The sequence below is a fragment of the Anabrus simplex genome, chromosome 7, assembly GCF_040414725.1.
Source record: "Anabrus simplex isolate iqAnaSimp1 chromosome 7, ASM4041472v1, whole genome shotgun sequence".
Classification (NCBI taxonomy): domain Eukaryota; kingdom Metazoa; phylum Arthropoda; class Insecta; order Orthoptera; family Tettigoniidae; genus Anabrus; species Anabrus simplex.
The window spans coordinates 325,214,537-325,502,894 of record NC_090271.1 but is presented as its reverse complement, the minus strand read 5'-3'; the positions used below and the strand labels follow the sequence as shown (position 1 = coordinate 325,502,894).

The 288,358-nt window shown below is 39.3% G+C and overlaps 1 protein-coding gene across 1 annotated transcript; it reads right to left on the bottom strand.

The window, feature by feature from the left end:
- Nucleotides 1–66,341: 66,341 nt before the first annotated feature.
- LOC136877619 (WD repeat-containing protein 43) lies at nt 66,342–227,649 on the bottom strand. Its single transcript, XM_067151797.2, has 10 exons — nt 227,470–227,649; nt 212,924–213,162; nt 199,181–199,417; nt 166,306–166,470; nt 146,410–146,578; nt 130,688–130,774; nt 120,149–120,346; nt 112,084–112,238; nt 100,028–100,275; nt 66,342–67,193 (listed from the first exon to the last, which is right to left on the bottom strand). Exons 1-10 carry the CDS (start codon nt 227,647–227,649, stop codon nt 67,033–67,035), a joined length of 1,839 nt encoding a protein of 612 aa, XP_067007898.2. The 3' UTR covers nt 66,342–67,032.
- Nucleotides 227,650–288,358: the final 60,709 nt, after the last annotated feature.

Genomic DNA, 288,358 nt, shown 5'->3' with positions numbered 1-288,358 from the left:
TTGAAAGAACCCCTCATTAACCTTTCTAATATGGAGTTTGTATATATATAGAATCATTTTTTGTGCCTGTTAAGAACTTGTACATAGTCGATTGCCAACTGTAGCACCATACGCTAATTAATAATAATAATAATAATTGTACCGGGCGGTACACCTCTACTCTGTTTATTTAAAAGTTGCGCCAGTTGAAACTCCTCTTCTGGAGGAAGTCTGAACTTTATCTACACTATTAATCTACTAATTTCTCAGAAGATGTCACTACCTGGAAATTTTTGAGTTTGTGAACTGTGTCATTTTTATGTGTTTTTGTTTCGCTTGAAGTAAGAAGTGTGAACTTTCTCTTCTAGAGGACACTACTGAAGATCAACAATAGTGCAACCTAGTGCGGAGTCAAAGAACTATTTTGTTGGAGAAAATTTAATTTCAGGAGTTTGTTCTTTGTTAAATTTCTTTCTGTCATTGTTTAAGTTGGCAATGTTTACCCCTTTCTTCCCCTTGCTTTGAATGTATCCAATCACGAATTTCTTCAATGAATTTCTGGCCAATCAGGGGTATCTTCCCCCATCTTGTATCTGTTGCGGGGTCCTACCCAATAAAATCTTTGTGGGAGGGTGTTTTCTTTCCCCTAACGCCTAGAATTTTCTGCGAGAGTATTTAAACTGCTGATTTTAGGGTCTCCGGGCCACTTCTGTTCCATCTTTCAGTGTATTAAGTACATAGCAGGAGGCGGGAAGCGCCTCTTTCCTCGGCAGCGATCTACTACCAGGTAATGGCCTATTAATATCTTCTTTTCTTGCTAGGTCGGCAGTTTAACTCTCGCGGCGGGTTCGAAGCGTTTTCCATCATGTAACCTTTTCCTAAAATGTAACTACTCTTTTCTTCTATTCTCTTGTAAAGCTACATTATGGGATAGAGAGTGCTAACCCTCTCGAGTTCCCACTCACATCGTCTTGAGGTGAACTTATTTTCTCAACCAATTCTCCCGTAATGTAATGTAAATTGCCTTTAAGTCACCTCTGTAGTATGGGATTAGCCCTTGTATTAACGGCCTAGTGCCAAGTAGGTCTTAAGCAAAGTGTATTAGGAGTGCAAGTTCGCCTCCTCTCAAGTTGTATTTTAGAGGTCATGTATTAATCTTTTCTCACCTAATAGACCTCAGTAGGTTGGGTATTTTACCCCTGTGTATATGTCCTTTGAGGACAACTTGAAAGTTGAGTTTGGTGTGGCCTGGGAGAGGCTTAACTTTAAGAGCGAGTGGCTCTTTTCTAAAACTGAGAGTTGTATGCCTCGAGGAGGCTTTGCTGTGTAATTTGGAGCAAGGGCTCCAGGGTTTGAGTGGGGTCTTCTGCCCCTTTTGTTGAAATTGGTATATCGTAAAGTTGAGCTAGTTGCTCAAGAATTGTGTTTTCAGGGCTCGAAGCCCAAATTCTTTAATCCCTGTAATTGTACATTTCAAGCTGTATTTCGGCTACTAAGTACCTGTTCTATTTGTTGTTACCTAATTTTGAAAAGAAAATATAACCTTGTTAAATTGTAAAATTTAATTTCTCTTTAGTAGCTTGAGACCTATTCACCACCCAGCACCTTCTTTCATGCTTAACTACCACAAAAACTCGGTAACAAGTGGTAGCAGAGCGTGGTTGAATGGGTCTCAATTTAGCCCCTTTTGACGGCTAAACATTGCTTTGATTCGAACTCTAACAATTTTCTCAGTTGCTGGAATTTTTTGAGTTTTTCAAAATTGTTCTGTCATCATGCCCGGCCCTCGCGATGTTCTCCTCCTTAACTACTTGCGCAAAGAGGAGTTGATATATGAGTTAACTATCAGAAACGTTCAATCTGGAGGCACGGTTGCAATAGACACTAACAAGCTTAGAGAGTCCCTTGATTTGCCCATTTCCATCCCCAATTTGGGAGAGAAAGAAATTGATGATTCTCTTTCCACGATCGTCGAAAATATTACTGGGCTAGCATCTGTAGTTAGTTTTTTTGATGAAAACGATCCGTCTCCTAATCAAATTAAGCGTGTGCAAGGCAGGCTGTATCACTTTGCAAATAGAGTTAATGATCTGTTGTCTCTAAAGGTGAATGACGTTCAGAGGAAGGACGCTAATACACTCCTCGAAACTATTTCTGAATTGTCTAATAAGGTCACTCAATTGCTAACCGGCGAAGTTCCTCCCAAAACTGATCAACCCGCCACAGTGAATGTAGGTAGTGATGAAGTGCCTCCTCAGGGAGAAGTCAATAGGATAACCGTTGCTGCTCAAACTATCTCTGCCCCATCGAACAACGAATCTGAACGCCGTGCGTCATTGGGTAACATCCGCTCTGAATTAACTTCTTTGCCATTGAAACCTTTAACGACTATGTCACCTGGGTTCAGTAGCTTGCCTCATCCATTGGCAATGTTGCTTAGAGGTATCTCTAAGTTTTCCGTCAACACCACCAGTGATGTAATTTCATTTTTAAGATTTCTAGTGGAATTTCAGGATCATGCTCTTGTTTTTTCTCTTTCGCCATGTCAAATTTTGCAAATTATCTATCCGTATGCTATTGGTATTCTCTCTGATAAAATCGTAAGAGCCATTGCCGAGCAATCATCTATTGAGGATTTCCATGCCCATTTGCTAGCTAACTTCATCCCGGCTAGGGCCAGGTCCTCCCTGATTCAGAAGTACTATTACCGTGTACAGCGCTTGGATGAAAACTTGGCTGATTTCATACAAGATATCAAATTCTACACTAGGGTGTTTGCTCTTCACTTCCCTGAGGATCAAATTGTACAAGCTATTGTGGAAGGCATTTCACCATCTTATAGGTCATATTTGTGTTTCGCGGCGTGCCCGCAAACTTTCTCGGAACTTGAAGCATTGGCCGTTTCAGCGGAAGGAGTTAGATACGCCGATTCTTTGCGTGTCGCGAAAGAACCCCCGCCTTCCTTTAGTAACACTCGGCCTCCACCTCGCCGACCAGTCAATCCTCGTAAATGTTATGCTTGCGGGTCGCCTGACCATCTGCGCGACAAATGTCCACTGATCAAGTCAAGTGGGACAAGGAATGGAGCCGGGTCATCACAAGGCTGTTTTAAGTGCGGGGCCTTCTCACATATCGCCAAGAATTGCCCAAACTCAAATAGCACCCCCTCCTGCTCAACTTCTGGTGCAAATTCCACCTATGCCAATAATAAAAAGTGACTAGCGGCTTCGGCTGAGTCGACTAATTCTGCTTTCCAAGGCTCAGCCCCGGGCAAAAAGGTCGAGAATTCAGGGAATGAGCAATCTTCAAATTCTTTTTTTGAATGCCCCAGAGAGTGTCTTAGGATTGCGGCGGATACCCCCGCACCTGTTCCTTTTCTTAAGATTGAGTTAAATAACGAGCCTATAACAGCTCTATTAGATTCAGGCAGTGTTTGTTCCATTATTTCGGCTGTATGGTACTCGAAATTGAAATCTGTTTGTAAACTACCTGTCTATGACTCTTCTCGTATTCAATATGTTTCGGCTAATTCATCTCCATTAGAAATTCTTGGTTCCGTACTGGTCAAAATTCGTATTTTTAAATTTACCTGGAAAATTAAACTGTTCGTGGCTAAACACTTGTCTTGCCCCATCATACTGGGAGCGGACTTCATTTCTCACACTGGTCTTGTGCTCGATCTCCAGTCTAGGTCGTGCACATTCAAATTTGTTTCTAGTTGTAAAATACCACTATTAAAGTGTAATTCTGTGTCGTGTTCTTCTATTTCGCCTACCCAGGATGAGATGTTGTTAGACCTTAGACATCTACCTGAGGAGCAGGCTGATAGTATTCGCAAACTGTGTCAGTCGTTTCCCGAGGTGTTCTCTGATTCTCTTGGTGTTACTGACCTTATTGAATACAAAATTGAGGTCACGGATTCAATTCCTGTCCGTTTTCCACCGTATAGGCTATCTCCTCCTAAAATGAAGGCTCTGAAAGAAATCATCGATCAGATGTTGAAGGATGGTATTATTAGGCCCTCTAAGTCAGCGTATTCTTCGCCTATTTTTCTAGTCCCGAAACCCCAAGGAGGCTTCAGGCCTGTCATTGATTACAGGGCTCTCAATCGGAAGGTGGTGTTGCAATCTGTGCCCCTTCCCGACCTTCATTCTTGCTTTTCATGGTTTCGTAAGGCCAAGTTCTTCACCATCTTGGACTTGAATCAGGCCTATAATCAAATTCCCCTTGCCGAAGAGTCTAAACATCTTACAGCGTTTGCCACGGACTGGAACTTATACGAATACAACCGCGTGCCTTTCGGGCTCCCCACGGGGGCAGCTGTGCTCACTAGGCTACTAGATAGGGTCTTTTCCGACATCAAATTTGAGTACTTATATCACTACTTGGATGATGTCGTCGTATTTTCAGAGACTTTTGAAGAGCATCTAGATCATCTGCGAGAAGTTCTCGATCGCCTTCGTAAGGCGGGGTTAACTGTTAAGTTGTCCAAGGTTGCCTTCGCTAAGCCCTCTATGTCTTTCCTTGGGCATATTGTGTCACCTGATGGTGTAGCTGTCGATCATTCTAGAACACAGGCCATCCGTGATTTTAAACCTCCCAAGGACATTAAAGGTATCGCCAGATTCATTGGTATGGTGAATTTCTTCAGAAAGTTCATTCCTAACTTTGCTAATAGAGCGGCGCCCTTAAACCTTCTTCGTAGGAAAGGCATCAAATTCGAGTGGGGACCTTCTCAACAAGCCGCTTTCGAAGATCTTAAATTAGCTCTCTGTAATGCCCCTGTACTTGCTATGCCTGATTTCTCGAAGAAATTCATCGTCCAAACGGACGCGTCGTCGTCAGCTGTAGCTGCAGTCCTTCTTCAAGAGACTGAACTAGGGAGGCGTCCCATCGCCTATGCATCTAGGACTCTATCGGTTCAAGAAGCCAAGTATTCCATCTATGAGCTCGAAGGGTTGGCAGTCTTATTCGCCTTAGAAAAGTTCCGTCTCTATCTGGAACATGTCAAATTCGACCTGGAGACAGATAATCAAGCCTTAAGCTGGGTCTTAGGTAGGCCGCGTCGTACTGGTCGTATAGCCCGTTGGGCCATCCGTATTTCTGCCTTCCAATTCGATGTCAGGCATATCAGAGGTACTGAAAATGTGGTTGCTGATGGACTCAGCCGTATGTTTTCAAACGACGTTGAGAACCATGAACCGGTCGACCGTTCATCACCTTCCGAGTCCATACTATCTGGTGTTAATGCCATCTTAACAGATGCTCCCATGCTCTTTAGGGATATCGAGAAATACCAACGTGAAGATCCGACGCTGGCTCCGATAATGGAAACCCTTTCTTCTGGGGAGCATGTCGTCCCTTATGTTCTGAGGAATGGTGTTTTATGTTGCCCTTCGAGGCATGACAAGATGATGAAAGTTGTCGTTCCAGCTGTTCTCGTGCCTATGATCTTCAAATACTATCATGAGACCCCATTGGGGGGGCATCTTGGAATCTTTAAAACCCGTGAAAAGATTCGTGAAAGGTTCATCTGGAAAGGTATGGACGGTGAAATTCGTGAACTGGTAAAAGCCTGTAAATCTTGTTTGCTTAGTAAACCAACCATGTCCACTAAGGTAGGCCTTTTGTCTTCTCATCAAGCATCGCGCCCCATGGAACGCCTGTATATTGATTATGTAGGACCCTTCCCCCAGTCGAAGGGAAATGCCAACAAATTTATCCTTGTATGTGTAGATGGTTTTACTAGATTTTCCTGGTTATTTCCGACTAAGCTGGCTACCGCTCAGTCCACCATTACCTGCTTAAATTCTATTTTTGCTTCTTTTGGTCCGTGTCAATATATTGTATCTGATAATGCTAAGGCTTTTACATCTAATTTATTTCGTAAATTCTGTTTTGACTTATCAATATCTCATGTAACTACTTCTGCTTATTACCCGCAACCATCTCTGGCTGAACGAGTTAACCGTAATCTCAGGTCCGCTCTCATTGCTTATCATCATGAAGATCCTTCCAGGTGGGACACGTCCCTGCATTGGTTAGCTTTTGCTTTGAATTCGGCGGTTCATGAATCTCACAAGTTTACTCCAGCTTCTTTGATGTTCAAGTTTGTTCCCAACTCGCCGCTCTCTAACCTCTGGTCTCTGAGTGACATTCTGCCCGAGACAATAGATCCGGACAACATCAAAGATCTTTGGAAGAAGGCTAAAGCCAATCTTAAAGTGTCTCATGAAAAGGTTAGGGAAAGGTATGATCGTGGACGGAGACCCACCCCTTTGAAGGTAGGTGACCAGGTTATGGTCAAAAATTTTGTTCCCGCGGGCAAGCTTGCCCCCAGATTCCATGGGCCTTGTATCATTCTCGATTTTCTTACGCCGGTTACGTTATTGTTAAGTAATCCAGCCACCGAGAGGATATTTAGAGTTCACCTGTCCCAGGTGAAACCGGTGTAATTTCTGTGTTAACTTGCTTCATATTATTTTGAAAGGATATGAAGGTTATATTTTTTTTTTTTTTTTTGAGTTTTACTTTTAAGGCATTCTGCACTACCTATAATATTTTGTTTCAGATGTAAGCTTTTTGTAAAACCTGTCCCGACCCGTTAAACTGCCATTCTGTCCTTGCCACGGCCATTACCACGCTCCCGTCTCCTGCTCCACCTTACACTGTGGCTTCATAATGTTTAATGCAATGGGTATCTACACGCCGCTGGCCCCTCAACCTCTCCATAAAGCCTGTACCCTCAAAGAAAATGATTGTCCAACACAATTCTGCCGTCTAGCTTTAATGTTTCAGCGCCCCCGCAGCCGCGCAGCGCCGTGCAGCGACTGGGGAGGGGGATGGGCCCCCTCCTCTCCAGCGAGGACGACATGTGCACGGCGAGCCGGAGCTCTCCTCCCGGCCAAGGCTGATGTGCGGCGCACGACCTGCTACATGCCCGCAGCCTGTATCTGTTCACCGCGGGCGCGGCGTACTTCAACACCTCTGCTCCCCTCATAGTGCGGGCGAGCGGTATCTCAGGGTACTTGAGGGGTCCGAGCGGCCTCCGTTGGACGCAAGCTGCAACGGCCGGTCCGGCCATTCGACTCAATCTACATCAACTACATGGACAGTCACCATAAGCAATAATTACATTTGGGAATTTAACAACAATATTTGGTGGACATCGCAAAACTTTTCTTCACTTTTAAGCATTAAAAGTTTATCTTCAGAAATTCAAATTCTACAAACTTAAAGACTTTCACCTGCAACAACAATATTTTGAAACTGAATTAAGAAATCTTGAAAATGCTTCTGCTATCTATCTTCGTATCAACATCATTACTTGGACTTTGTTTCAAACTGATTTCATGTGTCACCCCTGGAGGAACTTTTGGGGGGGGAGGTCTGTACCGGGCGGTACACCTCTACTCTGTTTATTTAAAAGTTGCGCCAGTTGAAACTCCTCTTCTGGAGGAAGTCTGAACTTTATCTACACTATTAATCTACTAATTTCTCAGAAGATGTCACTACCTGGAAATTTTTGAGTTTGTGAACTGTGTCATTTTTATGTGTTTTTGTTTCGCTTGAAGTAAGAAGTGTGAACTTTCTCTTCTAGAGGACACTACTGAAGATCAACAATAGTGCAACCTAGTGCGGAGTCAAAGAACTATTTTGTTGGAGAAAATTTAATTTCAGGAGTTTGTTCTTTGTTAAATTTCTTTCTGTCATTGTTTAAGTTGGCAATGTTTACCCCTTTCTTCCCCTTGCTTTGAATGTATCCAATCACGAATTTCTTCAATGAATTTCTGGCCAATCAGGGGTATCTTCCCCCATCTTGTATCTGTTGCGGGGTCCTACCCAATAAAATCTTTGTGGGAGGGTGTTTTCTTTCCCCTAACGCCTAGAATTTTCTGCGAGAGTATTTAAACTGCTGATTTTAGGGTCTCCGGGCCACTTCTGTTCCATCTTTCAGTGTATTAAGTACATAGCAGGAGGCGGGAAGCGCCTCTTTCCTCGGCAGCGATCTACTACCAGGTAATGGCCTATTAATATCTTCTTTTCTTGCTAGGTCGGCAGTTTAACTCTCGCGGCGGGTTCGAAGCGTTTTCCATCATGTAACCTTTTCCTAAAATGTAACTACTCTTTTCTTCTATTCTCTTGTAAAGCTACATTATGGGATAGAGAGTGCTAACCCTCTCGAGTTCCCACTCACATCGTCTTGAGGTGAACTTATTTTCTCAACCAATTCTCCCGTAATGTAATGTAAATTGCCTTTAAGTCACCTCTGTAGTATGGGATTAGCCCTTGTATTAACGGCCTAGTGCCAAGTAGGTCTTAAGCAAAGTGTATTAGGAGTGCAAGTTCGCCTCCTCTCAAGTTGTATTTTAGAGGTCATGTATTAATCTTTTCTCACCTAATAGACCTCAGTAGGTTGGGTATTTTACCCCTGTGTATATGTCCTTTGAGGACAACTTGAAAGTTGAGTTTGGTGTGGCCTGGGAGAGGCTTAACTTTAAGAGCGAGTGGCTCTTTTCTAAAACTGAGAGTTGTATGCCTCGAGGAGGCTTTGCTGTGTAATTTGGAGCAAGGGCTCCAGGGTTTGAGTGGGGTCTTCTGCCCCTTTTGTTGAAATTGGTATATCGTAAAGTTGAGCTAGTTGCTCAAGAATTGTGTTTTCAGGGCTCGAAGCCCAAATTCTTTAATCCCTGTAATTGTACATTTCAAGCTGTATTTCGGCTACTAAGTACCTGTTCTATTTGTTGTTACCTAATTTTGAAAAGAAAATATAACCTTGTTAAATTGTAAAATTTAATTTCTCTTTAGTAGCTTGAGACCTATTCACCACCCAGCACCTTCTTTCATGCTTAACTACCACAAAAACTCGGTAACAATAATAATAATAATAATAATAATAATAATAATAATAATAATCTATATATATAAAAGGAAGTGTTTGTTTGTCGGTGCGCGATGCCCAGCAAAATCTACAGCACGTAGAGATCTGAAATTTTGAACATAGGTAGATGGAAAGGGGTCCAAATGCACCTCGAAGCCGGAATTTTCATTTTCGCTTTCGTTGGTGAGTTATGAACGAAAAACCATCGGAAAACGTGGATATGACAATCCAACGTGCTGTCACCAAGATTAAATGCATGGAGTCGCTGTCGCTAGGCAACGTACATAAGATAGGTAGAGAACACAATATTCAAGGAGCCATTTTACGTCCAGGACGTAGGAAGCTGTTTTTTGGCCTCATATGTTGTGAGGGCATATGACGGTGTTGATGATGATTCGTCCGTCGGATCGGGTCGTTAAGTCTTGAGCTATTCGAGAGGAGTGGCATATGTGCCGGCGCCGGGTTTCATCCTCTTCATTCTTGCTATCATATATCATGTCATTCATTTCTTTCAACAAGCAACTATTACAAGAATTACCCGATGTTCTACACAGTTACAAGTCTATCGACTACACGGCAGAGCTTCGAAAGACTTGGAGTCACCTGGAGTACCCTCGAACATCTTAGAGCGGACGATTGTGGCACCAATTATCCTTCTTAAGAATAAGAATCCTGCCCTCTGTAATGAAAACGACTCTGAAACTGATGACTAATATTATTGAAGCCATTCTCATGTCTGGGCATGCCGCGAGCGAAGTAATATTCATTCCTCGGATTCGAATAATTTCTTCGGATATACAGTTTAAGTTTAGATCTCTGCAGTGTTCAAAATAAAATTTCTCTATGTAATAATAAAGCAAGAATAATCTTCTTCTTCTTCTTACTATATAAAAAATGGATGTATGCATGTGTGTGTGTGTGTGTGTGTGTGTGTGTAAATGACACATCTCCTCCTAAACCACTGAAGCCATTTCATCCAAACTTGGTACACTTATGACTTACTATCTGGAGACGAGCACTGTGAGGGTAAGCCATCCGTAGCTCCCTTAGGCGTGGGGGTCAGGGGGGCAAGGTATAAAAATAATAGAAAAAGTGGCAAATCCACAGTTTTCGGGGTCGCTGAGATGAACAGTGACACTCCCCATTTTTTCAAATGTCAAAGTTTAGTTCCCTTTCGCATGGGGGGCGAGGGGGGAGTGATATATAAAATTAAACGAAAATAATGTCGAATACATAGTTTTCGGGGGTCGCCGAAGTGAATTGTATACTCTGGATTTTTAGTATCAGGAGACAAACAACGTGGGGGTAAGAGCCCAGGAACCCTTAGGGGCGGGGGAGCGAGGGGGTCAGATAAACAAATTAACGAAAATACTGTCGAATCCATACTTTTTGGGGCCGCTCAGATGAATAGTGACACTCCAGATTTTTTTTTAAGTTCAAGTTCAACCCCCTTTGGGGTGGGGGCGAGGGGGAGTGATATATAAAATTAAAAGAAAATAGTGTCGAATACATTGTTTTCGGAGTCGCCGAGGTGAATTGTACACTCTGGATTTTTAGTATCTGGAGACAAACCACGTGGGGGTAAGACAGCCCAGGAACCCTTAGGGACAGGGGGGGCGAGGGGGCTGAGATATAAAAATCATCGAAAATAGTGTCGAATCCGTACTTTTCGGGGTCGCCAGGATGAACAGTGACATTCCGGAATTGTTTAAAGTCCAACTTTAGCCCCTTCGTGGTGGGAGGCGATGGGAGAGTGATATATAGAAATAATAGTGTCGAATACATAGTCGCTGAGGTGAATAGTGACACTCCGAAATTTTAGTATCAGGAGACAAGCCACATGGGGGTAAAACACCCCAGGAACCCTTAGGGGCGTGGGAGAGGGGAGCAAATGGACTGAGATACACAAATCATCGAAAGTAGTGTCGAATCCATACTTTTCGGGGTCGCTGAGATGAATAGTAACATTCCGATTTTTTAAAACTCAAAGTTTAGTCCCCTTTAGGGTGGGGGAAGTGGGAGTGAGATATAATAGTAAACGAATATACTGCGGAATCCATAGTTTTCCGAGTCGCTGAGATGAATAGTAACATTCCGGATGTTTAAAGTCTAACTTCGGCCCCCTTTGACATAGGGGGCGAGAAAGGTTGAAAAAATAAATTGTCAGAAATGACCGAGATAATGGACGTGTGTATGTTCCAGTATGACTTTCAAGTATGACTTACAACCTGGAAAACTTACTGTGGGAGTAAGACGCCACTAGGGAAGCGGGTAAAATATTATCCACACTAATAAATGGAAGTCTGTTTGGCGAGATCTATATAAACTGTACTATATATATATATATATATAAATTAAAGCATAAAAATGAAAACAGATGTAAATTAGTGAGACCATTCTAGGCATCTTAGAAATTTAAAACTTGGTACCAGACAACCCGATGACTTCAGGACCCCTAGAAAAATCTCAAATTCTCATAATTCTCTGAGCGGTACATGCTGGGAGTTTCAAACCTGCATAAGAACACAGTCAGTGATATTTATCCAGAACCTACTGGTTTTATGGGCTTAAAGGTTTCCTTAAAGTCCTGATTTTTAACCAACTCCCCCATATCAAGATCGCAGCACAATCTCCCACACAAGTTAGAAAATTGAAATTTTGCAAAATTATAGCTTTTAGCATGTAACCGACGGAAAATTTACGAGATGTTTAAAAATTTTCTTTTTTACCCCCGAAAAATATCGAAATATGGAGGCAATTTTAATGACGGTGCAGTCCTTCCTTTCGATGTATTTCGTGGCTAAACGGTAAGTCGTATCACAAAACGGATGGCACAATCTCCGTTCAATTTGGAGTGATCTACAACTTCGGTCCTATGACCTTTTGTCGTATCTCTATCCCTTATACATTAAATTTTTCTCTATTTCTGGATTTACCTAAATTTTGCACTTTGAACACGTACAACTGATGGTTTGATTCACTTATAGGAAAGATGGGATCATCAAAATCTACACGAATATTGGCCCACCCAATAGCCATATGTGAGCCAAATTCTATGTTTGAAGCTGTCACATAAATATCTGAAAAGTAATGCACTGTGTGAAAATCTTACACAAATTTCACCCTATTCAACGTTTCTAAAACATAATGAATTGTGGTAGACAAGTGCACCTGTCGTTATCATCACAACTCCACAACTCGCACTTTACTTTGGAAACATCGTCTGCGGACCTCCCTATGCTTTTTCTCGGATAACGCCAATTTACATGCAATTTAAAAATTCATGTACTTCATGTACAATAATTTACTTCGATATCCGTATGCAATCTGGAATACCGTGGCGAAGCACGGGTACAATTGCTAGTAATAATAATAATAATAATAATAATAATAATAATAATAATAATAATAATAATAACAATAATGCTAGAGTGGTGCAGGCCCTTGTACGGAAGAACATCCGACGACGGTGTTCGGCGAAATGCGCGGAACGGTGCTGGAGAATAGTGCCAGGGATATTGGGGACAGCACAAACATCCGCTCCTCGAACCAAGGGAATTGAACCCGGTACGCTCTGAACCGAAAGCCATTACGCTGACCATTCACTTGAGGAGCCGGACAACACTTCACTGCAGTCTAGGCAGACATACTTCTTCTGATAATATTGCTAACGTAAAGAGTAGAACTTTCTTTGTAATTTCGAGGAAATCACTACCTGTATCAACTGGTTTAGGAAAAGGGGAGCTTTCGTAGAAAAACGTGAAAATATTTTAACTAAAGCTTGATGAAAACAAGAGAAACTTCTTACTGCAAAATGTCTCTTAACAAATACAGGATTCCATTCACTACCAGGTGTATGCATAAGTTTCTGCCGGTTTTTGTGATAAAGAAAACACGTAATTTTCAAGGGAAATCCATTTTTTGTTTATTCAAAATATTGGCCATCGGCTTCTACTAACTTCGACCATCTTTCAGGTAAGTTATGAATACTATGCCAGAAAAACTGCTTGTCTTTTAGGGCAAACCATTCGTCGAGCCATTTTCCAACTTCCTCCAAATTGCTGAAGTGCTGCTCAGCGAGCGCGTGCCCCATTGATGCGAAGAGGTCATAGTCAGATGGCACCAGGTCGGGCAAGTAAGGCAGGTGCGGAAGGATGTCCCATCCAAGTGATTACAAGGTGTCTTTCACTGGTTTTGCTGTGTGAGACGGCGCATTGTCGTGTAACAGAATCACTTTGCCATGTCTTCTGGCCCATTCCGGTCGTCTTTCGATCAATGCGTGATTTCCATTTGCAATCACGTTTACAAAACATCGATGATAATAATAATACTTCTATTAATAATGGCTTTACGCCCCACTAACTACTTACACGGTTTTCGGAGACTCTGAGGGGTCGGAACTTTTTCCCACGGGAGTTCTTTCATGTGCCGGTAAATCTATCTACAAGGGGCGGACATATCTGAGCACCTTCAAGTATCACCGGACTGGGCCAGGCTCGAATCTGCCAACTTGGGCTCAGAAAGCCAACGTCTAAACCGGCGATGACAATATTTTGTCTACTTTACCCCCAAAACTTGCCAATGCTTTTAGGCCTAAAATCTGGCTCCTTTACTTCGTACGAGAAAGGACATTTTCGGTCGTTCGGCAGGATTATAGCAAAGTCCTAGCATTTACAAAAGATATAGCGAAATATACGTGCCCTCCTTCTAAACGTATGTTGTTAGAAAACTTAATATGAACAGTAAATTGATTTTTTGTTACTTAACTGCACCTGAACACTGTCCTCTTTTATCACGCATTTCTCCTGTATTTATGCCTTCTGGGCTTTCTTGTTTTACTGGAGAGAAGCTTCGCAAGTATATTGTAGTATCAGAGAATGTTTACATGTAAGAATTTTAAACCTAATTTATATTCGTACAGTTTTAAAAGTCCCCTATTTACATTGATGCGTACAGCGGGAGGGAGCTTTTTGCCAAACAGCTGCGATTTCAACATGCTCCGCTCGCTACAGTGATTCTCTCGTAGACGGTGGCGCCAATGCTACCTCTAGTGTATTATTTACTGACTCTATGGTTTCGCCAGGCTTCAAGAGTTCATAATACACAATACCGCTATACACAATACTGCCTTTCACATTGAAATCACTACGTTTAAATGTCCAGCTCTATGGCTAAATGGTTAGTGTGCTGGCCTTTGATCACAGGGGTCCCGGGTTCAATTCCCGACAGAGTTGAGAATTTTAACCATCATTGCTTAATTTCACTGGCACGTGGGCTGGGTGTATGTGTCTTCTTCATCATCATTTCATCCTCATCATGACGCACAGGTCGCCTACGGGAGTCAAATCGAAAGATCTGCACCTGGCGAGCCGAACATATCCTCGGACACTCCCGGCACTAAAAACCATACGCCATTTCATTTACTACGTTTAAATTGTCGAAACCATGTCCCACATGTTTTCGATGACTTTCCACAGCTTTTTTCTTTTGATTAAATAAGAAAAAACAATGCGTGCCGCAAATGTTCTTTTTCAGACACATGGTCACTGAACGATACAACACGGACGCTAGTTTTTGGCGAACTCAAATTGTGTGTGTTGGTAAGTTAATGGTCGCCTCTGTGGTATAGTGGTTAGTGTGATTAGCTGCCACCCCTGGAGGTCTGGGTTCGATTCCCGGCTCTGCCACGAAATTTGAAAAGTGGTACGAGGGCTGGAACGGGGTCCACTCAACCTCGGAAGGTCAACTGAGTAGAGGTGGGTTCGATTCCCACCTCAGCCATCCTGGAAGTGCTTTTCCGTGGTTTCCCACTTCTCCTCCAGGCAAATGCCGGGATGGTACCTCACTTAAGGCCACGGCCGCTTCCTTCCCTCTTCCTTGCCTGTCCCATCCAATCTCCCCATCCCTCTACAAGGCCCCTGTTCAGCATAGCAGGTGAGGCCGCCTGGGCGAGGCACTGGTCATACTCCCCAGTTGTATCCCCCGACCAAGAGTCTGAAGCTCCAGGACACTGTCCTTGAGGCGCTAAGTCGGAGGGACAAAGCGAACCTGGAGGGTAAACAGATGATGATGATGGTAAGTTAATGTCTGACGAACAGACTGACGCATGTGTCAAATTCATACTGTTCTCTGGCGCCATCGCTTAGTGAAACCGGGAAAGACTTATGCATACTACTGGTCTGTACTGCACATCCCAACATTTCAGTACCGAATAATAAGTGAGAATGTATTAAATCATAGAATATTGTAGTTAGAAATTATTCTATCGTGTCTTCTGTAGGTAAAAATAGAGTAAACTCCCACGAGTCCGTGTATCTCTATTACAATTAGCACGAGCTTAAACATTTCCGTACCGGGCGGGTTGGCCGTGCGCGTAGAGGCGCGCGGCTGTGAGCTTGCATCCGGGAGATAGTAGGTTCGAATCCCACTATCGGCAGCCCTGAAGATGGTTTCCCATTTTCACACCGGGCAAATGCTGGGGCTGTACCTTAATTCAGGCCACGGCCGCTTCCTTCCAACTCCTAGGCCTTTCCTATCCCATCGTCGCCATAAGACCTATATGTGTCGGTGCGACGTAAAGCCCCTAGAAAAAAAATTCGTTTGGTCTAGGACTGTAATTTCAATCAACCAATCAATGATCTGCATTTAGGGCGGTCGCCCAGGTGGCAGATTACCTATCAATTGTTTGCCTCATATTTACATTTATTTATAATATTGTTTACGTAGATTTTTCTTAAATATTTTCAACGAACTTGGAAATGTATCGAACACTTTCCTTGATAATTTATTCCAGTCCCTTACTCCTCGTCCTATAAATGAATCTGTCCTCTTGAATTCCAAATTTATTTTCATATTGTGATCTTTCCTTTTAAAAGTTCCATTCAAGCTTATTCTTCTACTTAGATCATTCTACGCCAACTCACCACTGGCGGCTCGAAACATACCACATGGTCGAGCAGCTCGTCTCCTTACTCCCAAGTCTTCCCAGCTCAAAGTTTCCAGCATTTTAGTAACACTGCTCTTTGGTCGGAAATCACCCAGAACAAATCGTGCTGGTTTCCTTCGAATTGTTCCTGTTCTCGCATCAAGTAGTCCTGATGAGGGTCCCATACACTAGAGCAATATTCTAACTGTGGGCTTACCAGACACTTATACGCCCTCACCTTTACATCCTTACCTCTAAATACGCTCATAAACTTCATAATAGCCACTGCAGCAGTACCAGAAAAAATGGCAACTAAAATGTCAAAATATACGCCTACGCAGACGACATGGTAATCGTATCCCAAGAACTTCAACATGCTCAAGAAGTGTGGGCCGAAAAATCGACTTGAATCTAAATTAGAAGAAAACGGTGAAAATGACATTTATAAGGGGCGGAAGACTGGCAGCGAACGACTACATCCTATATGAAGGAAATCCACTGCGAAACGTACCAAACTTCAAATACCTGCAAAGTTTATCAAAGTACACCCCCTCACGCCTCAGCTACGTGCTAACAAAGGAACAGTTCTTCATAGAAGAACTTTGCCTAGACCTGCTCCTGCCAGCCACCGAAGCCTACAAAGGTCTACTAAGAGAACTCGCTAAGAATAAACAAGAGATATGGCCGGAGTTCTTCGCCATGGATGCGATGATCTACAGGGATTGGACTGAAGCCAGATACGACCTACGACACATCATGACGAGGGTAGCGATCCATGGGCTTCTCCACCGAATATGCACAACAGAGAAATACCTCAACCCAGAAGAGAAGTGCAAGTGCAAGCTATGTGCGTCAAATTGCGACCGATATAATACCCCATAAAATGTGGTACAAAAACAGAGCAAAGTCAGTAACAGACTTATGTAATACATAAAACGGACTAAATATAAAACACGCGATTTACTGGATATTACCTCTTGTAACATAATCTTCCGTCTGTATGGCCATTGGCTGCAACATAATCTATTATTAATACTTTCATAACCATGTGAAGTGATCTATAACCTTTCTTAACTAATATGAGCTTAAATAGCTCTTAAATCATAATCATATTGATAGTATCATGATAAAAAGATAAATGTCGTAACGGACCCCGTTCTTAGACATTCATATTCAACTCACTAATAATTGGATTTACCTAGACTGTAATAACTAATATCACAGTGTACAATAAATTTTCAAAATACTGTCACCGCTTCCAATTCTAAAAGTTTCTTGCGGAATATAGAAATACAGCACCAGCTCCCCTTGGTAAACAGTGCCAACGATAGCCATTTTATTTCATACCATTGTATTTGTTCCAGGGGACGTTTGTCATAGATAAAGCTCCAGTGGACGTCGGCGACTTGGAAAACCTGCCGATCTGCGTTGGATATTGGAAGTTCGATATCACCGGAAATGACAAAGGTGAACCTGTTTTCTGTACCCATGTTGAGGTAAAAATAACCGCTAAGAGACGCAACAAAGAATGAAACACGAATTTTACACATCCATGATGCAAACAAATGTATATTATTAGTTCCTTGAAATAAACCATACAAATATATTTTTATGAATAAAACTCTGTCTTTTTCATTACCCTAATTTATTTCAGGATGAGCCAATAAACGTACACACACTAGTATATTCAGTTATGAATGGACACACTTACTAATTACAGTCTCTTTACAAGTCCCTCTTCCTTACGGCACAGCAGGCGGTCCGACCCGTTGCTATACCTGGGGACGGCTATAATCCTTACTTTCGCTTCCCCAAGTCCAGTCACCTCATACAGCAGCTGTGTATAGACTGCTGGATTTGAACACAGGGCTACGGGCAACACAACACACGGTTACTATTCCTTGGTTCGACTCCAGAGATAGTCCAGTAACAGTCACATGCAGTGAACAACCAAACAGCAACAGATCAACGGTATTCAACTCCAGGACGATACTCACAACACGAAATATTAGCACAGGTTCATTTACCCTCGCACACGCGATAGCGGCTTCCCTCGCTCACTCACGGCGATCCTCAGTCCACAGAAATATACAGACGCACAGTACTCTCAGGTAATACACAGTCTTCCGTTCCGCACGCCTGCAGTCCAGCTACTCGCTTGACACTCCGATATACCAACAACAGCTCCTCGTTCAGACCTCGGTGGGACACTAGCGAGAGCCAACAGCTCTGCCGCCCTCAGCTCAGCCACCGGAGTCCACCACAGAGTCCAACACTGGCTGCACCACGGAGCCCAACTCTGACTGACTGTCCGCGGCTAACCTTCCTTTTTATAGCTCGGGTGATGGGAACCAGAACATTCGCGTGATGGACAGAGGCGGGACATTCCTGTTGAATCTCCAAGAAACTCACAGGTAAGCCAGCCGACGAGAGCAATACACGGAAATACCAACCGTGCCTTCCAGGCCGGCTGGCAACTCCCCGGTCGGCTGATTCACGAGTCCCTTCCAGGAAGTACCGAAAGGGGCTACCACAAGCCTGGCAAGTAACAATATTATATACGGCACCTAAACAAAACAAAAAAAAAATAGATTGTCCTGCAGAGTGTTGGTTTAGATTCAAATAACAGGAAAATACAAGAAGCTCACAGTTGCGATCTGCATTATTTTTCAGGAAAGAAGTTCAATTCAGTTCTTCAATCGCACTGTTGCTTACTACTGACCTGTAAGGATGAACTTACCCCACTATATATTTCTATATATTTCCTTTCTGTAGATTTTTCACATGGGGTTGGGGTCGTGGGAGTGATCTGTACCGCAAATGTGGATTTCGTCCCGGATGCCCTTCCTGATGCTAACCTATGTGAAGGAATGTATTCAACTACCACTTTTTGTTGTTGTGGTCAATAGTCCGGTATGTTGTTTGTAAATGGAGATGTACAGCATGTGTTTAGCATCCAATCCCGTAGCTGGGGGAGTTCCCATGAACAACCATACGAAAACACCGAAGAACGTTTATTTAAACTGGCAACAATACAATATTATTAACCTAGTATTAACGTACTATGCCGCAGCTGCTGATTAGGCCAGATCATTTATCCTTGTGAGCATCTTATGGCTAAGGCTAGAGCTACGCTTGCGTTCGCGTTGCGTTACAGCGTGGAATATCGCGTCAAATATGCACAGCACTAATTTGGACGGGACCGGCCACATACAGAGCGATTTCCCGCCGCGGGACACGAGACCAGGCGCGTCTTCAAGCTCGCCCGCTCGAGAATGGGCCGAGGTCCATTTTGTTTGCCGTTTAGTGCCTGGCCATACTTGCCGAATGAAGACGCTGCGGTATTGCGCGTGGTTCATCTGCTTTCGTTTTGTATTTTCACTTAGCAAAATGGAATTAGACAGCAAATTAATAAGTTTGGAGGTACAAAACTATCCGTGCCTTTACGACACAAAGGACCAAGAATTCAAAAACAGAGACAAAGAGATATGCGTGGTTATCAGTAACGGGCGATGTGTTCGGGGAGACGTTGTGTTTCTTTTGCTGATAGCAAATTTCAACAAACAGAAAAGCATTTCATATTTCACGGATATTCTCTATATTAAAAAAAAGATATCTTGGTTGTCTTTTAGTTTATTGTGTAGGAGCACAAATTGTCCACTTGATGACCTGTCACTTATTGTAGGAAGGATCCAATATTTCCTTTGACGACGACGAACAACCAACGCAGCACATAACGTAACAACGGAGTTATATATAATGGAATTCCTTCCATACGCAGAACAATGGCGATGTGTTGCTACTTTACAATCTACACCACACTAATAAAATCACGCCGTGCAAACACGCAAGTGTGGCCACGTGTGCTGTCATCCAGCTGCGTGAAAAACACGCAGTGACGCAGCTTGAAATCACGCAAGTTTTGCCCTAGACTAATCAGGAAAACTGAGACATGCAAATGTGCATTTCACGTTCCGGTGGGTAACAGCAATTGCTCACTGAAGAAGCCCGTAGCTCGTTTCCCGCCAGAGTTCACAACTTGTGAGTCGTCAGTAGCAATTGGGAGGCCTCAGCTAAGCCTAGCACTGCTTCCAAGCATTTGCGCCAGTCTTCTTTCTTTCATTTCTCCTACCCAGGGTCTTACGATCAGCCCTCACTCTTTTCCAACCCCGGTGGCTTTAAGGCGCCCACACACGCTACGTTTTGCTTGACGATTTGCATGCGCAAGCCAAAGTCGCAGAGTAAAACTGAACGTGTGTGTTAGTAAGTCGTGCGATTTAGTAGGCTTGCGCAGTCTTGGGCATGGCATAAAAGAAGTCTGGAGCTGCTTGAAATTTTCCCGCGTGTACAAGCAAGACGCCGTGCAAGTTGTAGCGTGTGTGGTGACCGATTGCGTTCAGTTTCAACTTGAGTTAAAACTGCGTACGGAAATGTGTGATTTACGTGTGTTACCGCGTACAGACCTGGAGACACTGGAAGGTATCAAATAGACTTCATTATGATTAGGCAGAGATTCAGAAACCAGGTGTTGGATTGCAAAACTTTCCCAGGAGCAGACGTGGACTCTGACCACAACTTGTTGGTCATGAAATGCCATCTGAAGTTGAAGAAATTGAAGAAAGGAAAGAATGCAAAAGGATGGGATCTAGACAAGTTGAAAGAAAAGAGTGTGATGGATAGTTTCAAGGAACATGTTGCACAAGGACTAAATGAAAAGGCCGAAAGAAACACAGTAGAGGAAGAGTGGAGAGTCATGAAAAATGAAGTCAGTAGGGCTGCTGAAGAAATGTTAGGAAGGAAGAAAAGATCAACTAAGAATCAGTGGATAACTCAGGAGATACTAGACCTGATTGATGAACGACGAAAATACAAGAATGCTAGAAATGAAGAGGGCAGAAAAGAATACAGGCGATTAAAGAATCAAGTGGATAGAAAGTGCAAGGTAGCTAAGGAAGAATGGCTGAAGGAGAAGTGCAAGGATGTAGAAGGCTGTATGGTCCTGGGAAAGGTAGATGCTGCATACAGGAAAATCAAGGAAACCTTTGGAGAAAGGAAATCTAGGTGCATGAATATTAAGAGCTCAGATGAAAAGCCACTTCTAGGGAAAGAAGACAAAGCAGAAAGATGGCAGGAGCATATCCAACAGTTGTATCAAGGTAACGATGTAGATAATTTCGTTCTGGAACATGAAAAGGCTGTTGATGATGATGAAATGGGAGACCCAATTTTGAGGTCAGAGTTTGACAGAGCTGTGAGTGACCTAAATAGGAACAAGGCACCTGGAATTGATGATATTCCCTCTGAATTACTGACTGCCTTAGGAGAAACCAGCATGGTAAGGTTATTTCATTTAGTGTGCAAGATGTATGAGACAGGAGAAGTCCCATCCGATTTTCGGCAGAATGTTGTTATACCTATTCCCAAGAAAGCCGGTGCTGACAGGTGTGAAAACTACCGCACTATTAGTTTAGTATCTCATGCCTGCAAAATTTTAACACGTATTATTTACAGAAGAATGGAAAAACAAGTTGAAGCTGAGTTGGGGGAAGATCAATTTGGCTTCAGAAGAAATGTAGGAACACGTGAAGCAATCCTGACTTTACGTCTGATCTTAGAGGATCGAATCAAGAAGGACAAGCCCACGTATATGGCATTCGTAGATCTAGAAAAGGCATTCGATAATGTTGATTGGACCAGGCTATTTATGACTCTGAAGATGATAGGGATCAGATACCGAGAACGAAGAATTATCTACAACCTGTATAAAAATCAGTCTGCAGTGATAAGAATCGAGGGCTTTGAAAAAGAAGCAGCAATCCAGAAAGGAGTGAGGCAAGGCTGCAGTTTGTCCCCTCTCCTTTTCAATGTTTACATAGAACAGGCAGTAAAGGAAATCAAAGAGAAATTTGGAAAGGGAATCACAGTCCAAGGAGAGGAAATCAAAACCTTGAGATTTGCCGATGATATTGTTATTTTATCTGAGACTGCAGAAGATCTCGAGAAGTTGCTGAATGGTATGGATGAAGTCTTAGGTAAGGAGTACAAGATGAAAATAAATAAGTCCAAAACAAAAGTAATGGAGTGCAGTCGAACGAAGGCAGGTGATATAGGAAATATTAGATTAGGAAACGAAGTCTTAAAGGAAGTAGATGAATATTGTTACTTGGGTAGTAAAATAACCAACGATGGCAGAAGTAAGGAGGACATAAAATGCAGACTAGCACAAGCAAGGAAGAGCTTTCTTAAGAAAAGAAATTTGCTCACTTCAAACATTGATATCGGAATTAGAAAGATGTTTTTGAAGACTTTTGTGTGGAGCGTGGCATTGTATGGAAGTGAAACATGGACGATAACTAGCTCAGAAAGAAAGAGAATAGAAGCTTTCGAAATGTGGTGTTATAGAAGAATGCTGAAGGTGAGATGGATAGATCGAATCACGAATGAAGAGATACTGAATCGAATTGGTGAGAGGAGATCGATTTGGCTAAATTTGACGAGAAGAAGAGATAGAATGATAGGACACATCTTAAGACACCCAGGACTTGTTCAGTTGGTTTTTGAAGGAAGTGTAGGTGGCAAGAACGGTAGGGGTAGACCAAGGTACGAATATGACAAACAGATTAGAGCAGATGTAGGATGCAATAGTTACGTAGAAATGAAAAGGTTAGCACAGGATAGGGTGGCATGGAGAGCTGCATCAAACCAGTCTATGGACTGATGACTCAAACAACAACCGCGTACATTCTTATCTGAGTTCATTGATATCAACAGACAGAATACTTGTCTGTGGAAAATTAAATCGAAGGAATATTCAGATCGGAATAAGAAAAATGTTGCTTACGATTTGTTAATAGAAAAACTGAAAGAGGTTGATCCTGAAGCAAATAAAGATAGAGTTATTAAAAAAATTAACTCGCTTCGAACCTGCTTTCGGAAGGAGCTAAAGAAAGTGAGAGACTCAAAGAGATCGGGAAGTGGCACTGATGAAGTTTATCATCCTACGCTGTGTTATTTTGATGAACTGTTATTTTTGGCAGATCAAGAAACTCCAAGGTCAAGTGTCTGTACAATGCAGGAATCAATGCAAGAGGATGACATAATAAATCAGGTAAGGTAAAAATATATTTAGAGATATTATTGTGATATAATTATTATCTAATTAGTTCAAAACATATGGAAGCCTTTCTTTTACATGCAAGTTAAATTATTGTTTCCAGAACGATGACGACAATATTGATGAGGTTGAAATAGAAGAAGTAATATCACCGTCAGCTCCATCTTCTGCGTCCTCTTCTTCAAGGCGTCCAAAGAGAAGTAAAAATCCCGACCCAGCTGATGAGGTACTGCAGATTGTTGCAAAAAAACTCAAGTCCCAGGAGGAGGGAAAGTATGTGACATTTGGCAGGCATATTGTAGAAGAATTGGCTGCACTTGATGACAACATGGCAACATTCTGCAAGAAAGTCATCAACGATGCAATTTTTGAGGCTCAGATGGGGACACTTAACCGAACATCAACTGTAGTGACGCGGGAAGTGTCATCCCACCCACAGTCAGTTGTGTACATCCGGACGGAGGACGACATACACTACGGAAACTCACAGACTTCCTCAAGCAGTGTCACTGGAGAATACCTGTCAAGTTTTCAAGTAAGTAATAGCATAACGCAGGGGCGTATTCTCCTTGAATGCAAGGCATTCACTGCATGCGTTATGATAACACAAAGAACTGTCTGATGTACGATTTTAGGTTGTTTTAAGTCAAATATTAACGATTTCATCTCTCAGAAGTTCAAAAGGTCCGCGCAACTGTACTAGTTCCGTTGCTTGACTACGTGTGGTGCTGGTGTAGTCTCGCCGTCTACTCCTCTCTAGGAAGAAAGAGACAGCATGGCGGAGTTAAGGTTGCAAGGCATTCAATCTTAAAATTGCATTCGGTGGCAGACGTAGTTCTGAAACCCTCCGAACGATGTCGCTGCAATTGAAACTTGGTCAGAATTTGTCACCCCATACCCGTGCTACCCTCTGCCATCTGTTAGCAACTTGGAGAAAGTCGACATGTTTACAGCGAACGGGACCCACAGATCATCCCCCAGCGAGAAGCCAACGTGACGAAACTGACCAATGCCACTGAGGTGACTTACCTCCAGTGCTTCAGTTGTGGCTAACTAGTGAGTTAATTCATTGTGTGTTTTGCTGATTAGTGACTTCATTCTGTGTGTGCTGTTCCTGTTTTCGGTCTTTTATTATATTTTGCGCTTATTGTGGTATTAACGATGGATGAGTCTAAAACGGATATAATTGTAAATCAGTTTACTGGCCGTTCGTTTGATGAAAAGATTCAAATAGTTCAAGCCGGGAGACCTCTACCTTCCCTCGTATATTTATTCTTTACCGGGCGAGTTGGCCGTGCGTGTAGAGGCGCGCGGCTGTGAGCTTGCATCCGGGAGATAGTAGGTTCGAATCCCACTATCGGCAGCCCTGAAGATGGTTTTCCGTGGTTTCCCATTTTCACACAAGGCAAATGCTGGGGCTGTACCTTAATTAAGGCCACGGCCGCTTCCTTCCAACTCCTAGGCCTTTCCTATCCCATCGTCGCCATAAGACCTATCTGTGTCGGTGCGACGTAAAGCCCGTAGCAAAAAATTCTTCTTCTTCTCCTTCTTCTTAATCTGCTTACCCTCCAGGGTTGGCTTTTCCCTCGGCTTTTCGGACTCAGCGAGGGATCCCACCTGTATCGCCTCAAGGGCAGTGTCCTGGAGCTTCAGACTCTGCGTCGGCTACAAAACTGGGGAGGATGACCAGTACCTCGCCCAGGCGGCCTCACCTGCTATGCTGAACAGGGGCCTTGCGGGGGATGGGAATATTGGAAGGGATAGACAAGGAAGAGGGAAGGAAGCGGCCGTGGCCTGAAGTTAGGTACCATCCCGGCATTTGCCTGGAGAAGTGGGAAACCACGGAAAACCACTTCCAGAATGGCTGAGGTGGGAATCGAACCCACCTCTACTCAGTTGACCTCCCGAGGCTGAGTGAACCCCGTTCCAGCCCTCGTACCACTTTTCAAATTTCGTGGCAGAGCCGGGAATCGAACCCGGACCTCCGGGGGTGGCAGCTAATCACACTAACCAATACACCACAGAGGCGGACTCTCGTAAATTTAAAAATAGAAAACAAGAATTGTGTACGCACGTTCAATCCAGGAACTTACAGTAAAACTGTTTGGCTCGAGTTCACTTACATGTAATTAGGGTGAGTAGAATTGAAATTTACTTAATACATTGTGTTAACTGCATGGTTACTAGTTGCATGCCTCAGTGGAGATTCCAAGATACGCCACTGGCATAACGTTATTTAAGCCTACATTGAAAATCACACTTAATCGATCATTCGGTCCTGCCATTCTACCCTGCCTTCATTATTAAAGAATTGCATGAACATATCTCTTACTTCCTTCGCCTCTTGACCATAATTCCTATTGAATCCTCTTTGTAGTGGAATGAACACATTATCGGCTACCTCTGTATCCACCGCGTTGATTTCTTCATGACTGAAAGGTTGTGGAGACCAGTATGACATAGATCGACGACGTAAATAGTTATGCAAACAGCAACAAGCCAAAACAATAGTTTCTATACGATCTAATCTTAAATTGATTTCTGTGTGAAAAATTCTAAATCGTGAGGCCATTATTCCGAAAACATTTTCCACTATCCTTCTTGCTCGTGAAAGCCGGTAGTTAAACACTTTTCGTTCTGGAGTGAGATCTTTTTGACCGAAGGGCTTTAAAAAGTCTCTGCGCAAGGCGAATGCTTCATCTCCCACAAACACAAACGGAAGTTCGATTGTGCTATTTTGTGGACGTCTTGGTTTCGGCAACTGAAGATGACCACCCGCTAATTTTTGGTAGAACCTTGTGTTTTCCAATATTCCCCCATCTGAAATTCGTCCATTAGTTCCAATGTCACAGTAAATATATTCATAACTAGCAAGATACCCGTGCTTCGCTACGGTATTATACTGAAATTTATAATTGAATGCTTATTGTTTTAGATATATAATCCGCCTAAATTCGCGGTCTGACTCGTTTTCTGCGAGAACCCACCAAAATTACCGATCTGACTCGTTTTCTATTAGATTACGGCATGTTTCCTCCCATTTTTCAATCTTCTTTTCCAGCATTCGATTTCGTACTTCCCGGGCTAGGCTCAGGTATTCCTCCCGGTCAGTTGGGTCCGTAAATCTTTGCCATCTTTTCCTATAATCATTTTTAATATGGATAAAATCCTTCAGGAGATCCGGCGTGGTGTCATATTGGGTGCCGAGAAGGCACTGAACCCGCGGCCGGACTGCATTCTTAGTCATTACCCGTCCAGGAGCCGTTTCCAGCGCGGTCCGCACATTTGACGACGGTCCGGAACATTATTATTATTATTATTATTATTATTATTATTATTATTATTATTATTATTATTATTATTATTATTATTATTATGTGTTGCTGGAATGGATGATGACAGGAAAACCGGAGTATCCGGAGAAAAACCTGTCCCGCCTCCGTTTTGTCCAGCACGAATGTCACATGGAGTGAACGGGATTTGAACCACGGAACCCAGCTGTGAGAGGCCGGCGCGCTGCCGAGGATCCTTATAAGTACATTAAGAACAGTAAAATAAATTGGTCTCACCTCCTTCTACACCCCACCGCCGTTAAGTTTATTTACCGGCACCCCCCCCCCCCCCGCAAAAAAATTAAAAGAAGGCTTGTTTCTTATGTTTAAAGAAGATTTCAAACACCAATGTTCACGTCTATTACCTTCAGTTTTGAGATATAAGTATCCCCATAAAAATAATTTACTTTTTTCACTTCATTTCACACTACTCCCCCCCCCCCTAAGTGAATTTTCCCGCAAAAAATACTTGTTTCTTTAATAGTAAAGGATCTTCTAAATACCAATTTTCACGACTCTAACTTCTTCAGTTTTTGATTTATGTGTCCTCATGAAAGGAATTCAACTCCTTTACACTCCCGCCCTCCAAGATGGTTTCCCCCCAAAACGCGTTTTTCTTTGTTTTTAAAGGAGATCCAAATACGAATTTTCACGTCTGTAACAACTTTAGTTTTTATTAGATGTATGTATTCTCATTCAATTAATTCAATTAATTTTTTGAATTCTTTCACCCCCCCCCCCCCCTTCATTGGATTTTCCGAGAATACGTGTTTCTTTATTTTTAAAGCAGATTGCAAATATCAAATTTCACGTCTGTAACATCTTCATTTTTGAGATATCAGTAGCCTAATTAAAAGAATTCAACACCATTTTCAGTCACTTTTACCCCCCCCCCCTCCACCCAAGTGGTATTTCCGAAAGCTAAAAATACACGTTTCTTTATGTTTAATAGAGATAAAAAACCATTTTTCACTTCTGTAACATGTTAAGTTTTTGAGATAAACTATAAAAATTCTCATTTTAAAATTTCACCCCTTTTGAGTTCCCCTTAAGTGGAGTTTCCAAACACAAATCACCTATGTTTCTTTAGATTTACAGGAGATTACAAACACCCACTTTTTACGTCTGTAACATTTAACGTTTCCAAGATATTCTGTAGATATAGTCTTTCAAAAATTCACCCAATTTGTCACTCCTGTTTAACCGCCATTAATTGGATTTTCCAAAACTAAAAAATACGTGTTTCTTTATTTTTAAAGGAGATCCCATATACAAATTTTCAGTTCTGTAATATCTTTCGTTTCTGAGATATATGTATCCTCATTAAAGGCATTCAACCCATTTTTCACCCTTTTACACTCCTCCTATTGGGATTTACAGGAAACAAAAAATACGTTTTCCTTTATTTTTAGAGGACATTCTAACTACCAATTTTTACATCTGTAAATTTTAAAGTTTTAAGATGTATACACACTCATTTTAAAAAATTTACCCACCCCTTTTTACCCCCCAATATTTGGATTTTCCAAAAACGAAAAAATACGTGTGTTTATTTATTTTTAAAGGAGATTCTAAATACCAATTTTCACATATATAACCTTTAAACATTTTGAGATAGATACACTCATTTTAAAATATTACTCCCTTTTCACCCCCCCCCCTAAATTGGATTTTCCAGAAACAAAAAAATACGTGTTTCTTTATTTTTAACGGAGATCCCAAACACCAATTTTCAGGTCTGTAATATCTTCAGTTTCTGATATATAAGTAGCCTCATTAAAGGCATTCAACCACTTTTTAGCCCCTTTTCACTCCTCCTATTGCGATTTTCCGAAAACAAAAAAATACGTGTTCCTTTATTTTTAATGAAGGTTCTAAATACCAATTTTTACATCTGCAAACTTTAAAGGTTTGGAGATATAGATTCACTCATTTTAAAAATTCACCCCCTTTTCACCCTCCCATTAATTGGATTTTCCAAAAACAAAAAAATACGTGTTTCTTTATTTTTAAAAGAGGTCAAAAGTACCAATTTTCAGGTCTGTAATATCTTCAGTTTCTGAGATATAGGTACCGGTATCCTGATTAAAGGCATTCAACCCATTTTTCCCCATTTTCACCCTTTTTCACCCCTCCTATTGGGATTTTCTGAAAAGAAAAAAATACGTGTTTCCTTATTTTTAAAGAAGATTCTAAATACCAATTTTTACATCTGTAAACTTTTAAAGTTTTGAGATATAGAGCAACTCATTTTAAAATTTCACCCCCGTTTTCACCCCCTTATCGAAGGAATATCCAAAAATCCTCTCTTAGCGAGCACCTACGTCATAATATGAATATATCCCCAAAATTTCTTCTCTTTATGTCCAGTAGTTTAAGCTCGGCGATGATGAATCAGTCAGTCAGTCAGGACAAGCTACTTTATATATATATATAGATTTGCATTGACAATAGCCATTAACACCAAACTGTTTGATCCCTTGTAATTCCAAAAGAACGATCCACTTCCACCAGGAGGGATTATTTTTATGTGTTTCCCGTCAACAGCCCCCAAGCAATGCGGGAATTGCCATCTCTCTTCAAATTCTGCTGCAATTTGTAACCACTCTTTCTCGCTTGACGGGAACTGAAAAATAAAAGAAATACAAATATTAGAACTTTCTCTCTTTTTTATTTCAGGTAGCAGAACATGATCTGTGAAGAGCTGCGCACGTGCACGAGTTCCAAATAACGACGACATTTATTTCCTACCGATGCTTATATTTTTATAATTATATATTTGTATTATTCGTCAATTTAAATAAATAATTAAATAAATCATACCTTGCAGTATTATTCCTTTAGTTCCTCATAAATTGCTCTGCATGTTTCTGGAATAATTACTCCAAGTGCCTGACTAGAAATAGCTGCAGAGAACTTCAGATCATAATTCCTTCCAGTGGCCAAGAAACGGAGTGTTACTGTGAGCCTTTCGTGAGGAGTAATTGCTTGTCTCATGACTGTGTCGGATTTTCTAATTCGAGGAGTTATCTTATTAAGAAGAGTCAAATACGTATCTTCATCCATGCGCAAGTAATTATACCAGTCCCCTGGTTCTAACCTCAATTCACTCAGTAAGTTCGTGTGCGAAAAATCATTTCGTTTCAGTAGCCAGTTCTTCGTCCATCTCTTTCTAGAAAGCGTCTTTCTTCCTTTCTTCTTTTTGCAAATTATGGCAAGAGGTAGGTATATACTATCGTCCGACATGTTTCCACATAAGCTTGCGAACAAAACTTCTGAGAAAGACTGAATGGTGTGTGCCAGTCTCTGCGTTCCGTCTTGCTAGCGACTTAGGTTTGCGCATGCAAATCGTCAAGCAAAACGTAGCGTGTGTGGCCGCCTTTAGGATAGAATATAGGACTACTTTGTTATAGAGACATCGGTTTCAGCGACGCCTCGCTTATAGCGCCAGGTATATTCCAGAACTAACGTATTCCTCATAAAGAAGGATTTTACGACAAATATACGAGGGCAAGTCAATAAATATCTGCAAATTTGCTATAATTTTCTTTAGGTTGGCGTTGTGCGCTCATCAGCCGTTAGATGGAACCGTTGTCTACGTCTGTGGTAGGTTTCAGCATTATCAGATCAGTACAGCTTGCACTGTTGCGACGTAAAGATGGCCGTGCCACTCTCTGTTTGCACCAAGGAAGGACAGCGTTCCATAATCCGTTTTTTGTGGTCTGAGGGTGTACCAGGAGCGGACGTTCACAGAGCAGTCACTCGTTTGTTGCTCAGGATCATATCACGCACTTGTTCAATATTGGCATCAGTTACGGCTGCAGATGGACACTCGGAACTTTCCTCATCCTTCACGCTCAAGCGACGCCTTTCGAACTGTTCAATCCACTGGTAAACATTTCGCTGTGTCAAAACATTGTTCCTGTATTGTGCTGAAAGTTCTCTATAAATTTTGTGGCCTGGACAGGGACTCACGACTCTTAGGTAATTATTTGTCAGATAGCAGTTTCCCTGAGTAGTTTAGGAACGTCTTCCGAGTCTGGAGGATCCAACTACGCGTGAAAGAAGAAGTGGTTCCCGTTTCCGCTACGTGATTTAATATTGGTTTAATCACAATATATTTAAAAATTAGCATTCTAGGAAGATTATCGGTTGTCCTTTTACTGGCTTCACTCAAGCTTCTAATTTATCTAAATTCAAAGTCTAAGAATCAAAGAATTGTTTAACCACCTAATCGATACCTTTATGTGCCTTTGGCAATTTTATAAAATCATTCGTAGTACATGTTTCGTCTGCTTCCCAGACATCACCTATATTCACTTATTGTTAGGTACAAAAATATGAAAGTATACACAATATATTGCTCTCATAACACCCTTGATCTCTTCTCATGAAAAGCTTATAATTTTGCCTAATGGGGGAAGGATTATGGCGGTGGTGGGGACAGGGGGAACATTTGTTCAGCTTCCAATTTAAAAGATACTACAACACTACATGATAACCATCACGAATGCTGCATTATACGCAACTGAGATGTTGACATTGGGCAAGAGAGCATGCATACAATTGGAGAAGGAGGAAAGAAGATTCTTGAGACATACATGGGGCACCAAAAAGCTAGGTGAAATCTCGGTACACATATCAAGGCAGGAACTATTTGAGAGTATAGAACCAATCTCGAGTGTGATAAGAAAGAGAAGGTTAGGATTTATTGGACATGTCATGAGGATGGATGACAGTAGGCTACCCCCTGTGGGTGGGGTCATTAGAATAACACCCACAGTATCCCCTGCCTGTCGTAAGAGGCGATTAAAAGGGGCTTCAAGGGCTCTGAACTTTGGAGAGTGGGTTGGCGACCACGGAGCCCGCAGCTGAGTCCTGGCATTGCTTCCAATTACTTGAACCAGGCTCCTCACTTTCATCTATCCTATCCGGCCTCCCTTAGTCAACTCTTGTTCTTTTCAGACCCCGACGGTATTACGTATGGAGGTCTAGGGAGTCTTTCATTTTCATGCCCTTCGTGGCCCTTGTCTTTCTTTGGCCGATACCTTCATTTTTCGAAGTGCCGGACCCCTTCCATTTTTTTCTCTCTGATTAGTGTTATATAGAGGATGGTTGCCTAGTTGTACTTCCTCTTTTTTTTGCTAGTTGTTTTACGTCGCACCGACACAGATAGGTCATACGGCGACGATGGGACAGGAAAGGGCTAGGAGTGGGAAGGAAGCGGCCGTGTCCTTAATTAAGGTACAGCCCCAGCATTTTCCTGGTGTGAAAATGGGAAACCACGGAAAACCATTTTCAGGGCTGCCGACAGTGGGGTTCGAACCTACTATCTCCCGAATACTGGATACTGGCCGCACTTAAGCGACTGCAGCTATCGAGCTCGGTGTACTTCCTCTTAAAACAATAATCACCACCACTTGACAGTAGGCTGACAAAGAAGGCATGGAATGCAACCTGCCTAACGGGAAATAAGTGGATGAAGGGAGTCAGAGAATATTGGGAGACTATTGGCATAAAGGAAAAATATCCACTGATGATAGTACAGGATAGGTCCAAATACAGAAGGCTCGTGGAAGGTCACAGATGGACGGACACCAGGATCCAGATTCAGATCACGGAAGCAGACAGAAAGAGGAGGAGTGAGAGAATGAAGAGGTACTGGGAAGAAAGAAGACGTTTCAAACAACTCATTCGTGAACCTCAGGGGTCGTAACGAACCGAATAGAATAGTATTTAAAAATCTCTGTCGTGCTTCTGCTCGAAACCGTGTTTGGAAAAAACACCAGTTAACTTGTTACAATCATATTACACTCATGTTCATAAAAAAAAAATAAAAAAAAAAAAAATAAAAAAAAAAAAAAAAAACAGACCACCTTGAAAGATTAGATATAGGAAGTTCGTTATTCACAGGACATGTTCATTAGTATGTTCTGAAGAAAAGATTAGCAATTCAGTCACCTAGGTTCAGCAGGTGCCCTGTTGCCTAGTAGGCACTGGGTCCTCCATGGGCACTGATAACTTGCTCCATGCGTGATGGCATCGCTGCGTAAAACGCGCGAATGTTGTACTGGAGTACAGCCATCCATGCTACATTCACCTGGTTCCACAGTTCATCTTTGTTGGTTGACATTGTGTCACAGCACCGCACCCGTCGTTCCACCATATCCCACATATTTTCAATTGGCGAGAAGACCGGTGATCGAGCGAGCCAGAGCAACAGTTTGACATCCTGTGACAAGGCACGTGTTCGTGCAGCAACATGTGGTCGCGCATTGCCCTGCTGAAATATGGCGTCTAGGGTGTCGTGCAGAAAGGGTATGGCTACAGGTCGCAGAATGTCATTCATGTAGGTCAAACTGGTCACAGTGCCCTGGACACGGCACCAACTGTGATTTGTGGTTGTACCCAATAGCACCCCACACCATAAGGCCTTGAGTTGGCACTGAATGTCATGTGCGAATGCAGTCAATGAGATGCCTCTTCTTCTGCCTGCGGCAAACCAAACTGCGGCCATCATTTTCAAATAAACAGAACCTGGATTTGTCCGAAGACACTGTCTGCTGCCATTCCTGTCCCCAGTGACGTCGTTTCATCCTCCATTGCAGTCTAACATGTTTATGAACATTAGTCAAAGATAGGCGGAGAAGCGGACGACGCGCCGGTAACCCAGACCGTAATAAACGGCGACGGACTGTCACTCCTGACAGTGTACGATGTGTTACATTGTTGCGCCAGAGCCGAGGAAGATGCAGATCTGTCCTGCAATGCCATTCGAATGAGGTGTCGATCTTCTCGAGGGGTGGTCTTGGTGGTGAGACCAGACCTACCTCGTCGTGTTCTACGGCCTTCTGTGAACCATTTTGTACACACCCGTTGCACTACTGATACACGTCGTCTCACGAATGGATGCATCACTTTCTCTCATGCCAATAATGCACCCTCTTTCAAACTCACTCATTTGACGGTACGGTTCTCGCATGTCTGCGAGGCATCCTGCACGTCTGCTCAAGTCACACTGATCCATCACCTTCGGTTTATAACGACAACGAGAGCCGCAGGCACATTTTACCCGTCGGTGGTGGTGCGCCGAGATATGGATGTGGACCTTGAACCTTAGGGCTGACATGGTTCAAATGCTAATCATTTCTTCAGAACATACTAATGCACATGCCCTATGAATATGAACTTCCTATCTATAGTCTTTCAACGTGTTCTGGTTTTTATGAACATGAGTGTCCTTCAGGTGGATTCAATCAATCAATCAATCAATCAATCAATCAATCAATCAATCACTACTAATCTGCATTCACGGCAGTTACCCAGGTAGCAGATTCCTTATCTGTTGTTTTCCTAGCCTTTTCTTAAATGATTGCAAAGAAATTGAAAATTTATTGAACATCTCCCTTGCTAAGTTATTCCAATTGTATTAATCCATCCCGGGAGGCACTACATTTGTAATGTTATAAGTGAGTGGAAATTAATGCATACTTGGTGAGCGTCCGAGGGGAGAGATGTGTTCATTGCGATGTCCAGGAACCCACCAACCCTCCCCAAAAAGTACATTTACTTTTATAACCTAATTAAGATTATTACAAGCCATATTCATTTCTCAAGTTTGCTTCTTGTATTCCTATTGGCCGATGTAAACTGGCACGTTATCTCCTTCCAGAGAAGGAACTTCATCATAATGCGTTACCAACCGCAGCACAATAAAAGCTCACCACGAAAGTAGAGGGCTAGGGCCGCGCTCAGGAAACTAGGGGCCTAAAGCCGCTTCGCGGCTTCTAACCGTCCAGACCAATGGTCTTGTCCACGGCAAGAATCCTAACTATCCAGACCAATGGTCTTGTCCACGGCAAGAATCCTAACTGTCCAGACCAATGGTTTTCTCCACGGCAAGAATCCTAACTGTCCAGACCAATCGTCTTTCCTCACGAAACTAGGGGCCTAACGCCGCTTCGCGGCTTCTAACTGACCAGACCAATGGTCTTGTCCACGGCAAGAATCCTAACTGTCCAGACCAATCGTTTTCTCCACGGCAAGAATCCTAACTGTCCAGACCAATCGTCTTTCCTCACGAAACTAGGGGCCTAACGCCGCTTCGCGGCTTCTAACTGACCAGAGCAATGGTCTTGTCCACGGCAAGAATCCTAACTATCCAGACCAATAGTCTTGTCCACGGCAAGAATCCTAACTATCCAGACCAATGGTTTTCTCCACGGCAAGAATCCTTACTGTCCAGACCAATAGTCTTTCCTCACGAAACTAGGGGCCTAACGCCGCTTCTAACCGTCCAGACCAATGGTCTTGTGCACGGCAAGAATCCTAACTATCCAGACCAATAGTCTTGTCCACGCCAAGAATCCTAACTATCCAGACCAATGGTCTTGTCCACGGCAAGAATCAAACTAATAATCACCACCACCACCACTACCAGCTATCAAAGCAAGCATAGTTCCTAAGTACAGGGGTTGGCAGCACCGAGCACTGCTAGAGAACTTTTCCGAGTAGGCCGCGAGCGAGGAAACAAACGACAGTCGATGCGCGTGAGTGCCTCCCGGGCTGGACTAATGATATTCCGATATCTAACTCTCCTTCCTATAAACAAATATTTAAATTTTTTCATTGTTTTACTGAAAAGACATTTGCTCTTGCTGAAAATCACAACCTGATATTTCATCTTGTTTTTCCATCTACCATTGTCGTTCCATTCAAATAACAGGCCAAACAAAGTCGGATAGGGGAGTATTGAACAAAATTGCATCCTCCCTTGCCTTCTGCAAGTCAAATCGAGAAGTGAATTATTCATTACAATGGTAGGCCCTCCTTACTAATGCCAGTTACACAGGAGTTGGAGAAGGTCTCCATTCCTACTGCCAGTCAAAGTCGGTGTGGCGATCACTGATTACAATAGCAGACACACCCTTTCTCGATCGCTACAAATCGACATCAATGAATATATCGATCGACATACCGGTACGAAAGTATATGAATGTTTACAATATTTTAGACCTTCATTTACAGATTAACTTTTGCTAAACGGTACGTCATATCGACAAAGGATTGTTCTATAAGACGCAGTATTTAGCGGCCTATATGGCCGGTCCTATAATATTTTCTCGTATCTCGTCATCCTTTGGATTTCGAAGTTATTTCATTTCACTTAATTGAATACGTACACAAGGGGACAAGAACATACGTCAATGCATTTTTTTATTTGCTGCACATTCTACATTACATTCACATTTCCGGGCATTATTGCTGCACATTCTACATTACATTCACACTTCCAGACATATCTTCATGTTTTCTTCATGTTTTTATATGGCTACACATTGTACATTACCTTCATATTTTATGATGAACATAACACCCAGGGCTCCATCTGCGATGGTTAGCTTGTGTATTTCAGGAGGTCCCAACCACCCACCCCCCGGCAGGGGGCCCCAACCACGCCCCCAACTCAGCGTGGCGATCAACCACAAGAAGAGATTCACCAACTAGTCGAGACATGCGACGCGCAGCTCTGTGACGAGGCAATGAATTACCTCTCGAAGGAAGAGAGAATTCATGTAGTACAATATTGTACGCCATGATACCTCCCCTCAGTCGAGAGAACATTGCTAGCTCGTGCAGAACTCGGATCGTCTTCAGGTCAGACTCACCTTAACAGTTGCTAAGGAAAGCTCTGCACCTGAGTTCTCGTCTTGTTGATGAATCTCATTATCGCCTCCGCTGGGGACATTATTGGATATGCATCTTATATCTAGTGGGGACGGACCGTATAGGGAACGTGTCTTCACCTGAAAGCATCATTCATTTCATATTTATATTTCTGGCACATCTTATCGAGTAGCATAACAGTGTCGGTAGATCAAGGGTGGGGATAATCCTCAAGTTCCCAAAATGTTAGTTTCAATCGCAGATGAGAAGTTTCATTTGTAGATAAATGCTGAAATCGCTACGTTATACACGTTAACTTGACAAGCTCCCTGGTTTGTTTTACTGTTCACTCGTGGGAAAGAAAACCAGGGTGCGATGTCTGATTATTTAAACCTAAGGCAATTATTTAGTGGAAAGGAAGACCTCTTGCATACTTATATTGTGGTTAGGCAGTCCAAGCCTGTCCAGATTTTACTGAAGGATATTATTACCTCTAATAATAATCACAATATTGTTGAATTGTTCCTTAGATACAGTTAAAATCTCGATAGCAATACTGTTTGGAAAATATACCCCATTTCAAACATTTTCAACGATTAATTACTTTAAGATTCTGCTTTGAATTCATAGCAGTGTTAGCGAAGGGCTAAAAAGCCGGAGAGTGAAACAGTTTAAATATGATGGTTCATATTACAAAGATTGATAAAATTAGACATATTCGTGGGAATGGGTGCTCATTTGTGCTTCCTGAACCCAGTTTAGTTTGGAAGTGAGAGTGACAGGTGGTGCACTGAAGAATATCGTTGGCATTATAAGTGAAGGAATTGGAATAACTTACCAAGGGAGATGTTCAATAAATTTCCAATTTCTTTGAAATCATTTGAGGAAAGGCTAGGAAAACAACAGATAGGGAATCTGCCACCTGGGAGACTGCCCTAAATGCAGATCAGTATTGATTGATTGATTGATCTCGCACATTTACAAGGCCTTTTTGCAGTCGTTCAAACTCCTGTAACTTATTTACTACGCTATACAGTATCCGTCTTACTAATAAACGGTGTATAACATTTATACAAGGTTTATACACCGTTTATGTGAAATTCGTTACTAATAAACCGTGTATAAGCCTCCTGCGCATACATCTGTTATAGTTCTTCATTGAATTGCTTATACAGACCAGGACCCTTGTATAAGCGTTGTATAGCAGCGAGTAGCGGAAAAAGAAACGAGTGAGCAGTTTATTTTCGTGGTATTTATCGTGATGAAATATTCGACTTATCCATTTAACATTGAACACACATTGAAAGAATGGACGATAAATTGAAGGAACTTACTAGAAAATTGAATCTAGCAAAGAAGGCAGCTAAGGATAACATGATGGCAAGCATAATTCGCAGTCATACAAATTTTAGTGAAAAATGGAAGGGTATGTATAGGTATTTTAAGGCAGAAACAGGTTCCAAGAAGGACATTCCAGGAATAATTAATGAACAAGTGGAGTGTGTATGTGAGGATCTTCAAAAGGCAGAAGTATTCAGTCAGCAGTATGTAAAGATTGTTGGTTACAAGGATAATGTCGAGATACAGGAAGAGACTAAGGCCAAAGAAGTAATAAAATATACGTATGATAACAATGACATTTACAATAAGATACAAAAGTTGAAAACTAGAAAAGCGGCTGGAATTGATCAGATTTCTGGGGATATACTAAAGACAATGGGTTGGGATATAGTACCATATCTGAAGTACTTATTTGATTATTGTTTGGCCGAAGGAGCTATACCAGATGAATGGAGAGTTGCTATAGTAGCCCCTGTGTATAAAGGAAAGGGTGATAGACATAAAGCTGAAAATTACAGGCCAGTAAGTTTGACATGCATTGTATGTAAGCTTTGGGAAGGCATTCTTTCTGATTATATTAGACATGTTTGTGAAATTAATAACTGGTTCGATAGAAGGCAATTCGGTTTTAGGAAAGGTTATTCCACTGAAGCTCAACTTGTAGGATTCCAGCAAGATATAGCAGATATCTTGGATTCTGGAGGTCAAATGGACTGTATCGCGATTGACATGTCTAAAGCATTTGATAGGGTGGATCATGGGAGAATACTGGCAAAAATGAGTGCAATTGGACTAGACAGAAGAGTGACTGAATGGGTTGCTATATTTCTAGAAAATAGATCTCAGAGAGTTAGAGTAGGTGAAGCTTTGTCTGACCCTGTAATAGTTGAGAGGGGAGTTCCTCAGGGCAGTGTTATCGGACCTTTATGTTTTCTTATATATATAAATGATATGAGTAAAGGAGTGGAATCGGAGGTAAGGCTTTTTGCGGATGATGTTATTCTCTATAGAGTGATAAATAAGTTACAAGATTGTGAGCAACTGCAACGTGACCTCAAAAATATTGTGAGATGGACAGCAGGCAATGGTATGTTGATAAACGGGGCTAAAAGTCAGGTTGTGAGTTTTACAAATAGGAAAAGTCCTCTCAGTTTTAATTACTGCGTTGATGGGGTGAAAGTTCCTTTTGCGGATCATTGTAAGTATCTAGGTGTTAATATAAGGAAAGATCTTCACTGGGGTAATCACATAAATGGGATTGTAAATAAAGGGTACCGATCTCTGCACATGGTTATGAGGGTGTTTAGGGGTTGTAGTAAGGATGTAAAGGAGAGTGCATATAAGTCTCTGGTAAGACCCCAACTAGAGTATGGTTCCATTGTATGGGACCCTCACCAGGATTACCTGATTCAAGAACTGGAAAAAATCCAAAGAAAAGCAGCTCGATTTGTTCTGGGTGATTTCCGACAAAAGAGTAGCGTTACAAAAATGTTGCAATGTTTGGGTTGGGAAGAATTGAGAGAAAGAAGAAGAGCTGCTCGACTAAGTGGTATGTTCCGAGCTGTCAGCGGAGAGATGGGGTGGAATGACATTAGTAGACGAATAGGTTTGAATGGCGTCTATAAAAGTAGGAAAGATCACAATATGAAGATAAAGTTGGAATTCAAGAGGACAAACTGGGGCAAATATTCATTTATAGGAAGGGGAGTTAGGGATTGGAATAACTTACCAAGGGAGATGTTCAATAAATTTCCAATTTCTTTGAAATCATTTAGGAAAAGGCTAGGAAAGCAACAGATAGGGAATCTGCCACCTGGGCGACTGCCCTAAATGCAGATCAGTATTGATTGATTGATTGATTGATTGATATTGATCTTTTCTTAAGCCATTCCATTCCATTTCTTTTTTTTTTGGCGTTCTTTACAAAAGCAAGCTGAAGAAATGTTGATATCAGTATAAGCTAATTTCCAGCTGTCTCACTTAGTGTTGCCACTGCCTTTTCGATATGCCGTGCTACTATGCGACTTTCCGGAAAGTTTTGCTCGTACATAACCAGCAGAAGCGATCATAAAGGCGGTGAACTGCAGGAAGAGATTCCTACGCCTTGGAACGAGTGTATACGTGCTGTATAGTAATACAATGCGTATACCTCGTTTATTAGTAAGAAAAATGTAAAACGCTTATACAGGGTTTATTCACTTTATAACTAAACAAGAGTTAAACAACTGTATAAGGACTTTTTATTAGTAAGACGATATATCAACATCTGCAAGTAGCTTTATCTGTGATTCTATTTCTTTATTCATATCACTTATATCTATCACAAAACTTAAAGGTCCATAATACTGCCCTGTGGGACCTCCATTTAATCATAACACTTCACCTACTCTAATTCTCTGATTCCTTGTTGTCTTGTCAAACCCACACCCAAGACCCAAGATAGCGGGAAGTAAAGATGGTAATCCACAGATAGAGATCGTGCTACAACTTTCCAATTGCCTAGTTCATGGACAAGTGTCAAATTAACTTCAAAGCACATCCTAACATTGGAAGAGCATTTTAAATTTGACAACAAGGAATCATTTCGATACAGACATGAAGTAGATAGTCTGTAATACACTGAAGAAAATGGAAATTGCAACACCCAGAAGGAGTGGTGCTATATTACTGCAATTGAACATGCAGGACGAGTGTTCAGTTATGAATCGATGACTACACTTCCAGGTCCCCCTGACCGCAAATTTGGACAACAATCAATACAGGATGTGCCCAACACGAGCTGCAATACATTGATGAATTCGTCGAGGCATGGAGTTAATAAGGCCGTGGATCACTTCCTGAGGAATTGTGGCCCATGCTTGCTGCACTGCACGGGTCAGTTGTTCCAGAGTTGTGGGTGGCTGAGGACGGTTGGCCAGTTGTCGACCCATCATGTCCCACACATGCTCAATAGGACTGAGGTCCGCGGACCTGGCGGGCCATTCTAAGGTTGTGATGTCGTAGAGAGCTTCTCTGGAGATGCATGCAGTGTGAACCCGGGCATTGTCCTGCTGAAACATCCCATTAGCAATGTTCGCCATCATACGGACAACCAGTGGATTGAGTACCCTATCAATTTACTGTCGAGCAGTCATAGTGCCCTCAACAAGCACTAATTGCGATTTCACATTAAAGCCAATAGTTCCCCAGACCATAATGCTTGGTGTTGGCCCTGTGTACCTTTCGGCAATAAGATCTGGGCGGCCCCTCTCCCCGATATGTCGGCGCACACGATTGTGGCGATCACTGCGGGCAAGACAGAAGCGCGATTCATCACTAAAGACGACCCTATGCCATTCGTCGACCCACGTCGATCTTTGTCGACACCAGGCCAGCCTTACACGTCGCTGTTGTGGGGTCAATGGAACACCTTCTGCAGGGACAAGGGCTCGTAAGCCAGCTGCACGCAGGCGATTGCCAACTGTTTGTTGTGTAACGTGGGGTGCCACAGCTGCTCGAATTTGCGCTGCTGTTGCATAGGGTTCCATCTGGGCCATCCGAATGATGCGGCGATCCTCTCTCACAGTTGTCTGTCGCGCTGGGCCTGTGCCAGGTCTACGAGTGTGGGTACCTTCATTTGACCACTGCTCCCACACACGTTGTACCGTAGATGCCTGTCGGCCAACACGTGCAGCGACAGTCCTTAGCGATAATCCAGCCTCACACAGCCCAATTATCCGAGCCCTCTCAAACGGCGACAGTTGTTGATAGCGTGCTCTTCTCTGTCGTCGAGGCATGTTTGACGGGGAACACTTCGCTGCACAGACTGCAAATCAACTACGCTACACCAGAGTCCGTATACTGAAGTTGATTCCTCCGCGACCAATCATGTGGGGAGACAATCCAATGGGTCTGAAACTTTGATCGTTTACGTACCTACATGGCATCGTTCCATATCTTGAAAATCAACACAAACGACCAATGCCTTCATGGTGTTGCAATTTCCATTTTCTTAAGTGTAAATTCGAAATGTTCATTGTTATTACTATTATTAACACTTACAGGTTGCAACAAGCACAAAAAGCACTTTAGCTAATCGATATTATTTTATAATTTTTTTAATACTTAAATGAAAACAGGGTAGTTTCAAGGTGATTCTTATGGTCTATAAGTGTGGTTTCTGAAGATGGCTAGGGACCCCTTCAATGCAGCTGTCACAATTAAGTGGAGAAGGTGAGAACTTAGTCCAAATCATTTCAAGAAGTCCACGAGTAGCCAGGGAATACTACTTCGAGCAGCGGTCATGAGGCCAGAGATGCTTATGAACTCAAGCTTGTATTTATCTTTGGGGTACAGTATTGTGCATTTATAGATATGTTTTTCCCCAAGATCAACTTCTTCAGGTTGGTCTTCATTTGTCTCAAACCGGATAGTCGGGTTGATTATGTAGCCTACTGATGTTGTAACGAGTGCAATTTCGCTTACCTTATTGTTCTTCTATGCTCGACCAAGTGCACTCCGTCGCTATACGAACTGTCTGCCTTCAAGCCTGTCACTTCACTGCTTGGACTGTTTCCTTGCTCTACGCGAGCTCTGTGACGTCACATGCTTCTAGCATGTTCTCCAGCTCGCCTCGCTTCTGTATATATACGGCCTGCTTTTGCTTGTTCGATGTTCAGGTGTGAGTGAAATGTTGTGATAGGCAGTGGAAGCTCTGGCAGTGTACACGGCTGGACCGTGTGCATTTCAGTTTTAATTCTCCTCTCTCTACGTACTGGGTGATCAGACTTTACATTTTTCCAATTTTACATCCATTCAATTTTGCTCTCATTATTTTCATTTGGGCTCACGTGTTGCTTGGAGTTCGAACTATGGTCCCTTCAGGACACTAGGAGATTAACGCCGTGTTAAACTGAAAACTTTGAACTTGTGGTGCGATTGTGATGGAGGAAGTGATCAGGACAAGCGATGTTTGGTCAGCTCTAACCTAAACCTGTCATGTGTGAATTTTAGCCGTACACTGATATGAAAAGCGGACTTGGCAGCCTGATCGGTCCTTTATCTCATTTTCCCTCCTCTTTTTTTATCTTGTCCTGCTCCTGTCTTTCGGCCCCTTTTCATCATTCCTGTTCCTACTTTCTCACGTTCACTAATGCAAATTTGTAACATCGTGGTCTGCTAACCTTTACGCTGTATCTATTCTTTATATTTTGGATGTTTGTTGTTTCCCTTATTTATCTAGGCTGTGTTAGGTTTTGGGGGATAGTGGTGTCTTTTCGCAAAGTAAACCCCATTAGTATTGAAAGGTTCTCTTTAACATAAAATAATTGTTACCTGTTCTTGCTTAATTTGGTCACCGTCATATTGGAACCTGAATGTGTTAAGAATACTGGTTTATTCTGGTCTAACTTCTCACTTCGTACCTGTGCAATACCAAAGACAAGTGTGATTTGCGGGTCATTGGCCCTCTGTTGTAACTATCTATATGAGCCAAAGCCAAATAATAATCTATTTGTAAAATTCCCGTTGGGCCCATTTTTTTACCCTCTCTTGTGAAAACATATGTAATCTAATTGAACCTGATTCAATATATTTGTTCTATTTTTAACACCTGTGTTTTGGGAATTCTCTTTTTGTTTTCCCTCTCCCTTTGTTTAACATGTATTTACTACGGAAATTCCTCCTGGGAAAAGGCCCATGATCTATGTTGTTGAATGTTTTGAATGATTGTCAACATTTGGAAGTATGACATTCGTATATCTTACTTTTCCCTGCGCACTGCTCTGCTGAGTTCTTTGCCTTGCACACTAGAACGTATTCGCAGGAGTGTTTCACTTCTTATGCATCGATCTCTTGTTGATATTTGCAATGATGTTCCTACTAATACTTGGGAATATACTGGCATGATTGATGATTCTTAAAGGGATTGGGAAACATACCCATAAGTGTGAAGATTCGCAACAATGTGTAAGGGTCGATGGTGATGATGTCTATTCGTCTGTTGCGCCCGTTAGTTGTGAGACCCTGTACCTCCTCTTGGGTTGTGTAGCCTTTTAGTCTTAGACCGTTCGCAATCAGGGACCCTGTACCTCCTCTTGGGTTGTGTAGCCTTTTAGTCTTAGACCGTTCGCAATCAGGGATCTGATGGTATGATGGCGAGAATTGTGCAGCAGTTCACCATGAGGACAGGATCCCAGGACATGTGCAAGTGTTTCTCTCTCTCTTGACAGCACCCACAGAGGCTCTTATCCAGAGATCCGCCCGGCACAGAGTGTACGGCTGACGCATTTGCAATCATCTTTATCGCTTCCCTTCATTCACTGCATGTCAAGCACTTGTAGTCTTTAATCCATTTGTTAAGTGGAGTATAATTATTATTAAGAAATCCTTTCTCCGGCTGGCAGGGATTGCTCTAGCTCACTTGTTCCGCCTTCAGGCCTCCTAACAGGTCCCGCTTTTATAGCTCTACTGGCTTCTAGAAAACTCTCTAATTATGTAAGCCGTCCAACCTTCTCGAACGCCAATCAACAGTTAAGATTTCTGCACTATTCCTACGCATCATGAGTAGTTGAGCAGTTCTGGACTATGCCCGTATTTAAGGCATTTTTTTTTGTGCTGTTAGCCCCAAGCTTTGTGAGTCCTCCTCACAGATAACATCATTATTTCTCAATACTAATGAAGCTTCACTGCTTCAATTTAAGAGGATGGTTAACCAGGCGAGTTCGCCGTGCGGTCAGGGGCGCGCAGCCGTGAACTTGCATCTGGGAGATAGTGAGTTCGAATCCTACTGTTGGCAGCTTTGAAGATGGTTTTCTGTTGTCTCTCAGTTTCACACGAGGAAAATGCTGTGGTTGTACCTTAATTAAGGCCACAGCCGCTTCCTTCCCATTCCTGTCTAAAAGCTCCCTGAGGCGGCTGGTCCAACTTCCACGTTGCCAATTAGTATGATACTAGCTGAAATCATGGCCTTGGTTAACAGTTGCTGCTTTAGATCATCATCATTAATATCAGTTTTGTGTGCTTTAGAAATCAGCTAAACATGAATAGAGCAACTGTGTTGGAGTTATTAAATAAATATATCGTTATCAAAACACTGTATACCATTTTAATGTATTATAAATGTTAGTATCTTGTAGCATAGCGTAATTTTTAACTTAAGCCTTGTTATTTATTGAGCTACCGGTACTCATTAAGCCGGACTTGCTTGGATTTTTGGACAAAGCATGCGAGATTTTAGAATCAGGTCCTGTGGTTAGAATTCATTAGATTTTTCCTGCTTCAGACTTCAGCCGACTGATTTTACTTTCTTGTACAAAGAAAAGCACGCTATGATATATTTGTACCATCCTCACCGGATTTGAGCCCAGAATATTGAGCAGGCCAGTCTAATTATTATTGGTGATGTCAACGGATATTTCTACGATAATACGAGGGCGGTTTTATTTTCAACATCCGGAGGGTCATAAATGAAAGACAAGTGTACGTATCCAAATGAATTTATTACCAAATGTTAGGTACAAATGTGCTTACTTTTCACCATGAAGGTTGAGGCATTTGTCATACCTGTGGACACGCTTTTCGATCCCCTCTGCACAGTATTGTAATGGTCATAGCGTCCGCCATGCCAACTGGCAGTGGGCCCGGCCCGGCACCGTATAGGCCCACCCCTTACGTTTCAGCTGCGCCAATCACAAGCAACGTGTAAGTGCTAGGCCAGCCCCACTCGCGGTCCCGTAGCAGAGGAGTATGGAAATGACTCCACGATTAATCTGGAGTGTTCCATCTCGCGATGTTCCTGGATTCATGCAGCATCCGGACGATTCTAGAAGGGCCAGCGCAGGTACATAAGAGAGGAACGACCTGCCTGCAGTCAGTGAGAGTTAGACTGAGTTAGAAATTGGTGTGGTTCAGTCGTGAGCGACTGCCAGTGTAGTGAAATATGTGAACTGCCGTGGTTATCGGACTAGTGAGCTACAGTGCGGACTGCCGGCGAAGGAGAGAACGTGTAGCCGTGCGACCTTGTGTGTGAGTGTAAAACTGTGTAGTATGAGAACAAGTGAGAAACGAAGGGAGAGAGAGCGCGCGAACTGCGGAAGTGTGTGTTATGAGCAAAAGTTGTGTGTAGTCTTGTGTAGTCTAGCGCGTAGCTAATAAATCTTAGTATTGAAGCTACCAGTCTAGTGTTAATTGATCCTACTACCCCGCCAACTCGTTACAGTATGTTGCCGCCAGTGAGTTCAGATAGGCCCGAACGTTGGTTTGAAGATCTTCACCTTCCTGGAACCTCTGCCCTCCCAGCCACTTTTTCAGTCCCGGGAAGAAGTGGAAGTTACTCGGCGCTAAACCGGGACTGTACGGTGGGTGGTCAAAAACGTCCCGCCGAAATTCCTCCTGCAGAAGTTGTTGGGTGACACGAGCACTGTGAGGGCGTGCGTTGTCATGAATGAAGATTCCAGACGTCAGCATTCCTTATCGTTTGTTCTGTATGGCCCTCCGCAGTCGTCGTAAAGTCTGGCAATAAACAGCTGCATTGACCGTAGACCCCCGTTCCATGAACTCAACAAGCAACACACCTTTTTGGTCCCAAAAGACTAGCCATTGTCTTCCTGTCGTTGAAGGTTTGCTTAATCTTCTTCGGTTTGTTTGGTGAGTGCGTGTGCATCCTTTGACGTGATTGTTGTTTTGTTTCGGTGCTGACGTACGAAATCCAAGTCTCATCGCCAGTCACAATTTTCTTCAACAAATCGCCACCTTCAGCCTCATAACAGGTAAGAAACGTCAACGCTGCTGCCATCCAGCGACTTTTGTGGTCATCAGACATCATCCTCGGAACCCATCGGGCGCACAATTTCCTGTAGCACAGGCGTTGTTAGGATCTTGTAAACAGATGACCTTGAAACTGCAGGAAATTTCTCACACAACTCGCTTACGGTAAACCTTCGGTTCTTGCGAACCTCTTGGTCAATTTCGTGAACAATGTCATCTGCAGCGACAGACTTGCGTCACTGTCGTGAACATCGGTCCGGCCTTCTTTGAACTTCCTGCACCATTCACGCACAGCACTATCACTCATAACGTTTGGACCGTATACTCGACTCATTCGTTGATGAATGTCAGCTGCACTATTCCCTTCTGCTTGAAGGAAACGTATCACACTATCGACCTTACATTTGGCGGGAGCGTCGATAGTAGCGGCCATGTTTCCGTGCCAATACCTCGGCTCACACTGGTGTGAGGAAGTTGGCTGTGACCACTGGTAGAGGGGAGGACTTGCGCAGTCACCTTCCATGCGCAAACAGTTCCCACAGCTTGTGTGGTTCTTTACTTGTGCGATCGGAGGTTGAAAAACAAAACGCCTTCGTATAAACATAAATACAGAAAATGTTACAGATTTTGCTGCTGAAATCTGCCTAAAATTTAAAACCAGTCATCCTGAGATAGAATGATGGAAGCCTGGGAGGGAAACGAGTCAGGAGTATATCTTACTATATTTGAGCCAATAATATTACTGCTGAGCCACCTTGGAATACTATTAACAATATTTAATATTTCACCAACACTCTCATGATTCCTGTACATGGATATTATTTTCCTCAGCACCTAGCGCAGAGCGAGAGGGGGCGATCGTGATTGTAGAAACATTAGCCGGAACATGTGGCAAAATAGCACTTCCTCACCTTTACTCAGCACCATGTGCTGTCAGAACATGCAGGTTGTTTTTGTTGTTTTCCTCTTAAAACAATTATCGCCACCACTGCTTCAATTTTAAAACATAATTTCACATATAATTTACTTTGTACAACAGGTATGCAATTACTAGGGGCCGTATTTTTTGGTAATAGCGATACGCGCGAAATTTTTTCATATCCTCTTTCTTACCTATATATGACCTTCTAGATACTTGAAATACCGTATTTTAGTAAAATGAGTTCGCGAAATATCACGAAATGTGATTTATTGCGCGAATTGAGCGAATAATCACGAAATATATCCCATTTGGTACGAAAAATGCGAAATATTATCGAAAAAGATCGCCAGGAACGTTTAAATGCTTTCAATTTCAGTTGGATGATAGCGCTGTATATTCTCTACCCGCAAATCGATGCACACTGTGTATCGGAAGTACGTGTATTCAGTTCCGCGATCTGTAAGACAATCGATAAAAATCGATATCTGTTATCGATTACAGCAACAACGATCATGTAGCAAGACCTGTCTTCGATAAAACATTGCGCGTTATATTCTTTCTCTTTGGCAGTGTGAGTTCGCTACTGATGAAACTTAACCGGCAAATGCCCAGCATTTAATTATTAAAATGCCGAAAACTAAAGTTACTACAGTTTTTTCGAGGGCCGAGGAATACAAGAGTGAGGGGTTCTACGTGTTTGATGCTGCAAAAGGAATACTAATGTGTAAATACTGTAATGTTCGTATTAAGTGGGAACGAAAGGACACGTGCGATAAACACTGCAGGGAATCAGAAACGCATAAAAAGAAGAAGAATGAAGCAAGTGAACATAATTCTAAGCGGCAAATAACAATCGGCGATACTCTACACATCGCAAAGAAGTTGAAAAGTGATAGAGAACAATTTGTGATAGACACAACCAAAGCATTCATGCAAGCTAACATTCCTCTTGAGAAATTGGATAACCCTGGCATGAGGGAGTGGATGAACAAGTATATAAAAGGTAAGATAAATAATTCTGTCTTTATTGTAAAATATGACCGTATTTGTAGGCCTGTTGTAAATAAATCACCGGGTTGAGTAGTAATAATGTTTTTACGTCCCACTGACTACTTTTACGGTTTTTGGAGACACGGAGATGTCGGAATGTTGTCCTGCAGGAGTTCTTTTACGTATCAGTAAATCTACTGACATGGGGCTGACGTATATGAGCATTTTCAAATAACACCGGACTGAGGCAGGATCGAACCTGCCAACTTGGTTTCAGAAAGCCAGTGCCTTAAGCATCTGAGCTACTCAAACCCGGCCGGGGTATTTGAAGGTGCTCAATTACGACGGACCCATGTAGATATGTTTACCGGCATGTAAGAGAACTTCCGCGGGACAAAATTTTGGCAACTCGGTAACTCTGAAAACCGTAAAAGTTGTCAGTGGACGTAAAACCAAAACATTAGCAAGTTACTGGTATTATAGTATTAATAGTATTCCTGTATTCATTTCTATGCTTTTTTTCTACAGGTGCTGGTGATCTTCCACAGGCAAATACTTGCCGCCAAAATTACATTCCACTTGTTAAAGCAGAATATGAAGAGGAAGTGAAAGAAGCTGTGAGAAATAGAAAACTGATAATTCACTGCGATGAATCTACCAATCGGAAAGGGGAAGCAGTTTTCATAATTTTGTTCCGTATACTTCCTGTAGATGCCCTACCTTCAAAGTTGTACGTTGCTTCAGTGAAAATTTTGCAGAATGTTGATTCGCAAGAGTGTTGTCAATCTATAAACAATGCAATTGTGAAATACTCTGTAGACTACAATGATGTTGTCGGCATATCCTCTGACAGTGCCCCATATATGACAAAGTGTGTGCGTACTCTTAAAGGTTTAATTTCAGATGACTTAGTTCACGTGCAGTGTTGGGCCCACAAACTAGATATCATAACCAAGCTTGTGCCCAGCTACTTCACCAATCTGAATAAGTGCGTAAGTATGACTAAGAAAGCATTCAAAAATACCCGGAAGCGCAAGCATAGGTATTTGAAATTCCTTCGGGAGAAATACAGTCGCGGTGAGAAGACGGTCAAACTTTTCCCGATGCCCGTATTAACCCGCTGGGGATCCTGGCTCGATTCAGCTGTCTATTTACAAGAATATCTCTGTGATCTGGTTGAGTACTTTAAAGAGTCAGATGATGTCAGTGACGCTGTAAAATATTTCAAGGATCTAACCAGCAATGAGCAGAAGGCTGTATTGTCTGAAGCTACTTGTGCTAAGGAACATTGGACCTCTGTATCTCAGTTTGTAACAGTGCTAGAAGGATCACACTATCCAACTGCCCACAAACTCACCCCTAAACTAGACCTTATAATTGGAGGATTTGATTTAGTCAGAAAGTTAGTTTTAGATAAAGAGACTACTGTTGCCCTGAACCAGCTTTCAGGAGAAAGAAAAGATAGAGAAGAGAGAAAAATCAAGAATCTGGCGAAGAAATGCACAGAAAAGCTGAAAAAAATGATCGAACAAGATCCAGCTAGAAGAATATTTCAAGCCACTGCGGCACTATTTTATCTTCCGAATGTGCTCAGCAATGAAGTGAACTCTACTCTCATGGACAGTGTGAAGAGCATTCCTATTCTTGCTAGCATATCCACGAACAGTTTCTTCCAGGGCTATATGGCTTTACAAAATGCAGCGAAAGCACATCTGGGAGAGGAGAAGAAGGAAGACCTTGTTAGTGAAATTTTAGGAGGCTTGATAGAAGACCACAGTGAATTTGCATCCAAGTGTTTGCAAGCATTATGGTTTCCGACGTCTAATGTGGACAGCGAGAGGGGCTTCTCTGCTTACACAAAGATACTTTCTGACTGTCGTACAACTCTGCATGCTGATAATGTTGAAACAATGCTTAGTTTATACTTTGGAGATAAGTAATTGAACATGTAAAAAAATGTAACCATGTATAAATTCATATTACAGGGCAGATAACCTAACTTTATTTCGAGGTATCAGTGATTTATATATTTGTTTCTATAACATTTTGTATATTTAGTTGTTCTAAGATTTAATAACAAGCTTATATTATAAGAGTTCTCTTTAAAAACCCTTATCACAAAATTAGATTCAGCCCATAAGATAAGGAGGATTTCACAAGAAACATCGATCGGTATAACAATTTATTTCACGAAATACCTACCGAAATAGCGTTAGTTTTAACACCGAAATCAACAGTTTTATTTCACCAAAAAATAAGGCCCTTAGCAATTACCTTATTCTCTCATACATTCGGTTAGAACTCAGTGACTCCATTCTTCCTACGTTCCATAACCTAGGTTCGATCCTCAGAGAGAATAGCTGTGCTCGGTTCAGGACACGACATATGATGTCATTATAAACCTTGGTCTGGATTAGAATTTCCATCATCTGAGAATTTTATAAACTGAAGAAATGAATGACGCTGAAGATGATCTCAATGATAGCGATGATAATTTATTTGAGTTGCTGCAAACAAATGAATTTTGATATTCTGAACCAATGTGTCTATGAAATGTATGAAAACAGACAATGGCCTGGTTACAACGGAGGCATAAATGGATGACACGGTTGCTACGATCATTGGAAGTCCAGCCAACATCAAAGAGAGCGAAACTTCTTTGAAACAAGATCGTACCCTCTAAGTAATGCAGATGGGCTTCTTCAAAACAATCATTGTTGCCAGATATTTCTCAAGAACGTAACTGTGTCTAGAGCTGGATTCAAGCGGAGTCGCGAATTGGGCAAAAGAACTACACATCGGCCAGCTGGTCGTGAACTACATCGTGTGAACCATCAGTAATGAGTATGGGGTTGTGTGCGCCTTCGACAAGACAGGCCGTGAGATCTCCGACTGGTTGGAGTGAGCACGACTACTTCAATTATATTCCTGCCGAAGGAGATGACAACATGTCCGTGTATAAAATGAGTAGCTTGCAATGATGAAGTCTGTAAAGTTATATCGCAAAGAGGAATGGCCGTGAAAATTTGTCGAGTTGTACTGCGAAAAGGAATGTTTGTGGAAAATAAGTTACGAACCGTGAATGAACCGAGATGCAAGGAACGAAGAATTATGTAGTGAAATAAACATTGATAGTTTCGGGGTTTGTAAAGTGGCACTAAAAAAATATTACATCTTCCTATTATGAGAAAATTAAAAATATAACAAACTCGAAGAAATCCAGAGTTTCTGCTGATATCTATAAACCCAGGATCCCATGGTTTTCAACAGTGCATTTTAAAAAAGAACACGGATTAGAATGAAACTGAATAAAATCTGGACTCAGAAGTTCAAAGCAGCACGTCAAAACGGCTAGAAGAAACAAACATTTCTGTTATGAATGACCCTCCGGCAGGAAGCTTGTCAAATGAAAAGACAGATGAAACTAAGTTCCTTGTTCGTGAAGTTCTTATTCTGCCAGAATTGGTCTTCTCACGTCGGTGTCCTTTTATTAATCGTTACTTTCACTTAACTGAGCAAAAAAAAAAAAAAAAAAAAAAAAAAACGGAACAGATTTGGTTCCATGCTAAAAATGTTTCTGTAGCCATTATGATTTTCCAAAGATAACTCCCTACAAATTCTATTGGTGGTACCGAGTAGATTACGCCTCTTCACGCAGTCACGAAGCCACGTCTTCTTTCCTATTGTATGCTTGAGTTTTTCAAAGGATTTTTCAACTCCTGTATTAATAGTTTGCAAACAACTTTCACATCTTCACGTTCTGCCTTGATTGACCAACGAGCAAAAAACGGACGACTTACGAGGGAACTTGTTCCGTGTGAACTGGAGAAGATCGTGAATCCCTGTGTTGAAAAAGGAAGTCTAGCGCATCCTCAAAGCAAGTAGTGCTCTAGCCCAGTTCACGGACTCCGTGTCAAACCGCTATAAGTCTGTTGTGGAGTATTTTGAAAGAAAGTTCCCGGAAAGTGAGCAGTCAAGGACCAGTGTGGCAACGTGTTACAGGAAGCCCAGGCAAGCAACGTTAATGACTTTTGTGTTGAGGGGTGAAAAGAAGTATTTCGCTTCATCTAAAAGTTTGCCAGCTGGGCTCCAATGGACGTGACTATACCACGGTTCTCCCATGATCAAAGTTGAAAGCCCCCTGGCATGACTGCTGTATTCCTCAACGAGACAATGGTAATAAAAGGCGGCAATAATAATTTTGTGGTGGTGGCGATTGTTTCAAGAGGAAGTACACCCAAATACATTATAAAGAATTCGTGCCACTTTGCGAGATATCGCAAGATATTGACTACCAGTGCACCTAGCGGGACGGCCTTGAAACTGAGTGTAGTAGTAATACCAATCAACTTACGGGAGAATGCCATCATAGCCTTAAGGGGTTCACTGATAATTCTAAGAAATCATTGTTACAATTAGGTTACCTTCAAAATTTCTCAAGAATATCTATTTGTCTTCTTAAAATAAATGTAAAAGTATAGTTTGTCACAAGGCAGCCTCTGCATGAAAGGAGGTATTTCATAAATAAATAATAGTATGAAATTTGTTCTTGGATTTGCGTTAAGAAGATTTTTGTGAAGATTTTATTTTTTCAGTGACAAAAGTTTTTGAAATTACAATCGTACAAGTACTGAATCATGTTTGGTAAGGTTTGTGCTGTTTATGGCTGCAATAACTTTGAAACTGTTCAGCTATCGAAACCTTTCATCCGCTTTCCTCAAGACAAAACAGTGTAAGTATACTGCAATATTGTAAAATATTAGTAAACACATCACACTAGGTTTAACATTTAGCCGTCAACAAGTGTTCTCATCTTAGATTACATGAAGGAAATTTTTAAAAAACACATAAAATAAGAATTCTCCTTCTATTCTACAGCTTTTACCATATCTGTGGGGTCGCAGGTGCGAGTTGTGTAGCATGTATGGACTGGCCCTAATGCCAACCTTATATGGAAGGATGTAATCACTAGACGTCGGATTTTAGGGAAAGGTCTATTTTGTTCTTGGAGACAATTATAAATTAAAATGAAGTTGTATTTGCACGTTTCATATATTTATAATAGAAATGGTGGTCCTATAGTGCCTAAAAATGCCTGAATTGACGTTAGAGCCTATATTCCTATAATTCGTATTTTTATCCTTAAATCAGTTAACATGCTTTCAATATATTCTGAGAAAATAAAATAACTGCCGACTCTTTTTCAGTATCTTAAAGAAAATCTTAAAATTAGAAAGCTGTAAACGACACTCCTCAGATAGCCTTAAGAACCTCCCGCAGTGAACACTCCCGTAGTCTGTCACCAGGCAGAGACAGTGTTCACTGACCTGCTGGAGAAAAAGAAAACTCCATTTCATTCTGTGAGAACATTTTGGTGTTCCCGTTTATTCAGTGTGTGACTTATGCCGAAAGTGTCAAGTTTCAAGCCATCTTTAACTAAAAAGGGGTTACAGGAGTTTCCCAATTTCACAATGGACGGTAAAATTATATTCTGTGACGTTTGTAACAAAAAGGGGAGTAAAACATTATTTATATTTCCCCCTAACGGGCTATTATAAATTTAGGAAAGTAAGCACGGTATTTTAACTGACGCCTATTAAAATACATAAAATTGAAGCAGCCTAAAAACATTTTAGAACTTACTTATCTTTTAGGCAGCTAAATAATATACCAATATAAATGGTCCGTTATTAGACATTATCAATTTTCCAGCCTACTCATTCCTGGTTGCAAGCGTTTCACCCTCGTGTGCCAGGTTGGGCCCATCAGCTGGCACCCAGCACACCCACCAAGACGCTGGCCAATGCACACCGTGGAAGCCACCGCGCAGGCCACCTGGAGCCACCGGCAGTGCCAATGCACTATGAGAGACCCCGTCTCCTTACCAAAAACTGATGCCCGTGTGACCATCAGATGATATAGATGTTGATTCCCATAGGGAAACTGAAAAATTTATAATGTCTAATAACGGACCATTTATACTGGTATTATAAATTTACTCATTCGGGACAAATATTTCAGACTCCCTATGGGAATCAACACCTATATCAGCTAAATAACATTCTAGCACCTAAAAATCCGAGTTCTAGTAATCACTATTGCATGTTTCTGAGGAGGTTGGAAGTGTAGTGTGTTGTCTGAATATAAAGAGAAAAGTGTTGGAACAAACACCAACACCTAGTCTCCGAGCCAGAAGAATTAATTATACGCGATTAAAATCCCCAATCCCACCAGGAATCGAATCTGGGACATTCTGAACAGAAGGCCTCAACGCTGACCATTCAGCCAAGGATTCGGACAAAACAAAATCATTATTGAGCTTCATTATTTCTATGAGTATTAACATTCAACTTTCGTAGTAGAACAACGCAAAAATAATTATTTTCATGTTTTCTATCAATTTTAACATTTAGTTTCAATCAGGCCACCAGGTGCACCACTGTCAACATGTCTCTCAGTTTAGTATGGGAGAATATGGAAGTGTCCAGTATTGTCTATAGTGTATTTGGTACAACTGGGCAACCATCCTCCAATATTGATTTTTCACGCCACCAAGGACTTATGGTTTTCAGGGACATATCCCGTTGACCATTTGTGTGCAGTACTTTGAATTGCCACAGCACGAACATTGACACCCAACATAGGCCCCTAAGTACACTGAAGAAAACAATAGTGAAGGTACATTCCTACAGCAGAATTTCCTCAACGCAGTGTTGTAATACTGTTGTCGGAAGTCAGATGATGTAACTTTGTTGTAATATCCTGCACAAGAGCACCACTTCAACTCGTCTCCTTTCTTGGAAGTAAGGAGACGAGATGCTTGGCAATGTGGTATGTAAAAAATTGTCACAAATGTTTATTGATAACCACCTATCCAAAACATAGTAAAGTTCTTACAGTTAAGAAGTTCTAGAAAATAATATTTTATGACATCAATCAGTTTTAAAATAGTTTTCAACCAGATTCCATTCAACGTGCTAATCAAACACAAACTTATTCAAGTAGAACTTTTAATATATAAACTAGGATCACACTTTTAGCCATAGAAATTCAAACCAACGTTGGAAATACGGACATAACGTTCAACCAGTTCTTGAAAAGTTTTTTTATTCATAGGATTTCATCAACAGCAAACATCCATCTCATCCACACTTTTAGATGTTTTTTAATGTGCAATCATCAAACTGTCAAATAGAACATACAATAAGACTTTTTAACTGTGTATAAAGTAGTATCCATTTAATATTTTTGGAATACGTAAATCAGGAACCTGATCAATGACCAAAAGGTACAAGATAAAGTCTGATGATGCCCATTTAACGGGCGAAACATATCCCTAAAAGTTATTATGAAAAGACATAAATCTTAACTGTAAGAACTTTACTGTGTATTAAATAAGTTCAATAAATATTTGTGAAAATTTTGACTTAAAAGTGCAATTCAATACAGACCAACAATAAGAATTATTACGTGTAATATGTGGTATGTTTCGAGCTGTCAGTGGTGAATTGGCGTGCAATGACATAAGTAGAATGATAAGCTTGAGTGGAGCTTTTAAAAATGGGAAAGATCATAATATGAAGCTAAAGTTGGAATTCAAGCAGACAGATTGGGGCAAATATTCATTTATAGGACAAGGAGTAAGGGATTGGAATAAATTACCAAGGGAAATGTTCGACAAATTTCCAAGTTAATTGAAAATATTTAAGAAAAACCTAGGTAAACAATTATAAATAAATGTAAATATGAGGTAAACAATTGGTATGGAGTCTGACACTTGGGCAACCGCCCTAAATGCAGATGACTGATTGATTGATAGTCCAAACAATTTATCTACATACTTTTAAATGGAATAGAAATCAACACAAGTGCCATCTTCATTTAAATTGGTCCTGTATGTACTGTAATATAAAAAATATTTTATTTTACATTGTTTCATAATGTGACAAGTCTTCATATAACTGGTTTTGTGTTAAGATATTATGAAAGATTTGTTCATGAATTATGTTTCTGAAGGCGATAGGTACTGCACAAACCTGAGAAGAAGTCTGAGCACAAAAAACAACTTGAACTGGTCTCTCACATTGTGCACATGTGCTCTGCTTAAAGAACCGCACTACGATGGTACATGTGCTAGCAGACTGGTGCACGCATGCACCCATCTCTGGCTTAGAATAATATAATACAGCATTATTTCATCAGTAACAGGTTTATTTCTTTTTTATATAACTCCAACTTAAGCACATATTTCCAAAACATAAAATATATTTTTTATATACACGACAGTAAAAATATTTACAAGAGCAATAACCTATCATAACAGACATGATTGAAATGATTCCTTTCCAGTAAAGGAACTTTTTTTTTTACATGAACTCCACTTAAGCATTTCATTATAAAAAATAAACAGTTCTGCCACTTAGAACATCATTTTTATGTTCACACCTTTGAGTTGCTCTCCAAAGTACCAAAACTGAACGGAACTTTGTACTCAATTAATTCTGGTTTCCTAGTACAGAATGGAATTTTTCAGAACGTTCTGAAGTGATAAAAGTGGTGTTTTCAAACAACAAACTGGTTTTCTCCTGGGTGAGTTCAGTAATACCTCATGAGACATAGTTTAATATCATAGAATGTGCCTCCAAGAACAGACCAAGCCACTCTTAATATAACATATACAATAACATTTTCACTGCCAACCACCTTAAAGAGATACTCCAGAGCCAGAATTTTCACACCAAGAAGGTATCTTAATGTGCAAAAATCTACTAACAAAATGGATATCTCACACCCAAGCTTCTGATTTTACATGAAGGAGGGAGTTTAACATTTATGGGATTATAATACAAGTCATAAATAGAAAGGAACTTGGATAGCAGGATATTTTAGAATAAATACAATGATAGGTCAGTGAGAGGAGAGTCAAGGACAAACACACAAAAGGACAAGGAAGATCTCCTCAGCATCATACCCTGCCATCTTTACATCATTTGTTCTCAGCCCCTTGTTTCTGCTTCATCAAAAGGGTGGGCATGAACACTCAATCCTTATCATAATTACGCTGCCAGACATGGTATCAGATTGCTTCACGTGCTCATCCAGACGGAATTTCCAAACCTAGCGACATAATAATCTGCACCCATCTACTATAATTCTCGTAGAAATTAAGAGATTTGGAAATAAGAACTTTTAATAAAAACTGGATTATTATGTAAGGAATGGAGAATCTGCGGATAACTGATTTACACAATAATGCAGAGTGGACCAGAATTCAATTCTAGCAGGACAAAATTACCGTATTTACTCATGTACTAGACCCCTTTTCTAAGAAGAGTGCAAGAAAGTGCAAGTACCGAGACATTAGGATTCATATTCAAGAATTGCTCTATATTATGGTGCCAAAATGCAGTCAGAAATATTTGGATACATTTTTATAACTCTATGTAAATGTAAAGTTAGAAAATCATGTGCTATTCACATTACACAATGTAAGTCTTTGGTGTGGAATAGTGATGTTTCAATTAAATTAATATGAAGTTGCACAATTGTAGCTTTCCTTTCCATACTTAAGATATTCACTATCATCCAAAGATACTACATTAGCGATCGACGAAGTTCACTGCTAAAACACAACTAGCAGTAAGCCAAACGATCTCTCCCAGAAAGGGGAGATAAAGAGAGTTATTGCTAGCCATATATGAAGAAGTGAACCACAGAACTAATATGCGGGTTTATGGATAGATTTAGTTTAACACATTGACGACGAGCCCCGAACGGAGGCTGCTACCCCATGTAGACCGCTACATGAATTCTCAAGAGCTCATCACACATGTGGCACATCAGATAATGAAACTGCATATAACTGTTGAAATACGTTGTTGTCACATAGGGCATGTTGCCATGGATGCGCCATCTTGTACAATGATTCTAGGCACATAAGGACACCCGTGTATATACAAAGTTTCCACGGCTACAAAAATCGTACAATTAAAAAAATACATCGACACTAAAATCTACGATCCCTCTATTCCACGATATAACTGAAAGTAGTTAAAATTATAGCCAACAGGTAGCACAACAAGTTACAAATGATGCCTGCATAAAAACGGAGATCTCCGGAGCCCGTCAACAACTGCTGGCCGCAGTACTACAGAGATCTCCGAGGCTGGTCGTCAATATGTTAAGTTCATTTGCATGTCTCTGGCTGACCTCCCTTGAGTTCAGCAAATTGTTTGCAAATTGATCACATTCCACTAGCTTATATGTGGTGAACATGACAGTACATAAAATCAACATCGAAGTTCACCATGAAGATAGGGGGAAAGAAAACCTTCTAAAATAAGGTAAATGCTGCTCATGTGGAGAGAAATCTTTGAGTCGCCTAGGCAGATTCGCACAAGGAAGAAGGATACGCAGGAGAATGTAAGATCTCAAAGAATGTCAATTTTCTGGGGGATATATAGCGGTATTTGGCCACGAAGCAGCAAATGACAATGTGAGAATCAGCAGAAAAGTTACACAGACAAGAAACGCAGTGGAATACTACCTTAACAAAATACCAAGAAGCTAAGGGAACCATGTACAGCAGTCCTCCAAATTATCCAGACCGTACAGGCCGGGGTCAATGCAGACAAGAAAAAATCTAGATAACCTGGAGAGTGAAAGCGCTGTATGATTTTTGGTCTTGTATTATTAAAGGTTCTCAGTAATGTATAAAGACCTTACTACCTAAATGAGTTTTTATTTATTAATATAGTACAGTACTGTAAGCACCCACTGACTTATAGAAGTGACTTTAAATAATGTTCATATAATACAGGTAAGAAATGTTTTTTAACTTTCTCAGTAGTACATCACCTACTGTTTCTTAAAAAAAAAACCTGTTATTGTTGCTTGAATATTTTAGGACATTCTTTTCCTCGATGTCCAGCTCCATGGCTAAATGGGTAGTGAGCTGGCCTTTGGTCACAGGGGTCCCGGGTTCAATTCCTGGCAGGGTCGGAAATTTTAACCATTATCGATTAATTCCACAGGCACAGGGGCTGGATGTATGTATTGTCTTCGTCATCATTTCATCCCCATCACAACGCGCAGGTCACCTATGGGCGCCAAATCAAAAGACCTGCACCTGGCGAGCCGAACATCCTCAGACACTCCTCGATGCATTGCCAGAACAGCAACTGTCGCCTCACTCCACTCTTCTATGTATGCAAGCGCTCCTTCCAGGAATTTCAAATCCTCTGTGCGAATCATGGTAACAAGTTTCTTTTCCTTCTCCCATTTCATGAACATACCGAGTTTCACTGTTTGATGCCATATCAACAATGCCAGTGCCAAGCAGTGAATTTCATCCATCATCCCCTCATCAATGTCTTCATTTTGAATTCTCTCATTCACCAGTAATTTTTCTAAGAATGCTTTCGTTTTGTTTCTTGAGTTGCCCAACATGTTTCATCCAAATTCTCACTCTCTTTGTGATTTAGTAGCTTTTGCCATGATCTAACCAGAGTTATTGGCTGAATCTCATCCCATCTCTCTGAAATTCACAAAACCACATCCACTTGTGTCAAAGTTTCAATCCGTCCTCATCTTTCATTTAAGTTACCACTGTGTCCAGCACTGCAGTGTAGGGGGCAATGCGTCCACTTGTCACCAGGCAGCCCCGGGTTCGATTCCTGGGCGAGCCAGGGGTTTTTAATTGTAATGATTAATATCCCTGGCCTGAGGACTGGGTGTTTGTGACATCCTTAATCTTCCTTTTATCACACACAACATTCCACACTACCCCCATTCCAATTACACGCAGGTTCATACAATATGATGCCAGTAGGGGCAAAAGATCCACATGGGTCAACGCCCCCAACAAATTGCATTTTAAAAAAAGTTACCACTGTGATTAGAATAGCTAATAATTTCTACCAGTAAATACTCCTTGGTCCACTGGCTGCCACAAAGAAGTAACATTGGGTGGTAAGAACATTGCACATCTCTCCTCGTCTCGTCTCGAAGATCTTTTGCATACAGGTGTGATGGTACATTATTGAGAATGAGTCGAGCTTTCCCTCCTCCCCAGAACTTGCTAGACATGTCTCCATGTGACGTTTTTTATATGTTCATCAGAAATGGGACGTGAAAGGTAAACATTTAAAGACAGGATCATCAGAAAACTTGATCATGACCCAAATAAAACATTTGCTGTAATATTTAGCATCCTCAGCGATACAGTATACAGAGCTCGTGGTAAATAATATATACATATTCCTTTATTGCACGGTGTTGCCCTTAGACAACATGACATAAAATGTATTGAATTACTGCTCTGTGAAGTCTAGACTGCAAAGGGTGGCTCTCAGGCAACATTTATAGACCGGTTCCATGGAATAAATAGCTTTAGGAAATCAGAAGTTGGCAGACCTGTCTGGGAAACAAGAAAGCAATATGGAGGACAATATTTACATCTACTCTTGCTTGACTTGATTTTGTGAAACACTTTTATTTTATACTGGAATTCTGCCTGCATAATAAAAACTACAGTTCAATTGGTAAATATTTCTAACATCATTTGTATTATAAACATGACACATGGTGTCGGTTAGATGGCCAGTTATAATGTATTATATGTTTTGTGTCTTCAAAGCAACAGTATGCAGTGAGAGATCAAATATGCTCGGACATTTGAAGAATGACTTTGTGAATAGTTTAAGATTTGTGATTTGTTATTTCAGAGGTATGGAGAGAACACCATTGGGAGTTGTGAGCACATCACTATTTTATGGGCGCAAACGACCAGATAATGACGTAGTGGTATGTGTTCCTCCAGAAGACAGTGATGATTCCTTATTGGAATCTGATAGTGACAGTGATATATTACGTAAGGAAATTCAAGGTAAAAAGAGCAGAAACATTATAATACCCGAAAGTGACAGTGAGGATGAAGATCACAATATTGAAAGACAAATACATGAATCAAGCCAACCATCAACTACCAAGAGCAATCCCATTAGCTTAAGAATGCCGAAACGCAGAAAGATAGTTTTAGAAACAAATTATTCGGACCCTGACGATGTTCTTCAAACTTCCCAAAGCAAATCTTAGAGCAGACCGACCAGTCACCCTGAGTGCAAATGAGAGCTCCTCTTTGGTTAGGCGATATGATAACCTCACCTAAAATATTCACACCATTAGAGTATTTTTGGCTGTTTTTTGGGAACAAAATACTTGAACTGACAGTGGAAGAAAGTAATAGATATTCTGTTCAGAAAAATTCTAATAAAAATTTCAATTTGTTTCTGAATTAGAAATATGGCTAGGAATTGTGCTTTACATGTCTATTGTGAAACTCAGCTCCACAAGGATGTATTGGCATGGTAATTACCAGATTTCTAAGGTAGCAGACTGTATGACAACCAACAGATTTGAGGAAATCAAATCTAACCTTCATTTTTCAGATAATTTAGAAAATAGCAATCAAAGTGAAAATTATGATCGCCTACAGAAGGTTAGGCCATTTTTGGAACATTTCATTTCTAACTGCAGAGTTCTACCTAAATGCGAAAAGTATTTGATTGATGAACAGATTATACCTTTTATAGGTAGGAGTGGGCTAAAGCAATACAATCCAAAAAATCCCAAGAAATGGGGTTACTAGATGTTGGTACTTTGTGATGTGAAAGGGCTCATATATAATATGGAGCTCTACTCTGGGAAAGATGAACATCCTCCCGATTTACTAAATATCGGGGCAAGTGGTAATGTTGTGCTTCGACTGGCAATTGTAATTCCTCGAGGTGAAAGCTGTAAGGTGTTTTAAGACAACTGGTTTTGCAGCCTCGCTCTTCAAAGTGAGCTGGCAGAGTTGAAGATATGGAGCTTAGGAACTGTTCGGCAAAACCGTTTAAAGGACTGTGTTCTCAAAAGGGGCACTGATATGAAGAAATGTGGGCGAGGTTCGGCGGATGAGTTGCGATGTAATGTGGACAATGTTGAGCCTTCAGCCACTAAGTGGTATGATAACAGGAATGTAACATTACTCAACAATTTTGCAGTTGTTCCTGTACGTAGAGTGAAACGATACTATAGGAAACAGAAGAAAGAAATTGAAATTGAGTGCCCAAACAGTGTTGGTGAATATAACACATTCATGGGTGGTGTTGACTTGGTGGACTCTGTGATGGACCATTATTAGATCGAAGAAATCGTATCAACGCATATTCTTTCATGTTTTGGATTGGGTGTGTGTATATGCATGGTTCCTGTACAGAAGGAATAAAAGTGAACACAGCCATGAGCTGTCTTTACTCGAGTTCAAAACTGAGATTTCCCTAGGCCTAATGAAGGAAAGCAAGTCTGAATTCACTAATCGAAAACCTGGATGACCTAGTTTGAAGTCTCTTGAGGGCCATTATAGTGAGAATAATAATAATAATAATAATAATAATAATAATAATAATAATAATAATAATAATAATAATAATAATAATAATAATAATAATAATAATAATACGAAGAAGAAGAAGAAGAAGAAGAAGAAGAAGAAGACCTGCAGCACTCATCCCAATTTCAGATGTCCGTCTTGAACAAGTGGGACACTTTTCCATCTACGACACGAAGAAAGGAAGGTGCAAGAAGCCAAACTGTAAAGGCATACCTAAACTAAAGTGTACCGAGCTCGATAGCTGCAGTCGCTTAAGTGCGGCCAGTATCCAGTAAACGGGAGATAGTGGGTTCGAGTCCCACTGTCGGCAGCCCTGAAGATGGTTTTCCGTGGTTTCCCATTTTCACACCAGGCAGATGCCGGGGCTGTACCTTAATTAAGGCCACGGCTGATTCCTTCCACTTCCTAGGCCTTTCCTATCCCATCGTCGCAATAAGACCTATCTGTGTCGGTGCGACGTAAAGCAAAAAAAAAAAAAACTAAAGTGTAAGTGTGATGTGTACTTACCAGTATGCCTAACACCTACATCCAACTGTTTCTTGGATTTCCATACATGCTTGTAAGGGACACAAAGTGACAATGAGTTGTATTCATTCATATTTGTTGCCACCATTGCATGTTGTTAATTTGAGGCAACATAACTATTTAATTATTTTTCTCAGTTTTAGATGCCATTTTTCAAAAAGGACAACATTCCATGTATAATTTTTATATTCACTTTCATAAATAAATTCATGCAATAAAAGGATATACAGTAGAACCTCGATAATTCGAAATCGGTTAATTCAAAATCCCGCCTAATTCGAAGAAGCTCTCGTTCCCGGAAACATGAGATACAGTTTTGCATGTTTTTTCAATTGTTTAATTCGAAACGGATAATTCGTAATTCGAAGTACAATGTCGGCCCCATTATCGAAATTCAGACTTTTAATTCGAAACTGCCTTTACATTTTAAAACAATAGTATGTTACAGAGTAATTTCAACTCGAAATTTATCCGCTCCGCTTCATAACAGGCGTTCCGGAACGTGGAGGGGTACTTTCCGCACTTACACTCACTTCGGTGCGTCTACAGTGCGCTTCATGATTGCTAAGATGAATGAAATCGGAATTCTTTTGTATTCAACCTTTTAAAGAACGCCGTAATATCACGCAACAAGCAGTGTGCGGGAAAACAGAATCCGCAAACACTGACAATGCCGACAGTTGACGAAAAATCGTGGCTCATATAATAAATTCGTAGGCACCGAACAATATTGTCATTGCCGGTAAAACTGCATTGCTTTATTTCAATGCGAGCCCAAACGGTCTTATGGTTTTAAAGGAGAAATTGCCAGCCGGGAAATCGTACAAGGGTGAGGGATGGGGGTCTTAGCAAAGAGAAAATGCACGTGAGCGCGAGATACTTTATCGCCACGTCATAGGAAAGTTCCATAAGCTACGTTTTCAGGGCGTCGGGCTCTTTCCATGCCAATACAAAACATCTAAAAATGCAAACAGTACAGAAATCCAAAAAGATAATGCATTTGCACAGGGGAACCGGCAAAATTTATTCTTGTCTTTGAATTGTGCGATTTTTTTTTTCTTTCGTTGCGTGAGGTTATGTTTGTCAGTGATTTATCCAAGTGCATTATTTGAACAGTGTAAATGCACCTTGTTGGATACATTTCGGAAATAGTTTTTTCCATGGCATTTGAAAGGTTTAAACTGTGAATCGAGAGGTGATTGCATGCATTAATGGGTCTTAGAATACTTTGTGACGCGGCAAGTGTTTACATTTCTGAAGTACGAGAGAAGTGCCATGGCGGGAAATCGTACAAGTATAGTGTCATAGAAAAGTTCGATTTTAAGGGCATCGGGTACTTTCTGTGTAAATACAAGGCATCTAAAATGCATACAGTATAGTAATCCAATTAATAAAGCACTTGCACATGGGAGCCAGCATAGATTTCTCCTCGTCTTTGAATCGTGCTTTTTTTTTTTTTTTCCTCCTTTCGTTGCGAGAGGTTATGTTTACCAGTGAGAAATCCGAGTGCATTATTTGAATACTGTAAATGCACATTTTTGGATAAATTTTGGAAATATTTCTTTTTTCATGGCATTTGAAAGGTATAAACTGTGAATCAAGGTTAACTGCATGCAGTAACGGGCCTTAGAATATTTAGTAACGCGGCAAGGGTTGATACTTCTCAATTGCGAATTGGCGGTTAATTCGAAATCACGTAATTCGAAGTCCGATTTTTGAGTCCCAACGACTTCGAATTAACGAGGTTTTACTGTATTATGTAACATGGTTACATTGGCACCCAACAGAAGTTTATTTAGATTATGATATTCATTTAAATGATCGTCATCTCAAGTTTGATCAATATTTTTTGTAAAGTAATATAATTCAAATTAATGTGTAAATGTGCTGGGGGATCAATATATGCCAATATAATATTTATTCATTTTGGCAAAATAAGTTTCAAATTAAATAACACTGCCATTAATTTCAATTTATATTTTAACCCCTTAGTGATGCGCAGTATCTGAGTGTGGTGATTCAGGTGTGATCACTAAGAAAATGGAGCAATCCCTTTAAACATTCAATGTTACAACAGTTTAGCTCAGATTACTTTCCAGCATTTGCAGTAGACTCAAGAGAATATAGTTTATATTCATTGACTTCCGCCCTTATAGTCGGCTAATAGAGAAGAGAAGTAACATATTTTATACAGAATAAAAGTGACGTTCTTGTATTTGCATGGATTGTTTCACAATGCAATAAAAACTAGGGTAATCATTGCCTTGTAAACATTAAGCGGAAGAACTGGAAACAACATTTCAAAGTTCATTTAGCACAAATCCAGGATAATGGGAAGATTAGTTCATGAGAAAGAGTGCATGAACTTTGGCGTGTTTCATCATTCATTTCCTTGGTCATGCGCACCATGTGTCCTTATGTGTCCATTCTCACTTCAGTCACCTCAGTCTGGTGTAGTGCTGTTATCGTCTGATTTATTCAAACTTAACTACGTCTTCACTTTCAGTCAAACTGCGCTGTGCCATGCTTCCTCACCACGCAATATTGTATCTCAGAGTGACAGTGAGCCAAATAATTATGAATCGTAAGAGGTTTCAAGGCGTTGAAAGAATTATAGGAATCTTCACCAGATCGTCATTATACATATCATGGAAAAAAGGTGATTTATACTATCAATCTACATAAGCAAACTTCTTATAATACATGCATACGCTAGAATGCAGCAGAAACTTAACTCTATATGTCCTCAAGCAGAAAGAGATCAGAAAATTTCAAACACTATATTCCCCCTGTGGGAGGGGGCGGCAGAATAAAACCCATGATATCCCCCGCCTCTCGTAAGAGATGACTGAAAGGGGTCCCAGGGAGTGTGGGTTGGCGACTAACCTCTATTGGTGGAAAAAATATCTAATTCCCTCCATGAGAACTTGAAATTTCCATAAGGGGCCCTTAGCCGAGTCCTGGCATTGCTTCCACTTACTTGTGCCAGGCTCCTCACTTTCACATATCGATGGCCTAGATTGAATACCTCGTATCTCACAAAGTTCTTCCTATCCATTATTTCCCTTAAGACTGGTCACGCCTCTCAGCCACATTTGGATTCGCAGCCCATCAGAACAATGTTCGTTGGGTTTATTTTCCTATGCTGATACGTAAAGGAAAATGAACCTTATAAAAATTATACTCTAGGATTTAGTAAATACGTCACGCAGGCATACTTTCCTATAGTACGGTACGGTAAGGTTCATTTTCCTTCACACGTCGGCATAGGAATAAAGAACACAGCGAACATTGTTTGGATGGACTGCATATCCAAGTGGCTGGGAGGCGTAACCAGTCTTAAGGGAAATAATGGATAGGAAGAACTTTGTGAGATACGAGGTTTTCATTCTAGGCCATCGATATCCTTTCCGACCTCTCTTGGTCAACCCTTGTTCTTTTCCAACCCCGACGCTATTAGAGCATTGAAGGGCAAAGGAGCCTTTCATTTTCATGCCCTTCATGGCCCTTGCCTTTCTTTGGCCGATATCTTTATTTTTATAAGTGTCAGATCCCTTCCATTTTTTTTTCTCTGTTTAAGTGTTTTATAGATGATGGTTGCCTAGTTGTATCTTCTCTTAAAACAACCATCACCACCACCACCTTCAAACTCTATAGAATGAAAAGGGCTGATTCATATACAGAAGGAGGGCAGAGATCTTTGGCTTCTGAGATATACCATTTCCATCTAGACAACTTTAAAACTTTACAGGCTAGAACAAAATTAAATTAGGCCTGCAGGGTCTATACCACTCATGGAGGTTGACAGCATGTGAAGAAAAGGAAGTCTATATGACGTATGGAGGTTAGCGTCAAGGGGTTAATAAATAGGTCGCCATACGACAAGTGTAATTAGTGTAAGAGATCGGATAAATTAAGATTCTACGTAAGTGCATGCTAAAAACTTTTCAATACCTACTTCAAACCAAAAAAAAAAATTACTGAACGCATAGACATGGTAATGAAATATTTTACAAGTTCAAGTCAAAATGCTTTTAAGGATGTGATCTAATTTGACAGATAAATTTAAAAAATTGCACAACATTTCATTATTAAAACATTGAACATATTGTCCAAGAATTTGCAAACAAAAATTCCATTCTCTACTGAGGAAGTAAAATAAAATTTCTTTTGGATGTTTAACTTGATGATGAATCCAGATCAATCAACTCATTTTCTTGAACCTCGCTGTCTTCACCTTCCAGACCTTCTGCACCTCCTTCCTCTGACAGCTCATCCCAGTGGTCATCAGAATCGGTGTTCATAGGTAAATCTGCTATACTTCCCTCGTCTGAAGAGGCTGTAAAGTCAAGAGAATTTTGTTCAGGTACATTTCATATTCAAATCAAATCACCTTTAATTCAATGATGAACACAGTGAAACCTCGTTAGCGCATTCCTCATTAATTAATATGTTTTCCCGCTTAGCACGTCATAAATTTGAAGTCCCGATTCTCATCGTATCAAATCTATATAAAGATACCTCAGTTAAGGCATCATGAATTTTCGCGATTACCACTTAGTACGATCACATTTTTCCTAGCCCTGAAAATGTTATTTGTCATCCCTCGTGAAACAAATTGATTTCCAACTCGGGTAAGATCCATCGCCAAAGTTGCGTGGTTACGGAAAATGGCCTTAAATTCCTGGACTTCACAGAATAAGTTGCATGTTCGGAGAGCAAGCCGTTAGCCTCAGAAATGTTCAGTTTTGCTTGCCGGTTAGCTTATTTGTGCTTGTATTTTGCATTCCATTCAGAAGTTAGAAATTTATTTTGCATCGAGTGGTACAGTGAAGTGTAGCGAATATTTGTCACACGATACGGTAGCCTATATCTGGATTAGAAACATATCGAACCTATCGAATCACAAATTTTCGCTATGTAGCTTACTATGAGTACAATCACATTTTCCCTAGCCCTGAAAATGTTACTTGTCATCCCTTGTGAAATAAACGGTGATTTACAACTCGGATAAGAGCTGTTGCCACAGTTGCACGATTAGCGAAAAATGAGCCTATTTGTGCTTTTATTTCGCATTTCATCCAGAAGTTAGAAATTTATTTTGTGTTGAGTGGTACAGTGAAGTTTTATCGTATGATACAGTAGCCTATATCTGGATTACGAACATAATTGTGAAATTGAATAGGGTGCTGCATATTAGTCTTGTGATAGCCTAGTTATGGATATGAAAAAAGTCATGAAATTCCTTTCTAATGAAGCCAAACTTAAAATCTTTCAGAAAGTGGACTGGTATCCGCATGGTGTTCACATCTCTGAGCACGCAGAAATCGCAAATGTTGAACTCGCACCTTCGAATTTCGACTCGATCACTCAAGTTGGTCGAAGTTTCGTTTGATTCAAATTGGTGGCCAAAGTCATTCCTGCCAGTCGCACATGGCCGAGTGTAACCTCCAATTCACTGTCAAAGAGTGTGACGAGAGAAATAAAAATAAAAGGCTTGAACTAACATTTGTTTTAGAAAGAGTGTGATCTGCAATAATACTTGTATATTTTTATTGGCCCCCATGCATAAGTTTTCATATTTGTTTGGTGGTTTTCACACCTTTCATTGCACTTGTTTTTTTTATAAGCCCCAGCAGAAAAGGTTTTCATATTTATTCTATCGTGTTTTTCACACCTTTTAATACTTTGCTCTCATCTTTATAAATGGTATATACACTTTTCACTGTGCCCGCAGATACAAGACGTAAAATGCCCTCATATCGGAAAAAAAATCGTGTTTCTATATCCTTGTTGGATACTTTTATTTGTGTATTCAGTAGTACATTTTCTCGCTTAACACATTCATTTTTGTTGTCCCCTGCAGAAGCGTCTTAACGAGGTTTTACTGTATAATATTTTACAGTGAGGAAAACAACAAAGCAGCTGGGAAGAAATGTAGGGATATTTCTAAGCAGCATCATATGATTGGAAATTCAGATTATTATAAATAAAACTTTTCGTTAACCAAATGGATAGGTATTTAATAATAATAATAATTGTACCGGGCGGTACACCTCTACACCGTTTATTTAAAAGTTGCGCCAGTTGAAACTCCTCTTCTGGAGGAAGGTTGAACTTTATCTATTCTATTAATTCTCTACTTTCTCAGAAGATGTCACTACCTGGAAATTTTTGAGTTTGTGAACTGTGTCATTTTTGATGTGTTTTTGTTTCGCTTGAAGTAAGAAGTGTGAACTTTCTCTTCTAGAGGACACTACTGAAGAATTACACTAGTGCAACCTAGTGCGAAATCAAAGAACTATTTTGTTGGAGAAATTTTTATTTCAAGAGTTTGTTCTTTGTTAAATTTCTTTCTGTCATGGTTTAAGTTGGCTGTATACCCCTCTTTTTCCCCTTATTTTGGATCTAGCCAATCCCGAATTTCTTTAATTAATTTTCCACCAATAATGTGTTTCTTCTTCCTCTATGTAGGGGTTTCGTTTCCCTAGCCAATAAAAACTTTGAGGGAGGGTGTTTTATTTCCCCTAACGCCTAGAATCTTCCGCGAGAGGATATAAACTGCTGATTTTGGGGTCTCCGGGCCACTTCTGTTCCATCTTTCAGTGTATTAAGTACATAGCAGGAGGCGGGAAGCGCCTCTTTCTTCTTCAGCCGTTCAACACCAGGTAATGGCCTATTAATATCTTCTTTTCTTGCTAGGTCGGCAGTTTAACTCTCGCGGCGGGTTCGAAGCGTTTTCCATCATGTAACCTTTTCCTAAAATGTAACTACTCTTTTCTTCTATTCTCTTGTAAAGCTACATTATGGGATAGAGAGCGCTAACCCTCTCGAGTTCCCACTCACATCGTCTTGAGGTGAACTTATTTTTCTCAACCAATTCTCCCGTAATGTAATGTAAATTGCCTTTAAGTCACCTCTGTAGTATGGGATTAGCCCTTGTATTAACAGCCTAGTGCCAAGTAGGTCTTAAGCAAAGTGTATTAGGAGTGCAAGTTCGCCTCCTCTCAAGTTGTATTTTAGAGGTCATGTATTAATCTTTTCTCACCTAATAGACCTCAGTAGGTTGGGTATTTTACCCCTGTGTATATGTCCTTTGAGGACAACTTGAAAGTTGAGTTTGGTGTGGCCTGGGAGAGGCTTAACTTTAAGAGCGAGTGGCTCTTTTCTAAAACTGAGAGTTGTATGCCTCGAGGAGGCTTTGCTGTGTAATTTGGAGCAAGGGCTCCAGGGTTTGAGTGGGGTCTTCTGCCCCTTTTGTTGAAATTGGTATATCGTAAAGTTGAGCTAGTTGCTCAAGAATTGTGTTTTCAGGGCTCGAAGCCCAAATTCTTTAATCCCTGTAATTGTACATTTCAAGTTGTATTTCGGCTACTAAGTACCTGTTCTATTTGTTGTTACCTAATTTTGAAAAGAAAATATAACCTAGTTAAATTTTAAATTAATTTTACATTAACTTTGATTCCGTAGTTTGAAACCCATTCACGCCCGCACCTTCTTTCACCTCTACCTACCACGGATATCTCGGTAACAAGTGGTAGCAGAGCGTGGTTGAATGGGTCTCAATTTTGCCCCTCTTGACGGTCAAACATTGCTTTAATTCAAACTCTAACCATTTTCTCAGTTGCTGGCATTTGTGAGTTTTTCAAATTCGTTCTGTCATCATGCCCGGCCCTCGCGATGTTCTCCTTCTTAACTATTTGCGCAAGGAGGAGTTGATATATGAATTGACTATCAGAAATGTTCAATCTGGAGGCACGGTTGCAATAGATACTAACAAGCTTAGAGAGTCCCTTGATTTGCCCATTTCCATCCCCAATTTGGGAGAGAAAGAAATTGATGATTCTCTTTCCACGATCGTCGAAAATATTACTGGGCTAGCATCTGTAGTTAGTTTTTTTGATGAAAACGATCCGTCTCCTAATCAAATTAAGCGTGTGCAAGGCAGGCTGTATCACTTTGCAAATAGAGTTAATGATCTGTTGTCTCTAAAGGTGAATGACGTTCAGAGGAAGGACGCTAATACACTCCTTGAAACTATTTCTGAATTGTCTAATAAGGTCACTCAATTGCTAACCGGCGAAGTTCCTCCCAAAACTGATCAACCCGCCACAGTGAATGTAGGTAGTGATGAAGTGCCTCCTCAGGGAGAAGTCAATAGGATAACCGTGGCTGCTCAAACTATCTCTGCCCCATCGAACAACGAATCTGAACACCGTGCATCGTTGAGTAACATCCGCTCTGAATTAACTTCTTTGCCCTTGAAACCTTTAACGACTATGACACCTGGGTTCAGCAGCTTGCCTCATCCATTGGCAATGTTGCTTAGAGGTATCTCTAAGTTTTCCGTCAACACCACCAGTGACGTAATTTCATTTTTAAGATTTCTAGTGGAATTTCAGGATCATGCTCTTGTTTTTTCTCTTTCGCCATGTCAAATTTTGCAAATTATCTATCCGTATGCTATTGGTATTCTCTCTGATAAAATCGTAAGAGCCATTGCCGAGCAATCATCTATTGAGGATTTCCATGCCCATTTGCTAGCTAACTTCATCCCGGCTAGGGCCAGGTCCTCCCTGATTCAGAAGTACTATTACCGTGTACAGCGCTTGGATGAAAACTTGGCTGATTTCATACAAGATATCAAATTCTACACTAGGGTGTTTGCTCTGCACTTTCCTGAAGATCAGATTGTGCAGGCTATTGTAGAAGGTATTTCGCCATCCTACAGGTCATATTTGTGTTTCGCGGCGTGCCCGCAAACGTTCTCGGAACTTGAAGCATTGGCAGTCTCAGCGGAAGGAGTTAGATACGCCGATTCTTTGCGTCTCGCGAAAGAACCCCCGCCTTCCTTTAGTAACACTCGGCCTCCACCTCGCCGACCAGTCAATCCCCGTAAATGTTATGCTTGCGGGTCGCCTGAACATCTGCGGAATAAGTGTCCTCTGATCAAGTCAAGTGGGACAAGGAATGGAGCCGGGTCATCACAAGGCTGTTTTAAGTGCGGGGCCTTCTCACATATCGCCAAGAATTGCCCAAACTCAAATAGCACCCCCTCCTGCTCAACTTCTGGTGCAAATTCCACCTATGCCAATAATAAAAAGTGACTAGCGGCTTCGGCTGAGTCGACTAATTCTGCTTTCCAAGGCTCAGCCCCGGGCAAAAACGTCGAGAATTCAGGGAATGAGCAATCTTCAAATTCTTTTTTTGAATGCCCCAGAGAGTGTCTTAGGATTGCGGCGGATACCCCCGCACCTGTTCCTTTTCTTAAGATTGAGTTAAATAACGAGCCTATAACAGCTCTATTAGATTCAGGCAGTGTTTGTTCCATTATTTCGGCTGTATGGTACTCGAAATTGAAATCTGTTTGTAACCTACCTGTCTATGACTCTTCTCGTATTCAATATGTTTCGGCTAATTCATCTCCATTAGAAATTCTTGGTTCCGTACTGGTCAAAATTCGTATTTTTAAATTTACCTGGAAAATTAAACTGTTCGTGGCTAAACACTTGTCTTGCCCCATCATACTGGGAGCGGACTTCATTTCTCACACTGGTCTTGTGCTCGATCTCCAGTCTAGGTCGTGCACATTCAAATTTGTTTCTAGTTGTAAAATACCACTATTAAAGTGTAATTCTGTGTCGTGTTCTTCTATTTCGCCTACCCAGGATGAGATGTTGTTAGACCTTAGACATCTACCTGAGGAGCAGGCTGATAGTATTCGCAAACTGTGTCAGTCGTTTCCCGAGGTGTTCTCTGATTCTCTTGGTGTTACTGACCTTATTGAATACAAAATTGAGGTCACGGATTCAATTCCTGTTCGCTTTCCACCGTATAGGCTATCTCCACCTAAAATGAAGGCTCTGAAAGAAATCATCGATCAAATGTTGAAGGATGGTATTATTAGGCCCTCTAAGTCAGCGTATTCTTCGCCTATTTTTCTAGTCCCGAAACCCCAAGGAGGCTTCAGGCCTGTCATTGATTACAGGGCTCTCAATCGGAAGGTGGTGTTGCAATCTGTGCCCCTTCCCGACCTTCATTCTTGCTTTTCATGGTTTCGTAAGGCCAAGTTCTTCACCATCTTGGACTTGAATCAGGCCTATAATCAAATTCCCCTTGCCGAAGAGTCTAAACATCTTACAGCGTTTGCCACGGACTGGAATTTATATGAATACAACCGCGTGCCTTTCGGGCTCCCCACGGGGGCAGCTGTGCTCACTAGGCTACTAGATAGGGTCTTTTCCGACATCAAATTTGAGTACTTATATCACTACTTGGATGATGTCGTCGTATTTTCAGAGACTTTTGAAGAGCATCTAGATCATCTGCGAGAAGTTCTCGATCGCCTTCGTAAGGCGGGGTTAACTGTTAAGTTGTCCAAGGTTGCCTTCGCTAAGCCCTCTATGTCTTTCCTTGGGCATATTGTGTCACCTGATGGTGTAGCTGTCGATCATTCTAGAACACAGGCCATCCGTGATTTTAAACCTCCCAAGGACATTAAAGGTATCGCCAGATTCATTGGTATGGTGAATTTCTTCAGAAAGTTCATTCCTAACTTTGCTAATAGAGCGGCGCCCTTAAACCTTCTTCGTAGGAAAGGCATCAAATTCGAGTGGGGACCTTCTCAACAAGCCGCTTTTGAAGATCTGAAATTAGCTCTCTGTAATGCCCCTGTACTTGCTATGCCTGATTTCTCGAAGAAATTCATCGTCCAAACCGACGCATCGTCGTCAGCAGTAGCCGCAGTTCTTCTTCAAGAGACTGAACTAGGGAGGCGACCCATCGCCTATGCGTCTAGGACATTGTCAGCTCAAGAAGCAAAGTACTCCATATATGAGCTTGAAGGTTTGGCAGTCTTATTCGCCTTAGAAAAGTTCCGTCTCTATCTGGAACATGTCAAATTCGACCTGGAGACAGATAACCAAGCCTTAAGCTGGGTCTTAGGTAGGCCACGTCGTACTGGTCGTATAGCCCGTTGGGCTATCCGTATTTCTGCCTTCCAATTCGATGTCAGGCATATCAGAGGTACTGAAAATGTGGTTGCTGATGGACTCAGCCGTATGTTTTCAAACGACGTTGAGAACCATGAACCGGTCGACCGTTCATCACCTCCCGAGTCCACACTATTTGATGTTAATGCCATTTTAACTGATACCCCCATGCTCTTTAGGGATATCGAGATAACGTGAAGATCCGACGCTGGCTCCGATAATGGAAACCCTTTCTTCTGGGGAGCATGTCGTCCCTTATGTTCTGAGGAATGGTGTTTTATGTTGCCCTTCGAGGCATGACAAGATGATGAAAGTTGTCGTTCCAGCTGTTCTCGTGCCTATGATCTTCAAATACTATCATGAGACCCCATTGGGGGGGCATCTTGGAATCTTTAAAACCCGTGAAAAGATTCGTGAAAGGTTCATCTGGAAAGGTATGGACGGTGAAATTCGTGAACTTGTAAAAGCCTGTAAATCTTGTTTGCTTAGTAAACCAACCATGTCCACTAAGGTAGGCCTTTTGTCTTCTCATCAAGCATCGCGCCCCATGGAACGCCTGTATATTGATTATGTAGGACCCTTCCCCCAGTCGAAGGGAAATGCCAACAAATTTATCCTTGTATGTGTAGATGGTTTTACTAGATTTTCCTGGTTATTTCCGACTAAGCTGGCTACCGCTCAGTCCACCATTACCTGCTTAAATTCTATTTTTGCTTCTTTTGGTCCGTGTCAATATATTGTATCTGATAATGCTAAGGCTTTTACATCTAATTTATTTCGTAAATTCTGTTTTGACTTATCAATATCTCATGTAACTACTTCTGCTTATTACCCGCAACCATCTCTGGCTGAACGAGTTAACCGTAATCTCAGGTCCGCTCTCATTGCTTATCATCATGAAGATCCTTCCAGGTGGGACACGTCCCTGCATTGGTTAGCTTTTGCTTTGAATTCGGCGGTTCATGAATCTCACAAGTTTACTCCAGCTTCTTTGATGTTCAAGTTTGTTCCCAACTCGCCGCTCTCTAACCTCTGGTCTCTGAGTGACATTCTGCCCGAGACAATAGACCCGGACAACATTAAAGATCTTTGGAAGAAGGCTAAAGCCAATCTTAAAGTGTCTCATGAAAAGGTTAGGGAAAGGTATGATCGTGGACGGAGACCCACCCCTTTGAAGGTAGGTGACCAGGTTATGGTCAAAAATTTTGTTCCCGCGGGCAAGCTTGCCCCCAGATTTCATGGGCCTTGTATCATTCTCGATTTTCTTACGCCGGTTACTTTATTGTTAAGTAATCCAGCCACCGAGAGGATATTTAGAGTTCACCTGTCCCAGGTGAAACCGGTGTAATTTCTGTGTTAACTTGCTTCATATTATTTTGAAAGGATATGAAGGTTATATTTTTTTTTTGAGTTTTACTTTTAAGGCATTCTGCACTACCTATAATATTTTGTTTCAGATGTAAGCTTTTTGTAAAACCTGTCCCGACCCGTTAAACTGCCATTCTGTCCTTGCCACGGCCATTACCACGCTCCCGTCTCCTGCTCCACCTTACACTGTGGCTTCATAATGTTTAATGCAATGGGTATCTACACGCCGCTGGCCCCTCAACCTCTCCATAATGCCTGTACCCTCAATGAAGACGATGGTCCAATACAATTCTGCCGCCTAGCTTTAATGTTTCAGTGCCCCCGCAGCCGCGCAGCGCCGTGCAACAACTGGGGAGGGGGATGGGCCCCCTCCTCTCCAGCGAGGCCGACATGTGCACGGCAAGCCGGAGCTCTCCTCCCGGCCAAGGCGGATGTGCGGCGCACGACCTGCTACTGGCCCGCAGCCTGTATATGTTCACCGCGGGCGCGGCGTGCTTCTACACCTCTGCTCCCCTCATAGTGCGGGCGAGCGGTATCTCAGGGTACTTGAGGGGTCCGAGCGGCCTCCGTTGGACGCAAGCTGCAACGGCCGGTCCGGCCATTCAACTCAATCTACATCAACTACATGGACAGTCACCATAAGCAATAACTACAATTGGGAATTCAACTACAATATTTGGTGGACATTGCAAAATTTTTCTTCACCTTTAAGTATTAAAAGTTTATCTTCAGAAATTCAAATTCTACAAACATAAAGACTTTCATTCACCTGCAACAACAACATTTTGAAACTGAATTAAGAAATCTTGTAAATGCTTCTGCTATCTATCTTCGTATCAACATCATTACTTGGACTTTGTTTCAAACTGATTTCATGTGTCACCCCTGGAGGATCTTTTGGGGGGGGAGGTCTGTACCGGGCGGTACACCTCTACACCGTTTATTTAAAAGTTGCGCCAGTTGAAACTCCTCTTCTGGAGGAAGGTTGAACTTTATCTATTCTATTAATTCTCTACTTTCTCAGAAGATGTCACTACCTGGAAATTTTTGAGTTTGTGAACTGTGTCATTTTTGATGTGTTTTTGTTTCGCTTGAAGTAAGAAGTGTGAACTTTCTCTTCTAGAGGACACTACTGAAGAATTACACTAGTGCAACCTAGTGCGAAATCAAAGAACTATTTTGTTGGAGAAATTTTTATTTCAAGAGTTTGTTCTTTGTTAAATTTCTTTCTGTCATGGTTTAAGTTGGCTGTATACCCCTCTTTTTCCCCTTATTTTGGATCTAGCCAATCCCGAATTTCTTTAATTAATTTTCCACCAATAATGTGTTTCTTCTTCCTCTATGTAGGGGTTTCGTTTCCCTAGCCAATAAAAACTTTGAGGGAGGGTGTTTTATTTCCCCTAACGCCTAGAATCTTCCGCGAGAGGATATAAACTGCTGATTTTGGGGTCTCCGGGCCACTTCTGTTCCATCTTTCAGTGTATTAAGTACATAGCAGGAGGCGGGAAGCGCCTCTTTCTTCTTCAGCCGTTCAACACCAGGTAATGGCCTATTAATATCTTCTTTTCTTGCTAGGTCGGCAGTTTAACTCTCGCGGCGGGTTCGAAGCGTTTTCCATCATGTAACCTTTTCCTAAAATGTAACTACTCTTTTCTTCTATTCTCTTGTAAAGCTACATTATGGGATAGAGAGCGCTAACCCTCTCGAGTTCCCACTCACATCGTCTTGAGGTGAACTTATTTTTCTCAACCAATTCTCCCGTAATGTAATGTAAATTGCCTTTAAGTCACCTCTGTAGTATGGGATTAGCCCTTGTATTAACAGCCTAGTGCCAAGTAGGTCTTAAGCAAAGTGTATTAGGAGTGCAAGTTCGCCTCCTCTCAAGTTGTATTTTAGAGGTCATGTATTAATCTTTTCTCACCTAATAGACCTCAGTAGGTTGGGTATTTTACCCCTGTGTATATGTCCTTTGAGGACAACTTGAAAGTTGAGTTTGGTGTGGCCTGGGAGAGGCTTAACTTTAAGAGCGAGTGGCTCTTTTCTAAAACTGAGAGTTGTATGCCTCGAGGAGGCTTTGCTGTGTAATTTGGAGCAAGGGCTCCAGGGTTTGAGTGGGGTCTTCTGCCCCTTTTGTTGAAATTGGTATATCGTAAAGTTGAGCTAGTTGCTCAAGAATTGTGTTTTCAGGGCTCGAAGCCCAAATTCTTTAATCCCTGTAATTGTACATTTCAAGTTGTATTTCGGCTACTAAGTACCTGTTCTATTTGTTGTTACCTAATTTTGAAAAGAAAATATAACCTAGTTAAATTTTAAATTAATTTTACATTAACTTTGATTCCGTAGTTTGAAACCCATTCACGCCCGCACCTTCTTTCACCTCTACCTACCACGGATATCTCGGTAACAATAATAATAATAATAATAATAATAATAACAACAACAACAACAATAATTAGGGGGCGTATTTTTTGGTAATACCGATACACACAACTTTTTTCATATTTTCCTTCTTGCCTACATATGACCTTCTAGGTACACAAGAACTTCGCTTATCTGGCCCTCATTAATACCAATCTCCGGTTTATCTGGATAGAAAATAATAAAAATTTATTTTTACTTGTACAGTATTTCTTTTACGGCGTCGACTCTTCTTGAATGTCTTTTCCGCCAAGGATAGGTAAGGACAAGAATTGGAAGTAATTCGTTCACGGTCTATCAAAGGTACCGTCCCGGCGTTCGCCTGGAAGTGAGAATGGGAACAATGACTCATGGAGAGGATACAATGCAGCTGGATAAACTGATGGCCTATTCAGAATCCTTGACTGAAACCACACCGGCAGAACTGTTGTTAGTAAAACATCTTCGTGATCGTGCTGCATGCAAACGCTATACAAATGTAAAACAGAAAAACTCACATTATTTTAGTGCATAAAACAGAGTCGTAAATGTACGAAAAGTGTTCTGATATTTTTTGTACAACTGAAAAAAAAGTATTACTGTTCAACTTGTGTTAATAGATTATATAACATGTACCTAATGTATCTGTTTTTTAGTTTTCCGGATTATCCGGATTTTTTATAATCCGGATCAGTTCTGGTCCCACTTAATCACGATAAACAAGGTTCTTGTGTACTTAAAAGTATTGTATTTTAGCAAAATGACCTTGCGAAATCTGATTTAATGCACGAATTGCACAAATAATCATGACATATACCCCACTTGATATGAAAAATGTGAAATAGTATCGGAAAAGCTCTCCAATAAACGTTTAAATGCTGCTGAGAACGTGACTATTGTATTTCCTTCTCATTTGCTTGATAGCGCTATATATTCTCTACAAAAATGCACACAAAGCAATGCGCACTGTGTATCGGAAATGTGTATTCAGTTCCACAATCTCTAAGGCAATCGATAAAAATCTACAGTAAAACCTCGTTAATTCGAAGTCGTGATTTCAAATTAACCGCCAATTCGCAATTCAGAAGTACCAACCCTTGCCGCGTTACAAAATATTCTAAGGCCCGTTACTGCATCCAGTTAACCTTGATTCACAGTTTATACCTTTCAAATGCCATGAAAAAGAACTATTTCCAAAATGTATCCAAGAAGGTGCATTTACAGTATTCAAATAATGCACTCGGATATCTCACTGGCAAACATAACCTCACGCAACGAAATGAAGAAAGAAAAAAAGCATGATTCAAAGACGAGGAGAAATCTACGCTGGCCCCCATGTAAAAGTGCTTTATTAATTGGATTACTATACTGTATGCATTTTAGATGTCTTGTATTTACACAGAAAGTACCCGATGCCCTTAAAATCAAACTTTTCTATGACTATCCTTGTACGATTTCCCGCCATGGCACTTCTCTCGTACTTCAGAAATGTAAACACTTGCCGCGTCACAAAGTATTATAAGACCCATTAATACATGCAATCACCTTGATTCACAGTTTAAACCTCTCAAATGCCATGGAAAAAACATTCCGAAATGTATCCAACAAGATGCATTTACAATGTTCAAATAATGCACTTGGATAAATCACTGACAAACATAACCTCACGCAACGAAAGATAAAAATCACACAATTCAAAGATGAGGAATGATGCCGGTTCCCCTGTGAAAATGCATTATTTTTTGGATTTCTGTACTGTTCGCATTTTTAGATGCTTTGTACTGGCATGGAAAGTGATTAAAACATTGTGGCTTATCGAACTTTCCTATGACGAGGGGATAAAGTTTCTCACTTCCATGTGCATTGCAACGCACTACTACGACCCCCACCCCCACCCTTGTACGATTCCCCGGCTGGCACTTTCTCCTTTAAAACCATAAGACTGTTTGGGCTCGCATTAAAATAAAGCAATGCAGTTTCACCGGCAATGACAATATTGTACGGTGCCTACGAATTTATTATATGAGCCAAGTTTTTTCGTCAACTGTCGGCATCGCTAGTGTTCGCGGATTCTGTTTTTCCGCACACTGCCTGTTGCGTGATATTACGGAGTTCCTTAAAAGGTTGAATACAAAAGAATCCCGATTTCATTCAACTTAGCAATCATGAAGCGTACTATAGACCCATCGAAGTGAGTGTAAGTGCGAAAAGCTACCCCTCCACGTTCTGGAACGCGCGTTCTGTTATGACGTGGAGCGGATAAATTTCGAGTTGAAATTACTCTGTAACATACTATTGTTTTAAAATGTAAAGGCAGTTTCGAATTAAAAGTCTGAATTTCGGTAATGGGTCCGACATTGTACTTCGAATTACGAATTATCCGTATTTCGAATTAAACAATTTAAATAACATGCAAAACTGTATCTCATGTTTCCGGGAACGAGAGCTTCTTCGAATTAGGCGGGATTTTGAATTAACTGATTTTGAATTATCGAGGTTCTACTGTATATCTGTTATCGATCACAGCAAATGGTGTCGTGGTCGTAGATATACAGTGCACATTATACTCTCTGACAGTGCATGGCAGTGAGAGTTTGCTGCTTATGAACCTTTATGGGCAAATGTCGCATTTAAGTATAAAAATGCTGAAAATTAAAATCACGACAATTTTTTCAAGGGATGAGGAATGCAACACGTGCGAAAAACGCAGCAGGGAATCAGAAACACAATGAACATAATTCTAAACGGCAAATAACAATCGGCGGTACTCAACACATCGCAAAGAAGTTGAAGAGTGATAGACAGCAATTTGTAATAGATACATTCATTCATTTATTTATTCACTCATGCAAGCTAACATTCCTCTTGAGAAATTGGATAATCCTGGCATGAGGAAGTGGATGAATAAAAAGGAAAGATAAATAATACTGCCTTTATTGTGAAACATGTTGGTATTAGTAGGCCTATTGCAAATTAATTGTCTGGTTGAGTAGTAATAATGTTACTGTTTTTACATCCCTCTTTCTAGTTTTACGGTTTTCGGAGGCGCCGAGATGCTGGAATGGTCCCGCAGTCGTTCTTTTACGTGTCAGTGACATGGGGTTGACTATTTGAGCACCTTCAAATACCACCGGACTGAGCCAGGATCTAATCTGCCAACTTGGGCTCAGAAAGCAAGCGCCTTAACCGTCTGAGCTACTCATCTCGGACCGGGGAGTACCAGCATATCTATGAACATATTCCGGGGCTATATGGCTTTGAAAAATGTAGTGAAAGCATGTGTGATTGAGGAGAAGAAAGAAGAAATTTGAATTTGCATCCAAGTGTTCGCAAGCATTATGGTTTCCGACATCTAATGTGGACAGCAAGAGGGGTTTCTCTGCTTACACAAAGATACCTTCTTACTGTCGCACAACTCTGCATGCTGATAATGTTGAGACTATATGTAGTTTATTCTTTGGAGACAAGTGATTCAATGTGTAAAAAAGTTAGGCAATGTATAAATTCATATTACAGGCCAGATCACCTAACTTCATTTCAAGGTATCAGTGATTTATACATTCATTTCTATAAAAATTTGTATATTTGGTTGTTCTAAGATCTAATAACAAGAATACATTATAAGAGTTCACTTTAAAACCCCTTATCACAAAATTAGTTAGATTTACCTGATACTATAAGGAAGACTTCACAGAAAACATCGATCAGTATGACGATTTATTTCATAAAATACCTACGAAATAGTCTCACCCAGACGTCACCACGAAATAGTCTTACCCAGACGTCATCACGTAGTTGCTCTAGGGAGCCGGTGTTACTTGCTCTGCTCGGGATGGCTGTTTGTCACGTGACAAGAGAGCAGCAGTCAGGCGGGTTGCATACCGTGGCCATATTGTGCTTGCGCCACTGGCCTTCAATACATACTACGTCATGCACTTCCCTTAATTCTTCCCCTACCTGCTCGCTAAGCTGCTCTCATTTCTCGAGAGCGGGAAGCAAACTGGCTCCGAAAGCATTTTGCTCTTGATTGACGATGCCTGGTCTCACCTATAACACTGACATCAACTGATTTATTTCACCAAAAAAATAAGGCCCTTAATAATAATAATAATAATAATAATAATAATAATAATAATAATAATAATAATAATAATTTTTACACCCCATACTTACTCTTATAGTTTTTGGAAATGCTAAGGTGCTGGAATTTTGTCCTGCAGGAGTTCTTCAACATGCCAATAAATCTACCAACACAAGACGGATGTATTCGAGCACCTTCAAATACCACCAGACAGAGCCGGGTTGAACATAGGTAGAGTTGAGACCGTGATGGATAAGAGTGAGTGTACAAGTTACTTTAGAGATGATACTGAAGCAAATAAAAATGGGAAACCGATGTACTACTGCAACAATAAAGTGCAAGATTATTTCACTGCTCAGCACGTGGTCACAGCACGACTTATTCACTGGTGTGGGAGAAAACCAGTGCTCAGCATGAATTTGGTATGTACAATGTGCTATACTGAAATCACTATAGCTCAACAGTTTTGGCACAACAGTTTTGGCACATATGCACACACATTTTTGGTAATCTAATTGGAGCAGGTACATCACAAAATAGTTCCCTTTTTACAGTAGAACCTCGATTATACATTCCCCGAAACTATGTTTTCCCGTATTATTCATTCAAATGACATTGTCCCGCGAGCATCCTAATTAAATCATGTTGTAAAAATTCTGCATTATTTGTTCCTCGAAGAAATGATTTCTCGGATCAACTGTACAGAAATTTCAGTCCCATCAACGCTAAATCCTCGATCACGCATTTTTCAAGAAACTGTATCTCATGAAAGGACGGCTACAGCATACTTATGGATCATGATGTTAACGTCCCGTTATGCGGTAATTTGAGGAAGTAATCTACTATACCGGAAAAGTGATCGGCGGTGAACTTGCATAAGGGACCATCTTAGCATCGCATTTGGATGGTATTGTTTAGAGAATCCTCGGAAATCATAAAGCAGTGTGTGTCCACAACAATTGGAAGGAAATATAGCACAGCTCTACTTGAAGGCGGAACGAGTTTCTCCAAATATTCGTACTTGCAAAACGTCTACATTATGACCAGGGTTAAATGTTTATTTTTATACTTTTTTCACGTGTATCACCGAACAGGTTTTCGGCACTTCCCTCAGGGCACTGTATAGTCACTGGCTTTCAGGCAGGAATCGAAACTGCTCCTTCTTAAGCAGCACAAATTTAGCATTTCAATATTATCGTATACGATTATGTTATCGAGACCAGACAAATGATGCACCTTAGGCCACTATTAGCCGTGGGCGACTAGTGGCGCAACTAGTTGCTCTGGCGAGTCACGGACCAATGGATCAAATGGAGCCTATTAGCCGCGGGCGACTAGTGGCGCAACTGAGCAACTAGTTGCCGGCCGTCATCTGAGCCGGCAACTGCTCTGGCGACTTTTAGTTGCTCAACTGCGTGACGGGGCATTGCAGTAAATGTAGCCTATTAGCCGTGGGCGACTAGTGGCGCAACTAGTCGCCCGATGTACCGCCCTGCGCATACGAAAATGTCACTCAAGTTCGTGTTTTCACACCAGCTTGACGTAATGCTGACGATGGAACGCAATTGAGTCAGCGATCCACCTAACCATTATCTTTCCTCATTACCTTGTTTGGTCTCGTGCTGTGGTAGAGTGAATATATTACTTATTGTTATAGTTTATTTATTGAACATGGAGACATCAAATAAAGTACAACAGCAAATGAAGGAGATGGCAACATTATTTGAAAGTGAAATAAATACTGAAGACCATTTTTGAGGTAGAATGAAAACCAGTCATTTGGGATTCCAAAACTGAAGCTTACACTGACAAAATAAAAACACTGAATTCTTCGAACAGCATTTTAAAGAACTTTATTCCAGAATTCGGAGCAAAACCCGTAGGCGAGAAGAATACTCTAGGTGAGTATTATAATTTTTTTTGCTAGTGGCTTTACGTCGCACCGACACAGATACGTCTTATGGAGACAAGGGGATAGGAAAGGGTCAATAGTTGGAAGGAAGCGGCCGTGGCCTTTATTAAGGTACAGCCCCAGAATTTGCCTGGTGTGAAAATGGGAAACCACAGAAAACCATCTTCAGGGCTGCCGGCAGTGTTATTCGAACCCACTATCTCCCGGATGCAAGCTCAAAGCTGCGTGCTCCTAACCGCACAGCCAACTCACCTGATGTGTGAGTGTTATAAAACGTTAACTACTCTTATATGGAAATACTATGTAATGCACATATAAATTCTATAATCGTTTACATTTACAAGTACCATTGATCCATTATATGGCTCTATTAGTGAATTGCAGCTCAAATGGGAAACACTTGTTTAGACCTATGTCGTTTTCCGTTATTTCTTCTTTTATGTGGCCAAGCAGTTCGCAAAATGATGACTTTGACATGCGCAGGAAATTGAAAAATTTACTATCATCATCATTTAGATCGTCAAACAATGTATAATATAATCCTCTAGTCAGCCAAGAAACAAATATAGGATGTTTCCGCACTTTCCTAACCCTTTGGTTTTTCTTTTTTAATAGAAGATCAAGAAGAAGTTCTTCGTAGGACACCATTATCTCAACTGACTATTCCCCGGTATGAACCGAGCAAGTATTCACAAGTTGCGCCACTGATCGCCCGGTACTTAAATCCACTGGCAATAGTTGCGCCACTAGTCGCCCACGGCTAATAGCAGCCTTACATACATAAAGCCATGGGAGGTTTTGGGATTCCCTATTGCTGTTTTGGTCCTAATATAAGACTGGGAATTTCATGTTTTTGTGTTAAAATATTATAAAAATCGCAGTCGTTTTACTTGCGCACGTCACATTTAAAAACTTTGTATAATTTCGCACTCATACTGACTTGTACAGCAAGCGCACTTTCCAGCTGAGCTCAAGGTCACAAATAACCGTAATTTCGGAAGTGTTAATGATATTTCTTCTCTTTCCAATTTGATTGTGATTAGTGATGGGCAGAACTGAATACAATGCATTCAAGAACTTGAGAACCGATACTTACATTCGAAACCATATTCTCGAGTTCAACATAACCTTAAGTCGATGTAGGCCTAATTTACGCGGTACAATATTTCCATCAACTGACTACAAACACTATACCGGTGACCAAATTACAATGGAAGATAAGAAAAAAGAAGGGATTTCGCCATCATGTTGGACGCTTTTGTACCTAATGAGCTTTATTTTATTAGGTTAGAGGCTTAAAAACTACTTGCGGTCAATTGTTGTTCAGCTTAGCGTTACGGGTATTAGATTTTTCGAAGAGTTTGGCTGATCAAAGTTGCTGAACTGAAAGAAGTTTTCAGAGGAAACTGACGTAGCTTCTCTGGTAAAACTGAATGTAAAGTTTCGAGATTTTAAAGTCGCATACTGGTAATTAATCTTTGAAGCCGGCCCCACGGTCTAACTTGCCTGCCTCTCACCCGGAGGGCCCGGGTTTGATTCCCGGTCAGGTCAGGCAATTTTACCTGGATATGAGGGTTGGTTCCAGGTTCACTTGATTCTACGATTACCTTTAATTGAGGAGCTATGTAATGGTGAGGTAGCGACCCTGGTCTAGAGCCAGAAATAACAACCGAGAGGATTCGTCACACTGACCGTGCGTCACCACGTAATCTGCAGGCCTTCGGACCGAGCATCAGTAGCTTGGCAGGCGGAAGGCCCATTGAGGCCGTAGTTTTGTTTGGTTTAGGGGTGTTTGTAAGATGATTATACATAATTCATTTTTGTGATGTTTAGCCAAATTGGTGATGGTTCATTCGTTCCCGGATTTTCCGTTTTCCCGTGTTGTATGTTTTTTTTTTCCTGTGGTCCCTCCAAAAATGGGGAATCGAGGTTCCACTGTATCATGTGAGTAGACATACCACAGGCACCCGCTGTGCAAGCACTCATGGTTCAACATCACCCACCTCGCTTTCACTTATAGGATTCATTTCTGGCACATCATCATCATCATCATCCTTCAACAAATTAACATTGGAATCAAGATCACTATCATTCAAATTATTGCAACTGTTATCCTGTTTGTTAGGTCATCAGCCTGAAGGCTGGTTCGATCCTCAAATTGTACTACCCAAGGTTATGCAGTTCTACAAGAACCGATGGTGGCACCAAAATGAGGCATACTAGACAGGATGAGGAGCAAGGAAGTTTTCCCTTGCTTTCCTCACTGGGCCAGAAAGTGTCATTGCAGCACAACCAGCCCTATGCGTAGCACCTGTTTTAACACTCAAATGCACTAGACATGTTCTGAAGGTCATTACTCAGCACCATCCATAATTCAACAGCTTCGATACTGTCACAGGCATTAACGAGAATGGGACTTCGGTGGAAGCTACATTTTGCTCCAGCCTGTACCAAGAGACAGATTAAAAAGTACTGCATCCATCATGAAATGGCAACAGGTGGAACAGTAAAGGCAATTAATTTCATTATTAGGCCCGTATTGATGGATATGACTATTTTCTTAATGAAAGTTTTATTGACTACCTAATCAATACAATATTTTTAAAAATTAAAAAGAAAAAAATAGAAAATATATATTAAAAAAGGTACAATATCAAAAAGGAAAAATAAATCTTTCATTAAGAAAATAAAGTTTAACACAGAACTATAACACCAATTTTAAATTTAGGAAAACTTTTAAAAATTGTACAGGATTTCGACGGATTTTCGAAGGACATCTGCAGTGATCTAAAGGTCACTAGACTACCAGGAACACACCTCATACATATAATAAAACTGTAAGTGGTGAAATACAGTTGTTTCATGGGTGGGTAGCTGCCTCTGTGGATCAGTTGGTGGAGTGTCGGCCTCCGGATCCCAAGATAGCGGGTTCAAACCTGGCAGAGGTAGTCAGATTTTTGAAGGGCGGAAAAAAAGTCCTTTAGACTCTCCATGTCGTACGATGTCCACATCTAAAAGATCTCTGGTGACACATTTGGTGTTTACCCGACAAAATTCATTAAATCTCAGCCATAGACGCCCAAGAGAGTTTCGGTTTACTAGGTCTGCCATCTAGTGGGCCTAGAGTAAAACGGAACGTCGAAATTGACGAGCAGACAGCCAGATGGCATCAGATTGAAATGTCTGCACACGGTAGCTGAGGCCATACGATTATTATATTATTTATGGGTGGGTGTCTGTTCCACCATTAACGCAGAAACACCTGAAAGTATTTTAATGGTATTTTGTATTTAATTATCATTTTGTGTCAAAAGGGAGACCATGCAATAAAAGAAAAAAATAGAGCATGTCAGAAAATGTTACTTCAGAACCATAGCAAAGATTTGTAGCTCTTAATTAGGTTACTGGTTTAATCATTTATAGAACACAAAAATGTTGGAGGGGGAATAACTCTCAGGAAAGTTTGCACAGTCCGACCAATCTGGAAACTCCAAATATGAACTAAAAATTTTTAAAGCACCAAAGATTTCATGAAATGAAAAAAATGCATATCTGAATGAAAATTTTTTTTTTAATTATTCAATACAGTAGAAGTCCGTTATAGCAAGAATTCATAACAGCAAAAAAATGTACTCACTATAGCGGATTGTCGTTATATCCGATTTTTTTGTAAAAGCCGAGAAACCCCCATACACATTAAAATCAGTATGAAAAGGACAATCAGTTTGTTCAAAAATTGTGTGGTCGCGGATAATATCTACACTACGGCTTACTGGTTTGTTGTTTTTCGAAATCCGATACTACGGGAAAGTGTGTGTTTAATTTCATTCTGAAAAATATATATTACCGTATTTCTCTGAATCCAAGACGACCCCCACTTTTTACTTCAAAAATTTTAATCAGTCTTAAAAGTGCTTTGTAAAATCATATGAATGTCTTTTTTATACAGTACGCATTGTTAAAACTATTTGTAGAGGCCGAACATTGGCATTAGTTATACTGTATTTTTTTGCGGCTGTACAATTATGCTTTATTTCAGCGGGTTTAATAACCATTAACTTAAAATTGGCATTATAATATCGAAGGGAACTCGTTGAAAATTTGCTGGCAATACACATTCCACGCATCTCTACAATACGACTATCCATCAGGAAAATATTCTTGCTTCCTATAAAACTCCTACTTTCACTCAGTGTCAGATATAACTGGCTGCCGCTACACGCACGTCTTGCTTGCCGGTTTCGGCCAACTTCAGCGGCTAGCGACGTATAGTTCTTAATCGTGGACTTTGAAAGTCAATGAACGAGTTTATTGCGCCACAGTACGCCAAATCCGCCCTTGCATTTTTGTGCACACACCTCACAATTTCATCTTCGACTTCTTTAAAATGTCCTTGTTGCGGGCCACTGAATGCATTTTTTGTGTAGTACGCATTTTTAAGCTATCTTTGTCTTCACGGTAATGCTGAATATTGGCTTTAGTTAGGCCTATGCCATATTTTCTTGCGACTGCACAATTATTATACATTTCCGAATGTTTAATAGCCATCAATTGACATCATAACATCGATGAGAACCCGTTGAAAATTTGCCGGCAACACCTGTCCCACGTATCTTTACAACACCACGCGTTATAACTCTGCTACTGAGTAGCCGTGGCCTTTCTAAGAATTAGAAGGCTCGCATGTTTTGATGCCATTCTGTAGATTTGAGAAATGTTTTTGTAGAGGATAATAGAATGTCATTCTCTCTTCACTATTTCCCGAGATCCACTGACGTTACACATAGGCACTGTACAACCGGTCACCACAGCTAGCGATGTATGATAAAGAGGCGGTCGTTTATTGTCAACGAGTTTTGTGTGTACACGCACGGGGGTGAAAAGAAACAGCGTGGTTACTGAGGTAGTTGTCAGTGGCGTTCATTACCATCAGGCCGCGAATGCAAAACGACACTTGATTTTTCACATGAGATTCTGAGAAAAAAACGTCGTCTTGGATTCGGAGAAATACGGTATCACTCCAGAGGTTTCCGTGGCAAACATTTCAGATTTCTTCTTCAAACGGTATCACATAACCTAACCATATATGTATCATGAAAACCTATTACAAATGCATGAAGAGAAATGATAACCTCCTCCCTAAAAATTGACATGGGAATAGCTTTCCGAAATTTAACCAGACGCGAGAAAATATAAACTATCCTCTGAAATCAGTGATGTACTCTGCCATATCTTGAGGTGTATCACATTCTTACTTAATTCCAGTATACGGTATACCATTAAAATTAAGAGATCGTTTACTTCAGCCTTTAATTTTAGCGAGTTAACAGCTACTATCGGCCACATTATTTACGCATTTATTAAGAAAACGTGTTATGCTCTTTCATTTCAATTTTTCTTTAGAGAACAGCAGTTGACGGATATTATTAATCGACTCCAATATCACTTTCGTATGTTGACAAGAGAGATGCACATAGTGCAAAAAATATACCGTACGGAAGATGATCAATCTCATTTTGTGGCAAATGTTTCAGTTTTGTTATTCAAATAGCGTCACCTATCCTAACTTATCTGCACTGTATGTATGATGAAAACATAGTTCAAGTGCCAGTAGAGAAATTATAACCTTCCCGCTATAAATTTACATGACAATAGCCTTTCTGTAATTCAACGGATGCGAGAAAATATAAACCAACCTCGTAATCAATGACACAATCTGCCATTGCTACCAGTCAGTTTATTCTTCTCTACTGTTACGTAAAATGGTATTACCGTTAATAAAGTATTAATTTCATCTGTCAAAGTATTAATATCTTGAGGTGTAGGTGTATTTCATTCTTACTGAATTGCGGTATTTAGCATTAAAATTAAGCGATCGTTTATTAAGCGTTTATCTTTAACGAATTAACAACGGTTATCGGACACGTTATTTACGCATTTATTATGAAAACATGTTCTCCTCTTTCATTTTCATTTTTCTTGCGGAAGAGCAGTCGACAGGTATTACTAATCAACTCCGACATTGCCTTCCAATAATACCAATACAATGGTCCGTTATTGGACATTATAAATTTTCCAGCTAACTCATTCTTGGTTGCCTGCGTTTCGCCCTCGCGTGCTAAATTAGGAAGATAGGAAAAACTAGAAAGGTTCCACCTTTTCAATACAAAAATGTTATAGGTTTATTTATAACATGTATTTGCACTTGGGACTAGTTTCGACGCTGTGTTGGCGTCATCATCAGCCAAAAAATGGGAAAATAGGTCAGTGTGTAGGCATTCATATTACACAAGGTGTTACAATAAACAATACAAATCTTGCAAGGAGATAAAAACATGGATGAATATAGAAACAAATGAATCTTTGAGAAAGCAAAAGTTATACATGTTAAAAAATAACCTTAACCACACATCTTGCAGTGCGAAAATATTCTTCTTGAATGATTCCTGAGTATAAAACACACGCGCACACATTTCTGAAGAGCCAGCAGGCAGGACAAAGTAAAGTGAAACCTTAAGAGATCTTCTGAGAAGAGTTCATCATTTTTCTATGTTCCGATTAAATAATGAAGTCTCCCTTGAGTTCCTGATAAACATACACAACAGGAAATTCTCCTTCACTCTCAACAATAGCTATAAAGACCAACGGTAAATTTCATTTTTCAAAGACGTGAAAGCATGATCTTGAACGTGATGTAACTCCTTTCATTTAACCCATTTTTTACACTAGGTGTTACATTAAATAATATATCTCACGAGGAGATAAAAACAGGGACGAATGTAGAAACACATGCACCGTTGAGAGAGCAAAAGTTGTACATATTAAAAATAAGCTTAAACACATAACTTGCAGTGCGAAAATATTTGAATTTGAAAGATTCTTGAATAAAAGACGCACGCGCACACACTTCTAAAGAGCCAGCAGGCAGGAAAAAGTAAGGTGAAACCTTAAGAGTTCTTCTGAGAAGAGTTCATCATACTTTCAATGTTCCGACTAACTAATGAAGTCTCGTTTGAGTTCCTGATAAACATACACAACAGGAAATTAAACAATATACATCTTACAAGGAGATAAAAACAGGGAAAGTTATACATATTAAAAATAGTCTTAACCACACGTCTTGCAGTGTGAAAATATTCGTCTTGAATGATTCCTGAATACAAAACACACGCGCATACAATTCCGAAGAGCCAGCAGGCAGGAAAAAGGAAAGTGAAACCTTAAGAGTTCTTCTGAGAAGAGTTCATCATTTTTTCTATGTTCCGACTAGCTACTTCCCTTCCTTCCACTCCTCCTCCCCTACCACTCCTCCCCTCCCCCCTCCTAATCCAACAATGGCCGCTCCCCAGACCTAAACTATACAACACGCTCTGTTTCTTCTTCATCTCGCGACATAGCTTTTCCGCCTCATGTCCCGCAATAAACATCACAGAAACCTGCCCCCCCCCCCACTACACGTAATGCTGCAACAATACACCACAAATACTGGCACAGTCAACCTCCAAACTCTCAAAAACGTATTCCTGAATACCAATTTTATATTCCTGTCAAGCTGAATACCGGACTTGTGAAGATTACAAGATTATTTTGTGCATCTACAGAATGGTTGTTATTGAAACTATGTAATATAGAGAGAGACTTTCATAGGTGGTTAAATGAAGAAGTTATATCATGTTCAAGATCATCCTTTCACATCTCTACACAGTATTTAAAATACAACTCTTCTCAGAAGAACTCTTAAGGTTTCACCTTACTCTTTCCTGCCTGCTGGCTCTTTAGAAATGTGTGCGCGTGCGTTTTTATATTCAGGTATCATTCAAGGCAAATATTTTCGCACTGCAAGTTGTGTGGTTAAGCTCATTTTTAATATGCATTACGATGCATTTGTTTCTACATTCGGCCCTGTTTTCATCTCCTCGTAAGATGTGTATTGTTTAATGTAACACCTTGTGTTAAAAATTGGGTTAAATGAAGGAGTTATATCATGTTCATAATCATGCTTTCACGTCTCTGCACAATATTTAAAATGAAATTTACCGTTGGTCTTTATAGCTATTGTTGAAAGTGAAGGAGAATTTCCTGTTGTATATGTTTATCAGGAACTCAAGGGAGACTTCATTAGCTAGTCGGAACATAGAAAAAATGATGAACTCTTCTCAGAAGAACTCTTAAGGTTTCACTTTCCTTTTTCCTGCCTGCTGGCTCTTCGGAATTGTATGCGCGTGTGTTTTGTATTCAGGAATCATTCAAGACGAATATTTTCACACTGCAAGACGTGTGGTTAAGACTATTTTTAATATGTATAACTTTCCCTGTTTTTATCTCCTTGTAAGATGTATATTGTTTAATTTCCTGTTGTGTATGTTTATCAGGAACTCAAACGAGACTTCATTAGTTAGTCGGAACATTGAAAGTATGATGAACTCTTCTCAGAAGAACTCTTAAGGTTTCACCTTACTTTTTCCTGCCTGCTGGCTCTTTAGAAGTGTGTGCGCGTGCGTCTTTTATTCAAGAATCTTTCAAATTCAAATATTTTCGCACTGCAAGTTATGTGTTTAAGCTTATTTTTAATATGTACAACTTTTGCTCTCTCAACGGTGCATGTGTTTCTACATTCGTCCCTGTTTTTATCTCCTCGTGAGATATATTATTTAATGTAACACCTAGTGTAAAAAATGGGTTAAATGAAAGGAGTTACATCACGTTCAAGATCATGCTTTCACGTCTTTGAAAAATGAAATTTACCGTTGGTCTTTATAGCTATTGTTGAGAGTGAAGGAGAATTTCCTGTTGTGTATGTTTATCAGGAACTCAAGGGAGACTTCATTATTTAATCGGAACATAGAAAAATGATGAACTCTTCTCAGAAGATCTCTTAAGGTTTCACTTTACTTTGTCCTGCCTGCTGGCTCTTCAGAAATGTGTGCGCGTGTGTTTTATACTCAGGAATCATTCAAGAAGAATATTTTCGCACTGCAAGATGTGTGGTTAAGGTTATTTTTAACATGTATAACTTTTGCTTTCTCAACGATTCATTTGTTTCTATATTCATCCATGTTTTTATCTCCTTGCAAGATTTGTATTGTTTATTGTAACACCTTGTGTAATATGAATGCCTACACACTGGCCTATTTTCCCATTTTTTGGCTGATGATGACGCCAACACAGCGTCGAAACTAGTCCCAAGTGCAAATACATGTTATAAATAAACCTATAACATTTTTGTATTGAAAAGGTGGAACGTTTCTAGTTTTTCCTATCTTCCATTCTCAGTTCAATACGGACCAAAAATGAAACTCTTATGTTTAAATGCTAAATTAGGCTCGTCAGTTGGGACTTAGCACACCACCCAAGACACAAGGCTAGTGCATACCGTGGAGGCCACTGCATAGGCTATTTGAAGCCACCAGCAGTGCCAATGCACTATGAGAGCTATGTCTCATTTCCAAAAATAGATGCCTGCCTGGCCATCAAATGATGTAGATGTTGATTCCCATAGGGAACCTAAAATATTTGTCCAGAATGAGTAAATTTATAATACCAATACAATGGTCCGTTATTGGACATTATAAATTTTCCAGCTAACTCATTCTTGGTTGCCTGCGTTTCGCCCTCGTGTGCTAAGTTAGGCTCGTCAGTTGGGACTTAGCCTTCGAATGTCGATGAGAGAGCTCGCTGGTGGGCATAGCGTAAAAACGATACGGTACCGAAGATGATCGATCATATGCATTATAATGATTGGGTGCATAAATATCGGCAACGGAAAATAATCAAGCACGCATAATCGCTCGTAATAACGGATGGAAAATTCTAAATTTCCATGGAGGGAATTAGATATTTTTCACCAACAGAGCATGTCAAAAACATATCAGATGTAAAGTTTTTCAGGCGTTTGCTCTATTAACCAGCGTTTCGTCTTAGGTCTGACACTAGACTCATCAGAGTGGGATGTGTCAGACCCTACCCACTGATGCTGGATGTATGCAGGCGAGCTTTCAGAAGCCTATATATGAGGCACAGTCTGATAACTGCATACGGGAGATAAATCTCCACAATGGAATTATTGCCCACCTAGCAATTCCGAATGGAAAATTCTAAATTCCCATGGAGGGAATTAGATATTTTTCACCAATAGAGCATGTCAAAAACATACCAGATGTAAAGCTTTTCAGGCGTTTGCTCTATTAACCAGCGTTTCATCTACTGTCTAGTGTCAGACCTAAGCAATGGGTGACCTGATCTCGGGCATTCTAGCCAATATTTTTATGGATGATTTGGAAAATAACAAAATAATCAATAATATCAACGGTCTTCAATTATGGTTAAGATATGTTGATGACAGTTTTGCCATTAGTGATACAAAGAAAAATGATAGTCACAGCATACTAACATCCCTTAATGAGCTTGACAATGATGTCAAATTCACTAAGGAAGACGAGATCAACAGTTCTCTAAACTTCTTGGATTTAAACGTTTCAAGAGAGAATAATTTCATTTTTCAAATATATAGAAAGCCTTCTTGTAAGAAACTATAAGAAACGATTCCTTACATCTGCTATCCCATAAACAGGCTGCATTTTTTAGTTTTGTCTATAGAGCATTAAAAATCCCGCTCACAACCGAAAATCGCAAAAAAAGAACTAAACTATATCAAGAATTTGGCCAGAATTAATGGCTATAATCCCTTGATGATTAATAAAATCATCAACAAGATAAAATTAAAAACTGCAACTAAGTTGATTCCGGACAAGCCTAAAAAAATTAAATATGCAGCCTTTACCTACACGAACCCAGGCCTATTTCATTTTACTAACCCTCTAAAGAAATACGATATCAATATCGCTTATAGAACCCGATACATGAACCGTAATACATTCTTCAATTCAAAAATAGTTAACATTAATCACAATAAATTCTACAGGCTTAAATGTACCCATCGTAGGTTTTCTTATATCGAACAAACTGGACATAGCTTTTTGACCAGATACCTTGAACAACTACAACGCTTCAAAACACAAAAAGTATTCTGCCATGAGCACCCATATGGAAGAGACTGGTTACAGTTTTACGACAATTGAAAAAGACCTTCAAATCTTAAAATACGTCAATAAAAGTAAACTGATGACAGAGTTTGAGAACATTTACATATCCTTAGACCAGCATTTTAACGGAAATCAAAATTTAAATGATACCGGTACTTCAGAAATTAAAAGTCCAATAATCAATATAAATAATAACAACTTTATGAGTATTTTTAATTATACAACCGCTAATAGCATTTCCTCTGTAACAACAGCTACTGTTCCACCACCCTTTCATGCGACACCCCCTCCACGAACATCCGACCCGCCCAAGGAATCGGTTACCCCTCCTCACATGACTCACTCACCGCCTCTATGTATACATACGTACAACACTAGAAGCAGTAATAAAGCTACTCGCCAATTTGCTTCACGCAGCCAACGCTAGCGGACACCTCACACTAGTCCCGAGGGTAAGCTTCCTCTTTCAATTTTATTTTCTCCTCCTTCATTTTCCCGTTATAACATAACTTCATTCCCCCTTTTTTCTTTCATTTCAGATTCCAAACTCCAATTTTGTGCCATAATCTGCTCTATACATTTAAGGATTGCTAGAACTCTCTCTATATTCAAGATCGTCGTTACTCTTTAATGAGTCCATTATTGGTGTTCTACGTTACATAAAATTTTAGTTTAACTGCCTGCGCGTGAATATTGACTAGTTTAACTTGTATTTCCTTCTGGCATCAAGATTATCTCCCTTATAGAATTCGCAACTATTGGAGTTCATGTCATATATCAACCTCAGTTTCGTCGTTATACGCCTTTTGACTGGTTCAATTTGGACTTGTGATATTCAATGAACTCTACTTCAACTCTTGTTTTTACATCATTTAAATGAACTCTATCCTCAATAATTAATCCACGCTTCACGCATTGACATATATTTTAATGTCCACAAATTTAACACTACATGATTGTTTTTAACTTCACAGATTACCATTGTTCATTGCATTCCACGACAAATTCTCGCTGTTAATCTGTACATATTTGTTACAGTCTAAGTCTAATGTTATATTATCACTTTTTTATAATGACATGGTTATTCTTTTAATATGAGGACATTATTTGATCATTTTTAAACGAACGAAACATGTCCCATTATTTAAGACACTTCATGAATATTTCACAATTCAATGAGTGTATTGTATTATATTGAATAGGTGGTTGTAAATAAAAGGATTTTATAATTTTAATATATTATCTTCAATACGGTTCTATTATGAGATTAAATACATGTAACTTCTCACTATATGCCATACTCGCTATAGCAGACTTCTACTGTATGAAATGAATATACACAGTACTGCCATAAGTTCTGTCAGTACCAAGCTAGACAGCTGCAGTCGCTTAAGTGCGGCCATTATTCAGTATTCGGGAGAATGGGTTTGAACCTCACTGTCGGCAGCACAGAAGATGGTTTTCCATAGTTTCCAATTATCGCACCAGGCAAATACTGAGAATGCACCTTAATTAAGGCCACGACTGCTTCCTTCCCACGCCTAACCCTTTCCTGTCCCATTGTTGCCATAAGACCTATTTGCGTCGGTGTGAAATAAAGCAACTTTTAAAAATAAAAAGTTCTGTCAGTAAAATCTAAACGCGCTGTAGTATAGTAATTGCGAATGTAGAAGCATTGTTGCAACACTGTATGTCGTCGTCAACAAGATCGCCTTCACAACTCTGCCAGCAACTGGCTTGCAGTGTGCCCACAGCAGGCAGCAGTGAAGGATGGAGTGAGGAGTGTATGAGAATCGTACTGCTGTATTGGCATTATATCATTGCACAAAGCAAGCTAAGGAAACACTTTCTACACTGAAACAGCTTGGTATCAACGAATGATTTATGTTTAGGAAAACAGCACTGTTTAAACAAATGAGTGTAACTGTTGATTGCATCAGACCGGGCTGTCCTAGGTGTGTACGCAGAAAAGAAGTTGTGAATGCTGTTTGTGCAAGGATTCAATGCAATCCTTACCGTAAACAATCAATTTTGTCTTGTGAAACGAATATATCTCTACAAACTATGTCAAGTATTTTGAAGGATGATTTACATGCCAGTGCATATAAAAGATATACATGGCATTTACTAACTGAAAAACTGAAGGAGATACGCTTGATTCGATCCCAGGCTTTGTTAACGATGTATGGGGAGAGCCAGTATTGTGACATCCTGTCCACAGATGAAAAAATATTTGCTGTGGAGGAGTTGTTTAACAAGTGGATGAGCAGAGTTACAAAGGCAGTGTAGTCTCAACAGTTAATTTGCACCGGACCTTTATGTGAGGCAAGTGCTGTAATAGGATAAATTAATAATATGCATTTGTGTAACGTTTACGTCCTTTTCCAGTGTTTTTACATATCGATGGCCAACTTCTAAAACCTTGTATCTCGCAATGCTCTTCCTATCCATGATTTTCCTTCAGGTTGGTCATGCCTCCCAGCCACATATGGATATGAAGTCTATCAGAACAATTTTCGTTGTGTTCATTTTCCTATGCTAATGTGTAAAGGAAATCATCATCATCATCATCATCATCAATGTCCCACTCCATTCGCTCGGGTGTGGTTAACAAGCCTCCTCCACTCCTTTCTGTCCTTGCACTTTTCCTGCTCCATTATTTCCGCCACATCCAATCCAGCTTGTCTAATGTCCTTCAAATCTCATCCATCTATCTTCTGCTCGGTCTTCCAACGGGTCTCTTCTCTTAACCCGCCAGTGGTCGCTAGGATGAATAAACGCGAGTGGAGCAAAATGCTCACGGTATTATATGACGTGTTTGCATAAAAGATACCAACCGATTTCAAGCGTAAATGTATTAACACATTAAATGAACAAATGATTATAAAGAACACTAAAAATTTTTTAAAAATTTCAAACAGTAATAAATCCCATATGATTATAACTGTATCTGGAAAAACTTTTCCCAACTTTCTAAAATAGTGTATGCGTCTTTCGCAATGATGAGTCACTATATTTTCAGCACAAGTGTGTGTGTGTGGATTTCTTCTTGGTCAGTGTCTGTCCCACTTTGTCACCTTATCTTTCCCTATATAAACACTGTCACTAGACATGAAATTCTCATTTACCTCCAACATATGTTGTTCACCAACTACAGATTGCTCTCCAGGTACGGTTCCATCAGCACGTTCTTCCATTTCGGACTGTTCAGTATCCATTTTATGTTCACTTGTTCACTTTCACAGTCCAAGTCACTCTTCTAGCCCTTGAGTTGATCACTAGGAATTTCATCAAACCAAGCTAAAATGTCACGACTTGAAGCCATTGTCATGCACTAATTATGCAATACATTAATACAATAAGTTGCAAAGAACTGTTTCAACTATGAAACAACATACAACAATAGTAAAACTATCACACACACAGAAATTAGCGTCAACGTGACTCACCGTTGATGGTCGCTGATAATTCCTCCCTCCCTGTCCCTTCTCAAGGTCACAGATGTGTGTTTCAATGCATCCGTCCTTCTGTCAAAACTGCAGTGCGAAGGAACATCACGGCTCAAGTTCGAAACTACATGCTACTACAGCAGATGATTTTCAGTGACCGTGAGCATTTTGCTCACATAGCGACCACTGGCGGGTTAACTTCTCTTTCCAATTCCCTTCTTGCTACCCATTCCTTTCCCATTCTTTTTACATGTCCGAACCTTCTCAGTGTTGCATTCTATATCTTCTGTACTAACGGTTCTATATTGAGCTCTTTTCTGATTTCAATATTTTGAATTCTATCTCTTCTTGTCTTTTTAACCGATATTCTTAAAAATTTCATTTCTACTGCTTGGATCTTACTATCTTGTCTCCTATTAGTTACCAGCGTTTCTAGTCCGTATGTTACAATCGCTATGAAATACGTTTATATAATGTTAATTTCGTTCTCTTTGGTATTTTGTCATCCCATAAAAACTCTCTGATTTGATGATAAAATGTTGTACCTTTACTTAGTCTGTTATTAATTTCAGGGTTGATTTCATTACTTCCATTAATAATGCTGCCCAGATATGTAAACTGTTCTACAATCTCTAACTGTTCTCCGTCTATGTTCACCTGGCTTCTCTTTTTCTCTTTTCCACAGTACATGACTACAGTTTTCTTTTTACTAATAACCATTCCAAACGTCCCGTTCCCTTTGTACTTCCTTTTCTCCCTTTCCCCAAATCACCACATCATCTGCAAATACCAAAACATTCACTTCATCACCACTGATACTCTGTTTTACATGTTTTATGATTTCATCCATCAATATAATAAACAATAATGGTGACAGTGCACTTCCTTGCTTGAGACCTCTTTTTGTATAAAATGTTTCAGAATCACCACTCCCCACTTGTACACTGCTTTTACTTTTACGATACAACATTTTTATCTTGTTAATTAATGATTTTGGTACATTCCTTTTCAGTAGGCATTCCCATACAGTTTTTTCTTAACTGTACCATAAGCTATTTCCAAATCCAAAAATACTAAGAAAATTTCCTGGTTCCTTTCCAGATGTTTTTCCACTATCATTCGCACTGTAAATATCAAGCCTATTGTTGATCTATTTGGTCTAAAGCTATTGTTCTTCCTCTAATTGTGTTTCTATTATATCCCCCCATCATTTGTCTACGACTTTCTCCATTATTTTTAGCCCATGTGATATTAGGGTTATACCTTTATAATTTTCACATTTCTTCCTATTTCCTTTTTTGAACAATGGTACAATGCTCCCTTGCTGCCAATCTTCAGGTAACCTTAATACTACACTGCAGGGCTGCATAAATTTGCCATGCAAACAATATCCCTACAGTACGGTATAGTAAGGTCCACTTTCCTTTACACATTAGCATAGGAAAATGAACACAACAAAAATAGTTCTGATAAACTGCATATCCATATGTGGCTGGCAGGCGTGACCAGTTTTAAGGAATATAATGGGTAGGAAGAGCATTGAGAGATATGAGGTTTTAGAAGTAAGTTATTGACATATAAGTTGTTTTCTACCACTTACACTTTCCCCATTTACACCAGTATTCCTTGGGTCCCTTGAAATGTGTAAAAGAGGGGTAATACTGTATCATATATGCACACTCTAGTTACTCTACATCGCATCAGCAGGGCATCTTACATGCCACATAAATCTGACTTGCTTCCTCCTGTGCTTTACATCAATCATCCATACCAATGAATAGCTGCAAAGTAAATTATGACTACATTCATTACTGCTCTCACCAATTTCAATCTTAATCCAGACAAAATCAGGATGGTTGCCTCTAACTCTGAGTTATGTTACACAGATTTAAATGATATTAAATTACAACGTTACTATAGAAAACAAACTTACAAGCATCCTGGTACACAAGAAGACTTTCCTCTTCTCGATCAGCTTCACTTCGACTTGAGCTTTCTGTTATCTGATCTACCAGCAGATCAAGTCTTCCTCGTAACCGTGATAGTGGAATAAGTACGGAGAGCCTTGATTCTATAAGACCAAGAATAGGAGAAACTGTACTTGCTACTTCTGGATTAGCCAGCAACTGACTAGCATGTGCTGTAAGCACAGCTTTCAACCACAGAGCAGCAACTTGACTCCTGCAAAGAACAGAGATAACAGTAAAACAATATGCACACACTGCATGGTTGGTACTTTATTACTACAATACTTTAACAACATTAATTAAATCAATTAAATTTTCTGCATATACAAAAACTTTTACAATAAGAATAAAGTAAGCAAAAAGAGGATTATTTGCACATATGTGAGTATATTAGTCTCGAGCTGAAGCTGTATTGTAAAGCCAATTTGAATGTAATAATAATAATAATAATAATAATAATAATAATAATAATAATAATAATAATAATAATAATAATAATAATAATACCGTATTTCACCAGGTATGACACCCCTCATGTATTAGACATCGCTGGCTTTTTGAGACAAAGAAAATGAAAAATAATAAAGCTCTCATATAAGAACCCCCAATACAATTCGTCAGAGAACAATGATTCCACTTCTAAATGGGTACAGGCCAAAGACATCGCACAAATTTATGAATAGTTTCGTCCATCCAACCAACACAATGAATACATACATCAAAGTTATGCGGTACGTCTATGTTTCATAGTTAAGAAATGTTTGCCCCCATACCGTACTGCAGCTCCAATGACATCGCACAAATAAGTGCAACACAAATAAGTAGTTTCGTAGGTCCAACCCGCCATTGCAATCACGCATCAGTCATACGATATGTCTGTATTTTGTAGTGAATGTCCACCAGCGTAATGGTTACCACAATTAGCTGCCGTTCTCAGGAGCCCGAGTTCAATTCCCAGTACTGCCAGAGATTTAAGAATGGTAGGAAGGTTGATATGCAGTAAAATGATACATGCGGCTCACCTCCATTGGGGGCATGCCTAAAAAGAGCTGCACCGCCTCGGGATGAGGACACGAGTTTCCTTTAGATAAGAAAGTTTCACAGGTATTGCTATTAATATAGCAGGCGAGATCATTAACAAGTGATGGTTTAATATCTTGTAACTTAGCCAATAAGTAATTTTTGGAGAGAAGTAGGTTTAAAACATAATTAAAACAAATAATAATAATAATAATAATAATAATAATAATAATAATAATAATAATAATAATAATAATAATAATAATAATAATCGCCCAGTGGGAAACCACTGCAATCAGCCACCCGAGTACCGGCGTGAGAACCGAAGCATGGGATATGGAGGAAATGCCATCCCGAGTCGAACATCAGGCTCTCTCCAAGGCTTACAACCTTGGAAGTAACTTGGTCGATGTAAAACTACACCGACCCCAAACTACAAGTTTTCAACTGCAAAGCATGGAGGAAAATTCAACAGGAAATTGTACCCCAGGTGGTAACCAATCCACCGTCGCCTTGAGGGACGCAAGCAGGCCTTCGGATTCTGGGGAGCCTGCACCTACATGCAAGGAGGAATCGAAGACTCCTAGGAACAAAATCAGCCACAAACAACGAAATTTTTTTGCTACCTTCAATGCCAACTCCCTCTTGAAAGTTGGTAAACTCAAACATCTTACGGATGTCCTCTCCCATCATGAAATCCTAATTACAGCAATTCAAGAGTCAAGGTTTACTGATGAACATGCGTTTGAATCACAAGGTTATAGAATCTTCAAAGGGAAAACTGGCAAACGTGTGATGAAAACTGTTCCACACCTCGGCACAGGATTTATTGTCAGGAGGAAAATTATTGATTCAGTCACCGATTTCAGCTCTCCTAACAGCAGGGTCTCGATGCTTAGCTTTCGGAGTATGAACAACGTACACACGCTTGTGAATGTACATGCACCAATTAACCAGGCAAACAAGAAAGACCCAGAAGGAACAGACAAATTCTGGGAGGACCTGGAAGATGTTATATCAAAAATTCCTGACAAACACACAATCATTTTGCTTGGAGACTTCAATGCCCAGATTGGCAAAGAAAGGAAATTCCAAAATATCGTTGGAAACTATCCAGCCCACAGACGAACCAACCGAAATGGGGAAAGGCTTATAGAGCTTTGTAAGGCATTCAATCTTGTTCTTAAGTCAACAGCCTTCAAACATCTACCAAGAAAACAAAAGACATGGATATTACCAAATCCTCACTTGGGAGAATTTCAAATAGATCATGTTGTCATTGCACGAAAAGCAACACAAGAGATCCAAAATGTTAAAGTCCTGAGAAGTGCTAACCTTGAACTCAGACCACTATCTATCCAAGATCAAAATTAAGCTTCATCCAAGAAACACCAAAAGAGTTAAGATAAAGAAAACTAGCAAATTTGATACAGAAAAGCTGAAAACCAGCAAAAAATTCACTCAGAAACTTCAGTCTTTGGACACAGAAAATTGGGAACAACTGAAAAATGCCATTGTTGAAACGGCTGAGGAGACAGTATTGCTAAAGAAACCAAAGAAGCATCCGTGGTGGACTCAAGAATGTGATGAAGCCATAACACAAAGACAAATTGCTTGGCAAAGATGGAATTCCCTGAAGAATCCAGAAAGATATGAAGACTTTCTGGAGGCTAGGAAACATGCAGCGAAAGTGATCCGCCAAGTAAAGTGCGCATTTGACAAAAACCAACTGACACAGATCGAGCAGGACTTCAATAAAAATAATACTAGGGATTTCTATAGAACCTTCAAACACAACCTCACCAAGTACACCCCACCAAGTCTACACTTCCGAGATCAAAATGGAGAAGTTGCCTACAACGACAAGGATAACTGCCAAATCTTGGCTAAATATTTTGAATCTCTTCTTAACTGCGAAGAACCAGAATCAGAATTCACCTTTGAAGAATCCAGACATCCCAACCCAGACTCTTCTCCCCCCACAAAAGAGGAAATCAAACAGAAAATTACATCATTAAAGAACAACAAAGCACCTGGAGAAGATGATAATTGCTGAACTCTGGAAGGCTGCAGGTGAAAAGGCGATCGATAAACTAACTGAGATCATTCGCGAGATCTGGGAAACAGAGAAGATCCCAAATGATTGGACAGCAGCCCTGATTCATCCCCTACATAAGAAAGGTGACAAAACAGATGTAAACAACTATCGCGGCATCTCCCTTCTCGCAGCAACATACAAAATTCTCTCCAAAGCCCTTCAAACTCGGTCAGAAGAGCAACTTAATTCACAGTTGGGTGAATACCAAGGAGGCTTTAGAAAAGGACGATCTTGTGCAGAGCAGATCATGAACCTTAAGTCTGTCCTGTCGTACCTAAAATCCAGGAATAAGAATTTTGTAGTTACTTTTGTTGACTTCCAAAAAGCCTACGACTCCATAGAACGACACACACTCCTCCCCATTCTGAAGGAAATGGGCTTAGACAACAAAACGAGAGCTATCATTCAACAGACCTTAACCAGCACTACGTCCAGGGTGAAATTCAGGGGAGAAATTTCGAACGTCTTTGAAATCAAGACATGTGTTAGGCAAGGGGATGGACTATCATCGCTTCTCTTCAACTGCACTCTGGAGAAAATCATTCGGGAATGGCGCAAGGAGATGTGCAAGGAAGAGGTTGAGAATGGCCTTAGAATAGGATATAAGAAAGATGATCTTATCATAGACTGCCTAGCATTTGCAGATGACCTAGCGATCTTTTCTGATTCCCTAGATACTGCTGAAAAACAAATTAACCAACTAAGAATCCAAGCAGCAAAAGCTGGCCTCCAAATCTCTTTCCAAAAAACAGAGTTTATAACCAACATCAAGCCAGCCCCCAGAGAGCTCATTGTGGAACAGGGAAAAACCAAGCAGGTGGAAAAGTTTAAGTACTTAGGCGAGTGGATAGTACCTAACAACTCTGAGAAAGAAGCAATCATGTGCAGAATCAACAAGATGGAGGTGGCATATCAGCTGTCTAGGAATGTCTACAACAAAAGATCAGTGTCCATCAACGCCAAGCATAGGCATTATTGTTCGGTTGTACGCCCGGAAGCACTGTACGCAGCAGAATGCCTTACAATGAACAGAAAAGGTCTGATGGAGAAGCTAGAAGCTAAAGAAAGAAAAATCCTGAGAAAGATTCTTGGACCGATCAAAGAAAATGGTGAGTACAGGAGACGACACAACAGCGATCTGTACCAGCATATGGAGAGGATAACGGACACGATTCGGAAAAGGAGGATTAATTTTTATGGCCATATAGCACGCATGAGCGCATAGAGACAAACCAATAGGATCTTTTCCTACTTTCTTAACAAGAAAACCAAGGGACCCAGGTTTATCGAAGTTGAAAAAGACCTTCAAGAAATAGGAATCACATTCGAAGACATCCAGAAACGTGCTCCTCTCCAGAAAAAGCTCCAGGGATACAAGAGGTTTCAAGAAAGGCCAAAGTTGAAAACAGGCAAGAAGTGGACTGATGAAAGGAAGGAGGCTCACAGAACGAGAATGCGTGAGTACTGGGGAAGAATTAAAGCTCAAGGATGCAAACAGTTGAAATAACGTGGTCCACAGCAGGCCGAAACGAAGAAAGAATAATAATAATAATAATAATAATAATAATAATAATAATAATAATAATAATGTTGTCAGTTTTACATCCCACTAATTTTACGATTTTCGGAGACCCTACGCAAAACAAACTATGCGTTAATAAAAAATGGACACAATGAACATAAGAAATTAAACATTATGATAACAAGACGCATTATCTCCCCAAATGTGGCAAGCTTTCCTGTTTTTTTATTTCTATTTTTTTCGTTATGGAACTTCTGGCACTACCCGGGAACTTGATAGCATACCTAAACTACAAAATGTGGTCTCTCTTATCTCATTTACAGCTGTTTAAGTAAATCATTAAATCCTGATGTGATAAATATAGAGAACAAGCATAAAATATACTTAAAAATAAAGATCTGTGTTTCAAAAGCCACAGTTATCTGAAGAATGCTTCCAGTCACTATGCATTACATTCGGAAGTACAACTCGTAACATACGCTAGCGATCAGCTGGTGGGTTGGCACGCTTTCTACAGCATGGCTTTATTCAGAAGGGGTGGCTTCTGCTTCACGTACACCAACTGGGAATAACAGAGAATATCTCCAGAAATCATTTGCAAATATATTCTCTCTAAACAGGAACAAAACTACCACATTTACTTGTGTATTGGATTTTTGAGACAAAGAAAAGGAGAAACTAAATGTCGCATACAAGACCCCCCTCCCCCCAATATAATTCGTCAGAGAAGAACAAGTATTCCGCTTCGAAGCGGGTACATGCCTTACTGCAGCTCTGATGACATCACACAAATTTGTGAATAGTTTCGTCGTAACACTCATGCAATGAAAACACTCAAAGTCATGCGGTACATCTGTGTTTCGTATTTAAGAAATGCCCATCCCTGTAGCGTAGGCCTACTGGAGTTCTGATGGCGTCGCACAAATAGGTGAAAAGTTTTGTGTACGACCCGCGCATTGCAAGCATGCATCATTTATATATATGTGTCTGTGTTTTGTAGTCAAGAATGGTTAGCACAATTAGTTGCCATTTCTGGAAACCTGAGTTCAATTTCCGGTACCGTATTGCTAGAGATTTACGAATGGCGTGAACGTTGATATGCATTAAAAATGGTACATGCAACTCCCTTCCACTGGGGGCCTGTCTAAAAAGAGCTGCACCACCTCGGGATGAGGAAATGAGTTTACTTTAGTTAAGAAATATCACAGTTGTTGCTATTAATATAGCAGACAAGATCATTAACGAAGCGATCGTTAAATATCTCAAAACTCGGGCCAATATAGGTATATTTTGGAGAGAAGTAGCTTTAAAACGTGATAAAAACAATCCAATCATAACTATTGCTTTACTTAGCAATGTACCTCACAAATAATAATAATAATAACAATTTTACATCCCCACTTAACGATTTTCAGAGATGCCAAACAAAACATACTATGCGTTAATAAAAAAATGGAGACAACGATCGTACGAAATTAAACATTATGATAATAAAACGCATTACTGCCACAACTGTAGATATCCATAAATGCGGTAAACTTTCCTGTTATTTATTTTTAATCTTCCTGTCGTGTGACTTCTGGCACTATGCGGACACTTGATAGCATACCTAACCTAAACAATGCGATCTCTCTCATCTCATTTACAGCTGTTTAGGTAAATCCTGATGTGATAGATGTGGAGAACAAGCATGAAATATACTTAAAAATAAGGGTTTGGCTTTCAATAGCCGCAGTTATGCAAAGAACGCTTCCAGTCACTACGTATTACATTCGGAAGTACAATTCGTAATGTACGCTAGATATCAGCTGATGGTTTGGCATGTTTTCTGCAGCACGTCTTTATTCCGAAGGAGTGACTTCTCCTACAAACACACACAAACTCTCCAGAAACCATTTGGGAATAGATTCACACTGTTTGGACTCTATAGTCGGGAACGAAACTATTGTTAAAAGTTTCAAAAAAACAGGACCTCAAATGCTCTCGATGCATGGCTAACATGATGGCAGTGAAGACGATGTCATTTGGAATGATGACATGCCGGTAGCACGGATGATGAAAGCAGTGATTGGGTTTACTGTGTGATATATATATATAAATAAAATGGTGCATGGCCTCCGGAGAGGCCTGGTGAAGGTCTTTTTCTAGTAGACGGCCTATTAGGCAACTTGCAAGTCTGTGAAGATTAGTGCCATACCTAGGATGATTCCTAACGTTGAATACGACACACACACACACCCAGCCCCCGAGCCATTGGAATTAACCAATTAAAGTTACAATCCCTGACCCGGCCGAGAATCGAACCCGGGACCCTCTGAACCGAAGGCCAGTACGCTGACCATTCAGCCAATGAGTCGGACTACTGTGTGATAGGCCTACGAAACAAATGACTGGCCATTAAGTTCTTTTGTATTAGGTCTAAAATTGCGTAATACAATAGATAAAACTGTATGTCCAACCCTTATCCTTTCTCTCTACAGGGTCGAGTATGAAGCGAGACGAATCTTCGTAGGGAGTTTTTATGACCGGATGACCTTCCTCACATCAATATCATCAGCGGAGTTAACAAGATGATATAAGAGGAACTAAAACTGAGTAGGCCTAAAAATAATGTGTTCACCATTTATTGTACTTTTTTTAATTTAAAAATACTGCCTTTCAATGAAGCCACTGTACAAAATGGGAGGCTATCGCATATTGGACCCCCTACTTACTTTTTGTGGCTATAAAAGGGAAAAAAAGGGGGTTTAATATGCAAGGAATACGGTAATAACAATGATCATCATTCCCATCTCCCATCATCTACCTATGTTTTTCAAAATTACATTAAATTATAGAAAAATGTTGAGCCAGAGGTACTCCTGAAGTCTGTACGTAAATGGATGGTGAAGGCCTAAGGAAAATAAATGGTTGTTGGTACACTTAGATGTTGATGGGGTGGAAAAAGTACCTTTGGATGTTGGGCTGTTTTGCCGTCTGTTTATGTGAAAAAGAAATTTAAAAAAACAAAAACAAGGCATCACTGGAATATGTGTTTGATTGATAGTGTGCACCCCACAGAGACCATACAACACCAAAAAAGATTATGCACAGGTAATGGCCGGGAGTGAACAAGTTAATACTGTAACCGTAAAAGTTTGTTTTGATGGCTAGCTGAACACAAAACTCGGCCGAGGGGTGACCGGTCACTATCTGAATTGTTACAGAGGAGAGGGAAGTCAGATAAGTATAATGGAACACTAATTGTTTAAAAAAAGTTTATTCATAAAATAAAGTCAAATTTCAACATCACCTCAGCACAGCAGTTATAATGAGTACTTCTCCTTGGGGCAGAATTGGCCCTGATACATTGCGGGTCACAATGTCTGCTTAGGGTACCATCATCTTCCAAGCCGATCTTGAATATCTGGAAGGTCTCGAATATCTCGGAGGTCTGGATGGTCTAGGAGCATTCGTAGTCATGGTTTTAACGTGGCACTGGGCATGAAATAGATCCAAAGTAACTGGTCTGCACAAATGAGATAATAGTTAGTAATGGTCTGCACTCAATTATCTTCACAGTGGAATTTCACTAATGAACACAGTCATTGCTGATGGCTTGAACTGAGCTCAAAATGAATCTGCAATGTATCAGCCACGGAAAATAAATAAGTCACTTTATCAAAGTTAAATATGAGAACTTTGGCTGAAGAGTGACGTAGAAAATGAAATATTCCACTTCCAAACTTTACACAGTTCAAGTTCGAATTAATTCTAGAAATAAATGAAACCAAAGAATTTGTTCTGGAATGAATTTAGTCCCGTTCACAATTAAATAAAGAAAACACTGTCCTTTCAAGAACCGTCCTGGGTTCAACATAAGAAATGTTAACTGTACCGGTTTATTTAACCACAGTTCTAAGGCTATGTTCTATCATGAATATGGTCATTTGGAAAATAAATCGTAAGTTCGATAGCACTGTTAAATTCAACTCCTTGTGTCAGTAGCTTGTAACATAAACGCATAGTTTGTCGAAATGTTCTAACACCTTGGTAGAGTAACACTGTCACAAAATTCAATCACCCGTACAGTTTGAAATACTGAATTACGTCTCGCTATTAGCATAGGTTTATCACTTGTTATGGTTAAATACAAAATTATGTACAGTTTTGAAGTTCCACTAACGACAAGGTTTTATCACTTTTAGCATACAATGTTAAATCACTTTGTGAAGTTTAAACACTGTCATTCAAATCCTATCATCTCTAGTAATTTAAACATCAAATTACATTCAAGTACTTGGTAGCGTAGAATCGTACTAGTTCGAATCACACTGTTCCTGTAAATAGTTAAACACCTTAACTGTTCACGTCTCAACTCATACACAACTTCTATTACCACACGCAAACGATGCTGTAATACTTCTAAGTCTTGTAGATGCATTGTAGAATCAGAGTTCAATAGTACGCGAACTTAAACTTCCATCGGAGAGTCGAACTGGCGACCAACATCACGGCAGCAGAATGACCAACAGCCGACCGACCGGCCTCGACTGTGGCACAAGATAGACTGGCTTGACAAGCGAAATGCCTGCCTATTTATTCAGTATCCCCTGGGAATTATAATTGCTAATATCTTTCGTACATTTTAACGGATCTCCATGAAACTTGGGAATTATGACCATAAAAAGTTAGGCTACACAGTGATGTGGTTCATTTCTTCATATCATTAATCCATCTGGAAGAAATTAACGATGGAAAAGAATGGAACTTTCCGTCTGACGTAATACAACCTTGGCCAAGTTACCCAGTTGTGACGTCTCACTTCCCCGCTGCTCACAGCTGACATGTTTGCAGGGGAAGCGTGTTCGGCGGGTAGCATAACTTCACATACATCGGGGACTTTGATTGAGAATCGTGTTACGGGTATAATATCGATAGGCGATTTTTTAAGAATTCGCGTGAAGAAACAGTTAAAAGCTGACAGGCTCAGAATGGTCTCAAATTTAAACTCTCTCTCTGAATATTGGCAGACTGTGACATTTCTTCTACCTTGCTGAACTGGGCTGGCTTGAATGAACTGCCAGCACCAGTTCATCAGTGAAAAAACAATGGAAATGTCATTGAAATGGCAAAATTTTAGAAATCCAAGCAATGAGTGCTTCTATTGAAAAGAACTTTCATCACCGACAAAAGTTGTATAATGTACATGACCTACTACAGTAGAACCTCGATAATTCGAAATCGGTTAATTCAAAATCCCGCCTAATTCGAAGAAGCTCTCGTCCCCGGAAACATGAGATACAGTTTTGCATGTTATTTCAATTGTTTAATTCGAAATACGGATAATTCATAATTCGAAGTACAATGTCGGCCCCATTACCGAAATTCAGACTTTTAATTCGAAACTGCCTTTACATTTTAAAACAATAGTATGTTACAGAGTAATTTCAACTCGAAATTTATCCGCTCTGCATCATAATAGAACGCGCATTCCGGAACGTGGAAGGGTAGCTTTCCGCACTTACACTCACTTCGGTGGGCCAACAGTGCGCTTCATGATTGCTAAGTTGAATGAAATCGGAATTCTTGTTTGTTCAACCTTTTAAGGAACGCCGTAATATCACGCAACATGCAGTGTGCGGGAAAACAGAATCCGCGAACACTGGCGATGCCGACAGCTGACGAAAAAACGTGGCAAATATAATAAATTCGTAGGCACCGAACAATATTGACATGCCGGTGAAACTGCATTGCTTTATTTTAATGCGAGCCCAAACGGTCTTATCGTTTTAAAGGAGAAATTGCCAGCCTGGAAATCGTACAGTGTGAGGGATGGGGGTCATAGTAGTGCGTTGCAATGCACATGGAAGCGAGATACTTTATTCCCTCGCCATAGGAAACTTCGATAAGACACGATGTTTTAAGAGCGTCCGGCACTTTCCATGCCAGTACAAAGCATCTATAATAAAAATGCAAACAGTAAAGAAATCCAAAAAATAATGCATTTGCACAGGGGAACCGGCATAATTTATCCTCGTCTTTGAATTGTGCGATTTTTTTTTTCTTTCGTTGCGTGAGGTTATGTTTACCAGTGAGATATCCGAGTGTATTATTTGAATACTGTAAATGCACCTTCTTGGATACATTTCGGAAATAGTTTTTTCCATAGAATTTGGAAGGTTTAAACTGTGAATCGAGGTGATTGCATGTATTAATGGGTCTTAGAATACTTCGTGACGCGGCAAGTGTTTACATTTCTGAAGTACGAGAGAAGTACCATGGCGGGAAATCGTACAAGGATAGAGTCATAGGAAAGTTCGATTTTTAAGGGCATCGGGTACTTTCTGTGTAAATACAAGGCATCTAAAATGCATACAGTATAGTAATCCAATTAATAAAGCACTTGCACATGGGAGCGAGCATAGATTTCTCCTAGTCTTTGAATCGTGCTTTTTTTCTTTCTTTCGTTGCGTGAGGTTATGTTTACCAGTGAGATATCCGAGTGTATTATTTGAATACTGTAAATGCACCTTCTTGGATACATTTTGGAAATAGTTCTTTTTTCATGGCATTTGAAAGGTATAAACTGTGAATCAAGGTTAAATGCATGCTGTAACGGGCCTTAGAATATTTTGTAACGCGGCAAGGGTTGGTACTTCTGAATTGCGAATTGGCGGTTAATTCGAAATCACGTAATTCGAAGTCCGATTTTTGAGTCCCAACGACTTCGAATTAACGAGGTTTTACTGTAATTGTATAATGTTTGTTCATATTTGTATTCACTTGTGCTGAGAATAACTCATGTCCATTATAAAGTTTTATTCTGTATCTTCAGAGTAAAGATGGATCTAGTCATTGACCGACAACCTCCAACTCACCCTTACTTTGTTGTATTATACTACTGCAAGATCTCATTTTTCAGTGAAATGCTTTTGCTGGTCAGAAAATGTAAATATCAAGTATTCAAACAGAAATCCTTTCTTCATATTGACATATAATACACAATTCTGCTATATTCTTTGAGTCATTAACACAGAAATTCAAAATCCAACATGTATTACCCAGTATTAGAATCGAAGTCATATGAATTCAACTTTAAGCTAATTAGAGCCACACACTAACAATTCCAACTCAGCAGTGTACGGTCTGCGTGGCAGGTTGAATTAGCTCCGACAATGTGCCAGCTCGACTGAACGAGTCATCTCATCGGAAGCAAGCTGGCAAGAGTGAGACGTAAGTCTTTAACACAGATACATGCATGAGCTGCAAGAGCATGAGACAGGTCTCTAGATACAGGAAGAAAGTGCTATAAAAAAACATCAGGATTAATTTTTTTTAAGTGTGTTCACTAAGTTAAAAGAGAAGCAGAATAAGCATCATCAGAAAAAAGTGATACGTACACATGTACCTTGCTCTCAACAATAAGGGTTACTAACTCCTGCACCAAGGGGAGAATGACCTGAACAGGCAACCTCCCTACAGTCTTCTTTATCACACTCATGTCCCGTTGAAACAGCACGCTTTGCAGAATTCGTTTATCCTTACTGTGCAAACCCTATAAGAAAACAGATAACAGTAAAATTACAACTTATACTCACATGAGGAACTCTGCATGTAACTTCAGCCTTTGTGGGTGGGGTTAACTTCCAGTAAGTAACATGGGGAACCTGACCCCTACAGAGCGCGTCCCCAGGTGGCAGATAGGATGCCCCTACAGTACATAGGGCTGACTAAAATACCGAATACAACCCGCGGACCAACAGGCAGCCGAATTCCTAGGGGCCTTAAAATACTGGGACACCCTCTCTCCTGGGGTCATAAATATGAAGGGACCTTGCCCTGGGTTATGGGTGAAGCTCAACAGCATCTAGGGCGTAGAAGATGGACTTCGGTACAGTGGAGATGGAAGAAGGCGCAGCAAACCTGTAGCGTCTGTACTCCAGAGGAGCGGCTACAAAAGGAGTCTGACTCCACGTTAGGGATGGCCTAATTTGAATCTGGCAGAAGGTAATAAAATGCCTTTGGGAGTGGCTAACCCATTGTACAAAAAACCTATAAAATGAGTGCGAGTGAATCAAGACCTCGGAAAATGCTAGGGCGTCCCCCTAAAATGACGCGCATTTCCCGGTGCTCTGGGGGAACTGTGAGGAGTGGGCTACCAGACATCACCAGAATCGGTATCATCAATGTCATGACTTGGAATGGCAAGATAGAAGAACTGATAGAGTATATGGAGAAGAAAGACATAGCGATGATTGGAATGAGTGAGACAAAATGGAAGGGGAAAGGTCAAAAATAATTGAAGAAATGGCACAGAATATATTGGAGTGGAGGAAAAATGGCAATAAATGGTGTTGGTGTTATATGAGAGAAGATCTAGCACAATATGTGGACAAAATTGACCAGACAAGTGACAGGATACAAGTAAGACTTGGACTTGAGAGGGGAATCAAGGATTTTATACAGGTTTATGCATCCCAATCGGGGAATACAGATGACTGTTTAGAGAGCTTCTAGAAGAGTTGGAAAGTTGTATTGAAGGCAAAGAGGTTATAATAATGAAAATCATGAATACACATGTTGGAAAAGACAGACAGGGAAAAGAAGAGATAATTGGCCTCTATAGTTATGGAAACTAAGATGAAGAAGGAGATTTGATAATAGATTTTCGTGGAAGGAATGGATTAATTGTTGGTAATATGTGGTTTAGAAAAAAGAACTCACAAAAAATAACTAGATATGGTTCGGGAGATAGCAAGACAAAGACAATGATCGATCTTATTCTGGTAGAGAAGGAGACAAGTAGACAACTGGAAGATGTGACAGCAATGACAAGAGTCGATTTCGAAGGAGACAATAAAGTGGTGGCAGCCAAATTTAGACTTGGTAAAATAACTCAGTTAATAGAAAAAGGGGAAAGAAAAATAGAGGGATGGAAATTAAAAGAGAAAGAAATAAGGGAAAAGTTTCAAGAGGATCTGAAGAAAGAAATTCCCAAAGATGACGTGATTAGTTTGAAAGAGGAATGGACAAGTTTCAGAAATGGTTTTGTAAAGTGTGCAGTAAACACCTGTGGAAGACTATCAGGGAGGAAAAAGGAAAAGGAGACTCCTTGGTGGAACAGCAGAGTAAAGGAAGCAGTTAAAGAGAAACAAATGGCTTGGAGGAAGTGGATAGTACAGAGAATTGGCATATATATAAAGAAGCCAAAAAGGTATGTAAGAAAATAGTACAAGAAGAGAAATGGAAGAACTGGGATAGTTTCACAGGAAACTTTACAGGAAGATATAAAGGAAATCAATCAATCAATACAATCAATCAATACTGATCTGCATTTAGGGCAGTCGCCCAGGTGGCAGATTCCCTATCTGTTGCTTTCCTAGCCTTTTCCGAAATGATTTCAAAGAAATTGGAAATTTATTGAACATCTCCCTTGGTAAGTTATTCCAATCCCTAACTCCCCTTCCCATAAATGAATATTTGCCCCAGTTTGTCCTCTTGAATTCCAACTTTATCTTCATATCGTGATCTTTCCTACTTTTATAAACGCCATTCAAACCTATTCGTCTACTAATGTCATTCCACGCCATCTCTCCGCTGACAGCTCGGAACATACAACTTATTGAAATAATAACATTAAGTTATTTATTAGACCACCTAATCAATACAAAATCGTCTTGGATGATTTACATAAATTTGTTAGCTAATAGTGGGACATGTTTCGCCTTCTCTGAAGGCATCATCAGCCATAGTCTTAACCTTAAATTAAAAATAAGCGTCTAAATAACATGTAGTGATGAAATGAATTTTAAAATCTTGAAGAGATTTGAAGTAAAATAACATTAAAAATAACAATGATGGTTTGAAAATACAATGTGATGAGATACAATAGTGGAAGTATTAACAAAATTAACCTTAGAAGGCTGCTAAAATAAGTACAATGGAATAAAACAACAGATTGTTATACAACAAGTAGTAAGATTGCATAAAAGTAAAGTTGATAGTAATGGCGGTTATAATTAGACGATGGCGAAAAATCTTATGTAATCAAAGTAAAGAGGAGAGAGTAAAAGTCAAAGTTAGTCGAGAGATCCGAAGTTCATTATGATCTTGAAGATAAAGGATGAAAGTCAGATGCATATGGTGAAGTTGTAGAACACGTTGAGGATATGAAGTTGGTGAATAGAAGTTGAAGAACAGTTTCAAATAGGATCACTATGGACCATCTCAAAATTTGAAGTGATGTTCAAATGTTGTAAATTGTGAGTTTGTAGATATTCTAGTTGAAAAAGCATATACAAGTGGAATCTGTAAATGGAAGCAAGAAACGTAGAGTTAATTGTGTGAAAAGATATTTGAAAAATCTTGAAGTAGAATCGTATGCACTTACCACTTGACGGTGACAAAGATAGCTTGTAATATTATGAGTAAGAAGTATTTGCAACAGTAGACTTCTTGCTACGTGTGTTATAACTGAAGTTTTGTGTTGGAGGGGGATCTGTTTGCGTTGACGTAACTATTAGAGGGGGGCTGCTATTGGTGGGAGGGAAGGAAGAGAGTGTATTACTGCGCGTGTTGTAACGGTGTAAGGCTATTGGAGGGAGCGATGTTCCGGTGGGTGTGGCTATGGGTTTATTGGTTGTATTTGAATTAGAGGTACTAGCGGTGGGGGGAAGGGAGGGGGGTATATTAGCTGTAGGGGAGGTGGGAACTCTAATTGATGTGAGGTTGAAGATTTTTAAGAATTTGTTGGTGAGGGAAGTTGATTCTCGTAATAAAATAAGAATCTGTTCATATAAGGGGCTTTTTTTATCAATAGTGTCATTTAGATTTTTATCTTTATTATCTTTATTATCTTTATTAAAATGTTGGTCGAGCCTTACACCGTTACAACACGCGCAGTAATACACTCTCTTCCTTCCCTCCCACCAATAGCAGCCCCCCTCTAATAGTTACGTCAACGCAAACAGATCCCCCTCCAACACAAAACTTCAGTTATAACACACGTAGCAAGAAGTCTACTGTTGCAAATACTTCTTACTCATAATATTACAAGCTATCTTTGTCACCGTCAAGTGGTAAGTGCATACGATTCTACTTCAAGATTTTTCAAATATCTTTTCACACAATTAACTCTACGTTTCTTGCTTCCATTTACAGATTCCACTTGTATATGCTTTTTCAACTAGAATATCTACAAACTCACAATTTACAACATTTGAACATCACTTCAAATTTTGAGATGGTCCATAGTGATCCTATTTGAAACTGTTCTTCAACTTCTATTCACCAACTTCATATCCTCAACGTGTTCTACAACTTCACCATATGCATCTGACTTTCATCCTTTATCTTCAAGATCATAATGAACTTCGGATCTCTCGACTAACTTTGACTTTTACTCTCTCCTCTTTACTTTGATTACATAAGATTTTTCGCCATCGTCTAATTATAACCGCCATTACTATCAACTTTACTTTTATGCAATCTTACTACTTGTTGTATAACAATCTGTTGTTTTATTCCATTGTACTTATTTTAGCAGCCTTCTAAGGTTAATTTTGTTAATACTTCCACTATTGTATCTCATCACATTGTATTTTCAAACCATCATTGTTATTTTTAATGTTATTTTACTTCAAATCTCTTCAAGATTTTAAAATTCATTTCATCACTACATGTTATTTAGACGCTTATTTTTAATTTAAGGTTAAGACTATGGCTGATGATGCCTTCAGAGAAGGCGAAACATGTCCCACTATTAGCTAACAAATTTATGTAAATCATCCAAGACGATTTTGTATTGATTAGGTGGTCTAATAAATAACTTAATGTTATTATTTCAATCTACATCATCAATACGGACCAAAAATGATATTTATTACATGTAATATTACATGTAACATACAACTTAGTCGAGCAGCTCTTCTTCTTTCTCTCAATTCTTCCCAACCCAAACATTGCAACATTTTTGTAACGCTACTCTTTTGTCGGAAATCACCCAGAACAAATCGAGCTGCTTTTCTTTGGATTTTTTCCAGTTCTTGAATCAGGTAATCCTGGTGAGGGTCCCATACACTGGAACCATACTCTAGTTGGGGTCTTACCAGAGACTTATATGCACTCTCCTTTACATCCTTACTACAACCCCTAAACACCCTCATAACCATGTGCAGAGATCGGTACCCTTTATTTACAATCCCATTTATGTGATTACCCCAGTGAAGTAAAAAGGTTTTGTATGGTTTGGTGAAGAATAGTTTAAGATACAAAATTTGTAAAAACTGAAACAGGTCAGATACTGACGCAAAGAGATGACATACTAAAAAGACGGAAAGAATACTTCTCAGAATTGCTAAATATTAAATACAGTGAACTGATAGATGAGAGAGAGCAAGAAGAAACAATAGGGAAAGAAGAAGAAAGAAAAAGGAGATGCTGATGTTAGAAATAGAGGAAGCCATACAAAAGATGAAGAGTGGTAAAGCAGTAGGAGTGGATGAGGCAACTACAGAAATTATAAAAGCATCAGGACCAATAGGGCTACAATGGCTGTAGGCCTACAGATAATTTAGAATAATCTGGAGGAAGAAAGAAATCCAAGAAGAGTAGGGAAAGGGTTTAATTATCCCGATAGTTAAAAAAAGGTGATTAAAAGGAATGAAATAACTACAGAGGGACCCTTACTGCCCATGTAGCTAAGATATTTGAGAGAGTATTGGAAGGAAGACTGAGGAGGAAGCTAGAAGGCGAAATGGAAGAACGGGATGGTTTTAGGAAAGACAGATCAACGTCTGACCTGATCTTTACATTAAGACATATGATGGAGAAGAGATGGGAGTTTGGAAAAGACATAGTGATGACATTTATTGACATTGAGAAAGCTTATGACAGTGTGCCCATACAGTTGGTATGGGATACATTAAGGAAAAAACAAGTTAACAGAGTGGAAGTGCAAATGATAAAAGCTATGTACAAAAATTGTGTTAGTAATGTGAAGACTAGTATAGGAAAAACAAAATAGTTTAAAATTGAAACTGGTCTCTGGCAGGGAAGTGTACTATCCTCCATACTATTCATCATAGTCATGGATGAAATTCATAAGAACATTAAACAGAGATTGGGAAGACAGGCAACAAAAGCCATGTTGTTTGCAGATGATACAATGATATGGAGTGAGGATGAAACGGAAGTACAAAAACAAGTATATATATGGAATCAAGAGATAAAAAAATTTGGGATGAAAGTAAGCACAGAGAAAAGTAAAACAATAGTGATGAGAAGGAAGGAAGGAAGGAAGGAAGGAAGAAAGGAAGGAAGGAAGGAAGGAAGGAAGGAAGGAAGGAAGGAAGGAAGGAAGAGGAAAGATAAAACTGAATGGGAATATTCTGTAATTGGTTAAAATTTTCAAGTACTTGGAAAGTGTGATCACAGAAGATGGAAAAATAACCGAGGAAATTGGGAAAAGAATACAACAAGCAAACAGCTTCTACCAGAGTGTAAGGGGTATTTTGCGGAACCAAGATGTTCCGAAGAAATGAAAGAAAGTATTGTATTCAACCTATTATGAACCCATACTAACCTGTGCAGCTGGATCGTGGACTACAACAAAATGAGAGGAGAGTAGAATACAGGCTGCAGAGGTGAAATCTCTAAGAAGTATCAAAGGCAAGATCAGAAAGGACAGAATTAGAAATGAAGAAATGAGGAAAAGGACAGGAATCTTCAAACTTCAAAACATGATAGAAACAACAAAGCTAAATTGGTATGGGCATACGATGAGAATGGGAAGAGAGAGTGTGCCAAAAAAAATTTTCAGAGAAGTTAACAGGAAAGAGACCACGAGGAAGACCGCGAAAGAGATGGACAGATACAGTGTGGGAGTGCATAGAGAAGAGGGGAGGAAACCAGATGTACTTAAAAAATGAGAAGAGTGATGGAGAGACAGGCAGCGATGGAGGTCCTTGATTTACAACCCGAAATGAATGACTCAAGTGAGGAAGTAAACCTAACGTAAAAACAATTATATGAAATACAGTGAAACCTCATTAAGACGTTTCTGCAGGGGACAAGGAAAAAGAACATGTTAAGCGAGAAAATGTACTAATGAATATATGAATAAAAACTATCCAAAAGGTATGTGAAAAAACTAGATACGATTTTTCCGACATGAGGGCATTTTATGTCGTGTATCTATGGGTACATTGAAAACTATATGCCTATCTACCATTTCTAAAGATGAGAGGAAAGTATTAAAAGGTGTGTAAAAGCCCAAGAGAACAAATATGAAAACCTGTCCAGTGGGGATTATAAAATAACAACTACACTTTTCTACAGCAAGCTGGATTTGTCAAATGAAGAGGCACCAGAGAACACAGGCACAACAGCCAGCCGCAGTCCATCCAATGGGGCCAACGGGGAACCCCTCACTCAGAACTGACTAATTACATCAGCTGTGACTAGACCTTGTAATTTCAAGAATTTCAAAATTCCTTTTTGACATCCACCGTCATAGTAAATAGAGAGGTGGGTAATCCGCCTAGTCAATACTATGTATTAAAAATTTATTTACATTTCACACTTTTAGAATATATAGTATGTTTCCAGAAATATGATCATGCTATTGGTATTGGTATTTACTGTGATTAAGTCAATATGGACCCAATACTGGCCATTATGGTTAAGATTATTAATAATCCACTGTCATTACGAAAGAGTTCCCTGATACCAGAACTTCACATCACTTTAATTTTCACTTAAGCATGTTCAACACCTTAACTGCAAATGAGTTGAACCAAACCAATTGCATGCATATTAAATTTGATGTATCTTTTAAATGTAAATAATTGTAAATGATTTTTTTAATATCTGAATTCCTCGAATAATTTAGGCATCCAAAGTTTTCGCCTGTATTTTTCGTCAAAAAAGTATGTTAATTACGCGAGAAAAATGGTATCTTTCATATCGGCAGCAGTAGTATATAGTCATCCAACTAACACAAAATTCAGCGATCTACAAGTGAAAATTTCACTGCAATAGCAAAAATATTCTCAGTAATATCTGAGCTCTGACAGCACAGGAATGTACAATAACAACTACAACAAAATAATTACAATAGGTAACCAATAAGATACTCATCATAACAGGAATTTTAATTCTTTATGGAATGCTGTGTATTGATACTACTTCACTTAGTAACATCAATTCAGTAAGTTTTCTGTATGTCAAAAACACACAGGGTTTAAATTCCCCTCTACAGCTTGTATTTAAGATTAATTTTTAATTATCCACACATTATCCCACATTATATATAGCTGAAGATGTCCTAAATTATGGAATGAAACATATAAAAGTAGTACATGTTAACAATAATGTTATTGGGAGTCTTTCCCTGTCCAGGCAGTGACTCACATAAAGCCTAGTATTTTTATTTTCTTGTTCGTCATGATAAATACTGAAGTCTACCTGAATAAGCAGCTGTGACATGTTGCCCGCTTTAGGAGGTCCTTTTGGTTGTGGTTCCGGTTTATCTAGTGCCAAGTTTGCCAGACGCTCTTCCATAGGCACATCTGACTTTAATTTGCGAATTCGCTTTGCTGGTGTAGCAGCAACCACAGCTGGTGTCACATATTCCACAGAATCCCCAGTCTCTGGAATTCGCACCTGCACATGGAACATGGAAAAATCACCATTATTATCTGATATTAATGCAATAGACATAATAAAGGTAAATCAGAGATTGTATTACAGAAACAAAATCTTAACATCAATATTACATATTTAAAAGATGACATCTAAGAATTTAGATGTATCTCCCAATTAAAAATAAAGATTTTACTAATAACAGAACATAATTTTAAAATCTCTACAACACAAAAACATAGTACCATACTCAATAACCTAATGCAATAGCTGCCTCTGTGGATCCGTGGTAGAGTGTCGACCTCCGGATCCAAAGATAGTGGGTTCAAACCCGGCAGAGGTAGTCTGATTTTTGAAGGGTGAAAAAAGTACACACTCTATGTCGTACGATGTCCGCGTGTAAAAGATCTCTGGTAACACATTTGGTGTTTACCTGACAAAATTCATTAAATCTCAGCCATAGACGCCCAAGAGAGTTTCAGTTTACTCGGTCTGCCATCCAGTAGGCTTAGTGTAAAACAGAACATCGATCGACGAGCAGACAGCCAGATGGCGTCAAATCGAAATGTCTGCACCCGGTAGTTGATGCCATACGTTTTTTATTATTATTATTATTATTAGAAAATAATAGATTCGATAATCGATTTTCAAACCATCTCACTTAGAATTGCAACTTTGAGTTTAAAAGCATCTAACTTAAAATTTATATCATAAATGCCCATGCCCCTACTAATGAAAAGAATTTCCTAACAAAGACTAGGAAAGAAGTGGAAAAGTTTTGTGATCTCCTTGACCAAACTGTAAACCAAATAAATATTAACAACATTAAGATCCTGTTAGGGGACTTCAATGCCCAACTCGGAAGAGAAAAGAAATACCGAGATATCATTGGGAAATGGCCTCCACATAAACAAACAAATAAGAATGGTCAAAGACTTGTTGAACTCTGCGGAAAACACAAACTAATCTCAAAGGCCACCTACTTTAAAAGGAGGCCCAACAAACTTAAAACTTGGAAACATCTTGACTGGATAAAAGTGGAATGGCAGCTGGATCACGTATTCATGGACAAAACCTTCCACAGAGAAATCTACAATGTTAAAGTATTAAGAGGAGTAGATATAGGTTCAGATCATTACATAGTCAAAATCAAAATTAAGTTCACACCACTAAAAAAGAAACCAAAACGCAATAAACGAAAGAGGAACTTTGATCCACACCAGTTAATTAGGAATGATAAATATAGAATGATAGAATAGAGAAGAGCCGACTAAGATGGTTTGGGCACATAAAGCGAATGAGCGACGAAAGAATGCCAAAAAAGGTGATGGAAATGCAAATCCTAGGAAGGAGAGGCCGTGGACGACCACGATTGAGATGGTAGGATACCATCCAATGCAGCATTATAGAAAGAAACTTGGACTGGGACACAGTGTTGGAGGAGGAGTGGTGGAAAGACCGAAGAAAGTGGAGAGAAACCATATTTGCCCCTACCCGGCTACAACTGGATAAAGGGAAATGATGATGATGAAATATAGAGAAGTCACACAGAACATAAAACTGACAGATAACTCAGAAGAACTTTCGCGTTTTCTCAGGTTAGGACGCATACTGGAAAAGGTACTGAGCAAGAAAAGCAACAACTGTTACTGTAAGGGTGGGGGAAGAACATTCATCTCCCAGCATGTTGTCCAGCAGACGAATGGTTAGTGATATAGGGTTAACAAGTGTCTGTGTCTGTGTCTTTTTGTTTGGAATGTCCGGTATTAAGAAGTTAACTTTCCCATAAGAGTCTGGGTTATTCTGATGGGGATTTGAATAGTATGTCTGTTAAGGGAAGTTTCACTATATATTTTATTCTGACTTTTCTCAAATCAGTTCTTAATTCTGTTTCTAAAGAGAATTTTGTTGTTATAAAACTATTGGTAATAAGTTCCATTAAATTAGAAATTTATTTTATTGTATATCCATAGTAACAACATTTCATTGCAATTATTATTATTATTATTATTATGAATGAATGGTCCCTTTCGGAACACACGAAGCTTTATTTATGATTCCGTTTGCGGAGGATCCAGGATGTTTTCATCTGTTGACTAAGATCCTTTTCCTTTCTTCCATCCACTTGGTACTTGCTCTTTTTGGTACTACATTCTCTGGAGTAACTTCCCAATTGTCAGTTTTCTTTCTATATATATTTCGATTCAAAATATCTTCACAGAGAATTTGTGCGTTCTTCATGTCCGCTTTTGTTTGTTGTATCCAAGGAAAATTCTTCAGTTTGTCAACTCTTTCAAGAACTTGGTGGGTTAGTCTAGTTTCTGAAAGACTCTTAACATGTCCATAAAATTTTAGCCTTTTTTTCCTGAAGTCTGCCGCAATATTAGATAATTTTTCTGTGGATTTCTGGGTTTGGAGGCAGTACCCTTCTTCCGTGTGTCTTGGTCCTAAAATTTTCCTCATGATTTTTTGCTCTTCTTTTAGGATATTTTCCAGTTCGCCCTTTCGATGAAGCGTTAGAGTTTCCCCTGCATATAAAGCCTCCGGTTTGATTACAGTATTGTAATGATTAATCTTAACGTGGAGAGACATACATTTTTTGTTGTAGATTTCTCTTGTTCTCCCATAAGCTCTTCTGAGTTTTTGGACACGGTTGTTTTGGGCTATTTTCTCTTGTCCGGTTGGTTCGAGGATTTCGCCCAGGTATTTGAAGTGAGGGATTCTGTTGATTTGCCCGTATTTTGTATTGAGACTATGGATGTCTAGTTTTGCACAGAAAAATTTAGTTTTATTGTTATTCTGAAGAAAATCTTGAATTTTGAATTGTGAAGAGCCCCAGGAACTTTTAGCAATTAATACAGACATGCCCATCAAAACCCCGCCTGATCTCATAAATCCCCCAACAATCCAAGAGGTGGAAACAGCACTCAAAGAGTTGAAAAATTATTAGGCATGTGGAGAAGACCAAGTTTTCGCAGAAATGTGGAAATATGCCAGTGATACAGTTCGAACATCCTTACACATGGCCCTAACAAAAATCTGGATAGCAGAAAAGTTCCCCAAACATTGGACCACAGCCATAATCCACCCACTCCACAAAAAAGGAGATAAAAGCAATCCGGATAATTATAGAGGTATCTCTCTCTTAGACTGCACATACAAGATTTTCTTCAGAATCCTATACAGGAGGATCAGAGAGCAACTAGAGGAAGAATTAGGTGAATACCAAGGAGGCTTCAGACCTTGGAGAAGCTGTGCAGAACAAATCATCACTTTAAAATTAGCCATAGCATATTACAAGAAGCAAAACAAACCTCTTGCAATAACCTTTTCGGGCTCCATCCAAAATTAACCAAATTGATTGAACTCACTTTTTTTTTTTGCTAGGGGCTTTACGTCGCACCGACACAGATAGGTCTTATGGCGACGATGGGATGGGAAAGGCCTAGGAGTTGGAAGGAAGCGGCCGTGGCCTTAATTAAGGTACAGCCCCAGCACTAAATCAAAAGTCAAGTTCAGAGGGGAATTCTCTCAGCCATTCATCATAAAAACAGGCTTAAGACAAGGAGATTGCTTGTCACCACTGCTGTTCAACTGTGCCTTGCAATAAATAATGAGGGAATGGAATAACAGCAACCCAAAGAACATCCGAATTGGAAGACCCAAAGACAACATAAGTTTAAATTGCCTAAGTTTTGCCGATGACCTTGCTCTCTTGTCCAACAATACTCAGGAAACCAGACAAGTTATATCACTACAGGAAATAGCACAGAAAATTGGTCTTGGAATATATTTTGAAAAGACAGTAATCATGTTTAATGACCCACCACTCACAAACAAAATTGCCATAAGAAACCAAGAAATCAAAATTGTAGATAAATTTAAATATCTGGGAGAAATCATAACAAATAACCTCAATGAAAAACCAGCATATCATAAAAGAATAAATAAACTGACCAGAGCACAATATGTCACCAAGAATACCTACAACAAAAAAGGCCTGTCAATAGCAACAAAATTAAAACATTACAAAACAGTCATTCAACCAGAAATAACATAAGCAAACGAAACCATCTTCAAAACAACTAACACTGCACAAATAGACAATATACTCAAGATAGACAGAAGAATCATTAGAACATGCATCAACAAATCATACCAAAAAGATGAACACTGGAGAGTAGCTTCTAATGAAACAGTCTACAAGGAAATAGAACCAGTAATGAGCTCAATCAGGAAGAAACGCATTTCATTTTTGGACATCTAATCAGGACACTAGAGAACAGGATCATCAGGAGAATAATAGAAAAATTATGGAATAGTAAGTGCAACATTAAGTGGATTACAGAAATCAAGGAATATATCAACTACAAATTACAGTGGAAGACCTAAGAAACAAAACCGACAAAATCAAGAAACTCACAAACAAACAACAAACCAGACTGCAAATCAGAATCAACAAACAGACAATAGGAAGGGTGATTTCCGATGAACAAAGAAGGATAAGATCAGAGAGAATGAAGAAATACTGGGCTGACAGGAAAGTGAAAAATTCTTTGTATAAAGTTGGCTAGAGTGGTCCAATGAAGGCCATAAAATGTACATAATAATAATAATAATAATAATAATAATAATAATAATAATAAAACTAAATTTTTCTGTGCAAAACTAGACATCCATAGTCTCAATACAAAATACGGACAAATCAACAGAGTCCCTCACCTCAAATACCTGGGCGAAATCCTCGAACCAACCGGACAAGAGAAAATAGCCCAAAACAACCGTGTCCAAAAACTCAGAAGAACTTATGGGAGAACAAGAGAAATCTACAACAAAAAATGTATGTCTCTCCACGTTAAGATTAAACATTACAATACTGTAATCAAACCGAGGCTTTATATACAGGGGAAACTCTAACGCTTCATCGAAAGGGCGAACTGGAAAATATCCTAAAAGAAGAGCGAAAAATCATGAGGAAAATTTTAGGACCAAGACACGCGTAAGAAGGGTACTGCCTCCAAACCCAGAAATTCACAGAAAAATTATCTAATATTGCGGCAGACTTCAGGAAAAAAAGGCTAAAATTTTATGGACATGTTAAGAGTCTTTCAGAAACTAGACTAACCCACCAAGTTCTTGAAAGAGTTGACAAACTGAAGAATTTTCCTTGGATACAACAAACAAAAGCGGACATGAAGAACGCACAAATTCTCTGTGAAGATATTTTGAATCGAAATATATATATAGAAAGAAAACTGACAATTGGGAAGTTACTCCAGAGAATGTAGTACCAAAAAGAGCAGGTACCAAGTGGATGGAAGAAAGGAAAAGGATCTTAGTCAACAGATGAAAACATCCTGGATCCTCCGCAAACGGAATCATAAATAAAGCTTCGTGTGTTCCGAAAGGGACCATTCATTCATAATAATAATAATAATAATAATAATAATAATAATAATAATAATCATAATCATAATAATTGCAATGAAATGTTGTTACTATGGATATACAATAAATTAAATTTCTAATTTAATGGAACTTATTATCAATAGTTTTATAACAACAAAATTCTCTTTAGTAACAGAATTAAGAACTGATTTGAGAAAAGTCAGAATAAAATATATAGTGAAACTTCCCTTAACAGACATACTATTCAAATCCCCATCAGAATAACCCAGACTCTTATGGGAAAGTTAACTTCTTAATACCGGACATTCCAAACAAAAAGACACAGACACAGACACTTGTTAACCCTATATCACTAACCATTCGTCTGCTGGACAACATGCTGGGAGATGAATGTTCTTCCCCCACCCTTACAGTAACAGTTGCTGCTTTTCTTGCTCAGTACCTTTTCCAGTATGCGCCCTAACCCGAGAAAACGCAAAAGTTCTTTTGTGCCTAATTTCATTTTAGTATTATGGAACTGCCATCATCTTAAGAACAAATGGTTAGTAACAACGTGACTATGGACTGTAGAAGAAAGACCCAACACCGCCTTCTATGTATTTCTTCCTAAATAATCAACATGTTCCTTGTCAATGGTTACATAATATTCTGCCACAACACTCTATTCTGAGGAAAGGAGAAAAACCGGTCTCGCGACTGACCTATGCACAGCAGGTGATTGATGATCTGATTATACCTCACCTTCGGCACCGGCTTACGCAGCCAACTTTGTTGCGGCGATTGAGAAAAAACAGGCAGGCCTTAAAGTGAATTATCATTCACAAATATTAATGAAACACGCTTCAAGTAGGACACAAATGCACTTGTCAACCAAGCTGCTGATAAAAAACATGATCCCATGTTCAATTTCACAACGAAATTTCCTGTGGTCATGAAGTGTGATGCTGATTGATGTTTTTGGAGAAAATGCAGTGTTAGAGAGGTTGAATCTAGAACAGAGTAAAAGAAAGAAAATCTGTGCTATTTTCTCCTTTGAACATACTGAAATTGATGTTTACTTAGTGTATTGGTTACGATGGAGTGGAGATGTCCAGTGACCAAGAATCGAACAAGTGCTTTCCATGCAGTGATGACTTCTAGGACCTTGAAAATAGAAAAGTGTGCTTGTATAGGCCTATGTGTATTTTAAAGTTTTGGTTTACTTTTATTATGTGCATAAAGGAGCAACTGCAGATATTGGTGATTTTATTTGCGTGGTCCCACAGATGAATGTTGTTGGTTTTTTTAATTTCTATTTGCTTTACATCGCATCGACACAGATATGTCTTACGGCGATGATGGGATAGGAAAGGCCTAGGAATTGGAAGGAAGCGACCGTGGCCTTAATTAAGGTATAGCCCCGGCATTTGCCTGGTGTGAAAATGGGAACCCACGGAAAACCATCTTCAGGGCTGCCGACAGTGGGGCTCAAACCCACTACCTCCCGATTACTAGATACTGGCCGCACTTAAGCGATTATAGCTATCGAGCTTGGTAGACGAATGGTTAGTGACAACGTTGGACATAGGAGAGTTTAGTGATCAAGGATTAATAGACACTAACTACGAAAATAACAGCTCTAAAGGAGTGCGAATAGTGCTTCCAAAATGCAAAACCAGCTGCTGAAGGAGTAAGAAAGCTGAAGCTCTATTTCTTGAATAAAGGTGATGCAGGTGGATTACAAATTTCAAATGACCTTAATTAGTATTGTCAGTGTCAAGCAGACCCAAATTTGACCAATTCCTTAAGTTAGCCTAGTGTCTTTTATGGACATGATTTGCCATAGGCCTGCTGTACACATGTGAACGGAAGCAGAGGGCCTAGTGTTATAGTGAAACTTCCCTGATTTTTGTATGTTCTGCCTGTTGTATACCAAATTTTTCTTTCAGTTCAATACTTCACAAGAAAAATTATCAAATCTTGTCAAAGATTGTTCAACACTGCTGAAAGCTCGACAAGATCTGAAAAGATTTGCTAAGGTTAAATAGCATTTTGTTTTAAAATGGTCGAAAGGCAAGCAGCAACTGTAGTTCTTGAACTCAAAAAGAAGAGAAATATGCAATAAAGCATAACTGACACGGGAAAAAAGATTATTAATGTAGTTTACCTTCACCATAATTTTTGCAATGTATTTATTACCGTATCATTTGCAGATATGTTATCATGCATTTACTCGCATGAAATGAATAAAAATGAAGTAATGCAACAGAAATTCATACTGTATTTACGCGAATAATCCCTGCACCCTAACTTTAGAAAGGCTGATTTTGAAAAAAAAATGCCAACACTGACTCAAACAAAACCCGCACCCCAATTTCTTGCCTCAATTTTTTTTAAATATGCGGGTATTATTTGCGTAAATACGGTATATTATTACATGAAAAATTAGGAATTCACAACATCAATATGTGAAGATTGTCATATCTTGAACATAGAGGATAGTGTTATTTATAGGTTACAGTACGTCCGGCCCCGCGGTGTGGGAGGCAACGCGTCTGCCTGTAAATGATTAATATCCCTGACATGGGGACGGGGTGTTTGTGTCGTTCTTAATGTTCCTTTCCTCACATTCAACACTTTACACCTCCGCCATTTCCAAATACACACAGGTTCACAACATACGGTGCAAAGTAGGGGCAAAAGATCTTCTTAGGTCGATGCCCTGAATAAATAGCATTTTAAATCAAATTTTAAAATATAGGTTACAGTACGGTAATAACATTAAAGCTATACATTTCCTTGAGATATTTTGTTTGTAATCTCCTCGTACGCTGCTGTTTTCCTCATTTTATTGTGGTACTCTATGGAGCCCACTGAGTATAGGCAGGCCGTGCCTCATACTTAGCAATTAATCGGTAATCCCTTGGCCATGAAGACGAAGCCATTTTCGTTGTTATGATTCCCAGCAACCCAGCATGCCTACCAAACTAATGTGCACCATTAATACTTAAATTCCATCCGACATTTCTGCCAAAGACTTGGCAATTCAATTCTTTGATCAATTACAACATGTTCTAATTCGCTTTGAAAACTTTTGAAGATTTCTCAAGTACTGCAAGTGATGTGAGTAGTAAACTTGTGAAGTATTGCAAATTCTTGTGAAGCCTTTTAAAGGCTTGAATTTGACAAAATTTTGACAGCCTATCTCTAAGGGCTAATCTCAAGAAACACTGACTGGATTTTGATGCGGTTTTCATCATTGTATTAAGCATTTCTAGAGAAAGGTTTATGTATAGAAACATTCATCCACAATCAAAGGAAATGATGCAGGAATGATTTCATTAAAGCAAGTCGAAGTACAAAAAAGGCCAATCGTGTGCCTTTTTTGCTTACATTGGCTAAACTGTTAAAGATGTACATCTATACTATGAGGGTAAGAACAGTTCAGCATGAAAAGTTCTATAAAAAAAAAAAAGTCCATCTATCTTTAACACATACCCTACTATAAGCGTTTTAATGTTACAGTAACTATTTAAATGGAGGAAGTCGGGGAAAAAAACTGTTGTCCGTGCGCCTGTTTTACCTTACACTGGCTAAACCATTAAAAATGCATCTATACTAATGACGGTAAAAATTGTTCAGCAGACTAATTCTACAAAAAAGCCTGCAACAGCTTATATCTAGGCCGATCCTTAACGCATAACCCACTATAACTGTTTTTATGTTACAGTTTGCATTACAAACACGTCAAATTTAAAAACAATTTTTTAAACTAGTAAATAATTATCAAAATGAATGGTTTATTCTGCTCAAGAAACTAATGTAGATTAAATGAAATTTACAGAATATTATTTTCATTTATACTTTTGCGCAATCTTCATTCTGAAATATGGACATGTAAATGTCCAGCTTCAGAGTTTATATCAACCTTAGCACCGCTAGACATCTCGTTTAATAAATCATTCAAAGATCACATTTGCCAAATTTATGAGGAATGGATGGTATCTGGTTCCTTCGATCCTACAAAAGGAGGCAACAGTAAGAGAACTACCCTACAACAAGTGTGTTCTTGGTTTCTTCGGACATGGGCTATGATCACAGAAAAAAATATCGCAAAAGAATTTTAAGGAGACTGGGGTGTCTAATGTAATCGGAGGAAGATGTTCTGTGGGACGACGAGATGGATGCAAACTATGATGATATGCTGATGAAGATGATCCATCTACTGGTATGTCTTCCAATTAAAGCTGTGTAGAGTAAAACAGAGATTCTGTATTTTATTTACTTAAATAAAAACTAATTTTGATACACATGTTATGCATAATATTTAACTGCAATTTGTGTGCTGGTAAGGTTGACACCAAGGTCGAGATAATTAGTACCGTGCCACTTTTGAATTTGACTAAGGCATGGTATTTAAGGAAAAGTCTCAAACTGCTCAAAGTTTATTTTAGTTATTTGTCATTAAATATTAATTTAAAAAATAAATGAAGTATTTGATATTATTTACCATAACTTTACACCCAATAACTTTGTAGTCATCAAGTAAGCTCAATGTAACTCTCCCCGCCTGTATATTTTCGGCCTCTCTACATTTTACGAAAACAGGTGGAAATTATAGAAGTAAATATGGTAAGTAGTTTAGGATCGTGCGAAATGAAGAGCTCTGAGAGAAATGCCAACGGTCAGGCTCTACTGAATGGATATCATAAGCAAGATAATTTTAACAAATAGCACTATTACAATATTTCAGTTCATTATAGCAACATTTCACTGTAACTTACTTTGTATGAATTTCAGAACATCACCAGAAGTAATAAAATATTTTACACCGAAAAGAGCTAAATCTTATAAAATGAAAGTTCTACCAAGAAACAATCAATGAGGAAGAAGTATCCTTCCCTCCACACTTGAAGTGTATACTCTCAAGAACACAACTAATAAAGGGGAGAGGAGGATGTATCATCATCTTACCTTAGAAACAGCTTCTTCCTTTGACACAGACATTTTCCTGGGATCTTGCCTTACGATACACATGATCTTTTCCTGGTAATCAAGAGCCTGAAAGACAAACAATTATGATGGGATTTTATTCAATCAATAAATTGATCAATCAATCAACAAACACATACAGGAAAGCAAATTCCAAAATCTAATTACCCAAGAGAGAGAGAGAGAGAAAATCCACAAGTGATAGCTGCCCTAGAACAAGGGGTACCATACGGTAACAGCATCGAAGTGATAGTAATTTTCACACTATTTATATATATATATAAAATAAGAGTTTTGTCTGTACATTGCTCAAAATTTGAAAAGGATGGTATTTCTGTATCAGTCATGTCCATAGTAACAAGGAAATGCATTTTTTAATTTTCCGTAATTTCTGTCTGTCTGTATGTATGTACACACATCACGAGAAAACGGCTGAAGAGAATTTAATGAAAATCGGTATGTTAAGTCCGGCAATAAGTCACTACAATCTAGGCCATAAATAATATTTTTCACGCTGAGAGAAATGGTAGTTTAGGGGAAGGCCTAAAATTTAATTCTCAAATATTTGTTATTAGTTGTCCCATCGTAAATAAAATCGGTATGCAAAGTCGGGGAATAAGTCGCTACAATCTAGGTCATAAACAACTTTATTCACGCTGAGCGAAATGGTAGTTTAGGGGAAAGCCCAAAATTTAATTCTCCAATATTTGTGTTATTAGTGTTATTGACAATTTCTATTAAAAAAAAGTTACATAGTATTAAATTCCCAATCATTTAGGTCTTAAACATTTTGACTGTACCAGCTATGATAACAGAGATATTTATGTATATGGATTTTTGTTGCTAAGATCATACCAGCGCTGTCACGAGAAAATGGCTAAACAGAATTTAATGACAATCGGTATGTTAAGTCTACGCTATAATTAATTTTATAAGACGGCCTTATTACAGAGTCGAAAGAAAACCGAATGTGAAGGCCTACAATACAGAAACTTCATAACATTGATCAACAATAATATTACATTGACCATTGTTTGTTGAGATTTGCTTTGTGTCTCTGCTGCCATTCATCTCCGATAGATGGGATTACTGCGGTATACCGAGGTTTTTTAAATTTGCTCTACGTCGCGCCGACACCGATAGGATTCATGGCGACGATGGGATACGAAAGGGCTAGGGTGGGAAGGAAGCAGCCCCTACGTTAATTATGTTACAGCCCCAGCATTATCCTGGTGTGAAAATTGGAGATCACGGAAAACCATCTTCAGGGCTGTCGACAGTGGAGTTCGAATCCACTACCTCCCGGATCCAAGCTCATAGCTATGCGCCCCTAACCGCACAGCCAACTCACTCGGTCGTACCGAGTATAACAGCCTGCCTGAATATTGGCGGGAAGAAGCTGGCGAGTTATATAAATTTCTGATACTACTGATAAGTAACAAACTGGTTCATCATAGCATTCGAGCTATTCAATTCCAACTCTGAGGCACTGATTGGAATGAGCAGTGTGCATATTTAACGGAATATTGGCAGAGAAGTGTTCACGGCTGTCTGCGGTCTGGTCATTGCAGCACTGGAACTTTGGACCGTTAGATCGGCACCATAGTACTGTTCGTTAAAAGTGAGAAAATGTACGGTTTATTAATTTGATCGAGTATTTTATATAACATTGCTTTTAATCACTACATTCCTTCTGACGAGTTCAGGTAGGAAAACCACAAGGACAGTCTTCCTGAGAATCCCGTAGCGAAGCACGAGTACATCAGCTAGTCTTAGGATAAAATGAGCTTACATACTTTTTAAGTTTGAAATTTCCCTGTAGCACAACTATCCCCGATCAGGAAAACATTATTTTTCTTTACATATACCGCATAAATGGTGATTTACCATTGACAACGAATTACATAAAACATCTAAACAAATATCTTTCAAAAATGAAACAGAAATACGAAAACAAAGGAAGATTCTATGTGCCTGTATTTTCCTTTCTTCACAGGACGAGTCAAGAGCTTTATAAAATTATTTTGATGCTTTTTGACATAAAATATAGCCAAATTTACTCTTACTGAAATGATTATCATCAATCAGAGTGGAAAAATTGGTTGAGCTATATAACCAGTCTCCCGAATCAAATTCTACTGTTCCACCAATGGGAGAAATTACCGTAATTCATTAGGTGTACCATACTATTAGTTAATTACAACTTTGTCCTGGCATTGCTTAACCCATTGAGCCCTGTATATTTGTTGGATTGAAAATGCACTGGGGTTAGGATTATGTTGAAAGAAGTATAGTGACACTTCACATGATGAAATATTTCTTACTTTTCTTTTTTACAATTGGCTTTACGTCACAGACACAATACAGTATTTCTTAATAAGAAGAGCATTAAAGATTTAAATATACATTGCATTTAGACCACCAAGATGAAGGACAGAACAGTGGTTAGAGCCCAATGAGTTAACAGTTTACTTGATCTAACATAATACCCAAAGCAATGCAACGGCACAATGAAAAAGCTAAGGTACGCATCAAATGCAATAAATTATTTTTGAACTCCAAGTTTCACATTCCTAATATAATAAAAGAGTATAATTTTCCTTTGAAAGCGAAATGCAAAACTCAGAAGAATATGAAAGAGGGACAGAATTCCTACCTAATCAAAGGTTACAAAATCTGAAAGCTTCAAATTCCTGAAGACTTGGTTATGGATCATTACTGATGACACACCATGATTTTATTATTACCATATTAGCCACTGACTGGGTGACAGATTATCATTATCCCCACTGTATAAACAAAAAGGGAAACAGGAAGAAATATGGAAATTATAGGGGTATCACTCTATTTTCTCACTCACTTAAAAATCTGGAGAAGATAATTTAAAGTGTTGTGTTTGAGTCATCAGTCCATAGACTGGTTTGATGCAGCTCTTCATGCCACCCTATCCTGTGCTAACCTTTTCATTTCTACGTAACTATTGCATCCTACATCTACTCTAATCTGTTTGTCATATTCATACCTTGGTCTATCCCTACCGTTCTTGCCACCTACACTTCCTTCAAAAACCAACTGAACAAGTCCTGGGTGTCTTAAGATGTGTCCTATCATTCTATCTCTTCTTCTCGTCAAATTTAGCCAAATCAATCTCCTCTCACCAATTCGATTCAGTATCTCTTCATTCGTGATTCGATCTATCCATCTCACCTTCAGCATTCTTCTGTAACACCACATTTCAAAAGCTTCTATTCTTTCTGAGCTAGTTATCGTCCATGTTTCACGTCCATACAATGCCACGCTCCACACAGAAGTCTTCAAAAACATCTTTCTAATTCCGATATCAATGTTTGAAGTGAGCAAATTTCTTTTTTTAAGAAAGCTCTTCCTTGCTTGTGCTAGTCTGCATTTTATGTCCTCCTTACTTCTGCCATCGTTAGTTACTTTACTACCCAAGTAACAATATTCATCTACTTCCTTTAAGACTTCGTTTCCTAATCTAATATTTCCTACATCACCTGCCTTCGTTCGACTGCACTCCATTACTTTTGTTTTGGACTTATTTATTTTCATCTTGTACTCCTTACCTAAGACTTCATCCATACCATTCAGCAACTTCTCGAGATCTTCTGCAGTCTCAGATAAAATAACAATATCATCGGCAAATCTCAAGGTTTTGATTTCCTCTCCTTGGACTGTGATTCGCCTTTCCAAATTTATCTTTGATTTCCTTTACTGCCTGTTCTATGTAAACATTGAAAAGGAGAGGGGACAAACTGCACCCTTGCCTCACTCTTTTCTGGATTGCTGCTTCTTTTTCAAAGCCCTCGATTCTTATCACTGCAGACTGATTTTTATACAGGTTGTAGATAATTCTTCGTTCTCGGTATCTGATCCCTATCATCTTCAGAATCATAAATAGCCTGGTCCAATCAACATTATCGAATGCCTTTTCTAGATCTACGAATGCCATGTACGTGGGCTTGTCCTTCTTGATTCGATCCTCTAAGATCAGGCTTAAAGTCAGGATTGCTTCACGTGTTCCTACATTTCTTCTGAAGCCAAATTGATCTTCCCCCAACTCAGCTTCAACTTGTTTTTCCATTCTTCTGTAAATAATACGTGTTAAAATTTTGCAGGCATGAGATACTAAACTAATGGTGCGGTAGTTTTCACACCTGTCAGCACCGGCTTTCTTGAAAAAAGAAGAATCAGGAATATAGTCCAACCATTATTGTTGAAGGATCAACATGGGTTCAAAAAGAGACAAAGCACTACTGATCTGATATTTGTCATCAGAAAACTAACAGAGAAGCACTTGAAATATGGTAAAAACTTAGTGATGGTTTTTATGGACATCGAGAAGGCCTACGAAAGCATGCCTAGGGAGATAATCTGGGAATGCCTAGAAGGTAAAGGTATGCCAAACTTCCTGATTGATAGGGACCTGAAAAAATCGCATTTGTGATAAATGTGAATTTTTTAATCTTGTACTGAATCCAAGCCTATGGTTATTCTGATGTGGAATAAAATAATTTTTACGCATAAAAAGAAGTGCGACAAAATGCGAATTGTGACCCAAAATGCGAAATCAATATGAATATGCAATTTTGGTGCGAATTCTGCAAAAATGTGCTATTTTACTGGCAAAAACAACATATTTTGGCAAAATCGTTATAAATGCTCAAAATAGGATGCATAAATCTTTCAATTGTTCTGATTGATGAAGAAAAGTAGCCGATCGATTGCTGCTCGCTGACTTTAATCGATATTTACAATGGAAATGGCAAGGGGAATAAGATCTGTGTCTTGATTTATGAATTTCATTTTCCGTATTGACATTTACCAATCTTCATAAAAGGAAAGAAAAATTCCACCTAATCAATACATTTATTTTCTTGTAAAGTATTACAATCTAGGACCGGTTTCGACCCTTCATAGGTCATCTTCAGCTATATCAGAATCACATTTGCATTTCTATCTTATACCTCTGAAAGACCTTCATGATATATTGTTTCATAATTTTCAGTGAAAACTTATCTTAAAAACTTACAAATTTCTAAGCGTTGTGTTAAAATTAAAAATTAAAATTACAAAACTTTGTCTATTATATACATGCCCTTGGGCTGACAGAATGCATCCTTGGGTTGATTAAGCATTTATCTTAGGTATTGTTGCTTATTCTGTTGAATCGAATCCCTTTTATACTTATGTACAATCGTGAATAGACTATCAGTAAAATTTGATAAATAAAACTTGCGTGATAATTATAATAAAAATATCATGTTACATCTTTATACCTTATTGCTGGAGTGATATTATTTTAGGCAAAATATAAATGCGGGTTGATCTCTATAAAATATTTTACATAAACACACTAATATATTTTAAAGTCTAATCATTGTACTTTAAAGTCTAAAATACTTATGCTTTGGATCTTGCGTTGTTATGTGGTAAAATATTATAACAATTTGTCTTATATAACATCAGATATTGATAACATATAAATATGCCGTGTATAGTTGGCTTTTAAATCTAATGATTAAATGTCATTTCCTTCTTGCATAAGATTACAAGTTTCATATTATGTTGATTATGTATTGTATAAAACATAAATATCTAATAAATTGAATGCTTATCATTTACTAAAAGCACATGAATGTCTAGTAATATAGTCAGTGTGTTTAGTGACACAGAAACATGTTGGCCTTGATTCTTGCGTTATATTTCATAATTTGCCTATTTTTTATATATGTCGAATGTTGGTCTTTATAGGTTCCATTTGTAAAATAACAGCACTTTCCTATGATTGTGAAATGAATCAATAAGCTTGAAACGTGTTAAATTATGAAATATATGTGTGATTCAGTTCTGGCCTAACTTCTGGAGTTTTCTCCCATCAAATGCCGTAAGACTGTGGTGGTTCCTTTCCCTTTTTAAGGCTGGTAAAGTCTGTAAGCCAAAATGAATGAAGTGAGTTAGATTTCAATAGAAGTGTAATGTTGTGTGAATTTGTAAGCCTGAATTAATTTACTTACTGCTGGATGTTTGAAATGCAAGTTTCTTGGCCGTTTGACGAGTAATGTACCTCGTACTGATGGTTCTTGTGTTGTCTGTTGTGAGAGGGGCGGAGGGATAAGTAGGGGAGGTTGTTACGTGTGTATGGGCGGAGTCACTGAGGTTCGCTGTCTGCGCCGTAGCCTGTGTATGACGTCGTCTGTTGACTATTCTGACGTAGTCGTTTTTTAAGATAGGAACGATTTTATTGAACAAAATGTTAGTTTTTTCAGATAACTCATTTATGTTATAATTAGGATTTGCATACTGATCTAGTGTTATATATAATTCTTCACTTATATTAAGCAAAGGACCTTTAGGTTCTACATTTAATATTTTTAAATCGTTATTTATGTCCGTAAAATTGTGCTTATATTCATGTATATGTTGCCCTATTGCCGAGAAATGATTATGCCTAATTGCGTTTACATGTTCATTATATCTAGTCGTGAAATTCCTGCCCGTACGCCCGACATAACTTGTTAAACAGTTGTTACATTCCATTCGGTAGACTCCTGATTGAAGATATTTGTTACTACTATTTACTGATTTGCTATTATATATGATATGCCTATTATTTTGTGTAGTCTTAAATGCTATTTTAATATTATGCTTCCTCAGAACATTCGTTAGTGAATAAACGCCCGTATTATTGAAAGTGAAAGTTGCGTAATTTTTTCTGGGTTGATCTGTTTTCGTCAGAGTGGTGTTGGGTCGTGATTTGAACTTACGAATGATGGAATTAACCATTTCTTTTCTATAACCATTTTTTTGAGCTATTTCGTGAATTAGTTGTAGTTCATCTTTCAGATCTGCTTTTGACATCGGTATGTTAAAGGCTCTATAAATCATACTTTGATATGCTGCTTTTTTATGTGGATTAGGGTGATTAGAATCTATTTTTATGGTGTTTATTGTATATGTAGGTTTCCGGTAAATTTTGAAAGTGAGATGTTTTTCGTGTCTAGTAACCGTTAGATCTAGGTAATTTAGTTGACCGTTACTCTCAGATTCCTTGGTGAATTGTATGGCATTTATTTTATCCAATATTGCATTTTCGTTGGTTATTCTGTTGTCGATGATGACGAATACATCATCAACAAATCTGCACCAGAAAGATATTCCTTCAATTTTACTACATGCAATATGTTCTAAGTAGTCTAAGTATATATCTGCTATTATCCCGGAGGCGGGTGATCCCATAGGTAGACCTGTTTGTTGGTAAATTGTATCGTGAAATTTAAAGAAATTGTTGTTGACTGCAAATTTGAGTAATATCATAAATTCCTCAATTTCTAATATGCTTAATTTACTATATGTTTTGAGATTAGTTCTGATTATATTTAAGGTTTTGTCGGTGGGGATATTTGGATACATATTTGTTACATCATAGGAGGCTATGGAATGATATTTATCTAACTTAAAGTTCTTTGTTTTGTTGCAAAAATCTATGGAATTTCGTATGCTCTTATTAGCCTGAAAGGAATAGTGATTTTTTAGAAATTTCTGAATAAATTTAGAGAGATTATATGTGGGACTAGATCTATAATTTACTATGGTTCTCATAGGGGTATTTTCTTTGTGAATTTTGGGAAGAGCTTTAGCATTCGGTAACTGGGGGTTCATTATTATTAAGCTATTTGCTTTTGCTTCGGTGAGTAAAAAACGTGTGTTCTTAAGCAAGTTTTTTAGATTTCTTTGTACTGTAATTGTGGGGTCTTTACGTATTGTGCGGAATGTGTTATTATTGAAGCATTCTTTTGTTTTTTGAATGTACATATCTTTGCTCATAATTACCGTTGTGTTCCCTTTGTCGGCTTTTGTTATCAGGAGATTATCACGTTTGACCTTTTCTTTTAGGCTATTAATGTGTGTTTTGTCCATTTTATTGCTATTAGATGTGTTTTCTTGTATTCTGTTGATGTACTGCGGGAGTTTTTTTACAATATCGTGTCTAACTTCTTCACGTATTTCATGCGGAATTCTCTGTATGGCTAATTCTGTTTCTGCTATAGCGGTAGTAATGTTCTGTAGTAATGAGGCGTTATTCCAGTTATGTTTTGGTCCTTTGCTTAAAATTTCATACTCTGCTTCACTGAATGTTGTATCCGTGAGATTTTTTAATGGTGGGTAAAATTGATGCATTCTATCTCCTGTGGACTGAGCTAAGTTGTTGTTTTCTGTAAGATGAGTCACCTGTTTTTCTTTCTGAGTTCGTTTCAAGGTTTCTAATTTCTTGTCTAGGGTGTTCTGTTTTTTTATGGCTAGATGTTCAATTTTCTCATTCGTAACATATTGGAAGTTGTCCCAATAGCTACGTGGTAGCTCTTGGGATACTTTCAAATGTAAAGGGTATAGTATGTTATTCAAGTGTTGTTTTTTACGATAAAAAAATTTTATTTCAGTTTTAATCCAGATTTTATTGGTTTTCTTTAAAGTGCCACGTGTCTGTCTTGTGTTCCTATGTTTGTTGTTGTATTTAGTTAAAAACTTTGGAATTAGGTCATGAGCGAGGCATTCTTTCAGAAATGCGATGTTCTTAATTGTATTCATTAATTTAATTCTGATATTCCTATACTTATATGCTTGACTTTTTGCCTGGTTGGCGTTAACATCTTGATTTATGAATTTCATTTTCCGTATTGACATTTAATCATTAGATTTAAAAGCCAACTATACACGGCATATTTATATGTTATCAATATCTGATGTTATATAAGACAAATTGTTATAATATTTTACCACATAACAACGCAAGATCCAAAGCATAAGTATTTTAGACTTTAAAGTACAATGATTAGACTTTAAAATATATTAGTGTGTTTATGTAAAATATTTTATAGAGATCAACCCGCATTTATATTTTGCCTAAAATAATATCACTCCAGCAATAAGGTATAAAGATGTAACATGATATTTTTATTATAATTATCACGCAAGTTTTATTTATCAAATTTTACTGATAGTCTATTCACGATTGTACATAAGTATAAAAGGGATTCGATTCAACAGAATAAGCAACAATACCTAAGATAAATGCTTAATCAACCCAAGGATGCATTCTGTCAGCCCAAGGGCATGTATATAATAGACAAAGTTTTGTAATTTTAATTTTTAATTTTAACACAACGCTTAGAAATTTGTAAGTTTTTAAGATAAGTTTTCACTGAAAATTATGAAACAATATATCATGAAGGTCTTTCAGAGGTATAAGATAGAAATGCAAATGTGATTCTGATATAGCTGAAGATGACCTATGAAGGGTCGAAACCGGTCCTAGATTGTAATACTTTACAAGAAAATAAATGTATTGATTAGGTGGAATTTTTCTTTCCTTTTATGAAGAATAAGATCTGTATCGATTATTATCGAAATGTAAATAGGGTGTCACAGAAATAATGAGATAGACGCAGCATTGTTATCCTGTTGTTCAAAGTTGAAACTAGTGAAGAGTAGGTAGTCGAGCGATTGTTTAGGTTATGGGGCGCACGACAAAAACTGCGCACGAAAGGGTCAGCAACATGCGAAGGATGGTTTATATCCCACAGATTCAGCGACAGTGTTTTGCAACTATTGTAATTGTCAAGTTGGGTGGGGAAAAAAAGGATAGCATTGTGAAATATGTTAAATCTGAAAAAACACATGGGTAAGTGACGCGATAACGAAAGTTCAATCCCTGCTGCTAGTACATCTAAAGCAATTTTCTGTGCTTATACAGTTAGATAGTTGTAAAAGAAGAAAAATTTCTAGAGATAAATTCTCGAAACGCACAGTTGTATTTGCCAAAGCAAGTATACCTCTGGAAAAGCTGGAAAGCAAAGACCTAAGAGCCTGGATTACTGAGTTCTCAAATGAAGAGCTGCCATGTGTGAGAACTCTACGTGAAGTATATTTACTGGTTAAGTTTTGCATTTCATTGATCGGGTACGGTTTAGGTATTACGACATCAAAACCACGCGCAAAATTGAAGGATACCGAATTTGAGTGCGATTTCCATATCGAACTATCTTACCCGTACCAAATTGATCCAGTAATTTTAAATTATTTTGTTATAATTTGAGGTCTTTCTTGCTTTCTAGAAGTTGCATGTGACCACCAGAAAAGAACAGCAGAGGCTCTAGTGGGGAAGAACATCAACATAAGAAACTACAGATAGAATGGGCCGTTGTGTTTTTATCATCATATTCCAAGTCCCAGTTGGATCGAAAAGAGAGTTGCACGCTGTTTCTGTGAACTATCTTGATGCAGGAAATGCTCCAAACTGTTCTCGTGCTGTTTTAGAAGCTCTGCGCAGTTATAGTGTACCATATGATGCAGTTAAAATGTTTGTTAGTGACAGTGCCCCGTACATGACCCGGTGTTATGAAACATTAAGTGCAGTCATAGGGGATCATTTAATGCATGTACAGTGCTGGGCACATAAGATCAGATTGGTTGGCAATAGTTGGGTCGCAGTGATGACAGATTTAAATTCTGTGGTTGCAATGGTAAAGTCTGCATTTTTTTTAACATAAGAAAGCGAAAATTACAATTTACAATTCTTAACATCAAAGTATGGTGCTTCAAAGGAAGCAAAGCTTTTTCATGCACCTGTGATAACCCGATGGAATAGCTGGTTTCAGGCTGTCTTCTATTTGAGTGCTTACTTTACTGATGATGTTACATTTTTCAAGATGTCTGACATGAAAGACATCAACAACTGTGGTATTAAGTACCTGACTGATCTGAGTGACCACTCCCATATGGTTTTTGTCACAGATCATGCAGCTGGATTGGTTGCCCTCCTTACTGAACTTGAAGGGTCTCTGTATCCTACCTCTCATCTCCTTTACCCCAAACTGCATAACCTTGACGCCAGTTTTTCCTTCGTTTGTGAGGGGAATTTTTCTGCGGCAAATAATGATGGTTTGATTAAGCTCACTCCTCTACAGCAGGCTGCATGTAGACACATTTGTCAAAGCTGCTCATTCTTCACAGTGCAAGCTAGCCACATTGAAAGTTAACCACACCAACCGTAAGCATTTTGTGTCAATTTCTCAAGCTTTGTATCCAAAAGAAAGTAATTTTGAATAACGCTGATAAATTAGATGAGCTTGAGAAATTGTTTGGAGTAACAGATCTCTCACGAAACAATATTTGGTCTGGTTACTGTTCTCTGAAACATGCAATTCAAACCCAGATGAAAGTGAAAAATGTGATGTCATGCTTGCACTAACTGCAGTTCAGACAGAGTTCAGCATATTTGCTAAATACTGTCTTAAGCTGTTGTGAACCCCAAAGTACTGAAAGTGTGTGAACCAAGGACAATAATTGCACTTCATAAACTTGGAATCGTTAAAATTAATAATACCATGTGATTATTTTAACTTTGTAAATAGATGCTAATTTTGGAAAAACACAGTAGATGCTAATTTTGAAACAAATAGATGCTAATTTTTCAGGTCCCTACTGATTGATAAAATGAAGATGCTCTATCAAAAATGCCGTAGCTATGCAGCCAGTCCCTGCTATGAACGGTGTGAAAAAGTTGCTCATAGGGTCGGTTGATGCATGAATTTCAGTGGGCTTGGCAGACTGATGTGTAATAGCAACTTCTGGCTTGGTGAAGAAAGCAACGGGAAACCACCTCACTCCTCATTTCCCTAGTACGCCTCTTCAGTGATGCCTAGGCCATCTATGACAGCTGATGGCAGAACTGTTGAGGATCCAACCAGCCTTTGGGCTGACGACTGAACATACATACATACATACATACATACATACATACATACATACATACATGTCCAAGTAGAGGATGGAAGATCAGACTGGTTTAAAACCAAAAGAGGAGTCAAGCAGGGAAGTGCCTTGTCACCACTCCTGTTCATCATTATCATGGATCGGATCATAAAATCTATTTAAGACCCTTGCAATGAGCCTGACACTCTAATATTTGCAGATGATATTCTGATCTGGGGAGAAACTAAATCTTTAGAACGGCAAGTTTAAAAAATATGGACTGAACATTAGTAAAACAAAAACCGTTGAAATGACTATCAACAGGAAAGGGACAATTTCAAACATTTTCCTGGAGGGAACTCTGTTACAATCTGTTTCTAATTTCAAATACCTTGGAAGAATCATTTCAAAAGATAACACAATAAACCAAGAAATACTTAGTTGAACTTTGAAAGCTTCTCAATTTTATTTTCAAGTGAAAAATAATCTCTGGGACAACAAAATACCTCAGAAAGCAAAACTGACCCTGTTCCATACCTACCGCACTCCAGTTCTCACCTATGGACTCGAAACATACTCTCTACATAATAAGGCTAATAGCAGAATCCAGTCAACAGAAATGAAATTCATTAGAACTATCTGACTCAGTCAAGGATTCCTCATCAACATCTCCAAACCCATTCAAACCTGTTGTCAAATTCATAATTTGGGTTATTATTTCTTTTTCAGAAAAACCTTGAAAAACACTGCTACTGCGCCTTTATCACTCCCACGTAATACCCCAGATACTTTTCCATGCACTCATTTCTGCAACTTCGAACCTGTGTTTCTTTTCTTCATTACCCATAGCATGAAGAGGATTGAAGCGGGAAAATAAACTCAATACTGGCTTGGCCATGCGATACTTGTGAAAATGCCAGAAACTACGCCCGTTACCGTGACAACCGTGACAACCAGTAGGAAAGCAGGGGCGATTTAGGCCTAGGTTCTAAGAATCTCTAAGAATAAGTTGCCAGATTTCCCATTTGCTGCCGTTATCCTTGAAGCAGGTGTCGGGGGTGTGAGGAAGATAGAAAGCACATGCTAACAAACTGTAGTACACGTCTTCTAAGCCTAAGCTATGGATTGCCAAGCGTAGTGTAGCGTCGTAATTAGTATGAATAGGAGTCTGTGAAGTTAGTTGTACTTGTTTAATATCAACGTACAAACTTTTAAAGTGAAAATGAGCGGAACTCAATCAAGCGAAAGGCACTAACAATAAAAGACAAAGTGGAGATTATAAGGAAAGTGGAGTCATCTACACTTTCCCGCGTTGCTTTGGCAAAGGAGCTGGGGATGCCGCGTCTACATTGTACGGTATTATAACGAAGAAAGAAGAGATCTCTGCTTCTGCAGGGAATACTTCAGCAAGTTGTAAGGAAGTTAAATCTGAAAAGTACAATGAAACAGAACAAGCTCTGCTAATATGGTTTAAACAGCAGCAAAGTTTAAACGTACCTTTCAGTGGGACTATTGTACAGGAGAAACCCACATGCAAATTAAGGGTACCTTTTACCGCGTCGAACGAGTGGTTGGACCGCTTTAAAAATTGAGCGGCATCGTTTACAAAACAATTCGTGACGAAGCAGAGAGTGTAAGTGTGGAGGAAAGGGAAGTGTGGAAGGAAATGGTTCTGCCTGCTAAAACAAGCAAACCTTGCAACGTTTTTATATAATATGTTCCCTTCTCTTATCAAATATGTTTATAATACGATATGTTCTATTATTTTACTTTATCTCTAAAAATATTGTCATGATAATCAAATTTTTATATTTTGGCTTTCTGTTAGCAGGAAAGGGAAGTGTGGAAGGAAATGGTTCTGCCTGCTAAAATAAGCAAACCTTGCAATGTTTTTATATAATATGTTCCCTTCTCTTATCAAATATATTTATAATACGATATGTTCAATTATTTTACTTTATCTCTAAAAATATTGTCATGATGATCGAATTTTTATATTGTGGCTTTCTGTTAGCAGCTCTTACATATCGGCCTATGTCGCTATTGTTCACAAACAAGGAAATCTGTTGGCTGTGTGTTTCACATGTATTTCAAAGTACAGAATAAGTTTTTGGGCATTACCCCTTTTAAGAAGTTTCCTGCTTAAGAAGGGTTTTTTTTGCAGTCCCTTGAAAAACTTCTTAACAGAGTTTCACTGCAGTAGTGAACCAGACAATGGTTGGAGAGTTTATCGCCCAGCTGATCCGAACTTTGTAAAGAAACCACACACTTTGATTAGTGGTTTCTCACAGGTAAGAAACCATCTACTCCCGTTGTATTTTTTACACTATTTTTTATGGAAGAATTGGTACAACAAATTGTTGATGAGACTAACTGCTATGCAAGAGAAAAAATACAAATGAATGCTTCGAGAAGTACCACATGGAGAAGAAATATAAATAGGAAAGGGACAAACTGTCTTTCAAAAAAGAAAAAAAAAAAAGAAAAAAAGAGAGAGAAAAAAACGACTACTGCAGGACTACACATGGAAAAAATTTGTCAGCAAAGGGTTAATGACTGACAGATGAAATTAAATGATAATAGAGCGTGTTGCTGGAATGAAATATGACAGGGAAAATTGGAGTATCCGGGGTAAAGCCTGTCCTGCCTCTGCTTTGTCCGGCACAAATTCACATGGAGTGACCAGGATTTGAACCACAGTATCCAGCGGTGAGAGGCATGTTTGCTGCTGCCTTGAGCTATGAACCCCCTCAATATTATGACAAAAACAAACAAAACCGAACAGAGTATTCATGTGAAGTGCACTGAAGCAGAACACAAAGAATGTTTGCCTATATCCGTATCTCCGCAGTCTTCATGCCATTTGAAAGAAACACACACATGCAAGCACACACATACATACAGTAATGTGTGCTCTTGCACAAAATTCCATATTGCATGATAGATAATACAATGAAAGAAATGTTTGGTCTCTGGAAAGGCCTGGTACAGATCTATCTAGCTCACGCCCACAAGCAACCTGCATGGCTGGGTATGAATGATGATGGTGATGATGATGATGACGACAACGACGACTACGATTTAGGGAGAGGCAAATCCCAGTTACAGAAAATAGTCTACTCCTGGGTAATAACACCAAAGGGTCTGCTCAAGGCATAAAGTCCCCATTTGACGGATGAATCGCTATCAACAGTTGCCATTAATGCTTTCACGGCCCGTACCCATACCCGTACAATATCACGCTATCAACAGTGTTATATGCCCCCACCACATATGAACTCTGTGAAGAGGTTTGGAATTGAACCCAGGCTATTGACACGCAATTGTACAACACCTCCTCACCTAGCCTGACGGCCAACATTCTGACAGTGAAAAAGCTTCCACCAATGGGACTCGAACCGGCAAACCAGGATGTCAGATCATAAAGACAACAACAGGTGGGAAGAAAGAAATTACAACCATACAATTATGCAAAGATTGACAAACAATAGTTAAAATGACAAGTTATATAAATTATTAGAGAAGTGTTAATAGTTTTTTAATGTTACTGATTTTTACGTCCCACTATTATGTTTACGTTTCTTGGAGACGCCAAGGTGCCGGAATTTAATCCCACAGGAGTTCTTTTACGTGCCAGTACATCTACCGACACGAGACTGACGTATTTGAGCAACTTTAAATACCACCGGACTGAGCCAGAATTGAATCTGCTAAGTTGGGGTCAACTGTTTAAGCCATTCCGCCCGACTTAGAGAAGTGTAAAAGTGGGACTAGGTACTGTAATTTACTTTTGGCTACAAGATTACTAGAAACCACAGTCAGGTCTATGAATTTTCATCTGGAAGTCTCTGTAAATGAACAACAAACTTAGAGTAAAGCTAGATATGGAAATAACAATAATGCAGCAACTATAATTTTATAAGAAGACTTACAATTCTTTCAAAGGCTAGGAAAACTTGGTTGCCATATGCAAGAAGAGCAACGTTGCAGTCACATAAATGTCCACCAAGAATAGGAATTGGCTTCACAGTTTCCTTATTCTGCCCTGTATCCGATGCAACTTGTATCGTTACTTTTGGTTTAAGTGGTTTCTGACACCTCCTGCAATCAGTTGGAAATTAAAGAATTAATACATTTTATAAAAAGATTACTAAATATTTATTCAAAGCATACGTGAAAAACCCAAATATACCAGTACTTCTGTCATTTGTCACAAATCATGATCAATATACTTCAATAAAATAAAAACAGAACAAATATTTTCAAGATTATGTAATAATACATAGAATTTAAGTCATGTACCTATAATATAATTAGAAAGTATTTAAAAATAAGTATACCATCCTCCTCAAAAGATTGTGCATATTGGTGAAGTAAAATGGGTCAAAATGATGGGCATGCTTGGAATCTTAATAATGCTGGCTTGGAATGAGGATGAGGAGAGGTGAAAGGGAGGAGACTGGCAGACACAAGTGTAAAGTAATTCAAATAAATAATAATTTTGTGTGGCTACTGCTAGTCTTGTGCAAGTTTTGTAAGCTAGACCCTCCAGTGAGAGTGGACAGTATCTGATGTGTATGGTTAGTATAGTGTAGAATAGTGTAGTGCACGATACCTGAGTTGCACGAATGTTCGGGACAGCACAACACCCAGCCCCCAATACAAGGGAATTAACCATTAACGATTTAAATTCCTCAACCCACCAGAAATTGGACCTGGAGCACCAAGAACGGAAGGCCAAGGCGCTGATCACCCACAAGGAAAGTCTTCGAGTTGTTACACTCTGATTTTGTTCAAGTTATGCAAGCGGGTAGCTGAGCTAGTGTACATTCCAAAAGCGAAAATTGTATGTACCCAGATTAATATTTAATGCTCTTTATTTAACGCTGAAACTACACTAGGAAACACACCACACAGAAGCTAGCTCGTAGCTGAGGTAAGGCTGAGAGGGATGAGTCACAATCATTCAGCTGAGTGTCAGATGACACTGATAGGCTAATAATTTAGGAGTAGCATGGTAAACAAAAAACATTCACCAGTATGGTCGGGTTTGACCTGTAACAGTCTCGATTGTTGAGTACCAAGTGTTGCACTCAGCCATGTAGCATACGGACAGTTGAGTGTTAGAAATAACACAGCCAATATCAAGCAAACTTACAGTTTTATATCACAATCATACACACAGAACGTCTAGTTTTATGTGGAATCCAAACCACAATAACGTGATTTTTTTCAAATGTAACATGCATGTCCTTGAAAATGAGGAAGAAACATGTTGTACTAAGTTAGCATAACTGTACTGTATATTCCTTTAAAACTGGGTGAATATACAATATGGAGTAGTACTGAAAATGTGGACCAGTCTCAAAAAGTGTATTATTTAAGAAATCTTCCCCAAATCAGTAAAGCACCACCACTACAAAGTTCTCATTGAATAATGTGCCATACCTATATTCTAGAGGTAGTGAAGATGGTTGTTTTAAGTGACAAAAAACAGTATTATCAGTGATTCTACCTCAATCATTGATTCCACAATTTCGTAACTCTTCATGCTATTTTACATGCACGCCGAGGATTTCGAGGTCACTAACTGACAGACGAACTTGCTGAAGCCCACCTGACCCTTGCATATGGTAGAAATATTGCTTAACATATGGTATTTACTTCTTAATATCCGCATGTTAAGTTTCCATTGGCTTACCAGTTTTTCTTTAGAGATTACAATTAAATTTAAAGGAAAGTATTTTGTATTAGCTCTTCCCTGGTAGTTTGATATATACAACCATTCTTGCATTAACTTCCCCACTGGTAAGTCACAAAGGGTGAATTTGAGGAAGCAGGCTGGCCATATATTACCAGTAATAATACCTTCATTAGAAACTACCTTATTTTCATGCCGATTTGAGATATCGCAGAGTCTTGCTGTAACCACACAAACACTTTCCCATCATTAGTTACATCATCACAGAATTTAGATTATATATCTGTTTCCAATTTATCATCAGCCAAATAATACAATTTGCATGAAGAATGCACCACACACTCGGTATACAGATAGTGTCAAATTCAAATTCTGTGCAACAGTTGAGGACTTGTATAAAAAGAGTTGGCTAGTGTGTGCATGCTTTGAAACACTGAGCAGGCATAATCAGCTGTCTCGATGCCTCAACACAACAATGCTTCACTGTTTCGAACCAGTTGAGACTGCTTAGTGTGTTGTGTCACTTGAACAGAAACTCCACAAATTCCGTACATGTCAGCTATATCAATGCTTCGAAACAGTGATGGTGCTTTGTTTATCTCCTCGCCTCAATAGAAACATTCTGTGTGACACTGCCCTGATGATGAGCCGACACTCATTAAGACGCTTCATATTCCAAATTGAGAGTCAAGCTACTAAAAGAACAATGTACTCTGCAACGCAAGATCTTTGATTTACACAGAAAAAGGACATTATTGTTCTCAAAGCAGGGCAACATTATAACAGAAAGATGCACCCATTTGTCGAGTGCAAAAGTTCCAAAACTTACCTTTTTAAACTTCAATTTGAAGTAGATTTTAAACTGGATTAGGTCAAGCCTGTTACTGAACATATGATAACAGTCTTGGACTCTTCTTAAATTTAATTACTCATTTTATAATCATTCAAATTAGTTCATTTAGTCTTAACTATTTTACCATGCTTTCCTGACTAGGTTAGGTTGCTTGTTAATGTATGTAAAATTATGATTTTGGGCTCTTCTTAAGATTGCAATACTCATTTTATAATTATTCTAGTTCATTAATTTAGACTACTATTTTACTATGTATACTTTTGTAACTGGATTAGATTAAGTTTGTTATTATACAAAGAATACCTATTTTGAACTCTTCTTAAATTTCATTAATCATTTTATAATTATTCAAATTAGATACTGTTTCGGTGTGCTTTTAATGGCAAATTTCATTCCTTTATTGTTACTGTAAGCACAGAGTGCAGAAGCAAACACTGTTTATTACTATATACTGGGACTATTACACTAAACTCTATACATCTATTTATCACACTGTACTTTGTACATTTACTCATTGAATATTTCATGAACCTCATATTTTATCATTAACAGAACGTCAAAAAGAAATCCAGTGAATTGAACTTAGCTATGAAGCATGGTTTACGTTTCACCATGCCTTCGCGAAACACTGTCCAGGTACTGTGTATAGGAACAATGTTTCCCTTGCAGTCAAAGATGGATGTGCGCCGTGTCGACACACTGCTTCAAAGCAACTCGCTGTGTCATATCAAATGTTTCAAAACAGGCAGCAGTTCACTTCACTCATCTCCAGTACAAAACCTGTGTACATTTATTTGTGATTTCTATAACCCACTCAAACACGACCAGCTGTTACTCATTTCTGAGTTTACATCTTTCCCCAACTACTTTCTCTATACTCAGAGTTTATGCAAGGATTTCTGGAAAGTAAACAGGCCAATCCTAGTGAAGAATATGTAACCACACAAATTGAACTTAATGGATTGAGAATAGGGTGTCTGTATTTGCCAAAACCTTCATGTCTATCGCCTGATCTATCCATGCCTTCTGTTTCTGGCCAAGTAAGAGTCCACTATCTAAGTGACAATCTCCCACCTACAGGTTATTTGTAGACAATATATCGTAGAGTATGGCAACAAGAGTGTAGGAGCAAGTACACAGCCCAGTTTCAATCCATGTGAAATTGGAAAAAAATACACAGCTGTATTTCAATGTATAGCTTGACTAGACATTCCATGAGGTGGCAGATTCCCTATCAATTGTTTACCTAGCCTTTTTTTTTAAATGTTATCAAAGAAACTGGAAACTTATCAAACATTTCCCTTGATAAATTCCTTGTCCTATAGATGAATATTTGCCCTCTTGAATCTGAACTATATCTTTATATTACGATCTTTCCTACTCTTAAAAGCTCCACTCAAGCTTATTCATCATTTAATGTCATTCCACGCCACTGAAGCATCTCAGCACTGCCCATACACCAAGTATCAGAACAAAATCTACAATAATGACTTTTTTTTTTTTTTTTTTTTACATTCCACCAACTACTTTTCATGGTTTTCGGAGATGCTGAGGTGCCAAAATTTTGTGAAGTAGGAGTTATTTTATGTGCCTGTAAATCTACCGATACGAGGCTAACGTATCTGAGCACCGTAAAATACTACTGGACTGAGCGAGGATCGAGCCTGCCAAGTTGGAGCCAGAGGGCCAGCGCCTCAACTATCTGAGCCACTCAGCCCAGCACAACAGAATCAAAGGTCATTTTGTAGGTTATCGAATACCAAAAAGAGGGGTTCCTATTGTTCTCTGCACTTTTTCCTGAAGTTATATAGCACAAAAGATTTGCTCATTGTGATCTCAAAAATGCCGATATAATCATCTTTAAGAAAGATAATCATAGAAAATATGGCAACTCTTAGTATATCCCAGTTTTCCCTTGCAGGGAAAGTTCATGCCAGAATTCTGCTCATGCATCTCCAAATTGCCTGTGAGGGTATTCTTCTTGAGTTTCAATATGGCTATTAAATATCCAAGTCACGGCTTCAAGAGCTATGACTCCACTTTATTAACTAAAACTTACAGGGATATTAATTGATGCAGAAACTCTTCTACTCGTGAGATATTAAATGATCCAAAAACCTTTTTGGGTTTCATTGAAGATTCAATATACTCGCATTTTAAAGGCAGGGCTGGCATACACGGCTGCTGAAGCATATTACAAAGGAAGTCTCCCACAGCAGTTGTACCAGGGCGAACAGAAGGAAGAGCGTACACACTTCCACTTTGTCTCACTGTTAATGGCAGACCTAGATGTGGCACTGATAAAACCATATAACCGCACAGAAAAACTGAAGTGATAAATGCACAAGTGATCAGGAAAGTGTATCAGACATATGTAAAACAAAATGTGATACAAAGAAGATTGTAAAGGCAAGATTATTCAGCAGTACCATATAGTTGATGAAAAAGGCAGGAGGGAGTTTAAAAAAGTAAGTATTATTGGTGAAAAAACATAAATAAAAATGTATATAGCCTATGCGATGGGTATAAGGCAATTGTTAATAAGTGTGAAAATAGGTAAGTTAAGCGCTAAAAAAAAAAAAAAAAGTGCACAGTACTGTATGTTCCTCACATTTAACATTTAATCTTGATTTTAATTATGATTAAAATATGTAATTCAAGTCCCATGGAGATACAGATCCTGAGGATGCACACAACAAACATTGCAGCAGAAGTCTGTTATAGCAAGAATTCATAAGAGCGAAAAATTTACTCAATATAATGGACTGCCGTTATATCAGATTTTCGTAAAAGTCGGGAAAAACCCCATACACATTAAAAACGGTATGAAACGGCAATCAGTTTGTTCAAAACTTGCGTTTTCGAGGATGGTATCCACACTACGGCTTACTCGTTTGTCATTTCTTGAAATCCGATACTTCGTGAAAGAGTAAGCTTAATTTCATTCTCAAAAAAAATGTAGTTCACTCCAGAATCCTCTGTTCCAAACATTCCAGTTTTCTTTTTCAAACAGTGTCACCTAACCTAATCGTACAGGGTGGCGCACGAATAGTTGACACATTTGAAATGCAAATATAAAATGCAACTTACGTACTATGTTGTTAAAATTTTGCACACACCTTCCCTGTTTCATGGAAATATCTGTACAGGTGACACTGCTGCTTTGTCTCCAAATGCCTGCATTCCAGTGACCTTTCTGCCATGGCCAACCACGGCCATTTCTCCGTTCAGCAGCGCGTCAAAACAGTTATCTTTTATTGCGAATCAAACATTGTTATGGCGACACAAAGGAAATTTCAAGTTGTATTTCAGATTAGGTGGGTACCAGCAAGGAACATCATCCTTCGCTTATGCAGAAAGTTTGAAGAACAAAGCAGGGTGAAGGAAAAAACGCGACCACGTGCACCAGCAGTTCAATCTCCTGAGGGTTGCCATGCAGCGCAGCCCACGCAAGTCAACACGGGGAGCTTCAAGAGAAAATGGAATATAGCGCCGTTCAGTTCAAAGAATGTTACACGATGACCTTCATTTGTGCCCGTACAAAATGACTGTACTACACAAGCTCACAGATCTTCACAGGGAGAAGATATTGCAGTGCGCCTTATGGACTCAAGATAAAGATGAAGTGCTGTTTAACACTTGGTTCTCTGATGAAGTCTATTTTCATCTCAACAGAGCAGTTAATAAACAAAATGTGCGGTTTTGGGCTACAAAAAACCAGACATTATTCATGAAAAAGCACATATGGAGAAAAAGTGAGTCTTGGGTAGCCCTGTCAAGTCAGACATGCTGGGGAATGAATTCATGCCTCAAATTATCGCTATCCCTATTCATACGCAGTGGTTTATGCAAGCTGTTGCAACACCTCACACAGCTAACAATGTTCTTGAGCTTTTGAGGGGAGTATTTGGTGATCGTGTAATGTCTCTTCGTTACCCACAGTACAACAATAATGGCGAATTCTCATGGCCTCCTTAAAGCCCTGATTTAAATCTTTGTGATTTATTTTATGGGGCTACTTGAAAGAAAAAAAGACCTCAAAACCGCATGGAAATGCGTGCTCGGATTGTGCAGCTCTGCAGTGAAATTCATGAAGACCTGTGCCGCAAAGTCGTCAGGAACATGCGTACTTGTCTCGAAAAGGTTATCCGCCGCAGTGGAGGCCACGTTGAATCTGTGATATAGTGAAATGTATTTCCAGGGTCCAAGCTACCTGTGTCTAAAATTTCATTAGTGTTCTGTCAAAAATAAAGTTGTGATTCTAAAATTGAAAGTGTCAACTATTCGTGCGCCACCCTGTATATGTACCATGAAAACACATTTTAAGTGCACATAGGGAAATAACATCCTCACTACAAACTTACATGGGAACAGCCTTTCCGAAATTGAATAAAACGCGAGAAAATATGAACTATCCTCTGAAAAGAGTGATGTACTCTGCCATATCTTGATGTGCATCGCATTCTTACTTAATTTCAGCATATAACAGTAAAATTAAGCGATTGTTTACTTCAGCCTTTATTTCTAATGAGTTAACAACTGCTATCGACCACGTTATTTAAGCATTTATTACAAAAACGTCTTATCCTCTATCATTTTGAATTTTCCTTTAGAGAACACAAGTCGACGGGTATTACTAATAAACTCAAACATCGCTTTCGAATATCGATGAGAGCTCACAAGTGTACACAGCAAAAAAACAATACTGAAGGTCATTTTGTGGCAAATGTTTCAGTTTTCTTATTCAAGCAGTGTCACCTAACCTAGCTTAACCATACTATATGTATCATGAAAACGTATTCCAAGCGCCAGTAGAGAAATAACATTCTTGCTATAAATTTACATGTGAATAGCCCCTCCGAAATTTAACAAGACCCAAGAAAATATAAACTGACCTCTGAAATCACCGATGCGCTCTGCCATATCTTGAGGTGTATCCTATTTGTACTTAAGAGTATTTAGCATTAAAATTAAGTGATGGTTTACTTCAGACTTTATTTTAAACGAATTAACAACTGCTATCGACGAAGTTAGTTACATATTTGTTATGAAAACATGTTCTCCTCTTTCACTTGTAATTGTCTTTATGGAACAGCAGTTGACGGGTATTACTAATCAATTCCAACATCGCCTTTGAATGTCAACAAGAGAAATCGCAAGTGCACATAACAAGAAAACTATACCGAAGGACGCATATTGTGACAAACACTTCCGTTTTCTTATTCAAAACGCGTCGCCTAACCTAATTTAAACGCCTATGTACCATGAAAACATATCAAGCACCAGTAGAAGAGTGATAACCTAGCTATAAATTTAGATGGGAATAGCCCCTCTGAAATTAAACCAGACGTTAGAAAATATAATCTAAGCTCAGAAATCAGTGATGTGCTCTGCTATATCTTGAGGTGTATTGCATTCATACTCAGTTTCAGTACATAACATTTCGTTTTCTTAGCCTTTATTTCTAACGAATTAACAACTGCTATCGACCACATTATTTATGTATTTAATATAAAAACATGTTCTCCTCTTTCATTTCTGATTTTCTTTATGGAACAGCAGTTGACGGGTATTACTAATCGACTCCAATATCACCTTCGAATGTCAACGAGAGAGCTAGCAAGTGCACATAACAAGAAAATGATACCGTACTGAAGATGATCGATTGCAATTTGTGGTAAACGTTTCAGTTTTCTTATTCAAACAGGGTCACCTAACCCAACTTAACTGTATTCTATGTATCATGAAAATATATTTCCAGCGCCAGTAGAGAAATGATAACGTTCTCGCTATAAATCTACATCATAATAGCCTTTCTAAAATTTAAGCAGAACCGAGAAAATATGAAACCTCTGAAATCAATGATGCACTGTGCCACATCTTGAGGTGTATTCTATTCGAACTTAATTGCAGTATTTAGCATTAAAATTAAGCGATCGTTTATTTCAGTCCTTATTTTTAACGGTGTACCTTCACAGAATGCGATAAAAGAATTGGGGCTGCTCATGCAGACGGTTAATGCACTGAGTCTTCATGAACAACGACCTAAAACTGCATACCAAACTCATGGTGTACAAAGCTGTTGTCATTTCCACGCTGCTGTACGGCTGTAAAACTTGGACAATCTATCGCCATGATATCAAAAACTTGAGCGCTTCCACCAACAGAAAATGAGATTGATCCTGAATATTAAGTAGGAGGACTATGTGACCAACACAGCAGTTCTCGACAAAGCGCAGCTAAATACCATTGAGGCAACAATCATCGCTTATCAACTGAGATGGTTAGGCCATGATCACCGCATGGGTGATACCAAGCTTCTCTGACAAATTCTTTATGGTGAACTTTGCTCCACCAGTAGACCTCATTGAGCCCCTCTTAAGTGTTTTAAGGACCAGCTGAAACACATGAAGACAACTGGTATAGATATACAGACATGGGAAGAATGTGCTGTGGACCGTTCACTGTAGCGGAACACTACATTCACCGCTGTCAACTTCTTTGAAAAAGAACGCCACAGACATCAAGAGGCCAAGCAACAAGCAATTACAACCCCGCCCTCCTCCACCCATTCAGTATGATTTGTGTGGGCATATGTTTTATGCCAGGATTGGTCTGTTTAGTCATTGTAAACACATCCACAAACTGAGTTGAACTGATCAATGTATGCAGTAAGAAGTTATATATACTCGGATCGAGCTACAGCCGACGACGACGATTTTTAACGAATTAACAACTGTTATCGGACACATAATTTACTCATTTATTACGAAAACATGTTGTTCTCTTTCGTTGCCATTTTTCATTACGGAACAAAATAAAAGGGTATTACTAATTGACTAATACATCACTTTCGAATGTTGACGAGGAGCTCGCTAGTGGACATAGCAAGGAAACAATACCGATGATGATCGATCGCATCCAATATAATCGCTGGGTGTATAAATATTGGTAACAAAAAAAAAGCGCACGTTTACTTGTTCGTAATAATGGATGTGTCAGTGATAGAGCTCTCGCTGAAACGGAAAGATAATACACAGTTTAATATGGGAATTTTGAAGGGACAGACAAAAACTGTCATTAAAACAGGGTTCTCATTATATGCCGTGCTCGCTATAGCGGAATTGTACAATATATAATGATAATGTTATTGTTTTTGTATCCTACTAACTACTTTCTCGGTTTACAGAGACACTGGCGAAATTTTGTCTCGCAGGAGTTCTTGTACGTGCCAGTAAATCTACCGACACAAGGGATTTGAGCACCTTAACATACCACTGGACTGACCCAGGAACGAACCTGCTAAGCTGGGGCCAAAAGGCCAGCACCTGCACCATCTGAGCCACTCAGCCCAGAGTACTGTATATCCACAGGTTCAATTCTATTGGAGAAAAGTGTACATGTAAGGAACCAATAAAATACCATGTGCTCATTCTTTACTTTGAGTGACTATACTTTACTTTTAAAGGCGATAAGGAATGGTAACTACTGTATAATATAACAGAAATAAAGAGATTAAGAAGGAGGTGCAGATTAAAAAGAAATAGATTAAGGAATGGTTGTGGAGGTAAGGAGAAACTGATTGAATTTTGCTGTGAATTTTGCTGGAAATTCAATTTAGCAAATATGTCAGCTGAAGATAACACGATAGTAAACATATTAGTTTTAGTGAAAAATAAGAGGGTAAGTAACTCTGTCAGCGAAAGAGTTTTATGTCTGTACGCAGACCAAAAATTGTCGTAGGTTATAAATTTCATTAAGGTCCGTATTGACAATTGAACATTATCAAACGGTAGAGAAGGGTCCACCTATTTAATACCATGAACTTGTATAGCGTCTATATAATTGGGACTACTTTCGACCCCATATACACTGGGTCATCTTCAAAAACATATGCTGACATACAAAACACAATAAATTAAACAATCTGGGATGTCTCCATTTACAATCCATATTTTAAAACATCTATGAAGTCTGAACAACAAAATCCAAAATTAAAATCAAATGACACTTCAGAACTGTTACTGTTGGTGCTGAACTATGTCGTCGCTCCTAAAGCAACCAAACGTTCCTGAGTTGATTTGGGAGTTGGCATTCCCTACCTACATAGACGAGCCACGTGGTTTATAAATTATGTTTTGTACAACAGAAACATGCATAATGTTTGGTTGATGGGGGATATTTGTAACTTGAATAGGTATTCCTTTTCGTCAGATGTAGTGATCTATTGTTTAATTTTGTTTTGAAGTGAATGGCTCTATGTTCTCTGTAAATTATGCGCATTTGGTATGGACACCAACATCAGATTCTGGTGTTCTGCAAGCCATGTAAACAAATTCAGTTGCCTGCTTTCTCCAGCAAGTCAGTGCTTGTTCTACATCAGACATTAGAGATTTACTTCTTTGAATGAGGTCCTAAGTCAACTTAAAGACATCATATCATGACAAGAAGATTATAACTATAATTTTTGTTATTATATGTATTTTAATGTTATAATCATTCCTGTAACATTGTCTTTGTCTAGTATGCCGTATTTAAGCGAATAATATAATTTTTTTTAAACTGAGGCACGAAATTGTGGTGCGGGTTTTATTTGAGTCAATGTTGGAATTCCTTTTTTCAAAATCAACCTTCCTAAAGTCAGGGTGCAGGGATTATTCGTGTAAATACAGTACATATGTTTTAGTTATCACATGAAAATTAAAACCTACAACCTGTTTTCCAGTCACTGACCAGGTCAGGGATGGAATGAATGAAGCCCCAAATCTTGTAGCGAGCATAGGAATTGTGCCAGCTGCCGAGACCTGTCGGACTCCTCTGGGGCAATGATTAATGACTTGACAGATGAAATGATACTGGGGTGTGTTGCTGGAATGAAAGATGAAAGGGAAAACCAGAGTACCCAGAGAAAAACCTGTCCCGCCTCCACTTTGTCCAGCAAAAAATATCACATGGAGTGACTGGGATATGAACCACGGAGGCCAGCGGTGAGAGGCCGACATGCTGCCACCTGAGCCACGAAGGCTTCAGTTATCACATAATCTGTTTAATTTTATTTGGCTAAAGATGGCACTAAGTGACAGTCCCAAGACTGATGTAATATTATTTACTTGATATATTGTTTTGAAAAAGTGGAGATCTTGTCAATTTATTTCTTATAATTGCACTTCAATACGGAACAAAAATGAAACGTACAGCTTATAATCATTTGACGAAACTCGTTCCGTCTTCAAGCAGACTTGTCAAAAAGCGCTCTGTCTCCTTCCAATCATAGTGGCCATACTCTGCTTTATGTTTTCCGAGGATTCTCTAAACATCACCTGAATACGATGCTAAGATGGTCCCGTATGCAAGTTCACTGCCAATCGCTTCTCCAGTACAGTACTTGCTCTAATTATTGCAATGACGTGACGTTAATACCAAGATCCATAAGCATGCCATAGCCGTCATTTCGTGAGATACATTTCTTGAAAAACGCGTGATCGAGGATTTAGCGTTGATTGGACGAAAATTTCTGGATGGTTGATCTGGGAAATCATTTCTTTGAGGAACAGATAATGCGGGATTGTTACAATGTGATTTAATTAGGATGCTCGCGGGATCACGTAATTTGAACGAATAATACGGGAAAACGTAGTTTCCGGGCAAGTATAACCGAGGTTCTCCTGTAGGCTATTTACACTTGAGATAGAATTTAGATACATATTTCTGTAAGGGAACTAATACTAATTGGTAGAAAATTCCACAGTTTATGACATAATGAAACATTTGTCAGGATGGAGATTATGGTTTGGCTGAGCAGTTTCCCTTTTCACCCTACATATGACGCAAGGAAATGTGCCAGTTTTCTAGTCCCTCCTATCCATAAAATGTTGCATCCCGTTCAATCTCTCTCTTGAAGGGCCTCCTTTGTCTGCCCCCAGCTGGATCTAACCTGTTTTCCTGTCATTGACCGGATCAGAGATGGAATGAATGAAGCAGATATAGGCTATTAATACGATGGGGTCACCACTCCCAAAGTGATTTATTAATGACTGATAGATGCTATGAAATGAGAATGGAGAGTGTTGCTGGAATGAAAAATGACAGGGAAAACCGGAGTACCCGGAGAAAAACCTGTCCCGCCTCCGCTTTGTCCAGCACAAACCTCACATGGAGTGACTGGGATTTGAACCACGGTATCCAGCGGTGAGAGGCCGATGCGCTGCCGCCTGAGCCAAGGAGGCTCTCTTGAGCCCTACTAAATAACCATACTTCTCCAAATCCAAGACAACCCTCACCTTTTCCTTCAAAAAAAATTAAATCAGTCTTAAAAAGTGTTTTGTGAAATCATATGAATGCCCTTCTTGTTCAGTACACATTTTTAGACTATATTTTTATTCATGCCAATGTCGAACTTTGGCTTGAGTTATGCAGTATTTTCATGCGGCAGCACAATTATTCTTTATTTCCGCGAGTTTCATAACCATTAAATTGAAATTGGCATCATAATATTGAAGAGAACCGTTGAAAATTTGCCAGCAATACCTGTTTCATATCTCTACAATACAACGGTCCATCAGGAAAGTATTCCTGCTGCCTATAAAACTGTAACTTTTACTAAGCATCAGATACAACCAGCTGCCGCTAGACGCACGTCTCGCTTACCAGCTTCAGCTGACTTCAGCGGCTAGCGATGTATTGTGAAGATGCGGACGTTGAAGGCCAACGAATTTATTGCGCTGTGGTATGGCCATTCCACCATTGCGTTTTTCACGCATGTAACTCACAATTCAATCTTCAATTTCTTAAAAGCATCCTTGTTGTGGGCAACTGAACGCATTTTGTGTACATTACGTATTTTTAAGCTATCTTTGTCTTCACGCTAACACGGAAAATAGGCTTTATTTATTCAGTAGTTTCTTATGGTTGCATAATTATTCCTCATTTCCACATGTTGAGCTTCAAATTGGCAGCATAACAGAGACGAGAACCCGTTGAAAACTTGCCGGCAATAACTGTTCCACGTGTCTTTACAATATGACTATTCATCACGTAAATATTCCTGCTGTCTGTAAAACTGTTAATTTTACTACATGTCAGGTACAGTAGACGCGTTATATCTTCGCCACTGAGTAGCCATGATCTTTCTAAGAAATTCAATTGGTCCAATCCACCAAAAAATGGAAGATTTAACAACCACAATAGCAGATATCAGAAGTGAATATAAATACAAAACGACATTAAATTCAAAGTAAAATAGAAACTCCCAAGTTTAGTAAAAGAAATTAAAACCAGCTCCAACCAGACCCTCCTAAAACAAATAAAGGAATTAAAAACCAAAGTAAGGGATAACAACGTTATTGTAACCTAGGTGGATAAAGGCGAAACAATAGTCCTAGTAAATAAAAGCGACTACATTAAAAAAACAGAAGAGTTCTTTTCTAATGAATCTTACACTATAGCGAATAAAGACCCGATCTCTTGAATTCAACGAAATCTAAAAACAATACTTAAAAATTCAACTTGTTTATTTAATGAGCAAGACAACAAAAAATGGTTAACATGAACCCGACAATACCTAAGGTAAAGGCACTACCCAAGTTACATAAAAACAACACACCCATTTGACCAATCATAAACAGCAGGAATAGCCCAACATATAACATGTCAAAATTTATACATCAGTTTCTTAAAAAACATTATAAGTTCTATAATACTTCCTCAATTAAAAATTCAATTGAATTCTGCAAAAAACTAAAGAATTTCAACTTACAACCCCACCATAGGATGAGCTTGTTTGACATTACTAATATGTATTCAAACATCCCTATTAAAGAAAAAGTGAAAATTATTAATTCAAACCTCTCCAAACATAGCAACGTAAGTAAGCTCAAAATAGATTAATTCATTAAACTACTTAAATTCGTATTAAATAATACTATTTCACTTTTAACAACAAAATTTACCACCAGTTGAGTTTAGCTATGGGTGACCCCAGCTCAGGGATATTAGCAGATATTTATATGGATAACATGGAACATACAATAATTAAATATAATATGGAAGGACTCTGCCTTTGGCTAAGAATTGTAGACGACACGTTCGTAATAATAGATAACCGGAAAAATAACAGCGAAAAAATCTTAGATTTTTTAAAATAATATTGACAGTTACATAAAATTTACTAACGAAGACGAAAAAGACAATTCGTTAAATTTCCTGGACGTTACTGTAACACGCTTAAATTCTAAATTCGATTTTCAAATATTCAGAAAGGCGACACACACTTCAATAAGAAATGATTCACTCCACCCGAAATCCCACAAACAGGCAACCTTTTTTAGTATGGTCTACAGAGCTCACAAAATACCTTTATCACCCGCGAATTTAACGAAGGGACTAACACTAGTCAATGGATACATAAAAGAGATGGTAAATCGAATCATCAATAAAGTAAAACTCAAATTAGCCACAAATCTCGCTCCGGAAAAGACTAAAAAATCAAAATACGCAACTTCTACTTACACCAGTCCAACGATTCATCAATTAGCAAACCCACTGAAAAAACGGGATATATAGCCTTCAAAACACACAACACCAATAAAAACTTATTCTTTAATCATAACATAGTAAACTCCAACAATAACAAATATCAAGGTTCCAGAATATACAGACTATCATGCACACAGTGTAATTTTTCATATGTTGGCCAAACTGGCCGCAGCTTCCTTACTAGATACATGGAACACTTTAACGCTTTAAAGCATAATAAATATTCCGCAATGAGTAACCATATGAAAGAAATCGGCCATCAATATACCTCAATAGACGCAGACTTTACAATAATCAAAAGGATTGAAAAGGGGAAGCCAATGACGGAGTTTGAAAATATATATATTTAGTTGGACAAATATTTTAATAACGAAAAAAACTTGAAGGACGCAGTCGATATAAAAAGTCCATTAATAGAGCAATTACCAATATTACTACAAACTTTCAAATCAGATAATAGTAAATTCTTTTAAGACATTTAATCTGAAAACTCCCACCACAAAAACCACTTTGACAAAGCATAAAGATTCCCCTTCTACACAACACGCCAAAGTCCAACGCTCCGCCTAATATTTCTTCCCCTAAATCCCCTACCCGCCCTTCACAACAGTTTTTCCATACGTATAACACAAGGAGTAGAACCACAAGATATAACAGTCACCGTAATGTAACAAATACCACGAAGTTTTGTAGTAGCAGTCAAAGGGGTAAGTGAACACATACCATTGATCACTGTAAAAGCACAATAACACACAATATTATTCACGTAAATTTCCTTTGTTGCAGACGCACCATCATTCAAATATTGTGAAAGAAACAAATCAACACCTCAGGACTTAGGATTAACGTCCCTTTTGACTAAACCCTCATAAATACGAACTACTACCAAAGGAAAATCTGATCGTCAAAACAAGACTGGTTCGATGAAACTACCGAATTCAGCATTTTACCATTCAAAACTAATAAATTACAGCAGCAAGCCTCAAAATTAATACCTGAAGCAGAATTCCAACGTATCCGAGATTTTAATCTTCAGACACCAATAAGTTTTAACAAAATTTACGACTCAAATTTTAACACAGAAGTCAAATTACAATTATTTTTAATATACTAGAACTTTGGAAAAACAATTTTAGCCAAATTTTCAACATTTTGAAGATATTACTGTGTTTTGGATGTCAATGTCTTTAGAATTAAGGGATATTCCAATTTTAGTGTAGTCATTCATATTGTTAAACTGTTAATGTGTTCACAAATTCCTATGTTTATGTATTTTATTACTTAATTTTATAAATAATTAAGCACAAATTTGTCAAAGCAAATAAAAAATGACAGGTTTTAACCTTGAGATGATTATATAGGCTGAGGATGCTTGAAATCCAGTGAAACATGTCCCTATAAAATAGTGTTGTAGCTTTATGATTTTCCAACAACATAAAACCAATCGTATTGAAAAGGTGCAATAAAAAATCACAATATTATAAGCATATTATAGCAAATTTCAATACGGGTCTAAACATGAGATTAGTTACATGTAACGTGGAGGGGTACCATAGCTTTCCGCATTTAAACTCACTTCGGTGGGTCTACAGTGCGCTTCATGATTACTAAGTTGAATGAAATCGGAATTCTTTTGTATTCAACCCTTTAAGGAATGCCATAATATCATGCAACAGGCAGTGTGAGGAAAAACAGAATCCACGAACACTGGCGATGCCGACAGTTGACGAAAATGTGTGGCTCATATAATAAAGTCGTATGCACCGAACAATATTGTCATTGCCGATGAAACTGCATTGCTTTATTTTAATGCGAGCCCAAATGGTCTTAAAGGAGAAAGTGCCAGCCGGAGAATCGTATAAGAGTGGGATGGGGGTCATTGTAGTGCCTTGCAATGCACATGGAAGCGAGAAACTTTATCCCATTGTCATAGGAAAGTTCGATACACCACAATGTTTTAAGGGCGTCGGGCACTTTCCATGCCAGTACAAAGCATCTAAAAATGCAAACACTACAGAAATCCAAAGGGAAACCAGCATAATTTATCCTCGTCTTTGAATTGTGTGATTTTTTATTTCGTTTCGTGAGGTTATGTTTGTCAGTTATTAATTTGAACATTGTAAATGCACCTTGTTGAATACATGTCGGAAATAGTTTTTCCATGGCATTTGAAAGGTTTAAACTGTGAATCGAGGTGGTTGCATGTATTACTGGGTCTTAGAATACTTCCTGACGCGGCAAGTGTTTATCTGAAACACGAGAGAAGTGCCATTGAGGGAAATCGTACAAGGATGGAGTCATAGGGAAGTTCGATTTTAAGGGCATCGGGTACTTTCTGTGTAAATACAAGGCATCTAAAATGCATATGGCATAGTAATCCAATGAATAAAGCACCTGCACATGGGAGCCAGCATAGATTTCTCCTCGTCTTTTAATCGTACTTTTTTCTTTCTTTCGTTGCGCGAGGTTATGTTTGCCAGTGCATTATTTGAATACTGTAAATGCACCTTCTTGGATACATTTTGGAAATACAGTAGTTCTTTTTTCATGGCATTTGAAAGGTATAAACTGTGAATCAAGGTTAAATGCATGCAGTAACGGGCCTTAGAATATTTTGTAACGCAGCAAGGGTTGGTACTTCTGAATTGCGAATTGGCGGTTAATTCAAAATCACGTAATTCGAAGACCGATTTTTTAGTCCCAACGACTTCGAATTAACAAGGTTTTACTACAATCACATTGAGCTAGGATTGAACCGGCCAACTTAGGATCAGAAAGGCCAGTGCTCCACCGTAGTGGACTTGTGGACTTGACAAGCTGTAAGAGAGAGCAAAGGTGCCAAAGATTTGACTGTTACCATAGCAATGCCCAACATGTATAAGAATTCTGCACATCAATTTGTTACTATAACTCATTGGGAGAGGGTATGAGAAACCAATTTCTTTGCTAGATTGCATCAATTAAAATGGATAATCATGGTTCTATTGCAGTTAAATACAGTAAAACCTCCCTATAACGGACACCTTCGGGACCGAAAAAAATGTCGTTATGAAGGGGTGTCCGCCCGCGAGAGGTTATGAAACTGGTACCATTAAACGTAAGTTGGAACACAATAACCCATGTAATGTATGTGTTAACAATTCTTGCAAATGTACCTTTAATTGTATACTGTACAGTATTGTACAATATACTGCACTGTACTCACATGAGAAAGTTGTAGATGGGCTGCTGCAGCTGCGATGCACTGTATTAAAGAGACAAAAACACTTCTATGGAAACCTCTATTGAGCACACTGTACACTATTACCATACACCACGTTAAAATTAAGAAGAAGGTATGAGTTTTTGAAACTTCAAATCAGTATGTAGATGTAGCAATCTCTAGCACAGTACAGTAAAACATTAGCACTTGAAAAAATCCTTAATGTTCGTTTGTTTTGTCCATTTAGGTTTAGCAATCCTTTAAAACACAAAATTTTGTCGGGTAAAGCACGGAAAAATAATCCAGTTTCATCGGCATTCTAAATGTTTTCCGGAGCATACCCGTCTATGATTGAAGGTATTTTTTCTTGCCAGTTGTCAACAATCTCCATATTAACACTGGATGATTCTCCGCAAATCACTCTGAAGTTGATACCATGTCGCTTTCTGAATCTTTCTAGCCAGCCATTCGAGGCTTTGAAATCTCCAATACCTAATTCTGTCGCGAATTCTAACGCTTTTGCTTGTATCATTGGTCCTGACACAGGGACATTCTGACATCTTATTTTAGCGAACCACTCTAGCGTTGCCTTGTCAATGAGAGCTCCACTACCACTTTGAAACACTTTTATGCACTGTTCGTTGCCATTTAAATGCCATTCTTTCACTAGTTCCTCTTGCTTTTTCATAATTTCAGCTGCCTGTGTCTTTCCCATCTTAAACACTTCGGACAGTTTACGCACACCACACTTCCCACGTTTATGGTAGTCTATTATGCCTACCTTTTCTTTTAAAGTTAAAAACTTCCTCGGAGCCATGTTTACACCAACTTACTAACGTCAAATTGAACACATCAAAAGCCCACGTGTCAATGAAAAGTAACCTGACAGTGAAGGTACGAATTCCAGCGCTGTCGAGCATGTCAGATCACACAACTTCCGGAACTGATAGCGTAGCTTAGTGTTGCCTTCCAAGAATGTCTACAGCCTGGATCAAAAGTTACGGTGTCTGTGATTCTTGGAAGTACCGCCTGTGCAAAAAGTAAGCAAATACATACTGTACAGGACACAAATACAGAATTTTTTGAAAAAGAAAGTGTCCGTTAAGAGAGGTTTAATTGGAGTTTCTCGTGGCTATGGTGTGTCCGTGTCCGTAATAAAGGGTGTCCGTATAAGAGGGGTAAATTACTCGTACACAACATGGCATTTAATTACGGACCTAGAAAATCGTCTGCCAATGAGGGGTGTCCGCCGGTGAGAGGTGTCCATTAAGACAGGTTTTACTGTACTGGTTTACATATCACACTTAATCATATTTTCCTGTGGCATATACACTTCTGTATTTTCATAAATATTTAACGTACCAGTGCTGACCCCAGATAAATGAGAAGTGGCCAGGAAGGAAGAATAATAATTTGGCAAGAAAAAAAATTCTGAATGAAAAAGTCTTTCACTGAACACTTCTGAGGAAGATATCAAGAAAAGCATTTGATGAAATTTATTTTATGATAGCACAAGATATATGAATACAATACTTTACCCATTAAGTTGATGTCTATACACGTGGAGATGGCCAGTGTTCGTAACTGCAGTCAACAGTGTAGGCTCTGCTTCACCACCAGCACATACACATACACTGGTTGCTACATCATCCATAGCAAATGAAGCCACTTGCGACTTGCTTGCATTTGATGGGTTCAAAGACCTAAAAATTTAAGAAAGAAAACATTTATTGTAAAATTTTGCGGTTTTATTCAAGATTTCAAAACATTTGCCACCAATCAATAAATCATTCTCCTAACACCAAACAGAAGGCCATGAACGAAAGAATCTCCGTTGGCATAACTACCACGATATTTCTCAATCGGGAAACGAATGCAGTTTTCATACTTGGTCATCTCCTTTCTTTATCAATATTTTCAGCTTGATAGATTGTGTCTGTTTCATAGTGTAGTATCGGGTCAAGAATATAGACGTTATTGATTTACTCCTGTACCATCTGGAGCATGGACTTTTTCATAGGTGTCATCTTTCAACAACTGGGTACGGTAAGTACGTTTCATTTTATGGTGTCTCTGGCTGATAAGCAATGAATTGAAGGGACATGGCCCAAGTACATTACTCAGGAGTTTCTTTCCCCTCTGCACACATTCTACGAAAGGATAACCTATTCATTCCTTCACAAATATTAATAAAACCTATACTCAAATTCAGGCTGTCCATAATGATGAAGTAATGTGATTATTTTGACGTAAACTTGTTAGTTAACACAAATTCTTTGAAATGTAACACCTCTCATGGCTTGCCATTCTTCTTACTTCTTAGACATTCTAACTGAATTCTGTACACAAGAATTGGATGAAATAGGACTGTATTAATAAAATGAAGAGTTTGTCATTTCACATCAACTATGTTATTAAACGCATTATTCAAACCTGCTACAATTCTACTTACCCGGAATTATCCAAATACTTACAAGGTGCATTCCATAACTATTGCGACCAAATTCATAAAAAAATCATTTATTGAATATATTTGTACAAATAATCAAAAATCTTCAAAATAGCACCCTCTTGCGTCGATACACTTCTGGAGACGGCGTTTCCATGCCTGGATCCTGGAAGGCCTTTTCCGGAATGTCCTTTAGAGCTGATGTAACATGCGCCTGGATTCTTTCAATTGTATCCCGATGTTTTCCTTTTATGACTCCTGTTAACCGAGGAAACAAAAAAAAAGTCAGCAGGAGCCAGGTCAGACTGTAGGGAGGCTGGCCAGGAAGTCGTTGACAATGAAGGCGCTGTGACTCAGCGTATTGTCATGATGAACTTTCCACGTGTCCTTTATATTGCTTCGGCAGCGCGAGACCCTCCTTTTTGGTCACAATGCGGAAAATGGTTGTTTTTGCCATGTTTAGAGTTTGTGCTACCAATTGAAGGCTCAGGCGTCTGCCAAAGTTCAAACAATAATGCACACGCATCACATTTTCGTTGACTCGTGAGGTTGATGGCCATCCACTGCGAGGTTCGTTGGTGATCTCCTCTCGGCCCTCCATGAACGACTTGTACCATCGGAAAACTTGTGATATGGACAAGCAATCAGACCCAAAGGCCTGCTGAAGTAATGGAAACGTTTCGGTGGCGGACTTCCCAAGTTTAACGCAAAATTTGATAGCATACCGTTGCTCTACAGAACGATCCATTGTGCCGTGTTACATGAACTCAAAACAGGCTTGATGGAAACGCATGTCCTGACTCTCCAGCAGCTCGCTGCCGAATGAGACAAAGAGCGTTTGAAGCTAACACCCCCCTCCACCTAGCCCAGCAACTTAGAACACGCTGCGGTGTACAGTTGCGTCAGAAAAAAAAATTGGTCGCATTACTTATGGAACGCACGTTGTACTGTACAAACCTACAGAAAAAGAAAATATGCTTTACTTATACTCGCAAATGTAACACTAGTGATTTTCACAACACAGCAGTGGTAGTACATATAATTTCATGTCACAACAAAAATATGACTACATAGTGCCAACACACGAGATGAACGGTAACTGTAAGACAACGTATCGCCAAGTAGGGTCCCTAAACTGTATGGTTAGCGACACTGAATCTAATCCAACAGAAAATAAATATAAATAACTACCTTCAGAAAGAAAGAGTAAGGTTGTTCCCTTAGTGTATTCGCTTACATGCCAAGTAGTATAACCCTAGTAAGGCAGACCCTCCGATAAGGGAGGGTAGGATCGGCTGTGTACAGGAAGCTGCTTGTTATTGTGATGGAGGATAGTCATGCGTGGTGTATGAGTTGCAAGGATGTTTGGAGACAGCACAAACACCCAGCCCTTGAGCCAAGGGAATTAACCATTTAAGATTAAAATCCCCTACCCAGCCAGGATCTGAAATCTGGGGTGTCTGAACCAAAGGCTACTACACTGACTATTAAGCCAAGGAACCACACATTGTCTGAGATAACTTTACTTCACTTATGGACCATATTTTAAGAAAAAATAAGCAACAGGTTTCAATTCTGAGCAATACTATTATCTAATGTGATGATTTATAGCAACAATGTATTGGTTGATTAAGATTCTTTGACAGGACGTTCAAGGAGAAAAGAGCTGGGACCAATTGGAGGTTAGTGGATGTAATAATAAGAAGAAAAAAGGTTAATCAAAACAGTATATTGTTTCTACAAGGAAATCAATTTTAAATTTTACAACTCAAAATTTTGTAATCTGACACACAAAAGAAAACACTCATCGTGAATGACGTACATTAGAATAGAATCCCTAGACCATTTGCAAGTTATAATATGTGACTAATCAAATGAACATGGTAACCTATAAGCCTCGGAGAATATGGACACAGATTTCCAAAAAGGTAAACAAAGGGAAAAGAAAGGCACGGGAAAGACCAAGGATGGGGATCACAATAATGGGAGTCGCCTGAATATAAACATTGCCAAATGCAGGAACAGTTTTATGTGATAAGTTGTACCGTCCAGGCCACAAGTTCAATCACTCACTAACTCTTGAAATTGCATACTACTCGATGTTCATTTGTTAAGGAAAAATATCACTCATATCAAGCTTAAAAGAAACCCGGCCACAGCAATGAAGATAACTCCAAAATCCATAGGAGAAGAATAATAGTGGTAATTATAAAATAAATACTCTGTTGCTCACCCAATACAGCAAATAAAAGAAGTGGAGCTTCCCAGCAAATACTGGGAAGTCCTCAGACGACCCTCCAACCACACTCGGTATCAGTGCTGGACTAAAGACCGAGTATGTGGGGGAAGCCTTTATACCGCTGCAGAAAGTTCCGGAAAAAAGTACACAAAACGTCGAGAAATATCAGACACTGGCGTAGCGGGTGACGTAACCCAGAGGAGACTCAGTGTGTAGTCAGCAGTTCACCAGGACGGATGCACGGCGAGGCAGCAGAGAAAGTCCAAGGCCGGTTAGATGAGTGAAGTAGCGGCGAGTATATGAACATATATGGAGTTCCAGATGACGGTAGCCGAAAATAGGTGAGTGATCGTTACATATTCCCCCGCCGGCCAGGAATCCGAAGGATTCCGGAAGTTAAGATGGACCAGACGAATGGCGACGGGCGAAGAGGAAGGAAGAAAAAGAGGAGCTGGAACAAAAGCAGACACGGCAAGAAACAAAGTTTAAATAAAAAAATAGTAAAGGCACACGGAAGGGAGGGGGGGGGGTATCAAAAAATTACAATAAACAAACACAATATGGTCTAGGGTAATTTTTTTTTTCCACATACATAATATTTAAAAAAAATAAAACAAAAGAAGGGGAACATTCCCTAATGTTCACCAAGATGGGAGAGTCCAGTTGACCCGGGTGGGGTTGAAGGGTCACTGGGTAGAGCAAAAGAGAAAAGAAAAAGAAAGAAATTACTGAAAATACTGTTTCAACTGCGAAACATGGGCCTTTTTAACAATGGAAGGATCATTTGCATCCTGTAATAATACAGAAACCGGAGTAGAGAAGCGAATGATTGAAAAAGGGCCTGTCCAACGAGGGCAAAGTTTAGCAGATATATGATCACTCGCGGAACTTTGAGGATGGTTCTTTAACAGTACTTTATCTAAAAGTTTAAATTTTGATGGACAGTGCCCACGGTCGTGAACCCGTCGATGGACCTCCCGTGCCTGGTGCAATTTAGTTAAGGCCCTTTTCCACTCCGCTTGAGTGACTTGATTAGGGGGGCAAAGGAGCAAAGAAGGTAGATCCCATGTTAAATCTAAAGGAGTTTGCAAATCTCTACCCAAAAACAATTTCGCCGGGGAAAAAGAGGTGGAGTTATTGATGGCAGAATTAAGTGCTAGCGCAAAGGCAGGTAATTCAGAATCCCAATGGCGTTGATCTTCGAAATGAAAAATGGACAATAGAACTTTCAAATTTCTATGATATCGTTCGACGAGATTGGCTTGAGGATGGTAAGGGGAGGTAAAGACCTTGTTAATACCATTCATAAAGCAAAAGTTGTAAAAGGATTGTGAGGTAAAAACGGTAACGTTATCAGAAACTAGCTATTTCGGTAGACCTATAATAGGGAAAATTTGGTCATTCAAAAGCCGAATAATAGTCTGAGCAGAAAGCATACGCAACGGACGCAAAATTAAAAATTTAGAGAAACCATCAAGCAGAGTAAAGATATATGCATTGCCGTGGGAAGATTTAGTGATAGGTCCGACAACATCAATATAATACCTCTCAGCAGGATAAGTAGAAGGTGTGGCGGAATGAGAACCAAAGGACAATGTGTTCTGGGGTTTGTGTTTTTGGCATAAAGTACAAGATATTGGGCCAAAAGAATTGAGATGCCAACCGAGAATAAGTTTTAGCGGGCCCAAAGTGTCCCCCTGTAGGAGACCCATGATAATACTGAAACAGCATCGAACGTAAAGGGGAAGGAATAACTACTCTAGGGGTTGATTTAGGAGTTGATTTAAAAACCAGCAATTCATTATGGATCCGAAAAGGTCCATCATAGTTAGCAGCAGAAAGAGAAATCTTAATATCTTTACAATAAGAATCGGTAGATTGATGCTGATGACAAGAGTCAAAAGATAATGGAAAATCAATACGAGAAGAAATCGCATTGATTTCATAAGAAGGAAGTTGATCTAAAGTTGAAGAGGAAGATTGGTCAAAAAGGCGAGGAAGAGCATCAGCGACTGAATTTTGATAACCTGAAACGAATTTTACAGAAAACTTAAAACGAGAAAGGCGGAGCAGCCATCGACCGGTCCTGCCTATTTTAGGGGCATTGTTCAGTAGCCAGGATAAGGCCTGATTATCTGTTTGAACAAGAAATTGCCGATGGTCAAGGTATTCCGAAAAATGCTCAATAGTGAGGATTAACGCTAATGCTTCCCTTTCATAAACAGAATACCTACGTTCAGTAGGCGAAAGCAAGCGACTAAAATAAGCAATAGGAAGAAGTTTACCGTCTCTGTTTTGATTTAAGACTCCTCCAACAGCAACGTCAGAGGCGTCCGTAAAAAATTCAAAGAGTAAATCAAAGTCAGGTATTTGAAGAACAGGGGCTTTGGTTAAGGCAGATTTGAGAGAAATAAATGCAGTTTGCTGCTGTTCTCCCCAGTGAAATTTCATGCCTTTTCGTTTAAGAAAATTAAGTGGCTCAGATATGTGAGAATAGTGAGGGATAAATTTACTATAAAAACCAACCATACCTAAGAATGTTCGCAAGTGCTTCAAATTTTTAGGTGGAGGAATACGATCAACGGCAGAAACCCGATCCGGATCAACAGAAATGCCATTATTGGACAGAATATGGCCCAAAAATTTAATGGAAGTCTGAGCTAAAATAACTTTAGAAGGATTGACGGTAAGATTAACAGAACGTAAACGAGAGAGTACTTCACGAAGATGTTTAATATGAGTGTCAAAATCAGGACTATAAATCAAAAGATCATCCATATATGGAAATAGATACTGATATTTTATATCAGAAAAAAGATTGTCAACAAATCTTTGCATGATTTTTGAGCCAAGGTTTAATCCGAAAGGTACTTTAGTGAATTGATACAGCCCGGTAGGAGTAATAAAAGCAGTATAGTTAGAGCTACTATCATCTAAGGGTATCTGATTATAAGCTGAATTGAAATCTAAAAGGGAAAAATACTGTGCAATGGAAAAATGTTGAAATGCAGTTTGAACTTTAGGCATGGGGTAAGCATCGTAGAGGATCTTAGAATTAATTTTATGATAATCAACTACAAAACGAAAGGACCCATCAGGTTTATCAACAATGAACGCAGGAGAGGCATAGTCCGAAGTGGAAGGTACGATGGTATTATCAACCAGCATTTTCACTACAAGTTGATTAAGAATTTTCATTCTGGGCGGACTCAAATGATACGGGGGAGATCGAACAGGCATGGTATCAGTGAGATCAATATGAGCTTGAAAATTGGAAACGGTTCCAAGTTTAGAGGTTACAACATCAGAAAACTCAACTAACAAATTATCAAGTTGGGCAGACTGAGAACGATTACAATACACATAGTCCTTACGAACTGAAGGAAGATGTGAAAGAGGGAAATCAGAACAATTCACTAATGGAATCCTAATATCCGAAAAGGTGAAACGAATAGAGGAAGAAAAGGAATCAAGTACCAAACCAGTATGACGAAAAAAATCATATCCTAGAATTAATGGAAATGATAAATTTTCTACAACATTAAAAGAATAGGTCCACGAAAAATGTTGAATTTTTAAGTTGAGCTTGACTTGGCCAAGGGTCTGAAGTAGATTATTTGATGCAGAAGTACAACGAAGGGAAGACTGAGAAAGTTGAAGATGAGAAAAAATAGTCTGAAGAGATTGGAAAAGTTCTAAACTAATTAAAGAAGTCGTTGAACCAGAATCTAAAAGTGCAATAGTAGGAATATTGTGGAGCAAGACTACAATATGTGAAGTTCTGGGTAATGAGCAAAAAATGTGAGAATCATATTTTACGCTCGGTTTAGTGTAAGAAATAGTAGAAGATCGAAAAGGTTGCCGAGTGGTAAAGGTGTCGTGATGAAAAGCATGTATTTGATTAGGCAGATTTGCCCCTTGAACGCGTCCACTGCCTACGGACGGGGGTTGGGGGCGTTTCCCGAGATGGGGGAGGCACAAAATTTAGCTATATGTCCTGTACCTCTACAGCGGTAACAAATAATAGGTTTACTGACTGTAACAGAACGAGATATTGGTAATGATAATGACACCGGGGGAGAGGTAGTAGCAGAAGGTAAGACTGGTGGTGGTATACGAGCATAGTAGGAAATATCTGCATACGAGTAAGTCGTATGAGCTTGTGCTGCGGTATACAATTGTAGCAAAGAGGTAGGGGGAGAATGTATCTGAAGAAGTTGTCGGAAAGAAGGCACAGCATAAAATGTAACAATTGAAATTAAGTCCGATGGATTATTAGCGATATTAAGAACATCAATAAAAGTAAGAAGTGAGTCTAAATAATCGTGTACAAGTTCGTCAGAACGTTGATGACGGCGGACAAATTCCAAACTCAATGTATGACGTACCTCATAAGGTAGAAAGTAATTATGGAGACATGTGCGAAATTGAGCCCAATCCTGAAAATGTGCCATATTTTCAAGCCAAAAATTCGTTAAATGTCCAGTAGTTTTAGACGTTAATAAACTAATGAGTTGAGAAAATGGGGCAAGGTTAATTTTAAGAAATTTACGGACAAAAAATAGCCATATAGTTAAATTTCCAGGATTTGTATCAGTTAAAGGAGGCACTTGTGTTAATGACTGTTTAATAATCTCTAAATTTAATGTGGAAATGAGTGGATTTGGGGAAATAGGCGATGAGGTGAGTGGCCTAGAAGATTCAGGATGTAAATGATGAGTGGTACTTGGAAGTTTTGGTTTTAGGTCTTGATCAAATAAATCTGAAGTGTTAGAATGCGAAGACGAACAAATAGTGGATGAAGGTTCTGAGGGCGAAGTGTCATCAACAGTAATTAAATCCGCACAAGGTGGATTAGGTAGAGACCGGGAAATCAGGGGTAAATATAAAGAATTATCAGAAGAATTTAATGGAAAATTATCGGAAAAAGTTGCCATGTTGAAAATGAGAGCACAGTAACAAAGAGTAAAAAAAGAGAAAAATTGAAAAAAGATAACAGTAAATAAATCGGGTGTGTTACTCTGCTACCATTTTGTGACGATTTATAGCAACAACGTATTGGTTGATTAAGATTCTTTGACAAGACATTCAAGGAGAAAAGAGCTGGGACCAACTGGAGGTTAGTGGATGTAATAAGAAGAAGAAGAAAGGTTAATCAAAACAGTATATTGTTTCTACAAAGAAATCAATTTTAAATTTTACAACTCAAAATTTTGTAATCTGACACACAAAAGAAAACACTCATCGTGAATGACATACATTAGAATAGAATCCCTAGACCATTTGCAAGTTATAATATGTGACTAATCAAATGAACATGGTAACCTATAAGCCTCGGAGAATATGGACACAGATTTCCAAAAAGGTAAACAAAGGGAAAAGAAAGGCACGGGAAAGACCAAGGACGGGGATCACAATAATGGGAGTCGCCTGAATATAAACATTGCCAAATGCAGGAACAGTTTTATGTGATAAGTTGTACCGTCCAGGCCACAAGTTCAATCACTCACTAACTCTTGAAATTGCATATTACTCGATGTTCATTTGTTAAGGAAAAATATCACTCATATCAAGCTTAAAAGAAAACCGGCCACAGCAATGAAGATAACTCCAAAATCCATAGGAGAAGAATAATAGTGGTAATTATAAAATAAATACTCTGTTGCTCATCCAATACAGCAAATAAAAGAAGTGGAGCTTCCCAGCAAATACTGGGAAGTCCTCAGACGACCCTCCAACCACACTCGGTATCAGTGCTGGACTAAAGACCGAGTATGTGGGGGAAGCCTTTATACCACTGCAGAAAGTTCCGGAAAAAAGTACACAAAACGTCGAGAAATATCGGACACTGACGTAGCGGGTGACGTAACCCAGAGGAGACTCAGTGTGTAGTCAGCAGTTCACCAGGACGGATGCACGGCGAGGCAGCAGAGAAAGTCCAAGGCCGGTTAGATGAGTGAAGTAGTGGCAAGTATATGAACATAGATGGAGTTCCAGATGACGGTAGCCGAAAATAGGTGAGTGATCGTTACACTAATCATACTGTAAACCAGTTCTTCTGTAGCTTTGTTAATATGCTCCTACACACACTTCATAAAGCAATGTTATTTTCTCCTCTGCTACCCAGCAACTCATTCCAAAAGATGCAATGAGATGAACCCTTGTACTGTTGTATGTAGTAAGATTAAAAAGTGCCCCCATTTTCTGACGTAGAAATACTGGCAGCTTTTCCAGCTTTGAGTTGGAAGGCACTTCTGCATGTCCATCATCACAATCTTCTTTCCTCTATCTTGCTTTACAGAATCCTCATCTTCCGTTTTTCATGTGATATCTATACTCATGTTCATAAATAAACACCTTGAAAGACTACATACGAAGTTCATATTTACAGGATATGTTCATTAGTAAGTTCTGCAGAAACTATTAGCATTTCAGTCACCTAGGTTCACCATGAGTCCTGTTGCCTAGTCCTCCATGGGCACTGATAACTTGTTCCACGCATGGTGGCATCAACGCGTACAAGGCGTAAATGACATCCTGGGGTATAGCCATCCATGCTGCATTCACATGGTTCCACAATTCATCTTTGGGGGTTGGCATTGGGTCAAAGTGCCACACCCATTGTTTCACCATATCCCACGTATTTTTGACTAGCGACAAGTCCAGTGATCGGGCGGGCCAGAGCAACAGCCTGACATCCTATGACAACAAGAAGGCATGTGTTTGTGCAACAACATATGGTCCCGCATTGTCCTGCTGAAATAGGGTGTCGTGCAGAAAGGGTATGGCTACGGGTCGCAGGATGTTATTCACATAGATCAAACTGGTCACAGTGCCCTGGACACGCAACAACTGTGATTTGTGGTTGTACCCAATAGCACCCCACACCATAAGGCCTTGAATTGGCGCTGTATGTCTTGTGCGAATGCAATTAATGTGATGCCTCCCCACCCTCCCGTCTGCGGTGAACCAAAATGTGGCTACAATTTAAAAACAAACAGAACCTGGATTCATCCAAAAACACTATATGCTGCCATTGCTGTCCCAAGTGATGTCGTTCCATACACCATTGCAGTCTAGCATGTTTATGCACATTAACTTCGTCCAAGGTCAGCGGAGAAGTGGACGGTGCACTGGTAACCTAGACCGTAATAAACAGCCACGGACTGTCACTCCTGATCGTGTACGATGTATTACACTGTTCTGCTGTTGTGCAAGAGCTGAGGAGGATGCAGATCTGCCCTGCAATGCCATTCAGATGAGGCGTCTTATCTCCTCAAGGGGTGGTCTGGGTGGTGCGACCAGACCCATCTCGTCGTGTTCTACGGCCTTCTGTGAGCCATTCTGTATACACCCGTTGCACTGCCGACACAGTTCGTACCACACGAGTAGCAATTTCCCAGATGGATGCATCACGTTCTCTCATGCCAATAATGCGCCCTCTTTCAAACTCACTCATTTGATGGTACGGTTCTCGCACATGCCTGCTCAAGTCATACTGATCCATTACCTTCGGTTTATAGCGACAACAAGAGCCACAGGCACATTTTACCAGTCGGTGGTGGTGCGCCAAGATATCGGACCTTGAACCTGAGGGCCAATATGTTTCAAATGATAATAATGTCTTCAGAACATTCTGTTACGTGCCAGCCATGTGGTAGCTCCTTTCGGTACTTCCAGGAAGGGGCTGGTGACTCAGACAATCTCTAATCTCCCAGCCGGCTTGTGGGGTGGGGCCGGCCTTTCCGTGTACAGACATGCCAACTTTCAACAAAGGCAGTTCGTAATGCAGCCGTCAGGGCAGAGTTTTTGTTTTGAGATCTTACTAATTTACATATCATTGAAAAATCAATGAACAATATTCAATTCAACCAGATGTAATATATTCAAAGACTGGCATATAAAGAGTGTATGACTCTTACCTGCTAAAGTAACAGGTGATCTGCAGTACATAACTGAGTGGAGGTTGAAGGATCATTTCTTTCATTGAGTACTGAAGTTGTTCCTTGGAAGCTGTATTCCTGTTTGGTAAACGTACACTGGTGACGTGCTTTTACTTTTGATATCATGTGCATCCTCTGCACTAAAAGAGCACTTAACAGTTCGGAGTACATATTAGCACGGAATTCAGTCTTGTTCTTCCTCATCATGCGCTTCTGAAATCGCAGCTACACAAACTACAAAGCACGAGTGAATGAGATTTTGAGGAATGCGGTAAACAGCGCCATTCTTTTGAGTATTCCTACCTAAATTTTAAAATATTTTTGGTTTATCACTAGCGTCACTAGTAACGGTAACGTCAACACACGTATTTTCCTGCACAAGAAATCGCTTTATTATATCAAAATTTTCGCATTTTGTAACACACGATTAGCATATATCTTAGAAAAGCAATATATGTAAATTTGGAAACCAAAATTGGAAAATACTTCTTCAAAAGTCACACACAGAGTATTCACAATGAAACAGAGTTTGTCGCCACTTTGCCGAAAAAACAAAGACAAAAGAACTCGCATACTTGCATGGAAGTCTGATCATGTGACGAACAAGGACAACATCTCCGCAAGGTATACTACTTCACAGGTGCCTATTTTTCCGGTACTGGAAGCACACACCGCATTTGCCGCGTGAAAACTCGAAATATTCTTAAACAAGGGACAGGAAAGGGGTATAAATGATTACTGAGAAATCTGAAAATAATATTCTGAGAATTCAAGCTGTAATAGCATTCCTTGTGTATCCTTTTGAACACTTCATACAGTTAGATTTAAAAATCAACAAAACAATTGTAATTTGTGGTGTGTGATTCGTAAATACATAATTATGATGGGTAATTCGTAATTATTACGATTGAATCGTAATAGGTGGCATCTCTGCGTGTATTGTTCTGGAGGCGACAGAACGCTAGTCTGTACTGTGTGTTCGTGTAATTCTGTGGACTGAGGATCGCCGTGCGCCAGCGAGGAAATGCGCTATCGTGAGTGCGAGGATAAATGGACCTGTGTTAACGTTCCCTGTCGTAAGTATTGTCCTGCTGTTGAACACTGTTGAGCTGATTAGTTGTTCACTGCATGGGACTGTGTGAACTACTGCACTATTAAGTTGAAAGAAGATATATGATGGTTCAACCTTTCAATACTATTAAAATAAGACATGTAAGTTTCACATTCCTACTTAATTATAATTGGTACCGGTTTCGACCATTATTCTTGGCCATCATCAGCCAATCATATAAGTATGAAAGACAATGTATAGGTAAATAAAATGTTAAGTTTAAATAATTCTGTCAATTGCCGTTTGGGAAGCACTAAAACACTTTAGGGAGCACTGTGTGTTAAAATTTCAGCGGATCACAAATAAGTACAAAAGACAATGCACAGGTAAACAAAATGTGAAGTTTAAATAATTCCGTCAGATGCTGTTTATGAAGCACTATAACACTTTAGGGAGCACTGTGTGTTGAAATTTTAATGTTATGAAGATGTCTAGGATCAAATATGTATTTTTCCGTTGCAGTTCATGAGGCACTGTATAATTTTAGGGATCAGCACTGCGTGTTGATAGTTCCAAAAATCATGAAGAAGTCGTAGATCAAATACGTAAATGTAGTAAGTTGCAGACTAGCAAGACATACTTGCCGTTCGGCACTGTGCTTCAAAAAGTTTGTGGAAACCCGATGAAAAAAATTAAAAAGTTCAAGTATCAAGCCTTTAAATGCTGATATGAGTACAATATAGTTGTATATTATTTGTCGAAAGAAATATATCTAAGTTAAAGAAACTCTCATGTTATATTCTTGAAGTTAATGAAACATATGACATAGGAAAAAAAATTGTGAAGAGAAAAAAAATATTACAAAGCGCAAAATTAGAACAGTTAAGGAGCGTAATGACATAGTGTGTCATATGTTGAAGGTAAGAGTTGATGGTCGATCTTAGAACAGCGTAATGTATAAACTTGAAAGTTAGACTGGTCTAAATCATTAGAGATGCTACAAATTATAGCTCAATTAGGAAAGGGAAAAATGAAGGAATGTAAAACATACATACATTATCACTATAGACCGTTATGACTTTCAGCGTTCAGTCTGCAAGCCTCTGTGAATTTACTAAACGTCGCCACAATCCCCTACTTGCAACTAGTGCTGTGGGCTCAGTTCTATACCTCTTATCTTTAAATTGTTAGAAACTGAGTCTAACCATTGTCGTCTTGGTCTACCTCTACTTCTCTTACCCTCCATAACAGAGTCCATTATTCTCCTAGGTAACCTATCCTCCTCCATTCACCTCACATGACTTCACCACCGAAGCCGTATTCATGCAGCTTCATCCATCGAGTTCGTTCCTAAATTAGCCTTAATCTCCTCATTCCGAGTACCCTCCTGCCATTGTTCCCACCTGTTTGTACCAGCAATCATTCTCGCTACTTTCATGTCTCTTACTTCTAACTTATGAATAAGACATCCTGAATCCAACCAGCTTTCGCTCCCGTAAAGCAAAGTTGGTCTGAAAACAGATAGTAAAGATAGTTTCGTCCAGTAGCTGACTTCCTTCTTACAGAATACTGTTGATCACAACTGCGAGCTCACTGCATTAGCTTTACTACACCTTAATTCAATATTTACTATATTACCATCCTTGGAGAACACACTACCTAAATACTTGAAATTATCGACCTGTTCTAGCTTTGTATCACCAATATGACACTCAATTCTGATGAATTTCTTACCTACTGACATCAATTTAGTCTTCAAAAGGCTAATTTTCATACCATACTCATTGCACCTATTTTCAAGTTCCAAGATATTACTGTAGACTGCAGGCTTTCGGCTCAATCTGCCATTAAGACCAAGTCATCAGCATAGGTCAGACTGCTTACTACATTTCCACCCAACTGAATCCCTCCCTGCCATTTTATACCTTTCAGCATATGATCCATGTAAACTACGAACAGCAAAGATGAAGGATTTCAGTCTTATCTAACCCTGTAAGTACTCTGAAAGAAGAACTCATTCTACAATCAATTCTCACTGAAGCCCAATTGTCAACATAAAAGCCTTTGATTGATTTTAATAATCTACCCCTAATTCCATAGTCCCCTAGTATGGCGAACATCTTTTCCCTCGGTACCCTGTCATATGCTTTCTCTAGATCTACGAAACATTAACACAACTGCCTATTCCTCTCGTAGCATTTTTCAATTACCTGGCGCATACTGAAAATCTGATCCTGACAGCCTCTCTGCGGTCTGAAACCATACTGGTTTTCATCCAACTTCCTCTCAATGATTGATCGCACCCTCCCTTCCAAGATGCCAGTGAATACTTTGCCTGGTATACTAATCAATGAGATACTTCGATAGCTGTTGCAATCCTTCCTGTTCCCTTGCTTATAGATAGGTGCAATTATTGCTTTTGTCCACTCTGAAGGTACCGTACTAACACTCCATGCTAATCTTACTACTCTATGAAGCCATTTCATCCCTGCCTTCCCACTGTACTTCACCATTTCAGGTCTAATTTCATCTATTCCTGCTGCCTTATGACAATGGAGTTTATTTACTATCCTTTCCACTTCCTCGAGCGTAATTTCGCCAACATAATTTTCCTCCTTCCCTTGAGCTTGGCTGTTCGCAACACCACAAGGAAGATTTCCTTTTACGTTGAGGAGATGTTCAAAATATTTCAACCACCTCTCCAGTGATTCCCTGGTATCTATTGTGAGTTCACCTGAATTACTCAAAACACTGTTCATTTCCCTCTTCCCTCCCTTCCTAAGATTCTTTATTACTGTCCAGAAAGGTTTCCCTGCTGCTTGACCTAGCCTTTCCAGGTTATGACCAAAATCTTCCCACAACTTCTTTTTGGATTAAACAACTATTTGTTTCCCTTTGTTTTTCACCTATGTACAAATCCCTGTCTGCCTTGGCCCTTGTTTGGAGCCATTTCTGATAAGCCTTCTTCTTACGTTTACAAGCTGCTCTCACTTCATCATTCCACCAAGATGTTTGCCTTTTCCCATCTTTACACACAGTTGTTCCTAGGCATTCCCTTGCTGTTTCTACTACAGCATCCCTGTATGCCACCCATTCTCTTTCTATATCCTGAACCTGCTTACTGCCTACTGTTCGAAACTTCTCATTAATCATATCCATGTACTTCTGTCTAATTTCCTCGTCCTGGAGATTTTCTACCGTTATTTGTTTGCAGATTTCACTTTCTCTACCCTAGGCTTAGGGATACTTAGTTCACTACAAATCAGATAGTGGTCTATATCATCAAAAAATCCCCGGAAAACTTGTACATTCCTAACAGATATCCTGAATTTGAAGTCGGTTAAGATAGAGTCTATTATGGATCTGGTACCCCTAGCCTCCCCTGTGTAGTGGTGAAATAGACTTATGCTTGAAGAATGTATTCGTAATTGCTAAATCCATAATAGCACAGAAGTCCAGCATACATATAACGCTTCCCATACCCATTAGCTTCCATATCTTCCCCACATTTACCAATCACCCTTTCGTATCATTGAGTTCCACAGTGAAACTCTGTTAAGAAGTTTTTCAAGGGACCACAAAGAAAAATCTTAAAAGGGGTAATACCCGAAAAGTTATTCTGTACTTTGACACACATGTGAAACGCACAGCCAACGGATTTCCTTGTTTGTGAACAATACCGAAATAGGCTGATATATAAGAGCTGCTAAAAGAAAGCCACAATATAAATACAGTATTAAATTATCATGATATGTATTTTTAGAGATAAAGTAAAATACTGTAATTGAACATACTGAATTATAAAAATTCTTGATAAGAGAAGGGAACATATTATATAAAACCTTGCACAAGAGATAAAAGAAATGCTAAGAACATTAACACGGTAGATGGTGACCGTACATTATGTAAATTCCATACTGCATTAGACATTAAATGCATTTCGAAACACAAAAGTCTAGGCTCCTACTGGAAAAGAAATTGTCCAGGGTTGACTGTTTTTAGGTTTTTACTGCTCTCTTGAACTATAAACCACCGAGCTGGATAGCTGCTGTTGCTTAAATGTGGCCAGTATTCAGTATTCGGGAGATAGTGGGTTCGAACCCCACTGTCGGCAGCCCAGAAGATGCTTTTCCGTGGTTTCCCATTTCCACACAAGGCAAATGCTGGGGCTGTACCTTAATTAAGGCCATGGCCGCTTCCTTCCCATTCCTAGCCCTTTCCTGTCCCATCGTCACCGTAAGACCTATCTGTGTCGGTGTGACGTAAAGCAACTTAAAAAAAAAACTATAAACCTCTCCATTTCCCACATTGCCTTCCATGTGTTCTGAGGCACACTGACTGAACCTTCCATAAACCGCCTCAGTTTTTCACACCCCCCGACATCTGCTTCAAGTTAACGGCAGCAGACGGGACACTGGCAACTTATTCTTAGAGATTCTTAGAACCTATTCATAGGTGTATATCGCCCCTGCATTCCTACTACTTTTCACGGTCACGGGCATAGTTCCTGGCTGTTTCACAAGTACCGCATGGACAAGCTGATGTTGAGTTTATTTTCCTGCTATAATCCTCATGCTAAAGATAATGAAGAAAAGAAAAGCAGGTTCGAAGTTGCAGAAATGAGTGCATGGGAAAGTATTGGGGTATTACGTGCGAGTGATAAAGGCGTAGCACATCTAAACGTAAACAGTTTCTTTCCCCGCTAGCATTTTATTTCATGTCTCCTCCTCCTCCTTGTGCTACGTTCTAACAGTGCGATGTAATAATAACGAGTGACATGATAATACAATGTTTAGCTCGTATAAAGGTAAAAATAAAAATAACTTTGAATTTTATGCCAACACGTGGAATCGCAATGCCTCTGAGTGCGTGTATCAGGCCCCCTCTCACCAACACCCAGCTGGTTATCAACATTCGTTCAACTTCGTAGACGATCGGGATCTTTCGGCCCGCTGTTTGACGGCATAATATGTATCAGCTGGCAAGTCGGCTGTTTCCTGCATAGAGCCAGGATGTTTCTTTGTTTCGTAATAGTTTATTCACCTAACTAATAATGGACATGGAAAATCTTATCAGTTTAGTTCCAAAACATAATTTGCTCTATGACAAGACCCATAAGCATTATTGCAACAACAACGTAAGAGAGAATGTCTGGAAGGAAATAAGCCAGGGAATGAAAAATCAAACAGGTTAGAATATTCAATTTTGTGGTAGATTACTCCTATACGGTACCTTATTTCGCAATTAATGTTGACCTTATTTCAGAATTATATTATCATGTTGGAGTCCATATACAGTACGGTATGTCAGTACGATAATTGATATGGCTTGGAATGAACAGTATTTACCGTGAACAATTTTGTAAGTGGCATTCCCTACGGCTGTCGTTCATGTATTCCTAACAAACAGTACGGTAATGCATAAGAAGCTGCTGCTTTGTGGACAAATACATTTCTCGGTTTTTAATTAATGTTGATGCCACCTCGATTAATGACCTCACCATGTCGCGGCATGCAACTTACTGCTTTTATGTTTTATCAAACCATCCATTGCGTGCTCTGTGTTTCCCGCATAGAATCCCATTCGTTTCTATTCTGCTTGATGTAAACGGTGAAGTGGAAATTACGACTGAAGGGTTCGATTCGATTCCACAAGGTGAGAGTGAGCATCTGGTGTTCGTGTTGTCATAGCGTGACGTCATACGGCCTTGGCAAGCCCAAACAGGCTCCATGACAGGCGCAAACGGTCTAACACAGGGTTCAACTTGCACGGGGACTGGAGGGTTCTAACCATGAGCCGCTTTGAGCGGACATTCTCTATCTCATGGGGCTCTAAAATTTGAACTGTTTAACCGGGAAATATATTTACAACAGAACACTTTAAGCGGGATAAATATACATATATCTTAATGCAACCGATCAAGGGACCAAGAATATCACACTTCTTATGCGGAAACTTCTTAACCGAGTTTCACAGTATTTCCAACTCTCGCATTGAAATCTCCCATTAGCACTATTCTATCCTTGCTGTTGACCCTGACCACGATGTCAATACTTCATCAAACTTATCAACTTCATCCTCATCTGCACCCTCACAAGGTGAATACACTGAGACAATTCTCGTCCTAATTCCTCCAACTGAACAATCTACCCACATCATACGCTCATTGACGTGCCTAACAGAAATGATGTTGCGTACAATGGTATTCCTGATAAACAGCCCTACCTCATACTCTGTCTTTCCCTTTCTAACACCCGTCAAGTACACTTTATAATCTCCTATCTCTTCCTTGTTATCTCCCCTTACCCGAATATCACTTACTCCTAGCACATCCAGATGCATCCTCTTTACTGACTCAGTCAGTTCTACCTTCTTTCTTTCATAACCCCATTAATATTGATAGCTCCCCATCGAATTCCATTTAGTTCGCCTAGTTGTTTCCAAGGAGTCCCTCGCCTGTCAAATGGGAGCGGGACTCCGTTTCTCACACAGGTCCGAGGCTTGCTTAGAATGTTCTGAGCTCGGTAAATTCATGAAGCAGGATGCTACCCTACTTGCACATAGTCCAAGTGCGGATCTCTCCTCTAACAGGTTATGGACCACCAGTGGATTGTATAGTCCTAGCCGCCTGAACACAAGGAGGGCCATGACTCAGAATATGTCCAAGATGCCCACTCCCATTCCATAGCAACTGGTATCCTGGTATCAGGACCACTTACTAGGCCACTCAGCTGTTGCCCATGGTTCACGAACTAGGACATGACTACAGTAACCCACACCATGAACCATAGGAAGGTAAAACAGGAAAGAAAAAGTTGAAGTATAAAAATAACAATTATTATAAAGGAAAAATTGGGAAATAAATGAGGAGGTGTAGTAGTTTAAGGTGGATCAGGTGGATGGGTTATAGGAAGTGGAAAATGTCGATAGGAACTGTATAAGGCCTGGAATATTGAATTTGGATTTGTAAATTTAGTGTAAATTTAGCATTTTTGAAAAAGCGGATAAGGAAGTCGAATAAAATATTACGTTTGTCAGAAATGTCATTTAAATTGAAATTGGGATTGAAGTATTTGTAAAGGCGAATAAAACAATTTTCATTAGTGTTTAGAAAGGGGCCTTTGTTAATAACTGTATTTTTATGTCTTTATCAATACTGGTGAAATTATTATTAGTCTTGTATGTGTTGTCCTATTGCAGAGAATCTGTTGTATTTTATGGCGCCGATGTGTTCAGAGTATCTGATATTAAAGTTACGTCCTGTCTGTCCAATGTACGAAGAGCTGCAGTTATTGCATTAGAATCTGTATACTCTAGATTTAGAAAAAACATAGATTTATTGTTTTATTCACCTTGACCAAATCCAGCTGTCTACGCACAGCGACTGTAGACTAGGACTCCCGGGTGTGTGTACAGAAGACAGATTTGTAAACAGAGTGGTAATTAGTGTGGCCATTCATAACTGGTTAGAATTGTTTGTGTTTGAATATGTGTGCATTTATTAGGCCATCCTGAAATACATTAGTGTAATGAAACATATGGAGTTTTATTTGTAACAATAATAATGCACAAGTCCTGTGAATATCAACTTCCTATCTTTAGTCTTTCAAGGTGTTCTGGTTTTTATGAACATGAGTGTATTTACTCGCAAAGTTATGTGTTATATGCTTGAGTATGTGTACTAGGTGTCTACCTTTTCAGAATGAAATTGAAAAGGAGTTGAATCATGGCTGAGAAATGATATAAGGGATGCAGAAATACACTCACAGAACCGGAGTGTGGACCGTAGAGATAGGATAGGAATGGCAGGAGGGGGGTGGGGGTGGGGGTGTATTCATTCTGGTGAAAAAAAGAATTTGTAAACTACAAAAAAAAAAAAAGTTAAAGATTACAAACATGAAATTCTAGATGTAAGACTCATCTCTAAAGATAATAGGTAACTTGATGTCTTTGGAGTGTACAAACTGGGAAAAGGTAGCACTGATGCCGATTCAGAATTATTTGGTAAGATTATCAGCTATGTGGGAAACGATATGGAAAGGAATGTGACTGTAGCAGCTAATTTCAATTTACCAAATGTCAATCGGAAAGGAATGCGAACGACAGGAAGTATGACCAACAAATGGCAAATAAGTTACCGTATTTCCCGGCATAATCGTCGCACTTTTTATACCAAAATTTTCGAAAAAATAGTAGAGTGCGACCATTGTATGAAGAATTTTTAATACCAGTATTTGTATTACTCAAAAAAATTATTTATAACTAAATTCATGTTTGTGGGTTACTGTAGTCACGTCCTAGTTTGTGAACCATGGGCAACGGCTGAGTGGCCTAGTAAGTGGTCCTGAGAGTCGGGATACCAGTTGCTATGGAATGGGAGTGGACATCTCAGACATATTCTGAGTCGTGGCCCTCCTTGTGCTCAGGCGGCTAGGACTATACAATTCACCGGTGGTCCATAACCCGTTAGAGGAGAGATCCTCACTTGGACTATGTGCAAGTAGGGCAGCATCCTGCTTCATGAATTTACCGAGCTCAGAACACTTTAAGCAATCCTCGGACCTATGGGAGTAATGGAGTCCCACTCCCATTTGACAGGCGAGGGACTCCTTGGAAACAACTTGGCGAACGAAATGGAATTCGATGGGGAGCTTACAATATTAATGGGGCTTATGGAAGAAAGAAGGTAGAACTGGCTGAGTCAGCAAAGAGGATGCATCTGGATGTGCTAGGAGTAAGTGATATTCGGGTAAGGGGAGATAAGGAGGAAGAGATAGGAGATAATAAAGTGTACTTGACGGGTGTTGAGAAAGGGAAGGGCAGAGTCTGGGGTAGGGCTCTTTATCAGGAATACCATTGCACGCAACATAGTTTCTGTTAGGCACGTAAATGAGCGAATGATGGGGGTAGATTTGTCAGTGGGAGGAATTAGGACAAGAATTGTGTCCGTGTATTAACCATGTGAGGGTGCAGATGAGGATGAAGTTGACAAGTTTTATGAAGCATTGAGTGACATCGTGGTCAGGGTAAACAGCAAGGATAGAATAGTGCTAATGGGCGATTTCAATGCGAGAGTTGGGAATAGAACTGAAGCATACGAAAGGGTGATTGGTAAATGTGGGGAAGATATGGAAGCTAATGGGAATGGGAAGCGTTTGCTGGACTTCTGTGCTAGTATGGGTTTAGCTGTTACAAATACATTCTTCAAGCATAAGGCTATTCACTGCTAAACATAGGAGGCTAGGGGTACAAGATCCATAATAGACTATATTTTAACAGACTTTGAATTCAGGAAATCTGTTAGGAATGTATGAGTTTTTCGAGGATTTTTCAATGATACAGACCACTATCTGATCTGTAGTGAACTAAGTATCTCTAGGCCTAGGGTAGAGAAAGTGAAATTTGTCTGCAAACGAATAAGGGTAGAAAGTCTCCAGGACGAGGAAATTAGACAGAAGTACATGGATATGATTAGTGAGAAGTTTCAAACAGTAGACAGTAAGCAGGTTCAGGATACAGAAAGTGAATGGGTGGCATACAGGGATGCTGTAATAGAAACAGCAAGGGAATGCCTAGGAACAACTGTGTGTAAAGATGGGAAAAGGCGAACATCTTGGTGGAATGATGAAGTGAGAGCAGCCTGTAAACGTAAAAAGAAGGCTTATCAGAAATGGCTCCAAACAAGGGCCAAGGCAGACAGGGATTGGTACATAGATGAAACAAACAGAGCGAAACAAATAGTTGTTGAATCCAAAAAGAAGTCATGGGAAGATTTTGGTAATAACCTGGAAAGGCTACGTCAAGCAGCAGGGAAACCTTTCTGGACAGTAATAAAGAATCTTAGGAAGGGAGGGAAAAAAGAAATGAACAGTGTTTTGAGTAATTCAGGTGAACTCATAATAGATCCCAGGGAATCACTGGAGAGGTGGAGGAAATATTTTGAACATCTTCTCAATGTAAAAGGAAATCATCATGGTGGTGTTGCAAACAGCCAAGCTCATGGGGAGGAGGAAAAGGATGTTGGTGAAATTATGCTTGAGGAAGTGGAAAGGATAGTAAATAAACTCCATTGTCATAAGGCAGCAGGAATAGATGGAATTAGACCTGAAATGGTGAAGTACAGTGGGAAGGCAGGGATGAAATGGCTTCATAGAGTAGTAAAATTAGCATGGAGTGTTGGTTAAGGTACCTTCAGATTGGACAAAAGCAGTAATTGCACCTATCTATAAGCAGGGGAACAGGAAGCATTGCAACAACTATCGAGGTATCTCATTGATTAGTATACCAGGCAAAGTATTCACTGGCATCCTGGAAGGGAGGGTGCGATCAGTCGTTGAGAGGAAGTTGGATGAAAACCAGTATGGTTTCAGACCACAGAGAGGCTGTCAGGATCAGATTTTCAGTATGCGCCAGGTAATTGAAAAATGCTACGAGAGGAATAGGCAGTTGCGTTTAGGTTTCATAGATCTAGAGAAAGCATATGACAGGGTACCGAGGGAAAAGATGTTCGCCATACTGGGGGACTATGGAATTAAAGGTAGATTATTAAAATCAATCAAAGGCATTTATGTTGACAATTGGGCTTCAGTGAGAATTGATGGTAGAATGAGTTCTTGGTTCAGGGTACTTACAGGAGTTAGACAAGGCTGTAATCTTTCACCTTTGCTGTTCGTAGTCTACATGGATCATCTGCTGAAAGGTATAAAATGGCAGGGAGGGATTCAGTTAGGTGGAAATGTAGTAAGCAGTTTGGCCTCTGCTGACGACTTGGTCTTAATGGCAGACTGTGCCGAAAGCCTGCAGTCTAACATCTTGGAACTTGAAAATAGGTGCAATGAGTATGGTATGAAAATTAGCCTCTCGAAGACTAAATTGATGTCAGTAGGTAAGAAATCCAACAGAACTGAATGTCAGATTGGTGATACAAAGCTAGAACAGGTCGATAATTTCAAGTATTTAGGTTGTGTGTTTTCCCAGGATGGTAATATAGTAAGTGAGATTGAATCAAGGTGTAGTAAAGCTAATGCAGTGAGCTCGCAGTTGCGATCAGCAGTATTCTGTAAGAAGGAAGTCAGCTCCCAGACAAAACTATCTTTACATCGGTCTGTTTTCAGACCAACTTTGCTTTATGGGAGCGAAAGCTGGGTGGACTCAGGATATCTTATTCATAAGTTAGAAGTAACAGACATGAAAGTAGCAAGAATGATTGCTGGTACAAACAGGTGGGAACAATGGCAGGAGGGAACTCGGAATGAGGAGATACAGGCTAATTTAGGAATGAACTCGATGGATGAAGCTGTACGCATAAACCGGCTTTGGTGGTGGGGTCATGTGAGGCGAATGGAGGAGGATAGGTTACCTAGGAGAATAATGGACTCTGTTATGGAGGGTAAGAGAAGTAGAGGGAGACCAAGACGACGATGGTTAGACTCGGTTTCTAACGATTTAAAGATAAGAGCTACAGAACTAAATGAGGCCACAACACTAGTTGCAAATCGAGGATTGTGGCGACGTTTAGTAAATTCTCAGAGGCTTGCAGACTGAACGCTGAAAGGCATAACAGTCTATAATGATAATGTATATATGTATGTAAATTGTATTTGATACAAATTTAAGATGCATGCAATACACGCATTTATACATCAAAATAATTAAAAAGGTCTAAAACACAATTCCTAATTATTTGCAACAATTCGGCGAACGTTTTCCAACCTGAAAATAAAAATGAACGTATTAAGTTAATTGTCATTAATTTGAGTATTAAAGTTAAAATATTACACTTGCAAAAAAAGATCTCTTTGTTGTGAAATACGGACTTACCGGTACACTATTTATTCCCAATCTTCTGTGCCGCTATCGCAGGTTTCGGTATCTGATGCGCCGTCCTCGCCGCTGTTAATACCAGTATCAGATTCTTCGTCTCTCTGCCACATTGCGTCATCTTCGGATCCGTCTAGTGCATTCGAAATCCCAGTCCTTTTGAAGCTCTTTGAGACTAGTTCAGGTGGTATAAGATCCCAATTCTTCATCATCCACGAGCATAACAAGTACAAGGGTGGACGCCTGATATTTCCAGCGGGTGTCAATTGCTGATCGCCGCTCATCATCCACTCGTAAAATCGACGTAAGTGGTCTTTAAAGAGTTTATTAATACATACATCTAGTGGCTGCAAAGCAGATATTAGGCCACCAGGAATGACTATCTGTCGTGCCTTATTTTTACTGAGAAGTTGCTTCACTTCGTTCACGAGGTGACCTCGGAAACTATCTAAAACAAGCAGAGCTGGTTGTTTTAGTAGTGCACTGGGTCTTCTATCCCACACAGTTTTAACCCAGTCCAGCATGAGTTCTACGTCCATCCAACCCTTTGGTTGCACTCGTACATGAATTCCACGGAGAAACTGTATATTCTTAGGCACCGTTTTCCTCTTGAAAATGGTGTAAGGCGGCAACTTTCTTCTGCCAGCTGTAATCGCAACCTCTCATTACCGCTGGTTTTTATTAATACACTCCGTGATCCTTTTAGCGCAACAGTGCTGTTGTGAGGCATATCAAAAAAGATTGGAGTCTGATAGGCATTACCGATTTGAGAAAGCAAGTACTAAGTTTCCTTCCGCATATGTATGACAAATCGGTGAAAATTTACAATCTTGTCTGTGTAATCAGCAGACAACTTTTGGCTTAGTGATGTTCTCATTCGCACTGGCAGATTGTGTCGTCGCATGAAACCCTTAATCCACCCACAACTCACCTTAAACTGAGTTATGTTGTGTTTGTGCGCTACCTCCCGTCCCTTAATTTGTAACATTTCATATGATACACTGCAGCCATTGCTACGTGTTTCACTGATGTACATAAACACTTCTTCATCAATTATAGGAAACTTCCCTGTTTTAGGACCTCTATACGCGCATCTAGAAGGGTTTGTGCTTTTTAGCTTGTTTTTTTAATTTCTGCCAGTCACGCACCAACTTTTCACTCACTGAAAATTTTCTTTCTGCAGCTCTGTTCTCGTGCTGTTCAGCGAAGGCAATTACGCTTAGCTTGAAGCCCGCAGAATAGTTTCTATATTTACCCAAAATTGCTTATAAATGCTTCACACGTTAATGTTTTGCAATATTTAATGACTTTCCGTAATTGTTCACCATTAAAACAAATTATTTCTACAAACACCCCAAACACAAATTAAAAACTTAAAATCTCACGCACACATGTCTACAGTAATCACGCCAGTTACAAACAAGTAAATGCATCTGTGATATGTCCATTCCAGAGCAGCCAATACTGTTAGGCAGCAAGGAAGCATGCAGCAATTTGTTATCAGTTGAGCTCGTTGGTTGCGACACACTAGTGCGCTTGCGCACAGCTCGCAAATCGGAGCACGGACATCTTCATACATCGCTCTAGCTAGCGCGTGTAGATCTACTGTAGTTGACCACGTTCCGAGACGTCAGTAACAAACATTCATTTTTTCAATTTCTTTTAAACATACGGTAATTAGGTTAATATTTCTTCCCAGTTATTGATGATATTGCATTACTGACAAGTTTATAAAATAAAACTTTAATACCATTGGATAATAATTATCTTGACTGCTTGGGTAAAAGTTTTCATCCCATGCCCGGACACTTATGACGTAGTAGTAAGATAAGAGTCTAGCAATGACAACTGAGACATCGTAAATAATTCGGCTGACCGTGAGCTGAATAAGTCCGTGGAAATCTGCGTTATCGTCTTGGATTTCACTTCGTACGCAATAACGCAGGAGCCGGCCCTATGGTGAAGGGTTAGCGTGCCTGCCTCTTACACGGAGGCCCTGGGCTCAATTCACGGCCGGGTCAGGGAATTTTACCTGTATCTGAGGGCTGGTTCGAGGTCCACTTAATCTACGTGATTACAATTGAGGAGCTATCTGACGGTGAGATGACGGCCCCGGTCTAGAGAGCCAAGAATAACGGCTGTGAGGATTCGTTGTGCTGACCACACAACACCTCGTAATCTGCAGGCCTTCGGGCTGAGCAGCAGTCGCTTGCTAGGCCAAGGTTCTTCGCAACTGTTGCGACGGGGGACGGGTGGTTGTAATAACGCAGAATTCTATCAGACCTCTTGTCTACTAGAAGACAAGTGTGTGTTGGTACCGGTATTTCCTGGTGACGTTGCCTATAAGCGATAACTTACAGCCTTACGTATTTCAAATCAGAAGTCATAATATGTAGGTGGTGAATAAATTGTGCACTGTATCGCGACCACGTTGTCAAACTGCCGATAGCCTACCGGTAAGCCATGCAAGATAGGAAACTTAAAAGGGTCCACCTTTTCAATACAAGTAAATGTTATAGTTTATTTGCAACATATATTTATACTTGGAACTAGTTTCGACGCTGTTTGGCGTCATCTTCAGCCAAAATGTGGGAAATAGGCATAGAATGTAGACATTTATATTATACAAGGTGTTACATCAGTGTGATTAAAAGAGAGAATATGAAGACGTGAAGTACAATGTCAGTTTCAAAATGGTCATGAAGGGCGAGTCAAAATTGTATAAACATGAGATAAAATAAACACATAAACAAAAAACATATATACATATAAACTGTAACAAAACCATGCGGAAGTACGAGATGATTGGCATTGGAGATTCAAATTATTTCAGACACTCTTCCATTGAATGTTGCCTGCCGCGAGTGTAGTACAAAACATAGGTTAGATTTCAATAAACACAATCGTCTCAAAAATGCACATAACATTTTTAAAATACTTGGGTTGAGATGAAATTTGGTAGTTAGAGATTGAAATCACTTATTCAATAAGCGTCAATTCAAAAAAACAGCTGTGAAGGGTGAGACAGAAATTGCACAAACATGAGTTTGGACTCAATAAATGCAAAAAATACATGTAACACACTCAGAAAAGTAGGTTCTGGATGGATTTGGCATAAAGGGCCGACTGCAGAAACGATGACTAGTTTTAAGCCTTAGACATCATCTACCTAATCAACGTCTAAATCATTCACGATCTTCCATTGCATAAACAATGTTCAGTCGATGTTTAACTAGATATCCCTTAAACTTTCTATTTTGGTTTAAAAGTGGAGACAGAAGTATCTTTGATGTAACTCTTTGCTTGTTGCAACCAATGAAATTCGTCGGTGCGCGCGCCGAACGCCAGTCAGCTGTTTGTCTTCCTACACATTACTCAAATATGGCTGAGCATGACTTGCCCACAGATAAGAGTATCGCTTATAGCGTTGTTACAGTGAGTGTAATCTACTCATAAATTACGGTAGCTTCAACGAAGGGAAGATGAAGCAATAGTAATGTGTAACCGAAAATGTGTTGTACGGGCCGTATAGATGTAGCTTGCATTCTGGAGATCGTAGGTTCGAAACGCATCATCGGCAGCCGTGAACATTATTTTCCGTAGTTTCCCTATTTTTACACCAGGCAAATACTAGGGCTGTTATTATGGCCACGGCTTTTCTTCCCCAGTCCTCTTTAAACGATAATCACCACCACTTGTCTTTTCCTATCTGATAGTTGCCGAAAACTTATACGATTATATATATATATCCCATACAATCTACTTTTTATTTTTCACTACTATGTGTGTTTACTTGGCCGTAAATATAAGTGAATCCCTCCCGGTTGATGTATGTGACAGCCCTCAGACGATCGGGACACACAATTCTGATATGTCTGTAGTCGAAGTGACCTATAATTCCATGGAAATTACCCCATGTAAATAATAAAATATATCGGTTGCCAAGAATTGTATTCAAGTCGACAGTTACCGGACTGTCACTTTGTCAGTCTCAAGAAACAAGTCTCTCGTAAAGTGAAACCTTATTTTATGATTATCTCCCCGTGCATGTCAAACGAATTGCTGCGATTTAGCAGCGGGCGACCCACAGAGAGGCCGTCGGACTAACCTTTCTTCCCGGAATCGTCTCAACATGATAATACAAATTACATATTTCATGGTACATAACCTCCGATTGTGCTTCACTCCTCTCGTTTGAGGTTAAACAGTGCTCTCGGCAGTGTTTAAACATGACCGGTTGAACATCGGTTTCAGACAGTATCTAAGTGATAAATAACGTCTCTGCAATGCGGCAGCCATACTTAGCAGCCATACTTAGGCATTGTTTACCTGTAGACATCGTCTAAATACCGTTTTTGCAATCGGCCCAAAAGGACTGCGTTCAATCATTCGTTGAATGGCAATGGTGCGAGTGTAGTTCAAATGCGTGTGAGGATTTAACAGCCTCTTAGAATTGCACGTGACATCTGAACTCATGGTGCGAGATGAACTTGGCAGTGAAGGTTCGAATTGTAGATATTCAGTAATACCATTTCGAAACAGTCCATGAAGGGTGAAACAAAAGCTATAATTCATACGAGTTAGGATTCATTAAATAATACTTTCAAATACAAATAACATATTCAAATTTCCGTAGTACAAGGTGAAATTGGCAGTTAAAGAATTAAAAGCCATGCGTCGTACATATACCGGTATTATTTATTTATACGTTGTGCAACATCTCGCAAATGTGACTGTGTTGCCAAATTGCCCATAAACCATACACGTATTTAAATTGCGCATTCATGTGCAACGTACATTGCAGTTCCATTTACCTTTTAACCAGATTGGTGAACAAAATTTGGACGGGCGACGATTATGTGATTAAATGTTTAAAGTCCAATTTTTGTACTGAAAATAAAGGATGTGACGATTATGCGGTGGCGACGATCATGCCGGGAAATACGGTAATATGGGAGGGACAGCTGATTCAGAAAGTCATGGAATCAACTAGAGGGAAGAATATTCTGGACATGGTGCTGGTAAAACAGATGAGCTCTGTTGAGAAACCGAAGTAATAGATAGTATTAACTATCATAAAGCTGTTTTTGTCATAGTTAAAAATAAATATGATAGAAAGGATGGTCTTGAAGGTAGGACCATTAGGCAGTACCATACAGATGATAAGACAGCATAAGGGAGTACACTGACTGAGCAAATGTCATGGGATAGCGGAGCACTGATGCGCAGGTGTGTTGTCTGCGCACCACAAGCCACCTGTGCCAGCGGCAGTTGTATAGGAGACCTTGTGAGCAGTGGCTGTGTATGTGACAGGTGTAACATGGAACGTCGTCGCGAGCTGACACAGTTCGAACAGGGTATGGTGGTTGGTGCCCGACGGATGGGAAGTGCGATTTCAGAAGTGGTGCGAGAATTCGGCTTCACACGATCAACCGTGTCAGGGTGTATCGTGAATGGTTTCGTGCGGGTGCCACCGTCCACAACACGCTAGTCAACACCTGATTATGTTCCTAATCCAGATGTAGGCTATCAGGAGACAAATATTCTCCCCCCTCACTGTAATACCAATATAGTTGGTCCGTTATTGGACGTTATAAATTTTTCAGCTAATTTATTCCTGATTGCCAGTGTTTCGCCCCAGTGTGCTAAGTTGAGCTCATGAGTTGGTAAATAACACACCTACCAAGACACGTGGCTAGTGCATACCGCAGAGACCACTGCATAGGCTACTTAGAGCCACTGGCAGTGCCAATGCACTACGCGAGACTTTGTCTCATTTTCAAAAATTAATGCCCACATGGCCATCAGATGATATATTGGTATTATAAATTTACTCATTCAGGACAAATATTTCAGGTTCCCTATGGGAATCAACATCACCACTCAACACAAAATCAATTTCTAATTTCTGAATGGAATGCGAAATACAAGCACAAACAGGCTCAATGTTATTCAGTAATCTCGGTGCTAACCAGCAAGCAAAACTGAACATTCCTGAGGCTAACGGCTCACTGCCAGAAGGTGCAACTTATCCTATAAAGTTAAGGAGCAACTGTAGCGAGGGCTCTTATTTACCCGAGTTGGAAATCACATTACTTTCACAAGAGATGACAAATAACATTTTCAGGGCTGCGAAAAATGTGATCGCACTAACCGGTAATAGCGAAAATTCATGATGTGACAAGTGAGGTATTTTTATAAATATTTAATACGATGATGTTCGGGACTTTGAATTTACGACGTGCTAAGCGGGAAAACGTTTTAATGAAGAATGCACTGACAAGGTTTTACCGTAATCTTTCTGGATGTTTCTTTCCCAATCCATCATGAGCTGCATGTGAGATTTCACTGTCTAAAACCTCAATCGTCTGCAACAGGAACTACCTACAAACTTGTTTCAAGAAGTTATAATGGAATGGACGAGTGGCAAGTCAATGTTCATAGCTGCCAACTTCTAAAAATCAAAAATAGGAACACTTTTTAATTCTTGGATTTCATCACATATATTGCACCAAGGTCTGAGTGAAAAAGGACAGGATAAATGGCATGCATACCTACAGTTACAATGTGATTTGATCATTCAATTTAAAATCTTAAACTTAAAAAAAAAAAAAAAAAAACATTAAAATGGTTACAAGAAAATGTACCTAATCACTCTCATTTATGGCACATACATAGGCCTACTAATAATAATACAGTCGAACCTTGATATCTCGAAACTCCATCACTCGAATTTTCAGTATCTCGAAATAACTTAGATTTTCTGGCCGTCTGTCCTATTCTTCACGTGTATTTATTTCTCTATTCTCGAAATTCGATTACACGAATTTCTCGAAGCAAACATCTCCTCCCTTGAAGCAAAAAATACTCTGTAACTCGAATTTTGTGCAGCATTAACTGTGCAATACAGCATTTGCGGTTTGTGAGGAACAGTTAACAAGTAAAGAAAGGCTTCCAGTGAAGCTAGAAACTAATATGACAGGAACCGAAAAACTCAAGCTTCTAGTGATCGGCAAATCCTCGCCGTTTCTGGGGTGTCAATTACCGGTCACGTACGAAAGCAACCCCCAAAATCGTGGATGACGAGCTCCATTTACGAAACTCGGCTGCGTGGTATTGACGAAAAGTTTCAACGTGAAGGGAGGAAATGTTAACCGCAACAAACAGAAGAGAGTAACGGATTTTTTCCAAAGGTGTTAACAAAGCTATGTTTCTTATTGCACTATTGTATCCTGTCTTCTAAAAAGTTACTATAATAAGGGTTATAATTAAAGTGATGCCGTAAAATAGAGTCTCTTTGTATATTTTTAAGTACCGGTACCGTTAAACATAATGTATTCAGTATAAGCCCGTGGATACATATGATTCAATTATGTGCTATACATGCACAAAAACGGTATTCACTATATCTCGAAATTTCGATAACTCGAAGTAGAATTTATCTCCCGAGGTGATTTGCATAATAGTTTCCTTTATTAGACTGTAAAATGAAAGAAATTTAATTTTATAGGTATCTCCGAACACTTGGAGATAACGTTTGTTATGGTTTTTGGCCATAACGTGAAGAGAAAATACCAGGAACTCTCACCGACACAACTACAGTACCTGAAATACATTCAACTCATTAAAATTATGAAGTAAGAATAAACAAAAATGCAGTGAAATACGTGAAACTAGCACATACAAAACAGATAGGTATGTCTAATAGATTATTAACATATGACTTAACCGCTAGAAAAGACATGTTGGACAATTCCAACTAAATACGCAAAGAAACGATGTTAATAGTGCGCGAACCACACAATACGAAACTCAACCTTTCGTCCCGATTAACTAAGTCGCTAGCACTCGCTACCCTCTCTTGCTTGTAGGACGATTGCCGTCCTGAATCCCCAGCCGTAAAGCACACATGCTGCTGTAGCGAGCAAGAAACACCATACACGAAGGCAACGGATGATACACTCGTGAAATAAAGCATCACATAAGAATGTCTGAAAATGAGGTTGGGTAAATTACACAAGCACATTAGAATTTATCCCTTATCCTAGGGCAAGAGTAATGACTGTACAGGAGGTTATATTGGTCAAAAATAGGAAGAATTAAAAAATAAATCGGAAAATCGGAAGAAGAGTTACAAAACAGAAAGTTTCCGGGTAAATTGGAAGGGTTGGCAGGTATGATGCTGAACAATAAGGATCCACCTGAGTGCTCTGATCTCCCTCAGGGAACTCAGGCCAGTATCAACCACATTCAAACTGGTCATGTGGGTCAATGCTGCACAAGTACAGTAGGATATGAGATCAACTCTGAGCCGTGACTGTGGAACGGAGAACCAGACTGAACACCACATTATATTCGAGAGCCCTAGTAGGCTGTCAGTTTTGCTATTTGATTTACATCACACTGACACAGATAGGTCTTATGGCGATGATGGGATAGGAAAGGCCTAGGAATGGGAAGGAAGCGGCCGTGGCCTTAATTAAGGTACAGCCCCAGCATTTGCCTGGTGTGAAAATGGGAAACCACGGAGAACCATTTTCAGGGCTGCCGACAGTGGGGTTCAAACCAACTATCTCCCAATTACTGGATACTGGCCGCACTTACGCGACTGCAGCTATCGAGCTCGGTAGGGTTGTCAGTGTGTCAGCTGCTAGCTTCATCAGTGTGTCCAAAGAGGCTTCAAAACGGTTAAGTGACATGGACATGGCACTGTCACGAAATATTACTTATACCAGAGAACTGTACATTCCTTTTTGCCTTCTTTTCAAAATAACTATTAAAGTATATATTTTGTACTATGAGTCTCTTTAGTGTGTATACCATATGCTAAATAAATAAATTAATTCAATAAATAAACTTCTCAACATTTAAATAAATTAATTCAATAAATAAACTTCTCAACATTACTCACCATGCACTAAGATAACGATCTCCACGAGCTGCACTTACAACATAATTATCAGCTGTTGTACTTGAAGATGACACAAATGTAAGTGAAACTATATCAGAAGCATGACCAATAAATTTCTTAATCATTTCCTTGTTCTCAAGATTCCACCAACAAATAGTTCGACTTGCAGAGAGGAGCGTTTTCCCATCTGGTAGAACCAACACACAGGTTACACCTTCAGAACCAGCTTTCCACTTGCTGCATAAACAAAATACACAAATTAATTTTCAGTTAACTACAATGACAAGCATAAGAAGCATAAGCATATTACACAATATAGTAATAAAAACATAGGTCTCAGCAACTGAGTAAAATAAGGAACCTGTGGCATTAATTTAATCTTAAACTACATAATTACAGTTTATCATCATCCCATTGCCCCCCTGAGCATGTGCCACAAGCTCCTTGAGAGACTTTTCGATAACAGAATCCGACCAATGATTACTGAAATCATCCCGACATAGCAAGCTGGATTCAGGCCAAATTGCAATGGCAATGATCAAGTGTTGACCCTCGTGACATACCGTATTTCATCGCATATACGTCGCACTTTTTATACCAAAATTTTCGAAAAAACTGTAGGGTACGACCACTATGCTAAGATTTTTCACACCAATATTTGCATTACTAAAAAAAATGTATGACTAAATTGTATTTGATATAAGCATAAGGTGCACGTAATACTCACGTATATACATCGAAATAACTAAAATAGTCCAAACTGAAAGTATGAATAAATAGATAACCAATTTAATAATACAGGTTTACATAGGACACATGACAATTATAGTATGGTTCCAGCGTATGGGACCCTCGCCAGGTTAACGTGATTCGAGAACTGGAAATAAGTCAACAAAAAGCAGCACGATTTGTAGTTTGACAACGTGGTCGTGAGACAATGTACAATTTAATAACCAGTGATATTATGAGTTCTCATTTGAAATACGTAAAGACTGTAAGTTATCAGTTGTCGGCAACATCACCGGGAAATACAGGCACCGCACACACTTGTCAACTAGTACAGCTTTCAAAGCGTTGCAACCAGGGATACACTGGTATCAGAACGCGCAGGCAAACGGCGACAAAATAAGTCAGTGAGACTCTAATTGGGCCACATTCTTGTGGTCTGCTATAATACATAATCGAACTTCCCAGTACCGTATTGGGAAATTTACAAGTAGGTACACCCATGCTTGCAACTCTTGTAGTTCACCAAAAGTGGGCCTCTCCCTGTCCTGGGGGTATGATACAGGTTTTTCCTGCTTTGTGTTTAATAGATACTCTTGCAGAAGTATCAAACGATCTGGAATGTACAGATGCATGTCGTTTTGTGTGAATGACGTGATTACTGTACTAGACGTGTGTGAGAATTTAAGTTTTATTTTGTTTTTTGGTGTGTTTGTAGAAATCATTATTTTTAATACAATAATACTGAACAGTTACTGGCAGTAATTTACATACTCCAAGATGTCATCAGTGTTACACCTCCCTTCTTAGAATGGCTACAGCAACTGGACACAGATTTGTAAATGTGAAGGCTACCAACATTCTTGTCCTTGTATATATTGTAAATTTTCTTTTTCTTTTGTATACTTGCCATACGATAAATACAAAATAAATTACAGTAACTATTCCGCGGTCTTCAAGCTACCCGTAATTGTCTTCGCTGAACAGAACAGAAACAGAGCTGAGGGAAGAAAATTTTTCAGTGAGTGAAAAGGTGGTGAGAACTGGTGGAAATTAAAGGCTAATCTAAAAGACAAAGTATTCTATACGCACGTTCGTCAGCTGGAGCAGCAGCTTTGTCTGATGACATCATGTGATCACAGCTGATCAACATGGCAGGATCCCGGTCCTCTGAAGTAGTCTCCGCATCGTAGATGGCAAACGTTTCCACCGATAATAGTTACTTTTTAAAAGCTCCCTCTTCCTGTTTTATCAGTGATATGGTACCGCCTAATAGTCCTATCTTTAAGACCTTCCTTTCTATCACATTTAACTATGACAAAAACAGGGTTTTTGCCATACACGTATTTAAACTGCGCTTTCATATGCAATTTATATTGCAGTTCCGTTTACCCTTCAAGCACCTTTAGGAACAAAATTTGAACATGCGACGATTATGCGATGAAATTTCAAAGTCCTATTTTTGTATTGAAAATAAAGGATGCAACGATTACGTGGCAAAATACGGTATATTGAACACACACAAAGACCTGTGCAGTATTTGTAAATCTCAAAGCAGCTTATAACATTGTTTAAAGACAAAGACTAACATTCAAGCTATCGCAAGTTATACCATGCCTAAACCTAAATTGATCTACTCTACACTGTCAAATAGATACTTTCGTGTAGTCATGGACACAGAGAGAGCAATGGTCTACCAGAAGAGCACATTTTGACCTCCCTGTTATTCAATATGTATACATATGACCTTCCTCCAACAGTATGCTATAAATTTGCATATGCGAATGACTTAGCCATTGCCACCCAATATTGAAGACCTGAGTGTACTTGCATGCTGGTTTCCATACCTTAAGACTAAAGCCAAGCAAAAGACAGTCAGCCAACTTCCATCTCAACAACAAGATGGTAGACATACATACAAGAATGTATTTCTATGGCGCACTGCACACTCACGATATTTTTTGTGGTCCTTAAAAAAACTTTCATACAGAATGGCATCTAGAAAGAATGACATCAAATCTTAAAAAGACATGAAACAACAGCCTTCATGAACTGTGTAGCACTTTGTGGGAGGTCCCTGATAGAACATGCGATAGACGCCAACTTCGTCCCAGTGCCAGTATCCAGGATATCAAGGGGCAGTTACAACAGTTGTGGGCCAGCCAGATCGTTGGCCGGCAGGGTAGGTGAGGTGGTGGTATACAATTTCCAATCACTAGATCGCATGCCAAAAACCTGGATTCAATTCCAAACATCCCTGCGGTATTCATATGGAGTGAGGGCATAGGATGTGTTGATGGCAATTCGTCCGTCGGATAATGACGTTAAGTCTTGATGCTGATCAACAAAAATAGGCTGTGTCAGCACCAGATTTCACCCTCTCTCTTCCAAATATAATAAATTACGTCATTCATTACTTCATCTGATAAACTCCTCTGATGAGGTTGATATCAGGAAGGGCATCCAGTAACTACGAAGATTTATCTCACTTAATACTCAACACTACACAGAAAAAGGATAAGGGTTGGACAACATGCTATATGTAAATAATATACAAATGCTATATGTCCTTCAAACCAGTTCTCGTCCACGTTAGTTGCCACAAGGACACAAAGAGTACCATTACAATAAGTTCCGAGCTTGTTTGACCCTAGCACGGACTTCTTGTGAGAACTCCCAATGAGATTTTACAAGACATTCAAGGTATCTATAGGTTTTAACGCATTCGATGTTCTCCATCAATAAGTTCTAGCTGTGTATGAATACAATGCATGACAAAAAAAATCAAGTACCCAGAAGAAATAGTCAATGTCAACTTTGTACATGTACGCATCATCAGCGGGTATGTAAATGATCAGAGTTGCAATTCTCTGTGACAGGTAGAATGGCCACCAGAGTGCATTAGTGTTGTTACCAGGCCTGGTAGGATATATAAGAGACGTGAACAGCGTCCAATATTGAGTATAACTGTGAAGGACACTGAGATGCCATGTACTCATGTGAGACACCGTTATCAGCACCTAACAGACTTTGAAAAGAGGTCTCATTGTGGGTCTCATTTGGTTGCTGGTCGAATTGTGCAGTATCCAGATCTGTGGGGCATTCAGATGTGACAGTGGCCTGATGTTGAACTGCATGGGAATGTGAAGGGCTGGCATACTAGTTTCAAGGTTCCAGTTTTTCACCACGTCTGACCACCACAAGGGACGATCGCCATATTGTGCACCAAGCACATTGTAACCCCTTCACACCTGCACCTGCCAATCCGAGAACACGTAATGGACTCCCTGCAACATTCTATTCTGCACCATTCGTCAGAGACTACCAGCAGCCGGATTAGGGAATTATCGTCCCATGTGCAGGACGCCATTGACACCACAACACAAACAGCTGTGTTTGGAGTAATGCCGTGACCAGGAAACATGGACTGCTGATGAATGGTGTCGCATTGTGTTCAGCGATGAATCATGGTTCTGCACTACCTCAGATGTCCATAGGTCTTATGGTAACAATGGGATAGGAAAGGGCTAGGCGTGGAAAAGAAGCTGCCGTAGCCTTAATTAAGGTACGCCCCAGTATTTGCCTGGTGTGGAAATGGGAAACCACAGGAAACCATCTTCAGGGCGGCTGGCAGTGGGGGGTTTGAACCCACGATTGCCCGAATGCAAGCTCACAGCTGTGCGCCCCTAACTGTATAGCCAACTTACTCTGTATTAATTCAGTCTTTTTAGTATTTATTTTTAGACTATATCTAGTAAAAGTCGCATGTATCTCATTCAGTAGTTCTTGTACATCATCTATACTTTCAGTTAAAAGCACTGTGTCGTCTGCATATCTGATAAAACACTGCCCTGCTATGGTTTCATTGCCGCCATCCTGTACAGCTTTTTAGGATGGCTTTTGCATCCTGAAACAGAATCCGGCACTTTTTTCCTGCATCATCTTTCTTGAAACATCCAATGTTACTCCTTTAAAAATGTATATGTCTTCTTTTATGCACATACATCAATGCATACATTACTTTATTAGGAGAAGTGTTGCCTTGAATAAGTTTTCTGAACTTTTGGTGCCTGGCAACCCTGGATAATCACACTCACAGCTTGGAGTTGATAACACTGTAAAATACAGCAGTTTTACTAATTAGCATCATTCTGTTGCAGTGCTTTCTGTACTTCAGTGTGGGTCATTCTTGGCTTGCTAATGAGAATAGATAGTATCCTGTATGTAATTGACATACTGTGTTAATCTTCATACTAAATTTATCTCAATATGTCACGTTGTGGCTGCATCAACGGTCCAGATATGTTCTGCTATGTGTGTGGAAATTTCGTGCTGATAAAACAGCAGCGCAATGTAACAGAGTTTGTCAGAAAGGCCTACTATGCATACTTTGGCATTAAACTGGGATAATATATAAACCCTTAATCAAACTGGGAGACCAAGAAAAGCCATGGGCACCTCAGGAAGTTTGTAGGACTTGTGTAGAGCAGTTACGACAGTGGGTGAACAGTGAGCCAGCAGCTCTGCCGTTTGAAATACCGATGGTGTGGCGCAAACCTATAAACCATAGTTCTCACTAATTATTCTGTTCTGTGAGTGTGAAGGGTTTTAATAGCAGGAACAATAGTAAGATTGTGTATCCAAGCAATATTTCATCCACAATTCTACCTGGTCCTCGTAGCCCTGATGTACCAGTACCATTTCATCCAGAACAATTAAATGATGGTTCCTCTTATGAAGATTAAGCAGAAATGGCCGGTGCTAACTTGGACTGTGATTTCTCACCAGAAATTACTGGGAAAGAACCCAAACTTTACGAGCAAAGTGTGTTAAATGACTAAGGTCAAGATCTTGGTCTTGTGAAGAAATCTGCTAAGGTACCTGGGTCTAGACTCCGTGAAAGGAACATTTTGGCACTAAGGACAACATACTATTTGTACAGGCAATGCAAAGAAGAATTTCTACCCTTTTATTTTTTTTTTTGATGAGCCAACTTTGGTTCACTGCAACAACGGTCCAGGCGTTATGATGAAACTAGGAGTAACACATTATGACCCCACTCACCGAAGACTTTTTAATGATGCCTCCAAGCATAGTGAAGTGTGTTCTTCTTCACAATGAAAACAAACTTGTGTCAGTTCCTGTTGCTCATTCAGTTATTATGCAAGAAACCAGTGGCAGCGCGTTCTATATGTTCAGTGAACCCTCTAGAAATATATAATTCTTAGTAAAATGGTTAATCAAGTGCATATTTATTTAATTACATCTGTAAATTTGCGCTTGGAGCAATAATTTTGACATCAACACTCGGTTGCTCTACGGAACCAGCGAAAAGGTTAAATTTTTGGACTGCGGGCGCGCGACGGTAGGACGCAAGGAGGGTGAGCAAGGCGCGGGGACGTGTGGGGCAAGGGGGTACATACATACATTATCATTATACACTGTTATGACTTTCAGCGTTCAGTCTGCAAGCCTCTGTGCATTTACTAAACGTCGCCACAATCCTCGATTTGCAACTAGTGTTGCGGCCTCATTTAGTTCTATACCTCTTATCTTTAAATCGTTAGAAACAGAGTCTAGCCACCGTCGTCTTGGTCTACCTCTATTTCTCTTACCCTCCATAGCAGTGTCCATTATTCTCCTAGGTAACCTATCCTCCTCCATTCGCCTCACATGACCCCACCACCGAAGCCGGTTTATGCGTACAGCTTCATCCATCGAGTTCATTCCTAAATTAGCCATTATCTCCTCATTCCGAGTACCCTCCTGCCATTGTTCCCACCTGTTTGTACCAGCAATGATTCTTGCTACTTTCATGTCTGTTACTTCTAACTTATGAATAAGATATCCTGAGTCCACCCAGCTTTCACTCCCGTAGAGCTAAGTTGGTCTGAAAACAGACCGATGTAAAGATAGTTTCGTCTGGGAGCTGACTTCCTTCTTACAGAATACTGTTGATCGCAACTGCGAGCTCACTGCATTAGCTTTACGACATCTTGATTCAATCTCACTTACTATATTACCATCCTTGGAGAACACACTACCTAAATACTTGAAATTATCGACCTGTTCTAGCTTTGTATCACCAATATGACATTCAATTCTGTTGAATTTCTTACCTACTGACATCAATTTAGTCTTCAAAAGGCTAATTTTCATACCATACTCATTGCACCTATTTTCAAGTTCCAAGATATTACACTGCAGGCTTTCGGCACAATCTGCCATTAACACCAAGTCATCAGCATAGGCCAGTCTGCTTATTACATTTCCACCTAACTGAATCCCTCCCTGCCATTTTATACCTTTCAGCATATGATCCATGTAAACTACGAACAGCAAAGGTGAAAGATTACAGCCTTGTCTAAGCCCTGTTAGTACCCTGAACCAAGAACCATCAATTCTCACTGAAGCCCAATTGTCAACATAAATACCTTTGATTGATTTTAATAATCTACCTTTAATTCCATGGTCCCCCAGTATGGCGAACATCTTTTCCCTCGGTACCCTGTCATATGCTTTATCTACATCCGATACATAAACACAACTGCCTATTCCTCTCGTAGCATTTTTCAATTACCTGGCGCATACAGAAAATCTGATCCTGGCAGCCTCTCTGTGGTCTGAAACCACACTGGTTTTCATCCAACTTCCTCTCAACGACTGATCGCACCCTCGCTTCCAAGATGCCAGTGAATACTTTGCTTGGTATACTAATCAATGAGATACTTCGATAGTTGTTGCAATCCTTCCTGTTCCCTTGCTTATAGATAGGTGCAACTACTGCTTTTGTCCAATCTGAAGGCAAGGGGGTAAGCCGAGAATAAAGCTAAACTATCGCTGGTGATAGGACCAGCTCTTGGCAGCACTCAACACGATCTACATCGAACAAGCCCGAAGTTAGCCGATGTACTGTCTCAAAGCGCGCAGTTAAAATTTGCAGTATATGGTACGTTTTGAAGGAATTTTAATTTCACGATTTTGCGTTTTAGACGTAATTAACCGCAATGAATCAAAATATAATATAATATAATAATAACTAGGATTTGTATAACATAAATAGGCATACGTAGCCTAAATATATGTAATTATCGTAAACTTTTAATTAGTAAGAAGTGCTTATTAAAGCAAAATACGTCAATATAAGAACATAAATAACAACAGGCTGCCTAACACGTTCTTGAAGCAGTATTTATTTCTTACCAATCAGTTCAACCACCTCCGGAACAGTACCGTAGCGAATATCTACTCAAGACTGTGTTTAGTGAAGTGCTCTACTGTATCTGACGTTTGTTACCAACACAGTGTTTGGCGGTGTCTTGATGCGTGTCGTGTATTCATCAGTCTGGAAATGAATACCGTTCGGTTTCTTCTAGAGAATACCTTTTCAACACTTGGTATAGAAGAAAAAATGCAGAATAAAGCAGGTGGGCAGGCCTCTTCCCTCCCTGAACGCTATTCAGAAGCAAATTAGTAGAGGTAAGGATTTTTGTAAAACATTTAAGCCACAGATTTACGAGAGGAATACTTGGCTATGTAGTTGCGATACCATTAATAGGATTTTCTGTTTCCCGTGCTTGCTTTTTGCTAAGGGTAAGGACACGAATTGTACAAAAACAGGGGTATCGGATCTCAGCCATTTAACACAAAAGATCAAAAAGCACGAAGCATCTATTATACATAAGCATGTTTGGTTCTTTCAGTTCTGGGGAAAACGGATATTAGGCAGCAGCTAAGTAGCGCTTTCGGAATATTAAGAGACATAATGATAATGTCAGAAAAAATAGGTACGTGTCTCGAAGATCATTGACTGCGTGAAATTCTGTGGTGAATTTGAACTTGCTTTGAGAGGTCATGATGAAACACTTGATTCAAACCATCCAGGCGTATTCAGAGGACTCATTAATTTTACTTCAGCATTGCACACCGTTGTTAGGGGTCATTTCAACACTGCTTCAGTCTTCAAGGGTATGTCGAAGGACGTTCAAAATGACATTCTGGAATGCATGTTGCAAGTGTGTCACGAGAATATTTTAGCTGAAATAGCTACTGCAGACTTCATCTCCGTGATAGCAGATGAAACATCCGATGTGTCTTCAAAGTGTCAGTTAGTCATTATACTTTTGATATGTATTAACTAATGGGGAGCCTGTTGTAAGGTTCTGGACTTTCTTAAACCCAGCAGGAAACGACGCATTCTCATTAGCTGATTGTTAGCGTTTGTGATTTTTAGCATTTGCGAAATATGCCAAAACTTTGTCAGTGTATGTGCCTTCATCTTATATGACCCGTAAGGGAGGTTTATTTAGCGATTTCGAATTCGCGATAAAATGCGAAATTATACAATTTATGCGAAACAGACGCGAAACTCTCAGTTTTATACGAAATAAACATATATATTTTAAAAACGATGCATTTCTCTTAAAAATAAGATATAAATGGTGTTATTTATTTCAGGAGAAATAATTATTACGGCGCCCATTGCGATCGTAAAGCGGTAACATCCTTTGACGGACACTTCCGTCATGGTGCACGGAACATCTATAAGTTCATTATCGCAGTTAGCTGGTCGGAGAGATTTATTCTCTTTGTTTTGCAGCCTAACCGATTGATGTCAGATGATACCTGAAGCTATTTTCTCTGTGTAAATAGTAACTCTGAGCTGAAATACGGAAAATAAAAAGCACCTCATTTTGCCGCTCGTTGTAAACAATCACGGCGGCATGGATGAGTTTATGTCTCAAGTATTATTACAATATTATAAGTCCACCTGTTCAATACAATACAATATGATCCACTATTTCATAGGGTCAAATATTTTTTTATATACATAATACATAAAAGTCAAAGGTACATGTTTCACCCTCCTTACGGGCATCATCAGCCTATATCAATCTTAAAAATAATACATATACTTATAAATTATAGGTTAAAATGTTGAAAAATGATTTCGTAAAACATTATACAATGACATCTAAAATAACGATAATGCACCAAAGTATGTTAAAAGAGAGTGAATTAACAGTTTGAAGATTAAAACGTGATTAAACATGAAATTTTGAGAGTTTAAAACTAAAATGGATCCATATTTTTATAATATCATTAAGACTGTGATGGCCTTGAGTATAAACGCAATCATCAAAGGGGGATGTTTCTTCAATTTCCAAGTTGAATCCAAGGTGGTAAAATCACAGTCAGTTATTTAAAACGGAAGTGTGAATGTAATAAACAAGTTAAAATGTATATGTTTGGGATATCTGAAAGTCGAGAAGAAAATGGAACTTCTGTAGAGGCGTTGCTTATGATAAAACGTATGTCAAAGCTAGCGGAGTTCGGAAATTATGTGGTAGTCGAATGGATCTAAAAGATAGTCAAGTTGATGTTATAATTCCGTTGAAACATTTGTTGGAAGAAATGTTCAGGATTTTTCATACGGAGCGTATTAAGTAAGGTTGTTCCTGACGTACTTAATACGCTCCGTACGAAAAATCCTGAACATTTCTTCCAACAAATGTTTCAATGGAATTATAACATCAACTTGACTATCTTTTAGATCCATTCGACTACCACATAATTTCCGAACTCCGCTAGCTTTGACATACGTTTTATCATAAGCAACGCCTCTACAGAAGTTCCATTTTCTTCTCGACTTTCAGATATCCCAAACATATACATTTTAACTTGTTTATTACATTCACACTTGCGTTTTAAATAACTGACAGTGATTTTACCACCTTGGATTCAACTTGGGAATTGAAGAAACATCCCCCTTTGATGATTGTGTTTATACTCAAGGCCATCACAGTCTTAATGATATTATAAAAATATGGATCCATTTTAGTTTTAAACTCTCAAAATTTCATGTTTAATCACGTTTTAATCTTCAAAACTGTTAATTCACTCTCTTTTAATATACTTTGGTGCATTACTGTTGTTTTAGATGTCATTGTATAATGTTTTACGAAATCATTTTTCAACATTTTAACCTATAATTTATAAGTATATGTATTATTTTTAAGATTGATATAGGCTGATGATGCCCGTAAGGAGGGTGAAACATGTACCTTTGACTTTTATGTATTATGTATAAAAAAAATATTTGACCATATGAAATAGTGGATCATATTGTATTGTATTGAACAGGTGGACTTATAATATTGTAATAATACTTGAGACATACGTCAACTTCAATACGGAACCAAAATGAGAATAGTTACTTGTAAAATGGATGAGTTTATTCGTAACTGGTTTGAAAACAGTGATGTTGAAAGTGGAAAATATTCTCTGGAGAGTGAAAATACTTCTCCTTCTTCTTCAAATGAAAGTGATTCCGATTTCAATTCCAAGATGATAGTGCCAATTGAAACTACGTGACAAAACCAGAATGCAACAAGAGCGAGTGAGAAGTCTAGTTTTCCTTTTTTTTTTCTCTCTTTTTTTGCTAGTTGCTTTACGTCTCACCGACACAGATAGGTCTTACGGTGACGATGGGACAGGAAAGGCCTAGGAATGGGAAGGAAGCGGCCGTGGCCTTAATTACAGTACAGTCCCAGCACTTGCCTGGTGTAAAAATGGGAAACCATGGAAAATCATCTTCAGGGCTGCCGACAGTGGGGTTCGAACCCACTATCTCCCGGATGCGAGCTCACAGCTGCGCGCTCCTAACCGCACGGCCAACTCGCCCGTTGAGAAGTCTAGTAAAATGATACTTGGAATTATGCTTGTTGACAATAAGCCTCTTTCTGTAACACGTAAACCAGTATTTGAAATTCACTCTGTAGTGAGGAGGGGGTTGGGTAATAATCCGAAAGAAATGGACTTAGGGAATGAATTTCTAACCCCACAGTTCTGGGATCACGTTACTAAGGAAACCAAAGCCTATGCCTCTACATTTCTTGCTAATTTATCTGCTTCCCTTGAAACCAGTAATACTTACGAACAAAAACATTGGTTTCCTGTTACTATAGACGAGCTAAAAGCTCACTTTGCTTTGTGTATTCTTATGTAGCCTATGTGATTAAACAAATTTATGTTAAAGTGACGAAAAAATAAATAGTATGTAAGGGAATATTTCCTTTCACAAGTAATGACAGGCCAAAGGGTTAAATCATTCAATGTGTGGAATTTCTTTCACTGGCTAAAGAGCACAGCAAAGACCAGTCAATCAAACAGCAAATACACTTTCAAGCACCACGTTCATTCTCTGTGTGTGCTGACCCTTGATCTTAGTCGGTTATTCTTGACATTGGTGTTGAGTAGTAGTTCTGTTGAAAAGTACGGTAGCGATTTATCTTATTGTCTGTTAGCCATGGGTAGAAGCGAAGTGACGATCAAACAGCACGCCAAAAGTCACAAATCGGGACATTATTATGTAAGGATACAGATGGCCTATATTGATGTGCCGACTCTGCAACAAAAAACTTGAAGAAAAAAATGTTTTGCATCCTTCCTTTGCCTTGGCAGCACTTCTGTGCATTTGGGCCTCTACGAACAGTGTCGATGTAGAGTTTTTTAGCAAGTACAACATAATTGTAACTGATAGGCGGTCTCAAATGAAGGACACCTTTTAAACAATTGGCATGTTGTACTTAAATCATCATTGAAATTCCTCTTCCTTGTAGGTGTGTTGTACTGTGATAAATAAATACGTTCAGAATAGTATTTTTCACTTTGAAATTGTGTTTGTAAATTTGAAAATAAGCATATTCCTGTGTGTTCGTCAATACTTCTTGCAGTCTTATGTTGATGTTTGTCTTATTTTCCATAGTGAATTCAAAACTGCATGACGAGCAATGTGTGATTAAACAGTATGATTTTACTCCCAACTGTTGTGTGTGCAATTTAGCAAATTATGCCTATTTTTAACCAATTTGGTACAAAACGCTAAATTTGAGAAGTTTAGATGCTACAAAACGCTAAATTTGAAAATCAAAATGCTAAATTTCTGATTTTTAAATGCTATAAACCACAAACTCTACCGATTGTAATAAAACAGGTCCTCACTGAATTAGTTGGACAACACAATGTTATGAGCGGCCGACACTCCGGAGTACAAACAATTGTAAGGCAAGACTACCCATTTGCTTACTTTGTGTATTGTTACACCCATCAATAGAATTTAATTCTGGCCTAGGCTGCTAGCCACAGCAAAGAAGTGCGATTGTTCTTTGACACTATTGGGGAGATTCCAGTATTTTTTTCTCATTTGCCTCTGAGAGTGGCTATTCTGGATGAGGTAGTGCACAGAAGAGTTTCGCAAGGCTAGCTACGAGATGGAACTTTAAATAAAGATGTGTTCTTACATTCTTACACCCCGGAACTTGCTGTTTTGGGCCACAAAATGCCACTTCCAATTCCTCACTTGTTTTTCATGAACATTAAACTCATGACCCGCTGCTCTGTTATTATTATCTTCTGCAATTTTTACCACTTTTAACTTAACTGTTAACTTTCCCCATGACAATTATTTACTAACAATGGTTGAGCTCAAACTGTGCGCAGCAGTGGCCCTGTCCGTTTGTTACTACAGACGTGCATTCTTGTGACACGCCCACGAATTGGATGTGCAGCTCTTAATCAGCGCACAAATTTATGGGAATATTCGGTCAAATAATATGGGTGCGTCTGATATGCGAGTTAATACGGTAGCTAACATAATCATGAAAATCTGCCATGCATAACTGTCATAATACGGATTATTTGCAGCAGGTCTGTGAACAATATTTTCACCCAAATGAAATTATAAACACACCTCTGAATAACATAGGAAGTAAAGAAGTACATCTCACTCTCACCAAACCACGTCTGCTTCCAACAGGAGAGTCATTTTTCCAAATTGCACTCATTATCTGAGCAAGTCTGTACAAGCCCTGAGGCAAAAGGGAAGAAGCAAGAAGAGGAAAATATTTAGACAGCTGTTCAGGAGTCTGAAGAATAGGGGAAAATGGTATCACTGAACGAATTACAAGAAAAATTATCAATCGCCACTCCTAAGTCTTACGTGTGATTCTTTCTTACCTTCGAATATTTTTGTCTCCAACACTCCACTCCACAATGTGTCCATTTCCACAACTGAACAAATTGCAACCCCGGCTCCACGTAAGATGATCCACTGTTGAGCTTTGACTGTCTTCTAACTGCGTTAAAATGCTGCCTGTAGCCACAGAATACAAAAGGATATTCCCAGATGCAGTCCCCAATGCAATTACATCCATATCTTCCTCTGTCTTTAATTTTCGTTTTTTCTTTGGAGAAGCCTGTAAAATCAACATTTTTATTTAGATGCATAGATCAAACACTTTCTTACTACACAATTATTATTTCCACCTTTCCCCTCCATGACAAACTGAACTTACATGCACCTACATTCGAGAGAACAGCAAAACTGGACGCAATATATACAGACGGAGGAGAAAAACGAATACAAAGAAGACTAGTGGAAGGAGAGGACAAAATGAAGGTCAATGAACTACTGCCCAACACAGGATATCCCGCAACAAAGGTGACGGAAGAAGTAGTAGTTTATTATGTCTGTAGTAAGAGAATGGAAAGAATTAAAATTTATCTGTTAAACAGAACAAAATCATTAAAATGGTTTAAGTTTAAATGCTTAGCTAGGAGCTAATGGCAGCAAGTGTTACATGTATAGGACATCACCTTATGTACTGTTACAGTATGCAAGTATAATGTAAATTAATATTGTTAGTGAATCTTCATTTGCCCCATAACTGTACTCTGGTCCAAGTCATTGTTCAATCATCACTGATCTCCATTTAAGGCTGCTGCCTACAAGGCAGGTACCCTATCAGTTTTATCACTAAGTCTTTTCTTACATGATTTCAAAGAAGTTGGAAATGTATTGAACATCTCTCTTGATAAATTACAATTCCTCCTCTTATAAACAACTATTTGCCCCCATCCGTCCCTTTTAATTCCATCTTTATCTTCATATTATGATCTTTCCAACTTTTATAAACTCCTTTCAAGATCATTCAATACTAATTTCATTCCACACCATCTATCCACCGGGGTCCAGGTTGATGGTAATTTTGCGTAGGCTACTTGGAGTCTCTCACAGTTCATTGGCACTGCCGGTGGCTTCAAGTAGCCTACTCAATGGCCTCCACGGTATAGACTAGCCATGCGTTTTGGTCGGTGTGCTATTTGCCAGCTGATGGGCCCAACTAGGCACACTGGGGTGAAACGCTGACAACTAGGAATGAGTTAGCAGGAAAATTTATAATGTCCAATAACGGACCAAATATACTGGTATTATAAATTTATTCATTCGGAACAAATATTTCAGGTTCCCTATGGGAATCAACATCTATATCATAAGTGGTATGTTTGCAAGTAATCAGCTTCATTTTCTGTATCAAATTCTAATCATAGAGACTTACAATAATTGAAAATCTTCCACCTTTTTGATACTTTTTATTTACTTTTTAGCAAATTAATTAATTATAAACAGTACATGTTTTGTTCTTATTTGAGAACATCTTCAGCTGTTGTATAGCTTATGTGAAGCACTGAGTTTTTGAGTATATCATTTTCAGTACCCTGTTCCTCTTAAAAACTATTTGAATATAAACTGAATTTAAAATATTAAAACAATGGGGTGGTTAATGGGTTGGTGAAATGAGACAGGACGAAAACATAATTAGCTTACTTAAAAAACTATATCTATTCATTTGAATAGTTGTTGTTAAAAGTTCAAACTCTGTTACACTAAAAAATATCTGTTTGTCTTCCAGTTAAAAGGTTTTTAAAACTGTATGACTCCTTGACACCATTCTAAATACTGTTGAATGTTCACTTCTTTCACTCCTTCCAGGTTGGCTGTTATTTATTTTGAGCTTACTTAATGTGTCTTAAATTGAATTTAATGCGGAACTTTGAAGCTGATTGCCGTTCACTGATTGAGAAGGGAGCTTCGTCTCAATTTCTTATTGTTGTTAAACTCCAATTCTACCGTGAACCTGGAGGAGCTACGTTTGAAGCTGCTTTACGTCTTGTATAATAACTATCAAAAAGGTGGAAGATTTTCAATTACTGTAGGTCTTTGTAAGTGGTATGTTCCGAGCTGTAAGTGGAGAGATAGTGTGGAATGACATCAGTAGACGAATAAGTTTGAGTGGTGTCTTTAAAAGTAGGAAAGATCACAATATGAAGATAAAGTTGGAATTCAAGAAGGCAAATTGGAGCAAATATTCTTTTATAGGAAGGGGAGTTAGATTGGAATAACTTACCAAGGGAGATGTTCAATAAATTTCCAATTTCTTTGCAATCATTTAAGAAAAGGCTAGGAAAACAACAGATAGGGAATCTGACAGAGGAAATGCAGGAGTTGGTTTAATAATGAATAAGAAAATAGGGCAGCGGGTAAGCTACTACGACCAGCATAGTGAAAGAATTATTGTCGTCAAGATAGACACCAAACCAATGCCCACCACAATAGTGCAGGTCTATATGCCTACTAGTTCAGCGGATGATGAAGAAATCGAAAGAATATATGAGGAGATAGAAGATTTAATACAATATGTAAAAGGTGACGAGAATCTAATTGTGATGGGAGACTGGAATGCAGTGGTAGGCCAAGGAAGAGAAGGTAGTACAGTAGGAGAATTTGGATTGGGACAAAGGAACGAAAGAGGAAGTCGGCTGGTTGAATTCTGCACTGATCATAATTTAGTCCTTGCCAATACTTGGTTCAAACGCCACAAACGACGGCTGTATACGTGGACGAGACCTGGAGACACTTGAAGGTATCAAATAGACTTCATTATGATTAGGCAGAGATTCAGAAACCAGGTGTTGGATTGCAAAACTTTCCCAGGAGCAGACGTGGACTCTGACCACAACTTGTTGGTCATGAAATGCCGTCTGAAGTTGAAGAAATTGAAGAAAGGAAAGAATGCAAAAAGATGGGATCTAGACAAGTTGAAAGAAAAGAGTGTGAGGGATTGTTTCAAGGAACATGTTGCACAAGGATTAAATGAAAAGGCTGAAGGAAAGACTATAGAGGAAGAGTGGAGAGTCATGAAAAATGAAGTCAGTAGGGCTGCTGAAGAAATGTTAGGAAGGAAGAAAAGATCAACTAAGAATCAGTGGATAACTCAGGAGATACTAGGCCTGATTGATGAACGACGAAAATACAAGAATGCTAGAAATGAAGAGGGCAGAAAAGAATACAGGCGATTAAAGAATCAAGTGGATGGAAAGTGCAAGATAGCTAAGGAAGAATGGCTGAAGGAGAAGTGCAAGGATGTCGAAGGCTGTATAGTCCTGGGAAAGGTAGATGCTGCATACAGGAAAATCAAGGAAACCTTTGGAGAAAAGAAATCTAGGTGTATGAATATTAAGAGCTCAGATGGAAAACCACTTCTAGGGAAAGAAGACAAAGCAGAAAGATGGCAGGAGCATATCCAACAGTTGTATCAAGGTAAAGATGTAGATAATTTGGTTCTGGAACATGAAGAGGCTGTTGATGCTGATGAAATGGGAGACCCAATTTTGAGGTCAGAGTTTGACAGAGCTGTGAGTGACCTAAATAGGAACAAGGCACCTGGAATTGATGACATTCCCTCTGAATTACTGACTGCCTTAGGAGAAACCAGCATGGTAAGGTTATTTCATTTAGTGTGCAAGATGTATGAGACAGGAGAAATCCCATCCGATTTTCAGAAGAATGTTGTTATACCTATTCCCAAGAAAGCTGGTGCTGACAGGTGTGAAAACTACCGCACCATTAGTTTAGTATCTCATGCCTGCAAAATTTTAACACGTATTATTTACAGAAGAATGGAAAAACAAGTTGAAGCTGAGTTGGAAGAAGATCAATTTGGCTTCAGAAGAAATGTAGGAACACGTGAAGCAATCCTGACTTTACGTCTGATCTTAGAGGATCGAATCAAGAAGGACAAGCCCACGTACATGGCATTCGTAGATCTAGAAAGGGCATTCGATAATGTTGATTGGACCAAGCTATTTATGATTCTGAAGATGATGGGGATCAGATACCGAGAACGAAGAATTATCTACAATCTGTATAAAAATCAGTCTGCAGTGATAAGAATCGAGGGCTTTGAAAAAGAAGCAGCAATCCAGAAAGGAGTGAGGCAAGGCTGCAGTTTGTCCCCTCTCCTTTTCAATGTTTACATAGAACAGGCAGTAAGGGAAATCAAAGAGAAATTTGGAAAGGGAATCACAGTCCAAGGAGAAGAAATCAAAACCCTGAGATTTGCCGATGATACTGTTATTTTATCTGAGACTGCAGAAGATCTCGAGAAGTTGCTGAATGGTATGGATGAAGTCTTGGGTAAGGAGTACAAGATGAAAATAAATAAGTCCAAAACAAAAGTAACGGAGTGCAGTCGAACGAAGGCAGGTGATGCGGGAAATATTAGATTAGGAAATGAAGTCTTAAAGGAAGTAGATGAATATTGTTACTTGGGTAGTAAAATAACTAACGATGGCAGAAGTAAGGACGACATAAAATGCAGACTAGCACAAGCAAGGAAGAGCTTTCTTAAGAAAAGAAATCTGCTCACTTCAAACATTGATATCGGAATTAGAAAGATGTTTTTGAAGACGTTCGTGTGGAGCGTGGCATTGTATGGAAGTGAAACATGGACAATAACTGGCTCAGAAAGAAAGAGAATAGAAGCTTTTGAAATGTGGTGTTACAGAAGAATGCTGAAGGTGAGGTGGATAGATCGAATCACGAATGAAGAGATACTGAATCGAATTGGTGAGAGGAGATCAATTTGGCTAAATTTGACGAGAAGAAGAGTTAGAATGATAGGACAAATCTTAAGACACCCAGGACTTGTTCAGTTGGTTTTTGAAGGAAGTGTAGGGGGTAAGAACGGTAGGGGTAGGCCAAGGTATGAATATGACAAGCAGATTAGAGCAGACGTAGGATGCAATAGTTACGTAGAAATGAAAAGGTTAGCACAGGATAGGGTGGCATGGAGGGCTGCATCACACCAGTCTATGGACTGATGACTCAAACAACAACAAATGAAACTGTACCGTCAGAGGGGGTAACTTTGGACATTCGTACAGTAATTTGAAAGTCCCACCAACGTGCATTTGTTTTTTGAATCAAATTACTGACTTAGCATTCATCTTTTCTACGCACCTTACTAAACCATGCAGGCCATCATTGATCTTAATCTCGGAAGAAACAACGGAGACAGTTACTGAAGGTGTCACATCACCGTTTGGGGAAGCTATAAGAGACGGAACTTTTATCATAACTGTCTTTCCCAGAAGAAAGGAGATATATAGACATGCATATGCTGCGAACAAAATGATTTCTACCCAAGAATTGGAGGTTACAGGCCTCAAATCAATTTCAGCAGCAGAGGACACTTGTTAAAAATTGCAAAAACACATGTAAAATTTTGGTTAAGGAAGTTTTGTATATTTTATCAGACACCACCAAAGTTGGTACAAAAGACACATCTCGTTTTAGATTTTATAAATCCCATTTGGTAGATGGCTGAAATCAGAATTTTTGTAAAACAAGGGACAATTGTTGGTTTTATTAACATCCACAAGTAAATGTCAGTTGTGAGCTCATGTAGAGAAAGGATTTTTTTTTTTCGCCATTTGCTTTACGTCGTACCGACACAGATAGGTCTTATGGCGACTATGGGATAGGAAAGGCCTAGGAGTGCGAAGGAAGCTGCCGTGGCCTTAATTAAGGTACAGCCCTAGCATTTGCCTGGTGTGAAAATGGGAAACCATGAAAAACCATCTTCAGGGCTGCCGACAGTGGGGTTCGAACCTACTATATCCCAGATGAAAGTACACAGCTGCGCACCCCTAACCGCACGGCCAACTTGCCCGGTGAAAAATGATAAAATATATATGTGAGAATATGAAGTGATAGTTATTATTTGATGCAGGTTGCCTTATTATTTGACTAAGCATGTACAACTACTGTCAGCAGTGTAAAACAAAGGCATGTTCAAAGTTACACCACTCAAGGGTCAAACTTTGGACACTCATATTTTTAAACTTTGCAGGCATAAAATATGTGCCTCGGCTCCGTGCGGAGGGACTGTCATTTGTTTGCTTCTCACAAGGGATGTGGTTGGGGTGGTCAACAAGGCTGCCAACCTCTCTAGTTAAGAATTAGTTAGGGTAGGAGTTTACTAGACCAGTGATTTGGGGGGAAGCCAAGGAGGTCTGGGGCATAATCTTCTTTTTTTTTTTTTCCTAGTTGCTTTACGTCGCACAGACACAGATAGGTCTTATGGCAACGATGGGACAGGAGAGGGCTAGGAGTGGGAAGGAAGCGTCCGTGGCCTTAATTAAGGTACAGCCCCAGCATTTGCCTGGTGTGAAAATGGGAAACCACGGAAAACCATTTTCAAGACTGCCGACAGTGGGGTTCGAACCTACTATTTCCCGAATACTGGATACTGGCCGCACTTAAACGACTGCAGCTATCGAGCTCGGTGGGGCGTAATCCTCCAGGTTAGAACCACGATACCTGGACAAGACCATTGGCCTGGACAGGTTAGGGTAGGGGTGAACAACACCAGTGATTTGGGGTAAGGAAACGGGGTCTGGCTCTGTAAGCCCCCAGGTTAGATTAGCCGCAAAGCGGAGTTAGACCTCTAGGGTGGGGGTAAACAGAACAACTGATCTGGATAGGTTAGGGTAAGGGTGGAGAAGACCTTTGGTCTGGACAACACTTGAATGTTCGAGGGTGATAACTGTGCATTTAAGCGACAACAGCATATCTATTTAGCCTAGGGTGATAGAGCATTCTGTGTTCAATTCGACTCATCCCCGCGAATTTCAATTCACTGTTGCAATTTACAAATTTCATTATATAGGTCCGTATGATACAGCTTAATCAAGAACTAATATTAGGTTTAATGATCCACTTAATCAATACACTTCACTTTACAAGTGAGAATACACTTAGTCTTAAAATATTTTATACATAATTTGCTACATGTTTCGTCTTTTACTTAAGACTTCTTCAGCCGTAGCGTCTCAAAAATTATTTTATCTAATTAAAATACAGAAATGTTACTGTCCAATGTTTTAAAGTTGATGAGCCCATGTCTCTTCAAGAATGTTTTTAAAAAAAACACTAAAATCAATAAACACTGTTTTCCTGTAACACTGTCCATCACTTTCTTACAAAAATCTTTTACATGTTAAAACTGACCTCATAGCATTATCCTCTAATTAATATTGATTGAAGTTTGACATAGCTTCAATGTACGGAATAAGGGAGAAGTTAAGCTGTGGCTTCAGAGGTGGGACAACAGAACATTGTCAGTTCTTAATTCGTCAAATGAAGAATACTGAAGCTTTCAATCTGATAAAATTCAAGTGACAAGGTCTGGAAAGAAAAAATATAGGCCAACATTTTAATGGGTTTGAACTTCTGGAGATAAAAAGAGTAAATTATTGTTAGATTATACGATTAGATGACATCAGAATGCAGGGGGCAAAGTAGGCCTTAATTTAATCCTCATCAGTGTCAACCATGTCATCGTCCATTGCTTTTTTTTTTTTTTTCTTTTTTTTTGTTGGTCTGATCATTGTTCTATTGTGTAAATACCTGTTTCTTAAGCAACATGGGAAAACAACGGGTCCATAAACTTCAAAAACACAGACAACTCCGATACAGGATTATCTAGATATTTCTCTCTCAGTTCTCCTGTCAGCCCTGAAGAGCGTGTAAAGTGATGAAAAATTAAGTGGTTATCACTATTACTAACCCACACCCAGTGACTAAATTTGGCTTTCGCACGTGGGAATTTAGGTATGATTTCTCAGTCACCCGCATCAGAGAAACTGTCACATGCATATAAAGTCTCTTCTTCAATATTATCATAATCACCTTCGCTGTCCTCCGAATCGCTGTCTAAAACACTTTCAATTAACTCAGCAACAGCATTCACTACACCCGGAGCCATGGCCAGGAGTGACTGACACCCGATGAAAAATTTGTGCTTTCAGAGCCTGCACCTGGGCAATATATAATAGTACAAGTTCTTGGAAGGAGAGCTCTAAACAAGCCACATTACTGTTCTATTCATAGAAGTTCACAAGAAAAGGAAAACCTTGTAGAGGAGATCAAAATATAAGCTAGGACATATGACTCAACGCGGTGTATGAATGTCTCATCATTTGAGCTGAGAGCCTGGCCAATGCTTGCGTGGGTTAGTTGGGGATTGAATGAATGGCCTTATGTCATGTTTACAGATGAGACACAGATATCACTTACGTCAGATACAAAACGACAAAGAGTGCGGAGTCGAAAATAATGCAGTGCAATATAGCAAAATGTTCAAAAGGTGCAGCATTTTGAGGTTGTGGTGTAATGTTTCGGGTTGGGGTTATGCATAGCCACTGTACGCCTTTCAAATTCCAGGGACGTTAACTGTCCAGCTGTATACCAATGAAATACTTCGACCAATTAAGAACCCTGAATTAATTTTCGCCAAAGGCAATGCTCACTCTTATCAAGGTGCATCAGTGAGGAATTTCATAAGAGAGGTGGGTATCAACCATATGAATTGGCCAGGTAATTCACCAGACATAAACTCCATTGAGCATGCATGGGACACATCGAAAATGGCTGTTTTTGATCCACATAACCTCTACAGACACTCCCAGACCCCATTAGAGTTGTACTGATAGCAAGCATGCCACAGCATATCAAGGACCTGAACAATGCCAAAGGTGGTCATACACAGTACTAAGGCAAATTGTAACCTTTTCATTATTCCTGTTTCTTTGCATTAGACACTGGAAGAAATACATTTGGGTTCGTAGAAGTTTACGTTTCCAGGTTGCGTGTGTGCGTAATACAATAAACAAAATTCTGTACATTTATAATTGCATTGCATCCTTGACATTCCAAACTATTTTTGTGGAATGTATGGTTGTGGAAGTAAGGAACTTGCTATGAAATTGAATCTAGTGAAGAAGTCGGCTAAGGTCGTGATGGCAAGCTTAATTGGCAGTCGTATGAATTTTAGTAAAAAATGCAAGGGTATGTAATACTTGCGAAACTTTTAGTTATACCTGGACTCCCTCGTGCTGAATCGGTAGACCTCAGCAATCTTCGAGATTCGTATTGGCAACCTTTGAACACAAACTATGAATCGCCGTGAGCCATCTGGCGTACACTTTATGTACTAGTACTGTTGTTTACACAGCAAAGCCAAAATATAGAATTCATGCTAGGAACAAGATTTGCATCGAGAAATGCTATATAATGTTATATAATGTGTGTGTGACACAGTTGTTGGCTTAAGATAATAAAAGTTTAGAAAATTCCTATCGATCAATCATACTATTGATTCAATTCACATTTCATTTCGATTCAATTGGCAGTATTACCAGAACCAGGCTAGCTCCTTTCTTACTCCTCACCACTGTACAAAGAAGTACCACTAAAAGTTTTGCGAGTAATACAGGTATTTCAATACAGAAACAGGTTCCGAGAAGGACATTCCAAGAATCATTAACCCCTCAGCGCCGCAGCCATTTAAAGAGCTTCCTACCCCGCGGCCGGATGAGATTTCAACTACGCACGACTGAAATACATTGATTCACTTACAACGTTACTACAAGTATAAGAGTGGCCCGATATTCACGGAATTTGGAATTCCTTACGACAGAACTAAGTACGTGCAGATAATTACATAATTGTTTCACATGTCCTTAGTAATTTAGTTCCGAGTGATAGAGTTCGAAGCACTCTTCGAGACAGGGACCCAAGTTACACTCCTGGCAGCAGTACACTGATGTCTTCTTTTCGTCGTGTTTTTAACACATGATACGTCTCTGAGGTTTGGATTTCTCACTCTTCGGTGCTAATTTCCTGATAAAATGTCTTTTCTGCAACCTTGGAACTGTATTATCTGATGCGCGCCGGCCTTGAATATTTCTTTCCCCGCCCGAGCAAGCGTATTTTGTAAATAAACCTTTCACCAGCTGCTCGATAAGGTACCCCTAATTGCTCAATATTTGTCTCTGTGACATGTGTGAATGTTATTAGAGAATTTAGGAATCATAATTCACTGTTGGAAACTTCCCTTTGACCTGTATAATTATCTATAGTCTCCTACACGAAATTTCCAAGTACTGTTTCCTCAGTCACTCTCATCATTTACCACTGCCACATCATCTATTTCATTATCAGTGCTGGTAATAATCTCACTACTACTTCCGACTAAACGTTCATCTGAATTATACAATATTCCAAGCACGTTACTGTCAGTCAAACCACGGCTGAGCGCGGCGCGCCACACGGACTGATAAAGCTGCAGCGAGACCGAAAGCAGCAGGACGAAACTGAATGAGGGGAATAACACTTACTGTATGCAAAACAAACCAACTCGATGCATATTTCAGATGAAAGGTCGAGACATAGTCTGTCAAGCGAGATATATACCATGAACAACTGGCTCTCGTATCGTATGACTGAAAGCAGTACTTGCTGATGCCTACACAGAGCGCTCGTGGAGAGTTACGAAAATATTACGAGCTGAGAAATAAAGACAAATATAATAAATAAACCGCACTCCCAATGTACAAATAGAGCAAATAATATCACGCGAAAAGACAAACTTCTCAGATCATCATTTCTTTATTTTCTTCTGTGGGAAAGAATGAAGCAAACAGACTTTTTAAAAAAAGCAGAAATTAGTGCTTAGACTTACTTGACAAATAATTAACCTTGCAAAAACAACTACATTATAAAGATTTTCAGTTCTTATTTACAACACTGATAAACATGAAAATGTCTTCTTGGAAACAAAACAATTTGCATATCAATAACTACAAAACTCTTCGCGCTATAGTCGTAAATGTGAAACCATGTATGGGTCTATACGACGTATAGAGGTTGGCGGCTACGGAAGAAAAGAGGGTCTATACCACGTATAGAGGTCAGCGCTGAGGGATTAATGAACAAGAGGAGTCTTGAATAGGTGGACCTCATCCTTGCTGATAGTGAACAAGGGGCTTTACACAAGGCAGAAGTATTTAGTCCGCATTATGTTGGTTACAAGGATGTCAAGATAGAGGAGGTGACTAGACCTCCGGTAGAAATTTAGTAAGACTTACATTACTTTCATAGCATGATAAGGATGTAATATGTTGGAAATCTTAAGTGGAATACCTTGTAGAGGAGAGATGTGTTCACTGTGACAGTTAAGAACCCACCCGCCGTCCCCCAGAAGTAATTTCACATTTATAACCGAATAGAATTTATCACGCGCCATAGTCCATCGCCTAACTACATACCAGCATTTCCATTGGCTGAGACACAATGGGATATGACGTCACCCCCAGTAATGAAGTAAAATTAATTCTGTTACCAATCCGCGCACAAGAAATACACACCTGCCCAGACCAACAGAGGTGTCACGCGGGATACTAGAGGCCTAGGGCCGCTTCTAATCTGGGGGCTTACGTCCCCAGGCCCCCTTTGCTTGACCCAGACCAATGGTCTAACCAATCCACACCACTGGCTTTGTCACCAACCTACCAGAACAAATCCAGACCAAAGGAGGTGTCACGCAGGATACTAGAGGCCTAGGGCAGCTTCTAACCTGGGGGCTTAAGCCTCCAGACCCCCTTTGCTTGACCCAGACCAATGGCTTTGTCACTAACCTACACCAGTGTTCTCCCTAGGACCTTTCTAATGGGCCCAGCCATTTTCACTGACCGCTCAGCTATCATAACCTAGATATCTGCTAGTTACAGAATATTTCAAGTTGCTTTATGTCGCACCGACGCAGATAGTTCTTATGGCGACAATGGGTTAGGAAAGTGCTAGGAGTGGAAAGAAAGCGGCCATGGCCTTAATTAAGGTACAGCCCCAGCATTTACCTGGTGTGAAAATGGTAAACAACGGAAACCATCTTCAGTGCTGCCGACAGTGTGGTTTGAACCCACTATTTCCCAAATGCAAGCTCACAGCTCCGCGCTCCTAACTCACTCAGTTTGCGTGATATTACTACACAGGCCTATTTCAGTCACTGAAAACCTACAACCTGTTTCCCAGTCAGTGACCGGGTCAGGGATGAAATGAATGAAGCCCCATCTTGCGGCAAGGATAGGAATTGTGCTGACTGCCGAAGCCTGTCGCACTCCTCTGGGGCAATGATTAATGACTGGCAGATGAAATGAAATGATAGTGGAGAGTGTTGCTAGTGTAAACTGTTTATTTAAATGAAAAATCTTCATTATTTTCAGCATAATTGTGCGAGTTACATCGGAGTTCAGCTTATCACGTTGTGTCGTGCACGAGCGGTGTCTGGATTAGCGTAGAATCGCATGCGGGCACTCAATTCCGCGGGACGTAACAAACCCGTCTAGCTCTCCATGGTAACCGAGTGATTATGAATGAGCAGTAGAATGCTAGAAGTTCAAACTACTCTGCTACGTCATTTTCATGATAACACTAAAATAGTTCATTTTTGCAGTTAATGTTTACCTGTCTAATAATATTGTTAATGACCTGAGGGGGGAAAAGTTAAAATTGTATCATAATTATTTTTTATGTAGTATTCCCCGCCCGGCTATCATTCCTGCCACCCAGAGAACGAAAATTTCTGGGGAGGACACTGTACACTAACCAATCCAGACCAATGGAGGTGTCACGCGGGATACTAGAGGCTTAGGGCCGCTACTAACCTGGGGGCTTACGCACCCAGACCCCCTTTGCTTGATCCAGACCAATGGCCTAACCAATCCAGACCAATGACTTTGTCACGAGATTCATAATTTCAAAAGTAGCGCTGCTGCACTAGGACTAGTTCTTTATATGAACAGTTGGCAACTCTGTCCACCGGACGATCAAGCCCTTCGCGAGACGGGAGCGAGAGAGAAACAAATGACAGTGCAATCACGCCTAGATGCATGCGCTGTAAAATGCAAGTTGTTCTGAATTTTTGCCAGTGGCTAATACTAATGAAGTAAACTTTTCTTTGCACATTTGTATACATTCCCTCTATCATCATATTAAGTATATGTTACGATTGGTTCATACGTATTGCTGGTAGCCTGGGAGGATCAATTATGCAAGGTTGAATAGGGCCTTAGGCAAAACTTTACTAACAAGGGTGCAAAAGAGAGGTTAGGAATTCAACATGGCATGGATCGCATGTCACAGCACTGCCAGCTTAGGAACTTAGGTCCAGCAAGTGACAAGACCCATGGCCTCTATTAATTACAGTGTTCTCCCCAGAAATTTTCGGCAGCCGGGTGGCAGGAACGAGTAGCTGGGCAGGGGAATATTACATAAAAAATTAATATGATAAATTTTAAACTTGTAATACCTGCTAGTTTTAATATTCTAGGAAATCCCTTAATGATATGGCCATACAAGGTCAAAGTCATGGCCACATGGGGTGATAAGAGTAATTTACGGCATAGCCCTAGTGTAGGCACTTCACTCACTCCGCTTGCTGTATAAGGAATCTCGGGGGCCGGTGATGCTCTTTTATTTTCAGTTAACGGGATCGCCGATAGGAAATTGTTTCTATTTCTGTATCTATCTTCACATAAATAATGCACATAAAAGAAACTTTTTATGAACAGGTTACTTAATTTTAGAAAATGACGGAAATGAAATTCAAGCAAAGGGGGAGGTAAATTTGCAAAATAAACTGCAAAAATTGCTTTCTTATTGCAAAATCATGCACAGATCAATGGGAAAATATCATGTTCCCATCTACTATGAATATGTATGTAGGCCTCGACGTCATTCACTGGAGAGGCAAACAAATATGCCCATGTACAACGAAATTCAATCATTTTTTAAGAATTGAGAATAAACATTATACACTCCAAAGGAAGGATAATAGCCCCCTTAGGAATTTCAACGCATAGCCTACATGAAGTTTCAACACATAATGCATCTTCGTCCTTCCATAATGCAAATCTCTACCCTATCCACCAGGAGTGTCTGAGGACAAATTCGGCTTGCCAAGTGGCACCCGTACGCGACCTGCGCGTCATGATGATGAAGACAACATATACCCCCTTGCCAGCGGAATTAACCAATTAGGGTTAAAAAACCCGACACTGCTGGGAATCGAACCCGGGACCCCTGTGATCAAAGGTCGCACGTTAACCATTTATCCACGTAGCCGGTTAAGTTTTGTCATCAGTACAGATAAAATATTCAAAGAATATTAATTTACTATCAAGGTCCACCAATCTCCACTTGTAGTTCAATTTAGAGACGAAGTCTAGAAATACAATAGGTTTGCCCCACAGAGAAATGCGAAATAAAAGTAACAGAACTGAAGTAAGATGAAAAAGGCATGTAAACTAGTGAGACTGCAACGAAGAAGGGAAAACATTCTCATGGACAGATATTATCTTGACACACAAATCACAGTGTTTGTAAAATGAACGCTGTCACGAATAGTGTCATACAACAAATAATTATACACAATAGCATGAAGAAACACTTTCACCGCGTACAATAAATATCATGACAAAATTAGGTGATCACAGTGTAAACAACTACTAACAGCCACATGGAGAGGCACATGGCTTACCGTCCGTGATATTCTCATCCATGTCAAGCAAGTACAAGGAGATGTTAAGTGCAGGTTTGGAGTATACTCTTGTTTTAATATCCCTGTTCCAGTTTCCCAAATTTTTAATTTTCCATCTTGGCCATAACAACAAAAATATCTACCGTCTTCTGAAAACGCCGAACTGCCACCCAGCGCCATATTTACTATCCACTCAAACACAACAGAGTAGCCAACATCCAACAACGAATTATATGATACGTTCCACGTACACGTTCTCCTTGTCTAAATACACAAAGACTATACCTTCTGTGGCGATTGGATCCTTTGAAGACAAATGTCGTTGTTTGAAGATAAATAATCTGTGGTGACAGTTTTATTCTCTGGACTTCGGGCAGAATCTATTCTATTCTATCGTCTTTGAGAAGATACACTGACCCTGATCGTCTTAGTTCCTGCAAGACCATCAACTACACACAATAATTATCAACATGTGTTATGCACGTTTGTATTTCTTTCCTCTTCACTAGTATCAAATACAGTAGAGACAATACACGACACTGAGCGAGATATCGAGGGACAGCTATTGGAGCACACTCTAGCAGATAGACCCGAACGGTACTGATTCTGTCATAAGAGCACGTGTATTTTTGTGTGAAGTTTTTGGTGTTATTTATGCGTTTTCAGTGAGTTGACATAATTAAATAGTAGCGTGTGTCATTCCTTGATATCTCCTCTCAACATGAGGGGAAAGGTATGTGCTGTGTTTGGCTGCAGTAATTACGAAGTAGAGAAAAATGCGCGCTCGTTCTTCAGGTTCCCTCTTCCAGTGACAGAGATTTTTATAGTACTTCATAATCTTCTGACCTGCTCGACCCATGTTTTAACGGGCTTAAAATATAATACGCATATTTTATTGTATAGTGCAGCAGTTAACCTTCAATACCGATGTGTTGTTGTAGGTGTGATCTGTGGGTTTTGAAATGTCACAGAAGCGATTTGGATAAAGTGTACAAGAAAGAAGGGACGTTACGCTTGTATAAGAATTATAAGATCTGTTCAGATCATTTCCAGGCCAGCGACTTTAAAAATCGTCGACTATACAGCCAAGGGTATGTTACATTCTTACTCTAATTGTACGTAAATATTCCTCAAAGCATCACTATCGACAACATTTTCAAACTTTTCTTTCTTTTATTCCTCTTCTCAGATTAAAGCCGGGATTTTATAGATTTTCTTTCTGTTAGTAGGCTTCATGTTAAAAGGAAAATTGTCCAGCTATTAAATGTTAATTCATTGCATCATATTGCATCATATGTGTAAGGAATGTGCCGATATTTTTATTGACAAATGTCTTAATGTGATGATACATTATTTTTAAATGAGGAAAAAAGACAAATCCAACCATAAGATTTCAGGCAGGTATGCTAAAGCTAAAAAAGTAATGCATAAATGAAAGATCAAGCCATTTCACAGCAGTCCATTTCACACCTTGTTTATATGTCTAATTTCAGTCTTTGAATAATAACCTTTTAAATAATTCTTCATTCATTTATCCTTAATTGCTTTAGCAACTTCGAAGTTAATATCTCAATACCACTTTCTTTCTAGACGTAATTTATTTATCCATTTCCGTATATACATTTCCATTGATATTTGAATTTAGCGCGATTTGTTCAGGACAAGTCACTAGGAGCGCCATCGTCGAATTGCCTCCCATTTCAGCAAGGCGAAATCCGTAAGTGTCGTGTATTGTCTCTACTGTATTTGCTAGTATCAAACCTTCCTCTTCTACGGTTCTCATGATTAAGTTCGACTTAGTGATGGGTTTGACGATTTCGCACTTTAAATGTACAGCAAGGATTTTTTTCTCATTTCTGCTTGGTTCAGTACTCACAGATACTGATAATGTATAGCTTATTTTCTTGACACGGCATAAGCCCTATTCAGTATAATGTCTATAAGTACGGGCCGTGAAAGCATCAATGGCATCATGGATACTGTCTGCATTATGTCTTCTGTGGTTATACCTGAAGGAACGTACATCACAGTCACGAGCGAGACATCGGGAAGTGCGGACGTGTGAATGAGCTGAGGTGCGCAATATGGGAATAACGATACAGCAATACAGGCTAAGAATTGGAAGATGGCATGGTGCAAGGCAGTGTTGGAAGGAAGGTGGAGTTGAGAGAGGAAGAGAAAATAGTGGTTATAAAGGACTGTTGGAGATTATGTTGTGTGCGACGGTTATTGCGACGCTGCTGGTGGTAGGAGGTATAGAAAAAAATCCGGGTCCAAACCAGGGACCGTTCGGCTGGGAGGAGCTTGAAGAGATCAAGAGAGTGGTGAAGGAAGCAAGCAAAGGAGAAGAAATTAAGGAAATGATGCAGGAACACCAGGCAACCCAAATGAAGGAGATGAAGGACTTAAAAAGTTTTATAAAAGAAGAAATTGGAGGTGTAAATGACAAGTTACCGGAGATAGAAGATGAGGTAGGGAGCTTGAAAAAGAAGGTGGTGGTACTGGAAGAGGAATTAACAGCAATGAAGAGAGAAGTGAGGTTAGCGAGGAACGAATCAGCAAGAAAAAATGTGTTTGTGTATGGTGTACCTGAGGAAGGAACAGAATCAAAAGTGGAATTAGTATTGAAAGTGGTGGACATAGTTTCGAACAAAATGAAGATAAAATTTTCTGAAGTTGATATAGATGATATATATAGAGTGGGAAGGAACAAGGGACATAGGCCGGTGAAGTTAAGATTAATATCAACCCTGATGGCTGATATACTTCTGAGGAATGCTGGAAATTTGAAAGGATCGAACATTTATTTGAAGGCTGAGAGAGAGAAAGAAGACAGGATGCGGTCGGATGTCTATAAGCGGCATATGTGGCGTGCTAGAGCGCAGGGATTGCGAGTCAAGATAGTGGGGAGGTGCCTGGTTACTTCAGGCAGAAATTGGTCGCGATCGTGGACACAGGAGGAACTGCTGAGGATGGAAAATTGTGAGGAGGAAATGAGTTGCAGAAATCGAGAGCAGGGCGACATCAGTACGGAGAAGGAAGAGAGAAGAGGGGACTGCGGTGTCAGCGGGCAAGTAGCGAAGACAGCAGAGTCCTTGGTGAGTCAGAACAGCCCAGGAAGGGGTGAATCAACAAGTAGGACACTAGACCGAAGTGAAGTGGATCCAGGTAGTGAAGAGGTGACGGGAAGGGAAAGGAGTCAGGGTAGTGACTCAACCTCCCCGAATAGGAATAATGCAGAAATAAACCTGGAGAGAAAGCAGGCGTTAAATAAGGCGAGATCCTTGAGCTTAAAAGATCTATGGGGTGGGAAAAAAGGCTCTGGCACGGAAAAGGGGAAGGGTGGGGGTGAGAAGAAAGAGAGGGGTGGGGTGGAGCCAAAAGGAAGAATTACGAGAAGTAAGGGGGGAAGTGGTGAAATGCAGAAGTATAGGGAGGGAGGGGGAGGAAATAATAACTAGATATGGTGATAGGGATGCTGAATATTGAGGGGTTGATGGGGAAGTTAGGGAATAAGGAAATTGTGGATTTAGTGAAATATTTTGAGATTATTGCTCTAGTAGAGACGTGGTTAGGGAAGGGGGTTGAAATTACATGGGACGGTTATAGAGTAGTTAACGTGTTAAGGAAAAAAATAGGGAAGAGGGGCCGAAACCCAGGGGGCATAGTAGTTTTAATAAGAAATGAGATAGCTGAATGGGTGGAGACGTTACAGACTAGGGTAGAAGGGGTAGTGTGGTTGAGAGTAAAAATGGGGAAGGGGGCAGCGGAAGCAATTTGTCTGGCACTGCTTTATAACCATCCGAGCGATTCAGTGTATGCAAATAAACATTTTTTTTGACGAACTGATTGAAGAAATAAACACAATTAAAGGAATGTATGTAGAAGATGGGATGATTTTATTGGGGGATTGGAATGCGAGAGTGAGCAATAGAGTACCGGTATACGAGAAAGAAGTAAAAGTAGACGGGGTACTGCAAAGGAAGAGTAAGGATAATGTTGTAAATAGTTATGGAGAAAGGTTATTAGAGTTATGTGCTCTAGAACTTTTATTTATTTTAAATGGGTGGATGAAGGGGGATAGTGTGGGAGATTTGACGTATATTACAACAAATGGAGGGAGTGTGGTGGACATAGGAATAAGCTCAGAGATAGCGTTAAGGAGAATAATAAGTTTTGAGGTGTTAGAATATGGGTTGACAGAACATATGCCTATCAAAATAAAATTGAGAACGTTGGTCGCTGATGAGAAGGGAAAGATGGAGGAAAGTAAGGAGAGGTATAGGAATGGAGGATGGAAGTATGTATGTGATGATAATACTAAAGAGAAATTAAGACGGCATTTGAAAGAGGAGGGAGATATATTAAGGGTAGGAATTGAAAGGGCGGTAGAAGGGAATGATATGGATAACGTGCTAAAATTAATTGAACTCCCTGTATGGAGGGTGGGGAAGAAAGTGAGGAGAAGGGTAGAGGGAAAAAAGAATAAAATGAATGGATGGTTTGATGAAGACTGTACGAGAAAACGTGAGGTTGTAATGAGAGCCCTAGCGGAGTTTAGGAAGGAGGGTGTGCAAGAAAAAAGGAAGGAATATTGTAAATTGAGAAGGGAATATAAGGAGGTATTGAATGAGAAGAAAAGAGGATGGAAGGAGGCGGAAGCTGAAAAAATAAATATATATTGTAGAGAGAAGAAATTTGAGAGAATTTGGGAGTCAATAAACAAGATTAGAAGAACGAAACCGGAGGGGAAGGGGGATAAAATAGGAGAAAACGAGTGGGTTAGGCATTTTAAAAGGCTTTTAGAAGGGGAGAGGAAATTGGGTAGAGAAATAGACAAGTCACATATTGGAAGGGAACTGGAAGTAGGCATTACAATATTGGATGGGGAGATAACAAGGCAGGAGGTAAATACAGTATTAAAAAATGCTAGACCCAAGGCTGCAGGAGGTGTGAATGGTATTTCCAATAGTGTATGGAAAGAGGTAGGGGCAAATGAACCGATGTTGAGAGGGATTGTGAAATTCTTTAATAGGTTGCTGGAAACGGGGAAATTTCCTAGAGAATGGAGGAAGGGGGTATTATGCCCTATTTATAAAAATAAAGGAGCTAGTAGTGATCCAAACAACTATAGAGGAATTACACTCCTAGACTCGCTATCAAAGGTGTACACAGGGGTTTTGGCGAATAGGATAACAAATTGGGTGGAACAGTACGGTAGGATATCTGAGTTCCAAAATGGATTTAGGAAAGGATGTAATACAGTTGATAATGTTTGGATTCTGGACACTTTGATTACAAAGTATGTGAGGATAGCAGGGCGTAAATTATTTATAGCAGCGATTGATTTAGAAAAAGCCTTTGATACGGTCAGTAGGGAGGCGCTATTTTTGAGATTAGGGGAGGTTGGAATGTCGAAAAAAATGAGGGTGGCAATTGAAACTATTTATGAGGAAGTGTTTGTGATGATTAAATTGCAGGATGGAAGGTTGAGTAAGTGTTTTGAGTCAAAAAGCGGGGTGAGACAGGGTTGTAAGCTATCCCCGATATTATTTATATTATTTATAAATAATATTTTAGAGGGTCATGGTGGAGACGCATGGCAATGCCCTTGGGTAGGGAAAATGGAGATTCCGGGGTTGCTATTCGCGGATGACCTATTGATTTTGGCTTTGACGGCAAATGGCTTGCAAAAAGGGTTGGACAAGGTAGTTGAATATACTAGGAAATGGTCTCTCAGAGTAAATGTAAGAAAGACTCAGATAATGGTGTGTAGGAAAAGGGGTGGGAGAAAGAATAAGGAAGTCTGGAGGCTTGAGCAGGAAGAAATTAAACCAGGGGGGAAAATTGAGTACCTAGGTGTAATAATTAGTAAGAATGCTTCTTGGAAAAATCAGTGTAAGAAGGCAAAACTTAAAGGAAGAGGAGCGCTTGCTGTAGTAGGAGTATTAGAAAAGAAATTTCCAGACGTTAAATACAAAATTCAGAAAACGGTGTTTAAATCACTGGTAATGGGCAAAATGCTATTTGGGGTTGAAGTATGGGGAATGGAGGAAGGCAGGAGTGAACTAAACCAGGTGGTGGCGAAATTTAGCAAGATCATGATGGACCTACCGAATTGTACAGCCAATGCCGGGGCCAGATTAGTCTGTAAAGAATCGATAGAGGTTGAAATTGCTAAGAGGGTGTTCAAGTACTGGATGAGATTGGAGGAAGGGAAGGGTGGGGCGTTAGTACAAGAAACGTTTAATTTTCAGAAAGGTATGACGAATGAAGGTTACTGGGTGAATAAGTGCAAAAAATGGCTACAAAAGATTGGATTGGGGGTATATGGAGAGGTCTGGGGGGATGGTAGGAATAAATGGGTATGGGAAAGGATAAAGGGAAGACTACTAGATATTGAAAGACAGAGCTTAATAGAGGAATGTAGAGAGAGAGTCTCTTTATCAGTATTAAATAAATTGGTGGAAGTAATAAACCCGAAAACGGAGTTTGAGGGTAGAAGGGATAAGAGAGGTTTGTATTGGTGGGTATTGGGTCTTCCGAGGAATAGGGGGTGGGTTGGTAGTGAGAATAGGGATAGATGTGTGTTATGTGGAGAGAAGTGGGAGGACCTGCATATTTTTAATCAATGCCGACCTTTGGCGGAGATAAAGATCAAACTACTAAGTAAGAAGGAGCTGCATATGGTAGGGGAAAGCTATAAGATAACATCTTGGTTATGTAGAGAGTGGGAGAAAGGAACGAATATAGCGAAATTCTTAAATGTGGCCAGAGCTATATTTATAAAGAAATTGAGGGAGTAACAGGGGTTGTGCAGATAATGTGGTTTGTGCTGAGGGAGAAAGGGGGAAGGCATTCTGCTCAGAGGAATGGATATCCGCCCTGAGCAAATGCGGGAAGGGTATCATGGTAATCATGATATCAGAAGAGGGGGCTGCAGTGTTAGGGGAAAGGGGGAGAACACCTTGCCCTGTGGAAAGGTGATCCGCCTGGGGCAAAGGGAAAGCCTGAGAAAATTAGGTAAGCGTTGAGAAAAAGGGAGGTTGAGTAGGTTTGAGGGTAGTGTAAAGCTTAGGTAAAAAAAAAAGCGAGTTGACTGAGTGAACTAATGGACTTGGAATGGAGTACTGTCTGTTGGTGTGTAAATGAGGAGTGAAAAAAAATGGATTGTTTAAGTGTATTTGTGTGAGGAGGGAGTATAAAGAAGGTATATGTGATAGAATTGTGATAGATTAAGTGGGAATGTAGTTAAGGAGAAAATGTTGGCAGTATGGAAATTATGAAAGTAGGTCAAAAAAAATTCTTTTAAAAAGAATTTAAATGGTGTAGATGCCTTGATGAGGGGTGTAAAAATTGAGGGATTCTTGATGTTTATGTATTAAGTTTAATAGGATGGAAGAAATGGGATCTAACAGTTTGATGTAATTGAGGTGTTGTAGACTGAGAAGACGGAGTGAACTAATGGATTTGGAATGGAAACTGTTTGTTTGTGTGTAAGTGAAATGTTTAAAAAAAAAAGTCAAATTGTTTTAAGTCCGATATAAAATGATTGTTAGTTGATGTTTAAGTCTGAAGCTTAATAAGGTGAGTCGGTTTGATATATGAAGTGTGGTGCGGTAGGTGGAGAAGACTGAGTGAACTAATGGACTTCGAATGAAAAATGTCTGTGAAAAAAAAAGTGTTAATTGTTTTAGGTGCGTTGATGAGGGATTTTAAATGGTTGTTAGCTGATGTTTAAGTCTTAAGTTTTTATAAGGTGAGATGTAAATAGCGGGAGTAGTGCGTGAGAGGTTAGGGTGACGTATTAAGGGAAGAGGGAGGGGTGGGGGACTTGACCCCACTCCAAAGAAGATAGACTTGAGCATGTCCGCACGGAAATGAAAAGGATAGGGAAGGTAGTGTGCTGACAAGGGACAAGAGTATGTGTGACGTACATAGCGGAAGTGTGTTGCAGGCCACCTGTTGGGTCTGGTTTCAGCCAGGGTGGCTTGTAACACATGATAAGGAAAGGAACACAGTGTTTGTCAGCGAGGGTCGGTGAGATACGATACCAGTTCTCACGTGGCAAGGCTGGTGGCTGCTGTAGACGGGTTGGTGGGCGTGTGTTCCATGCCAGGGCTGTTGCAGCGACCAGTCTAATTTTTTTTTTTTTTAGGTGGTAGTCAGGGGTTGGGCTTTGGGTAGTTAGTAGTGCGGTATCGTCCTGCATGTGTGCTGGCTATCCGCGTACGTGTGGGATGATACTGAGTAGATGTAGAGGTAGTAAATGTAGTTAAGTAGTTTTAAGAGATATGTAGTTGTTATTATTGCTTGTTTTCCTTTGTTTCGCTCTGTCTGTCTTTATTGCCTGTAAGCCGATGGTGTACACTAGGGTGGGCAATAAAGATATGTATGTATGAAGGAACGTACATCCCTATCAAAGTGACTGAGTCGGATCTAATCATTTTCCTGTTTTCCTCCTCGAGCACTACTTCAATATTACCCAATGATTTCCCAACGATCCACTCGAGAAACAAGTGACTCCTCCTGCAAATCTATCTTCCATCGGCCTTGCGTATGCATGTGTGGCATAGAATTTTTGCAGTTCCAGGGGTTCCAACAGAAATGTTACAGTAGGAATTCTTGCGTCGGTGTCCTATACTGGGAATGTTACGCATGACAATGCTTTTCTTATTCCCTCAATGTTCCAAAACAGGATTTCAATTGTCTTACATTAGATAGTAGCATAATACAGGGATTCGGCGGCCTCCTCCCGCGGGAAATTTGAATTCTGGCGGGAAATTTGAATTTTGGCGCGAGATTTGAATTTGTAAACAAAGCCACGTGCTTTTTGACAGCTGTCATCGACAACAACGCATCGGTAACCTCACTGCTGCCATCTTGACGGGCCTAAACCTCAGTAGTGCCAACTTAACCTAACTAGCGCGAGGTAAACAAAGCCACGTGTTTTTTGACAGCCACGTGCTTTTTGACAGACAACAACGCATCGCTAACCTCAGTACTGCCATCTTGACGGGCCTAAACCTCAGTAGTACCAACTTAACCTAACTAGCGCGAGATAAACAAAGCCACGTGTTTTTTGACAGCCACGTGCTTTTTGACAGACAACAACGCATCGATAACCTCAGTACTGCCATCTTGACGGGCCTAAACCTCAGTAGTACCAACTTAACCTAACTAGCGCGTGGTAAACAAAGCCACGTGCTTTTTTGCAGCTGTCATCCGCCATCTTTAATCCAGAGAGCACCGTGCTGCCCTCTTTAGCTACTTACCTTTGAAATGTGGTACCTCACAGCTGTCATCCGCCATCTTGCATCGCAAACCTCAGTGCTGCACTCTTTAGTTTGAAATGTGGTGGCGGCAAATTCCACGTGCTCTTGTTTGGAAACAAAGCCACGTGCAGCTGTCATCCGCCATCTTTAATCCAGAGAGCACCGTGCTGCCCTCTTTAGCTACTTACCTTTGAAATGTGGTACGTCACAGCTGTCATCCGCCATCTTGCATCGCAAACCTCATTGCTGCACTCTTTAGCTTCAAATGTAGTGGCGGCAAATTCCACGTGCTCTTGTTTGGAAACAAAGCCACGTGCAGCTGTCAACCACCATCTTTAATCCAGAGAGCACCGTGCTGCCCTCTTTAGCTACTTACCTTTGAAATGTGGTACGTCACAGCTGTCATCCGCCATCTTGCATCGCAAACCTCAGTGCTGCACTTTTTAGCTAGATACCTTTGAAATGTAGTGGCGGCAATTTGAAAAATTCTTTATGCTCCTGTTTGGAAACAAAGCCACGTGCAGCTATCATCCGCCATCTTTAATCTAGAGAGCACCGTGCTGCCCTCTATGTGGTGGTGGTAAATTCTACGTGCTCTTGTTTGGAAACAAACCCATGTGCTTTTCTGACAGCTGTCAACCGCCAGAGAGCACCGTGCTGCCCTCTTTGGGCCGGTGACAAATTTTACGTGCTTTTTGACAGCTGTCATCCGCCATCTTGCATCACAAACCTCAGTGCTGTACTCTTTAGCTAGATACCTTTGAAATGTGGTGGCGGCAAATTCCACGTGCTCTTGTTTAGTAAACAAAGCCACGTGCTTTTTTGACAGCTGTCGTCCGCCATCTTTAATCAATAGAGCACTGTGCTGCGGGTAATTTCGTCAGCTGTCATCCGCCATCTTTAATCCACAGAGCACCGTGCTGCTCTCTGTAGCAGCGGGTAATTTGAAAAGTTCTGTTAGCTGTCATCCACCATCTTTAACCAAGAGAGCACCGTGTTGCCATCTTTAGCTAGATACCTTTGAACTGTGGTGGCGGCAAATTCCACGTGCTCTTGTTTAATAAACAAACTCACGCGCTTTTTGTCAGCTGTCATCCGCCATCTTACATCGCAAACCTCAGTGCTACACTCTTTAGTTGAAAAATGGTGGCGGATAATTTAAAAAGAAAAATTCTACAGCAGCCATCTCTCGACGCTAATTGCACAAGATGGTGGCTATACATGACTACTTAAAGGTGCTTATGCGAGATGATCGCTATACATAGTTTCTTATGAGACGCCCTTGGGATGCTTGCGCAAGATGGCGGTTATACAAGGCTCCTTATGAGACACCCTAGGGATGCTTGCGCAAGATGGTGATTGCTCTTATGAGGCGGCTTAAGGATCCTTGCACAAGATGGCTAGAGACGCCCCCCTACCCCTAAGGATTCTTGCGCAAGATGGCGGACGCAAGATGGCGGCTATACAAGCTCCTTATAAGACAGCCAGTACTCGATACAACATGTGATCAGAACATTGATTGATGTGTTCAGAACACAAAATAAGTGATCAAGACTAGAATCGAACACTGTACTCGATGTCGTTAACTTCAACATGTGATTAAAACATTGTTTGGTGTGTTCAGAACACTACATAAGTAGAATCGAACGCTGTACAACATGTTAGGAGATACCTTTGTTCTAAGAAGATCAGATTGAAACATAACAAGACTAGAATTGAACACTGCACTCGATGTCGTTAACCTTAACATGTGAACAGAACATTGATTGATGTGTTCAGATCACTAAACAAGTAGAACCGAACACTGTGCTCGATACAACATGTTAGGGGATACCTTTGTTCTAAGAAAATTAGATTGAAACATAACAAGACTAGAATCGAACACTGCACTCATGTCGTTAACCTTAACATGTGATCAGAACATTGGTTGATGTGTTCAGATCACTAAACAAGTAGAACCGAACACTGTACAACATGTTAGGGGATACCTTTGTTCTAAGAAGATCAGATTGAAACATAACAAGACTAGAATTGAACACAGCACTCGATGTCGTTAACCTTAACATGTGATCAGAGCATTGATTGATGTGTTCAGATCACTAAACAAGTAGAACCGAACACTGTACAACATGTTAGAGGATACCTTTGTTCTAAGAAGACCAGATTGAAACATAACAAGACTAGAACTGAACACTGCACTCGATGCAACATGTGATCAGAACATTGATTGATGTGTTCAGATCACTAAACAAGTAGAACCGAACACTGTACAACATGTTAGGGGATACCTTTGTTCTAAGAAAATTAGATTGAAACATAACAAGACTAGAATCGAACACTGCACTCGATGTCGTTAACCTTAACATGTGATCCGATACAACATGTTAGGGGATACCTTTGTTCTAAGAAAATTAGATTGAAGCATAGCAAGACTAGAATCGAACACTGTAAGAACATTGTTTGATGTGTTCAGAGCAAAAGTACAACTTCAATGATTTACCTAGTGTAAAACACACACCGTGCACATATCGCATAGCTATCTCGCCTATCACTTGCCTAGTATGAAAATCAAAAACACACTGTGCACATATCGCATAGCTAACTCGGCAACACTTCAAATGATTTGCTTAGTACGAAAATAAAAAAATCTATACCGCGTTGCTAACTCGTTCATCGCACTGCTAAGACGCTTAGTAATTGCAAATACACTGACATATGTCATACGAAAATCAAGAAAGCACACTGCGTAGCCAACTCGCTCGGGTCACTCGCTTAGTAATTGCAACACGACTAGAACACTGATACACACACGGATAAGAATGTCGCGAGATACTACATACTTACATGTTTTTTTAAAAAAATATTGGGGGTGAAAGATCACAAATTATATGTACACATGTTGTATCCTCCAAGTTGTAAGACGAAATAGACGCAGTACTGCGAGTGTCCACTATAGCTGGCGAACGGAAGTAGCATGATATCTCAGCAAAAAAAAAATATGCGTGAGCTTGCATACATGCAAGTCAGACACAATGATGGATACCGCGATTCAAATCCTGGCAACTTATGCCGTCAGGAAGGGCATCCGGCGTGCATCTAGCTGTAAATCCCCGATTCTCATGTTAGAAAGAGCAACTTGTTGTAAAACATTCTTAATCCCAGTTCTTTGACGTCAGGAAGGGCAACCGGTCGAAAACAATAGTGTATGATGTAAGAGGCTAGATGCTGCTAGTTTTGCGTCAGGAAGGGCAACTAGTCTTAAAACAAATTCTTCTGATTTAAAATCTTAGTTTTGCGTCAGGAAGGGCATCCGGCTGTAAAACAATAGTTCATGATACAGCGATTTAAAATCTAAGAAGAGCATCTAGCTGTAAATCCCCGATTCTCGTGTTAGAAAGGGTAACTGGTTGAAAAACAGATTCTTAATCCGAGTTCTTTGACGTCAGGAAGGGCAACCGGTCGAAAACAATAGCGTATGATGTAAGAGGCTAGATACCGCCAGTTTTGCGTCAGGAAGGGCAACTAGTCTTAAAACAAATTCTTGCGATTTAAAATTTTAGTTTTGCGTCAGGAAGGGCATCCGGCTGTAAAACAATACTTCACGATACAGCGATTTAAAATCTAAGAAGTGCATCTAGCTGTAAAACCCCGATTCACGTGTTAAAAAGAGCAACTAGTTGTAAAAGAGATTCTTAATCTGAGTTCTTTGACGTCAGGAAGGGCAACCGGTCGAAAACAATAGCGTATGATGTAAGAGGCTAGATACTGCCAGATTTGCATCGGGAAGGGCAACTAGTCTTAAAACAAATTCTTGCGATTTAAAATCTTAGTTTTGCGTCAGGAAGGGCATCCGGCTGTAAAACAATAGTTCGTGATACAGCGATTTAAAATCTAAGAAGTGCATCTAGCTGTAAAACCCCGATTCTCGTGTTGAAAAGAGCATCTAGTTGTAAAAGAGGTCCTTAATCCAAGTTCTTTGACGTCAGGAAGGGCAACCAGTCGAAAACAATAGCGTATGATGTAAGAGGCTAGATACTGCTTTTTAAAATCCTAGAAGGGCATCCTGTTGTAAAACGGATTCTTGTGATTTAATTCTCGCGTCAGGAAGGGCAACCGGTCGTAAAACAAATTCTTGCGATTTAAACTCCTGCGTCAGGAGGAGGCACTCGGCTTTAAAACATATTTTTAATCCCGGCCCTGCTACGTTAGGAACCACATCTAGCTGAAAAAATCAGGAGCTTCAAACATTTACAGTTTTAATCTTTAGGAACGGGTTATGGGTTACATTTTTTGTTCTACTGCATAGAACACTATCTTTGAAGTTGTATCGGCGCAGACATTCAGAGCGAGGTATGGAATGCATGTGTTGGCTGAAATTGTACACTCGGCTTCCGGCTGTAGTAACCTTGAACGAAGACACTGCATGCTGATGAGCGACTTGTAACTCACGTAGCCCATGTAAGCTCCGAACATAAATTATCATGATTGTACGGAGAGGTTAAAACACACAGTGCTAGCATATAGCCCCCCTCCTATCGAAAGAGCCTGCACGGCACCGGCATGTAGGCTACTCCTGTTGAAGGAGCCTGTACAAGGTTTAACACCCCTCTATCAACAGCCCTTACTTAACACTAGCTTTTTTTTTTTGCACACCCGCCTCATAGATCATACACCATAGTTTTACGACCGGTTACCCTTCCTGACTAGGATTTTAAATCGCAGTGTACGCGATAAATTTGTTGTAGCGGGTTTTATAACTAGATGTCCCGGTACCGGCACATAGCCTACTCCTACCGAAGAAGCCTGCACACAGCTTATTGCCTCCATCCGACAAATGAATCACCCTCAACGTCTTGTACTCAAAATCATTTTCGAAGGAGTCTGCACAAGGTTTAATGCCCCCATCAACAGCCCTTACTTAATGCTGGCTTTTTGCACGCCCTCAGCCTGCACACAGCTTATCACCTCCATCCGACAGACGAATCACTATCAAGATCTTGTACTCACAATCATTTTCGAAGGAGTCTGCACAAGGTTTAACGTCCCCATCAACAGCCCTTACTTAATGCTGGCTCTTTGCACGCCCTCGAAACTACCTGAGAATGTAATATGCAACAGTAGGATCACCCCCATCCGACAAATGAATCACCCTCAACACGGGTTTTACAGCTAGATGCACTTCTTAGATTTTAAATCGCTGTATCACGAACTATTGTTTCACAGCCGGATGCCCTTCCTGACGCAAAACTAAGATTTTAAATCGCAAGAATTTGTTTTACGACTAGTTGCCCTTCCTGATGCGAAACTGGCAGTATCTAGCCTCTTACATCATACGCTATTGTTTTCGACCGGTTGCCCTTCCTGACGTCAAAGAACTTGGATTAAGAATCTTTTTTACAACTAGATGCTCTTTTTGACATGAGAATCGGGGTTTTACAGCTAGATGCACTTCTTAGATTTTAAATCGCTGTATCGTGAACTATTGTTTTACAGCCGTATGCCCTTCCTGACGCAAAACTAAGATTTTAAATCGCAAGAATTTGTTTTAAGACTAGTTGCCCTTTCTGACGCAAAACTGGCAGTATCTAGCATCTTACATCATACACTATTGTTTTCGACCGGTTGCCCTTCCTGACGTCAAAGAACTTGGATTAAGAATCTCTTTTACAACTGGATGCTTTTTTAACACGACAATCGGGGATTTACAGCTAGATGCACTTCTTAGATTTTAAATCGCTGTATCGTGAACTATTGCTTTACAGCCGGATGCCCTTCCTGACGCAAAACTAAGATTTTAAATCGCAAGAATTTGTTTTAAGACTAGTTGCCCTTCCTGACGCAAAACTAGCAGTATCTAACCTCTTACATCATACGCTATTGTTTTCGACCGGTTGCCCTTCCTGACGTCAAAGAACTCGGATTAAAAATCTGTTTTACAACTAGATGCTCTTTTTAACTCGAGAATCGGGGTTTTACAGCTAGATGCACTTCTTAGATTTTAAATAGCTGTATCGTGAACTATTGTTTTACAGCCGTATGCCCTTCCTGACGCAAAACTAAGATTTTAAATCGCAAGAATTTGTTTTTAAGACTAGTTGCCCTTCCTGACGCAAAACTGGCAGTATCTAGCCTCTTACATCATACACTATTGTTTCCGACCGGTTGCCCTTCCTGACGTCAAAGAACTTGGATTAAGGATCTCTTTTACAACTGGATGCTTTTTTAACACGAGAATCGGGGATTTACAGCTAGATGCACTTCTTAGATTTTAAATCGCTGTATCGTGAACTATTGCTTTACAGCCGGATGCCCTTCCTGACGCAAAACTAAGATTTTAAATCGCAAGAATTTGTTTTAAGACTAGTTGCCCTTCCTGACGCAAAACTAGCAGTATCTAACCTCTTACATCATACGCTATTGTTTTCGACCGGTTGCCCTTCCTGACGTCAAAGAACTCGGATTAAGAATCTGTTTTACAACTAGATGCTCTTTTTAACTCGAGAATCGGGGTTTTACAGCTAGATGCACTTCTTAGATTTTAAATCGCTGTATCGTGAACTATTGTTTTACAGCCGTATGCCCTTCCTGACGCAAAACTAAGATTTTAAATCGCAAGAATTTGTTTTTAAGACTAGTTGCCCTTCCTGACGCAAAACTGGCAGTATCTAGCCTCTTACATCATACACTATTGTTTTCGACCGGTTGCCCTTCCTGACGTCAATGAACTTGGATTAAGGATCTCTTTTACAACTGGATGCTTTTTTAACACGAGAATCGGGGATTTACAGCTAGATGCACTTCTTAGATTTTAAATAGCTGTATCGTGAACTATTGTTTTACAGCCGGATGCCCTTCCTGACGCAAAACTAAGATTTTTAATCGCAAGAATTTGTTTTAAGACTAGTTGCCCTTCCTGACGCAAAACTAGCAGTATCTAACCTCTTACGTCATACACTATTGTTTTCGACCGGTTGCCCTTCCTGACGTCAAAGAACTCGGATTAAGAATCTGTTTTACAACTAGATGCTCTTTTTAACTCGAGAATCGTGGTTTTACAGCTAGATGCACTTCTTAGATTTTAAATAGCTGTATCGTGAACTATTGTTTTACAGCCGGATGCCCTTCCTGACGCAAAACTAAGATTTTAAATCGCAAGAATTTGTTTTAAGACTAGTTGCCCTTCCTGACGCAAAACTAGCAGTGTCTAGCCTCTTATATCATACACTATTGTTTTCGACCGGTTGCCCTTCCTGACGTCAAAGAACTAGGATTAAGAATGTTTTACAACTAGATGCTCTTTTTAACACGAGAATCGGTGTTTTACAGCTAGATGCACTTCTTAGATTTTAAATCGCTGTATCGTGAACTATTGTTTTACAACCGGATGCCCTTCCTGACGCAAAACTAAGATTTTAAATCGCAAGAATTTGTTTTAAGACTAGTTGCCCTTCCTGACGCAAAACTGGCAGTATCTAGCCTCTTACATCATCCACTATTGTTTTCGACCGGTTGCCCTTCCTGACGTCAAAGAACTTGGATTAAGAATCTCTTTTACAACTAGATGCTCTTTTTAACACGAGAATCGGGGGTTTACAACTAGATGCACTTCTTAGATTTTAAATCGCTGTATCACGAACTATTGTTTTACAGCCGGATGCCCTTCCTGACGCAAAACTAAGATTTTAAATCGCAAGAATTTGTTTTAAGACTAGTTGCCCTTCCTGACGCAAAACTAGCAGTTTCTAACCTCTTACATCATACACTATTGTTTTCGACCGGTTGCCCTTCCTGACGTCAAAGAACTCGGATTAAGAATCTGCTTTACAACTTCTAACACGAGAATCGGGGTTTTACAGCTAGATGCTCTTCTTAGATTTTAAATCACTGTATCACGAACTATTGTTTTACAGCCGGATGCCCTTCCTGACGCAAAACTAAGATTTTAAATCGCAAGAATTTGTTTTAAGGCTAGTTGCCCTTCCTGACGCAAAACTGGCAGTATCTAGCCTCTTACATCATACGCTATTGTTTTCGACCGGTTGCCCTTCCTGACGTCAAAGAACTCAGATTAAGAATCTGTTTTTCAACTAGTTACCCTTTCTAACACGAGAATCGGGGATTTACAGCTAGATGCTCTTCTTAGATTTTAAATCGCTGTATCATGAACTATTGTTTTGCAGCCGGATGCCCTTCCTGACGCAAAACTAAGATTTTAAATCGCAAGAATTTATTTTTAAGACTAGTTGCCCTTCCTGACGCAAAACTGGCAGTATCTAGCCTCTTACATCATACACTATTGTTTTCAACCGGTTGCCCTTCCTGACGTCAAAGAACTCAGATTAAGAATCTGTTTTTCAACTAGTTACCCTTTCTAACACGAGAATCGGGGATTTACAGCTAGATGCTCTTCTTAGATTTTAAATCGCTGTATCATGAACTATTGTTTTACAGCCGGATGCCCTTCCTGACGCAAAACTAAGATTTTAAATCAGAAGAATTTGTTTTAAGACTAGTTGCCCTTCCTGACGCAAAACTAGCAGTATCTAGCCTCTTACATCATACACTATTGTTTTCGACCGGTTGCCCTTCCTGACGTCAAAGAACTGGGATTAAGAATGTTTTACAACAAGTTGCTCTTTCTAACATGAGAATCGGGGATTTACAGCTAGATGCTCGCCGGATGCCCTTCCTGACGGCATAAGTTGCCAGGATTTGAATCGCGGTATCCATCATTGTGTCTGACTTGCATGTATGCAAGCTCACGCATACTTTTTTTGCTGAGATATCATGCTACTTCCGTTCGCCAGCTATAGCGGAAACTCGCAGTACTGCGTCTATTTCGTCTTACAACTTGGAGGAGACAACATGTGTACATATAATTTATGATCTTTCACCCCCAATATTTTTTTAAAAAAACATGTAAGTATGTAGTATCTCGCAACATTCTTATCCGTGTGTGTATCAGTGTTCTAGTCGTGTTGCAATTACTAAGCGAGTGACCCGAGCGAGTTGGCTACGCAGTGTGCTTTCTTGATTTTCGTATGACATATATCAGTGTATTTGCAATTACTAAGCGTCTTAGCAGTGCGATGAACGAGTTAGCTACGCGGTATAGATTTTTTATTTTCGTACTAAGCAAATCATTTGAAGTGTTGCCGAGTTAGCTATGCGATATGTGCACAGTGTGTTTTTGATTTTCATACTAGGCAAGTGTTAGGCGAGATAGCTATGCGATATGTGCACAGTGTGTGTTTTACACTAGGTAAATCATTGAAGTTGTACTTTTGCTCTGAACACATCAAACAATGTTCTTACAGTGTTCGATTCTAGTCTTGCTATGCTTCAATCTAATTTTCTTAGAACAAAGGTATCCCCTAACATGTTGTATCGGATCACATGTTAAGGTTAATGACATCGAGTGCAGTGTTCGATTCTAGTCTTGTTATGTTTCAATCTAATTTTCTTAGAACAAAGGTATCCCCTAACATGTTGTACAGTGTTCGGTTCTACTTGTTTAGTGATCTGAACACATCAATCAATGTTCTGATCACATGTTGCATCGAGTGCAGTGTTCAGTTCTAGCCTTGTTATGTTTCAATCTGGTCTTCTTAGAACAAAGGTATCCTCTAACATGTTGTACAGTGTTCGGTTCTACTTGTTTAGTGATCTGAACACATCAATCAATGCTCTGATCACATGTTAAGGTTAACGACATCGAGTGCTGTGTTCAATTCTAGTCTTGTTATGTTTCAATCTGATCTTCTTAGAACAAAGGTATCCCCTAACATGTTGTACAGTGTTCGGTTCTACTTGTTTAGTGATCTGAACACATCAACCAATGTTCTGATCACATGTTAAGGTTAACGACATGAGTGCAGTGTTCGATTCTAGTCTTGTTATGTTTCAATCTAATTTTCTTAGAACAAAGGTATCCCCTAACATGTTGTATCGAGTACAGTGTTCGGTTCTACTTGTTTAGTGATCTGAACACATCAATCAATGTTCTGTTCACATGTTAAGGTTAACGACATCGAGTGCAGTGTTCAATTCTAGTCTTGTTATGTTTCAATCTGATCTTCTTAGAACAAAGGTATCCCCTAACATGTTGTACAGCGTTCGATTCTACTTATGTAGTGTTCTGAACACACCAAACAATGTTTTAATCACATGTTGAAGTTAACGACATCGAGTACAGTGTTCGATTCTAGTCTTGATCACTTATTTTGTGTTCTGAACACATCAATCAATGTTCTGATCACATGTTGTATCGAGTACTAGCTGTCTCATAAGGAGCTATGTATAACCGCCATCTGGCGTCCGCCATCTTGCGCAAGCATCCTTAGGGGTGGGGGGCGTCTCTAGCCATCTTGTGCAAGGATCCTTAAGCCGCCTCATAAGAGCAACCACCATCTTGCGCAAGCATCCCTGGGGTGTCTCATAAGGAGCCTTGTATAACCGCCATCTTGCGCAAGCATCCCAACGGAGTCTCATAAGAAACTATGTATAGCGATCATCTCGCATAAGCACCTTTAAGTAGTCGTGTATAGCCACCATCTTGTGCAATTAGCGTCGAGAGATGGCTGCTGTAGAATTTTTCTTTTTAAATTATCCGCCACCATTTTTCAACTAAAGAGTGTAGCACTGAGTTTTGCGATGTAAGATGGCGGATGACAGCTGTGACGTACCACATTTCAAAGGTAAGTAGCTAAAGAGGGCAGCACGGTGCTCTCTGGATTAAAGATGGCGGATGACAGCTGCACGTGGCTTTGTTTCCAAACAAGAGCACGTGGAATTTGCCGCCACCACATTTCAAACTAAAGAGTGCAGCACTGAGGTTTGCGATGCAAGATGGCGGATGACAGCTGTGAGGTACCACATTTCAAAGGTAAGTAGCTAAAGAGGGCAGCACGGTGCTCTCTGGATTAAAGATGGCGGATGACAGCTGCACGTGGCTTTGTTTCCAAACAAGAGCACGTGGAATTTGCCGCCACCACATTTCAAACTAAAGAGTGCAGCACTGAGGTTTGCGATGCAAGATGGCGGATGACAGCTGTGAGGTACCACATTTCAAAGGTAAGTAGCTAAAGAAGGCAGCACGGTGCTCTCTGGATTAAAGATGGCGGATGACAGCTGCAAAAAAGCACGTGGCTTTGTTTACCACGCGCTAGTTAGGTTAAGTTGGTACTACTGAGGTTTAGGCCCGTCAAGATGGCAGTACTGAGGTTATCGATGCGTTGTTGTCTGTCAAAAAGCACGTGGCTGTCAAAAAACACGTGGCTTTGTTTATCTCGCGCTAGTTAGGTTAAGTTGGTACTACTGAGGTTTAGGCCCGTCAAGATGGCAGTACTGAGGTTAGCGATGCGTTGTTGTCTGTCAAAAAGCACGTGGCTGTCAAAAACACGTGGCTTTGTTTACCTCGCGCTAGTTAGGTTAAGTTGGCACTACTGAGGTTTAGGCCCGTCAAGATGGCAGCAGTGAGGTTAGCGATGCGTTGTTGTCGATGACAGCTGTCAAAAAGCACGTGGCTTTGTTTACAAATTCAAATCTTGCGCCAAAATTCAAATTTCCCGCCAAAATTCAAATTTCCCGCCAGAATTCAAATTTCCCGCGGGAGGAGGCCGCCGAATCCCTGTATTATACTACTTTAAATATACCCAATCTTCTTGTCCTCTTTGGGAATAACCCCTCCGAAATCGAAATTTTCTCACAATCACTCCCTTTAGACAAAACTTCGGATTCACTGTCATATCAAGGTCCTTCAAGGGAATTCCTACTTTGAACACTTTTAAATTACCACCCTTGGTATTGAAATCCTAACATGTGATGTCCTCACCAATAGCATATTTAGTCACGACACGGATCACGTTTACCTCCGTGGCATTGTAATTAAATTGTCCTACGTACAGCTACGTAGTCCTGTTTCCAGCACGTAGACTTTTGTCTTGCTTCGTGCCGATTATTACTAGTGGTCTTGATGAGTGCTGCTGACTTTTCTGTCGTCTTCCTAATACTTGTGTTCGCTATGTGGAGTTTACTCCTCCTCCTGGTGCTACGTTTCGGTTCTATATATTAATACTGTTCATGGGTCCATTGCAAAGTGTTTTTGGAGACGGGATCTTTTGACAAAATGTGTATTAAGGCTGGGAGACATCCGAAAATCTGTGCAACGCGACGCAACACAAAGTGTGGACGGAAGTGTAACAATAGTAACCATAAGACAGAATGTTACCTAGCAACCGTGCAAGTTAATGCCTTTTAATTGGTTGCCACATGAAATTAGCAGCCGTTGATGGATGGCTACGAGGTGGCGCTGGTGGTGGTGGTGGTGGTGGTGGTGATAACCGTTTTAAGAGGAAGTTCAAATACTATAGCGGAGAAAAGGATAAACACCCGAGTTTATACGTTAATAAAACGTTTATCCTTCGTCTCACATAGAAACAAGGTTCACCAAAATTTAGCTTATTTTATTCGGCGTTTAATTACGTGTAGTGGAAATTCTTATCGTACGTTAATACAGGTTGAAAAAGTGCCGGTATGTTTTCCATTCAATCAATCAATCACTACTGATCTGCATTTAGGGCAGTCGCCCAGGTGGCAGATTCCATTTCCAACGGAGCGCTCATACGTAACCTTAAAAGTATTGATCTGATCGTCACGAAACCTGAATAAGTCTTAGAGCAACTTAATGTTGATCTGTATACCAAATTTTCATTACATCTATTTTTTGTGAGAAAAGTTGTTTTAAATTTTGTGAAACAACATTTTTCCCATTACTGGGTGATTATATTCGTAAACAATTCGGTTTGTTATGAAGCTCATGAGAATGTCAGGCTAAAATTAAAACTATTTTTTCCTGCATGCAATTGTTGATTTCATACTGATTTATCTTTAACTGACTGGATTTGAGAAAAGAAAGCAGCGTATCGGCCGAGCGGTGTTGCCCAGTTGGCCTATTTGCCGCGCCAACTGGACTCTTGTCACTGCTCTGTATCAGCCTTGAGATATGTACAACTATTTCGCAATGAATGTGTTGTGTTGTTGGGTGAGAAAGTGGAATAAAGGAATACATGCTAGATGAAGGAAAGAGGTATTCCCCCTCCCCCATCACACGGAACTTTAAATACAAGACGTTTCACATGTTGAATGCATCCCAGCATTACTACTGATACCTTGATACACTTCGAATAAGCCCTATCACCTAGCCCAGATTGAAGATAAATTTCAATGACCCGGTCAGTAATCGAACCCGGGCTCCTTGTATCGGAGAGACGAAAATGAGATAATAAACTGTTTTCGACCTTTACCTATTGAATTACACGCGCGCGACGAGATATCGCTGTGGATCAAATGCTAATGTGCTCCGCCCGCTCAGCTGACCGGAGTTGTTAATGATGGCGTAATCTGTACCCTCTTACTAAACTTCATGTTGAAATGAGATATTTCGGAGAAACAATGACTTCTTCCCTACTTCTAAGGAAACTAAGTTTCCAAATACTTCTGCGAAGTATACTGCGCATCTATCACTAACGAAACGAAGAGATCCTTCCATAAGCCGGAACTTACGGCGAAGTACAAGCTATACTACGTAATTCTATAGTTGATATATTGAGCGCTAGTCCAATAAATGTTTTAAACAACTGACGAAACAACAAAAATCCACTTATCGTACAGCAGAGAACGCCCAGTATGTTCAACTCGGCAACGTCGCTGGGGATACCAGGGCCAACTGTATTATTCTCGCCGCAGCCAATGGTAGCCTACTCAACTAAAAATATAATAAAGAACGTTACTTGATACTTGCTATGTACAGATCACCCTCCACAAGCCCAAAGATATTCATAGAAGAACTAGGAAATATACTTCAGCAACTACCTGCAGCCACACATTATATTATAACGGGAGATATTAACATAGACATTTTAAACCCAACTGGTCAGTACGCTCAAAAAATTAAAAATGAATACATAAACACCTTAAGTGCTAATGGTTTCATTTCATACATTACCTCTGCAACAAGGATAACCCCAAAATCGAGAACATGTATAAATCACATACATGTTAAATCCCACAGAAATAACAATTTTGAGTCATACGTTCTACAGACTAGTATCACAGATCACAGTCCTATTTTTCTCATAAAAAACAATCCCAGAAACATCATATACCACAAATGGAAGGAAAAATTCTGAACAATTCCAGAATAAATTATGAAGCTTTAAATAAAGCCTTAAAAAGGACAATTGGGAATCTATCCTGAGCCACACTCGAATGGCACGCCCATAAGTATGATGTTTCTTATTGGTGAATGCATTCTTACGGCCTCAATTCAAACGACTTAAGTACTTCCGCCGATGTACTAGAGAGGGCAGCACCCTCGTTTGTAATGACGGAAGGTCGTTGCTTTTACGAGACGAGCAGTGTTATCTCTTAATTGCACTTCTTTGCTTTGTTTTTGTGATGCTTTAACCATGGAGCCCTCGCCGATAGAAGTAGCCTTCCTGTGCTTTAAATGGCTTTTTAACTTATTCAAATACGAGGTCTTATTTGCGTCCTACATTTTGTCTTGATTTTTAATATTGCAGGTACGTGCAAACTTTGTTTTAACTTTGATATTACGATGTTGCCCCGATATTCTTCAGTTTTAACCATAGCTGATTGATATATACACTTCAGCTCTGCTGCATAAATGAATGTGTGCTTGTTGATGTGTTATGATTATGAAGTGTTGTTAACTGGGTCTCGATCTTGTTCTATTAATGTGCACTGCGTGCTATGGTATTTCGCCAGCTGTTGCATGAATGCCCCCCGCCTCGACTTGAACTTCATTCACGTCGTACGGAGCGCATGTGGTAATGAGTTGTGTGCGGGATTCCTGCGATATCGTTGTTAAATTATATGTGTCGCTGCTAATTGATTTACACGAGGCCTGATTAGTGACAAGCTGAGTCACGGTGCATGAATAAATTTCGACTTTGATAAGTGGAGCGGCCGCTCATATTTTTGGTTGTACCCGTGTGTGTGTGTGAATGCTGGAATGTGTGTTGATGAGTGAGGGAGGGGCGAAAAGATGATATATAAGCCAGCTCAATTTTTATTTTAAATCTTGTTTCAGTACCTCATATTTATTCTTGGTACGTTTTTACTTATTTTTGCCATGCCCCCGCCTTGGGCGTTTGCTTGCCCAAGGGACCGTCATGTTTACTTTTTCGTAGTTTTAGTTATGCCCATGCCTGCGATTCTCTTTGATTTATCTTTGTTGCTGTGGGTCAGAGATGTTTGTCTCTGTCCCATGCTGATACCTAGGACTAACCAGAGGGCCCCGTGATCACCAACCCACTTTCCCAACGTGAGAGTCCTGGGACCCCTTTTAGTCGCCTCTTATGACAGTGCGGGTGTTATTCTACCGCCCCACCCACAGGGGGAGATGGCAGTGACCAGGAGACATTTGTGATCATTTGATTTTCGTAAAGGGAAAATTTGTTAAATTTTTAGTAATTTTCGATTGCTAACTTCCTCCACGCTGAAGTCTTCTGGTTTTTGTTTTACTCTGCCTGTGTATTATGTGTGAGTTTCCTTTCATGAGGGTTTCTTTAAATTTCTCTTCGATCGTTGCATCTAGGTGATTTTTGAGGAAGTCTAAAATTAAATCCATTCTGAGTGAACATTTTTTTGATCATCTGCTTCCTTTTTTATGATGATCATATGCTAGCACATTTAGCACATCCTTTGGAGTTCACATTTCTTTCGCTTTAATATGTCAAACTCCTCTGTTGTCATGCCTGCACAGTCCTTATTTTGCCACCCCTCCCCAGCCCCGTCACTGTGCAAAGACATTCTTTTTTGCTAGTGACTTTCACGTCTCACCGACACTGATAGGCCTCATGGCGACGATGGAATAAGAAAGGTTTAGGAGTTGTAAGGAAGCGGCCGTGGCCTTAATTAAGATACAGCCCCGGCATTTTCCTGGTGTGAAAATGGGAAAACACGGAAAACGATCTTCAGGGCTGCCGACAGTGGGATTCGAACCCATTATCTCCAGGATGCAGGCTCACAGCTGCGCCCCCCTAACTGTACGGCCAAATCGCCCGGCAACGACTTCCTTGTCAGATGTTCAACAAACTGTAGTTGCGCAGCGGACTCCTGTTCCGATTCCAATATATACCAGAATGCCAGTTCGGCTTCGGGAATGGGAGAAGCACACTCAAAGCAGTTGCATACCAATTGGAGTAACTTGGGTAAGTGCTAAGAGTCCCTAGAAGAAATGACGTCGTGATATTTGTATACCGGTACTTCAAGAAAGCTTTTGACCTGGAAAACAGGAAAATACTGATAGAAAAACTTAAAGGAATGATTGGGAATGACCACACTACAAAGAGAAAGTTCTGGCGTACAACTACGTCCTATAAGACATATATGTGTCGGTGCGACGTAAAGCCAACAGCAACTACGTCCAAACAAATAAGAATGGCGCAATCTCAAGGAAAATCACATAAACAAATGGCATGCAGTTGGGAGACCCAATCAGTCCTACACGGTTTCAGATCTGCATAGCAGATGTCACGAACATAAAAACGGTAGAATCGAAAGCAACAGATCTAATCTTATATGCATGCATGGTGATCCACTCTAAAAGCAAGAAGGAAGTTTGAGTGGCAATTGACGAACTCGAGAAAAGGGCTAAGAAAAATGACGTCACGACCAACCTGGAATAGAATGTATTGTCATTAAACAGTGTACATTATAACAGACAAAAGTCGAAAAATCCATCAAAAGTATGCTCTTAAAATCATGACTATACATATACTATTAAACATCATTCATTCCTTTGGAATATATACCGTATCAACAACTTTATGCTATACAAGTAATATATCTATATATTTACACACTTATTTACACATCTTTACCTATTTATCGAAAATCTACCTATTTGAAATATCGGAGAAGAACGCCAATGTGACTTTGATGGGTGATTTTAATGCTTCTGTAGGTTCAAATGAAAATGTTCAATAGAGTGGTAAATTTGGACTGGGAGAAACAAGTTCAAGAGGCAGAAGACTTAAAATTTCGTGAGCAGTACGAGATGGCTATATGAAACGCATGTTTTGAGGTTCCCTAAAGAAGACATTATACTAGGAACGCCCCTGGAGATACAAGAAGACACCATATTGACTATAGTGGTTAAACAGAGGTACAGAAATCAAGTGAAATCTAGTCATAGTTATCAGGGTGCAGAAATCAACAGTGAACATAGTCTTATTAAGCTAAATGAGATGTCAGATTCAAGTAGTTCCAAACACTCAGACAGAAGAAGTGGTGCCTAAATAAATTTCAAGATTCTTTGAAAGGATGTATCGCACTATACGCCGACGACACAAACATGTTCTATACTGGTTGAAATATAGACTCCGTTATAAAATATATGCAGGAGGACCCCAATACGCTGCGGTTTTGGTTTCAAGCAAATAACTTAACAATAAATGTGCAAAAGACTAATGTGCCAATGTAACTTTGATGGTAATGGTAGATTATTTCAGTGGTATAGGTTTAGAACTTGCTGACAAAATAATGATAATGACAAAACCGGATCAGAATAAAGTAAAATTAGTGAGTACTGTCAAATACCTTGGGTTGGTAATTGGCAGGGACTTGAACTGGACAGACCATATTGAATATATAACTAAAAAGATCACACCTGTTGCAGGAATTTTAAAGAAACTTAGTTATCTTACCACACAACATGTTCCAAAACAGATCTACTACTCTTTAGTTCATAGTCACCTACAATATTTGAATGTTATCTGGATGCACTGTAAGAAGTCTTACCTGAATGAGCTAATGGTAATACAGAATAGAGATTTTAGAAGTATACTTAATCTTCTCTGCTTAACGCCTATCAAATATTTATATCTAAGTGCTAAGATACCACCACAAAGCATGAATACAGAATTTCAGTTCAGCCATCCTCATGTATGAAATAAAATATAAATCAATACACCACAACACTACATATACTCTGAATTCTGACAACCATCCATATAGTACTAGGCACGCAAATGACTTTACCTCATACAATGTTCGTTCCTATAAACATGGTACAGCTTGAAGTTCTCTGCAATCCAAATATTTAATAACAACCCTGTGGAGGTAAAAACACCACCAACATTAGCAACATTCAAACAAAGAGTCAAGCGTCATTTGTGGGAAAGTTACAGTGCTGTTTAAACCAAAATATTCATTGTCATTTAGGTCACTTTCCCAAACAATCTTGCAAAGTGTCCGGAATTTTTCTTGTACCTCTGCAACTCTTATGTTACCGTATGTAAATGTAAGTACTCTGTAAATACAGTCAGAAACATTACTCTGTAATCCTCATATTGATAATGAACATAGTTCATATATGGTATGTGTTTATATGCTCAGCCCTTTATTAATAATCTTATATACACAAACTATATTTTGATATGCAAGTGCCCACCAGTATGCAATGTCCTGTGTACAATGTCCTATGTATGAGCCTGCAGGATCGTTGGAATTAATTGAAATGAATGAATGTGTTACAAGCATTCAAGAACGCTACCAATATGAAGAAAAGTAACTCGGGATGGGATGATATAAAAAGTGGCTTAGAGATACCTGCTATAGAAGTCCTTGGTAGAGCAAAATTAGAACCAAGGAAACCATGGATGACGTCAGAAATTCTAGAGCTCATTGAAGAAAGGAACTGGTTAAGGAAAATACAATTTGAACAATACAAAGAATTAAAAAGTTGATGACAATGAAATGCCAACAAGCCAAAGACAACTGGAGGTAAGTCTGATCAAAAACTAGATGTATGGCTTTTCAGGCGTTTGCTCTATTAACCAACGTTTTCGTCTTATCGAAAATGATTTGAAGAAGAGATATTCTGATAAAACATACGGTACTTTAAGATAAAATCTCTGGGCTGCCAGAAAAGAAATAAAAGTAATGTGGTTAAAAATAAAGATGGAAAACTGCTCTTTCAAATCGAAAATGTTAGTGACAAATGGAAAGAATACCTTGAAGACTTATAAGATGAAGAAGATATTGTCAATATTGAAGAATGTTTGGAGAATGTGGATTCAATTCAAGAAGTCGACAGAGGACATCCCATTACTACAGCAGAGTTCGATGCAGCATTCTTTAAACTAAAACAGAACAAAGCCACTGGTGTGGAGGCCATTCCTGCAGAGCTCTTGAAAAACTGTGATGATACCATGAAAAATGGTCTGTTTGAAGTGATTACTGAATGCTGCGAACAAGGAAACTTACCAACTGATTTTATTAAAAGTAGAACAGTTACACTCCCCAAAAAAGGGAATGCATGCAATTGTTCGAATTATAGAACATAGGCGATCCTTTCTCACGTTTCTAAGATTTTGTTTATCATTAAAGACAGAAGGAATATAGAACAACAATTCGATAACGATCAATATGGCTTTAGAGCACAGAAAGGAACTAGGGAGGATATATTAACATTACGTCAAATTCTGGAAAGAAGGATATAAGTCAACAGGAAAATTTATGCAGTATTTACTGACTTGGAAAAAGCCGTTGATAATGTTGAGTGGAAAATGCTTTTTTCAAGTAATGAGGAATATAGGACTTGACTGGAAAGACATGCGCCTTATTCTGAATCTATATAAAGCTCAAACCACGGACGTTATATTGATGCTACTACAAGAGAACCAAAAATTAGAAGAGGAGTGCGGAAAGACTGCCCACCGTCACCATATCTCTTTAAACTGTTTAAAGAAAATGCAGTTAGAGGAATGAAAGAGCACACTAAAGGGGCGTATTTTAATGGCATTCAGGTGCACACTATCCGCTTTGCGGATTATATTGCTCTCTTAGCTAATTCTGAAAAGGATATGAGTAAGATGCTAAGGGCACTCAACAAATCATAAGAAAAATTCAACTGAAAATAAATATAAAGAAAATAAAATCCCATGATAGTAGACAAAAATGAAGCCTACAGGCAGAAAAGACGTAAAATTAAATAACACACCGATAGAAAAAGTCACAGAATTCTCCTATTTGGGTATTTTAATTACCTCTGATAACAGATCCCTTTCATAAATCAAGAAAAGTATAGTGGTAGCAAAAGAAGCCTTCCAAAATAAGAAAAATTATTGGTAAACAATCATCTCAGTTTGGAGGCCTAAAAATCATTTCTCAAGACACTTGTTTGGAGTGTGCTCCTGTATAGTTGTGAAACATGGACATTCGGTAAACAGGAAGAAACAAAACCTGAGGCTGCAGAAATGTGGTTTTGGAGAAGAATTACAAAAACAAGTTGGATGGATAAAAACAAATAACTTTGTTTTAAAGGACGTAAAATGAATCGATGTTTATTAAATACGATAAAGAATAGGAAAGCAAAAAACCTTGGACACGTACTGAGATATAACTCTATTCTCCAAACCATCACTGAAGGTAAAGTACCCGGAAAGAGACCCAGATGACGATCAAGGATGTCATACATCAAGAACTAGGTCGGTGAACTGGCATGTGGTTCATATAGCAACAGAAGAAGATCGTCAGATGTGCCTATAGCGACAAGGCATTGCCTTTAGTAAATGCTTATAACCAATTTATATGGAATTGTACCAATTTTTCTTCACATTCCTGAATACTGTAAATGCTGATTCCCATCAGCCAGCATTTCAGAGTATTTTGAAAGAATTTCACTGGCATTTTTATTTCAATTTGAGCTCGTTACTGATTATCATTGCTGTGTAGCATTGCCTGCTCGATCTGCATCCGATCGCTGCTTACACCAAGTGCAGTAGAGACAAAACGCGACACTTCCGAATTTAGCCTTGTTAAAATGGAAAACAAGTCGCAAGTGGCGCTCCTAGTGGCTTGACCTGAAAATTCGCGCTAAATTCAAATATCAATGGAAATGTATATACGGAAATGGATAAATAAATCACGTCTATAAAGAAAGTGTTACTAAGATATTAACTTCAAAGTTGCTAAAGCAATTCTGGATAAATGAATGAAGAATTATTTAACAGGTTATTATTTAAAGACTGAAATTAGACATATAAACAAGATGTGAAATGGACTGCTGTGAAAGGGCTTGATCTTTCATTTATGCATTACATTTTAGCTTTAGAATTCCTGTCTGAAAGATCACGGCTAGATTTTACTTTCTTCTCATTTAAAAGCATTGTATCATCATATTAAAACACTGGTCAACAAAAATATCGGCACATTCCTTACACACGATTCAATGAATTTACATTTAAGAGCTGGACAAGTTTCCTTTTACTGTAACTTGAAGCCTACTAACAGAAAGAAAATCTATAAATTTAGCATCAAAAACATTTAAACTTTCCCTATAAGCAATACTTGTCATAATGAATATTGAATTTTCACGACCGCATTGTAATCGGTCATAATGTCATAATGCCTTTACATTAAGTTAAAGCAAATTGTCATCATCATATTGTTTCAACAAAATATGTACAATTCTTAAATCACCCATATTTTCTTCAGTGCTTGACAACGCATTACGGCATTCCAAATGGGGTAACTTGGAACCCAACCAGCCACACTCATATGCATACGGTATGTATTTTCCTGAATTCAATCAAACCCACATATCACACCTACAACAACACATCGGTGTTGAAGGTTAATAACCCCTGCACTATACAATAAAATATACGTATTATATTTTAAGCCAGTTAAAATATGGGTCAAGCAGGTCAGAAGATTATGAAGTACTATAAAAGATCTCTTTGCCACTGGAAGAATATATATGTAAACACAATATTACTTACATTTTATTGTCATGAGGGAAACGGAAGAAAGACCGCGCTTTCTTCTCTACTTCATAGTTACTGCAGCCAAACACAGCACATACCTTTTCCCTCATGTTGAGAGAAGATGTTAAGGAAAGACACATGCTGCTATTTAATTATGTCAAATCGCTGAAAATACATAAATAACACCATAAACTTCACACACAAATACACGTAATCTTATGACAGAATCAGTAGTTCTCAGATCAATCCACTAGAGACAGCTCTAATAGGTATCCCTCGATATCTCGCTGAGTGTCGCGTATTGTCTCCACTGTATTTGCTTATACTGCCTGCTAATTACAACATTTTTACATGGAACTAAATGAAACACTACGTTTACAAATACCCACAGCAGGTGGCGGCACCAACTGGCTTCAGACCTGTCGGAATGAAATAGCGGGAAACAGAGTAGTACTGTACTTGTTTTCAGTGAAAATGGTGTACTGTTTCGTGCTTTTATGCAAATCAAATAAGGGAAACCAAAATTCCGTATGAAATACCTTCAAGTACAGAATTGTGTCGAAAGTGGTTAAGTATTATATCCAGGGAAGGAAACAGCAAGGGAAGTAAATGGATTCCTTCTGACTTTTCCGTGGTTCACAGGCTACATTTCTTAAATGACGATTTCAAAGTGACCAGCAAAACGCAAAATGTTCTAATGTTTTAAGGGGAAGGAGATTGCAGGCTAAGGGCTCCATTCAGGATCAAAATTCAGGACAGGTGTCGGTGAGAAATCGGTACGAGTCACTGCAGGTAGAACAACCGAGGGAAGATGAGGAACAGGGAACTGTTGCTGAGAAGTTTTGAAGTAGGAGAAAGGGAAGAGGTAGGAAAGGGAAATGTGGAGTAGTGGTTAGGAAAAGACAGGTGGAACAGGGTCATGGGATGGAGAAATGGGAGGAGGAAGTAGCTTCTGCAGCTGTCAGGAAAGATAGGATTGACCAGGAGGGAAGGGGATCAAATGAGGTGGGTAGGATGGAGGCTCTGGTCATGGGGGATTCTATCGTTAGACATGTCGGGAAAGTGTGTGAAGGAAAGGGTACCAGGGTAGAGTGTTATCCAGGAATTAGGTTAAGACAGATGTTGAAGAAAGTAGAAGGGAAGTCGGAGGGAAAGGAGAAAGTGGTAGTGTTTCACGTTGGTACTAAAAACGTAAGACAAACAGGTATAAGTACCAACATAGTTGGGGATGTGTGGGATCTGGTAAATGCAGCACGGATGAAGTTTAACGAAGCGAAGATTGTTATCAGTGGAATACTGTGTAGGAGGGATACTGACTGGAAGGTGATTGGGGATTTAAATGAGACTATGGAGTAGGTATGTGGGAAACTGGGAGTGAAATTTCTAGATCCTAATGGGTGGGTAGGAGGTAGGAATCTGCGCTCAGTTGGCCTTCACTTAAACCTCAGTGGTACATATAAGTTAGGAAATTTGTTTAGAAGGCTTATACGGAGGTACATTCAGGGAAATAGGGTGAGCTAGGCAGCGGTATTAAGGGAACAGGGAGCTGGAAATCAAGTACGGATGACATAAAACTGTTAGTGCTCAACTGTAGAAGTATTGTAAATAAAGGAATAGAATTAAGTAACTTAATAGACATATACTTACCAGATACTGTAATAGGAGTTGAATCATGGCTGAGAAATGATATGATGGATGCAGACATTTTCTCACGGAACTGGAGGGTGTATCGTAGAGATAGAATAGGAAATGTAGGAGGGGGAGTATTCATTCTCGTGAAAGAAAAATTTATAAGACACGAAAAAGTTAAAGATGACAAGCATGAAATTCTAGGGGTAAGGCTCATTTCTAAAGATAATAGGCAACAAGATGTCTTTGGAGTGTACAGACGAGGAAAGGGTAGCGCATATGCTGATTCAGAATTATTTGATAAGATAATCAGCTATGTGCGAAACGATAAGGAAAGGAACGTGATCGTAACGGGTGATCTCAACTTACCAAATGTCAATTGCGAAGGTAACGCGAACGACAGGAAGCATGACCAACAAATGGCAAATAAGTTAATATGGGAAGGGCACCTGATTCAGAAAGTGATCGAACCAACTAGAGGGAAGAATATTCTGGATGTGGTGTTGGTAAAACCAGATGAGCTCTATAGAGAAACCGAAGTAATAGATTGTATTAGTGAACAGGAAGCTGTTTTTGTGGTAATTAAAAATAAATGTGAAAGAAAGGAAGAGAGTAAAATTAGGACTGTTAGACAGTACCATATGGCTGATAAAACAGGCATGAAGGAGTTTTTAATAAGCAAATATGATCGGTGGAAAACGGTAAATAAAAATGTAAACAGACTCTGGGATGGGTTTAAAGCAATTGTTGAGGAATGTGAAAATAGGTTTGTACCTTTAAAGGTGGTAAGGAATGGTAAAGATCCACTATATTGTAACAGGGAAGTAAGGAGACTAAGAAGGAGGTGCAGGTTGGAAAGAAATAGAGTTAGAAATGGCTGTGGAAGTAAGGAGAAATTGAAGGAACTTACTAGGAAATTGAATCTAGCAAAGAAGTCAGCTAAGGATAACATGATGGCAAGCATAATTGTTGGCCACAATAATTGTAGTGAAAAATGGAAGAGTATGTATAGCTACTTTAAGTTACAAGCAGGTTTCAAGAAGGACATTCTAGGAATAATTAATGAACAAGGGGAGTTTGTAAGCGAGGATCTTCAAAAGGCAGAAGTATTCAGCCAGCAGTATGTAAAGATTGTTGGTTACAAGGATAATGTCCAGATAGAGGAGGTGACTAATACTAAAGAAGTATTAACATTTACCTATGACAGCTATGACATTTACAGTAAGACACAAAAGTTGAAAACTAGAAAAGCAGCTGGAATTGATAAGGTTTCGGAGGATATACTAAAGACAATGAGTTGGGATATAGTACCATATCTGAAGTACTTGTTTGATTTTTGTTTGCATGAAGGAACTTTACCAAATAAATGGAGAATTGCTATAGTAGCCCCTGTATACAAAGGAAAGGGTGATAGGCATAAAGCTGAAAATTACAGGCCAGTCAGTTTGACATGCATTGTATGTAAGCTTTGGGAAAGCATTGTTTCTGATTATATAAGACATGCTTGCAAAAGTAATAATTGGTTTGACAGAAGGCAGTTTGGGTTTAGAAAAGGTTATTCCACTGAAGGCGCCAGCGAAGGATGTAAGCGAGGATAGCTCCCGGTTCTCTTGCGAAATAATCGGGAATAAGTGTATTGTAAACAAGAAGCGAGTGAAGAATGGTATCCAGTGTGAATAGTGTTTAGTTTGGTACCATTTTGAGTGTATATGTAGTGCTGGTTTTGCTAAAAATGAAGATACTTGGACCTGTGTTAGCTGTGGCGAGGGCAATTTGAATAGCGGTTACAAACCTAGGTCTACAACGGTCAACGAATCGCTGGCGTATCATTCCTTGGAGGATGTAGGTAATGATAATGTACTTGTAATTCTCTCTTTATTGCAACAGGATTTACAAGCATTAAAAGCGGAGAATGAGATTTTAAAGGAGAAGGTACGTTTACTGGAATCGAAAGTACCGGTACCAGTAAACACTCAGAACACGGGTGGCTCCGTGAATTCTAGCGCGTGTTGTCAAGTTGCTTCAGATTCTAGGAGGAAAAGAGTACAGTTAAATAAGGACAACTTTGTAATTGACACTAAAAATAGACTTTCAGCCCTGAGGGAAGTAAGCGATACGCAAGGTATCCGCACGGGAAACAGTCAGACGTATAGCGCAAGACCCGTTACGAGAAGCGGCAAAGTTAGGCCTAAAATCCCACAAAGTGCACCGGCGAAAGTGTCGAACATTCTCATATTTGGTGATAGCCAGGCGAGGGGAATTGCGGAGAAAATGAACAATAAAGATATTGCAGCATCGGCTGTCATCTATCCTGGGGCCCCAATGACGAAGGTATTGGAAAACACGGAGCAGGCGGCAAGAAATCTCGGAAGTCGTGATGCAGTAGTGATCATCGGCGGGACGAACGACGTAGCTCACAACGACGCTAAGAACTTAAATGTACACTAGGTAAGCTGACTCACACTAACATCTTTGCAGTGAACGTGCCCCACAGGCATGATTTGATTAGAGACTCGTGTGTGAACATTGAAGTGGACAAAGTTAATACAGATATGGTTAAAATTTGTAAACATTTTCGTAATACCCAGGTAATTGATAGCAGCAGTTTCGAGAGACACTGTTACACAAAGCATGGCCTTCATCTAAACAATTCAGGTAAACAAAAGGTAGCAAATATTGTTCTAGATTTTATTAATCTTAAGATATGTACTCTAAAAAAGGCAACTCCCTTGAGTTATAATACTGACCAGGAAAACTAGTAGAAGGAGCCAGCCGTACTTCAAGCTGGCTCAGCCAAATAGAAAATGAAACTCAGGAAAGTAAGGAATTTCAAGTTAACCAATTGCAACAGTCAAGTTTTAGGGAGGAAGGGGGTCTGAGATTGCTCTTGGTAAACTGTCAGAGTGTAGTAAATAAACAATTAAAATTCGGCACATTGATGGAATCTTATGAGACTGATGTGGTGATAGGAGTGGAATCGTGGTTGGGAGAAGGGGTGGGTAACAGAGAAGTATTTCCAGAAGGGTACACAGTCTATCGTAGAGACCGAGGAGATAAAAAGGGAGGGGGGTGTTTATTCTGGTGAAGGAAATTTATTGTTCACATGAATGGTTTACCGATGAAAGGGATGAAATATTAGGGATAAAATTAATTTGTGATAATATGATGGAGGTGGGAATTATAGGAACATACAGGCCAGGAAGAGAGGAAAGGGACGTAGAAATATTTGAGAAAATAATAGATTATACTCATAAAAACAATAATAACGATGTGGTAATAATTGGGGAAGATCTAAACTTGCCTGAAGTTGAATGGAATGGAGATACAAGTGAAGTCCATGAAGAGAAACTGGCAAATAAGTTAATCTGGGAGGGAGGATTTACACAAGTAGTACAAGAACCAACTCGTCTCAATAACTTACTAGATGTATTCTTGATTAAACCATGGGAAATTGTTGATAAAACTGAGGTAATTTAAGGAATAGGTGACCATAAGGCTGTAATAATGGATGTAGGACTGGTACCAAAAAGGCTTAATAAGAGGGTCACACAAGACAAGAAATTGTACAGAAAAACTAAAGTCGATGAATTTGGGACTTACCTTAAATCACAATTCAGTTGTTGGATAAGTGAAGGGAGTAATGTGGATACACTTTGGGCTAAATTCAAAGGAATCATTTGGGAAGGAGAGAAGAGATTTGTACCTGTTAAGAAGGGTAAAATGACCTCAGACCCTGTTTATTATACAAGGGAAATAAGAAAATTAAAAAGAAAATGTAGAATAATAAACAGGAAAATCAAAGAAGGTAGGGAGAGTAGAGAAACTAGAAAACAGCTAATGAGGGAACTGAATAGAGTGAAAAAGGAAGCAAAAGAGAATTATATGAATGGCATTCTTCAAGAGGGTAATGACCACAAAGGGAAATGGAAAATGCTGCATTTATATATCAGGAATCAAAAAGGAAAAGGAATCCAAATTCCTACAATGGTGGGAGAAGGGGGTGAACACTATTTAACAGATACTGAGAAAGCAAACCTCTTTAGTAAGGAATTCAGATATTCAGTAGATGATTGTCAGGAGTTGGAAACCGAAACAGAAGATACAGAAGGAGGGACACAGAGGGAAACAAGAAGCTTCTCATTCACAAATGAAGATATTTTCAGAGAAATCCAACTGCTTCAGCAAGGAAAAGCAGCAGGAAGTGATCAAATTACTGGGGAAATGTTAAAGACAATGGGGTGGTACATAGTGCCTTATTTAAAACTTCTCTTTGACTATGTCATAAATAATAGTGTAATACCAAAAGAATGGAAGGAATCTATAATAATACCAATTTATAAAGGAAAGGGAGATAAAAGGAAACCAGAAAACTAAAGACCAATCAGCCTGACCAGTATAGTTTGTAAAATACTGGAGAGTTTAATATCAAAGTACATCAGAGGGATATGTGATGATAAAAATTGGTTCATGAGGAGCCAGTATGGATTTAGTAAGAAATTTTCTTGTGAGGCACAACTGGTGGGATTTCAGCAGGACATATCAGATCAATTGGATTCAGGAGGCCAGTTAGATTGCATAGCCATAGATCTTTCCAAAGCCTTTGATAGAGTGGAACATGGAATATTATTAAAGAAATTGGAGGGAATAGGACTGGCCGTAAGGGTTACACGTTGGGTGAAAACATTTCTAAATTCAAGGGTTCAGAAAGTCAAAGTAGGAAATAACGTATCGCAGGAAGAGAAAGTTGGGAAGGGAATTGCACAGGGTAGTATAATCGGTCCGTTACTTTTCTTAATATACGTAAATGATTTAGGGAATAATATAACATCAAATATAAGGTTGTATGCAGATGACATAATTGTTTATAGGGAAATAAATACCATTGAGGATTGTTCAGAATTACAAAGGGACCTTGAGAGTATCCAACTATGGGCTGAAGAGAATAATATGAAGGTTAATGGAGGCAAATCAACTGTTACAACATTTACAAACAGGAGTTATAAAACTGAATTTGAATAGACTTTGGATGGGGTAGTTATCCCAAAAGATGGCAAGTGCAAATACTTAGGTGTAAAATTTGAAAGTAATTTGCACTGGAAGGGTCATGTTGATGACATTGTTGGGAAAGCATACAGATCATTACATGTCATAATGAGGCTACTTAAAGGATGCAACAAAGAATTAAAAGAGAAAAGTTACCTAAGTACGGTTCGTCCATTATTGGAATATGCAAACAGTGTTTGGGATCCTCACCAAGAATACCTAATAAAGGAACTAGATTGTATGCAGAGGAAAGCAGCAAGGTTTGTAACAGGGGATTTCAGGAGTAAGAGTAGTGTATCAGAAATGTTAAAGGAACTAGGGTGGGAAACTTTAAGTAAGAGAAGGGAGAAAACTAGACTTATAGGATTATATAGAGCCTATACAGGAGACGCAGCATGGGGAGATATCCGTGAGAGGCTTCAGTTGGAAAATAATTATATCGGCAGGACTGACCACAAATGTAAAATTAAAAGAAATTTTAGTAGAAGCGATTGGGGTAAATTTTCATTCATTGGGAATGGTGTAAAGGAGTGGAATAGTTTACCAGGGGTAGTGTTTGATCCTTTTCCAAAATCTGTACAGATATTCAAGAAGAGAATAAACAGCAACAGAGAAAATAAATTTAATGTTAGGGGCATTCGACCAGTGCAGGTTAATGTAAATAAAAAATGTGTGTGAATAAATTAATTCCATCCCCTAGTCTAAGGAGTTTGGACAGCCAAAGTAGGGGACTGCCTGTAGGGGTGAAGTACAGTGGGGACTTCGAGGGCCCTGGGACCGCTACGGTAGCTGTGAAGGCCCTTCAGGAACTCTGAAAAGTGGTGGCAAAAGGGGCTCTGGTTAAGACGCAGCAGGTCGTTATGCTACTTAGGTTCCAGAATGGGTAAAGGAAAAAAGAAAAAGTAAATAAATGCAATGTAAATTTTAATCTTATACCAGTTGTACAGTATCATTTGAAGTAATTCCACATAAAGTATATCAGTTGACTATATTTGTAAGTAGTTCAGGAGATATTTTTAGTAGAATTTTGTAAACAATATAAATTTACTAAGGATGAGCTGTGTGTTTAATAGAAAAAATTGTTAGCATAAATTGTATAATATTGTATTATAGGAAAATTTTGTTCTCTTGTTAATTTAATATTTAGTGCTTGACAATAATGTATTTTGGTGTACCATTTGCCACCGAGGTAGGCACCTCATCTGCAAATAAGGAGATTTTGATTTGATTTTGATTTAATTTGTAAGAATCGAGCAAGATATAGCAGATACCCTGGACTCAGAAGGTCAGTTGGACTGTATTGCGATTGACTTATCTAAGGCATTTGATAGGGTAGTACATGGGAAACTACTGGCAAAAATGAGTGCAATTGTACTTGACAAAAGAGTGACTGAATGGGTGGCTCCGTTTCTAGAAAAAAGAACTCAGAGAATTAGAGTAGGTGAAGCTTTATCTGTCCCTGTAAAAATTAAGAGGGGAATTCCTCAGGGCAGTATTATTGGACCTTTATGTTTTCTTATATATATATACATATATATCAATGATATGTGTAAAGAATTGGAATCAGAGATAAGGCTTTTCGCAGATGATGTTATTCTGTACAGAGTAATAAATAAGTTACAAGATTGTGAGCAACTGCAAATTGACTTCAATAATGTTGTGAGATGGACAGTAGGCAATGGTATGATGTTAAATGGGGATACAAGTCAGGTTGTGAGTTTCACAAATAGGAAAAGTCCTATCAGTTTTAATTACTGCGTTGGTGGGGTGAAAGTTCCCTTTGGGGATCATTGTAAATACCTAGGTATAAATATAAGGAAAGATCTTCATTGGGGTAATCACATAAATATGATTGTAAATAAAGGTTACGGTACAGATCTCTGCACATGGTTATGCGAGTATTTAGGGGTTGTAGTAAGGATGTAAAGGAGAGAGCATATTTGTCTCTGGTGAGACCTCAACTTGAGTATGGTTGCAGTGTATGGGACCCTTACCAGGATTACTTGATTCAGGAAATGGAAAAAATCCAAAGAAAAGCAGCTCGATTTGTTCTGGGCGATTTCCGACAAAAGATAGCGTTGCAAAAATGTTGCAAGGTTTGTGCTGGGAAGACTTGGGAGAAACGAGACGAGCTGCTCGACTAAGTGGTATGTTCCGAGCTGTCAGTGGAGAGATGGCGTGGGAGGACATCAGTAGACGAATACGTTTGGATGGTGTCTTTAAAAGTAGGAAAGATCACAATATGAAGATAAAGTCTGAATTCAAGAGAACAAATTGGGGCAAATATTCGTTTATAGGAAGGGGAGTTAGGGATTGGAATAACTTACCAAGGGAGATGTTCAATAAATTTCCAATTTTTTTTGCAATCATTTAAGGCCAGGAAAACAACAGATAGGGAATCTAACACCTGGGCGACTGCCCTAAATGCAGATCAGTAGTGATTGATTGATTAAAGCAGGATCTGTACCGAGCCTTTACCCTGATTATCCGGCTTATAAACAACCGCTAATTTCGGCGAAGAGGAAGAGAAGGGATTCAAGCACAGAGACGTCTAACAAGAGCTCTTCAAATATCTTTGCAGGAAATGGTAAGCGTTATATAAGGTTTGAAGTATTACATACTAAGTACCTAATATAATTTATGGGTGCAATTGCACTGTTAATGTGAAGGTACAAAACAGAATAATATGCTGTCATAGATTCCATTACGAGGCCTTTGTTAGCAGTATAAAAGCGGGTCAATATACTGTTCTTCTTCTTCCATTTATTATTATTATTATTATTATTATTATTATTATTATTATTATTATTATTATTATTATTATTCATTATGCAAGTAGGGCCTATTTAGTTGTTTCGGGTTCACAGTTATAGCTAAACTAATGCCAGGTTCTCTCTCTTTCTCTTTCCAGTCGACTCTCCGTTTACGGATACAGAGGTAGGCCTAAATACTAGTAACAACGAAGCGTGTGAGGTTGTTTGTCAAGTTGATGTGTTGGATGACAGCAGCATGGAAAGTCTAAAGAGAACAAATAAAAGGCTTCGTGTTGCACTATTCAGAATGAAGAAAAAATAGTAGATCTGGAAGAAAAATTATACCGATCAAGTAAACAGCTTGAAGATTGTAATATGAAACTCAAACCACTGAGCATTATAAAGAAAGCTGCAGCTAAGGGTGTTGAAATGGCAATTTATCTTCAAGATCAAGTGAATAACTTTCAGAAACTGCGATCAAGTATAGTCTAAACTATGCGGTATTGTATTTGTTGGCGGATTGCTTCTCCGAAAGGTTACGAGTATGGGAGGAGATCAAAATGAATACTGTCACCTTTGCGTAATACATTAGACAGGTGCCTAGGGACGGTGAAGTGTGGAGCTGGTATTTCGCCACTAATAAAGGAAAGACTGCAAGCAGAAGCAACTAATTTGAATGATCTGGAGAAGGTTTGCTCCCTTATTTGTTACGAAATGGCAATTAAAGAGCGGCTGCTATATAATAAATAAGAGAACAAATTTATGGATTAGGCAAAGCAGAGGGAGAATATAACGAAGAGATTGGAACAAACCCTCAACTCGCCAACAAATTGTTGTGCTTTGTGGTTCATGGGTTGACGAAGATTTTTACAATTCCGGCTGCCTACTTCATGGTGAAGGCATTACAAGGACACGAGCTTTTCCTCCTGTTTCAGCAGGTTTTGAATGCCGTCGAAGAATGTGGTTTCTATGTTATTTGTCTTGTGAGGGACTATCATAGAACAAATACTTCAATGTTTAAGAAATTTGGCGATGGAGAATTAAAGTCGTGTGTAGTACATCCATGCAACGCCATGCGACAACTATATTTGTCTTTCGATTATTATTATTATTATTATTATTATTATTATTATTATTATTATTATTATTATTATTATTATTATTGATAGAAAATGCGCACACTGTGCAAAAATTTACATGGAAGAACAGAATTTTGTCAAGGATTCTGTTCTAAGTACACAGTACATAGCATGATACCTGTCGCATTGGAGGGTTACATCTTTCATAGACACATGTTTGTCTGGGTTCGTGGAATCGTTTGTTCGCACATATCTTGTAGTGGAACCCATGAGTAGCAAACCTTGTTATAATATGTCTGAGGTTAAAGTTAGCTTGTTTCCAATCATTGGTTGTCATAGCATCAGTGGAATAAAACTCACTCCATTTTTCAGATCTTTTTCGTTGTCTGTCGTTAATGAATTTTTCATAGTTCATTGTAGAAGGCAAACCATTACTTATCCTTAAATCTGTTACGAATCTTCACCCTTATGGTTATGTTTCCCAATCCCTTTAGGAATCATCAATCAATGCCAGTATATTCCCAAGTATTATTGGCCAAGGAAACTTGGGAGAGTGTATATAGAAATAACTCAACTAATGAGGCCTTCAGTGAGTTTTTGGGTTTGTTCGATTATTATTATCAAGTGGCAATACCAGTCAAAAGGGTAATTGTAAAGAATTATAGGAATGGGTGGATTACAACAGGAATTAGAAATTCAAGTAGACGATTAAGGTTTTTAAGCAAATGTGTGAAAGGGAGTAACACCTCATCTGAATTGAAGGATTATTATAAGAAATATAAGAACATATATCAAGAAGTTTTGAAGGCTGCCAAAAGATTGCATAATGAAAATGAGCTAAAAAATTCTAAAAACAGGTCTAAATGTATGTGGAACATTATAAAAAGGGAGAAAGGTACTCTAGTTCCATTAAAAAATAATATAACTCTTACAGATGCAGGGAAAGAAATCAGTGATCCAGAAGAAGTTGCAGAAATATTTAGTAACTATTTTATAGAAGCAGTTCTGAGGTTAACAGAAAATTTTCAAACATCAGTGACAAGAACAAACTTGAATACAGTTCACAGGAATGTATCATCCATGTTTCTTACTCCTGTGACTGAGCAAGAGATAGATAAGGTAATAAAACAGATGGGTAAAAAGAAGTCTTCTGGATTAGATGGTTATTCAAACTACCTTATTAAATGCTGTTACCAATACATAATCAAGCCTCTCTGTTACTTGATAAATTTGTCACTAACCACTGGTAAATTTCCAGACAAATTCAAGGTAACCAAAGTTGTTCCGATACATAAAAAGGGTAGTGAAGAAGATGCTGGTAACTATAGGCCTGTCTGCCTCCCCTCTGTATTCTCCAAAATACTGGAAAGAATTATGTACGATAGACTGTTATCATTCTTAGAGAAGCATAATATATTAGCTGGTTGCCAGAATGGCTTTCGTAAAAATAGATCAACTACCACAGCATTCATTAACTTTATTGAACGGATATATGACACACTAGATGGGAAGGGTGCATGTTTAGGTATTTTCTTGGACTTAACAAAAGCTTTTGATATAATTGACCACAGCTTGCTTTTAGAAAAGTTATACATGTATGGAGTTCGGGGAATGGTTTATGACTGGTTCAAATCATTTTTAGGGGATAAAAGACAGATTGTTGAAATATCATATACCGGTACTGATTTGAGCAAAAATGTAATTAAGAACGTGTATTCCTGTGCCAGAAAGATAGATCATGGTGTTCCACAGGGGTCAGTTTTAGGACCATTATTATTTTTAGTATTTATTAATGATATCGTCCAAATTGTTGATGAAATTCAAGGAGTGCAATTAACTTGGTTTGCAGATGATATTACTGTTTTTGTAGCTGATGAAAGTTCTGAAGGGTTGGAATTGAAGGCAGGCAATATAGTGAGTAATATCCTGAGCTGGCTTGAAGATAATAAATTAATTTTAAGTAAACAGAAAACTTCTGTGATTAGATTTCACCATAAGATTAATTTCAATATGGAAGTTAGTCCAATATCATTTGGAGAGACCATAATTGAGTACTCATCATCAACAAAGTTTCTTGGCTTGTGGATGGATGAATCATTAACCTGGGATAAACATACAGAGTTTATAGGGAAAAAGCTTAGTAGAATTTATTTCATGATAATATCTTTGAAAAATAGTTTTAATTTAAAGGCTTGCCAAATTATGTATTTTGCATATGTCCATCCCATACTAACCTATGGAATCATTTACTGGGGGAATTCACGATATAGCGAAGTCATCTTTAAGTTACAAAAGAAAATAATTAGAGGAATGGCCGGTGTCGGCAGGAGGACAAGCTGCAAGAAATACTTTAAACTTTATTTTATTTTACCATTGCCTAGCCTTTATATCTTCCATACACTTGTATATATGAAGGAGAATGTAAACAGCTACACCATAAACTCTGATGTACATAGGTATAATACTAGAAATAAACACAGTCTGCACATAGAACCACACAAAACTAAGCTATATGAATCAAGTTTGAGTTATGCAGGAGTACATTTATTTAATAAATTACCAGACTACATTAAGCAGATAAAACCATGTTCAAAATTTAAGAAAGAATTATTCAAATTTGTTTCTAACCATTGTTTTTATTCTATTGAAGAATACTTAGCTCTTGAAAATTAACTTATGTATCACTTTTTTTTTAAATCTGTGCCTCTTTACCACATTGTATATTTCTCTTTATTTATCATGGCATGTATATTACTGTTTTATCCTTTGTTACTGTAAATATGATTATTGACGTGTCCCATATCACTGTATGATCAGTTGGACGAAATAAAATACAATACAATACAATTAGCAGGAACATCATTGCAAATATCAACAAGAGATCGATGCATAAGAAGTGAAACACTCCTGCGAAAACGTTCAGGTGTGCAATGCAAAGAACTCAGCAGAGCAGTGCGCAGGGAAAGGTGAGATACACGAATGTCATACTTCAAATGTTGACAATCATTCAAAACATTCAACAACATAATTCATGGTCCTTTTCCCAGTAGTAATTTCCGTAGTAAGTACATGTTAAACAAAGGGAGAGGGAAAACAAAAAAAGAACTTCCAAAACACAGGTTTTAAAAAAATGAACAAATATATTGAATCAGGTTCAATTAGATATGTTTTCACAAGAGAGGGTAAAAATGAACCCAACGGGAATTTTACAAATAGATTATTATTTGGCTTTGGCTCATATAGATAGTTACAACAGAGGGTCAATAACCCGTAAATCACACTTACCTTGGGTTTGCACAGGTACGAAGTGAGAAGTTAGACCAGAATAAACCAATATTCTCAACACATTCAAGTTCCAATATGACGGTATTCTCTTAGACAGAAACAAAATTAAGCAAGAACAAGTAACAATTAATTTTATGTTAAAGAGAACCTTTCAATGCTAAAGGGGTTTACTTTGCGAAATGACAGCACTATCCCCCATAACCTAACACAGCCTAGATAAAATAGGGCAACACACAAACATCCAAAATATAAAGAATAGATACAGCGTAAAGGTTAGCAGACCACGATATTACAAATTTGCATAAAAGGTGAGAAAGTAGGAACGGAAAATGATGAAAAGGGGCGGAAAGACAGGAGCAGGACCAGATAACAAAAAAACAAAGAGATGGAAAAGGAGATAAAGTACTGATCAGGCTGCCAAGTCCGCTCTTCATATCAGTGTAAGGCTAAAGCAGGACGAATAGAAATGAATAGTGTGACGACTCCCTCTGAATCACATGTTAACAGACACGGTGTACATGTTCTCCGCCACCTGCAGCGCTGCTGTCGATAAAGGGGCCAAGTACGTGCGCTTTTCGTCGGCTTTCTGTGGAAGTGTGCAAACAGTTTGTGGTCTTTTTCAGTAGTTTTATACATTCTCCAGTTGTATAAGTGCAAAATGGCTGGCATTAACTTTTCATGAACTGAAAAGTGAAAAAGATTATGCATTTGAGAAGTAGGACGTATACTTTGACATATGCTTCAATTTACTACCGCATGTGAATATGCCTACAACTTGCAATGTCCCGGGTTGTAATAAACATTCGAATGATAAGCGTCATTTTCGTTTCACCCCCAAAAGATCCCACTCTGTTCTCAAAGTGGTCGAAGGCTATCCCACGTCAACATCTGCCTTAAAGTGATAGTACCCTTAACATAATTTTTCAGTCAGATTAGAGCCATGGCAAAAGCTGGTTGTCAAAGAGAATGCCAAAATCATAAGTACAGCTCAGGAAAAAAATTACAGCACGCTCACCTTTGATCAGCCACAATTATCTTGTTTTCTAGTTGCTTTACGTCGCACCGCCACGGATAGGTCTTATAGCAACGATAGGATAGGAAAGGCCTAGGAGTTGGAAGGAAGCGGCCGTGGCCTTAATTAAGGTACAGCCCCAGAATTTGCCTGGTGTGAAAATGGGAAACCACGGAAAACCATCTTCAGGCCTGCCGACATTGGGATTCGAACCCACTATCTCCCGGATGCAAGCTCACAGCCGCGTGCCCCTAACCGCACGGCCAACTAGCTCGGTCCACCATTATCATGTTGGGAAGATGAACAAATAGCTCCTTTCACCAGTTCAAAAATTAATGTCATTCATCAGTTCGGTGGGTATATTGTTAAACATGCAAGCGAAGTGATAGGCTGTACAGCATGTATTGGTTCTATGCAAAACAATACAGAGGAGGACCTAACAAGTTTATAAGAATATTTTAACGCATCCGACTCTCTTATTTATCCATCGAGTGAATTATTATTAATGTTTTCTCATGTAGAAGAAGTTGTTGTGAGAAATATTAGTGTACAAGAAGCAAATGGGGTGAAATATTTCAAGAATGCCTGGATAGTTTACCTTCAATTACTGTTCTTTATAGACTTGGGTGCTGAACTGAACATGCTCAAGACTTGGTACCAAAATTAATTTTTCATTACATACGATGCCGATTTTATTTCCGAACAAAAGAAGTATGGAAAGAAATGCAAGCTTGTACGACCGCAAAACATACCCGGAAAATGTCCAAGGTGTCCAGTTAACTGATTCATTAATTTGAGCATGTTAATATATAATTTAACTTAAGTAGTTATGTAGGAATTACATATGTATGACATACCGGTACGTAACATCATGTGGGTGCCTGTAGAGTTTTAATGTGTTTATATTACTCAGCATGTACAGTAACAGTCCAACATGTGTTTTTTTAAGGTTATAGCTGATAATTGCAACTGAGTTTGATTTTGTGGTGAATTAATTAAACAGCTCTATACATACATACCCGCTTGACATATTCGTTAAGACACTGACGAACCAATTTCAGAAGTAATGTCATTAAATCATTACTAAATGTAAAATATTTCCTACGAATTTGTCATATATTACTTTCAAAACAAGGAACACTACAATCTTAATTTGCACGAAACACAGATCGCACATAAATACAGTCATCGGTCAGTAAAGAGAATGCACATTCCTGAAACATAACAATAATAAACACACTGTTTTAAATAATTTATTTAAACGATAAATTCCGAATTAAGTCACACCAGATCTCATTTAAAATTACATGTTCAGGGACAGCTGATCCCTGTTTACCTACACCAGCGCCGCGTAGTGTAGGAACATATCAAACAGCAGAAGTCGTCACACTACGTACTTCTATTCGTCCTGGCTAAAGTTCACACATGACAGGTTAAGGTTAGAGCTGACCAAACATCGCTTGTCCTGATCACTTCCTCCATCACAATCGCACCACAAGTTCAAAGTTTTCAGTTTAACACAGCGTTAAACTCGCAGTGTCCTGAAGGGACCAAAGTTCGAACTCCAAGCAACACGTAAGCCCAAATGAAAAGAATGATAGCAAAATTGAATGGATGTAAAATTGAAAAAAAAATATAAAGTCTGCTCACCCAGTACGTAGAGAAAAGAGAATTAAAACGGAAATGCACACGGTCCAGCCGTGTACACTGCCAGAGCTTCCATTGCCTATCACAACATTTCACACACACCTGAACATCGAACAAGCAAAAGCAGGCCGTATATATACAGAAGCGAGGCGAGCTGGAGAACATGCTAGAAGGAGGTGACGTCACAGAGCTCGCGTAGAGCAAAGAAACAGTCCAAGCAGTTGAGTGACAGGCTTGAAGGCAGACAGTTCGTATAGCGACGGAGTGCACTGGGCCGAGCGTAGAAGAAAAATAAGGTAAGCGAAATTGCACTCGTTACAAATCTTCTAGGAAGAATGTTTCTCTAGTAAGTACGTATGAGACTCTTGAAAGGGTATATTTTGATAGGCCTAAACCAGCTTTCTAAAACCGAGCTTTCACTTTTTCCACTGTAGCAAGATCATGAAGGGATAATTTGGGCCATATGATTTCGATGCCATATGTTAGGCTGGGTACAATTTTGGCGTAAAAAAGCTTCATGGTAGTTTCTAGTGAGAGCTGTTGTAAGTTTTGTATATCATGAATACCTTTTATTGCTGTTGTTGATCTATATTTTATAGGGATTCTGAAGGATTTGATTGTTGTTTGAAGAGTAATGCCTAAGTATTTAAATGTGTTGACTATTTCTAATGGATTATTCTTATGAAATATTTTATCGCTAGTTTTATGGCCAGATGATACCCTTCCCGACGCTATCTTGAGTAATAGGGCAATGGGCATTTTCTGGACGCCATTTTGAGTAGTAGGGCAATGGGGATTCACGTAAGAGAGCAAGCCAAACCTAGTGGAGGTGCTTAATCTCACTTTTCGGCCAGATGCCTTTCCCGACGGTATCTTGAGTAATAGGGCATTGAGCATTCTCTTGACGCCATTTTAAATAGTACGGCAATGGGATTCATGTAAAAGAGCAATCCTAACCTCATGGAGGGGCCTAATCTCACTTTCACGGCCAGATGCTCTTCTCGACGCCATTTTGAGTAGTAGGACAATGGGGATTCGTGTGTTTTACGGACGGCATCTTGAGTAGCAGGGTAATGAGAATTCGCATAAGAGATCACGCCTAAACTCATGGAGGGACCTAACTAAACAGAGCCTTGTTTTCGGGTCATATAACCTTCCCGGCGCCATCTTGGAGTGACCTAACTTACGGGACCCAGTTTTACGGTGAGATGCCCTTCCCGGAGCCTTTTTGGCAGTACCTAACTATTCCGCCGGTATCTTGGCTCAATTTTACGGTCAGATGAACTTCTCGTCGCTATTTTGGAGGGGCCTAACCACACAGGGCCAATTTTTAATAACGGATGCCCTTCCCGCCGCCATTTTGGCTTGGCCTAACTACACAATCGCCATCTTGGGCACAGTTCAACGGATAGATGCCTTTACCGTCGCCATTTATGGAGGGGCCTGACTACATAGACGCCATCTTGGGCCCAGGTTTACGGACAGACGCGCTTCCCTCCTTACAGACGCCATTTTGGAGGGCCTAAATACACAGCCTTGGGCCCAGTTTTACGGTGAGATATCCTTCCCTCCTCCTCCTCATTTGGCCTAGTCCGCCCTTAGAGTAGTGACTGAGCTGTGACGTAATAAGCCGTTCCAATAGCCGTTGTGAGGTGACCAGAGTCAGCAGGCTAATTTCAGCCCATTTCCAGGAAGAGTACGTCATCAAGGTTACGAGAGACCTTGCCCTCTTCACCTTCTGAAGAGACAGTTGAAACATTATGAACGCCTTCTTTTCAAAGTTCGCTACCTGACGCTTTGATTTCGCGGGAAAGTTCAGCCTATGTGAGTGGACGTAATGACGCAAGATGATGGATTCATAGCAATACATAGGAGAAGGGATGAGACCTCGAATCTTACTGGACCATGTGATATGGCTGATGGAGGGAGACTTTTGAACCTATATACTTTGAACTCATTTTACCTATATCCAACTGATGAAACAGAAGTAAGATCTATAATATCAAATCTAAAAAACAAGAGTAGCTGTGGGCAGGATGGTACAACTGCCAACTTTCTAAAAGAATTCCAGGATTCTTTAAGTGGGATGCTAACAGATATCATTAACAAATCCTTGGCATCTGGTACATTACCTAGTGAGCTAAAAATAGCTAAAGTAGTTCCTGTCTTGAAGGGTGGGGACGGGAGGAATCCGAGTAACTATAGGCCTATCTGTATTCTTTCCATAATCTCCAAAATATTATAAACTATTGTTAAAAATAAACTTCTCACTTTTTAAACAAAAATAATTTCTTTTACAATGCACAATATGGCTTTCGTGAGAACTCTAACACTGAAATAGCAACCGTACATCTCATAAATATGCTGCAAGAGTCAATAGATTTTAATAATTTTGCTGATGGGTTGTTTATAGATCTAAAGAAGGCATTTGATACAGTGGACCATGAACGACTGTTAGCTAAATTAGAGAGAGCAGGAGTTCGTGGTGTTGCTTTGAAGTGGTTTGATAATTATCTGTCTGATAGAAAACAGTATGTAGTGCTGAATAACTGTAGGAGCTCAGCAATTAGGGTAACCCATGGCGTTCCACAGGGGTCAGTATTAGGGCCGATTCTCTTCCTAGTCTACATCAATGACATTGCAACTTGCCGCTTGAAAGGACGTATCACACTGTATGCCGACGACACAAACTTGTTCCATACTGGTTGCAATATAGACTCCATTGTTAAAGATATGCAGGAAGACCTCAATACTCTGTGCTTTTGGTTTCAAGCAAATAAATTAACTTTAATGTGCAAAAGACTAATTATATGATAATGACAAAACAAGGTCAGAATGAAATCCCACACAGTAAAATATATATGCAGAATACTGAAATAAAACTAGTTAGTACTGTCAAATATCTTGGATTGGTGATTGATAGGAACTTGAACTGGACAGACCATGTTGAATACATTACTAAAAAAATCACACCTGTTGAAGGAATTTTAAAGAGACTTTATTATCTTATCCCACAACATCTTCTAAAGAGATCTACTACCCTTTAATTCATAGTCACCTACAATATTTGAATGTAATCTGGATGCGCTGTAAGAAGTCTGACTTGAATGAGCTAAAGGTAGTACAAAATTGAGCTGTTAGAAATATACTTAATCTTCCCTACTTAACGCCAATAAAATATCTATACCTAAGTGCTAAAATACCACCCCTAAGCATAAGTGCAGAATTCAATACAGCTGTACTCATGTATAAAATAAAACATAAATTTATACAATACAACCCTACATATACTCTGAATTCTGACAACCATCCATATAGTACTAGGCATGCAAATGACTTTGCCTTATACAATGCTCGCTCTTATAAATATGGTACAAACAGCTTGAAGTTCTCTGCGATCCAGTTATTTAATAACATCCCTGTGGGGATAAAAACAGCACCAACTTTGGCAAAATTCAAACAAAGAGTCAAGCATTATTTTTGGGAAAGGTACAGTGCTGTTTAAATCAAAATATCAGTTGTCATTTAAGACATTCTCCCAAACAATCTTGCAAACTGTCCGGAACTATTCTTGTACCTCTACAACTTTTATGTTATGTAAATGTAAATATTCTGTAATCTGTTCTTGTACCTCTGCAACTCTGTGTTATGTATATATACTGTAAATACACTGTAATGAATTCCTGTACGTCTGCAACTTTTATGTTATGTAATTGTAAATAATCTGAAATCTATTCTTGTACTTCAGCAAACTCTTATGTTATGTAAATGAAAATACTCCGTAATCCATTCTTGTACCTTTGCAACTTTCATGTTATGTAAATGTAAATACAGTCAGAAATAATTCTCTGTAATCCTCATATTGATGTACATATTTTATATATTGTATGTGTTTATATGTTCAAGCGTTTACTAATTATCTTATATACACAAACTATATTTTGATGTGTAAGTGCCCGCCAGTATGTAATGTCCTGTACAATTCCTATGTATGTGCCTGCAGCCTCGTTGGAATTAATTGAAATGGATGAATGAATGAATGAATGAATGAATGAAGACAAGAGCTGGAGAGGACATTCTTTTTCTTACTCTTAGACACAGAGACACTCTTGGAAGACACTCTTACTACGACTCTACGTCTGCACATCGGAGAAGATTTTAACTTAGTTCACTTCGCATCTGAGTATATACTACTCAAAAGTTACTCTCATTGGGACCTGTTATCTCAACGACGAGAGGTAGTCATCGGGAGACCGGTTTTGGCTAGTATAGGGGAGGAGAGCTTTTATTATGAATTTAGTTACGCTACTGTTCCGTAATACGGAAGAATACAAGTGAATTCTCTCCATGAACATAACCCATGGTGGTTTTGCTTTTAAAATTAGGATTCATTACGACTTTATGTAAGGAGTACAGTAGGAGTGTTAAAGCAGGAAAGTCATACTACAGCTAGTGTATTATGCACGAAGCAGAAGTAGGACTGGAATCCAACAACAGATGACGCAGCCGGTACGAGAGATCCATCATCAAACATCAGCTTCCAGATAACAAAGTCTACAAATGGTGAGCTATTGGCTTAAATTACTGCAAGTCTACGCGTTACAATTCATGTTCTTAGAGTTCATTTCATTTCACTTTTCTTTTGCTCCCGTAAGTTCAGATTTCGTTAATACGCCGTTACGTCACGTTTTCATCCTAATAAATAGCTGTTTTAATTTGTAGTTTCTGAAATTATTATTAATGATCCTTAAATTTCAAGTTAGTGTACTTAATGATTTGTGTTCCGTCACCTCACCCCTGGGAGTTTTTTGAGTCTCATTACGTATTATTATTATTATTATTATTATTATTATTATTATTATTATTATTATTATTAATTACCAACTATCGTTTTCAAGCCATAAGCTTATTTTAATGTTAAAGTGACCCGCCACGTTATAATTTTGTCACATCTGTGGGCCGAAGGGGTACGTCACAATATTATGCAAAGATTATGTCGTCATGGTTATGCTTGTTTAGACTTGTTCGTTATCAAGGTCAATATGGAAGACGCTCAACAGATTGCGTTCAGGAGTTGGAAGAACAAAGACCAACATGAGAAAGTGGGGTTTTGTTTGTGACTCCACTATATGTAAATGTGGTGAAGAACAGGCAATGAGCCATCTACATGTTTGTAACTTGTGCCCAACTACTTGCTCTCTCCAGAATGTGAGAAGCATGTAAATTAGCTGCTTATTGGTCACACCATATTTAATTAATTTTGTATTTAAGTAGAGCTTAAATCACATCGTTACCTGCCATCATCAGAAATGATGTCCGGCTCCATGGCTAAATGGTTAGCGTGCTGGCCTTTGGTCAAAGGGGTCCCGGGTTCGATTCCCGGCAGAGTCGGGAATTTTAACCATCATTGGTTAATTTCGCTGGCATGGGGGCTGGGTGTATGTGTCGTCTTCATCATCATTTCATCCTCATCATGACGCGCAGGTCGCCTACGGGAGTTAAATCAAAAGACCTGCATCTGGCGAGCCGAACTTGTCCTCGGACACTCCCGGCACTAAAAGCCATACGTCATTTCATTTTTTCATCAGAAATGATTAATGATGATAGTACCAGATTTATTATTGTCCTGTATAATTGTAAGTATAATGTATGTTTCTGACACAATTAAATAAATAAACTAGCAAATTCAAGCATTTATAGATAGTATAAGTGTGAATAATTTCGATAGATGTAAGGAGGCAAAGGCAATGTGATAAGTAGAACATTTTGAATTTAATGAAATTTTTATTGTGTAATTATTTACAAAATTAAACAATCTACTACCGGTTATACAACAGACTTTGGTATGCTACCGACAAGTTTGCTGTACTCCTTAGTAGTTTACTGCGAAGAGATAGCATGCTTCCAAAATTGTAATACTGCAGCATTCAAATTACACAAAATGTTCATAATTGAGGCGTCTAGTATCAAAACCGGCCAAGTCACTCAAGGCATATTTTTCAATATGGACGAAAAACCTGTAGAGACACAGCAATGATGGTCAGAAAAGATTTTTTTAGTTATATCCTTAATGGTTTAATATTTAAGTTCCACTGTTTTGAGAAATCTAACTCATAATTAACCCATCTTTTTTGTTAATTTAAATTTTTACTTGGCCGTTTTTGTTGCAATTTTGTACAATTTCTCAAGGTATGAAAGTAAATCTTTCAGTTCTCCACTTGGAACAATATCCCCGTTACAGCACACAATAATGACAAAATACGAGCACACCGGAAATAGGACTGCTTTGGCGCCAATGACGGTAAGAAGCCCACCAATACGTAAATCAGTGTTGCAAACGAACAAAAAACAAAATATTATGACTTCAGGGAATATACATTACAAGGAACGATTTTGCCTACTGATATTATCACCTTGTTGCTTAATGGAACAACACAAGATTCCACACAATAATGCTGCATCATAAAGATTGTCGCTCGTTCCTTGACTTGGCCGGTTTTGAATTCACTGGCTGCATGACTTGGCCGATTCTGTTGCAAGACCGAGAATTCAGTGCTCTATAACATGAAGACATGGACGATTTTAAAACATATTCTTGTTTTACCTGATAGTGCTATACTTCTACTTCAAATTTATAACCTTAACTCATTTTCGTAAATTTTGTAACTTGGCCGGTTTTGATACTAGACGCCTCAATTTATGAAACTACGTTTTTAAAATATGTTATGCTATGAATGTTATGTTTTACAAAGAAGTTAATGCAGTTCCTACCTTTTTGTTATTCATGTTATTTGTTCCTTTCGGAATTATTATCAGGTACTGTAAAGAAGTGAAAATTTTCATCCATACACTGTGTACAATTTTCAATCTTCGGATTACGTCCATCCCAATCATCCGAACCATTTTTACCTCGATGCCTGTAATGACGTCGACAGGGTTTGCATAAAGCTACATCGATTGACATCTTACTGTGGAGAGGAAGGATGTCTCAAAAAGCATCTACAAAAGGAGCAGCGTACGTAGATAAGAATCCTGATGGTAAACTGGTAGGTGAACAGCATGCACATTCACAGTTTTATTTGTTAACAAGACGATTGTCTGTAACCTGTAGTCTTTTTCTTCTTTCTATTCCATAGTATACGGTGAATAAGCACACACTATTGATCATTATAAAAAGCTATCCATATTTATAGTCTTGTAACAATATTAATTAGGGGATGGTAAGTAACATCACTCATATGAATAATAAGACAATAGGCTGTTGTGTTAACAGAAATGATTTCAGATGTTTCAAATTCTAAACGAATATCGATAGGAGATTCTTTTATATATTCTTCATGATAAGGGCAGTCTATAACTACAATTTTTAAATTCTTCAGGCGAAAATAGCGGACGATCTTCTTTCTCATAATGCGATGATTGAAATTTACAAAACATGTCATAGAGCATGTTTTCGTATGGATACGTAATTGCGTTGAGATATAGTCTAATATTTCTTAAATTACAATGATCAAACTGTGAGCTATCCTTTTCTTGGTTGAATATACGATGGGTTTGAAATCCACAAATTATATACAGAGGATTTTCAGTAAAACGTGACGTTTTAACAGCCACGCTATGCTTGTTTGTGGGTGGTAACACAGGTTATTCGTGCAGCTCCTAACTTCGAAAACGTATAGGTAATGGTGTATCATTTTCTACAATCTTGTGCAATCGAAGTTTTCTTCGATCAGGTAATGGTCAGGTATCACATATCAGAATTAGCTCTTGTTTTGCATTTATTATAATACGTCCAAAATCATCTGCACAGCTGTGGATTTGTTTTAATGATAACACACCAGAAAGAGTACCGTCCTGATTAATCACCCAGTTGTTATTAGCTCTCGGACACCATCCTGCCAACCATAAAATATTACTTTCTTCATCACTATAAGAAGGTAGAGTTTCATTGCATTTGTAATACCAACATTCTTCAACCTATCTATTTCCACGTTATTTACTGCATAACGCGCTTCAGAAAAGTGAAAAGCTAGACCATGGTTGTTTAGTTGAGATTTGCTTGGTCTACTTTCACCTGCCTTTTTTAGGGGTCGCTTCAATATAGAGGTAGCTTTCGTGTGGTAGGATGTATATATCTTGCTGATTAATAATAAAGCGAAATTCATCATTGTTATTGAGTCCAAACGTAAAAAGTTGATAAGAACGAAACTCACTTCATACTACACCTTCATGAATTTCTACTGTATTCATATTGTCTAAAATTTCTTCCATTTTGTTGTAGAAGCGTATAACCTAAATCTTCGAGAATCTGCTTATGGTCACCTGTTAACTCGTTAAGTCTTCGCAAATATGTAGTATGTCTCCGGAATGTACACCGTATTTTATAGATTGTTTCATCCCGGTTTAAGATGAAGTTTGTAAGCTACGTACGTGTGTCGATGTAAATTAATACGCTGATTATGTTTATTCACAAGTCTAAGAGTGATATTACTAATGTGTTTTACAGACACAGGATGATAAAGAACTACTGATTTTTTTCACGAGTAGTATGTCCACTTTCCTCTGTAATAATAAGGTCGTGCAGGACGTTTGAAGGTTGTCTGTTCTGTCCTTGCTTACATAAATTATTTCTCCTGTCTTCGCTGTTTAATGCCACCACTCAGTAACAGTTTCCTTTCATTACACTGACAACGACAAGTGGTACTGCTATCTTCTCAGCAACTGAAGCATTAAGTGACGACACACGCTGTATAGCTTTGCGGTACAGATTTTCATCAGCTACACGTCTTAGTTCAGGATTGTTTTGACTACAAGCAATGTCGTGCTCTTTGCAGGCAGCATCTAACATATTAATACACGGGTGGCCCAGATTGGCTGCGCAGTAGATGTTAGTTTTCTCTCGTCCTGCTCGTGACGTCATCACAGGAGCACCGTGACTAAGTAGCATGCAACCGCACGTGTACCTTATTTCGTTGTTTATCGCTGTCTATCTTATAAAGACAGGATTTCCACGTAATATCTATACGTAGTTTCCTTCCGTATATTGCTATTGGTTTATACAGTGGTCTACTGTATTTTGCTTAGTGTGTGTGTCGTAGTTCGTTTCTGTGAGATCTCTGTTATGTTGCAGTGTTTCGGCACTTATTTTCTTTTCGTTAGTTGCGTGAAGAGTGTAATAGTAGCTGGAATGAAATTTCTGTGTTCACAGCATCATTGTAGTGTATATATTTCTTTCTTCTTTCTTAATCTGGTTACCCTCCAGGATTGGTTTTTCTCTGAGACTCAGCAAGGAATCCCACCTCTACCGCCTCAAGGGCAGTGTCCTGGAGCTTCAGACTCTGGGTCGTGGATACAACTGGGGAGGATGACCAGTACCTCGCCCAGGCGGCCTCACCTGCTATGCTGAACAGGGGCCTTGTGGAGGGATGGGAAGATTGGAAGAGATAGGCAAGGAAGAGGGAAGGAAGCGGCCGTGGCCTTATGTTAGGTAACATCTCGGCATTTGCCTGGAGGAGAAGTGAGAAACCACGGGAAACCACTTCCAGGATGACTGAGGTGGGAATCGAACCCACATCTACTCAGTCGACCTCCCGAGGCTGAGTGGACCCCGTTCCAGCCCTCGTGCCACTTGCGTGTCATTTTGCGAAATTTTGAGTGTGAATAAAATTTCTTAAATTTGTTAGGCTAAAGCAGATTATATCTGTTCGAAATAACGGACAACAGTGGCTGGATGTGCAGTAACTGGCTGTCTGTCATATAGCAGAAAGACGAATGGAACAGATATCACGTATCATTCATTTCCTAAAGCTTCAGACCTACAAAATATTTGGATACAAAAATATAAAAGGAAGGATTTCTTCAATGTAGCTACTTCTGCTGTGTGCTCGCGGCATTTTATTGATGCCAGTTATGTTTGCGATTTAAGAGCAGAATTACTGCATTTACCTCCCAAGAACTTGAAAAAGTATGCAGTACCTACAGAGAACCATCTCGGTAGCATTTACAGTAGTAGCCCAGTAAGTGCACTATTATTCCTGAAAAATTCGTCAGTTCCACAGTCTTCGGAGCAAAAAATGGAGAAGAACAGATCACGGACGTGCTGAACTGTCACGCATACCTAATATTATACGCAAAGTGTGTCAAATAATTAGCAGTAAATTATTTGCTGTACCACCAGAAATAGTAAAAATGTATGTTAGAACATTTATACGCATACGACAAATGAACTTTCGGGCAAGGACTGAAAGATCCATAGCAGCTCATCGGCGAAAGGCACGGCAGTGGATTTTATCTTCAAAAGCAACCACTTCATGACATCTGATCTCACAGGTAGGACTGTGTTCTAATTAAGTGTTTTTCCTGTTCTTTTTTATTCTTTAATTTTAGAAAGTAGGGATATCTACGCATGGTTTTGAATATGAACTTACTTCTGCTGCTGTTATAATATACGTTAAGCTTTAAACTCGATACCTGCGGAAATGAATCAGTATATCGTATGTTAACGTACGGTAATTCATTTACGGAAGTTCTGCTGTCAACATTTAATATTACAAACATTTCGTATCTCTAAATATTGATGTTGATAGATTTGAGAGAACCTTCCTGAAACTAAATAGAGGAACTTGTATTTGTTAATAAATTTCAAGCGTTGGTCAGTATGCCGTCTTCGATAGCTGCGTCGCTTAAGTGCGGCCAGTATCCAGTATTCGGAAGATAGTAGGTTCGAACCCCACTGTCGGCAGCCCTGAAAATGGTTTTCCGTGGTTTCCCATCTTCACACCAGGCAAATGCTGGGGTTGTACCTTAATTAACCCGTTAACGCCGTGCGTGTCCATGTCATCACGGCCTGCATTCCTTCATTTAGATTGCTCTCAGTGCTTTGTATAGCGCTGGAATTGATTGATGACTGTGTAGATCAATTCAAGAAGCAAGTGGCAACTGTGTGCGAGCATATTATTACGTGATACATATCGACTCATTGTTTCGGTGCACTTTTGTTTCGTGTCATTGTCACAGCAGCTGAATGATGGCGCGCTTCAAGTAAGTTTGATATTTCACATATATTTATGTTTAGATTACACAACTAATATGCTTAACAAGTTTGGAAGTGATCTATGTTCTCATTATGATGCAGTTAATTTACATTTAACAGTAAATATTACTCCCGGAGGCACTTAAAACATTGCGTGATCGTATGATCACGCTAAACGCTTGTGTTAGCCATTCACCCTGTGCGCGTATTTGATGGTGGACGTTATGCTACCTGTTACGATTACTGTTATACCAGTAACGGCTTTTCAGGTGCATCAGGTACAGCCCGGCTGCACTAATATTTCTCAAAACAATTGTCTATCATTTTCTGTATCCCTACATTTTCTGTTTAAAACATATTCGTTGAAAAAACCGAAGAGTGCGCTCTATATGTTGTGATTACTCAACATGCGTAGCGCTCATAGGTAAGCAAGCACCGCTGTTCGCTTCACTTACGAGTGCTGCGGACTGAGTGCAGCCCTCTCAATGCTCACAGCAGTGCGGGCTGACTTGTGACGTGTAACACAACGGTTGCCATGACAACGCTCAAGACTGTCATGAGTACGCATACGGTTGTATTTTGCGTGGTGCAGCCCAGCGAGTCTCTGGGATATTCGGCTGCTTGGCTCGAGCTGGGACGATATTATCCGAACCCAACCGAACGTGTAACCCGCCCTCTCTGCTTAGGTTGAACACATGCGGGCTCCTACAGCATTGCTGCCAATATTGGTATCTCAATCTCACGCTAAAACACAATCAAACAAAGACACATTTACTAGTATATTTTGTCGCGAGAGTTGTGGCTACTGTTACACCAGCTGTAACAAGAAGCTTCTTATAAATTTGAACGTGTGGTGCACGGAGTATTCTTTCATAGTAAAAATAAATGTCTGTTGTTATAATGTGAATCGTGGCCGTGTGGCGGATTAATTGTGAGTGAACTGTAAATAACATAAGCGCATTTGAAGAGCATTTAGTAGCACAGCTCACACGGTGAGCTCTTGGCGTTTTTATAGTTACGATGTGAAGCGTAGAATAATTATTGTCGTATGGATGTTTGGAGAGGAAGTGCGTTTGAAATTCATTAGAGATATAAATATGTAGTATTATAGTATTTAAATCTTTTCTTATAGTGTGAAAGAATAGTGTTCCTACCGGGCGAGTTGGCCGTGCGCGTAGAGGCGCGTGGCTGTGGGCTTGCATCCGGGAGATAGTAGGTTCGAATCCCACTATCGGCAGCCCTGAAGGTGGTTTTCCGTGGTTTCCCATTTTCACACCAGGCAAATGCTGGGGCTGTACCTTAATTAAGGCCACGGCCGCTTCCTTCCAACTCCTAGGCCTTTCCCATCCTATCGTCGCCATAAGACCTATCTGTGTCGGTGCGACGTAAAGCCCATTGCAAAAAAAGAATAGTGTTCCCTCCAAAGCGTGCTTTAACATGGAACCCTCCGCGGATTTAGTTTGTATTTTAAGAGAAACTCCGTTTTCGAAATGGAAGAAGGAGGATAAAAGAGAAATGTTATCAGTCAAACGTCCCCAGCCAGATTTGACTTATCAGAAAATAACAGGTACTGCCTCCGGAAAGATGCACACACGAACTGTCCAAGTATCTTGGTATAGTAGTTATCCGTGGTTATGCGGTAGTCATTATTTGCAGAAACACTTTTGTTGGCCTTGTCTTATTGTTGGAGTGAAACAGGGAGTCTGGAATCACACAGGATTTGAAAATATGTCCTGTGCTACTAGGTCTTTCCAAAAGCACGAAGGTTCCTCTGAGCATATAAAAATGCCGTGGGATTTAAAGAACTTAAGAAGAATCAGAATCAAATTGCTGACGCTTTAAGAAAAAATGCTCGTCTATACATCACAAAATTTAATGAGAATGTGAGGCTTAACAGACTTTTCATGCGATTGCCAATCGATGGAGTTTTATTTCTTTCTAAGCAGGAAATTACATTTAGAGGCCATGAAGAGAGCGGCGACTCCTTAAATAGAGGGAATTTCAGAGAACTGTTGAAACTTCTAGTTTCCAACCGCTCATTAGAAACGCAGCAGCATTATGCTTCTATAAAGAAAGTTTTTAGCGCAGAATCGAAAACTATACAATGTGAGTTAACAGACTGCATCTATACCTTCATTAGGGATGCTGTGAAAGAATAAATTTTAGAAACTTTTTTCTTTTCAGTTCAGGTCGACGATACAACTGATATCACAAAGAAATCGCAGTGTTCGGTGATACTTCGGTGTATTATCCACAAAGGTGCGCTAGTTGAACGCTTTCTTGGTTTTTTGAAGTTAGTTCGGACCGTACGGCGATTACTTTATTCAGCTTGCTGCA

Coding starts and splice junctions, on each gene's coding strand:
- LOC136877619 (XM_067151797.2), bottom strand. CDS start 227,649: ATGGCGCTGGGTGGCAGTTCGGCGTTTTCAGAAGACGGTAGATATTTT. Junction 213,163..227,469: donor GGATGAGAATATCACGGACG/GTAAGCCATGTG, acceptor TTGATTTTACAG/GCTTCTCCAAAGAAAAAACG. Junction 112,239..120,148: donor TGTCACAGCTGCTTATTCAG/GTAGACTTCAGT, acceptor GTTTTCTTATAG/GGTTTGCACAGTAAGGATAA.